We start from the raw sequence: 288358 nt of genomic DNA on the forward strand, positions 1-288358 counted from the left end.
ATAAAAGAGAGGCTCTAATCCTTTATGGAACTAGAAGATCTTAAAATATGAATGAAAAGGGAGTCAGCTCTAGGAGTCTGGATGGAACTGAAGAAAGAAGGAAGACAAATCAGCTCTTACTTTCAGTTCAGCTGTCTTGAGTATATCTTCACTGATCAGAATCAAACAGCCATATAGACTCCATCGTTTCAGTTAAGGTCTTCTTGAATTATCACAACGTGAGGGATGACCAAGAGGAGAATGTATTATGTATTGTTTCATGGCTAATAACAGGATTGAATCTAGTTATGACAGGCAGTATGAGATTCATCTAACCAATGTATACATCGTCATCTGAACTAGTCATACTAGTCACACTAGACTCCTCTTCATAGAGAGGATTTAGGCACTTTGAGGACATAATTCATCTCATCCTAAAGCACATGTCTAAATTAAATCAAAGACTTCACAGTGCAGTTTCAGGGTCATCCTGTGCATGGGCCAGGTTGGCAATACTTATGTACAAGTTAGGGTTCCCTTAGCGCTGAGACTGATGTGAACCTGGGAAGTCTGGAAGATCTTTATGCCCAGAAGAGCAACTATGAGAAGTGATCACTTTTAAGACATCACTTGCAGACATATCCAGCTTTAAAGAAATAATTTGGAGACTCTTCCTACCATCTACTACTGGTAACCCATCTTAGATGCATTTACATGGTAGCATTTTTTCAGTCGAAGAAACTTTTTTCTTTTTTTTCAAATTTAGGTTTCTTATCTTACTTTCCACTGTTGGTTTGTCCAGAAACTTCACCTTCCTGCTTAAGCATGTGTTCTTCAGAGGAATATAAATTTTATCTTGTGCCACCAGGGGACCTTGCAACCAAGAGTTTTATGATACATAAGAGGGCATAATAAAGTTTCTCATCTTTCAGTTCAGTAAAGCAAAGCACAGAGGAATCTTCCGAACAACTGAAGCACATCATTATTATTATTATTATCACTCGTAAAGAGCAGTCTTCATAACAAGTCAGTGATTTAAAGGTATTAGAAAGCAGCAACATAGTGGGGATCAAACTCGGCAAAACAGTATAATTAAAAAAAGAGTTTTTAAACATGACTTTAATTAAGATAGCCTGGATGTACTTGCAGAAGTCACACCGAAATGGAAGGTGAATACATTTGATTTTTTCTCTCAGAAAAGTAAAAAAAAAAAGAAATATTTGCATCACAAACTAAAGACAAGAGCAGAACAAACAGAAAAGAACTTCTTATCACAAGTTACTTTGTGAATATGCATATATACACACATTTATGTATTTATTATTAATATGTGTGTGTATAAAGACACATATATATACACACACACCTATGACCATTGCTCTAGCCACTAGAACTAAATCAATACTGAAAAATAAAACAGTGTCAGGGTGTGGGGACAGGAACTCAATCGTCTGTAGTGTTGAGTCATTAAACTAATCCATCAAATACTTTTGGCCTAAACCAGCTAGCACTCCCCAAATATTTATTGGAGAGAGTTTTAGAGGTGTCAGAAGTGAAGAACATTCTCAACAGGCAGCCTGGAATGTCTCTAAGAGAGTTTAGCAGCACAGATATGGCCAGAACCTTCCTGCCAATTTAATAGGCAGGTAGTAAGTGCAGACATAGTTTTATTTGTACGTGTGCAGCATGACAGGCTGGTTTCCAGTGTTAATATACATGTTTTCTTCTTTGAGCACTGAGAAAAAAAAGAGGGACTCTATGTGGACTTGACTGCACCCCAGGAGAAGCTTGATTTTTTGGTGTCCTACCATCTCGCATCACTTCTCTGCTCACAACACGTCTCCTGCTTCCACGACAATGTCCTCTGTGGTGGCCTTCGGAAATCTTGGCACCTTTTTGGCCTTTTCCCTTTTCCCGTTGTGATCAGCCGAAGACTGAGAAGCATCTTCCCAGCTGGAGAGTGGTGGGACAGCCGATTGCTGCAGCTCCAGAGAAGCACCAGGAGATGCTCCTCCACGTGGCTGTTGGTAACTGTCATTACACTGGACATTATTTGTCTTTCCAGCTGAGCTGGCGTCAAGGGACTGATGATTCAGCTCCTTTAATTGTCCTCTAGCATCTCCCACTGCTCCATTTTCTTCCATATCTGTAAAAGAAAAGCTTGTTCTGTGCTTTACAATAACTGTAAGACCCTGCCTTCATCCTTCCTTTCTCTGTTAGAAACTTAAAATGAAAAAGTAGTTGTTATTGGAAAAATGGTTGTTAGAAGGATCATTTTAACAGGCCCCCAATTTCAGTTTGGCAAAAATAAGTTGCTAAAACCCAATAACAATAAACTGCTTCCACAAATAAACACACAGCAAAAATCTGAAATGGAAACAGCTGTCTTTTTCATACTGATACAAAAATAGCTCCAAAGCATTATCCAATGGTTATCAAATGCTTCAATAAATTCTTAATAATAAAGCCTATAGAATACAGCTGTTTTATAAGCTGTTTATTGCTAGGGCTGATAATCATCTTTAATACTCACTACACATCTATAAATACATCAGCCCTCTACAAATCAAGCTCGAATATAATGCACAACTTCCCAATGTTTGAAACAGCAGAGGCTATAACCTGTAATGCTATTTATAAAATGATGCTGAAAATATGTGGAAAAAAATGAAATTGATCTTATACATTTTTCATGTGGAAATGCAAAATGTTTACATCATAGTAATCCAAAGGGTTATCAAGCACAGAGGCAGAATCACTTGTAGTGTTACAACAGATGGCTGTCGAGTTGACAGCGTGTGCTATCACTTCAGTGCAAGATTGGCAGTCTGCTTCATTTGGATGCTGAAAACATTTGTGAAATTCTTGCAGGCATCTCTTCCCTGCCAACCCCAGGAAGAAAAAAAAAAAAAGGAAATTATTAAATTATTCAAGAAACAGGCCTTGGATGCTTGCTCCAAATCCAGACTGAGTCCTGCACTACATACCACATCTGTTATTGGATGACACTGGTTTTGCAACCATTCATAAGAACATATTATTGGTCCTTTCCACAAGTGACTCACAGAAAATGTGTTGTTCCACTGCTTATTACTGAGCTTGGTCTTTCAAGATTAACCCTTAGTAGCCTGAGACTTTTTGCCCAATGGCAACGTCTGAGCAGACTTATCTGCTCAGTCTTTATAACAGGAACAGTAGCAGAGGCAGCAAAGGGGTCAGATGGTTTTGCAGATTCCTAGTGGGAAAGCACCATCCTACATCCATCTGCAGGCCTCTCCCTTGATGCCAGTGGTAACTTTGCTTAGCTGAGCCTGAGACCTGCAGGGAGACCTGCACCTGGAAGATTATTTTCACCATTATTTGACTAATGAATATACTATTAGCGTTACTTGAAGACAGAAAATGTGGCTCTGGTGAGGTAGAGCGAGTAGCTCTGCTTGCTATTTTTTTAAGTAAATTATGCCTCACATTCCTCCACAAAGGACGGACTAGGATCCATGCACTAGGATTGGCTCCTTCCTCTACATTATTTGGTGCGCTAGGTAAAAGACACTCACATAACATGCATTCATAATCAACATTAACCAGTGTTTTGTGTGACATTAACATCTCCCCTTCTGAAACTCATTCTATATAGAATATATTCAGGTATTTTATTCTCTCTTTTCTCTTTTTTTCATCCCTCTCCCTTTTCTATAATTCCCTGACTTTGAACTTTATTTGCAGGCATCATTTTCCCCTATCTTCATTTCCTTTCTACAATTTCCATATTTCTTTATGCTTGCGCTCACTTCTCCTGGTAAAGATGTTTTTTTCTGACTAGCATGCCTATAGCATCCAATTTCAGAATTGTGCCTTTTGGAAATTCACTGGAAAGTTCTCAGTAAATTTTCAGTAGTCACACATGATTATGTGCATAATAGTTTTCCTCCTCATGATTGTTTTAGCATTAGGTAACTGGCTTTTTTTTTCTTTTTTTTAGTACAAATTACATACATGACTGGCTTTGACTTTCTGCTTTTTACACATAAACAAAATTATCAGGTCTCAATCCCCTATAACGAAGTTTCTTTTTTGCAATGTAGTTAAGCCTTCCTCATCTTCAAAAGTGCCATTTTCTGTTTCAAAAAAAAAATAGGTCTTACCAGAAAAGTTTGTATTATTTTTGGAATAGGCTAAAAGTTTGGTTTTGCTGATGAGCAGTTTCAAGGAAGAAATACTGGCTCGACATTTGTAGGATGTAGTAGTCTACAGTAGTCCACATTTTTTATTATTATTTTTAAATAAATTGAATAAACAATGTTTTCTCAATAAAACCCATTAGCAGGATTAAAAATCATTTAACAGACAGTTCAGGTAGCAGTTATCAATGGGAAATACTTCTGTAAGGGTGGGACGATTTGCAGTACCAGACACAACCACTGAAATGGATACTATTCTGTGTTTTTATCAGTGATCTGGAATTAAACCAGAATTAAATGATTCTGATGTCAGGCAAAGTAATATCTTGATCCCTTCTCACTTGAGATGTTGGCTATCTATGCACATAGATTTCTTCATCTTCTCCATCCTCAGCTATTTATCCTGGGATAACCACTGAGGCTTCTAGCTCCATTGGACTATGCACTGTGTCAGTACATACCAAACAGAAAAGCTTTCCATTTTAAGACGAACTGTGATGATTAATAATAAAGACTCTGAACATTTAATTGTTTTAGAAAGGTGGAATTTCTTATGGGGAGAAAAACTACAAAGCAGAAACTAAACAAAAAGACTGTAGCTTTGATTGCCTCTCTGTCTCCAAAACCAACAGCACTTTAAATAGCGGGAAATCAAACATTAGACGTTTCCAAGTCATATGTATTAAATTCACTTAAGATATTGTTATCCTTGTTTAGATTTGAACATATTGGGGAATCTTTTTGTCTTGCAACTATTCCTAAAAGACTTTAAGTGGCTGGATTTCCTTCTTCTGACAAAAATCTTCCCATGAATTATTTACACGATGGCTCCAATCAACGCTATACCTGTCAGCCTCCCCAGCCAAAATGAAAGTTCACTATGTAAAGGTGCCAAGGGAGAATGGCAGTCTCCCACTGCGAGTTTATAGACAGAACTAAGTCAGCACGCATTATGTGTCAGAGCCAACATCAGACAGAATCACATCCTTTGATCTCAGACCTCCACAGGAAGCTTAGATCTCAGACAAATTAGATAAAAAATGAATTTATAGCAGATATGTATCCTAAGGCACACAGCTGAACACTGTATTTTGGAGAAGTACAGCACATATCAAAACACATAAACTGCAGAATTTCCTCTCCCCTTCTCTCTCTGCTTTTGTGATAGATGCTAATGAAAAGAAGATAAAGCTCCAACTAGCTTCTTCCTGCCTCTTATGTAATCCACATGCTTTGGGAAAGAGGAGGAAAAAGAAATTCCTGATACAGGGTAAATGGAGTGTTCAGCAGGGTTATCAGAATGCCCTTAGACATTATATGTGCACTGTTGGCTGGTAAGAGAAAAAAAAAAAAAAGGAAAAGAAAGAAAAAGAAACCATAGGAGCATTTCACACGTGCTTTGGCTTTGGGAAGCCAAAGCTTTATGCTGCCAGCTGCATGCCCCGGAGCCTGTCTGCTTTTCAATGACCTCAGAAGTCGTGTTTGATCAGAAGATGATGAAAAGCCAAGTCTCGAGGAGGTGCGCAGGAGAGGGTTGTTTGTGGAAGTGACAGTAAGCGGTGAGGGGGAACACAAAACAGGGGAGAACGGAGCCATTTTGGGGATCTGGCCCTGAATCACTGCACGGAAAGCAGGAAGGTCCTGTAGAAGATACTGAGAGAGGTAGAGGTAACAGGGAGACTGTGGAGATGATCCCTGAGTGTTTTTTCTTGCTCTTCCTACCTCTGCCCAGTAACTGACCTTGGTGTGTTAATCCACAGCCTGCAAGATCGTCTAGACCTTTGGGAGCATTGCACAGCAGCTATCTCTATGCTAATAACGTGTTGGCTCCTCTACTTCTGGTTAAAAGAGGTCCTGTTCTCAACATGTTGTGGACACAATGGGAATGTCAGTCCCTGTCCTGCTCCAAAACCACCAGAGGAAACCACAGACTCGGTGAACTCAAGGCTGGGGAGTTTTGCTGCCGCCTTCAGCCAAGCTAGGATTTCACATAATACGTCTCCAAGGAGAAAAAATACTAAGTAGACAAATATTCAGAAGGAGGTCATCTCATTTTGCAATCATAGAATCATAGAATGCTTAAGGTTGGAAGGGACCTCTAGAGATCATCTAGTCCAACCCCCCTGCACACACAGGGTCACCTAGAGCATGGGGCACAGGACTGCGTCCAATCTCACCTCCTGTTGCAGAAATGCCACTTTCCTTCTCTCCTAGATTGCAACAAGGCTGGAGGTGATGAGCTGAACGAGGCCGTGCCCGGGCCTGGGGTGCGTTGGTACCAGCTTCTGCCCACTGCCGTATCTCGGCGTGCTCAGCTCTTCTTTCTGAAATGAAGCAAACAGTTGCATCACTCTCAATGCACCCTTGGCACAGCATCACCTACTGCTCTAAGCAACAATAAATTGCTGGTGAATTACCAGATAATCTAACATGTGTTCTTCTTGCCCAAAAGGAGAGAGGCTTTTTTTTGTGATTATGTCATCTTGTGCTTTTCCACTAGGGATCCCACTTATTCCCTCCATTAAAATCTTTCCTTGTACTGTCGTCAAGTTCACTATTGAGATTGGGACCTCATTGCAGCTAGTGTTCATGGCGCAGTTTAGGAGAATGCTCTTTAGCTTGGATTTGCAAAGCAATTTGGAAGAACAAGTTTAGTGAAACTCATGAGAAGACAGACCTTGAAACTAGTAGGAGATTGATCTAAAATGTTTTATTACTGGGATGTGCAGTGGCTCTTTTCGTATGAGTTCGTATGAGTTTCGTATGAGTTACCTGCCCCAACTATATGGAAGGTCATGTTATCGGTAGTTTCCTTCATATCCAGAAGTTCAGTGTGGCAATTTGGGAATCACAGAATGCTTAAGGATGGAAGGGACCTCTAGAGGTCATCTAGTCCAACCACCCTGCACACGCAGGGTCACCTAGAGCACGTGGCACAGGACTGCATCCAAGCGGGTTTGGAAGATCTCCAGAGAAGGAGACTCCACAACCTCTCTGGGCAGCCTGTTCCAGGGCTCTGTCACCCTCACTGCTAAGAAATTTTTCCTTAAGTTCCTGTGGAACTTTTGGTGTTTCAGTTTGTGGCCATTACCTCTAGTTCTGTCGGTGGCCACCAGTGAAAAGAGGCCAGCCCCATCCTCCTCACTGCCTCCCGTGAGGTACTTATAGACACTGATCAGATCCCCTCTCAGTCTTCTCTTCTCTAGGCTGAACAGGCCCAAATTCTGCAGAGCTTTCTCTGAGTGCCATTATCTAACCAAACAATTTGCAGAAGACAAACTAAGATGCAAGAAAATGATGAGCCAACCAAGGGAAAGAAGTGAAAGAGTCATGAGAACAGCAGCATGGTGGATGTATGAGCTGACCAACTGATTATGAGTCTTCTTATTAACAGATATTAGGAAAAAAATCAGGCTATTTTGGGGTAAGGTGTATGAATGGCTTAAAAGCTCTGCTCAGCTTGCTTTGCCATTGTTATTAAATCCAGTTGTGGTCACTCTGGAGGTTAACTAAATGGAAGAGATTTATGCTCTGCAAGTATAAATTTTCATGGCCATTTCCAACTTACTCTTGCTTTTGTTTTTTCTGAGACAGCAGAATGCAAGAAGTCCAAGGATGAGTGCAGATGCTCCTGAAGTCAGTGTAATAAGGATCATGCTAGACTTCTCTTGCAGGAGGACAGGGAAGATGGTAAATGGCTGAGACAGCACAGTAAACTTAGCCCCTGCAATTTCAAAGCAGCAGAGTTTATTACAAAAGTGAGGATACTAACTTCATAGCGAAGTCAGCAGCTTGTAGCCTTTTAACAATGATATTGCTGTTAAAAGTGCATGCTGGAACATCCCAAAAGTCCATTTATCCCCATATCCAACACTAGCCAACACTATTTATTTAGAACACCGTAACAGAAAAAGGCAAAGGTGTAACCAATTTTCTCCAGTTTACGTTCCCAGCATTCAGAATTTCCTGAAGTAGAGACAGTCTCCTTGAATGTAATCATCCTTAACAAAATTCATTCCATGAATTTGTCCAACTGACTGTCAAACTCATAAAATACATTTGCAAATTATCTGTGGCTAAGGTCGACACTATCAGGCCCAGATCAAACATGTGCACATTTTGCATAACAAGACAGAGAAATTGACTGCGATGAGAACAGTGCTAAGTCATGCACTGTTGTTAAAGTCTGCACCTCGTCCATTTGAATATAGTGGGAATCTAGAAACATTCACCGTTAGGCTTAAGTCCAAGATATGGAAAGCTCTTAGGTCTGTAACTTGTTGATATTCTCCATTATGTTGATAGCAAGTATTATAAATAAACACTTTGAGTCACTGTTAGCATGGTCTTTTCCAGCACTTCAGATAGTCCTAGGGTGTAGACTCAGGCATTCGTAATTGATCTAAAAAAATGAACCGTGAAAAAGCACTTGGCACATATCAGTCTGGACCAACAAATGCTCTCTCAGGCTATGCTCACAAGCAGTTAGGTTTTAGCACAGGTCCTGGACCACTTCCAAAATATATTTTGAATGGAGATGTGTTCTAGTAGGAAAGGAATTTGATAAAACGAGCCATTGCACTGTCTATAGAATAGTTTGAAGGACATGGATGAGTGCATCAACATATTACCTATTCAGTCCTACATCCACAAACCTTATATTTTCAGTTGATGTTAACTTCTTTTATTTATTTGATTTACACTTAAAAAAAAAAGTTAAAAAGATTTTTTTTCACTGATCTCAAAAATCAGAAACACTGGATGAATGGATCAAGTCTGATGGGATTCCTGTCAATTAAATATTAATCTAGGATAAGGAGTGAGACCACACATTATTGCAATGAATAGTCTATTCTCTCCAGGAATTACCACTGAAGGACTTAGGATCACTGCATTCAACATCTGCTGCATCTTCTGAGCTCTCTCCAAATCACAAGAGGATTCGGAATTATGCCAAGGTACACACAGAAAGCTAATCACAAAAATGCATCCCAAAAACATATTATTTGATTGTTTAATTTTTGTTTATTTATCTTGAGTCATAAGCAAATACCTTCTAGAAGAGGCTGGCAGTATAAAAGCCTTTATACTGTCTCCAGCATGGCTCTCAATTAGAAACAAGCAATAGGGATTTCTTTTTTGGTGTGTATTTTTATGATGCTAAAAGCATTAATTTTCTGATTTACATAGACGGTGCCTACGCAGATGGATCAGCTGTCTGCATTGCTATCTGTAAACATCTCTTTGCAACACTTACTAGCTAAGGGTTTAATGAAAGGGATCTGTATTAGATCAGAGGAAAGGAGATATTTTGGCTCCCCTTAAATAAGTTTTGAAAAACATTTCATTATGCTGCACTTCCCACTGAAGAGTCTGATCCTGTGGGGTGCTAGTTTTACATCTGCTCTCACTGAAATATCATCAGTGTGGGTGTTCAGCTCAACATATACTCCTTTAAAGGCCCACCTCCAAGTATCCCCTGCACCACAATTGTCCCTTTGCAAAGCCACGGAAAACTGCATCAATCAGCAACTTTTGACCGGGAGGGAGAAAGGTTTCTCATTTAAATACATAAATAAACAAATAAAAACTGGGTCTTCATTTAACCTTGCATAAGGAAGGGATTTCTTGGGTCATAAATCCTACCCCATGCTATTGTATAGATCATTTCATACAATATCATCCACGGGCTTATCAAGTTGGATGAAAAAGTACCTTGATTATCTGCCTCCACTGTTCCAAAGTAGTAAGATAGGCTATTCAGAAGCATAAGACTCTAAATGCTAGTTGCCTTCTGTAATTTCTAGCCCCTCATAGCTAGGAAACACAGGAAGAAAGAGGCACCTTTCTCTGGCAGCTCTTCTCTTTCTGACCTCTCTTGTTTTTTAGGTTCCTGAATTACTGACATAAGAATCACCTTGTTTGCCTGGGTGATGACAGCTTGGACATGGAACAAAACTCAGGCTGTTTAGAGGTTTGGCATGCATCCACTCATTCAAGTAAGACTTAAAACTCCCTATATAAACCCTACCATATAAAATACAGAAAACACAGCCTACCGGGAGGTGATGTGACAGTGAATATGAGGATCCAGTTTGTGCCTGCGCTGGAGACAGCCAGATTGGTAAACCTTGCATATCCATTGATGACCTGTACTTCAGTGATCCCTACAAATTGAAAATAATAACAAAAAATTAACAGTTTCCAGTTAAGCATGACCCTAACCACACTCCTGAACCCATTACCGAAAATGAGCAAACCGAGAGAGATCCTGTAACTTCAATGGGACTTGGGAAGGTCTGAATCAGTGTCCTATCTAATTGCAAACTGTCTAATCCCAGAAATTTCACATGGGGCAAGGTCTTCAAAGGTACTCGGCCATCAAATTCTTGATGGAGCAGAGGATCTAACTTTCTGAACATTGGTTCCCCAATCTCTCTAGAAAATAAGGTTTATTGTATATATCCATATCACAGATGTGCAGCATGAATAAAGATGTTAGGGGGATCATGCAGAGGTAATGGGAGCTATACAGATGTTTTAGAAAATTCCCACTATTCGCTTTCCAATTTCACTCATGTCTTGTGTGACTAAGATTGTCACCAAGGAAACAAAAATAATGCTTAGGAACGTGTTAGATATCTATTTTATTTTTTAGTCTTTAAAAGCAAACTACAGCAGCTAAAGGAAAAATGACGACTGTTTTAACCTCTTTCTGCTTTGCAAGTCTTAGCAATATATAAGCTTATAACTTATAGCTCTCAGAAGCTATAAAAGGGATCTGGCTATGAAAAATGTCTGTGGTGACTACCCTGTGATCATACATGAGTGATTATATCTCAACTAGAAACATGACAGTGAAATTCCCATGGAGAGCACTAAAATGAAACCTGGGACACAGAGTCTCTGTCATTTTACCTGTTCTTCTGAGCTACTAGGGAAAGCATTTTACCCCAACATTTACCCTAATCATGTTTTTATTTATTTATTTATTTGAACAGATTTTTTTCTGAAATATTTAATTGATTTTGCAACTGGATCTCTGTTTTATTGGGTATATCTTTGGGCACCAGCCAAGTCTTGGTCTTTAAGTAATGCTGACCAGGTCTGTGATTCATTCAGGCTCTTGGAATGAAAGGGGAAAAATCCTAAAGACTGACAAACTTTCCAAGTGTTGGTTCAGGTGGGGGTAAGAATTCAGTACTTCCTAGGATGCTGGGTTCCATCCAGTGTTTATAAACACAGACACTCCTGCCTTCTCAAAGACAACATTTAATAATTATTTTCTTTAAGAAGCAGGTGTCTTGGCAGTTAAGCAGCACTGGTGAGGGTATATGAAGTTTGATGATGAGGGCCACATTGATGGCCTTCCATCTCCATACTCAGGATACTGAGCAAACTGGTGAAATAGCAAATGTCTCTGGAGACACCCTTAGCCAGTGTTTTTGCTACCACAAATGAATAGGTCTGTTCAAAAAGTGGAGACAGAGCTTTTGATTGTAGGCCAGATTGAAAGACCCTTTCCTACATCAATGTTTACCTTCTTACATCAATTTTCCTCTTCTCTATCCAGAAGTGTCTACAACACGCAACTCAGGATGAACTGGATTTTCCTTAGGGTGTGTCTAATTTGTGAAGTATCAAGGATATCAGATATGAAAATCTGGAAGCTTCCTTATCTGCTAGCTGCAGTGTAGAGACTTGTAAGGTAAAGCACAGCTTTCCCACACTGCCCTGGCCTCAGTGTCCCTTCTCCTATTCTCCTATTAGCCAAACACTTCAGCGATGCTCATTGAGCATTGCTGGGCTGATCCAAATTTTGTCCTAGAAGGGCAGGGGGACAGGGCCCTGACTGACCTGGGCCAGGAAACATAGGACAAATGCACGGCATTTGCTTCACCCCTGCCTGTAAGCTGGAGAGATGCCTTTAGAGGTAACCTGGAGTCCTTACTCTAGCACTATGCTCTCCCACCTTGATGTGTATCTTCATGAGGAAAGGAAGCAGAAAGCAGGATCTTCTGCTCTGTTTAGGCTTTTGGACATCTGAAGGATCATTCCTACCTACAGGGTTATTCAAGGCAAACAATTTCTGCCAGCTCTGACTCTGTTCCTCTCCCCTGACTCTGTTCCTCTTCCAGAGCTGGGCCTGTTCAGCCTGAAGAAGAGAAGGCTGAGAGGGGATCTAATCAGTGTATATAAACACCTCAAGAGAGGGAGTGAGGAGGATGGGGCTGGCTTCTTTTCACTGGTGGCCCCCAATAGAACCATAGGAAATGGCCACAAACTGAAGCACCAAAAGCTCCACAGGAACTTAAGGAAAAAATTATTGACAGTGAGGCTGACAGAGCCCTGGAACAGGCTGCCCAGAGAGGTTGTGGAGTCTCCTTCTCTGGAGATCTTCCAAACCCGCTTGGACGCAGTCCTGTGCCCCGTGCTCTAGGTGACCCTGCGTGTGCAGGGGGTTGGACTAGATGATCTCTAGAGGTCCCTTCCAACCTTAACCATTCTATGATTCTAGGTTGGCTGCCTAAACCTATAGGACAAGAACTAATCAGAGCTGGATCTCTTCTTTGGTGCTGAAGTGACTGGCATGCTCTAGCCTTGAGTTCTGCTCCTAAATGCTCACAGCCTCCCAGTGGCAGTGCTGCATACGGGCTGCCTACTGAAAGCTCTTCATTGATGTGTTGCCTTCAGATTTGTGCCCAGAAACGGCTGTCAAGAAGCTGTCCTGAGCCAAAAACACACTATATTTAAACAATTATTAACAGAGAAAAAAGTCACAGTTCCCCTGTCCATGACCTGATAATGATAAATTTACTAGTATTCTAGTTATTTTAACCCCTTTCTCTACATGCATGCAGCGTCTTGCACAACAAACCCCCAAGTTCATTGTGGGTCTCCAGATATGCATCATATCATAAGATATATAAATAGGCAGTAATTTATACTGTGAAAAGGCTTGCTGAAGACATGGGAAGCTCAGTTTCTCTAATTGCTCCATTCTGATCATCCATTTATCTCCTGAGCATATGACTCTCTTCACAACAGTATCTGCATTGACTACCAAGAGTTTTCTTGGCTCACATGCTTACTGTAACACCACTTTTATGGAGGATCTTGTCAGCTGCGTTCAAATATTTATAATTGTCATTTCTAGTCTATGATGAAGCCTGCAGTACTGTACTGTACTTCTCAACAGAGACTATCTCAGCTTTCGGGCACATATGCTTCAAATCTCGGAATATTACAGATATATATGGGAATCTTCACAAAGATATCTCAGGCAAGCTGGTATTTAACGCAGAAGCGAGCTAATTTGGAGCTAAACTACTTTCCAAGAGGCAGTTTGGCTGCTGTCAGATGAAGCAGCCTCACTATGCTAGACGGGACCCATTTCGATTAAATGCTGCTTTCATATGCTTCAAAAGACGAGTGCAATAAGGACGTTTGTCAAAGGAAAAACTGCAGCAAACTATTACACGCAGAACATCTGTACAATGTAGTTCATTCTTTGCTGGAGTTTATTGACTATTAATTTGATGCATGTATCTTTTAAAGAATGTGAAGTGCATTTCTCTTCTGTGACTTTTCTTTCTCTCTTTCTTTTTTCTTTTTTTCTCTCACAGTATCCTCCTTCCCTCTCCATTTCCCTTCCTCCCTCCCTCCCTCCCTCCCTCCCTCCCTCCCTCCCTCCCTCCCTCCCTCCCTCCCTCCCTCCCTCCCTCCCTCCTTCCTTCCTTCCTTCCTTCCTTCCTTCCTTCCTTCCTTCCTTCCTTCCTTCCTTCCTTCCTTCCTTCCTTCCTTCCTTCCTTCCTTCCTTCCTTCCTTCCTTCCTTCCTTCCTTCCTTCCTTCCTTCCTTCCCTCCCTAAAAACAATGAAAAATTAAAAAAATGACCTGAGTGATTTTCTAACCTGTAAACCTAGATCTACAGTGGGGCAGGAAGAATTTGTCATTAGTGGAAGAATAAGCTGAAAGAGTGAGAACTCCTAATTTAGAGCATAAGCACCACTTACCTTTCCCAAATGTTAACTTTTTAAGCCAAACTTAATAGACAAATAATCTTCCTGCAAGCAAAATACATTACCTATAACAGGAAACCTAGCTTTTCATTGTGTGCCCTGTTTACTGATGTTTAAAGATCAGAACAAGGGAAGCTGGGCTGTTTTGTTTATAATCAATTTCATTTCCACTTTCCAGTTTACAAGCATATGATCATCCTCAGGTTTTCAGTTCAGTGCTGTGCTTAAAAAACGATCTATATCTAAGCATGTGCATAGTCTCAATAACCTCAAGGGAAATACTCACATGCTTAGAGTTAATCATGAGTTCAGGTCTTTTGATAAATGAGGACCAGAAGGGAAGCATTTAAATCCCTCATGAAAAACATTTTCACATTGAAGAATGCTAATTAAAAACAATAGGCAGTTATTTCTGTTTCTACTTGGCCAGATCATTTGCTGGGACAAACAGATTGTCATTGACTCTGAGGAAATTACCCCAATCAACATGAGCTGAAAATCAGATATTAGGATTTCTAATCCTGCATTCTTTGGCTTTTTGATCTAAGATACACATTTTCAAGATGAACTACTGGATATAGTCCCTTTGTGGCGACAGAGCATGGAAACACCTTGTATAAACTCCTCTTTCTCTAGCATGTGACGAGGCAGTTCACCAAAATCCTTCTAATTCAACCTTCCTTTTTTTCCTTTCCCAGACCTTTCCCAGAACGATCTCTCAAATTTATCACCATAATTACCCATAGCTACTTTGCTATAGCCCTTGATGTAAGAAAACATGTCCAAACCTTTGAGCACAGCCTCCGAGGAGCCCTTGAGGTGAGCTGACACAACCCAGGGCTCTGAGGGCAGCCCCACTTTGTCAACTCTCTTACCCTGCGAAAAAGAACAAAAGAGACAAAGATCCTCACCAAAAGAAAAGAAAGTTTGGGTGATTTTAAACAATTATAATAATCTGTTAATGCATGGCATTGACATGTTACATGTTGCAAACAACAAAACTATCACTCTCTGAGATGAGCTTAACCTCAGAGGAATCAATTCTGGCAACTTCACTCTGTTTCAGCAAGGTTTGGCAAGTTTGGCTGCTTCACTTCAAATACCCGGTGTCCCATTCACATTGCTTATGAGAAACATTATGAGATAATTTTGACATCACAGCGTCAAAGTTCAAGGAAAGCGAGTGGATTTAGTCTATTTAGATAAGCTGCAGATTTAAGTTCTTCATACACTCATACACTCATTGAAAGTGTGAATTGTGATACCTAAATATCATAGTTATAATAGGCATACAGGATCTAGTCCATGTGTGCATGAAAAGCTCAGCTTTCAGTTCTTTATTTTTAAAGGTAGTTGTTAGCTCTCCTGTCAACCAAAAAAAAAAAAAAAAAAAAAAAGGAATGTGTGCCTGAAATGAGTGTGTAGTTCAACGGAGGATTCAGTTGCCTAAATGGAGGTTTTGTGAACCATTTCAGACACCACAATCCTCAGTGTTATCTAGTAAGTCTGAGGAGCAGAGATTGAATGTGATAGCTATCAAAGTATGGATTTAAGACTCACAATATACAAGAGAAAGCTCAAAAATGTGGACAGGGTCTTTCCTAGAAGATAAGGCATGTGCCAGTGCCACTGGCTACTTATTTATAGGGAAATCTTAGGCCTTTTCTAGGTCAGTCCTATGGTTTTTGCACTTCTTGGAGATGTCAAAAATGTGAAGCATTAATAAAAATGTCCATACACAGAGAGGCAAATCCTACCTTCCTATCCAGGAAAATGATCTGCGGCTGCACGGGAAGCTGTTTCTCCATTTCTCCATCTGAGGGCTGAACCCGAACAGAGATGTTATAGGGCCTCACATACAAGCAAGTTCCAGGGTTTTGTCTGCTTCCATTTCTTTCACTTGCAAAGGAAATTGAAAAAAACATATATATATATAAATACCCAGAAAATTAATGATATGAAAATACCTGATGTGAATTCCTGAGATAATTCACAGCTTGCCTATGTCTCATAACTACAGATTACTTTCTGTTCACAAGATTTTCTGCCTTTTTTTTAGTGCAGGTGGCAATACTCAAATGTTAGTTGTGAGCAGGAAGGATAAATTAGTAGGAACGACTACTAATTTATCTTATGATGATATTTTGATACATTGCATTAAATCAGTGTGTACAAAAATATGAAACAGGCATCACTCCAAGGAGAAAACAATGCTCAGGTAATAATAACAATAATAATAATAATAATAATAATAATAATAATAATAATAATAATAATAATAATAAATAAATCTTTGTTCCTAATCCCAGATGCAGATGGAAAACTGAGGAATTAATAAAATAAGTTATTTCCCCAGTATCACATAGGATGCATGTAGCACAGGCAGATTTGTCACGTTCAGAAACCCAGTGCCTTATCCCCAAAATCTTCATTCCAGTACACTGATAACTGAAGGCTGCAAATGCTTCCTGTCCAGCTAAAAGATTTCTAATGGGTATCTTTGAGCTCTTGTAAATAAAAAGTTTCACAAGGACAGGACTTTAAGCAAAAGGTTTTACTGCAGATCTCCATCCTGTCTTTCCTATGATACTGCACTTCATTATCAGGAAAGGCCACATACTATATTAAAGGACACTGTCTTTTCAAGACTAAAATTTAAATTCAAGAATGACAGGAGAGGGCTTCTGCATTTGAATAAATAATCAACACCTTATTCTGAACCTGTATCATTTCATTCCCTCTCCCAGTGTTTTCTGTCATTTAGCATCTCTTTTATACCAACATATACATCTAAGTTATGATTGCAGTGACACTGTTTGAGGTTTTTGATTTTGTCTTTAAATGAAAATAGGAAAGTTATTCATTCATCTCGCTGGTGTTTGCTTGAAGTTGTTTACAAACAAACAAAAAAAAAAGCACAAATTTCCTTTGGTTCGTTGCTGTGAATTTAAAAAATATACTGCCTCTCATGGAGCTGAAGTACTGAAATATTCTCCTGAAGATGGGAAATATTGGACTAGACCATAGAAAGAGGAAAGATAGGTTTTAAGGACACTCGTGGTTTAAGGAATTGGTACAACAATTTAAATAGAAAGTCTCAGGTCTTCTCTTGATTGTTTTTCTTCTAAGTTGCTAACTTTCAAAAGCAATGGTATATTAGAAATTCATGGCAAAGGCACCAACTTATTTTGTGGTGCTCTTTCCCACCTCCTTCCGTAACTGGACATCCAGTGCAGTGACTTAAATTCAATACAGAAGGACACCAAATCATTGTGTTTTTATGGCAGAATGTGCACTTTTGGTGAGCTCTCTCTATCCAACTGAGTTCAGAAAAGTTCAGGTGAATCTTGGCATAGTTTATGTATGCAGGCCAGAAAAAAAAACTTATCTCTTTCTCTATTTACCTTAAACTGTCAGCAAACAGGAAGAAAAAATGGTTGGAAATGCCAGACTTCACAACCCAGGCTCTACACAGTAAATAGTGCCCATCACTCACTTAAAGGAGGTAGGAGGTGACTATTCCCACTCCCTAAATCATGCAGTGAAGTAACAAAATGAAAAAAAAAAACCCACATGCATGTTTAAAAATGAATGTTTGTTTGCAGGTGATTTGAATGCAGTCAACATAGCACAGAACACACTGTTTATCATCCACATGGTCCAGCCTGCTCCTTGCTGTGAAGGAGCCCCTGCCTTAGACTTATGTCCCTGTATCAGTGTCAAGAGGGAGGAGAGAAGAGCAGCCTTCTGCTCCCCTGGTGATTTGTGCCATGCTGGGAAGGGTTTGCAATCCCCTGCTGACAGCACTCATTGCAGAGCAGCTCAGGAGCTCAGTGCCTTGCAGCACTTCTGTAGGTGGGCACAGTGGGCAAGCAAGTGGTATCACGGTGTCTTGGTCAGTAACGGGCCCAGAGGCACCAACACGGGTCTGCAGAACAAGCTAGGGCTCTGCAGGAGAGCAAACGCCTGTTCCTCAGCAGCAAGGAAGCTGTGGATCATAGGAAGAAACCAGAGGACCAACTGAGGGTATAAAAGCATGACTGAAAAAGAGATAAGCTGAAGATAAAAGGAAGCTAAAAGGAGATAAATATTTGAGGCAGAGAGAAGGAGGCATTGCTGCAATCAAGAATTGGTTGCCATTCTAATTTATATAATCTATAATTCATATAATAATAATAAATTATTATTATCCACTGGCTTCAAGGGGAAAGAGATCAGACCCAGGGCCTGTGTCAAGGTTCTATTAAAGTGAATGTATACATCAATATTAGAAAATGAAATAGTGCCAAAGAACAAGCCTTGGCAGTGAAGCTTGATCATCTCTACAGTCAACTTGCTACTCCTTGGCAAGCCTAGGTCCAGCCAAAATTACAAAGTCCAGGACAACACCCAAAGGGTATGGCAGCATTCAAAGTGGGGTTGCTGGTGAGAAGAAGACAGGCTGTGGGGAAGAAGGTGCCATAATGAAGATAGGACATAGGCAATCTGAGGACTTGCACAAGGCAAAGCAGGTGCAGATTCACCAAAAGGGTTGCAGATACGTCAGCACCCTTGGGTCAGAGGTGTTCCCACCATGTACACCTGCATGTTCCCACTACGTCTGGTGGGAATGAGGCCAGCCAAACACCAAGTACCTGTGCGCTCTTTCTTGCATTGTTCAAGGCTTTGTCTCCCTCTGCAGATCTTATCACTGAGCAGTACAGATAGCAAAAGAGGGACATGAGCATCCAGAGGGATGTGTTAGGAGTCCTGGTTCACTCCTAGTATATGCAGAACACAAGGATGACTCGTATTTCCATAGATGCCCAGATTTCCACATGTCATACAGAAAATCAAAGCTATAGGAAAGAAACTCCAGTGGAAAGCAAGTTTCAGTTTTCCTTCACAGCGACGAAACAATAAAAAAGTAATATCGATCATGTCCCTTTATGATGACCATGCTAATGGACTGAATGAGACACATGCTGACAGACATTAACGATGTATTCCATCTTTTGCCTAGGCTGAGCCAATAAGACCAAAATTCAGCACATTCCAACCATGCACATTGCTAACACTGGCAGGGAGCTTTGAACAAAGTCATGACCACTGTTAGGTCTTTGCCCTGGAATCTAGGTGCTGTGAGGGCAGCGAGTTGGTAGGAGTAGGTCTAATAGGGAAGACGAGTAACAAGGCAGCCAGGACTGACAGTGAACTGGGATAATAAACAAGTAACTGAATCACCTTGTGTTGGTCAGGTGGGGCAAGAGGAGTAAGCTTATTTATCTAACCATTTTGAGCATTTCCTTTCAGACTGCAAGGAAGTTCTGATTAGAATCTAGCTATCTTATGTCTGTTTAAAGCATCAGATAAGGTGATTAGACTCCAAAAGAACAGTTCTTTTTTTGGCATATGTTAATTAAAATCCAACCAACCTATCAAACAAAAAAGTCTTTCTGAATGATGAGTTCTGACTTTAACCTACTGGGGCCCTACCACCATCAGATCTCCATTTGCTAGATGTGGATCTACACCAGCAACTATCCAAGCCTTAGACACCCCCCAGTCTAGCTCAGGGTGAATGTTTTCCCCACTTTGCAAATAAGGAAAGAAAGCAACTCAGCATGAACACAGCTTTCTAGGAATACACAGACATGTCTCCTCCATAAAGCAAGTCTTCTCCCCTGCTCAGAGAGCTTTCATTTAGTATTTTATGATCCTCATGGTTATGATCCCCAAAACTGAAGGCAAGCAGCTGCCTGGTGGGTGCAGCTGGTAGTAACAGCCATAGTCCAGATTCTCCTAGTCTGGAAAAGGCAACTTAAAAAAATATCAGAGATTGGAGTGACCCAATGGGTACATCCAAGGGTGAACAGGCATAAAAAAGGGTGAACTGCAATCACCAGCTGCCTTCAGAACCAGTTCATCAGACAGGAGAGAAATGTCCTCCAGATTGACTTATACCAATTGTTGGAGACCAGTGGAAATGCCCATACTTACAATGCCGCCTGCTAGTGGTCACGGAATAAGCCAGACTAAGACCTCCTCTTTAACACACTACTGAAGTTTACTGTTGGAGGAACGTCTTTTATTAAATGCAAACAGCATCATGCCGGAGGTCAGAGCCTTGCTGCTGCTGCGTATCCCAAGGTAATACCACTTTAAGCTCCACATAAACTCTTAAACAGTTTCTATCCTAAAACCAGACCGTAGGTGGTACAGTTTTTTACGATATGTTATAATAGTGCAATAAATCTGTTAGCTTAAAATCGAATCTCCGTGGCCTTTTAGAGAAATCATCATTAAATGCAAGGCCCTGTTAATGATGCCATCCCAGTGAAATTGTTTAATCTGCTAGGGGGGTGAAAGGTCACCAAATGAATTTTTTATAATACATCAACTTGACACGCAATAGGGAAAACTGTAATAGATAAAAGCAAAGGAAAAGGGCACTGTCTTCTTCTGATAGGTCAATAGCAGCCAAGAGAGTCACTCATCCACTTTTCCTTCACTACTGTGCTCCTTTTCCATTTAATATGGACACCCAATTAATACCTCAGCACCATAGACAACCTCATTTTAGGTGAATTATAGCAATTTCTTCCCCCTTCTCCGAAATGAAAGTGATCACAATACATCATAGCATTGTGCGAATTAACGTTAATTGATTCGAGTTACCAAGCATTGATGGGCCACTTCTATAATCCGGCCCTTATTGGGAGCTGGAAGGGATGAAGGGAAGATTAGATTGCACCGTCCGTTGCTTTGACGACGGCGGTCACCTGACGGCTTGTTAGACAGTTGTACGGTTCTATTGCAGGCCCCAGTGGGGTCGTCAGTAAACTGGAGTGATGTCCAAACATCATTACACGCTGCTCCGATATTAAAGCAAAGGGATTAGCACCTTATTGCAAGCAACCTGGATTTGTCATTGTGCTGTCGTTATCCAATTTCCAGATGATAATGTGACTGTGGCCTGCGGGCGTTTGGTCCTACAGCCAAACTAAGGTGTATATATATATCTATATATATATATGTATTTATATATATGTACAAACACCCCCACAAAGACCCAACACCCAAAGCCATTTAACCCTTCAGTCACCAGACTGATTAAAAAAGCATGTGAAAGAATTTTTCTCTATTTTGTGTGTGTGTTAAGCGATGGTCAAGGCTATAACACGATGGCAAAACAGGCTGACTTCAGAGTCGAGACGCCTGTCATTCACTTTTAATTTTCCACCAGCTACACTCCATTAATAGAAGTGACAGTATTTTAAATAAGGGTGAGTGAGGAAAGGATCTGTCCCTCAGAGATCTGTCAGCTCCCCTCTGCTGTGTGCACCCACGCTATGTAAATCATCAACTGCACAGCTTTACTTATGTGGTTTTTAACAGAGACCCCATTAACTGGGATCCAATACACATGTGACATAAAGCCAGATCCATAAGCAACATAAAAAAAAAAAAAAAGTTCTTGTTTGACAATGCTAAGGTACCACCTCTGAGGCCGGATCTCTTTCCAATCCCCTAGAAAGCCTGTGGGGTTTCCTGGGATCTCCAGGCTCTGATATGTGCTCCCACGTGTGTCTGAACATCTGTCACATCTTGGAAACACAGGGGAATTGGGAAAGACCCTCCTTAAGCTGTTTCCTTCATTTTGAACTGCGATATAACACAAAACCCTTGCTTTCAATGAGGCACACATTGGTTGGGCTGACTCATAGCCCTTTAATGAAAATGTATCCCTTGTCCACTCCACATAGACCTGCAAAGTGCCCTGAGTATCCAAAGGGTCCAAAGTCTGTTTGTCCTCTCTTTACTCCTCTTTACTCTTCTCCTCTGCTCTCTCCTGCTGTCCTTTCTCTTTTCCTGATTCCTTACTCCCTTCCCTCCCTTCCTGCAGGGGAACCACCTAGTTATTGTAAGCCCACTGATGGAGCAGGCCGCAACTTCAGCCACAGTTACAGTGGAGGTGACATTTCAATTCTCATTGCCTGAATTTTGTAATTCATGGGTGTCGCTTTTGAGAGTGACTGGTGAGTTTTCATAGCTGTGAGGCACTAAGTGACACACCAGACTAACAAGGGCTTTTTAGATAGGTTTACTATGTATGGTACATATTAACCTAAAGAAACCTAAAGGTAGCTTAAAAGTAAGGCTCAGTTTAAGAAGCAGCAGCTCCATTTTAATTCAAGGGCAACTACTTTGGTACAGCCCACTGCTGTTTCAACTGATTTAGTCTTATTTTTCTTTTGTGATAAGACACTTCCCTCAGTAGGCAGGGAGAATGGAGATGTCAATTCAGTGCTTCATCATTTTCAGTGACTTCCACAGATCATTGTGCCTAATTTCCCCCCTTGCTCCCCTATACAAGGTAGTAACCTCCTACAAGGAGGCTATATAGAACCCTGGAAGTCTAGCTGTGGGAGTCCTCGTAAGAATATTTCCATACTGACGATAGGCAGGAGCATCAAACTACCTCCTAAACATCCCCAGTCTGATTTCAGTTTGAAGAAGTGTTAAAATAGCAGTCCTGGAATCTAACATCTGCACAGGCAAAGGCCTTGTGCAGTATCGACAACCCAACTACAATTGTTCCTTTCTGACTCCAGTAATGTGCTGATGGTTCAGTTTTGATACTCACTCAGTTCCTGATTTATTTTTTTTTTCTGCTAAAAATGTCATCAGGAGAGGCAGTTAACAAAATGGTTTGTGATAAGAAAACTTCTCCTCTAAGATTTGGAACAAATTCCCCGAAACATTTCCCACACAACCCACTGGTTACTACCTTCAGTCATCACAGAAAGATATCTCTGAACCTCTGAGTTCATGCTGAACACCTACCTCTCGTTGACAGATCCCTGGGCTACCCATTTCCCAAGTTTGAAAATAATTATGGATTGAGAACAAAAAAATGCATTTGTCTTGATTCCTAAGTGGAGTCCTATATGATGACCATGCAGTTTTTGTGGCATAACACTGAATATATATTTATTAGTCTCCATTTTAATCTCATTAAGTTCCTCATCCCATTGTTCTATGAACAGCCCATTAAAGAATCTCAATTCTCTGAATAGAAACCTCCTAAGTTTCACCGTAAATTTATTTATTAGTCCCAACTAATTAATCTTTTAACTAGTCCCAAGCTTAACAAAAAAAAGGGGTGTGGGGTGGGAAGGGAATCAGGAGGATATTATTATTTGGCTGAAGTGATCCTCTTCAAGGAATCTAGCCCTGTCAGAAGATTCTTCTCGTTTATTCAGTTTACTCTCTGAGGAGAAATTACAGAATCACAGACTGGTTGAGGTTGGAAGGGACCTCTAGAGATCACCTAGTCCAACCCCCCTGCTCCAGCAGGGACACCCAGAGCACGGGGCACAGGGTGGCATCTAGGCGGGTTTTGAAGATCTCCAAAGAAGGAGCCTCCACAACCTCTCTGGGCAGCCTGTTCCAGGGCTCTGTCACCCTCACAGGAAAGTTGTTCTTCCTCACATGGAGGTGGAACTTCCTGTGTTTCAATTTACACCCGTTACCCCTCGTCTTTTCACTGGCCACCACAGAGAAGAGCCTGGCCCCATCCTCCCTACAATCACTTCTCAAGTACTTGAACATGTTGATCAAATCTCCTCTCAGCTTTTCTTTCTCCAGGCTAAACAGGCCCAGCTCGCTTAGTCTTTCCTCATATGACAAATGCTCCAGTCCCTTAATCATCTTTGTTGCTCTGCGCTGGACCCTCTCTAGAAGCTCCGCATCCCTCTTGTACTGGGGAGCCCAGAACTGCACCCAATACTCCAGGTGCAGCCTCACCAGAGTTGAGTAGAGAGGGAGGATCACATCCTTCGATCTGTTGGCAACGCTCCTGCTGATGCAGGCAAGGATCCCATTGGCCTTCTTCTTGGTCATGAGGGCACATTGCTGACTCATAGTTAACTTGTTGTCAACCAGGACTCCACAATCCCTTTCCGTGGAGCTGCTTTCCAGCAGGTCAACCCCTAATCTGAACTGGGTTATTCCTCCCCAGGTTCAGGGCCCGGCACTTCTCCTTGCTGAACCTCACGAGGTTCCTTTCTGCCCAACTCTCCATCCTGTCTAGGTCCCTCTGAATGGCAGCGCAGCCCTCTGGAGTGTCAGCCACTCCTCCCAGTTTGGTGTCATCTGCAAACTTGTTGAGGGTGCACTCTGTGCCCTCGTCCAAGTCATTGATGAACAAGTTGAAGAGCACCGGGCCCAGTACTGACTCTTGTGGGCCACCACTGGCCACAGGTCTCCAACCAGACTTGGTCCCGTTTATCACCACCCTCTGGGCTCTGCCATCCAGCCAGTCCTCAACCCACCTCACTGTCCACTTGTCCAGTCCATACTTCCTGAGTTTCCCTATGAGGATGTTATGGGAGACTGTGTCAAAAGCCTTGCTGAAATCAAGGTAGGCAACATCCACAGCTCTCCCACCGTCCATCCAGCTGGTCACCTCATCGTAGAAGGCTATCAGGTTCATCAGACATGACTTTCCCTTGGTGAATCCATGCTGACTACTTCTGATCACCTTCTTTTCCTTGACATACCTAGAGATGGTCTCTAGGATGAACTGCTCCATCACCTTTCCAGGGATGGAGGTGAGGCTGTAGTTTCCTGGCTCCTCCCTCTTGCCTTTTTTGAAGCCTCGAGTGAGGTTGACTCTCTTCCAGTCCTCCGGTACCTCCCCCACTCTCCAAGACCTCTCAAAGATGATGGAGAGTGGCTGAGCAATAACCTCCACCAGTTCCCTCAGCACTCTTGGGTGTATCTCATCTGGGCCCATAGATTTATGGGTGTCCAGTTTGCCTAAATAGTCCCTAACCCAATCCTCCTCGACCAGCGGAAAGTCCTCCTCTCTCCTGGTTCTCTCTCTTGTCTCTGGGCTCTGTAGTTCATGGGGACCAGCCTTAGCAGTAAAGACAGAAGCAAAGAAGGCATTTAGTAACTCTGCCTTCTCTGCATCCTCTGCCACCAAGGCACCCTCCCCATTCAGCAGCTGACTAACATTTTCCCTGGCCTTCCTCTTGCTGCTCATGTATTTGCAGAAGCCCTTCCTGTTGCCCCTGACATCTCTTGCTAACTCTAATTCCCAATGGGCCTTGGCCTTCCTCGTTGCAACCTGCATTCTCCGACAATATTCCTATATCCTTCCCATGTGGCCTGGCCCTTCTTCTGCATTACATATATGCTCTTTTTCTCACTGAGTTTACTCAACAGCTCCTTGCCTACCCACGCAGGTCTTCTTTAAATTGCCTTTAATTTTAAATGCAAATTTCTCTCTTAATAATCTACTCCCATTTGTTCAAGTTCCATCATTTTTCAGTGTCTAGAGCTTTTCTTCCTCTCTGATATTTACTCTTCCAACATATTTTCACAGATAGGATTATATTCCCCCTCAGCCTTGCTTTGCCAAGCTAAACAAGCCAAGCTCTTTCATTCCTTATTTCTTAAAATAAACTCTATTATTTCTGTGATCATCTTGAAAGTCCTTCCCTGTAACTACTCCTAATTCAGTCTGTCTTTTTCACCCATGAAAAAATACTTTTCACTAGCTTCTACTGGCTAGTTCCAGACACCAGAACTGGAAATGTGAACAAGTGCTTCCTTCGCTCTCAGCTCATGAAAGTGGAAGACAAAGCAAAGCAAAAAAAAGAAAAAAAAAAAAAAAAGAGAGACTGTGGAAAGAATATGATCAAGAAGACTATGATGAAAGGAAGAAGAGTTGCATGAGGCCAAAATGCCCTTTGGTGTCCAGCTTCATCCTGAATAGCCATCTATAAATATTCTCTTCGGCTCTACCAAGACCCTAGTTCCCAGATCTGGGCAACAACAACTTTTCTCTGGAAAATATTCTGGGATTTCTCTCTGAGCCAAGGACCTGCTGGGTTTAACCCAGGAACCTTCTTGATACTGTGTCATGACGCAGCTGTGTAACATCCAGATGTAAGAAATCAGGTCTACCCGCTCAGATATAGCCTCAAGCCTACCCAAAAAACTGCATGAAGGTTATCAAACCCAAGCACTTCAAGGTTAGGAAGTGTCAGAATTAATCAAGTTTGGACCTTTAACTCTGCCTGCCTCTGTGTAAGGCTTGTGCCACAGTAAATGAGTACTAACTTCTCATTTAGTCCTTTGGATGGGTATTGCTCTCTGAAAGAGCACTTCTTTGGCAATTTGTTTCACTTTTATTGCTTGCTGTGAGTCTCAAACATCATTATTTCCTGCACACACACTGTTTTTCACATGTTACCCCAAACCTAATGTCTGCAAATTTCAGTTTGTAACAGGTTAAAGGTAAAGGTCTGTCAGGGATAAGCTAGGTACCTGCCTTAGAGTGGGGAGATGAACTAAATGGTTTCTAGACGACTGTCCAGCTTTATATTTCAGATTTTGTATAAAACGCCCACACAAATATACACCATGAATTTGCTGTTGTGTTTTCTTACTCTTTTGCATTATATTTGCACTAATATTTGGCAAACTTTTCAAAACAGATTATTATCTGTAAATGCATTGCAATATATGTTTATAAACACCCATTCCCAGAAAGATCATCTCTTTCTTTCATTGGCAAACCAATGAGCCGTGCCCTAATGACCCTAACCATGGAGATAAATTAAAATCATGTAAAAAACTCATTTTTTTTAATGGCATGGCAGTAGGATACACAGAATTATTGCCTTGCAGCCACAGAAGGTTTTCCAAGGCTACCTTCAGCCTTGCTGTCCTGGGACGGAAAGAACATCTAGTTTTTGCTTATCAAACATCTTTTCCTGTTGTCTTTAAGTAAGAAGAGCCATGAGTCTGAAACTGCAGGGTGTCTGGCCCTGCAGGAGTTCTGTTTCTGTAAATATCTGATAGCTTGATTGGATTTTGCATAACTCGAGGGTGAAAATATTTCTCTGTTCCTTCCAGAGAATAAATACATGGGGATACTTAGGCTGACTTGTAAACTCAAGCCCTGTACTAGCATGTAGTACCTAAAGAAAGACAGATAGACAGTGGGGATATTAGGTGTCCCAACAAGAGAACCCTGATTTCATTTCCCAAGTTATCTGTGGCCTTATTGTATCACAAATGTCAGTCATGAGTAATTCCAGAAAAGCTATGACTGATGGGGAGTAATAAATAACACTGTAGAGGAGCACAAGCAGCAAAGGTGGTTGGGCTGTGATGTGGTCACTGATTTGGCGATTTATTCTTCTGTTGAATGTTTGTCCCACATCTGCCCCTCTCTGGGCTGAGCTACTGAGATGATGAATCCCTGGTTTGAAGCTGGCACCATTCTTGCCCCTCCAATAAAGCAGCCTCCTTCCCAGAGGTTTGACCTGATCCTTGCTGCTTGGAGGAGGTCACAGCAAATCCACATCACCTTGTGCACCGCCAAGGTGCAATGAGGAGGGCTGGTGTCACAGAACCGCTAATTCCTGATGCCCAGAGAAGGCAGGAAAACTTCTCCATGTGCCACCCCAGAGAGCAGTGTGAGGTGCAGGGACAATATCAGTTGCATCTGACAAATTGTGCTCCTACCTGGCATGCCAAAGAGTTAGTGAGCCTTCCCTGTAGGTGATCCCTCTTTGCCCACTGTGACTTTTCATGGAGGTAGTGAGGAATCCACACACATTTAATAGGGTTGTGTCAGATCTCCTCTGAAAAATTATAGCTTCTACATTTCCCAGAGTGTAGCTATCATTGATCCTCTTGCACTGATCATCAGTAATCTACACAGGGAATGAGGGGTCATTTATCTGTCAAACTCTGCAAACTGCTGGGCATCTCAGAAGAGCATAGAGAAATGATAATATTTGGTATTACACGCTGCAATATTTCCTATAACTTTTTTTTTCTTAAAAACTGTCCCACTTGCATCAAAATAGAAGTACCCCCCACTAACTGATGTTAGTTACTCTGTGATGATGTTAGTTACTCTGTGATGATGATAGTGATGTTGTGCCTATAAACATTATTCTGTATGTTCAGGGTCTGGCCCTAACATAAGACCTGATCTTGCAAGCAACAATTTCTCACTGTACTTAATAAGAAACTACCTCCAAAAAAAAAACAAAAATAAATGAACAAATAAAATCTACAAAAAAAAAAAAAAGAACAAAGCAAATACTCCTGTGACAAAAGTTTAGCAACCCTTAATGTGGGGGCTTCACTGTCATAAGCCACTCTGCTTCCAGTAAAAATGTTAAGCATGCAAAAAGCAGCTTGTATCACTGGCAGCCAGCAGACATCAGGACAGTAGAGGGGTCAATGGTAGGAAGAGGATATGGTCTTAATTAGGAGAATAAGTCTTAGACAAATCCAATTTCTTTCTTTGATTAATAAATATAAGTGCATAGATGGAATAAGCTTATAGGTGGGTAAGGCTCAGTAGTGCACAACATCAAAAAACAACATTATGCAATATCAAGAGAGTACACAATAAGGTTGCCAGGCATTAAATCCCAGGTCCCCTATTAAAAACAGATGGAATATTACCTTTTTCATATTTTCCCATATGCTTTTAATATGAATCCAGGATCTGAGGTTGAAATATATTTATGTCTGCTGCCTCCTCAGCCCTGCTCCTCACAGCATTTTCAGCAGATAAGGTCTGCCATCTGGGCTGTACAAATAGTGGCTGCAAGAGCCTGAACAGAGCAAGATGGGGCCAGAGGAAGGAAGAAAAGTAAAGGGTTGTTTGCCACAGTGGAGGAAGGGAAACCTTTTTGGAGGCAGAAGGGAAAGACCTCTGAACGTTGAGCTCTCATTGGGCCTCAACAATAAAAACCAGCATCTACAAAGCTCATCAAGATCTAGTTGGCAGGCAGAGCTCGAAGTGTATCTTCCATGGGGAAATGATGAGCAGGCAACAGAGGGTCCCGTGGTGGCGTGTTACCAGCTGCAGGCATGATGCTGGGGGATATTTACCTCAACAAACAAACATAAAATCACTTCTGATGTAATCACAGAAGTTTTGGTGAGCTGGTAAGCTGTGCAGAGTTGAGAAGAGCCAAACAAGGGCACCTAGAGCATGTGGCGTGTTGAATCTGGGTAAAGAAATCGTATTCTTATACAGTCAAATGAACAAATATGCATGTAGTAAGATTTAAATTTTAAAACCTGGAAACCCACAATACAGAATGGAGGACTGGGTCCTGGAAAGCAGTAACTAAAAAGGGACTAAAAAATATAGTAAGAAAATGAATAATCAGGAACTCTCATATTTCTGTGGAAAAATGGGCTAATGGGATCATTGAATTCTGTGAGCAGAAAATGGGATATAGTATCACTTGTTTTTTTATATATATGGCACTGACATGAAGGAAAACTGCTAGCAATTCAAACATCCATACTTCAAAAAAAAGATTTAAAAAACAGAGAGGAAGAAGGAAAGGAACCAAAAAAAAAAAAAAAAAGGATTTAAATACTTTACACTGACCAGAGCTCAAACTAGAAGATTAAATGGTCCTTTCTGGCCTTGAATTCTGTCAGGTTTAGAATCAAGGTTTAGATCTGCAAGTAATTTAAGGCAACAACACATCTTTCACAGCACATCTCTGGCACTGCATCAATTTATAAACACTCATAGACTTAATTAACTGGTTAAAAGTAAAGAAAAAGATTCCATAGTTCGAACTCCTTTTTGGAAATATTGACCTTATCCAACAGCTTACAGTTTCAAGGCAGACTTCTGGAAACATTATTACTGGCTTAAGGTGTCACAGACAGCTCTGTAGTGCACATGGAGTATGCTGCAGAGATCCATGAGCACCAACACAACATCACAGATAGATAACATTCAGAATTCCTAAATTCTTGGATGTTGCTATGCCAAGGGATCTTTATAAGGCATTCTACTGTGGTTAGATATATTTCAGTCAATGGAGAAGTTATTCCCTATCCTAATAAGCAGATCAAAAGTTTAAAATTACTAACTTCACTTAAATCAGTGTCAACATCTTTAACGATACTTCAGCAAAATACTTGCCTGTTATTATCTCCTTCTGAAGACAAGAAGGAAGGTTGAGTCACCATTAAAGTATCAACTGGTAGGTCCAGCCCTCTCTGAAGATCTCCAGTTTGATGAGTGATAATAATAGTTCTGGCCCAACTTTTTAAGCTGTCAATTGTCGAGGAGCGATGAAATTCATTTCTTGCGTGGCCTGGTGGGTCACCGAGTTCAATGACCAGCACTTTTGATGGAACAGCTCTAGCAGATGACCGCAGGGTTCGGGATCTTACTGATCTTCTCCCCACTCCCTGTGAGCCAGGCCTGGTATAAGAGGCTGTACAAAATGCCATATTAGGGCAGTGATATCTCCTTTTGCTAGCATTGGATGAGATGACTTTTAACATGCTTTCACCTCCCAGCACACGATAGACTATTCTAATTTGGTCATGACGAACTTGCAAGAAATCAGCTAATCGACATATTATACTTGTCTCACCCTCTTCCCCAGTGGTCTCAGATACAGAAAAAGCAATGTGAAGGGAAAGACCAGTGACTATTTCTACAGGTTCCTCTTCATGAAGGAGAACATAGAGAAGGTTGTTCTCAAAGTCAAAGTAATTGGCTCCAAGCCCTTCATTCAGTGAGAAAGAAGACAGGGTTGGAGAGACATACTTCCCCTGAATGAAAACATGAAGGCTGAGGGGTTCATTGTAGAATATAGCAAGAGGCAACCTGGTTGAGTTTTGGCCACTGAGAAGGTAAAGTCTGAAAGTCAGAGGCGGTAGGTCAGGGAAGCAAACTGTAGTGAGTTTGTTGGATGGCAAGACAGCAGAGAAAGCAGGAAGATGCTCAGCCGGATAACATCCTGCATTTGAAGTCACATCACTGAAGGTATCCATAAAACTGTCAGTCATTGCTACCACCGGAGACAGTCTCTGGTTGACTCCCCTGGGGTCCAGGTTTTCAAGGATGACAAGTGCATGAGCTGCCTGCTTGCAGAAGTAGCCTTGTACTGAAGGGTTGAAGATACATTTGCTGTCTTCTCTGTAAATTCCTGGAAGAATAGAGAGAGTTGGGAAGAGAAAATAAACAAACAAACAAATAAATAAATAAAATAATTGTTTCAGGTACCATTCACAGTTTGTGCTATAGCTGTATATTTTTCCATCCAGTGCTAAAAGTTGTTTCTGTGGATTCTAAAGTTTTGTATAGTTTTAAGGGAAAACACTAAGGGATATGACATGAGTAGAAACCACATCTACCTCAAGAAGCCCTTGACCTGAAAATTGTTGAAGACTGGTAGAGCATGAGAGAGAACCATAATAAATTCACCCAGTTTTAGAGTTGTGTGAAAGCTCCAGATTGACACATACAATTACCATCTATAGCAGAGATCCTGCACTCCAACTGTCTAAGTTCCCATTACAGTCACTGGAGATCTTGAGTTTAAATATTTTGCCCGCAGACAGGTATCTAGTATGATGAGGGATGCCCTGAGCTATTTGAGATATCTGCACAGTGTGGCAGATGTGACTATCCCTTCTTGGGCAGCAACTAGAAGCCAGGTGGGACTACAGAACCTCAAATTACTCTAGATACCTGTTTTTGGCAACTGAAAACCCCCATTCCCAGCCATCAGTACAGTCATGGCAGTGTAGAAAGTAACAGTTACTCTTAAAATAGGTACCTGTATTTTTTAAGCTGATTTGCTCTCTAGACTCCCCTAACTGTTATGTCTAGAGTTAGGGTCCTGTCATGAAAACACAGATGAGTAGTGTTCCTTGAACTTCTTAGGATAGCTAGAGCATTAGTAGGTACTACACAGGACCTATGGGAGTGCATAAGACACTTCAGGTACCAGAATCGAACCCTTCTCTCATTTCAAAGAGCTAAGATTTCCATCTGTGTCTGACTGCATCAGAATCCCATCCTACATATCTACCATATAGCATCTGTATGGAAACTAATCAAGAGGAGCCTTTTACAGAAGGATCTATATAAAGGACATCTAATCCACACAGTCTTTGGAGTGAGGGCATGATCTTCCTGACCAAATATAGATCTCTACTTTAAGATGAGAGAAGTTGTGCCTCGGGCTGTAATGATGAGATCATCACTGATTATAAAGAAGAATAAAAGTAAATGTCTGCAAACAGGGGCACCAAAAATGTAAACATTTCTACCCAAAGCACCTCAGGGAAAGATGTGTGTTTCTGTTTTCCCTCCCTCCCTTCAAAATAAAATCAAAGAAGGAATTTACTACTGTAGCCAGCTGTAATCCTCCTTTCCTCCCCAAGCCTGCTCTTTTCCTGCTTAGTTGTGTGCATGAATCTCCTAGGTGACATCGCAACCAATCCTGCATTCCTCATTCGGCAGCTCTGGAGATGCAATGTGTAGCATTCAGGATAAAAAGGAAGATAACATACTTGAAGGTCCAAACTTTAGAATGTGTAAAAGGGCATTCACCTTAGTAAGCAAATGCTAGAGCTGTGAAACTTCCTGCTGGAAGGAAACCACAGGCTCCTGGAAAAGATATGAATTATGCATTGCCATAGAGGAATCAGCCTGAGTTCACTTTATAGTTACATCTTAATGCCTGAATCCTGTCGACACTTAGCTGTGATTTATTTTGAGGGGATTCCTCAAGTGCAAGAAGTCGCCCAGGTTGATGAGTGTTTCCCAGAACAAGCTCTCGCTGTGCACATCACGGAGGAGCACTATGAAACTACACAAACGTTGTGTTCTGTTCAGGAAGGTGGTCCAAGTGAGATAGGATCTCTGCAAAGGCATCTACTGTAGGCAGCAGCTTTCTATCTTCTCCCTTTTACATGCTTTCTTTTTATTTTTATTTTTTGCTTTTGCTTTGCCTTCCCCCTCCTTTTTTTTTTTTGCTTTATTATTTGTATTATTTATTTATTATTTACTTACTTTTATATTTAATTATTGTTGTTATTGCTTTATCATTTATCATTCTGCCCTTAGCACGTGGTCGGGGCAAGGAAGGAGGGAGCAGAGACCTCACGTGGAAGCAGCGGTGCAAACACAGCACTGGCAGAGGCTTGTGATGATCCTCAAACGATCTTGCTCCAGAAACACCCACATCATCTCCCATCCTTCCCTAGGGTCACATCACTCTTGCCTGTAAATGGGACTCACCTATATTTCACCATTCCCAGGGTTTTCCTTTTCCTCACCAAATAGTGGGCTCAGTGGGTGGTAACAGGCACGTGGCCGCCCTCGCTCGTCTCCTTCCAAATGGCCTTATCTGCCAGTCACAATTTCTACAGCCGGCAATTTCGATCACTTTTAAATGAAACCCATGCTGGCCTTAGTAATCATAATGTCATTTGCAATTTACCACAAAACACGTTTATCCAGTTAGTAGCACATTGGAGAAAGAGAACTCCATATGAACTCGCCGCTGAAGGCCTAATCTGATTATTTCCTCATGAAAATCCAAGCAGGGGTTGCTTGTAAGAGGGGCCTGAGAGAAGAAGCAGGGGGAAAAAAAGGAGAGAAGTGAGGCCTGGCCACAGCTGACTCTCATAATCGATGCGACGAGATAAGTGGCACGGCGTGTCAGGGCCAGCAGTAAATCTGCCCCCGGGCTCTGCTCTCCAAAAGGCCAGAGTGGACAGGACTTAATAAATCCAGAGTGACCACCGAATATTGCGCTGACACGTGCGATTGGCCTCGGCAGCGGACAACGGCGGTGATAAATTCCAGAAGCCCTCCTGCTAAGTGGGTGCAATTAGATTAAGCGGGGTATATTTGCCCCACGCATGTGTGCTAGAGAGGGAAAAAGTGGGGAAAAATTGGAAAAAGGAAGGTGTGGGCCAGCAAGAGCGTGGAAAGGCCCATTGGGGTCATAGATGGAGATGTCCATGTCTATGGAAGCACGTGCCATTGGGAGGAGAGGGAGAAGGGATGTGAGGACCGTGCACATGGGCTCGTGTCCACTCTTCCCAGCTATTTCCTTAGCCTCATTGTCACATCAGGTTCATCATTTAACTTTGTGTGTGTGTGTGTGTATATATATATATATATATGTATACATACACACACTAACAGACACTTTTGTATGTATATATACACACATACATGTACTTTCATATATATGCTTATATAAACATATCAAATATATATATGTACTTATTTATATATATAATATATAAAAAGATTTAAGAACTCAGGTTGCTTCTAGGGCTCCTGACAAATATTAACTTTGTGTCAATATTTGTCCTTCCTGTCGTGAAATGAGGATTTTCCACCTCATTTCACATTTGAAAAGAAAAATGCGCCGAGGGGGTCCTCTTTGCTTAGGAGAAAAAAAAAAAGAAAAACAGAAAAAGGGGAAAAAAACAACCCAACAACAGCAACTACAACAACATCTTATACCCTTTATTTAGAAAAATGGAACAGGAGGCAAGGAGGGAAGAATATTTTTAAAATAGATGTTTTGACTTAAAGGCACACAAAGTCCCTTGCAAGTATCCTGCTTTTTTTTTTTTTTTCTCTAGTTCCCCCATGCCAAATAAATAAAATAAAATAAATTCTACATTTAAAATTGAATGAAATACATCAACATTAATGATTTTCCCCTTCAGGTTAACACCACCATTTCCTTCAATAATTTTTACCCATTTCGTGATAGATTTCACAATTCATGGTAGGAGGAAAAGTATAGTCAGTTTTTGACAAAAACAAAAGGCAACATCAGTTTTTTATCAAAATAAAATAAATCTCCCACAATTTTCTTTCCATCTGACTGGATTTGCCCGTCAGTTATTTCTAATTTAACTACAATTGCAGTTACAAAAAATAGAGAAGCGAGGAGGGAAGGAAGGGGGAAGGGAGAGATAAATGGGACACTGTTTAGCAATTGTGATTCCTTGGCCCTGGGCTGGCCAGCACATATATTTGCTGAGGGGGAAATATTCATCAGAATTAACTGCTCCTTTTGACCTGCTGACATTCAAATGTGAAACACTAATAATAAATAAATAAATATAATAATAAATAAATAAATAAATGAATAAATGGCAACAGGACTTCAGAAATCAACTGTGCCATGAAGGTCAGTTATTCTGAGGTCACTCACTTTTGCTATGCACAAGGTTTTCTACGTTCCTGCAGCTTGGATGTTCACTGTAAATAACGCAGGCCCAATCCTTCCATCCCATCCCCATGCCTATACCCTCACCCTTTATAAATAAGTGATGGTGCTGATCGTGTAGAGCTTTATATAGGTCATTAAAACAGGCCTGTCAGCTTCATTACATACTGAGACAAGGATCCCAGGCCTATTTTAGAAATACCGCTGATTATAAGTACAAATTATTATGGAATCGGTATCACCAGTGAGATTTAGAAGGCTAAACATGAAAACCTGCAATGACAAGTAACTCAGGAATGCATGGAGGCATGTGTGTTTCTGTGTATATTTGTTCAAGTTTGTGTATGTGAGATACATACCCATACATATGTATACATGCCAGGGACCGTGTGAATAAAAACGGAGTGACTGCTTTAGGCTGCTAATTCTTTCTTCTAAAGAAAATGGTTTTCTAAGGAAATGAGTCTCATAAGATCACACTGTATGTGCTTTTATGCTCTCCTGTTTATCACTCCTCCATAAAAACCTTTGAACCCCCCTGGCCAATTCCGGTCACATTTGTGGACTCAAACATATTACGTTTTACAAGTTCTGTAGAAGTTGTTGCACAAGTAGAGCAAGGAGAGATATTAGCACTCACACTGCAGGAAAACCTGCAGCGTAAGCTCACCTGTTTTTAAACTTTGCTGCATCTATGCTGGCTCTTCCATTTTCTATACAAATCCATAGAAAACCAGATATCCTAAATGAAATAATTGTTCTTGTATTCACAGCTGGCATATATTGATCTGACCACACACTTTGCTAATATATTACCTGTGAAATCGAGTATTGTTTGCATCTTTAATATGCTTGTGTTCTTATTAAGCCAGCAGCAACCCTTCAGGATGTCAGCATGACAAAAAGGTAGATCATATACGTTACAGATAAGCAAATATCTCAATGTTATAAACAAAAACTTACTTTTTTTTCCATCTGCTGGAGGCTAGAGTAATAACTCATTTCTGACCTTAAAGCATTAGTGCACGAGTAAAGTTTTAACAGGCAAAATCAGAAGTCCATCTAGGCAAGGATGCCCTCTGACAGTGTCCAAAATAAGTGCCTAGAAAGAGTGTGGGTCGAGCAGCTTGATCAGCAGCTTATTAAACTCCAACAGAGGATGCTGTTTAAAAAAAAAAAAAAGAGGATTTTTTCCCCATTATTAATTATGGAATTTGCAGCAGTCATGCTGGCAAAGAGAAAGGACTAAACAGTGGAATTACCCCATGATTTTGTGTATTCCCAGAAAGCATAAATTAAGCCTCAAGATGTAACCCTGAACTAGGGATACAGAGATACTGCAGGAATCATTACTTCAAATCTGCTGCAATGCAGAACATGTGCATGGGATCAGAATGCAGGGGACAGAGCAGGGCACAGTATCTCTCAGAGGATCCCATAGAAGAGAGAAGTTTGGTCCCTACAACCTTCTTGATGGCCTGGAGCATCGGCCGGGACACAGCCCAGGGCTGGAGCACTCCTGCAAAGCCCCCAGTAAAACCAAACCCAGGCTCCAACTGGGGCTTTCAGATGCTCTCATGAAACAAAAAATAAAATACAAACTAATCCCACAACCCTCTTCGATTCTGTCCATCCAGAGAAGCTGACAGCTGGGGAAGGGGCAGGAGGCGCAATTCGGCTCCTAGTAAAGAAAGACAATTAAAAGAGAAAAAAAAAACACATCCAGAACCATCTTTCTGCCCCAATTATTTCAACTTTAAAAAACCATGCTATTCCGCAGGTAATAATTTGCTTCTCTTGTGCTTTACCATTACGCTTCTCCCTTCCAAGACATTCCTGGTTTCCTTTAGATACATTTAAAGCCCAGGAACCAGGAGGCATTTTCTCTCCTTCCGGCTCCATCCAAGGAAGCTTAGACAAACCAAAGCAGCAATTTTGCCAGGTTCTAGACCTAAAAACAGATAGAGTTTGTGCCACATGCAGTGTGGAGACGTGGCTATAACGAGTTTTGAATAGGAAGTCCCGGACCAAATAAATCCATGCCATATGTGACCAATTCCTGTGTCAGTTCCTTTCTCATAAGCAGTGGAGCCTTCCCCCCGCTCCTCCTCCTCCTCTCTTTCCCTTCCATGACCCCGCACCGGGGCTCTGAAATCTTCCAGGGCTGCCTACGGGCCCCGGTGGCTGCAAAAATAAATGATTTTGACAGCAAACATTGCAACGCTTCGCCGTAATGCGCGCTCTGCACAAGTGCCGGCACCGCTCGCTGGGAGACCGGGAGAGGAAGGAGCCTGTCCTCATTACTGCAAACAAAAGTATGTTCTCTGACAAGTGGTGAAAGAATTAGTCAAATAAACTGGAATTCTACTATTGCTGCCAGGTTTTGTTACGGGCTGGTGCTCGGCTTCTCTTCCCCTGCTTGGCTCGGCCGCTACTGCAAAGACAAATTGACATTTTCTTCTGCAAAAATAAATTTGGGGAATAAAGTGACTGCCTCAGAATAAAAATGGTGTGGAACTCTGCTTTGCTATTATTATTATTATCATTTCTTCCTAATGAGAGCAGTTCTTTTGGCCTGGGAAATGGCTCACAGAGAGATGGAATGATTTTCCATCAGAACTAGGCCAGAAGAAAAACATCAAATACCTGCAGACTTTGGAAATGCTCAGGTTAAAATTAAGCTTAAAAATAGCAATTATTTGTATAAGACTTAGGGAAAGCAGAGGACAGTACAGAGACCAGCATTTGTCCTTATTATTTGTTTCCCTCATGTTTTGTTTATTAGCAGATCAAGCTTAGATTTAGGTATCAAAATTCTACTAAATTTTCATCTTTATCTAATAAGTGATAACATTTCTGAACAGAGTATTTTTTTCTGTGAAACTATTTCATTGAAAGAAAAAGCTTTTTTCCACAGATACGCTTTTCAAACATAAATATTCCATATATCCCAAATTCAGTCCAGAACTACAATTTGCTCATGGATTCAAATTTGCTGACTTACTATTATCTTTAGGCACACTATTTTCAAAGGAGACTAGTAATTCTGAATGCTTTCAGCTTGGCACACCTGATTTCAGAGTTTTAGGAGAGACCTGTTTTCCAAGGGAATAAAGTACAAAATACCCGTGCATTAAAAACTCATCTTCCATGAAATATAAGAAATTAAGAAGAAAATTGAGAGATTTGAAATATCTAGGCATTCTTTAGGAATTAGGGGGATTTTCTTGTGACACTGTTTGGAGAACAAGCAGTAGCTGTGATGGACCCCAATTTGTACATTTAAAAGCTTTTCACTGGAAGGAAACCATCACTGTGGACTCCTTCACTATCAGACATTTTGGTGTGGGCTCAGTCCCACACTGACCCACAAGTCAACATGATGAAATAGCTAAAACTGGGTTGCTACTGTGGTGTGTTCAACCCTCCCTTTACCTTCTCTAGCTCACAGACCCAAGGGATTGCACAAAGTTGACTTTGTCTTCACTTTTGCCTATGTACTGCCTCAAATTCCATTTCCAACATTGTCAAGCTTGAACAACATAAGCAAACCTTATTTTTTCAGGCTCAATTCATCTCAGAAAAGTGTTGTATTGGCTTCTGGTGGCGATGCCACTGCAGACTCTTGCAGAGCTGCCCTGCAGTTTCATGTAGGTGCCTCTTCCTGCACCATAGTTAATGAGCAGGGCAATAAGACAAAAGTTATTTCCTCCTCCATCCATTCCTCATGGTTCCAAAGAGCTCCTTGTCAGAAAGGTGAAACAAGACCAAATTTGGCGACTGACCCTTAGGAGAACCTCATCACCACCAGCAGGTAGCAGCTGTGACCAACCAAAACATCTAAAATCCTCAGATAAGGACCAAGTTCATACCACCTAAATGAAAGAATTGAACTAATGTGCTTAATTTAGGAACCCAGTCATCCCAGGCCTCAAGGGGGCAATTCAGTCTGCCAGCATCTGAATGCCTGTCTTCTCTCATTGCATGACAAGGAACTTCAGGGCAATGCTAAGAAATTGAATATAGAGTCTCTAGGTCTTGGTCCCTGAAAATCACAAGACAGACTGAAGATCATTACAACATTAGATATTAAGTTCTATGATTTCATTGATTATTCCAGTTCCCAATTGTCTTTTTTCTTCTTTTCTTTTCTTTTCTTTTCTTTTCTTTTCTTTTCTTTTCTTTTCTTTTCTTTTCTTTTCTTTTCTTTTCTTTTCTTTTCTTTTCTTTTCTTTTCTTTTCTTTTCTTTTCTTTCATTTTCATTCCTGATGGGCTTTCAGGCAATTGTATGTAACTATAAAGACCCACTATACAGTGAGATTCTCTAGGGCTGTGCTTCCGTTTTCCAATACTTTATGAATCACACCACTCCTCTCTTGACCTATTTAGAAGTTCAGATACTTGTTAATAGACATCTTGGGGAGCCATGGGTGAGGCCCCAAAAAAAGAGGAAAATAGGGGGAAAAAAAAATCTGGAAGTTTAAATTCAGTTCCCTAAAAATACTGAAACTAATAACCTAATAAATTGGAAATATTCAGAGGACATCAAGGAGTGACAGACAGCATGGATACATGCAGAAGCAATTCATCTATCCAGCTTTACTGTAATATAACTTTCAACAACATCACACGTGATAGTTTTGTGAGCAGAGGTAGTCTAGATAAAATTAGTGCGAAGTATATGGAAAACTGATTGGAATATGATAGTTTCAGAGCAGTTGCTAAGAGTTGCTGGCAAAACAGAAGTCCACATAGAATGGACATCTGTCCTGGTTTAGGTGATGGTGCAAAGATCATGCTCATGCGATCTCTAGGGGACACTAAGCTGGGAGGTAGTTGATGAAGTTTTGGGGGACAAAATTTTTAATTCAAACTGGACTCAGTAGATTAGCTTGAAGCAAAGTAATAAAAAACTCAATAAGGCCAAAGAAAAAGTGTTGTACTTAACTAGAGAGAGTCAGATACAGAGAGACAAATGGTAGGCCAAGAGAAATTCTCCACAAAAATGATTGGTGATCAAGATAGATTACAAACTGAGCATAAGCCTATATTTTCATGATATTACCGGGGAATAAATAAAAATAAAAAAAGCTTATTCACCTTTACAAAGAGAAATACCACTAAAACTCCATTCTCCTCAGGACAGAAAAGGTTGCAGTCTAAATTTTTGCTCTTCAAGAATGAGAAGAAGCTTTCTCTCCCACCACACAAAATTATACAAAACACTGCAGTTTTATTTTTTCCTGCCTTGGTTGAAGGCCCAGTCCTGCAGCCTGTGCTCGTGACAGAAAGGTTCATAAGCACAAGAGTCTCAGTGACATTATTAGGATGATTTTCAGCAATATTAGTCCTGGATGTGCTACAGAGTTGAATCTTAAAGCAGAAGGATTTCATTACAGGTAGAGACAGCTATATTATACCATGACATATTTATGACAATGAACTGTAATGAGAGGCCTTAGAAATAGAAAAGAATCTGAAATTATAGTGCAGAATCCAAAGACGTATGAAAACATGGAGTTAAAAATTTGAGATACAAAGGCTAGAGTCATTATCAAAGAACAAAGAATGAGATTCATCACATTAATTTTAGCTGCCTAAATGTTAAGCATCTAGTCTAAGCTAATTGTCTGGTTTAAGATGCTCATCTAGACTATAATCATTAGAGAAGGAGTACAGAGGGAGACTTTTATAGGATTATTCATTCCCCTTTTCCCTTGGATAGATTGAATCACTTCTGGAGATACCTGTCTATACTAGCTAGATGGAAAAACTACAAAATACGATTGGACTGAAAGCCTGCATTTTGGTAAAGCTGATTAGCTAAAGTTAGCCGCCAACCTAATTGTCCAACTCCTAGTGAGGTAGCTACTACCTGTAGAACCAACTACTAACCTCTACAACCAACATAAGTGCCAAGTTGGAAGGTCGAATACCAGTTTCAAGAAAGTCAAATGAACCTGTAGGCACTATTCAAAAATGTAATGCCTACTTGCCTACTTAATTTTTGGGAAAAAAAAATAGGTCAGGAAAGATCTATGGAGGTCTTCTAGTTCCACCTCCTTCTCAAAGCATAGATTATCTGTAGCTGATGAGGTCTTTATCAAAAGTCATTTTATAACTACATTTAGGCCCTGACATGTCTACTAGAACATATAGTAGAATCAGAACTAGAACATGCAGGGAAACCACTAGGATTAAAGAAATGATTTAAACAAGGTATGTGATCCAAGTGCTATTTCCATACATGACTCTACACACGGGCAAATTAGTATGAAGTAGCTTTGAGGCTCAATTTTGCACCTGGGTACTTGGGTTTTAGGTAAACCAGAGCCTGTTAGTTGACTCGTCAAAGTCCTGTGCACATTTCCATGAGAAAACGAGAAGGTTCAAAGCTGGAACATCTCACGTACTTTACCATAACTAGAGTATCCATATAAAGATGGATAAACTCAGATGTCCATTGATCTTAGTTGTTTGGTGTGGTGCCAATTCGAAGAGAAAAAGAACAACTACCCTGGCAGGCCAGATCAAACAACCTGTGCAGCCCCAACTGTCCTGCTCTGGCTGGAGCTGTTTTATTCCAGACTTACCAGGAGCTGTTTGAAATTTCACACAGCTCTCAGAGTTATTTTGGCCAGGGAGTATATTTAAAACTCATTGTGCCTAATGTTGTCTTCCCACAATTGAGAAGTAATCAGGAAAGACATGAAAATAAATAGACAAGTGAGAGGTAAAATGAAATATGAAGTGGCTAGAAAGGAGTCTGTTCTCTGATGTATTTTTTCAGCTTATTATTGTAAAAGCCCAGAGCAAAAGAATAGCTTTGAAGAGTCTTTTGTTAATAGTGGCAAGGTTGTCTTTTTTTTTTTTTCCTTTCTCCTTAAGTTTTTATTTATTAACCATGCTGTGCAGGGTACTTCCATAAATGATGGCTGGGTTCAGGTTACGGGGACTTGTTTAGTCTGAAAACATCCCAGTCTGCAATGGGAAACAGAAAAGAGAAGTAACCCACTGTCCGGTGCTTGAAGGCCTGGAGACTAAAGCCCATTTTCCCTTGCTTTTCCCTAGGATTTCTCGTGGTGGAGCTTGCAAAAGTTTGAATGTCTCTGGATGGTTAAAATGCAATCCCAGCAGGCCAGTTCCTCAGGTGGTCTATTTGACGACAGCTTGATGCACAAGCCAGTATTAAACATCTGAGGCTTTGACCCTTTGTGGGAAAAAAATCAAAGCAGCTACATTCCTACATGGGGCAATGGATTCATCCTGCAAATCGCTGTAAAAATAACCATTGTGGAGGATGCTTAGTTTATACTTAAACCCTAAAACATGGCAGTTGTTAACATTTTTGAGACTTTTCCTGTTGATGGTACCACATACTCTTTTATCTTTGCCCTGACCATGTGGTTATATGCATGAATGCTGAACTGCAGCAAACTTGAATAAAAGCTGCTATGTGGGAATAACCTGCTTGTGCACAGCAAACCAGACAAGGGCACTAGGGTATCAGCACAGGTAAACAAAAGAGAACTGGAATATAGTTGTTTTAAGATAAGCAGAGCAATATAGGATCCCTAAGCCTGCTTTGCTCAGACATCCTGCCTGTATCAATGGGATGTTCTTCATGCATCCTTTGATAAAGAGAATAGCCAGGATGGTCAGTTTGGGGTTTAACTTCATGATATAACAGCAGGAAGGGAATGATTTTTACTTATTTCTTCCATTGAATCAACAATATCAGAAAGATCATGATTTTCTGAGCTTATCCGGCATGCTCTGAGCAGGAAGCCAGATAGGTTCTTCTGCTCGTTTGGGACATCAGAAAGCATCTCTGATCTGAGCTTATAGGGTACCATGTTGCAGACAAAACAGAAAAAAAAAATCCTACCAAAAAAAAAGTTGTTTGGCAAGGTTTGCTAAGTTTTGACAAATTCCAGCAGTGCATAAAGGCTCATTTCAGAGCCAGTGTACACTACTACTTAGACTAATCCAGTTAGGTAGCAGGAAATGATCTTGACCAACCCGTTTTCAGAATTGCACAGCCCAGCAAGACTGACATATTTGGACAGTAGCCTTTCTTCTCTCCATAAAAGCTACAGGAACTTCAATCATGTATAATTTACAAGAGCTTTCAGCAGAGATCCCACTTGCTGACCCAATCCTGCCCAGGAGGGTGGTACACTGCATTAAGAGGACATTGCCATATGCCAGCAATGAATTCATATTTTCTCATATACTTTGCTTCCCTGAGTTCCAAGAAGAGTTAATTCTGACAAAATTCTAACAACAGCCTATAAACTGAATAACCAGCCAGACAGATGAGCTATGGAAAGGATTTGGATGCTTCCATGGGACACTGAGAACAAGAACATGAGGGAATCTTGCCTTTTTTTTTTTTTTTTTTTTTTTGCTGCTCCCTGTGGCTCTCAGGGAACAAGTGCTCAGACACAGAGGCCTCAGAAATAGAAATCTGAATTTAATAAAGCTGTCTGGAGGGGGAGGGAGACATAGAAAACAGAAGATCATGGAGATAAGAGAGGAAGAGATAGGAAGAGAAAAAAAGAAAGAAAATTAGAGCTGATTGCTGCATCCTTCTAGACTGAAGTGGCCAGAAATGAAACATTTGTTTGAGAGGTGAGACACCAATTCCTTATGGAAAGAATAACAACAACAACAAAAAAAAAACTTTAGGAGATGCACTCTCCTGCAAAGCACGTATCACTGTAATGAGGTATGGCAAAAGGCAGAGAAAGGCAAGGATGAGAAAAGGCAACACAAGGCAAGACTTGCCTGCCTATTTTCATTGTAGCTTTTATGGATACTGGAGCAATATTTTAAATTCAGCACAGCTACACCTACACTCTGCAAGCAGAATTAGGCCCCCATTTATAAAAATTGAGTGAATGCACAGCAAGAAAACTCACATTCCTTTCCTCCCTTCCTTCCTTCTTTCTTTCCTTCCTTCCTTCTTTCTTGCCTTCCTTCCTTCCTTCCTCTCTCCCTCCCTTCCTCCCTCTCTTCCTCCCCTCCTTTCCTCTTCCATAAGATTCTGTTTGCTACAGAAGCCAAAAAGGCACCAGAGGGAAACTGCAAATACATTTTTAATGCATACATTTCATTTTCGGAGGGCACTTCAACGCCGGCTGCTAGAACTGCAAGGGGGAATTTATCTAATCAGTCCTCTGCGGCCCCGCTTCATTGACATAATGTGGTCCTGCCGATTAATGCGCTGGGATCGCAGCTCCGAATTTTTCTTCCATTTCATACCAAAATTATTGATGTGCTTTGTACAATGTGTAATTGCCATTATTGTATATGTGCCTAGAGCATGTGCAGAGCCGAAATTGAAATAAATAAGCAAACAAAAATGCGATAGGAAGTCTCTGATGATCTGGTGGGGGGGTGGTACCAGCATCACTAGCCTGAAATAGGATTTGATATCGCTGTGACTGAGTTTGATAGAGTGAGATTCGATAAGGCTGGAAGAAAGGCTGTTAGATCAGCCTAGCCTGACTCTCCCCACTATCTACAACAGGGACCCTCATCAAACACCCAGATATAAAGTAACCCCTTTTAGCATCCTAGGTCCAAGCCATCCATGGGCATCACTGTAGCAGTGCTACTGATTTACCCCACCTAAGGATCCTTCCCAGCAAAATACATTCTCGTTTTCTTCTCCCCCATCTCACACACACAGAGTAGATTTGTTCTTTACATTTAATTTATGCAAGTGAGGCCCAGAATACATTTCAGTAACGCCAATTAGATACGCACTAATTTCTTCTCTGTGAAATAGCAGTAAGTAATTAATCAGAATTTTGATCACAACTCAGTTGGCAATTCTAATTGCACTTGCCATTTCCACAGCAAATATGGAATCATTATCTTTCTTGCCTAGTCCTCTGTTCCTAATCACCCAGGGTGCTAGAAGCAAAACATTTCCAAGAACTCGATATTGTCTCTATCAACAAGCACCCATAATACCTCTGGACTGAGGGTTAGTGGGTTCAGTCCACAGCAGTGCTTTATTTCAAGCTTCATCATAATTTTAAAGGGAATAGCTGGTGGCAGGCTGGCTGTTTGCCTGGGGGAGGGGGAATTCTGCCTCATAAAATTATGAGAAAGGATGAAAGGTAGCAGCGCCTTCCATTAAAAACCTTATGGGAGAGCACTTGAGACACCCGACCTTTGCACAAGTGTCCTGCATGCACTGAAGGGGTGTACGGACACCGACCACATCTGTGTCATCAGAGCATCTCTGAGGTACCACAACCACCCATCAGCTCCAGGTGTTAGTGACCACCTCCACAGTGGTGAAGAGGGGGCACAGGGGGGACCAGGCTTAACTGCAACGCTGCTGACATGATCATTTAGTCATTATTTTGCCAGTCTGGGCAAATCTGCAGCAGGAATGGTAAGATTGATGAAAAGTGTTATGACCTGGGGGATCTGTGGAGAGAGGACTCCCTTTTGCTGCGCTCCGAAAAAAAAATTCCTCATTTCAAACAGCTGAACAGATGAAACAGCGCAAGAAATGAAAGTGAGTTTTACCATTTAGGAACTTACAGAGAAATGCGGGCATACCAGGCAACAGTTCAAGCGTGACCTCCAGGGCTGTGTCCACCTACCTATCCTAGGACCAGGAGGTGGTCCTAGGTAGCAACCTCAGAGAAGATGCTCTGAGCCCAAGCTACAGCAAGTGACTGGAGAAACTGTCAACAAGGTTCAGCCTGCTCAAAGCCTGTTGTTCAGCGAAACCTGGCCAGCAACTTAATGAAGATAATGATGGAAACATCAGGTGCAAGAGATCAGGGCCTCAAAACCAGCCTGGAGTTTTGCTTCTCTCACTGGAAAGAAGTGTTTCCTAGGACCCTCTAACCATAGTCTATCTTAATAATCAGCCCAGAGGCTAAATATTTTTCCCAGGTAATCCCAAACCATGCAGAGTAAATCTAGGGATTAGACACCAAAACGGAGATACCAATTCTATTCACTTAACAATGAAAGTGAGAAGAGCTTTATTTCTTTTGGGAGGGTCTCCCTGCTGAGAATACCCCTTGTGAACTGCAGCAGTGCAGTTTGTTCTGGTTCTGCCCTTACATAAAATTTGAAATGGGAGCAGTGACAGAAACGGTGATTTTGAAGACTCATCATCTCCTATGATCCCCCGTCTGTCTCTTGTCTGCACTGATCACCTGATGTTGCTGTAAGAATGAGAAAACAAGATTCAACTCTTTCCTTCGCTTCCTCTGATCTTTTTGCTAATACTCTTATTTTTATTCTGTAACAAAGAGATGAATGGAAAATATTTGAAGGAACTGTAGCCCCTTAGAGTCCTTTTCCTTGAAGACATCAAGTCTCTACAATGGGCAGGGGGCACCAGTCCCAGTCTTAGTGACATCAAAGGAAATTAAAAGGGGACAAACAATTGCAGAACTCAGTTATGAGCATTGCAGCTGGGTACAGCAGAAGTCAGACTTGGCCCAGTTGATCCTGCAGTGCACACAAAATCCTACTGTTTTTTCTTATTACAGAATGTCCTCGAGTGCCTGAATTTTTGGTGGGTTGGGTTTTCCTCCATCCACAGAAGACAGAGTAATACAAACAGAATAAATGTCCGAATTGCCATGGAGATATTTCTTCATCTGGGGTTGTGGGCAAGGATGGCATGTGAGACATGCCATCAGAGTTGAAAACACAGAAGCTGTGGGATTAACCACACATTTTCAGGCTCTGCCCTGCCTTCTGGGACACAGAAGTTTTCTATCAGCGAGTGAGTATTTGGAAAGAGATGCCCTGAGGCTATAGCTACACTTGTGAACTCAGCAGTGCGGTGCCTCAGGCCTTAGTGCTGGCATTCAGTCCCACACATATGACTCTGCTAGAAGAGCGTTTGGCACAGGTTTCCGTCTAGGTCAAGGAACTGACCCAAACTGTCTGAGTACCAGAGTGTTCAGCAGCCATTCCAGTTTGGATGTAGCCAAACCGTCCTGGAGGATAAGGGAAATTTAGTAATGATGGATGTGCCCAGACTGTGCGAGTTGGCTTTGGTACTCTGTAGTTTATTAGTGCTAAGGTAGCTGGAAGATACGTGATCTTTTTGGTGTAGCCACATTGTGCAGGGAAGAACCACTGTGCTCCCAGATATTCTTCGTGAGAAATATCCAAGAACTCCATTCCAAGCAATTTTGGGTAGAAAGGTAGAGACAAATAAAAGCCTGTTCAAAACACATGAACAAATAGTCTGCACCTGAAAACATACATTTCCATTGACCATAATCAGAGTTGTGTAACCACCTCAGAGCAAAGGAACGAGTTCTTGGAATCTGAGCATGTTCAAAGACTGTATAAACCCAAACAGCACAGATTGATGAAGACAGGAGATCACATCCCAGATCAGCTAGAGCAGCCAAAAGAAAAATAAGAGCTTTAAAACCAGAGGCAGTGGGATACAATCAGACTAGCACAAAAACAGTGACTTCAACACAGATATATAAGTAATGGATAGTTCTAAAGAGACATTCTGGCTACATCTTCACTAGTAAATTAAATGTGCCCAGGAGTATTCCCAGACACCAAGGCCACCTGACATGACCTGGCTGCGTTCATCTATTAACTCTCTCAGCTTTCCGTAGAGGATGGATTCATCCAAACAACCAACTGGGAATGATCCTTGGCATGTTTTAACCCCCAGACTAATGCCTAAGAATCGTTTGGGAGAGTATTAATTGGCCCCGGACAAAAGCGTGCCAGGGGCTGTTCTCACCGTTTCACAGTGCAGCTGGATGCAGGCCAGCCTGGCACCGTGTTGCTGATTTCTAGGACGGGTGTTAACTGCTGCCTCTGGAGACGGCTGCTCTCACCACAGATTTACCTGCAGAATTTAAGAGGGCACAGGCTACATCCATGAAAACGGTATCTCAAGCCTAAGGAAATGAACAGGGAAACCTGCAGACAGCATTAATTCCGAGTCCCCGCGAGACAGCACCCGCTGGCAAAAACCAAACTGACACCGTGTGAAATATCTGGCCTTCTGTAGGCACTGTTGAATCTTTTCCACACTTAGATTGTTTTAATTTGTTTTGTACTTACTGCAGACAGTTACTGTGCGCTCAGCAGATTACAAAGCTGGAGCTGATGTTTTCATGCATGATAACAAATATTTTAAGTGCAGAAAAACATAGTCTGAGGTCCCCATTAACAAAGTTGTTAATGGGGCAGGAAATACACAAAGTTGTTGTGTGTCACCTATTTGTCTCAATGGCACATTGAGTAAATAAATAAATAAATAAATAAATAAATAAATAAGGAAGGGTCAATCTAATCAGTTCCTATGCGTTATCTACCAGCTCGAAATGAGCAATAGATTAGTAGCAACTGAAGAGAGACACACTTACTCATGCATCTTAATTAATATGAAATCGAGTGGGTGGGATGGGTTTGGAGGATTGGACAAAAGCAAACTGAGAGATAAGTTTCTGTCTCTACATAGCTAGTGTCTCTTGGAATATTCAGCTGGACTCAACTCTAGTCTAAAAAAATCAGCTGATGTCTCTGCATGGAGTCCAGACAGGTTTGGACCTCTTGTAACTGTGGAAAATACATCTTTCTACATCATGCTGCTCAATAAGCCACTTCCTCAACACATAGTGCATGAACATCCCTCTAACCAAGATGTCCCTGAGCCATGGGAACACAGGAACATGGGTTGGGATGGGACAGGGAGCAGCTACACCAGCACCACTCTGCTGCCAGCAGGTTTTGTAGACAGTGGTCTTTTGTCTTGGCTGAAAAGCATGAACCACAGCAAAACGCAGAGCACTTACTAAGCCATCAAGACCACAAAGGGGTCAGGAAATCTGAGCTACTGGGGCTTCTCATGGGAACATGTCCATAAGAAGAAATGCACACAGAGATGTAGGAGTGAGGCGGGCTTCCTTTGTGTCTCCTGTGTGCTTTGCTCTGTGATGCTCATGATAACATTTGGGTTTTTAATGGAAAATATACTTGGCTCATCATTATCTTTTTCTGGGTGATATGGGAGCAAAATGGACACCTGCCAAGTGAGTGGTGGACTGAGCTGGTGTCTCCTCTGATAACGTGGGGACATGCAGGGGCACAGCCAGCGCCAGGCTGGGTGACTCCAGAATGCAGTGCCATTGCAAATAGCACTTTGCCTGGAGGCCCATCCAGATGAATTATGAAAAAAAAGAGCTATTAATTAACTTGACTTAAGCAAGGGCTGATGCAGGGCAATGTGACCTTTTCTCTATGTCACATGCCACACGGATTTCAGCCTTTCTCTGATCCTTTGTCACCACCAATCCTTGTTTTTTAGATCACTAGATTGCATGGGGGGTGATGGTGACCAAGGAACAGGGGCAGCAGGAGAAAAGAGAGAGGCTCTCACTCTTTCAGTAATGTGTATACCAAGGAGAACATAATCCTGCCATATATCTAGCATCTTTTACATTGCACAGTAAATATATATACATACATACCCTATTCCAAGTATACACATGACACATCATGGGTACATTCAGCCACTACACTCGCATCACTTTTAAGTTACAATAGTTTTGACAACACATTGCAGAAAAAACTGAGAATGGTATCAGTGGACAAAGTGGAGACTGGCATTGTTAATGCTTCTCACCTTTTATATAAACACAGTGATAAAGGAAGCAATTTCCTGCAGTTCCTGCCAGTCAACACAGAACATTGCTTCAACGCTGAAATGTTCTCAAATGTGTGATGCTGAACTTGCCTACCTCAGTGCTCGGTGGGAACACGCTGTAATTAGCAGCCTCACGGGAAACTGAGGAGAGCAAAGAGCCACTGGATGAATAAAATAGACTTTTAGCAAGGTTTCCTCACTCCTTCTGGCTGCCACACATACACACATGCTCCAAAAGCCACATTTTCTTCTTTGTACCTCAGCCCTTTGTAAGTTCTGAAGATCCAGGAGGACACAAGTGAAACTGTATGCTTCTAATTCACCATGAGCCTTCCCTCGGATATTCCTGAGGACAAGACTGACATATGACTAGATCTAATAGATGTGTATGGCTGAGAGCAAGTTGAAAACTAGATCTTCTGCAGCTTCTTAAGGTGTCATGTCATCTAATTTTAGGGTGCTGTCATACCTGAGTTCCAACATAACATTTAATTCCAGGCTTGTCAAAAAGAAGAAGGGAAATATTGTAGTCTAGGAATATAGATCTAGGAATATAAGGCTGGAGATAAGCTGGTAAGTCAGTCCTTCAAAAATGCAGATGCGTTTTTATTTTAGGGTATCATGATCTCTACTAATCTAAAATGGGTAACCTAGAGGTTTAGAGTCTTTTCATTTAAAATCTCTTTTTTTTTTTCTTTTTTTTTTCTTCCTTTAGTTGAAAATTCTCTTTTTGCTGGGCTTCTTGTGGCAAAAAAGTCACAGCATATATGTGTTCCCCTACTTGTGACCTCACATGTCCTAGAAATTTTTCACTTCATTGACCACTTTCATGCAAAGTAGATAGATAGGAGATACATTTTCAAAACTGCTTTATATAGGAAAACCATCTTCTTCCATAAATTCTTAAGCTGAATGAAAAGCTTCCTTTACAGCTTTCAATTTCTTCAACATCAGAGTCAATCAGTCATTAAAGACAAAGCCATAGGAAATGACATTTCCCCAGTGGTCATGCTGCGGGACCATCTCTTAGTTTTGAAAACAAAGAAATTTTATGTCAACATTCAATTCTCTTTATTTTATCACAATAATAAAAGTTTTTAAAATATAGTTGTATCTAATTTCAAATAATATTTGCAGGAGTATTACGTTTGTCCTTCTTTTACTGTTGCTTCCAGTGAAAAAAAATAACAACACAAATAGATTAAAAAGAATGATCAAAAATTCCTCAGCATAGAAAAAAACATAAAATATGTTTGAGTGTGAAAACAATATAGATGGATTTTTCCCTGTAAAACTGGAGAAATAAAAAGAATTTTTATCCCACAAGTTTGAAAAAGATGAAAAAGAAACAAAACTCTAAGCATTAGCAGTGCACACAAAACATAGATGCCACACAGTGATTCAAGTGAAGAATCAGAGACACTGCTATCTTGTCCATATATTTTGTTTTTCACGTCAGCCAATAATCGAAGATCCCTAATACAGTGAATCTGATGTCTATGAGAGTCATCAGGTCTCAATGAATGCCAGTCAGATAGGGACGAAGCTTTTTAACCTCAATGAAAACCTTTAACTTCATGCCTGGTGCAACGAGTTGCTTAGAAAACCGTGGTTTAGCATCACTCTACTTTTATGAATCAGGTTGTGATGGAGTCTCACAAAACCTGTCCAGAGAGCGTCTCCTTGGATCTCATGGGAAATAGCCACCTGTTATCTTCTTTCTGAAAATCCCCAAGGGCTTTCTCTTATTTAACTTTACATGGTTAGGTGTTAGCAGTCAGTCTAAGCTCAGCTCCTTCACCTAAGTCTAAACTTAGCTCCTTCAGCTGAGAGAAATCAGCACTTTCCAAGGGAAACGTATCCACTTCAGGCACCTCAGAGATCAGCTGGGAGAGATGAATCTTTCGAGTAGTATATGTATCTCCCTTTGAAAAAAAACCAAGCAAGTCTAATCCTAGGCATTCAGCCCCATCGGATACATCTAACCCTTCTCCTTACTGCACCACAAGGCCTCCCTTAAGACTTGACCCACATCCCACAGTGACAATAAACCTACAATTATAGGCCCCAGGCACTTTGGGAAACCAACTTTTAAAGGCCCACAAGACTCCTCAGTGTGAGAATGTGGAAGCAAACACGGTGTCAAACACACACAACTCGGTACACCTGGACCTGGTTCGTGGGGGTCTGCAGGTGCCTCTGCACTGCCCTTGGCTCCTTGTACTGTCTTTGTGGGGATAAAAGGTGACAGATTTGGGTGCTCAGCAAGCTCTAGGTTTCTACCCAGATGCCTCTTTAAGAGTGGTGTCAACACAGACATTGAGTTCAGAGGTGTAGGGTTTCACCCTCTGAATTATAGATATTCTCTTTTGCCCACGTTGTTGAAAAAGAAAACACAAAGGGAAACCACTTAAATTCCATTGGATAACATGGGCAAAAAAAGACATGTCGACATTCTACCCACATAAAGCTGGAGTGGAGCAAAAAAACTCAAAATATCTTAAAAAAATACTTGCCCCGGTCCCTTTAAATCAATGTGGCTTAAAGTATTGAAGACTGTTTTTGAAACTTCTCTCAATGAAGTCTATGCTTTTACCTCAGTGAAAACACTCCCTCCTAACTAAACAAACATGATGTGATCAGCAATGAACTTCAGAAAATCCTCTCACATCTCATTATCCCACAGTTTAGATTAGGGCTTTTATAGCTTGCCTTCATAATTCAACCACAGGATCAGCTCTGTTCCCCTCTGCAAGAGCCTTTGCAGCACTAATATATTATTTCTGTAACATGAAGAGGGGAAAAAAAAAGGAATATAACAGGAATATAACACATTCTTGCAGCAACAAGTTAATTTTGATTTAGCCTTCCAGTGCCTGAAGTTCTGGGTATTAACACTTAGAGTCTACACTTGGAAACACACAGAGAAACACCTGGCAAGCAAGTAGTAAACCCTTATTCAAAGAAGAGCCTTCTAAAGGTAATGGTTGCATCATTTCTTGCAGTTCAAAGTGTTTTCTAGTCAGTCCTCTTGGCAAGATAGGGTTATGCCCTTTCCAGGACAAGATACACCTGATTCATTCCGCTAACCAGGAAACAGATAAGCTGCCAAACAGGGTTTGAGGCTGAATTATGAGGCACTGGAGTCCTGTGTCCTCTCCAGGCCTCAACTTCTCCTCCAACTTTTATTTTGCACCATTTGGATCTATAAATTCCTTGCAGCAGGATAATCTCGTTCTGAACGATGGTGTCTTAGGGCAAAAAGTCTCTTCTCTCCTTTTCCAGAATATTATAGCTCTTAAGCAATGTCAAACACACAGATTGAGGCACAGCTGGGGAATGGGACAACAGAGTTGCATGCTGGACATTTGCTTTTGCAATTCAAACCATGATTGCTCAGCTGGCAGCACAATTCACTTCTCACTTCCAAACTACTTCTTCTCCTAAACCCTTCTCACACCTATGGTAATTTCAAACTCCTGGACACATACAAATGGTGGCAGGAGGTTACTTCACAAAAAAGTGCTCAAACAAAACCATGACCTCAAGGGAAAAAATAGATAAATTTATGTCCCTTGGAATTTAGGCCACATCTATTTCATTCACAGATCCTAGACACCTTCCTCACGTGCTCCAGATTTTCAGAATGGCAGAGGAATTAACCGCCTGGTGTCTAATCCCTAATGAAATTTTATAGGACTTGAACTGCTTCTCTAACAGAGAGCATTTATATAGTCTTATGCAAACACACTCAAGGTCTCCCCAACCCCATTTCTAGATGATCACAAATGAAACATCTGCAAATAGCCCAGCACCGAGTCCTAATGAATAAATGACACTGAGGCAAATGTGGTAGAGCTGATGAGATGTGGTCCCATCCTCACCACACACCAGGGCCACAGTCAATGCAGCACAGGCAGAGCTCCTTGTAAAGGGTCACATAGACAACTGCAAGGAAGGGACAGCTTTGGCTTTGGATTAGGGCTCTTGGGTTGCTGTGTTCTCTTTTGTGTGTGTGTGTGCTTTTTTATTTTTTTCCAACACCCTATCCTATGCTACTCAAAGAAAGACACATGAAAAAAAGAGAAGTTTCATTTTTGAAGACCTTCGGCACATCCGCCTCCCACTGAAACTAAGGGAAAGGAAATTTTATTTTCCTAAGCAGCCCCCAAACTGTGAAAAATAAAGCATACAAATTGAACACCCACAAAAATGAGGAATAAGATAATAACCTTAGACAATGAGAAAATTACACAAGTTCACTTTCCATGTCAGCATGCGTTTCCCTTTAAGAATTTCCATTTCCCTTTAAGCAATTCTATTATTCACACATAGCATTTCTAATCATTCTTTCAAGTGTTTCTATGTAACTTATCAGGGTTTAATGAATGCCAGAATAAGCACTAGAGGGAAAATCCACATAACTGGACAGTAACCCAAAGGTTTTAACAAGACCTCTACATTTTTCTTTTTTAATATAATCTTTATTCAAGCATTTTCTCCTTTGATCAGAAAGATGGCTTTTTTATTGTTATTATTATTGACTTTCTCCCACCCACCCTCTTCCATAATCCACCATCCTATAACTCCTGAACCCTCCAGGGTTGCAGTGAAGAGTTATTAGCTAAAAGGGCTTCTTTGGGAAACATAATCTACAAGTAAAATCGGTCAAAGTAAACATGCTGGCTTGTATGCTGCTTTCTACTGAATCAGGCCCCACACTCTATTCTCCTTGTAGAAAGAACAGAAAAAGCTACCAACCCTTCAATGTGATTTGTCAGTACGTTGGGGAACAAGAGTGACTTACTGAGTCTGCCATAATATGAGGGTGGTTGTTTGCTATTAATAATAGTTCTTAGTATCAACAGAGGCCCTGAAGTTGTCAGTCACACACACACACACACACACACACAGACTAGGATGTGTTGTCACAGGAGGTTAGAGAAACCAAAAGAGTAGATGAAAAAATACATCAACCTGGTTCTACTTTCAGGCCCAACTATCCTTGAATGGCTGATTAGGAGGGTATGTCTATGAGAAAGAATATTCATTCTATAAATGATGGGTTCTTAATAGTCTTCCTGAAGCGACCACTACATTGAAAAAGACACAAGAAACATGCTAAATCACAACTCTGATTTTTAAGCCAGTTTTGGAATTCTGTAGGATTTGGCTTTTTCAAAAAAAAAAAAAAAAAAAAAAAAAAACATGCTGTGGGCAGCAGTGCACTTGTACTGAGGGACAACCCACAAACCCCAGCCAAGTCTGGATGCTTTTCTTCTGAGTGCTATTAAGACATACAGAGTCAGCTATTTTCCCCAGAGAGCCTTGGTCTTTCCAAGAGTGAAGAAGGACGTGTTTTGCTGAGAGGGGTCCCACTGACTTTCATGTTCCAGATGCAAATTTAAGTGACTGAAGAAATTTATTGCCCTAAGGAGGCAATGGAGGAAGTAGGATTCACTCACTACCAAGGGGTCCACAGCAGCCCGCACAGGGAACTAGGGAAAATAGTCTCTCACCAATGAGAGCCAACTTAGATGTCTCACACTGGGGATGCAAGTAGTAAGGGAGACATCATATCATTTTCCTGCAATGAAAAAAAATATATTTCTGTCAGTTCTAGGTTTGGAAAGGTCTGGAAAAAGTCTTTCCAAAGGTTTGGAAAAGTCTTTAAGAAGTAACACAGCAAATTCCTTCACCCTAGAGCAAAATAGGGTCTACCTATTGTTATTGTTCCCAGATAATTTCCTGCTACTGAGATTAGTTTACATCTTAGTTCCCTCTCCAGCAATGGTAAGGATACAGCTGTGCCCATCTCCTAGTGGATAAAGACCAAAGCCAGTACAGCCCAGCCTTGCTCCATTTAAGGGATATTTTTATTACGGACACTCCTCAGAGCAGGAAGAAAGGAGAAAGTTTAAATAATTTGGCTCAATTTGCAGCAGATCAACAACAAAGATCCAGGAAGAACCAAGGACACTTCTTGGCTATTAGAAATCTTCTTTTTGATTAAATATTTATGCAGTGGATCTGTTTTGTCCATTTCTTTCTGGTTTATTTTTGGTGCATCCCTCAACCAGGCTGATGCCTCTCATCTGCTAATGCTACAATTTCCTTTTGACCCCATGGGGAGAAAAAAAACAGCGCACTTGCAATAAGGGTCTTAAAGGGATAAAAATTCTCTTTCAATACAGTAACTGTTTCATCCTAGTGAGCACAGGAAGAAAACAATGAGGCAGACTTGCTTTAATTTTGCAATGTGTTTGTTAATTTCAGAGAAACCACCGCAGGAACAAAGTTTATTAGCGAGTAGGAGGACATTTCAGGAACAGAGCTGGACTGAAAATAATCAGCTTCCTCTAATTAATTGCATATAGTTTTATTGCATAACCGATGGTTTTGAACCTTGGCCAATTAGCTTGTCAAACACCAAAGTTAAATCCTCTATTGGTCTCTCAAATAAGATCGATGCCAAAGTTTTAATTCAACTTGCCTTATCCAGGCAACCAGAAAATAAGGTTCTTGAAACTGAAATTAGTGGGCAGTTACCCAGAACTGTAAAAAAAAAAAAAAAAAGAACAGAAAAGACAAAGAAAGAAAACAAAGGCACAGAGAAATCACAGGTAGGAGCCAATATCAGGCTGAAGTGCACGATCTCCCATTCTGGGGTGCATTATGATTGCAGTTATCTTATCTTGATAGCTAGTTTTCTAAAACAGATTAAAGCATGGCTGCCAATCTAACACACGTTCACTACAGAAGAGGAGCCTCCTTGAAAAGAAAAACTACTTCCAGAACAGCATATGTGGTTTATGTTGCCAGCCTACTGCATATCGCTTTGCCATGCAACTAGGGAATGCAAGATGACTTTATATTCACATATATGTTTGTACACATGCATATAAATATGTGCAAAACTTCATAGAGTAAGTTAACAAATGCATTCCTACCATTATCCTAGACTCTATATTCAGTATTAATTACCCAAAGTGCAAATGTTTATATTTCAAAATGTCTTAAACACAAAGCCAGTGAATTGACTACTTTTCCAAAGGACTGCTCTGTGTCCCTAAAAATGTATTATTACATTTTGCACTTTTAAACTAATTCTTTCAATTAATTATTACATTAATATTCATACCACATATCCTGAACACCCTATGGTGCTCATTGTGTCAGTCCCATGTGCTTTGAATTAAGGATTTAGATTCGGCAGTGATGACACCGTTCATAGTATCAAATTATTGTTTCCCCAGTGTTTCATGGGGACCCAAAGCTATTTTGGAGTCCTGGCACACAAGTTGTTACAGAAAGACTTCTTTAGTCACACCACTGAAGAGTTAAGAGTATAAACGGGCATGACAAACCAGTGAGTGAAGAAAAAGAAGAAAAGAACCTGATTTCATAGGAAAATCAGAATCACAGGAGAAGGTTTAAGCAGAGTTTTCTGGAGGAACTCAGTCTATTTGAGTTCTTTTCCAGCATCAGACTGCTGTCCCTTCTCATTTCCACATACAATTTTTCATAAATCACCCTTCACATGCTGATGGATGAACCTCCTGGATACAGGCGTGCCAGCAGTGAAGCCTCTAGCATGACTTTTTGGATTCTTAGGAAGACAAACTTCTCATAGTTAGCTCATAGTTCAAGCTAGAAGGACAAGTGCTTATTTTGAAGTAGAAGCTGTTTAATTGCATCAGCTGTGTCCAAACTAGAAAGTCCTTCCCTTCTTTGATTTTGTGATATGGTTGATGGTTCAAAGCTAATTCATGTCCTACCAGTCTGAACCACAGAGAGACCAAGAGTGAGTTTGCTTAGAAGAGGTCATGTCAACATGACCAAGCTGAGATGTTTCCCAGAAGAAAATATCCTTCATTTTTGCATTCACATCATTGCCTTCCATGCACAGAATAGTACTGTCCATGTTTTTGTTGTGTTTCTTTTACAGCACTAAACCAATGTGGAAAAATTAAAGAGGATTTATCTGAAACATTCACGAAGGAAATCCTGTGTCTCTGATGAACCTGACTTCCTCAATTTCCTGTTTGCTGTACAGCTGTCTGCATTGGATGGGTCTTAGGGACATTTTTTTTTCTTTTGAAATATTTGTCTACCTCACTTGGAAGCCAGACTCGTTGACTAAGAAACATAAGGGTTTATAATCTTTAAAAAAAAAAAAATAAGTAAAAACAGAAAGAATGAAAAGAAAACAAACCAATAAAGAATCTATCCTGTCATAACATTTGAGATTCTGGTATTTGCTGGCCTTGGAGTAGGTTCAAAATAAATGAAGGAAATGTGTATTTCATTAAATGCTAATATTTGGAAGATAAGAGGGAAAAATGATGAAATACTTCCAAGCATGGTTGTGAGGGCAGTGTCTGTGTGTGTGCATAAACACACACACATACATTGATGCACCCACACAGCTGTGACTCTCCTTTTGCTCAGAAAACTGCTGCCTAGGAAGAAGTGCAGGGAAAGGCAACGATGGGAATTGCTTTTCCAGCCGATCGTTCTTCATGTGCAGGACAAGTGTCTTTATGCTTCACATTCCCCATTTCTTTTCAGAAGTGCAACTGAATCCTTTCATAAGGATCTATTCCTTGCAAACGAGATTTGGATTTATAGGCAAACAGTCAGTAAGATGTGCAGGCATTTTTAACAAAAACCTTGGCCAGGCACAGAGTAAACTGTGATAGATGCCTTAACTATAAGACTGGTTAATACAATCTAACTAAGTAGCGTGTTCCCAGTTGATGGTGTTCCTGGGGACTGAAATCTCTTTTCAACTCCACCACAGAGGACTTTCTGCAATGTCTTGGCTCCAAACTTGCCCAATCTGTGATGTTAGGACATAACGTGTGTCTCTCTCTTAGGGACACAGAGCCTCGTGCAGCAACAGGGGTCATGAAATGTACAGGATTCTTTCACTAACGGACAGATGCAATCCAAGGGAGCCAGAGCATGGATGTGATGATACAAATACTCAAATATTTGGAGAGGGCTGAAGCATCAAGAGCATTTGACATTTTGCAGGACTCATGGCTCAAAGAACGCAGCACAGCAGGAGCAGAAATTTTCACAAATGATAGTCAAGGCTTGGACCTTTCACAGCACATCAGGAGATAACGAATCTCTGCAGCGCATTTTCACACATAGCTCTAGATGGAGATTTTTACAAGGTGTGTGAAGAGAGAACTGACCTCAGAGCTGTCTTGCTGCTAAACTCAACCCGCAACACAAGTCCAAAGTTTCTAGAGTTTAGAAATTTGTTTTCTAGCATACAATGAAAAACAACAAAAAGAAAAGCTTCATTTTTTTTCTTTGCAGCTCAGCCATTTCTGATCCAACTCTCAGACAAATCTGACCCCGGGCATAATTCTGGCATGGGAAAAGGAAAGCATCAAATGTAGCAAATAGCATAAAAGGATACAGTATTAATCAAACAAAAATTAAAATGAAACATAAAATAGAATTATAGAATAGAATAATAGAATCATTAAGGTTGGAAGGGACCTCTAGAGATCATCTAGTCCAACCCCCCTGCATACGCAGGGTCACCTAGAGCACGTGGCACAGGACTGCATCCAAGCAGGTTTGAAGATCTCCAGAGAAGGAGACTCCACAACCTCTCTTGGCAGGAGAAACCTGTAACTGAAACTAGAAAACTGAAACTAGGAGTAACTGAAAAAAAAACAGGCATGATGATGGAATATGTTAGAATGCAGATTATCAAACTGTGGCTTGCAAGAAATTCAATGGTACCCTTGGGTAAAAGCTATGGATTCATTGATCCATGCTATTGATTCTCTCAGCACAAGAAAGATGTGGAACTTCTAGAGAGGGGACCATCGTAGAGCGACAAAGATGATTAAGGGACTTGAACATCTATTTTATGAGAAAAGGCTAAGCGAGCTGGGCCTGTTTAGTCTGGAGAAGAGAAGATTGAGAGAGGAATCTGATCAACATGTACAAATACCTGAGGGAAGAATGTAAAGAGGATGGGGCCAAACTATTCTCCATGATGGCCAGTGATAGGACAAAAGTTAATGGGTATAAATTAAAACCCAGGAAGTTCCATCTCCATATGAGGAAGAACTTCTTTCCTGTGAGGCTGACAGAGCCTTCGAAAAGGCTGCCCAGAGAGGTTGTGGAGGCTTCTTCTCTGGAGATCTTCAAAACCCACCTGGATGCCACCCTGTGCCACGTGCTCTGCGTGTCCCTGCTGGAGCAGGGCTTTGGACTAGATGATCTCTAGAGGTCCCTTCCAACCTCAACCATTCCATGATTCTGTGATTCTGTGTCCTTGTCTTAGGTGGGACTGCACCTGCCAAGGAACTCATTAAGTTTCAGGATCTAGGTTTCAGGTGAGGCAAGGAGACAGTTTGGTTGCTGTTTTGGAATTCTGTAGAGAAATTTGGATTAAAACTCTTGGTTTGCAGACGATGAGGTACATTGTAGAAAAAAGGAAGGAATTGACATAGAGTGTGAAATTTCGGTTTGGAGACAGGAAGAATTTGCAGGTTCTGTGATACAGAGGAGAACAGAGGTCCTGATCTGTGGAAGCAGAACTGCACCAGAGATCTTGGATGGGTTAGATGGGATGAACAACATGATGCATTCAGGTTGGGGTCCTGGTTTAGGATTCTCACCAATATGAATACATTAACCTAGGGTGAGGAGATTTTCTCGTGCTAGATTTCTTCAGAGATGTCCCTATCCCTTTGAAGATATCTCCTATGTTTGTACATCATGTCATACATCCCTCCACATGCAGATGCATTGGGATTAGGAGATTTTTATCAACATTTTGTGTGAAATAAACATTAGCAAGGTCCTTATGGCAACAGATATCCCCAATACAAGATCCCATCCAAGCCTGGTCAACAAGCTATACACCTCATCAGGTCTTTTTGGAGTACAAGGAACAGATTTATGGCATCCAGTTACTCAGTCCTACTCTGCTCAAATGAAATTCTCCACCGAGTTCAGTGGGAAAGAATAAGAAAGATCAAGTTTGTAACAAGACAGTCACACACAAAAGTACAGAAAATATCCAGTAACACTTTCTGGAAATATTTGGCCATTCTTCCTGCTAATTGATGAAAGATAGTAATGTTTTAAAGTGTCTCCTCACCCATTTTCATGAGGAAATATAAATCAGTCAGTCTCTCACACACAGAGATATTGTTTTTCCAGCAACATTTCATGCTCAAAAATGTTTTAATTACAGTTTTATAATTCTGGATAGATTGAGGCTCTATCAGATTTATGTCGTCATGAATGAGGGAGAATACGGCATGCAATATTTCTGAATTATACACAGTGATTACAGCTGGCTGAAAATATACAGTGGAAGTTGCATTTCTATGTTGTTATTGAAGGAAAACTGGGTTTTGACTAAATCCAGGTTTTCACAAACGCACACACACACATACACGCACAGAGATAGAAACAAAGAAAAACAATATTATTTTTGCTGAAACATTTTAAGTGTTTCAATGAAAAAAAACTCTATAAACTCTAGTAGGAATGCAGTTTATGCTTGTTTTCATTTATTAATGTATTCCAGAAGAAAATAAAAATTATATGTCATCGTCCACACAGCTCACTATTTTTCTCTTTATTTATAGCTTTGATTAGGAAGACAAGAAAATCTTGAGTTTTCTCAATTTGATTTTCAGATAGAATCTGAAAACCTCCACTGTTCAAGTTTTACATGGTCATATTTTTGCACTTACTCAACAATACGCTAGAGTAGAGGAGAATCCAGAGTTAAAGGGAAAAATGAGTTTCAGGAGTGGTGGAACCAGTGCTTTATGATGGCTTGGTGGTTACATTCCCTGTCTTCTACCAACGTGCAAGCTCCAGTCAAAGCTTTTCCTTTAGTTGGGACCCCAAAATAGAGTTTCTCTCCACAGCGCATTTCTTAGTGTTTAACAGGGAATCTGCTCACGGAACACTTTGGGGGAACCACTAGTAGAGTCTCCCTTCACTTCTCAGCCCCCATTTTTTACCCAGTAGGAATGCTTTATCCTTGAGAACTTCTCCCTCTACTACTTTGGAGTAAAAATGAAAATAAGTTAGAAATTAACAAGTGGAAAAAATTACTGTGTGGCATATGTACATACATAGTGATTGCATAAATCTCACACTTTAAGGAGACAGTCTTGAAGAAAAGGAAAGGAGCGTGCTTATTCACACCACAAAATTGGCCGGATTTGCTGTACTACAGATTTGCATGGTGATCTCCTCCAAAAATCTAGACCTTAATCCAGAGGCTATCAATTTCTTCCAAAGATCCTGCAGGTCTCCCTGGTGCTCCTTTAGAGATACGTCCCCTGCCACCTGCCGAATGCCTTCTAAAATTGGTAAGAAAGCTGTTTTGCTATCCATAGCATAACCATAGTTCAGATTAGACCCATAAAGAGAGAAAGAGAGGGAAAAAAGAGATATCCCTTGGTGTTTGTGCCTGCTTCTCTTTCATATGGAATTAATGGTGGTTTAATGGGGTATGAAAGGATGTTTTACTGGAAACAATGAGGAACAATTGTCTAGCTCACGTTTCATTTCACAGGTCATTATTGCATTAAGAAGTAAATCGACCAAGTCCGGTAAATAACAGTCTGTGTTTTGCCCAGAGCTTCAAACCAACAATCTTAGCAGTCACCAACTAATATCTTTGTCATTTTTAACCCTTGCAGGGATCTGCTGGGGGCTAAACAATTACAATCCTCACCCACCCCTGGCAGGTAAGCATTATTCATTTTATTTCTCATCCCTTCTTCCTGCAAACCCCAAGAGGCTGGGTTTTTGCATTGTTGTTTTGTTTATTAGCCAACCTAGCCAACTGTGTGTCTGGTGGCCTTGAAAAACAACACATATTTTAGTGACTGCTGCAGGCGTCTTTAAACAGGCTGCTTCCTCTGCAAAATTAATTGTTGCAAAATGCAGTGCTTCCCCTGTAAAGCTCTGCAAAGTAGCACTCAGCAGTTTGGCTGGGTTATAGATACGCTCCTAGGATCTAAGGAAAAGAACATAGTTATCCTTTCAGGATGCAAATCACATTTCTTTTTTAATTGCATGAACACAGGCAGCTACTCTGCTTCAAAGTAACTGCTGTTAAGCCTGAAGAGGCTGTATGATGTAGACTGATGTCTTAAACTCTGTCCCCAACTTACTTTGGGACAGTCCACTTCCCCTACACTTTCCTCTGTTTGTCCTGCAGCCATCTGGATTGACTATTAATGTTAGCAGCTTTATTTTTTTCCAAAAGGTGCCATTTTGTACAGTACCTACTAGTAATAAAGCCCAGCTACTGGCTCAGATCTGCAGGCACCTCTGACATAGAAATCAAAAAGGAGAAGGGAGAAGTGCCCCATGAGGAAAAGCATGATGTCTGAGCCACCAAGACCTAGGAAGAGATGTCTCCAGAGATCCTAAGCTGGGAATTTGCCTCATTTTTGACTCCTTGGTGCTCAAGCCAAGTGCATCATTTTCCATGGGACAAATCTCTACAATTAAATATATTTCACAGTCATTCCAGTGCATTAGGATTGCACAAGGAAAGCAAATTGGCTGAGAGGAACCAAGCACGTAGGTTGTGAAACTCTCTCTGCACTAATTACCTACCTATTAGTTTCTCTTTGTCTTCATCAGCAGTATTTAGAAAGTCCTAATTACCAGAACTTTCCATTACATCACTTTGGTTTTTTGGACCAATAAATCACTGTCAGATCTCAAAAGGTTCCTGCAGACCATTAAGCATCCTAACAAAATTTTGAAAATAGGTCCAGAAAGGGATATTCAAGGTTACTCCCCTGATCAAGACCTGTATCATCCGAAGGTTTATATGGCCTCTCCTGATATGGACTCTACAGCCCACTTTTAGACAATCTTTTCAGTGCTCCACTATCCTACTTACAACATTACCCTCCCCAACATCTAAAATTATCATTTCTAAAATTTCAGCCCTTTTTTTTTTTCTTCTTCTTACTGACATGCAAGAGTAGCCTCACCATTTTTATCCTTTGTCAAGGATAAAAAAGCTTATGGTCAGACTTAGGACAACACTTGTGACCAAGGGAGAAGACAGGTGGATATTAAATCTATAACTAGACCCCTAAATGGAGGTAAATTGGAGTTTAGGGTCACTGAGCTATTTGTTGGCTCACAGGGAAACAAATGGACTCTCCATAATTTCATATACTCTAAAAATGAAGACATTTTCCTAAATAGTTCCTTAAACATAGGAGTTTATTTTTGAAAATGACAAACCCAGTGTTTTGACTTCAGTGGTTCACACTAAAAGAAGGGGACAGGAATTTCTGATTGTAAGTGTAAACTCACACTATTAGCTGCCACCTTTCCCAAATGGACTGTCATCCAAAGGGACAATATTATTGTCATTTGTCCATTACTAGGGACCTGATCTTGCATTCATTTCTTCATAATTTAATTTTTTGTGATATATGTATATATATTTTATATTTTATGTAGCTGAGCATTGGTGTATATCTTTTGGAAAGTAACTGAAGACTTTCTAAAACAAGAAGTAGAAATGGTAATAGAAAATGGTAAATTTCATTTTCAGTAATAAACATGCAAGATGGATGAATTTGGACCAAGTTTTTTTTGGATTTACCATAAGAAAAGCATTTGAGTCTCTCCATGGGAACACAGAAGACAATTTTTGACCAGCTTATGCACTTGTGCAGCTGTAGGCAGAGACTAGAGACTCTAGCACAGAAATATGTAGTAATGGAAACAAGGCCACATCAAAGCAAGAATCCATCTTTTTCATGGGTTTATTACCCCAGTCAGCACATCTGAATTTCAGTATGAGCTTGTCCACAGTGAGCAGAGCTGATCCTCTAGCTCAGTAGATGCAGTTGTGTCATACCTGAGACTACTCATACCAAGTAGTTATGATATGTACAAGAGTGATTTATTTTGCCTCGGCTTACTTCAGCCAAACACAACCTTGTTCTCCCCAGAGGAGCAAATGCACCTCTCAACTATGTTCTCAGCTTCAGCTATGCCGAGATCTTCATTAGGGATGTCTTTTCACAAAAATTAAGTAAAAATCAAAAGCATTTTATGATTATGTTATATTAGTTTGTTTTTTTTTTATAAAACGATAACTTGGTAACAGCAGTTTTAATTGCCTCCACTGTCATTTTCAACCCATTTTGCATGGGCCATTTATCGTAGAAAAAGAAAATTTCTATCTGTGAACAACAACAAAAAGCTTCAGTGGAAAACAACACTCGTTTTAGGCAAATACTGCAGCCATTTCCCTCCTTGCCAATCAAGCAAACCTTCATTATCTTCTCAAACATGATTATGCATAGCAGGTATATTATAGAAGGTATAGCTAATCATGATCCCTGCAATATTAAAAATATATCTATACACACACATGCACACACATACATATATATTTCTATAAAATGGAAAATTTTCACACAGCTTCAGCCTCAAATTATATTGTCAGCCAGTGTGTCAAAATGGTATGCTGTCCCTACTACTATTTCAGAATTGCTTTCAATACTCAAAACTAACAGAAGAAAGAAGTTCTACCAAAGTCCTTGATCCACGTCCCGTATAATTCTAGCCTGTTTACATTTAATCTAAGATTTACGTTTTTATCTAATTTTTAATGAAACCTAGTAAACCTCTATGTATTCAGCCATTTAACCTTTGTCCTATGCAATCTCTTGGACAGCTTATGCTATATAAACAATAAACAGGACTGGGTGTTAGTCGGTACTAGTTAGTTTCAGATAAGCATTTAGATATGTAATTCCTACCTGATTTTGATCTAGAAAACATGCTTTTTTTAATTTCCTGGAAGCAAGGAAGACATTTGTAGGAATTTCACACTTTTAAATCTATCTGGATTGGAAGCACCACAGGAAAACATAGGTTTAGATACCTGTTATTCGGATTAAAAGATCAATCACCCACAAAGCCTTAATCCTCTCATCAATAGATTTCTACTAAAGTGGATTTTTTTCCCATAAAACAACTCTTCAGCTTTTTAAATAATGATAAATCCTTGGGATGTTTTTTTTGGTTTAAAATAGAAGTCAGTTTCACGTATTCAATAAAATCCTGAAATATGCTCCAGACATTTTTTTTTTTGAAGGGGTTTGGGAGGTACATGCCTTAATTCAGTAACCAACCTTGGACAAGTCACAAATTCTGTTCTTTGACTGGGAAACCGGCATCAAAATATACGTCCACCCCATGAGGATACTCCAAATCTAAACTTCATTGATGCTTCTACTGTATCTGGGGAATTTACAAGGTGATGACAGGTTTTACTAGTATAAGAAACACAATTATTCACAGGAAATAGGTGCAGTGCTTATTAATAACAAGAAGAAAAAGTTGCATAATGGCTAAACGCCATAGACCTGATAATCCTTCAATAAATCTGAGTTACTCTGATGAGTAAGAGTATGTAGAACAGAGGCTTAAACAGTTAAATTATTGTAAAATAGTATATGCAACCTTAAGGGTCTTTCTCCATCTCTATACAAACCCATCAGAAAGATATTTTGAGAGCTCTGAATTATAAATAAGAAATAATGATTTCCTTAGCCATTGGAAGATTATTCTTCTGGCTAAATTTGTGGACGTGCTAAAGAGAAAGAATAAGAACAGGAAGGACTGACTTTTGGATTGATATAAGATCACTCAGGGCTGGATCCCTCACTGGATGAATGCAGAGAGTCAAATGCACATATCCTGAAGAATGCAATATTTTCTGGGACACCAGCCTGCCTGCATGCTTTAATACCCTGGCACTTGGAATCCTCCAGGTCTAGTGTTTTACTATAAATATCTGCTGAGATTAAAGGTCCATGTAGCAAGCTGTAATTTTGGGGGCCAATAATTGCTTGGAAAGAGAGAATATTTTTCCCCTCTAGCTAGGAAGCCACTTGAGCAAATATATACTCGTTTTCTGTTTTCCTTAGCCACCTCATCACTAAATCAGGCCACCTACAGGGATAGCATCTTTATATTCAGATTAGCTTATTCAGCCTAAGCATGTCTAGAGTTTGTCTGCAGGGAGACAGGAAAATAGAGCTGTCCACAAGCAATGGCCTTAGACGAAGACAAAGACGAAGACTTACTCAGGACTCACAGGCAATGAGAGCACCGAGGCTGAAATGCCTCTGTGAATCCCTGGGGAAGGGTGTTTCTTTTCTTTCTCTGCCTTCCCTGGTTGCCCAGACATCCTGTTCCCCACTCATTTTGCAAAGACGCCTTGCAGAGGATGCTTCACTTCACCTAACAGGTCTCTGTTCACCAGGGAGGACACTGGAGGCAATGGAAGGGGTCTCAAATGAATCATAGAATCATAGAATGCTTAAGGTTGGAAGGGACCTCTAGAGATCATCTAGTCCAACCCCCCTGCACACGCAGGGTCACCTAGAGCACGTGGCACAGGACTGCGTCCAAGCGGGTTTGAAGATCTCCAGAGAAGGAGACTCCACAACCGCTCTGGGCAGCCTGTTCCAGTGCTCTGGCACCCTCACTGTTAAAAAAAAATTTCCTTAAGTTCATGTGGAACTTTTGGTGCTTCAGTTTGTGGCCATTACCTCTAGTTCTGTCGGTGGCCACCAGTGAAAAGAGGCCAGCACCATCCTCCTCACTGCCTCCCTTGAGGTACTGATCAGATCTTCCATCAGTCTCTGGTCCTCAGCCATATTTCCCCCATGGGAAGATGACAAAATTCAACATCTCTGGGAACTGTTGTTACCAGGCACTTGCACACTTTGATGATCACGTCCATATAAATTTTATAGATAGTCAGGAAATAGTTAGAAATTTAACTACAGAGCAATGGTTGAATATGCTTTCTGTGACATGGCAAGGGCTATAACCTAGACAGAGTAAACACCTGAAAACATAAACTTTATCCATAATTCTTCAACTAGACCCACTCATATTCACAGCTAATTCCTCTGTACAGCTTGTGATTGTATTTCTTGTATTATTGTACCATGTAGTGCTCAAGGCCTGGCTCCAAGCTCTTTTGTAAGAAGTTTGGTATAGAGATGAGCAAGAGGTTTGTGAGAAAAACACTTTCCCATCCAAAAATGGCAGCTCAGAGAGATTAAAATAATTGCAAATTTATGTCAAACTCATTAACTTGTTTTGGGTATTGCAAAAAATGATACTGTGAAAGTTCGTTATAAATGATTTAGGGGATTTTGTTGGAAAATATTTAATCCTAAACTTTTGCAGCATTATTTAAAAGAAAGGAGGATAAAAACAGCCAAAAGAACCCTTAGATAAAAAAAAAATGTTTTGTTTGACTCAAAACCATTTTTCTGTTGTTGTTCCTGATTACTTTAACATAAATAACTTTAATAAAAATCTTGGATCTCTTCCCTCCCTCTTTTTTTTTTTTTTTCCCTGAACTCTGTGCACAAATCAACTTCTACAGAAAGGCACAGTAAAAAGGTTCTGTCGATGACTCAAACAGCTAGTAGAGCAGGTAAAAGAGTAGACAAACAGGAAAATGAATGGATTTTTTAAAAAATGGTACATGATTAAATATATATAATATATATTATATAAAATATATAAATATATATATAAATATATATAATATATATAATATGGCTGTTTGCAACTGCAGGAAACCACGTGGTCCCACCTTGGTCTGTGCTACAGAGACACACACAGACCCATGCACACATGCACACACACACATGTATGTGTCTAATATGCATTCTATGCATTAATTGCATGTTGAATTAAAGGCATCATATGGATTCATGAACATTAATCTTGTGCGGGGTGACCCACTCTGCCCCAGTCATGGTGAGCTCAGCCCACATACCTAGAAAACCTACAGTTGAAGGATATGGAGTGTTTTCCCCTTAATTTGCCTTGTGGGAAGCAGATATCTAGCCAAGGGCCAACAATTACAAGGATGAGGAAAGGAAGAGTCACTGAGCTGGGGGAAGTACAAGTCCCTAAACTCTGAAAGTGGCAAGGATGTTGCATAATTACTTGAAAAATTATCTCCTCTTTGGGGCTTTATTAAAGGTAGCACAGCACTAGGCACGGTGTTGCAGTGCTCTTGTGAAGCATCCGTGAAGGAGACTGGACTCAGGTGCAACAAGGAACCAGCTAACTCTGCAGATGGGGGTTCAGAGAGAGCATGATGACCACCCCGATGATGTAAGTATCAACTTATCATCTGGTTTCAGGCAAGATAAATTTCTGAGGGCCAAATTCTATTCATTGGCATCACCTGGAAGTAATGCTACATCAAGGGAGAATTTGGCCCCACCGAAGTCCTGTGTGAACATGAAAGATCTTTTATTTATTTTTTTTCCCCTCATTCTGCAGTGCAGGCACCTGCATTTCACTGTGCAAAATATTCAGTGTTACAACTTTCAGGAGGGTGAAGGAGCAGGGGGAGAGAAGGGAAGGAGACAACCAGGAATTCCTGTTAGCATCAAGCTGTGCCTTTTCAAACACCCACCTTGAACTAAATGGAACAGCAGGTCAGGATGAGAAATATGTGGGAAATAAATGCAGAAATGGGAAGAGAGGGAGAAAAAAAATCCCCATTCATATTTGGGCAGTAAGAAGAAAACACTGCAATTTTGTTATAGCCTGGGAGGCAGGCAGCATTTACCATATGCTGTTGCCTCTATTACACAAGAAGATAAACCCTGTGGAGTGCAGGTTGTACTGTCAGTGCAGTTTAGATGGTGGGGATTCCTGGCATTCATTATGAGTAGGTGCCAGGGCATGCAAAAAAAAACCCCATATGAACCAAAATAAAGTCCAGATTCCTTGTGCACAAGTATGCATGCATTTATATGCAAGTGCTAAGTGGTAATACTACCAAGATATCAGTACTGATATGCAATTCACAACTAGGGTGAAAAAGGTAGAGTAAAAAGTAGTGTGTTTGTGCCTAGACAACATATTAATCAGCCCTCTAAGCAGCCAGTTAGAGAGGGATCCTTAGAGGAAAAGCTTTTCCTGGGTACACATTAGACATTTTGTTTAAAGATTAAAGTTCTTGCGTTTAATCAGTTTTAGAGCAGGATGGGAAGCGGGATTAATTACAGTCCCTTCCTTCAGTCTCCCATACTGCTGGAGTCACAAATGATGCTGCTGTTTGGAAAAGTGGCCTCCGTCAGCAGCAGGCTCAGGAAACGCTAATTGTAATTAAGGAGTTTATTTGGAATCACAGAGCAGCGTTGTAATCAGGAGGAGAACGGAGCCTTGCTGTGTGAACTTTCAGAAAGTGCTTACAGAGCCAAATGGGTCTTTTTAAACCAGAGAAGGCGTTCTTCAGGCTTCCAGAGTGGGGATTCAGCTTGATTATCTCCGCAGTGGGATACAAATAAAAATCTTTACCAGGCCAATGATTGTTATTATTTCACCCTTACCTAGCAGTTGGGTGACATGTCTTACCCTGGGCTCTCAGAGGACTTTGCAAAGGGCAGGTACATTCTGATCTGGTCTTAAAACAATAAATTAAACCATAAAAGGGATAAGGATGGCCAGATGATATGATTATGCAAAAAAAAAAAAAAAAAAAAAGGAAGAAAAAAAAAAGGAAACAAACTTCTGCAGTGCATCTCGCTAACTCCGCCCTGGAAAGGTCTCATACAAGCTAGGACTATGATCACCCCAAATTCCATCTTGGTCTCAGCCAAAGCCTGGGATTGCACCCAGGTCTTGTTGTTCAAGTGTATCACAAACAGCTTTGCAAGAACTCTAGACAGCACAGGAACTTACCAGCTTGCAGGTAGAACTGTGTCCATTCAGATTCTGTCTTGGGGAAAACGGAAGCAGGTGGTTCTAGGTCCAGGATACCTCCATCCAAATCCTTGAAAAGGGCCTTTCTGGAACTTTTGCATCTCTTCTCAGGGACTGAGATGTCCTCAGATGTACGTGCACTGGGAAGCGGGAGAGGTAATGTCATTTTGAGGAAGACAGCAAATGAAATCGTTGTGCTGTTGCTTGGAAGTTATGTACACTAGCAGCAAACGCTTTTACATATACAAGCAAGGTTTTGATATTTGTTAACATGGCCCTTACAGCCAACTGTACAGTTGCATTTTAAATATCTCTGGTTCACTTGTGGATTTCCTTATTCAAGGAATTTCGGTGAGGAAATCCTCAGTATTCACGTGCCATTAATTCTCGACCTGCAGTAAATCAAGCTATGTAGCTACTGGACAGAGCAGAAATGTGCAGCTGATTGCTACCATGCTATGTGTCCAGGAATGTCTCTGCTGCAGTAGCCAGTGCTAACAGGGGACTATGACTGCCCAGGTCATATCCTTTATCTTACCTTTATCTTAAAGGTAAGTGCAGATGTATCTTACCTGAAAGCTATGTTTGAGACAGGGTTTCATCACCAGGTCACAAAAATCTGATAATAAGTGATTAGTCCACCCACTATGGTTTCCCAACTAATGATTAGCTATTTTCTCTTTTTTTTTTCTAAGCAAGTTCAGCTTCTAAGAATAGAAATAAACCATACTTCAAAAATAAGAGTAACAAGTTAAAAAAATACTTTTAGTCCAAACAGAATGAAAAAAAAGTATTAATTGGTATTTCCATATTAAACTACAAGTCTGACCTACAATTACAAAATGTAATATAATAATTTGTATTCCAGCGCAGTCCTTGCAAACATATTTAAATTGCTGCAAGGATACTCTCTAAGTCTTGAAGGAAATTAGAATTCCTTGAACTCAAGTTGGAAAAAAAACTTAATTGATGTTTTCAGTGAGTTCAACTGATACAGGCAGAGATCTCTGCTAATATCAGAGAAGCAAGTGGGCAAATGCAGTCAGTACAGCTCAAAAGAGGTGGACAGTAAAGACAGTTCTTGTAAGTCTTTAAGAGTTAGTTCAGTTCCTGAGGATATCAAAAGATTCATCATTTCTGTTGGTTAGGTCCACCAGAGGGACAAGCAAAACACTTCAAGCTCCTGCCATATTCCCTGATGTTTCTCTTTTACCTCCTGCTTCAAAGAAATCCCCACCTTCTTCTTGACAGGAGATATCCATCAAGATATTCCTTCAGGATGCTGAAGCAGAGCAATGAGGCCACAGCATGGATCAACACAGCAGTTAAAAGGTGAGTTAAATAAATACATGCAGATAATGCATGAGAAGCATTAAAATGTCCCTCAGAGGTCTACCTGAGGTCTAGCACACTACTGAGAATGAATTCAGTAATCCACGTGCATTCATCGTGTCTGAAAATCACCAGCTCTTGCAGTGGACTATATATTCAGCAGCTCACTAATAGCATAATATCATGGGATGGATACAAGAGTGAAACATAATGGGAGCTGACAAGCTGGACAGGTCTCAGAAATCTACACGCAAACGAATGCCCAGAGCAAAAAAGCAAAAATACAGAATAAAATAAAAGTTCTGGCAGAAAGCTGGAGGGGCTTCAAACATAGCAGAGTGGGACACCTCCAATTATTTTTGACTGGCAAGTGGAGTCCATGCTAGATATTTTTGCTACTTCAAGGCTTTCGTGACATAGCTCCTATATTGTGTTCACCAGTTGTAATAAATAAATTGGCATGTGGTTTCCAGTGTCTGAACTGCTGCAACCAGCACTGAGTGAAGGTTGCAGATGAAGCTCCCTCCCTTCCTGCTCCACGTTCCTCCACACGCAGCCAATATTCTCCCTGGGCATGAGCAATCCTGGCACTCATTTGACATCTCACAGCCTGCCTGGTACTGATCAACATTCCTGATGTGATCTCACAAGCAAAAATCAAGCTCTGCTTCCCAGAGCAAGAGGACACTAACCCAGGGTTTTCTGCTGCAGATCCTGACACTTTTTTGAAGCCCGAGGCTGAGAAATCAGAGATGCTCAGGACAGAGCCTTAAGAAATAGGACATGTGAGTCTTATTTTGCTACACAAATGTTAATAAAAGGGTCGCTCCCAAGATGATTGGCATAGAGATACACCTTGACTAAATTATTTGAATATCAACTCTTTAAATATTGCCATAAACCAACAGAGGTTTGAGGTGTTGGGTTTTATTTATTTATTTTCCCTTGTATTCAGGCTTTTTTGCTTCTTTGCTTGATTGAGGTTTTGGTTTGTCCTTTTTTTTTTGCCAGACAGGAGCCGTACAAGAACAGAGACAGACAGAAAGATGAGACTGCTCTGTAGCTAGATATCCCCGCTAAATAATTGCTTATACTATCTGACAATAAAGAAAGAAACATGATTTAAACCAAAACATCTCACAAAACTGGAGCATTTATTTCTTAGCATAAATAATTGGAAAAAAAAAAAAAAAAAAACTAAAAAATGGACTATATTACCTTTCTGGTGGCTGATCAAAGTAGAACTTGTCCTTCTCATTGACTTGTAACATCCTTGATCTCTCTGCTGTGATAAGAGGCATGACGTCTACCTGGTCAGCGCTGGACATGATGCAGACATCTCTGTCTTCACTATAGCAGCTCTTTATAAAACCCGTAAAGGTGACTTCTGTCAAAGATTAAAGAATAACAAACAGGAAAGAATCAGAGTGAGAAAAGCTCTGTGCTATGTTAAATTGCCCTCATATATACATATAAATCATTTTTAAACAGACATTGCATTGGTCATAGACTTTCAGTTTTCTTTGGAATGCTTTATAGCAGAAGTTATATCTTAAGTTGGCATAAACCAAACCATGCCCATAGGAAATGCAATCAAAGGACATGTTAATCAGTGAGAAGGAAACACAAGCAAGAGGAACTAATGGATTTTCATTGGAATCAATTACCACCAGTTTAAAGACAAGCTGCCATTGATGGTATATCCACTTGCCATATGTTAATACAAAATGAGGTGTGTCTAGTGACACATACTTGGCTGTAAGCACTGCCTGCACAGTTCCAATATGTATATATATGTAACAAGGCTATTTTCTCCTTGGGACTTTGTCTCTGAAATTTAGGAAATGTTGTATCTAATAGACTGGCTATTATAACGGAATTGTCAGAATTTCAGACTAGGACTTTGTAAAAGATTTGATTTATTTCTGGGAGGTCTGTAAGGATTAAATTTACTACTTCTGTATTTCATGTATATATATTGCCTTATGCATCATCTGTGTTGACTTGTCAGTGGTCTTTTACTGTGTTATGTTTTGGGTTGTCATCACGATTCAATCCATTCCAGAAACTGGTTTCTCCGACAGTCCCTCTGAATTCTCTTCATTCCTAGATTATCTTGAAGATCTGCAGAGTTATTAATGTCTGTGAGGAACCACACTTCAAAATTTAGATTTGTTTAGAGGAATTGGTATGTATGAAAAGTATTTCCTGGTGCTCTGGCTGGATTTGAGTGGATACAGAGATTTTAAAACATTGCTCAGCATGTTGAATAATCACAATACCTCTCATATTGCAACAGAGTGATCGTCTCACAAGGGTACATTAACTAACAAATTATATAAATGAAGGACCTATTTATACATTGACACTTAGAGCAGGAACAGAGTGAATTACTGTTTTTAAATAAACTATTCTAGAATATCTTTGGCAGGGAGTCAGATCTGGGGGATGTGCAAACTATGGCAAATAGTCCCTGTTTAGAGCCCTGTGTTAGTCCTTTGTGGTGCATGGCATGGAGAGGGATTGGAATAACTCCTCATAATATGAATCCTGAGAATACAGGGTGCGCTCTCCAAGAAATTCCAAACTCTTTCAGATCAAGGAATTAAAGCTACCAACCCCAAGGGATTTTGTACAGATTTATTGTTTACAGGCTTCAGTGCTTTGATAACAAAGCTAAAATATAAAGTTCATGCATTACAATATTGCTAAAGAGAAATACCAGCACTTGGAAGGGAAGGATACTGATTTAAATATGAATGTACGAATGACTGAACAAATGGAGGCACTGAACAAATTCAGACCTTAAAGCACAGCCTGAGAGGAGATGAGGCTGACAGGTGCCAAGTTCTGCAGACAGAAGTGCACATCATGTTAAACAAAAAAGAAGTTTTCTTTGGAACGGTGTGAACCACTGAAGTCATTTCAGCTCTAAACCTCAGTATTTCAGGATACAGCTTGGATTCTTTGGTAGGCTGGAGCAGAGGAGGCCAATCCTCCTCCCCTAGCTTCTCGTTATACCCTCTACAACTAGAGATGTTCGTCAATTCAGTGAAGATGCCATACTTGATTATCTGAACATTACTCTTTCTCAGCATTACACAGGTACATTATTATTATTATTTATTTGTTTGTTTATTTAAATGAGCCTGCTGTCTTCATTGGAACAAGCTGTGATCCAACAGTCAGACAGTAGCAAGCAGCTTCTTACTTTCCCCATCACACCTACAGGTTCCCAATTCCAGCTCAGATACCATCCTGTACCATGCTACCTTCCAAGTGTACTATAATTATGTATTTTGCTCTTCTTTTCAAAGGAATTTTAAAGGATGTGCAAAGCTACACTGAGCAAACGTCAATCCTGACCTGAAAGTAAACAGAATAAGGGGAAAAGGCTTTTTTTTCAGAGTGAGTTGAGAGGTCTAAATTCAAATCCATACTTTGCACAAGTTTTCCATCCTGCCCTGAACTAGTCCATTTGTCTTCTCTGCCTCCTTTATTCTTCAGAAGAAAAGAGATAATGCAGTTTCTCACAACAGCGAGCCACAGTGAGTTATAAAGACATGAAAACTATGAGGCATTTAGATCCTACCATGAGAACCATCTATATAGGTCTAGTATCATTCAAATATTATTCTGGGAACTGTAAATTGAACTGAAATCAAAGACTCAGGATACAAAACTTACTTATGCCCCTCCTTTACCACCTTAAACTTACCACCTTTTTAATTTTTACAATAAAAACCATGACTATCTATTTCTATGCAGCTATAGGCATTATTCCCTGAACAAATTCTATACAAAGAGTGTATTCCCTCCCTAAACTTGGTACATTTATTTAGCTAGAGAGAGAAGTACCTGAGATAAATTAATGAAATGAGAAAAAAATAATCGTACAGAAAACAAGAGGTGTTTGAGGGAAAAGGTACAAGAGAGCATGTGACAATTACATTGGAGTCAGACCAGGAAGGAAAAAAAATACTAAGTTTTTAAACAAATTAAACTGAAGAAGAATTCTGTTTTTGATTTCGTTGGTTCTGGGATCTCCCCACCACATCCATTGTGGAAGCTAAAAGCTTCAGGTTTATTGGAAAACTGTTATTATTCAAGGTACAACCTGCTGGGAATGAAAGACCAACCTTTTAACTTCATGAGTCCCAATACGTTCCGACAATGCCCAGTTTTGTGCCACGGGTCATCTGGTCTTTGACTGAACGTAGTGGTAAATGTAGGCCACAGGATCCCAACACGGCCCCTGCGGGGATAGGATGGTGGTCGGTCCCCAGAAGTCAGGTCAGCAGAGAGAGGTTTGATCCTGTCCTTGATGCAGTCAAAAGTTGAGCTTGTTGCAACAATGACAGAGTTCCTAAGTTCTATGTATCTTCTCCCTGTGTGGCACTGCTCAGCATATAGACAGTACACTGCTGGTAGGAGACCAACCTTGTTGTCCACCAGCACCACATTGTCCACAATGACACTGCTTCCAAGGTGCAACATGATGCCATAGTCATAATTCTTGTAGGATAGAAATCCTGTGATTTTAGTGCAGGTCTGAAATCCATCTCCTCTGTATAGATGAACGCCATGGAGACTTGAATGGGCCACATTTTCACTGCAATAATCTCCATCAAGCAAGCACTCTTGCCCCCTGATATGAAAGGCAATGCGTTCAGATCCTGCCACAACATTGCCATGAAGGGAGACACCAATGACAAGGTTGACCTTAATGCCAGCAACCCAGTTTAATAACCCTTCTGGCTGCCTGCTCAGAATGACAAGGTTTCTGATGAGAGAATGATTTTGCCCTTCCAGATCGATGCCAGGTCCAAATGTGTTGAACACCATGTTCTCATGCAACAAGATCCCATTGCTCATGACTGCTTTAATGCCACCCCCACAGCTACCATGAATGCTTGATGAGACCATCAGTGATCCTTGGGTTACATTCCTGAATTCGACAGCAGATAGCTGTGGAGGCCCAAAGTTCAAAAATTCAGTATTTAAGAGTTGGAGGACACCTGCAAAGAGATACTTTGAATGAGATGGAAGCTCGCAATATTACCTGAGAGCTGATCAAGTGACACTTACTTAGATACAACACAAACACATAACAGCAGAAAGTCTTTGTGAATGCTTTGCCATTAATGGCCATTTATTTTCATAAATGAATCTAAAGTTATGGTAAAAAGAAAAAAAGATAACAATTCTTGAATGTTCCAATGAGCATTCCTGAATTCCTGAATTCCAATGTTATTTTTGTAACATTGTGAGTATTTCATACGTGCTGCACAGTTGTAGCTTGTTGAGAATCGTATAAGACATACAGATGGATACATCTGCTGTTGGTAGAGTCCTGTTCTAGACAGAAGTGGACTGGCCCTACCAGGATAGGTAAGTCTCAAGTACCTTCAAACTCTGTTCCGCTGGAATCTCTAAAACGTCCCACCAGCATCCTCCCAGCACAAGCCATATCAGACTTGATCTGCACGTTGCGTGTTAGGAGGCCAACCTCTGCAGCCAAAGGGATTTTTCTACCATCTTCTGTGTCATGGGAACACCCTGGGGAGTTTCAAGAGAGAAAAGGTGATAAACGTCTATCATATCTATAAACCAGTGCTTCTGGGGACATTGACTTGACAGCTGGTGCATAACGTCTCTGCAGAATCCGCACTGACATTCAGGTATGTTTTTCCTCCAGCATAGTCTACATGCATCAACACAAAAATATAAAGGCCACCTGTCCATCAAATATTCACCAGGAGCTTAGATTTTACCAATATATTTTGTTCTTCACAAAATAAAAGGTGCTAAATCTATCCCCTACAGTGTGCAGATGCCAAACCAATGAATAGATTCACATTTCATTTTCATAAGCTATATGTGCAAGCTTTGGTACATACTACAGAGTTGATCTCCATGAGTTTTTTGTTACAACCAATTTAATTGCTGAAAAAAAAATTTCTATAGAGATTCAATTTCAGGTATTTTTTAAAACAAAATCTTTGTAAATGGAACTTTTGCAAGGATCAGGGCAGCATCTGTGCAGCTTAGAATTTATCTCTGATAACTTTCGACATGTACAGATCTGATCTAGTTATTCAAACTGTTTTTGATGTATAACGGAGAGCAATAAGCAATTCTCAAGTGCACTTCATCATCTATTTTGAACATCTACTTTAGGATGAGATGAAATACAAGTGAGCAATATGTATTATTCTGAATCCAAATATTTAGGCAGTTCTTATTTCCTCCATCAGTCAGTCATCTTTTCTTCTCAGCTATGCCTTACAACTGCTGTATGTATGTATGTAAGCAGTTAATCTCAGGGTACACTGACTACATCTATATTGGCTACCAGAAGAGAGGTAGAAGTGTTCTGGGTTCAAGGTTAATTGGCAGATCTCTTCAATCCCTTTCCCTTCCTCAAAAAAAAAAAAAAAAAAAGGAAAGAAAAAAAAAAGAAAATAAAAGAAAAAGAAAAGAGAGAAGGATCTGCCCTAACCACTGGAAATGAAACCTAGCTTATGGTATCCCTTGAGCTACATTATTTGGAAAAAGTGGAAACTGTCATACCAAAAGGAGGATACATGCCAGGAGGGCTGCCGCCAATTTGACACTATGAATGACTGCAGAGCAGGACTCAGTTCCAAGAGATGTTTAGTTTAGTAGCATAGATAAACATGGAAAACACTCATATCTCATATTCACTTGCCACACTAACTTTTGTGGCTAGCAGTTTGAATAAAAGCTGAGGGAAAAAAGATGATCACTCATAAGAAAAATCCTTTAGAGACTTGGAATTTGAATCACTGATAATTTTTTTTTTCTTGATACAGAAATGGAGATAGATTTCTCTTATTTATAATAATAAAATTAAATAAAATATCAATAGTGCATCTCTTCTTACACTTAAATACAGATCTCATGTAACCTGTATAGGAAATAAAGCTTAGCAGATTAAGAGATAGAGGTGCCTCTCTGTGTACATTATATACATATTCTATTTTCAGGTATGCATTATATTACAAATACACCAGTTTCATACTACAGAGTTGGTCACAATTTTTCCTTTGAAATTTCATGAAAGTTTCCTTTTCTGAAATTCAAAAAAAGTTTTGTAAAATTTTCATCCCTTTTGGCACACTACAGAAATTGACCTAAAGTCTGCATTTAGAAACTATGTTAAAATTTCAATTGTTTTCTATGTTACCCAGTTGTAATCATACATATGAAAAGACAGAAAATTATTTTTTTCCTAGAATTTAGTGTTAAAATCACCTATTTGTGAAATTTCAAACAACGCAAAACAAGAAAAAACTTACAGAGAAAGAAATAAAGTTGGGGAGATACCCCAAGATTAGTCAATGCAAAGCAACCAAATGGAAGGTCAATACAAAAAAACAAAGAATAAAGAATTCAGAAGAAAATGTTCTCAGATGGCAAGACATTTCTTACCAATATGCCTGTGGAGAAGGCGTTCATGAATCCTAATGCTATGGCCATTTACTTCTTTAAGTGTAACTACTTCAGCTTGATGGGCTTCATAAGAGGAAGAGCTGATCACAATATGCCCACCATAATTCCAGTCCACTTCATCCTGCAGCAAAATCCTGCAAAGACCAGATATTAAATTTGATGCCATTACATTATGAGAGAATTATGCTCACAGGTTTCCTCAAAAGAAAATTATAATCTTGCCAAGGCAGATCTAAAAAGAAGCTGCAGGGTATCCTCTAGGAAAAATCCCTTAGGGTTTACTGCAATCAAAAACAGATGTCTAGAATAGACAGGATGAAATTCATTGTGAATCAAGCGATTTCTCCAACAAGGGCATATCATGCCATTTTAGATGCTGGGAACATCCTATTCGGTTCCAACTACTGCTCTAAAAGGTCCACATTTTTGTAGATATTATATCATATTTGCCAGTGTGTGATGAATGCCTCAGATGCTCCAATTCACCCAACATTAGACACCTATATCTATAAAACTAAATCAATACCCTTCCTTTAGACAATTGATTTATTTTCTGGAAAGTGAAAGCCAACTCTGGACTTCTCAGCAAATGTAGGTGTCCATGTGCACGTGTGCACTTCACATCTAAGCTTCTGCTATAGCTCATGATACTGTCAGTAGAGGGTAGATCATTGAACAAATTCAGAGAATGAGTCAGCTTGTGGCATATGTTTGGGACTTTGACACGTCACATGCAGCCACATTAGGAGCTAAACCTTAAGTGTAGGCCCAGTTATACAATCCTATAATAATTCATCTTTTGCAAAAGCATCAAACTTGCTTCCCATGGCTCTTGAAATTCAAAATCTTGTAAGAGGGAACTGTAGGTTCACACAAATTGTATGAGACACCATCTGAGTCGATGACCTGATCTGCTGAAATACTAATACTAATTTAGATGCTCACAGTCTGTTCCCTTACGTAAATAAGCAATTCTAAAGCACCAGTCCTTCTCTGACTCATTTGCTGATTCATGTTGTAAAATTGAAACACAACTCAGGACACTTAGAAAGATACAACAGCTTCTCTCAATCAATAATAATAATAAAAAAGACATTTCCTTTAGCTTTCATATTCTAGTGCTTATTTGCCTAATTCGTGTGTCTAGCCACATTAACTCTCATCTGGTTATTTGTACATCTAGAAAGAAATCTTTAAATATTTTTTTTCTTTCTCTTTTTTTTATTAACAACGGAAACCATTGTTGTTTCACTATTTAATGTGGATGAATGCACTCCAAATACTTGTATCTTAACACCTTGTGATATTTCATATAAAACATTTGGGCAGCAGGCCAGTAGTAGCCTGGATACATTTCATCCAAGCATTTAGCTGGCATGCTTCAGTCAACAACCTACTTACCCTAGACTCCCATCCTAATCAAGCGAAATAGAAGAACTTTCAGGGGGTCATTCTGATGTTGCATCAATTGAATCATCATCTGAAATTATGTGTCTCTCCAGGAACTACACAGCAATCCTAAACCACTTATTTACACTGGAAACTCAGCTCTGTAAGAGCTACCGACAAATGAATCCTACCTGTGAGGTCTTTGTGCCTCCATTCCCCATCTCTCCAACAGGTTTACTTCTCACCTAAACCCTGACATTTCACCTATGCCTGCAAGGGAACTCTTCTGATGGGTTTTGGTTAGGTATGTCTGGATGACATTTTTTTCTTTGAACACATGTCTTTTTACTAAAAATGAAGTATTTGGCAGAATTTCAGCAAATCCCAATGAAAATTTCATCTAAGACAGAATAAAGAATGAGAGGTCCAGAAATACAGGTATCAAAACCTGCTAATGGTGGCCAGGGCACTTTCAGGAGACACCTGCATGAAAACATCTCCAATTCGAATCAACAGCTTGAACATCGATTCATAGAAAGACACTTATTTAACAAGCAGCTGTGGCAACTCCACTTAACCAGCCTTAAGAAGCTCTTTAGGCCGAGCCTAGATTGAGGTTGTTGATTTGCGTTCCTGTCATGGTGTCACTGCAGGGGCTGCAGCAGCTTACACAGGGGCAACAACAGGAAAGGGGAAGGTAATGTTTTAAGCTTAAAAATTGGTAATTTTTTATTTGTCACTTAATAAATGAAAATGTGTGTTTAACTTGACATCATCATATCCCAGACAAATATCTTATCCTTCAGGTTATACAGACAGCCTTACTTTCTTTGAACAAACTGCTATTTAATTAATACTTTTATATACATAAAAGTATATATAAGCTTTTATTTATAAGCATTATATATAAGCATTAATATAATTGCTAATTTCTAAAAATTAATTTACATATAAGCATTATATATAAATAAGAAGAAGACTTTTAAAGAAGAGATTATGTCCACTGCAGAGGCCACTTCTTAAAAGTGTTGTTCGTCTCAATTCTGCTTAGTTCAGAGATGACATTTGAACAGGGGTCTCAAACCAAAATGAATATCCTAACCAGCAAAATACCAGCCATACTGGAAGGCATCTTTTCATTTAAAAGTGAAAAGGAGGGGGAGAGAGGGAGAGAAGGGGAAGGAAGGACAGAATGCCAGAAAGAAGAAAGGAGGGAAGAATAGGATGAAGGTAAAAAATCTTAATTTCATTATCTTTAGAAATAAAATGGATAATTTTCTTGCAAGATATAACATGGTATTTTTTTTTCTGCCTAGCCATAGTTTAAAAAATGCCCATCACAAAGGAAAATGGCAATATGAGTATCAGTTATAAGCACAGGATCCCAAATTTGGTGTCTGGAGACATATTTTGGGCAAAATACCACCTTTCATTGCCAGGTGCAATGTTAGTTCCCAGATGTGTCCAAGACCTCTCAGGATAAGCACTATGAATTTGCAGCTTTCCATACACAGCTGGAAAAAAAAAATAAAAGGTTAGGAATGAGAAAGATTTTAACTGAAATGAACTAATAACTAAATGTAACAAAAACTTTATGTATTTTAAACCGTGTCTCTATATACAATATATAAGAATGCCACATAGCTTCCATTTGAAATAGAAAGTGAATCCAAAAAAAGGTCACTAATAAAGTATAAAGACCATCATCTATAAAGTCAAGGAAGAGCACTGAGTCTCACAAATCTGGGAGTTTCAAGCAAAGGTACCTAACTTCGAAAAATTTCTACCTAAGTCAACCGAACAAAATTTATTTAATATTTGTACTTCTGGTGTGTGAAAAATGCCAGTAGTTCAATATTTATAATATTTTCTTGATAAAAACTACATAAAAAGTGGATTCAAATGGACATTTCTAATGAGAGTATTTATTTTGATAGTAGCTGCCTTTTGGTTGTTAAAAATTTTCAACTTGTTCTCACAACACTTCTATGAAATGCTGCATTCAAAATAGACTAGAACCCTAGTTCTGATGCAGCCATTCAGCATGGTATCTGTCAATGGTATCCTTGTATTCTGTGGCAAATGTGGGCAAGCTGAGTTAGATTATCCCACAACGAAAGAGGTTTAAAATAAGTTGAATGATCTTGCATTTGTGGTTGTTTAAGAAGAGACTGTGGAGAGTTGAAAAGTCTCATTTCACTTATGATATGCTAAAATGCAGCAACTCATCTATCTGCTTTTCTAGCCTCTGAAATCATAAGAAACTAAATTGCTAGTTATAGTTATACTTTATAGTTATACTATCCTGTATAGTTAGTCTATACAGTAATATTAAATTAAAATTTATAAACAAAACAGAATCTATTTCCTTTCTTAGTTAGCTTTTTGCCTCGTCTTCCCAAGCATCCCATTTAGCTATTTGCTAGAATTTCTCGATCAGCATGTGCAAGAATTTCTCAATGTCACTATCAGAAGCAGACTGGTAATTTCAGTCTCCTGCTCTGAATTGTTCCAACATATTACAAGTCTGGATTCTGGCAATGTCTCGATAACCCTTTGAATTTCTACAGTGCCTTCATAAAAGTCCACCAAAGAAGTCTTGTAATAAAACAGGTTGCTTACTTGCTTAAAACATTTTTTAAACCACGAAAAATAATTTTTGTGTGATTTAACTTAGCCTTTTGATCATGATCTGTAAGGAGATGTAACAGTTCTGCTGCTAATCAATATAGGTTGAAAAGTTTGGGAGTATTTAACCTTGGGGATTCAGATCCAGTCACTTTTGGATATAAGTTGTCTAACTTAAATCAGGCAACTAAAATTAGAGTCATTTAAATTTAAGCTCATTGTTTTAGGCTGGAAACTCTGAGGGAAATTTCTCTCATCCTGAGATACGGATCAAAATAAGTGAGATGAAACACCCTCTGGATGTGTGTATTTCTCTCTACTTGACAAAATTATTTTAGGTTGAATACCTTTGCTATGACAACTACTTTTTATAAATCTAAAAGCTAGAACCTAACCATGGACAGTTCAAGATCAAACTCATGTACATAGATTTGAGTTATTTCAAGTCTTCTCTTCAAGCCTCAGGATTTGACATCTAGTTGTTAACTCAGAAGAACTCTTATTCACTTCTGTCAACTTCTTCCTGAAATATCTTCACAAAATCTCAAGGATTTGACCTGGTAAAACTGAGATAGTAAAAGTACTTGACTGCTTCATCCCCAAAATTATGTGCATCTTTGTTAGATGCTTTCCTCATGACACAGTAACCAGCTCAACAGCAGTTGATGTGGCATAAGATTGCCCTCCTGTAAAAAGGGGAATTCTTGTTTCATATACCAATACTTCCTGAGTGGATATTTATTCCCTCCAGACGATCACAGTAAATTCTGTCAGATGCTCGAAGAAGGATCAGTAGCTTTAAACTTCTTTCTAGAGGATGCTGAAAAGAACCTGCCATAAGGGGAAAAAAACAAACAAACAAAAATGAAAAATTAAAAAAAAACCCAGCAACAACTCTCCAGAGATGTTAATGCAAATATTTCATCAAGCGTAGAAATTAAGAGGGTGTGAAACCAAATTGAGACCCCCACAAAAAGGGGAGTCTAAAGGAGTTTGACCAAGGTCACACAAGGAATCTGTGGAAAAACAGATGGTTTGTTTTCACCTCCCCAATCTCTGAACTACTGTTTCTCTCCACAGCCCAAACTTCAGAAAGTTTTGGTGTGTGCAATCTTGTTCTTATCTTGTGGTGATAAGTCGGTACAGTAAACTGTATTCCAACTGTGACTTCATTTATTTCTCCAAGGGTAGTTTACAGTTTCAGCAGAAAATGGCCCAGCACTAAACAGATACTAGGGAGGAAAAAGTAGGACAGTTTTTGCCCTGGAGAAATGTATGCGGAGTCCAGTAAAAGAGTTCAGCGTTGCTTTAAAATTAGAGATTAAATCAATTATGCAACAGAAAACTGCAGCAGATGTAGAACTAAAAAATATATACATATCTGTACAAAATTAGCTGGCCTGTCATGATCTTTTAATATTGAAAAATTACTAGTTTGGAAAAGAGAGATGATTTTATATCCTAAAGAAATAGGATTTGCTTTAAGAGCACTTCCAAATGAGGTGCAATCAATAATAAATGTATTGCTCCTCACCAGTGTCTGACAGTTATCAGTGGATATTTAAATTATCTGTAAAGCTTTTAAATGGGAATAAGGCAAACACTGCAAGACTTGTGGCTTCCCATATATCTCTATATCTCAATCAGTGAGCTGGTATCTTCTCTAGGGACATGGAGGGTATTCGACCTTTCATCGACTCTTTTCCACCCAATGCATCTTTAATCTTGTTTAAACTCCCATAACTGTGGTTTGCACCGAGGATCATCAGGAAACAGGCCATAACCAAACATTCATTTCAGATGAGAAAAATAGTGGTAAGCACCTTCACCACCAGTGAAAAAAGCTTAATAAGTGTCCAGAGAGAGCTGCAGAAGACCTGTGTAAAAAGACATATTTAGCTTTGTATAGAGTGTTTTTTCCCCCATTTCATCCTCACAACAATCTGTGTTTAAATACTTAGCCTAAACATAGCTGATACTTCATCTGTGATGAAAATATCAGCTACCCTGAAGACTAAAGAAAGACTCAGCAAAATGTTTTGGATAATTTTATACCGATTATTACAGTTATTGATATTACATTATATTTATAAATATCTTTTTCTTAATCCTAATGATAACCTTTTAAGGTGGGGAATTAATTAATTATCATTAAAAATATTATTTGTATTACTATTTTATTGGTAGCTATAAGTCAGTAAAAAATAGCCAGATGATAATATCCAACTCCAAGCTTTCACTTAAAGACAATTTTTAAAGTAGATTTCTAGGCTTACCACTCAGGTAAATGCTTGGAAATTTTAATTTTAAAAGCTTGAATTAGAAGTTATCGCTTCTTAAAAAGAAACTACCTTCTACCTTAGATAAAATCTGTGATTTTTAAGCCCTAAAAAGCACGAGAATAGGTTAGGGAACCTTACTCTTGTTAAAAACAAAACAAAACCAAATTATACACACACACAAACTCAAAATATGAATGGAATGAGAAAGAAGATAGCTATAATAAAACTACTCATGATAGCTCATAGCCAGATTAAATCTATAGGAATATCTAAAAGGAGGAAGATAATGGTCACAGAAATGCTTCAGTGGCTGCACACCGACTAGACTAGAAAAAAAAAAACATTCTTTATGCATATTTAGAACAAAAATAATCCTAATAAGCTCTTGCTTATGACAATAGTACAGTAGTTTTATATCAATATACTTAAATAACTTGAATGCAAATGCTACAGAAAAGTTGACCCAGCAACTCACTGAACTATTAAGGTGGACTTTTCAGTAAGTTCTGAATCACTGACAGCGTGTCTTAACACCGGAAGAAAGCTAATATTGTGCCAATATTTCAAACAAACATAAAAGTAAGAGCCCCAGCTAATTACAGGCCTGTCAGCTTGACATTGATTGCGAGGAAAAAATAAATAAAAATGGAAAGTCCAACCTGAAACACAATTAATAAATCATTAAAAGTAGATGATATAATTAATGCCAATCAACATGGCTTTATAGAAAATAGGTCCTGTGAAATTTCCTTGTTATCATCTTTTGATGAGATTACAAGTTTAGTTGATAAAGATTATAGCTTTGATATAATGGGCTTCTCCAAGGTATTTGACTTAGTAGCAGAAAACTTTCTGATTAACAAACTGTACTGGTACAACATGAATACGGCACAATTAAATTACAGGAGGCTCAAGTGAAATGGAGCTTTTACTCAAGTCCAAAAAGATAGGTCTTGCATAAGAAACACAATCTGGATGAATAAATGGAGAATAAATTAAGAAAGAAATATATGAAAGCAACAATCTAGGTAAGGTCTGAGACATGTATTTTGGCTTAGTGAAAATACAGTCCCACATGAGAGCTCATGAAAATGAAGATATGGAAACGGAAGCTACCTCACCTTCCTCAATGCAAAATCCAAAGTAGCTACCCAAACTATCCACCGAGGCTGGGAAACTTTCATCACTATATGAAATAACTGGCATATGAAATCACAGCTCCTTTAATCAGTTGTTTAAATAAAATTACCAAGTTGCCCTAACGCAGCAAATAAAATGTCTGCAGCACATACCTGAAGTATCTGGGCTTTAAATGCCTATCTCTGGATATGAAAACTTTAGGTGACTTGTTCCACTTTCATGTAGTGAACTACTCTTAGAGGTAAATCAACCGGTCAAATCAGCTGTCCTGTGTGTGAGAGGCACAGAAACAGTCCCCACTTTGTATAACTACTACTAGTTAAAGACTCATCAGTTTGACCTGGTGGCCTGATGGATCACACATCATCACTGGCAGAGAACTAAGAAAGAAAGAAAGTAGGGCCAGAAGTTGCCAGAAGTATCTGGTGAGATGTGCAACAGCTGTTATAGATAAGAGCAAGGAAATAGCTGAGATAAGATCCCTGCCTTACACTGGCAAGTAGGCTTTGCTAAGTAAGTTGCAGAGACCACATCTAATATCAGTTTTGTGCTTCTTTAATCCAAAACATACTAGGTAAATGTGACCAGAAGTCACCAAAAGTATCTGGTGAGATGTGCAGGAAAATTCAATGCCAGTGTGCACAGAAAGAGAATGGAGCTTTCTCAAACACATCCTCTTTTACACCTAGATATGTTAGATTTTAAAGGGTTTGCTCATCTCATCTGTCCCAATTTGCCACTTATCTGCAAGCCTAGGCACAGCTTCTGAGCAGAAGTCTGACTGCTCTGTAAATTTCAGGCATATCTTAAGCACAGGGACAGTTTGATTCATAGGCACATGGGTAGGAAGCATGCAACTTTCTAGAAGACTGATTTGCAGCACAGACACTTCTCAGTCATTTAGTGCCTTCAATATCTGTTTGACGTCACTTAACTAATGGCCTAACTGTAGGTGTGAACTTTAATAAAAAGAGCTTAAGCTGATGTTCTTCCAAGGAGTGCTGGTACCATAATGTATGCCCTGTGCAGTGTGGGAGACAGAAGAATATGTTATTCCTATGGATAATAAACACCTTGCACTGCTGATCAAGTCACCATTGACTGCAAGCTTTCCTGTAGAAATGTGAGGCCCAACTACCTTGATGCAGTTCTGTTAATGCAGTGGTTTAAGCTGATTCATAATCCTTCATCAGGCCAAGCGACTAGAGAGGATAAAACTCCATCATCTTAATAAAACATCTTCATAAAACAAAACAAAAAAAATCAGAGAAAGAGGTGTATTTTTTTTCTATATGGATTTCCCCTTATTCTAGACTGCAACCTGGATGTAGTTTGCTTTTGGATTTCAAAAGCATTTTCCATTGTTTTCACATTTCACTTTGCTTCCAGATGTTCTTCCCGATAGCTTTGGTTGTGTTTTTTCTTCTTTTTCCATATCAAATCTCATTCCATTCTTTCCTAGAATAGTGGGCGCTTCCTCCCTTTTAGCCTTTCCTTTCTTCACAACAAAATATGGTGCAACAGCTGTTGTATATAACAGCAAGGAAATCGCTGAGATAAAAGATCCCCACTTTCCACTGGCAAGTGGACTTTGCTAAGTATGTTGCAGCGACCATGTCTAATAACAACTTCGTGTTTCCTTAATCCAGCCCTTCTTGGGTTCTTCCTGCCCACCTATTTTCAAAACTGTACTGCATTGTTACCACAAAGCCTGAAGAATTTTTCACCATGGTCAGTACATAGCTGGATGGTCACTGAGCACTGGTTTCTCCTTTCCCAGTTGTTCCATCAAGTGAATGAAATGAATGTCCATGGAATAAGAAGCGAGATGTGGGATAGGATTAATCTGTCTAACTATGCATGCCTAGTGCCATTCGAGTGCCCTGGCACATGCAGATCCATGATGTGGGTTGGCAGATACAAGATGGGGATCAGCGGGACAGCAGTGCCTTTTTAAGGAGAATCTATAGACCAAGGAGGACACTTGAGTGTGCTCAAAATAATACAAGTGCCCTGTGTTTAGGCAACTGAAGCCTGTGCCCAAGAAGAGTCACATACCTACATACAAGTTCTTTCATGCAAGTTCTGTGGGTGTCCAAGCTAATAAACAGCAGTCAGAGGAGCGTAGGAAGCAATTGGCTCTAAAGTAGGTGTCAACATTAGCCACTAACTGTACTGACCTCACTGACTGTATTGACATGCTGAGGACTGAAACACCCATCTCACACATTGATCTCTATGTGGAACACCTAATTTGCATATGTTAAACATGTGAGATAAAGCCATTCGCTAGATTATATGATCAATTAGAAGATCGTGGGTCCGCTGGAGGACGGGATGGGCACCTTGGTTACAAATAACACAGAAAAAGCAGAGTTGCTCAATGCCTTCTTTGCTTCGGTGTTTACCAAGGGCAGCCCTTTAGAGCCCCAGGCCCTAGAGGCAAGAGAAGAAGCTGGTGGAGAGGAAGACTTGCCCTGGGTAGAGGAAGATTGGGTCAGAGAGCACCTAAGGAACCTCGATACCCACAAATCCATGGGCCCTGATGGGATGCACCCCAGAGTGCTGCGGGAGCTGGCAGATGCCATAGCTAAGCCGCTCTCCATCATCTTTGAAAGATCCTGGAGAACGGGGGAGGTGCCGGAAGACTGGAAGAAGGCCAATGTCACGCCAGTCTTCAAAAAAGGCAAGAAGGAGGACCCAGGCAACTACAGGCCAGTCAGCCTCACCTCCGTCCCCGGAAAAGTGATGGAACGGCTCATACTGGCTGTTGTCTCCAGGCACATGGAGGACAAGAAGGTGCTCAAGAGTAGTCAGCATGGATTCACCAAGGGAAAATCTTGCCTGACTAACCTGATAGCCTTCTATGATGAAATGACCGGCTGGATAGACGAGGGGAGAGCGGTGGATGTCGTCTATCTCGACTTCACCAAGGCTTTTGACACCGTCCCTCACAACATCCTCCTGGGCAAGCTCCGGAAGTGTGGGATAGATGAGTGGACAGTGAGATGGATTAGGAACTGGCTGGATGGCAGGGCCCAGAGAGTGGTGATCAGCGGTGCAGAGTCTAGTTGGAGGCCTGTGGCTAGTGGGGTCCCCCAGGGGTCAGTCCTTGGTCCAGTCCTGTTCAATTTATTCATCAATGACCTGGATGAAGGCACAGAGTGCTCCCTCAGCAAGTTTGCTGATGATACCAAACTGAGAGGAGTAGCCGATACCCCAGAGGGCTGTGCCGCCATCCAGAGGGACCTGGACAGGCTGGACAACTGGGCGGTGAAAAACCTCATGCAATTCAACAAGGCCAAGTGCAAGGTCCTGCACCTGGGGAGGAATAACCCCAGACACCAGTACAGGCTGGGGACCGAGCTTGCGGAGAGCAGCTCTGCGGAGAAAGACCTGGGTGTCATGGTGGATGATAAGTTGACCATGAGGCAGCAGTGTGCCCTCGTGGCCAAGAAGGCCAATGGGATCCTGGGCTGCATTAAGAAGAGCATCTCTAGCAGGTCGAGGGAGGTGATCCTGCCCCTCTACTCAGCCCTGGTGAGGCCGCATCTGGAGTACTGCGTCCAGTTCTGGGCTCCACAGTACAAGAGGGATGTGGAGCTGCTGGAAAGAGTCCAGCGCAGGGCTACAAGGATGATCAGGGGCCTGGAACATCTGCCCTACGAGGAGAGGCTGAGGGAGCTGGGCCTGTTCAGCCTGGAGAAGAGAAGGCTGAGAGGGGATCTGATCAGTGTATATAAATACCTCAAGGGAGGGAGTGCAGAGGATGGGGATGGTCTCTTTTCAGTGGTGGCCACTGATAGGACTAGAGGAAATGGCCGGAAACTGAAACATCAAAAATTCCATAGGAACTTAAGGAAAAATTTCTTAACAGTGAGGGTGACAGAGCACTGGAACAGGCTGCCCAGAGAGGTTGTGGAGTCTCCTTCTCTGGAGATCTTCAAAACCCGCTTGGATGCAGTCCTGTGCCACGTGCTTTAGGTGTCCCTGCGTATGCAGGGGGGTTGGACTAGATGATCTCTAGAGGTCCCTTCCAACCCTAAGCATTCTATGATTCTATGATTCTATTCTATGATTCTATGAAATCAAGTGGCTGGGAAAGTGCAAAGACTAAACAGATGGAAGCCAAGAGATTAATTGAAGGGGATGCAGATGGTACAATAAACTTTTCAAACCCACTTATTCTATTACAAGGGATGAAGAATACTTAGTATATCCATTTTCATATGCAGAAGTTGTGTAGTTGAGCAGGAATGTTATGTGACTGCAAATAAGACGGGACTTTAAGTCCACTGAGATAGACGGGACTATCACCATAGTGGTACTGGAGACACTGGGCAGTGTTGTCCAGTGGTAAAATTCATGTGTGCACTATCTGTGGTTATGAGGCTAAGCAGTAACCATCATTAATACATGGCCGTCTCACGAACCACAGCGATCTATCCTTTGGGAAATCAATATAGGGATTCTTACTAGTTCTGAAAAGAAAGGAAAATAATATATTGGACTGTAGACCATCCAGAATCACACGTATCCCATGAATTCTAGTTTCTCAGCTTTCACTGCATTTCTGAAAATCCTGAAGCTTTCCAAAATGGCAATTCAGCTTAGTTTTTGTGCCCTTATCATTTTAACAAAAAATAATCAGGATCCAGCTGATGTTTCATAAGCTCCACCTTTGCAGTGATTTTTTTTTCCTTTATCCTTATCTATTTCTCATCACACTGGAGTCCTATGTGTTTATGGTTATGTTTTAACCATCTGGCTTTTTTTCTTTTTCTTCTCTTGGCAAAAAAGGCTCTTATAGGCAATAAATTCCCTACAAGGTTTGTTTCCAGATATAACCATGGCAATCTAGTAGTTTGTTAAGCAAAACAGCAAGCAAAAGCTCTGGGCTCTCCCAGAGAGCCTCTGCTTGGCCCAGGCCACTCAATTAAAGGCAATGATGTGCGGCCAAGGATTGCTACACTGAAAATGTCCCAAAGAAGTTACACAACAGGCAGGATCTGGGGATTTGGATCACATGATCTCAACCTCAGATCCTGCTCAGGCAATGCTGAGTCCTGATGTCCACATCTATTAAATTTGTTTACTAAACTGTCTCATTATCTATTTTGTGTCAGGATTTCTTTGGGGTGTGGTAAAATTGGACAGATGGGCTTCAAAACCTTCCTTCAGGCATGGAACAGTCAGGATTGGACAGATGGGCTTCAAGAAGTTACCTTGAGGCCTCAAACACATGGGAAAAGAAAGAGGAAGGGAAAGAAATGTTCACTCCTGGTTTTACAAATAAGCACAGAAGCCAGGATAAGACGTGGGAAACTTGGAGACTTTCTACCTACCCACTATCTTCACATCTGATGCTAAAGCAAGAATATTTCTCCAGAAGAAGCTGCACTAAAATTCAACAGCTGCAAATACCTGCTTGGCTTTTAATATCATTACTACTCACCGATATGCTGGAGGGGAGTTCATGCAGCAAACAAGTGCCTCAATGTTTCTTAAGTGTTTTAGCAATGAAAACATGCTTTTTCATAAAACCAATAAGAAACCACATTTAAACTACAGAAGACTGTAAGTAAGAAATGACTGAGATTCTTTTAAGCATATATATATTGACCTGCCAGATTAGGCTTTCAAACCTTTTCTTTTCTCCACAGAGAGCAGTGAAATAACTCTTTTTGCTAGTACTGTATTAACTAAAGAGTCCCTTGAGATTAACGACAAGCAAATATTGGAGCAGGCTTCCTCAGGAGGTGATTACACAAACAAATTCTCGTTTTAAAGTTCATAAAACCAATTTTGAGAAAGGTCAGGCAGTGATCAACAGTGTGATCCCAGCATCCTAAGGATTCCTGTAGGTAAATGCAATGCCCAGCTTTAGGAGCCTTGATATTTAAAGGGAAATATGCAAGTAATTACTTTTGGAGGGGGTTAGGAAAGATCCTGTTTTTGCAAATAATGTGAAATGGCCCCAGTGACATTGGAGAGCCCTAAAGGTAGGACCATTGCAAGGTAGCACCTCTGTGAAGTCCTGGTACTCATCTGTGCAGAGGGATGAGAACAAACACTGTGAATCCACCAGTGCCAGCTTTATGCCATAGGAGGATTTCCAGGCACTCTGGGGATTCCTGGTCATTTTATCTATGTTGGTTTTAAATACCTCTATGATGCTTAGCAGGTGCCTCACTAATGCTCACAGATACCAGGCACTGCCTGAGAACAGAGTAAGGGAGAGCCTGCCCTGGGGAGTTGCAGCCTCATAAAGCAGCCCCACGTGAAGCAGAGAGGGCTTTTATAAGCCCAATAAAATCCGATCCACAGTGAAATCAAGAGTTTTGCCACTGACTTCAGTGAGGTGAGGATTGCACTGTAACGTGTTTCTATTAAATAAACTGGTAATTAGCCCCAATGGATAATCACTGTGCTTAATACGGACATTTTCAGTGTCCACTCTGTAGACGGTCATAGAGCTTTGGAGTATTAGGATGGTCAACATGTTTGTGCTAACAAAACACAGTCGTTCTTCACGCTTTTTCGTGTTTATCCAGAGCAGAAACCAGCCCCAGGTACCCAGGAGAGGAGCTGCTCACTCACCCACTTTCAGTGTGCCCCCCATCACCACGATGCAGGTGGCGCTCAGGACATTGCTGGAGTTGCTGGGGAACTCCAGGGTCCCCAGGATGTAGAGACCCCTCAGAGGGGGAAGCGCCGTGTCCACCAGGATGGTTCGGTCTGAGGAACAAAACAGAGGGTTATTCACAACCTGTCAAAAGTGGCACAGAGGTGGAAAAGGGCAGAATATTGGCACTGCCTGAGTTTAGCTTTACTTCAATCTTTTTTTTTTATTATTTTTGCCTAAAAAGAAGACAGCTAGGGATCGTGTGCTTGCACAGCATCCACAAGAGCTTCATCTGCTGCTGAGGCTCCATGGTGTGACTGCAATCTGATAATAAATAGTAACATAATATTTATAATGATATTGTTGTGTGATTAAGTTTCACCAAATGCTACTTGAAGCTGTAAGAATGCCTGTGAAGTGTAGGAAGCTGGAGACATGCTGGCCTCTCTGGATGAATCTGGCTCTGCTTTGGAAAGTAAATCTTGATCATCCAATGCAATGAAGAAAGAATAAATTTATCCATGTCCAGAGAGCTTTTTTCCTCATGGCATGGAAGAGAACAAGAGTGAATGAAAAAAAATACAACTGTGTCAAATAGTCATAGTGACACTGGTGACAAGGTGAAGGTGCATATCACAACCCACCTCCAACAACTCCCTGTCACTGCTCTTCTCTCTCTGCAGTTTGGCTTTGTTCTTGGGTTTGCAAGAGAAAAGTTTTGCTGAAGTCAACACAATCTGCAGGAGGCTGAATTTCCCTTATTCTTTATTCACAGTCCTACTCATTCCTTATCAATAACTTAGTTAACAGCAGCCAGGGGAGGCATCATTCCCTCAGATTCATAAGGATAAAGTACGGAGCATAAGTCACTTCTGACCCCATTTTCAGGCATTTTGATCCCTGCTTTGACCAGATGATGCTACAACTATGTTGCAGCACTGGATGCCACCAGAAATCAATTTGTGACCTCCTATACTGGTTCCACTTTAAAATATAATTAAAGCAACATTAGGGAACCTGTCTGGTTGAGAACACAGGCCTTAGATACAAGGGCTTAAATTTTACTGCAGGTCACACACCAACCTCTGTTGCCATATTCCTCCACATCCCTCCTTTCCGTCAAGCATCATGTCAGGCTGGAACTGCCTTTTAATGTATATTTTTATGTTGCAGAGCAGAGCTGATGATGACTGGGCACAACAGCAATGCCACTGGTGCCTCCTCAAGATGCCAGCTCGTGGCCTGTGAACCATTTAAGTGTCACTTTTGCTTTCAAAACAGAACATGAGTAATGACTGAAGTGGTGCATCATTTAGGGTAGCCCACAGAAGTCAATTGCATCTTCAAGGCCTATCTAATGCTTTTTAAAATTATTGGGAGCAATTCAGTTTGCAGGGGAGACCAGCTCAGGCCCTTTAATTGTGGTTTCCAGCTCATTTCATTATTCAGAGGAGTAACAGCTTCCCGGTACAGCAGCTCTCTGAGTCACTGCGTGGCCCTGGAAGAATAAGAAGCAAAAACTCCTAGCAGAGAGTTCAACAAGATGCTGCTATCCAGGGCTTTTCTGTGATGCAGAAGCTGTGCTTAGGATCTCATTGTGACTTCCATAGAAATAGTTTGCAGAAAATGAGATTCTTCAACATAATGACAGCTGTCAACTCCTACCCAGAGATTTGCTGTGGATTCCCTTGATCTCATATTCTTTACTGCAAGGCGAAGATTCACAAAACAGGACAGATTAAGGAACAAGCAGATTTTACAATGGATTTTGTCAAAGCAGTGAGAATGGGGTACTTGAAACAGTTTTGGTCTGGAACACGGGAAAAGACATGCAATATCTTAAATAAATTGGCAAACGAACAGTTTTGCTTCTCCCTATAGCCATAAGAAGCTGCTTTGGAGGAGGAGAAAAATAACCATGCAATAGGTAGTGCAAGAAAAGTCTTTCCCCCAAAACAAATAATTGGAACTCGACTCAAACCATGCAGCATAAAGGCTTATCAACTCTTCCAACCCCTGCTTGTAGAAAGATTTAGGTTTTTTTACCATTTAGGGTTTACTGAGCCCTGTGAACCCTGCAGCAGTGCATTTATCAACCTATCTGAGTCATGTGAAAGCAGGGCTGGAAGTTAGAATGTTTTTCCCTGATCAGTCTGATGTCCACAGTAGGAGACAAAATGTTCTGTATCATTTGAAGGCAGAGGTACAAGGCTTTTCATTACATCTGAAGAACATCCAGAAATTCTGCCTTATTAAGGACAAACTCACACTCTGTCCTTGTATAAGCAAAACTCCTGCTGACTGCAAAGACAAATTAGCTTTGGAGGTCTGATGTTGTCCCCATCAGGTGAGATAACTGCAGCTGTCAAACAACAGCCGTAATCCAGCCAAGAAATGAAGGAATCTTTATTTATTTAACTAAATCTAAAGATAACAAATGCAATCATCCAGGCTGATGTACCAAGGGACCACGATCCCTGGGCAACATGATTCCTGGGATGAGCACATGCAATCAGGGCCTACTTTTTGCACTTCTCTCTGCATGGCAGACATAAGGTTTAAGATAAAACCTGAGGTCTTCAGAGATCTTTTCTTTTTTTGTCTACACACTGTCCTATGTCCCTGAGAGTCCTCAGGGAATCACCCTGAAAAGCACCATGATGGTCCTTGCTGGTCCTGTTGTGATATGCCATAATGTAATAAAGACAGCACAAAGTCCACTCAGGAATGGACTGAATAGAAGGTGAGCAGATATTGGCATTTACTAGCTTCTGATTTTTTGGTTTTGAAGCCTTAAAATTTCACAAGTGTTTGGGGAGAGCAAAGCACTGGATGCTCAGGGGTGCCAGGTCTGCTTACTGGTTTGTTTCTTCTGCACACATGGTCCTAGTCTGACCTCCTTTTCCTGTATTCTCCCACATCTTGCCTTCCCCATTTTTGTTTTCTTCCTGCTCTCTGGATATCAGCAAAGGACACACTGAGAGCCTCTGTTCTCAAGGACTATACCAAGCATCACCAGAACCCATGGCTTTCAGAAAGCCCTGGTTGAAAAGAAACTCCTTGAATCTTTTGGGCTGAAGCATCCTTCAGGCATCGAAGTTTTTCACAGCTTTCAGATATAATAAGTCTCTACAGAGCATATGCAATCTGCATTTTTTCCCTAAATCTCATAATATGAGAACATTTTCACAGGCATGAAGAAACTCCTGTGTATAATCTCTTTACAGGACAGGCATAGTCCTATGCCCTGCAGAACTGAGAAGGAAAAGCACAGTATGTGAGGATGGGAAACAGAGAGAAGAGAATAAGGGGGAAGACGTTGTTGAAATGATATCTCTCAGGCAGAAGGGGAATCTAGTTTGTGAAATCACAGCTCAAGAATGTGGCAAAAAGCTGCAGTTGACAAAGGCCATAAGTATATTCATCAAACACAGACTGAAACATTTTTACAAGGAAAAAAAAGAAAGAAAGAAGTGCTCCTAGGCATACCATTTATATGTCAAGTTTCAGTCTAGAACAGATATTTTTGCTGAGTTGCACATCTTTCTAAAAAAGACTTTAAAAAGGAAATGCTGACTGCTTTGTAGCTGTAGCATCATGGGTGTGAGCCGTGAAACAACAACAGGAGAGAGAAATTCTCCCATGCAGAGATATTTGTGCAAACCTGGGATTTCATCAGTGTAAACAAACAGCACTTTGGTGTGTGATGCTTTGGTGTGTGAAATCCTAGCAAAGTGCAATATTGCTCTGCATAAATAACAGAAGGCTCATTGGCAGTCAAAAAAAAAAAAAAGGAGAACAAAGGTCCTTCCATACTTGAGAAGAAAAACAAATGGAGTCAAAGGAGGATTAATAGGATTAATAAGGTCCTTACAGAATACTTCCAGTTACGTAATAGAGGGAGGTGGCTACTAAGGGGTTAGAATGATAAGCTTTAGGTCACAAGGTTTAAGTGATTCACCTTCAGAGAGAAACAAAACTGACTTTTTTTCTCCCATAAATACACTCACATAATAATAAGCAAGGTTTTCAGAAAGGAATAATTCAAGCCTGAAAACAGGGCTATGTTTCATTATATATATACTTTCTCCAGACAAAACCTCACAGGTATGCCACAGTCTTAATGTTCAGATGTACAACACTGAAAACTCACTAATGACTCCAGCAATGACACAAAATGCCTTTGATCAACCACATTGCTGTATAAAACGCTATAGCATGCCATTGAATGGAAATCAGGCACAACAGAAGAGCTATTATATGAGATACAGTACTCCAGCATTCATCTCTTCAAACAGAAAAAGTTCAAAGAAAATCAAAATCAGAAAATGAATAACAGAGTGAATTCCACCACTAAGAAAAAAAAAAAAAAAAAGAGAGAGAGAGAAAGAAGAGAAGAGAAAAGAAATTGCCAGGGGCTACGTGATATCATACCAATACCCTTCAAAACAACATTCCAGCGCCTGGAATCGTAACACGTTCTCCTTCCACACAGAGCGTGCTGTGTCAGGATGTGTCATACTGAAAACCATAAACCGAAGCCCTGAAAATCCAAGGGGCTTGAGGAGCTAATGCCACTGCTGGCTGCCAGAGTGGCATGACTAAACTCATCCAGCTTGTTTTTCGAGGTGGTGCAACTGCTGAGAACTCGTGCAGACGAGAGGGTCTTGTGTGATGACTGCAGTTCTGATGATGAACCTCCAGAGGGAAAAGCACAAGTTCTTCCAGCTTGAGCTAAAGCTTTCCAGCTAGGACAGAGGGATATCCAATAGGGAATCAGATGCTGAGGGGACTTGTACCACACAAACCTTAAAAGTTACCTTAATATGATAGACCAACTTCTATTGCATACACACTCTAGTGAAGGGGTTAAGAGATAGTTATGGATGATACCAAAAAGAGAGTCAATGAGTATGGCTAAAGGATGCACATGCTCCACTGAAACTAGCAGAAGATGCCACTTGCCTTTTTCTTCTTAACTGTTAAATGTTTTGCTGTGGTTTAACCATTCAATAAGGCTATTCTCTAGAGCAGAGGCAATTTTATTCCAAACTTTGGAGTATCCTACACAAAGTAGCTGATCACTAGGATTCAGGACCAGGAAACTGAAGTATCTCAGACGGCTCAGGCATTGACTTGTATTCTGGTATTGAGTAACATTTATTATCGACTCCTTACAAGCACAAAACATTCCCATCCAGGGAACAACACAGATCATGTCAAATTGTTCCACTCCTACCCTGTTGCCTCCCAACCAGTAGGCACCATTATGCCAAATACACTGTCCCATACACTGCAAAGACTCCTCAGTTCATCTGACCGAACCAGAACTGCTCCAAATTCTGGTGATGTTTGTTGTGACCCAAAGGCTGTATGGCCATGCTAGCACAGTGCACGGTCTGAGCTAATGAGCCCTCCATCTCAGGAGGGCTAATTAGTGTATCAGCACACTGATGCAGCTGTGCTGTTTGCAATTCTAGAACGAGATTGGCTGGGCTGGGCTGTAGACATCTCTCAGCAGCGCTTTGGACACGACTGATGTGTGACGGGCCTTGCCTCATCTGACAAGAGCCAAGGTCAACGTCTTGCATGGCGGCTAAAATGAGATGGTCTGCCAGGAGGATAACACCCAGCTCTGCAAGAAACACCATGGAGTTGGATTCACAGGTGAGTCAGCAATGCAGTAAAGGACTAACAGAACCTTAATATTCTGTTTCCATTTTCTAATCTAAATAATATTTTTTTTCTTTTATTTTATACTTCATTGTAGGTTGTGCTTTACCTCCTATGATTGCCTGAGCATATCCTGTGTAATCAATCTGAGGTAAGTACAGAGGTCTAAGCTACCAATGGCAGCGCTGTGCTTCTTCATTTCTGCCTTTGACTCTTACAGCTTTGGAAAACTGAAATTCTTTGGTCTTTTAAGACTCATTTGCTATAAATCGGGGCAACTGGTAAACTGGGTATAATGTGATGCACAACGAATTATCGGGCACGGCCTTATGGCCATATTCTCTAGGATGCATGAAGAATGAAGTACACATAACCCAACCAGGAGGATCAGACAGAAAGCAAATCCCATGGGAAATGGCTCATTACAGGAGCCACTAGCAGAGATATGGACCTTTGCAGCGTGATTTAGAGGATCCCAAGTTAGGCTGTTGTCTCAGGTGCTCCTGAGCATGGTCCACCGCAATGAGATTCAGATCTCACCTGAAATGATCTGCCTATGAGAACTAGTTGTTTAAGCTTCAAACATAGCTGACTCATTTAGGCATTTAATGTTATCTGAAATACATCTGGCTATTTGAGACCTCTGAACAGCACAGGCAAATGTGGCATAGGAGAGACCTGTGCCAATTTGGGTGACCCCTGGATGACAGGCAAGATGGTCCTAGGGTGTCTCAAAGGACAACAGATACCTTCATATTAAAAACTGACTTGACCTCTGGAGCTCTATTTAATACTATCAATAAATCCTAAAAAGCAATCCAATTCACACTAAAGTAGATGATAGCCACATTTTATCACCTCAGTAACTCTTCAGGCTTCACTAACTGTGTTGACTAGTAACAGTTTCAGACACCTAAACATAGACTGATACTGTCATTTTGGATGGGCAATCACTTGGAGCTGGCAAATAGAATATAGGGTCTACACGAGAGCAGCAAAGCTCTCGAAGGATCTCTCTGGCTCTTCTGGGCTCTGACTGTACAAATATTTAATGAAATGTATTCATTAGTGGTAGTCAGATAATGGAATTAATACAAATAGATTGTGCTTGTTTGACAGGAAATAGGAAACTAATAAGAATAGTGTAAATTATCTATTTCCTAATTCACTGTAAATTCTCCTCAAAAACAAATACAAGCATTACCCTAGGATGATACAGGATCAACCCCTTTGTCAGAAGACTGAAGATTTCTTTATTTCACCTGAAATTACATACTAGATTCTAATAACTTACTGTCTGAACAAATGAGGAGAGAAATCTGAGACTGAGTCCACTTCACTTAGTCTTTCCTCCTTGTTCTTGTCATTCTCATGGGCTTTACTATATAGATGACATTATTTTTGATAACACAGAGGAGCATAGAGGAGTCCTAACTATGGGCTCAACTCCCAAATGCCAGTACATACCAATGGAAATTTCCTTCTACATAAAGACTTCATAAGCCAAAAATAGGTGTGAGAGGCATGAAGCATTCCCTATTTCCAGAAGTGTAATTGAGGCAGATAGATGGATTTACATGGTTTCTCACAGAAGTTTTGAGCATGAGCCAACAAAAGGTACTGAGCACGTACACAGCATTCACAGGGTTATTGCATAATTCAGGTTGGAAGGGACTTCAGGACTTCACATCATGTAGTCCAACACTAGGGCTCATCTAGTCCAAAGTCCTGTTCAGAGTAGGATCAGCTATGAGGTGCCATAGTTATCACAAATTTTATCCTCCAGATTTTACTGTAGATTATCTAATAATCAAAGTGCTTTCATGCAATAAGGTTGTAAACTAAGCATGATTTAAATGTATCTCAGGTCTGAGGTTGAAATACCAACACAGGCTAAAACATCTAGGAGGCATCCACTGTACATGGTTTGAAAGACAATCATTGACAATCGAGGATATGGAACAGAAAAATAAAATGGAAATTGGTACAATTGTGGAAATATGACGTATGCACAAAAACTCAGAGAGGTCAGTCAAGAAATGATCTCTGTGTGAGCTCTGATTCTGAGTCTAGTAGATTCTGTGCTCTGGAAAGAAAACCCTTGCTCAAAATCAAGCTGGAATATCGGTGTGGGTAAGCAAGTTTGTGTGTGTGTGTTTTTGTGTATGTGTAAATGGAAAAGAGTGAGTATTCTTTTCCAAAAAACACTTCTGTGCTATAGCTTAGAGCAAACATGACTAGGAACAAATGTGCTGGCCTGCATGTACCAGAATGGACACCAATGCCAATGAGCATGTTGCAACACAACGATCTATCCTAAAGCAGACAGGTCCCACCATCCATCACTAGAGAAATTGAAGACTATTCCTTCCCTACTTACTAGGTAAGATGATGACATCTTCCCCCGCGCCAGGGATGCTGCTGTTGGATCCACCCCAGCCTTTTCCCACGTCATTCCACGTCTCCGGATGTGACCATTTCAGGACAGCATCAGAAGGAACTACAAAACAGTATATACAAAGAGAGAATTACCATTTTTGCTAGCTGAAAGAATTATCTTTGATAACCAGGCATCTGTGGCATTAACATCCTGATGCATGATGAAGCAACACTAACTGCATTTTGGAATATCGCACACTTTAAGAAAGCTGCCCTACTGAAAAACAGTTGGCTTTCCCAGGATCATCTTTGCAGAAATAAAGAACAGTGAGATAACTTGGAAAAAAAAACAAAACAGTAACAAGCTCAGTGGGACTTACCAAAAGCAAAGAAAAATTCAAGGTATGTCATCGCACTTACCCTATGTTCTACTTTGTGAATATGCTTGACAATCATCTGCTTCATTTATTTTTATTTATGCCAGCCAAAACTCTGAGCACTTTGAGCATAAAGTCAAAATGCACAAATGAAAATGAAATTTAGTCATCCACGCTTCCTGGCAAAACTAGGCAATTACAATAACAAATAACCCCACCAAAAAAAAAAAAAGAAAAAAAAAAGAAAAAGAAAAAAAGAAAGTGCCAGCTCTTCTCACATGCTTTTTCTCCTCCAGTGCTCTAAGAAAAAGATTAAACTCTTAGGGCGAGATAAAATATGCAAGATTTTCAAAATGGAGTAATTGGCTCTTACAAGGTTGAGAGCCCATAAGAAAGCAGAAGTCTTCCCATTTCACGAGGTAATGAAGACCTGACTTGGGACACATGGCAACTCTTGCTGATTCCACAAAGATTTATTTTTCAGCTGAATCTAAAATGAAACTTATCATCCTAAAATACCGGGAGAAATCAAGTTCACAAAATTTAGGTCCTTAACTTGCACTTCAATTTCAGACAGCTAATGAGCCAGTCTTCATAAATTAATTGCCTAAATTGGCTTAGCCTGAAGCCTGTACATGAAGTTTAGTAATGCCTAAATCAACGCAGTCAGGGCCTCCCTCTGGAGGCCTCGGCAAGCACCTACCTCTATCCTATAAAAGACTATAGGGGAAAACCTGGTATTTTTACTTGAGGAGGGCTTCATTTTATGTTTAAAACACAGGGAAAAGCTTATATATAACTAAGATGGACTAGAACTCACTATCACACTGCGCAGCAGAAAAACCTTGCAAGCTTTCTGCTACCAATTTAGGGAAGCACAGAGAAATTAAAGGCAGGCAGAGCTCTTCAAGGCAAGGTCTGCCTTTCCATTACTTGTCTATTTGAGAAGAAATACTCTGTAAAAGGATCTCTAAGGTCTGCCAGGTCAATGATTCCTGTTGTTAATATGCAGCAAGGCAGTTATGCACCTGAAACCAAATTTTGGACATCTCCCCTCTCTGGTCTATTATGCTGACTCAATGTATAACGGGGCAATAACGTCAGACTATTACACTAAGATCATTCTGAAGCACTGAAATACATTGTAGTCTTATATTCCTCATGACCTTTCTGATCTGCTATGGTATTTCTTAACAAAAGTTTATAGTCTTTTATAATGTGGATTCACACATTTGTCATGAGCAATGGTAGATAGGGCTCAATGAAATGCTTAAATGAATGCCAAGAAGCCCTGTTGGCTTGATAGATGTGCAAAATATTGAAGTGAAATATAACAACATATATATTCTGGAAAATAGTAGTAAAAGGGAAGTAGTGTGATACTCAGAACAAACCTTTCAGCCAGAGACTGTCACGTACCTGATGTAGGTAACGGCATTCTCTCTTTCAGTGTGACCTGAATTAAGTCAGCTCCTGTGACTGAACACAGAATTGCAGGAAGTTACAAAAATTGATAGTAAATCAATTACTACATGTAATTTTCTGACATAATACATTACTATTTGTTGTTGTTGTTAAGAACTACATACATTTTCTAAGCATTTTTTTAATTTTTGTATTTTGATAAAGGATTAAACAAATACATTTTAATTTGCAGATACTGGGGCATCTCTTAACTAGTTAGAAAAAGCTAAAAGAATATATTCAACAATCAGAAATTCTAGGTTGGAACATGCATCTCATTTATCTCACTAAAAATCCACAGCAGCTTCACTAGCACAAGTGTTGTCACACACGTAAATGCATAATGTATTAACTGGCTCAAATAATAAATTACAGCTTTTTTTTTTTGCAGTTCGGTTTTGAGGGTTTTTTTTTTTCAAAACTAGTATCTAAAAGAGATGCTTTAATTAGCCAGACTTAGACAGAAGACAGAGACCCTGTGTTCTCTACTGTGAAAGGAGGTCAGAAGCAATTATCACAGCTGTAACCTTTCCACCAATATATTGTCAGCAGGAGAAGGGCTGGAATAATGCAAATCAAGCCAAGAGCAGTGGCAGAAAACTCTGCATCAGACCCAGCTAAAAGGCTACCTTTTCTTCATCTCCAGCAGCATATAAAGGCAATTCAGCCACAGACTGGAACAATCAGGGGTTAAAATAGAAACACTTTGACAAACAAATAAATCTCCTGTGCACTGCCCAACCCATTAGGGTGCCTCGAAAATGTCACTGGAAGATTTTGGGGGTTGAAGACTTGTATAAATGAAGCTATTGTCAGAACTTCCCTCAATTCCAGAACACACCAGGAACTTTCCTTCACATATATCAATGCACCAATGGGATTTCATGCCATATTGTAATTTACTTATTTTATCTTTAAACAAGTCTCTGTACTTTTAAATTGTGAGAATCCTCCTTCCCCACCTCCCTCCTTTTCTCCCAGTGCAACTGAGCAAATTTAAAATAACGGAGGCTCATTAATTTTAAGTGTTCAATAAATTAGTATGAATAATCAAAAAACTTGATTCTTTCTGATAATTACTATTTGATGTCAGTTGAAAGCACTCGATTGAGTTAGCAGCATATGCTCCTATGCCAAATGAGGCTTCCATAATTAAATAGAAACTGATTCCATGAGGTTTTTCTCGTGTCTGATTAATTAGTAATCAGGTGCCTCAGCCGTGTTCTTCAGCGACACCTTCTCTCCCAGTGGTAGCTATGTTCTGATCCGTATTCACTGAAGCCAGTCTGCTCCAAAAATTCATAGAGAACTGGAACTGAATCACATAATATTGCTGGATGGCCACAATACAAACCTTTCAGGAAAAAAAAAGTGACGAGGCAGCTAATTTAAAGATTTTGGCACAGAGTTTATGTGCCGTTAACACGATACTCTTACATGGGTGCTTCTCTCCCCTAACACTGACCCTTGCAGACAGCATTAGCCTCACCTAACACAAAATGGTTGCAAACTGGTCAGCCTGGACTCCAGGATTGTTACTGGAGGCATCTCAAGAGAACTGTTCGTCTTTCTTGTAACAACGAGGAAGAGATGTGTTATCAGTGAGGTTCCTCCCTCTCTCCCTTGACTATAAATGTGAGCCAGGGTAGGCATAAATAACTAAGTTTTAGATGCCTGCATCAGGTGAAGTTAATCACCCTAGCAAAGCTACTCCTCTAGGCTACCTTGGCAATCAAGAGCAAGAAACTGGCACCTTCAGAGCTGCGTTCTCTGATCCTAAGAAACAACAACCGACTGCCTTGAAGGGCTAGTTTTGATCTTCTTTTCTATTTATGGTGGCCTTCCTTCTCTTCTTACTCATAACAAGGCAAATCAGGAGTCAAAGGTGTTCAGGGAAAGGAGAAAACCAAGCTCTGACACTATATAAATATGTATATAGGTAATAACTTTTTCTTTTTTTCCTGATTTTGCAGGAACTGCAGTGTAATTCTCTAATTAAGAATGTTTGTTTTGCTCAAGGAAAAGCTCTCTTCCTTTCTGACATAAACTTTTACTGATATACTACGTAGACCTCATAAAGTGGTTCAATCTACACAGTAAAGAAAGGAACGTTGTCACTCAGTACAGCCATGTTCTGAGTCAACGCAAGGACAAAAGTTTCTCATATTTTAAATGTCATACAACCACACAGGATGACAATTCAAACCATTAAAAGCCAGCTATGCGCTCTGCATGAGTAAAAGAAGTGGGGCTGAATCCCCCACAACCCACAACTTGCGCAATTATTTATGTCAATTGTACGCAAACTGCAATGGCTTTGAAGCAACAGTATTTTATCATCCACTATGTTATTTTCCACTCCTAATGCATGATCAAAGCAGGAGAGACACAAGACTTGAAAATAATCAAGACAACAGCAACATGTTTCTCTTGGTTGTTTTGTTTAGCTATTGAGCACATTATCATTGTTTTTGTACAAGACAGGAAAAGATACAGGCAATACAGATGAAGGACATCATTAGTAAACATTGAATTAAGGTGACTCTTTACAAAATGTAGTTATAAGGCTCCAGGGTTTAGCTGTATAAAACCTTTATAAGGTTCATCAATTTTATGTCTTACTACAGCTCCTCCTGGATGCTTGGGCTGTGAATCATAAATATAGGCCTGCTTGACTATATTCCTGGTAACTTTCTTCTGGTTTAAGCCTCCTTAAGTGAACATGAAGGAGGAGCAACCCAGTCTTCCATCAGCTTTGCAGTGACAGGGAATTTTGCCTCTGGATATTAGGAAAGGTTGAAACTAGGATAAATGGATCCAATAGCCCGACTTACAAATAACAAACAACCCTGTGCTATTTAACATCAATTGGGCTAACATATATCACAAAGAAATCAAAACTTTTAGACACACAATAAACAACACAGCAAGATACATTACTGGAAACGGGAATACCTGGACTAGGATATTTGGCCATCCTCTGCCAAGGACTTTTACAGAATGTACGCAGGTATATAAACTGTGGGAATGTTGCAGTGAGGAGTAGAGATGGAGACTGGTTCTTGCTTACAGTATATTAACATTGGGAATGACAGAGGTGAAGACATGAAATTCCTCCTGCAGACATCACATAGAGCAAAGATCATCTCTGAAAGGATTACTGAGGTATTTCATTATCTTATTTCTATAATTTCCTCATTCTCTGGCCTCTCTGCTGACATGCCAGCAGGACAGCTGCTCATCTTCCAGGGGAAAATTGGTTTTTCTCTTTGTGTCAGTTACTGAGGACATTTATTTCCTAAGAACCAAGGTGAACATATGCATCTCATCACACAGAAATGGTTGTGCAACCCACATCTGGTCCAAGGACCTCCTGAAACAATTGGCATAGTGTGAATTTTAACTAAGTGGAAGAAAAGATTCATGCCTGTAGAATCAGTCCCCTCACAGAGATTAGCTCTATTTTCATGTCTTTCACCTAGGATTCCCCTTTATCCCTGATCAATAAAGATGAGGAAAAATATTCTGTTTCTTTATTTTCTATATTTCAATATTAGAAACAAATGTTCTTAAGGGCTTGCTTTTCTTCTGTACAAAGCAAATACAGAACCACCAAGTAGGTGGGATGTAGAAATGGAAGTGAGATCATTCATTTGGAATTTATAAAGACAATAAGTGTAATCAAATTATTTTTTCTGAAGAACTATGGAAACTGCAGACCAGCTTCTGACACAGCAGCAATTCAAGGTTAGGCCCCAGGCCTTCCTAACAACTCACACATGAGTAGCCTGAGCAAAGTCTGCAAGATGACTCGTCTCCTTAAAAGTTATATCTACTGAAAAATGCATTTGGGGTAAATGAAAATTTTGATAATGCTTTCAGCAATGTTTTCAATAATGTTGTGATGTGCACTTCAACTTTACAAAAAGGTGGGAGGAGACCGCAGTGGGTCAAAAGATCTTACTGTAAAAAGAAGGCAAAAAGAAATATCACACTGGGACAATGGAGACATTTTTAGGAGAAGTATCTTGTGTGAATCACAATAATCACATTCCGAGCTTTTTAAGTCTGTTACAAATATGAGCATATGGTACCACAGCATGGTACTGCTCCCTGGTTAAGGTCTCTGGGCAATACTGGAACTGGATAAAAAGCAGAGAAATTCTGTTTCTTTTCCATTAACTTTTGAAATCTTTAAACCATTTCCTTTTGGAATGAAACAGAGTGTTGGCTTGCTCTAAGATCTTTTGACTCACTGCGGTCATGTCTCATGAAGACCACTCTCTTGATAGATGGTTGAGCCATAACAAAGAGGTACATGCACTTCAGGGCCCATCAAAGACCTTTGTGGAACACTTCCCTTAGGACATGGGGTTGCCCCCAGATAAAATCAGGATGGTGCTTCTAAGACTTAATGTACAGGAAAGGTCACAGACATGGAAATTAGTTGAGTCTGCAGGTTCCCTCAGCACAGGATGCTCCAAGTCTCTTCATCTCTCTTTCACATAGCATCTACAGCAAAGGGATGCTATCTCTTCTTGATACCAATTTTTCTGCATGGCCTAAAAATGCTGTTTTCAAAGGGATCCAGTTAACAGGATTGGTCTGAGTAGGCAGCAGCAAGCACCTTGGTTAACAGGATCATCGCAAAACACTTGATCCCAGGTTCCCTGTCCATTACAGTCTATTACAATTATTGCTCCACATCCAGAGCCCTTTACATTGCCCCATGCAAGGTGTGGCTTACAGAAGCACAGGCCCACAAAGGATCGGGGCAACGTAATTCCTTCACTCCCCTCCTACAGTTTGTTTTCTTGCCTTTTGCATCATGCATGCGTTTCTTCTCTCCCAAGAGAGAACACATGTGCGGCACATGTGCGCGATGCTGGGCCATTTCCCCACCTGACCTGACGGGGGGCACACACCAAACACTCATGACGGACCCAAATCACGGTCCAAGGAGGTTCTGTTCAGCTGCCTGCTTCATTTCAATAACAATAACCTTCCCAGCAGCGTCCCTGCCTTCTCCCCCATGTGGTCCCAAGCAAAAGCCTGTGTGAATTGAGGAGCCTGCTCCTAAATGGGCCAGCATCTGATAACGCATTTACCGGTGTTAATTTTGCATTTAACGCACCCCTGCCACTTCCCAGCAGTGTGCGTCCCACGGCCTCCCCTGGCGCCACACAAAGGCAGCGGGTCAGAAGTAAGTTGACCTGGGGCAGAACGTGCGATTATGGCAAGCGACGGCGCGCGGGCAGCTGCGGAAACCCCGCTGGCAGCGGCGAGGCACTGCCCAGAAGTCAGGGCAATACGGACAATACGCCCGGCGCGCTCCCCTCGGCGCCACCACGTTTTCCTCGTGGCAAGAGCGATGGCCTCGCGGCGGCAGCTGCAGCCACCGCGTCCTTTGCCGGCCGCCCCCTACAAGCAGCCATTGTACGCCCGCGGATGGGGGATTACGTGCCCCAGCCCGGCGCCGTGTGGGCCCAGCTGCCCAAGCGCTGAGACACGAGCGAGCGCCGGGACGCGCGTCTGCGAGGCGGGACCCCGGCATGCCAGACCCTTTACATAAGTCAACCGGGAACAAATGCCGCTTTATCAGCTCCACAACCCCCCCGCGCCATCTCCCTTTGAAGTGGCGGCTGCTCGTGGGCCCTCGCAGCTTTTCCTCCTCAGCCCAAGCAAACATCCTCCTTTTGATATGCTACATGCTCATTATCTCTGCCCCATTTAATGATTTTTGATTGAAGGGTGGCGGGCGCAGTTGCCGAGAGGGTAGTTGAAGCGGCTCCGCGCGAGCAGGCCTACAAGAAAGGCTTTCCTTGTGCCGCAGCCTAAATTTGGAATTTCTTAACAGTGTGTTCTTGTTCTTCACAGCAGATAAGGGGCTGAGCGTGAAATTCTTAATTAAGCAGTAAATAGAGAGTGGGGTGTCAGCAGATGCAGCCTGTAGCCATGGAGACCGAGTCACATGAACGGGAGAGCGGGGACGAAGCGCCAAGCCCGGGGCTCGGCCATGACTGACAGCTGAAGAATCCGACAAAGCTTGTAAACGGGATTAATTAGTTGACTAATTATTTCATAGAGTTAAATGTAACTAAAAAATAAAAACAGCTTGTGGAGTCGGGCTGCCAAGCGCTCCGAAGGCGAAGCCCTCAAAGCGACGTCCTCTCCGCGTGGCTTGCGTGGCCTCTTGGTTTTGGGGGCCAGAAGGGACCATGATGACAGCTTTTGCTGGCCTCCTGTAGAGCGTGAACCTCACTCTGTAATTTCCCTAACAGAACTAAGTCATATTTCTCTAAAAGAGGCCCTCAGCCTTCACCTAGGGACCCTGAGTGATGGAAAGTCCACCACATGCCATGACACTTCGCCTTGATGGCTAATTATCCTCATCCCAGCATAGCAGATTGGGGTAGAGATAAAATCATGTATCACGGCCAGGAAGCCCTTCATGTTATTTTGGACTTCTGCCCTCCCAACAGTAGGCAGTGATATTAACCGTAAGTCATAGATACTAGGTACCCAACGCAGACTTATTGATCGTGCTGCTATAAAAGTCCTTGCTGAAAATGTTCTGTGTGAACTATACATGTGAGATGCTTTCATAAATTTCCGCTCATGTACTCTTTGTGATTGTTTCTCTCTGTATTAACATGAGAAACAACAACCAGCTCTTCATGTAATAAAACCAAAAGGAAAAGAAGGCAAAAGAAGGGCAAGAAGTCATAAAATTTCTGCAAAAGCAATACATGCTGATATCTCTTTGATCCAATCTTCCCAAGACCATCTCCACTTTTTTTAAACAGTAGCAACAAGTCAAGAAATGGGGTCATTTTCCAAGCTTCCCCATGCTTCCTTAGGTATGAAAATGCAATTCAGTAAATTCTAACTGAATAACAATAACAATTCAGTTATATAACTGAAATAACACATATATTTTATTTTTCAGTAGACACCAACATGATCTTGGTCCAGGCTTAGACTCAGCGGCTATGTCTGTTTGTGGACTAAACAGGGCCAGGATATGGGTCTCAGTACTGGCTTCCAACCATCTGTGTGGTTACATTATTTGTCTGGTTCCTGGCATTTCTTTGGCCTGGACCAATTCACCCAGATGATGATTCTTACAGATTAGGAGTTCTCACAGGAGAGGAATCATTCCTAATAAGAAATTGGGTTAAATCCAGCCCATTTTGAGAGGTTTAAGCATAGACAGTGCAAAAAATAGTTGGTCCTGAGACCAAATGTGGATGTAGTCAGTGTGTGTAGCCAGGGTTAAGGAATGATGCTCCCTATCTCTCCTCACAGGTGCACTGAATAATTTTCATTGCTGTAAACCTTAGTTTCATGAGTTGCTTGTGTTCACACCAGCCTCCCCACTAGCCTGCTCTTGTTCCAGTTGCTCATCCCTAAACAGATCCTACACAACAGCACTGTGCTCCATACCATAGTCCAGAAAGCCAGCACGCTCAAAGACCTATGAAACCCTTGGAAGTTTATAATCACAGGATGAATCCTTGTCAAATAATCCTATAGATTCAGCCTATATATGGTTTCACATGGTTTACTGATCATGCATGTGATGGGGGACTGGCTGACACAGGAGATTATTAATGGATTTTAATGTATTTCCCTCTCCAAGACACCAATTCAAATTCAGCTGATGCCACATCACCCACTATGTATGATACATTGCTTGTGTTGATAGATGAGGCATCAGATAGATCAGTTAGAGGTGGACCTGGTGGACATTTACCGATTTGAGTGGCTTTACCAAAAGACCACACACTTACTTAAACACCTTTGAAAGATGGTCTTGTGTTAAAGGCTTTATAAAGTTTGAGGGCTTTGGTTAAAAAGGCATCAGCTCTGTCATGGTTCTTGAAAAAAAAAAAAAAAAAAAAAAAAAAACATAAATTGCATCCCTTGTATTGCACTTACCCAAATAGGTTAACTTCCTCAATCTGGTATTGAGATACCAGTCACAACTCTGATGATGACCATAGGAAGGGAGCGATTGGAGAGGTCGTCCAGTCCTTATTCCACAGGATACCATGACCTCAGTATAGGTAGAAAGATTCTTGTGTTCCACCAGAAGGTAGTTCCCCGTCACGAAGTTGCTAAATGTCGCTGAATACTGTAGCAGAGGGAAGCAAAATAAACATACACGTGTCTGTGACTAGAGCTCCACTCTGCAGTGGAGTGCAGTATAACAGAAGGGATGAGGACAGTGATGCTCCTCACTTTTAATGTATTCTTCTATAAAATGGTTATTGGAAACAGGAAAGAGAATACAGGAAATTAAGCAGGAGATGATGGTAAATCCAGACAAAGTGATCTCTTCTAGCTACCTTAAACTGCTCAGAGGAATACTGTCCTCTGAAAACTATGTTTCAGTATGTCCTAAGATAGCATAAATTTGGTTCTGATCACTAAGCACCAAAGTGAATTTTCATTTGCAATGAGCAAAGTTGTCTTCCCATTTCAAGTTACTTCTGAGAGCCTCAGGTACTGGGTTGTCATATCTGGACCCTGCCTATAAATGTGGAGCAATTTTCTGAGTGCATTTAGCACTTTATTTTTTTCCTTTGCTGCCCACCCATAAAGATGAAAGCATCTCTCTCAAGTACAATTTACAAATTAAAAAAATACATGTGTTACCTGAAGCTGTTTGCTGACCAAAGGATTGTCAAATGTCAGAGCATAAGTCTCTTTATCCAAGAGAAGAACCACCCAGCCATACAGATTTGATAAAGTATCAGGGACGTAATTGACTGTGGTTGTCTTATTCCTACTGTCAGCCACTGTTAAATTATAAGGCGTGTCTGGAGCCTCTTTTCTGGAGAAAAAAAAATATATAATCACATTATTTTTCAATCAAACCCATCATTTTTTAACCTTTGCATTTCTATTTTTATTTGAATTACAGCAGTATACGCAGGCTCTGTCTCAGAATGTCACTTCATTTGTGTAGTTCTTTAAAAATACAGTCAGAAACAATCTCTGCTTAAAAAGACAAAAAAAAGAGAGAGAGACAGAGGCAAAAGGTGGAGAAGTAAAGGCACAGAGGAGTGAGGTTGTGCTTGGCTGGAAGAGGCAAACTACATGGAGAAAAGCATAAAGCTCAAATGTAGTTCAAATGTACCTTTCTGATGTTCAGATTTTAAACATTCATTATCTCTTCAGTGTCTGAGTGATCATAGCCACCTTACTTGATTTTTCTTTCATAACCTGCTTCTTCAAAACAAATGTCAAGAAATGTCAAGAGAGAATTACCATTTAGCATCCTCAAGGCTGAAAGTGCTAAAATATTATTTCATTAAAATTTCTATTTTGCACCAAGACATGGGTGGTATTGGAAAGATGTAGGAAGAGAAACATCACAGAAGCTCCCTCCATCTCTCTTAATTCTAAGCACTGAACTAAGGTTATACTCTTTCCGTTTAGAGCCAACAAGGGACATCAGGCTCCTCCAGAGGATGGATCAGGTGTTAGGTGGTCTGAGATATCCTCTGGAGCTGCTGTTTTTCCATGATCCAAATTAATTTGGATTTTAAGACTTCCCTATTAGGAATCTCACTTCAGTACCAAAAATAAGGAAGAATAAATCCTGTCCTAGGAACAACTTCCATGCTCCTTTATCACACACATGCATGGACTGCCTACATTTGTCTGATAATTTGGGACATCTTTTTTATGTCGCTCTTCTCTGTAGCACCATAAGAGATTATTCCTCACTTGCAAAAGGTGATTGACACCACCAAAGATGCAGAGAGAGCTCTGATAGAAGCATCCACATTTCCCCATCCCACAAAAGCTCCCACTGCACATTCCCAGTCCTTGTCAGCAGTAGCTACGCTTGTTAAAAAACTGGGATGGCAGCTGCATAAATACAGTCTTCACATCTTCTACAGGGAAGAGCTAGGGATATATATCCCAGGAATGCAAGTCTCATTCTCAGACAAGGAAAAACCTTGCTAGCTGGCCTAGGTACCCTAGCACCACAATTCTGCGTTAAAAATGAATGCAGCAGATTTATACATGAAAAAAGTACTGCTGCAGGTTGAAGGCAAGTTGGCAATTTCACCTTTAGTCCACTTAGTCACTTTTGGCATTTGAGTTGACACTGAGCTTAAAAAAAAAAATCTCTCTTTTTAACATATCTGAAATATATTTCTAAATACCAGAATATTATCCCCCAGGTAGACATCTCAGCATGTTAGCCAGTGCTCCAGCATGGATATGGTCCAGGTACTCAAGAGAGACAACCCTGAAACTCATTGCATCTAGAAAATTTTCTTTTTGTGTCTGCAATTTTTGGCTCTTTTTCCTCTTACTGCTTCGGAGAGGATATAAAATAGTAGTCGTCCTAGGGGAGGATTGCTTGTACATTTTTATTTCCCTTTTTTAAGTCAGTTCCTTTTTTTTCTTGCTATACTGGTGTCTGTCACTTCAGCAGAGGATGCTCAGGTTACCCAGAAACGTTCAGCAGAAAAACAGCACTGGGAAACAGGGAAAGGGTGAATCAGCAAAGAATCACTCAACCAGAGGATATTGGCAGACCAATGAAACTGATTGGAAGGAGTTTATAAGGCTTAAACTGCTTTCGTACTACTAATAAACCTCCTCTTACAGGCATTAGCTGGACCAGGGTATTAGGCTGCTAATTAAGCAAGTAAATGACAACAAACAGATTATTGTCACAGTTATTGGCATCTGCACAGGTATTCAAGAAAACATTTCTAGCAATAGTAGCACATCTCATATGATGCTTCTATATATCAGAAATATTTTTTTGAGTTGCAAAGGTATACAATGCCATAACAAGGGACAGAGACTCATGCCCAGCCTCTGTGCAGTATGAATTCTTACATTTTTACTGCACTCTTCATGCCTGGAAAACCCTGGTGAGATTGTTTGGACCACTTTTCCCAGGGGCTTCCCACAGTACCCCTGAGAAATTATAAAGCTAGAGAAGAAAACCAACAATCTCAGGGTCCTGGGCAACATGCTCTAGGTGACCTTGCTTATGCAGGAGGTCGGACTAGGTGATCTCTAGAGGTTCCTTCCAACCTCAGCCATTCTGTGATTCTGTGAATCCTGCTTGGATTCAAGGAGGACAAATCACCTGATTCATCTGCCAGGAAGGTAGGTGGCAATTCCACACTATCCATGTTGACCTCCGTGGCAGCAAATGAGATGATCAACTGACTGGTGGATATCAATTTTAATGTGGGATTATAAAGTGACCTCAAATAACTATCTTAAACTGGACCACTAACTTCTAGATGGCTAAAGCTAAGTGAAATACATCTTTGCAATATGCCCACCTGTTACAGGTAAGTTCTCTCTCTAAAGAGATGGAAGTTAGGCTTGGGTTTTGGTTAACTCAGACACTACCAACTTTGTTTTTTGTTTTTGGAGGAAGGCTTTGCATAGTTTCTTAGTAAGATACTCTGGCTTCCCTGACCTACATTGGGAAGTCAGTTCATGACCCAGGAAGGAAAGGGTGTAGGAGAGAAAGTTTTCCTGACCTTTTATGGCCTTAAATCTCATGATGCTGGGGTTTCCTCAGCCTGGAATAGCGTGTCCCTGACTTTCACATACCTTGCTACCCACAAACACACCCCCTGCTCCTCATATAGTGCCAGCACACAGAAACAAGTATTTTAGAAACCTAAAAAACTTTGTAGCTCTGTGCAAAAGTTAATTTTTGCAAGATAACAATGAGCCTCAAATTACATTCCCCTTGAAAGGATGTCAGCACGTTTAATTTTTTTTCACCTAAATGCCAAAAAACACCAAAATGGAAGTACTCTGCTAATGGAATTACCAGCCACAATTAGCACCATTTCCATTTGCCCTAAATAGCCAGCGATTTCACTGTGCCCTAAATAGCCACCAATCTACCTCTCTTTAATGTTAATGAAGCAGAGTAGCGCTCACACATACCAGTATTTCTAATTCAGAGGATCCAAGGGAGCCTGCACGCATCATTAGTGTGGAGAGCTTCATTATCAAAGGAAAGAGCCTTCCCCTGAACTTCCCCTGGCTTTATTTGAAAGAAACTAGGAGGCAATGGTCTTAATGCAAAATTAACCCTCGCTTTAAACTGCTGGAAGCCCTTACAAACTGTAAGGAAAAAAAAAAATGGATGACACATTGAAAAGGCAGTATTTTTATATTGAAGCAGGTTTCAATTAAGGAGCAATTTGCTTTAGAAATATGGCAGGATTACTAGATAGGACTTTACAGTCTGAGTAACAATTTACCAATTGTGATCGCATAAACTGTTATGTAATTTAGCTCAAGTGCATCGTGCAGAACTGCTCAACAGAGATGGCCCACAGAGGATTTGTTAAACCAATCAACAACATCAAGTAGAACAAATATTAACTCTCCTGTTTATGTTTACCGTTAACTTACTTATCCTAGGGGATATATCTCTGGGTCCATATCTCTGTGTATGAAGACAGACATTGTGTTTGACTCTAAATGCTTTCTGTTTGATACTTTTGTGTAATAATCCATTATGATTATCCCTCTCCTAAAACAGGAAACGATATAGCATCTAACTTCAAATGGGACAGCAAGTGTTTATATCAACAGTCCAATTTATTGTTGGACAAATGGAGGCTAATTCCAAGTTATGACCATAACAAACACTTTACAGGTTTGATGCTAGGCCCAAGAACAGTTCATTTTATTTTAATTGCCAAGAATCAGAATTTTCAGCTGTTTTCAGTAAATGTGTGTGTGTGTGTTGAGAAATGAAGGACAGGATTCATAACTGCCTTGTTTCATGAACATTAACCATTAGTGAATTTTTGCAGGGGTTCTTTTTGAAAATAACTAGATCTTTATCCCTGGGACCTTACTGTGAGGGTGGCAGAGCACTGGAACAGGCTGCCCAGAGAGGTTGTGGAGTCTCCTTCTCTGGAGATCTTCTAAACCCACCTGGATGCCACCCTGTGCCACGTGCTCTAGGTGTCCCTGCTGGAGCAGGGGGTTGGACTAGATGATCTCTAGAGGTCCCTTCCAACCTTAAGCACTCTGTGATTCTGTGGGTGCTGGATAGACATGATGGAATTGGCCTTCCAAATGTGAAGTAAAAGAAGAATTGAGATGATCTCCTCAAAGCAGAGATGATTGTGACTGACAAGCCAAGACGACTTCATTTAAGTAAATCTTTGAGTTTCCAATAGCTGCCTGCCTCATCCCTCTTTCTCAATCACTTCCCCAGCTCCTGTGGTTTACAGGCTGGTATTCTAAGGGAAATGAAAATCAGATACAAATTTTAAGCTGGAAACTGCTCAAAGTGGCTAGTAAGCAACCGGGGCAGACATCTCTGAAGCGTGAGCATAGCAAAGACCTGCAGTTGACAGCTTCTCATCCTACCTACCCTGCGGGATTTAGCATGGATTTGAACATTTTAATACGGACCTCTAAAAATTGACAAGCTAGGGCTTATAAGTTACGACAATGTGCCCCAAGTGACAGACCCGTCTCAGACCTATCTATCCCATAACAAACATCCAACAGTCTTGTCAGCCTTTTCCTTGCAAGCAAGGAAAGTGTTGAGTTCCTTAATGCTAAATATGCCTCCCTGCACCCAAGCACATCCAATGGTCCGTCTGAGAGGCAGCCTTGAGGGCACATCTCATCCTGCATATTCATAACCCTGAATATCATAATGCAAGACCTGCATCTGCTGCCAGTGCTGCAGGCTGCAGGAATAAAGGTCCTGCATTGAGAACCAACCTTCTCTTGGCTGCTTTAGCTGGGTGAGCCAGATGTTAGAAACACAACACGCTGCAAGACCTGAAGTTTATCTATCTGCTGTGTTGCTTAACTAACACCCAAATGTCAACGATTAAATATTTGCCTCTCCTGTCACATCACAGGCTGTCTTGTGAGACCCGTGCATGAACACAGTCCTGTATGCAGGACCAGATTGCTGAGTGACAAAGTGTGTTTGTGAGGGTGTTTCACAGCGGGTGGGTGTTCATCTGAAGGCACCACAGTAAGCAAATATCAAAGGAAAAGCAGAACTAGAGTAACCACTTGAACTCTCTTCCAGACTCAAAGACACAGAGGCAGGGGGTATGCTATTCTTTTCACACTAACCCATCAAGGGCGGCTGGGTTTGTAGCAACTGAATGCATGCACTACAGGAGAGGATATTAGACCAGATTTAAGAATTAAGGCTATAAAGAAGAAAGTTAATCTTTTCCTCTGCAGCAAGCTAGGAAGAGAGAAGCAATAAAAGGCTTGAACTACAAGACTGGTGCTGAGCAAGAAGTCCCATGTTTCCCCAGTGAGAAGGGGGAAGAGAGGGAAAGGGAACAAGAGGCCACATTCCTCCTGGTGCCGTGGTCTCCGCGTGTTTGGAACTGCCTTCGCAGCAAGGTGCTGCCTGTCCAACGATTATTCTAACGCTTTCTTCTTGTAAAAATTATGCATAATGTGAGGAAACTTTTAAAGTCACTTAATCATGTTATGACAATTTTTTTAATGAAAATTTGTTTTAATATTAATAGAGACTCATATTTTCATGATAATATGGGTAGCGGTGGCATTTGGAACAGCAGTATCTAGCCTGCAGCCACACTGCTCTGTGCCATGGCATAAGCTGTTCTTCACAGTACTCAATAACTTTCCCACATATAAATTTATAAAGACTTTTATAAGCTTCAATTACATTTTTAAAAGACATAAAAACCCTCTTCAAAGCGTGCTTAAGTGACACATTAGTTTAACTTTCAACTGGACTTGATGAGGAAGGATTTTGCTATAGCAATGCAAGCTTAGAAATGGATCCCCATTGCTCTGGAAGTTGTTCAGTAAAACTCTTCAGGGAAGCAAGTCAAGACATACATATACTTAGTGTTTTTCACTAACAGAGAAACAACTCCAAAAAGCAAATATACTTTTTTTGGAAAAAAGAAAAAAAAAAACACCAATAGACTACATCTACACTGGTAAATGAAACAGAATCAAGATAAAGACTTAGACATTATACTGTAATTATTAAATAATTATTAATATACTGTAATTGTTAGAATTTAATGTTTTTGGTCCTAGACATACTTTTGGCTAGTGCCACTCAGCCCTTTCCCAGACAATTACAATGTGGGGAAACACTCCCAAAGATGGGGTGGGTGAAATTTCCTTCTTATTTTTGAGCTTAGAATATTAATACTATGGTCATGCCAAACCTTGCCGGTTGCCCTCATGGCTAGAGAATCACCTTGAGATTGCTGTGATATAGTTAGCCACAGAGTAACAAGACTTTTTCCTCATGTATATGCAATGCAAATACTGTTTGCGTGGGTGTTTGTCTACCCTCCTTTCAAAACCCATTATGTACCTCTGCCTTTAAGATTTTTGGAACTGGAGTTAAGCTCTAAAACTCAAGCTCTGAAATATCATGGAAACATAGAAACACCATCTCAAGCTCCTCACTATTTCACTTAGGAGCACAGAAGATGTGCTACTACAGACCAAAAGATAGATACAGAGCATGGGAAATGATGCTGGCTCATTGCTATTGCCTGGAATTTCCTCTATGCACAGTGTGACCTCCTGCCAGGGTGAGGATGCTCTTGTAAGGATCATCAGTCTGAGGATCAGCAAGTGTGGGAGCAGTGTCTATAGCTTGGGGGCTGTTTGCTCGTGATTTTAACAACATCCCTGCTTTCCAGATTACAGGGATGAACCCGCAGTCCTGCTGGAAAGTAGAATTAGGAACAAGCAAGTTGCAGATAGGACAAGTCACCTACTTCAGGGTATGGTAGTGCAGCTCAGAATGCTTTCTTCCAGATCCATTCTTAAATCTGTACCCTTGACAGTCTGAATAGATCCAAGCACACTACTTTCTGTTGAGATTAGAGGAGTGCAAGAAACTGCACTGTTAGGAAATTCTTCCTGTCACGCAGAATAACTTTCTTTTTCTCTCTGCTCAATTTCTGACAATTTTTCCTAACCTTTTTTTTTTTATTTTTTGTATTAATCCTAAACTATTCCCCTTCTATTGTGAACACTCTTCAAATATATCTAGACAACATATCTAGACAAAATTCACCCATTTGTCCTCCTCCTTCACTCCCCATGCTCTGGTCCTACTGCGGGTATTGTATTATGGACTTGCATCCTTCATTCCTTCGGGCTCCTTCCATTCCCTTCCCTGTTCCAGCTGCATCTAAAAGAGTTGTCCCTGTGACCAAAGTCTCCCTGACCCACCGTGTCGCCTGCTCTGATGCCTACTGATAGTCTTCCAGCTTAAAAATCTAGCATATTCAATTTTGTCTTCTATCCAGCACTCTTTCCACTAAGTAAGAATGCTTCCTTAATTCTTAATCTATTGCAGACTTCCACTTTAGTTAGGAGAACCAATAATCACATGCGAAGCCTGCAGGTAACTGATAGTTTTACATTTTTCCCCTGTTTAATGGAGATGTGATTTTTTTTTTCTCCTCTCCGTTTGGGAGGAAACTTCTCCTCCTTTCTCTAAAACATGAATTATAAGAAAGCCATGAATTATTCACAGCTATCTGACAGAGCACTTGAGCATTGCTGCCTATGTACCACTAACCTGAAACAGCAGAAATGGTTCAGATCTGTACTTTAAAAAGAAAGTGAAATGTTGAGCAGGGCATTGGGAAGAGAAGCGTGGGAAGAAAAGAAAAGAAGGAATGATGTTTTGATCATTTTTTTCCCCACCCTTTACTTTTAGGGACAGAAATTCACAAGTGTCTTCCTCGTGTAACAGGAATGGTGGTAGTAGTGGGCTGAGCAGCATTTCTCCACTGAATCCTTTTAGCTGCTCAGAATCAGCAAGTTGAACAAATCCAACTCTCGGAAGCAAGTGTGGAAACAGAAGTGAGCTGGGATGGCAATCAGAAGGTGTACAACTGTCAAAGCTGATGGGAAAGACCTGGATGTATCCCAGGATACTATTTTATATGCATTTTTATCTTATTTTTTATGTCTAGCTGAAGAATTTTGGTGATTTTTTTTTCTTGAAATATATATATGTGTATTGTCAAAGTTTACATTAACTTGGAAATATTGTAGTGGACTTTCAAAAATTTTAGTCTGAAGGGAAAGCAATTACCTAGTATTGAAGAAAGCTCTGCCTTTCTTAATAACAAAAGCTCACTCCCAAGACTGATATATACCTTGTATTTGCCTGATTCCATAATGATGATGGAATATAATCTGTATAGACTGGAATATAGTCTACATAGACTGAAACAGATTGCTTAGGCAAATAGGACTGAGTCAGTCTCAGCAGAGTCCGAAGGCCTGAACTGAGCAAATTCACCTCACAGCAAGTAAAGGACAAGATGAAAGACTAGGAAGTTCTGATGATGTAGGCAAAAACACATGACTTCAACAGACGTGAAGAAACCTACCTAATGAAAAAGTTTTAATTCACTACATCATGAATTTACTCCATCTTTTAGATGTTATGACTGCTCATTATATGAGTACTGCGCCCATAGAATCATGAAATACCAAATCCAGTATCAGTAAGAAAGTAATACTGATGATATCTAAATTTGTACATAAAATAAGGCAGAGATTCACATGAAGGACAACTGGCATATGTAATTCTTACGACTTTCCATACAGTTAGGTTCTCCTCTCTAAAAATGCAATGACTACATCCAAATTTCTGGTTGGGAATGGTCTATGGGCTGTCTCTCATATCATGAGAGGCAATTTCAGAGAACTCTTGGGACTGTGCTCAGACCAGAGTTTTTCTAAATATAAAGCATGGAAAGAGGCAATCATATCAATTTTTCAGAAATGGAATGGTTACTTACAAATATATAGACATACGGTGAATGACAAGGTCCCTCTTACATACACTGCCCCTGGAAGCTTGACTGAGGTTGGCACTGGCTGGACAAGACGTCTCAATGATGGCCGTGGAAGGGAGGAGACAACTTCCTTCGTGCCCTGTCACAGAGCCATCAAGATCCTCAAGGACAGCGGCGTGCGGAAAGGGGAAGGACACTTGGTAAGGCGCGTTGGTGAAAGTCAACCGTTCGGTGCTTACTGTGAACCCACCTGGAGAACAAGCAGCAATGAAAAACAGGGACTGACCTCTTCAAGTAACAGTCCCAAGGACTTGGGAAAGCAAGGTGTTGGCTTCCCTTCATCTTTCCTTTGGAGAAATGACTGCTGAGTCAGAAAGGAGGAGCTTCAAGTTTCAAAAAAAATAGAAAAAAAAATGGAGAAATAGCTGGTTATAGGAACTGTGATGTTCTGGACAAATCCAGGTCCCACTTGTCCAGCACCCTGTTGTGACAAAGACTCATGGTTGCAGCTTCCTCTGATCCAGCTGCTGTTCTTGGCTCTAACTTGAACTCTTGAGCGACTGCAAATACTTCTTTGCAGACCCCTTTGCCAAAATTCCCAAAACACTGATCCTTGCAGCTCCTTTATTACTTTGCTTATAAAATAAATTCTTTGGAGGGTGAGGTGGTCTATCTATGTGTTAATTATCTAACTGTGCATATGCCTGGCACAGTACCTGGCACAATAACGTCTTGGCTGAAAAGTTTGACTGGAGGATCTCTTCACAACTGCAACATGGACAGTGACAAAAAGGAGAAATGCTCATCAGGACTAAAGCTCAGAAAGTTTTCAAACATGTTATTATTTCCAGAAATGTCAGGAAATCACTGCCCTACAAATGATAACAAGTTGACTTTGGCAAGAGCATTCATGAGCTACATTTGATTAGTATTTGACCATCATATTGCCAGTTGTAGCCTCTCTGAGTCAGATTTTACTATTCCTGCTGTCCTTTGATCTCACCTCCTGGAGTCTTTTTCTCTGTTATGTTATTGTAGGACAGTATACATTTATATATAAATATATTTAACAAGTAATTGCAGTTGGAACACTCTTCAAAGAGCCTTTGGGCACCTCATCAAAGCTCAAAAGGATCCTTAGTTTACATATGTTATCTTAGGCAAATTTACCTAGGATTTAGGCTGGCCTGAGGTAGGAGCTTGGTGGAATTCTGTGAGGATGTGTCATAGCTATTAAAGAAATCATCTCTCTTGAAATGTTACCTCCCAAAATGAAGAAGCAATAACAATTCACTGTGTTAAAGCCCATTCCTAAATCTCACTAAGGCTTTTGAAGCACTCTCCCAACCTCAGAGAACAGAGAAAATGAAATCAGTGCAGCCTCAAAATGAGTGATATGTGACTTCAGCTACATAATGAAGCTATTTCAGATGGAGGTTGTCTGGAGACAACTTGCAACCATGCAGAGCACAGCAGCTAAAGGACCTGGTTCAGCCCACCAGCAGTATCAGCAAAACAGATATACAGAAGAGAGTGATTATGGTAAAGGACTAGTTATTGCATATATTACTATTATTCCAGCTCAGAGATTTTCTCAGTTCATCTGAGCTGCACAATTATCATGTTGTGTATCTTGAGTATACATATCATCATCTTAGCTTTCTCCTCCTTGGAAATGGGGTATACAAGGCAGCTGCACACCTTGTATACCTGGGAAATGGGGTAAGTGAAACAGAGAGAGTGGCACTGTTTTAAAAGTTAGTGCACCAAAACCTATGGGAAGCAGGTATATAACTATCTCAGAACCTAGATCTTGATAACTCACCCATAGCAAACATAGTGATGAGAATACAGAAGCAAAACTGAGGTGAGTACCCATCATTGCAGAAGGCTTTCTCGAGGATTCAGCTGAAATATCTGTCAGCCAATCTCTGTGAAACCATAAACCTTTTACATGTGACTGCGAAGCGGGTGAATGCCAGGAATTTTGCAAACCCTGCTAAATTGGTATAATCCAACTTACCCTGCCCTTGGTAACAGCCAGAACAGGTCCTGATTGCTGCACAAGTGCTTACATCAAAGTTTCCAAAAGTTGTGTTGGAGATGAACAGCTGGTATCTTTTGGGAGTTTTTAGTCCTGCTGACATACAGGTCCTGTCCTGCAATCAAGAAATGAAGAATGGTGTGAAATGTATTAATGTTTGAGACACCAAGTATCATCAAGGAGGACAAGATCCATCAGCTGGGACACAAGAATGTAAGATTTAAAACCATGGTTCTCAGTCAATTTACACTATTTGAAAGAATAACAAAAAAAAATAAGGAATCATTTGGAGACAGGAGAAAAGATAACATGATAAAAACAAGAGCAGAACAGGCCATGACACAGGGGTTTTATATCCCCTTGTCTGACTCTGCAAACTTACAGACAGGATGGGAGGAAGGATGAGCTAGTGGGTAATCTGGAGGAGAAAGAACTGGCAGGAATGCATCTCATGAGGCTGTTGCTGAGGCTTGTAGACACTTTTGCAGGACAACTCTCTAAGTCCATACAAGAAAACCAAGAAATGCAACCCCTGTTAAGGCACTAAAATGTAGACTGAAAATTTGGCACTTTAAAGTGACATCCTTAATCTTGTTAAGAGTCAGCAGCTCCACTGTGACCTCCGTTATCCTCAGGCCAAGGCACTTGAGGTTACAATCCTTGGGTTATCTTCTTCCAAGTGACTGCTGAGCTGACATCCCAGCCTCCAAATCACTCCTCAGGACATTGCTCTTTTTTTTTTTTTTTCTTTCTTTTATCCATCTCCATTTCTATCAGTCTTTCCTTTGGCTTCTATGGCCACTGGAGATAGCCATGACACTGATGTGTTAATTGTTCAAGGTCCATTTTTCCAATGCCCCGATATTTGTAGATAACAATCATGTTTTAAAACACCTCTTTCAGGAACTGGAAGGGCTAGCAGAGTGGAATATCCAGAGTTCCTGCTTAAATTAATGTCATAAAGTTTTAATTGATATTAAAGAGGCATCATTATTAAAGGCAGAATTACATAAATTAAGATGTAAATTATGACAAGGAGGCTCTTATCATGAGATAATCAAAGATAATCACCCCCCTGGGGTGCTGCAAGAAACAAGGCACAGCTGAGCGCCTCTAAATCTCTTAACAAGTACAACAGCAGAGTTCTATGGCTCAAAAGCAAAAACAAAGATATCCACCCTTTCCTGTCTGTGGGAAATTTGTGGTGTTTTTGAGCCACTGTAAGACTGTCGAGAGCTGGATTTTGTCTGAGCTAAGTATTTTAGGTAGTTCAACCTGCTACAAAGATTTCTTTCTGAAAGCTTCTAAAGGAAACTCATCTAAACCTCTTCCTCAGCCAGTCATAGGGGAAATGAATTTCATAAACAGCAAGAGAAACTAGAGCAGGACCAAAAAAAAAAAAAACCTCAAGCCCATGAATAAGCAGCTGTGGCCATCTGTTACTAAAATCCTGTTGTTATCAGTTATTAATCTGTTAACAACATGGTAGCACCCAGAGGATGTTATCCAGCCACGTAAAGAAATAGTGAAAGAAGATCAGGTTTATTGCATTAATAAAAAGATTGAAGTTAGGTGGCATTTTTATTCTAAAGCAGATATATAGTACTCTGTGTTCTGTGTGGACCAGTGTGTGTAGGAGAGATGAGAGGAAACCAAAATGTGGACTAAAACCTTTGTTTCCCCTCATTATTCTCAGCTCACTAAACTAAAGATCTCAGTTGCATTTGGTTAAAAGATGTTGGGATGTTGCTGTAAAAGATTTATAGGAATGGCTGTTAGAAGAGGTTGGTCTCCCGCAAGTCATGATTTTTCTTAAAATTCGATTTCTGTGAAATTCTGTTGTTTTTCTGAGACAATGACAATCTTGGAAAAAACACAGCTAAGGAAATAAATTAACCCTTTTCTTGATAAAATCCTCCAGATCAGGAAGCTGTTTCATTTTATTTTGACTCTTCAGTGTTACATTTTAAATATATATATAATATATATGTATATATATGTGATATATACATTGCAGTATGTATTGTTCCAATAATTTCAAATTATAATGGAAAAGTCAGAATCTTCTTTTTCAAAGTTATTTAAAAATTCTTCAAAACATATTAAAAAGCGTTTTGCTAAAAATGCTGAATTTTCCTGCAGAACACAACCTCGGAGCAGCTGATGCATGTCAACTGGTATGAATGATGTGCCTGAAAAATGATGCAAGGTCCAGCTAATCAAATGTCATTTCTCTCCTACTAACAGCAGAATTTCTGATTCTAACAGTCTAGGAGAGCAGCACTGATGCTTCACATCCCTCAGCTTTATCATCAAGTCCATGTCCACCCCATGCAGGGGCTGCTTGTTTCTTCCTAAACCTGGAAGATGCTGTGAGGACTAAGCAACCACATCAAAACCTCATCATTTTTCCAGCTGTATTTCCAGCTTATATAGCATCTGCTTAAAGACCAAGTTTCACTGAAGCTGTCACAGAGCAAGAGCTTTCCCTGAAGTTTCCTTCTTCTTTTCCAAAATTGCTGTTTGAAGAGCTGTGATGCTATACAAGAGACCCTAAAATGATTCCCAGAGTGCTTACCTTTTGCCCAAAGTGTCCAATTAAAAAGCTGTTAGCTACAGAAGTGTTTCCCAGGCTTTCTATTATGTCAATGCCGAAGTCTTTGCAAGCAAAAATCTGGAAACTCTGGAGTTCAAGGTTGCTGCTGCTAAAAATCTATTTAAAAGCATAATAAAGGAAGGAAAATAAAAGACTCTTAGTTATGTCTGTTCTTTCCTCAGTGTACAATAAAAAGATGAGTGTAAAAACACATAAAGATGTTGAACGTGTATTTATTATTTGAAAATCTCCCCCTAACGCCTTATTTCTGCTTTCGATTAATCAAATATATTCTGAAAACTTATTTTCACATGGAAAGGAATAAGGTATGAAAAAAAAAAAGGATCTGATGATTGGTAACAAGTAGGGTCAAAAATGGTTTAAATATTGAGGTTTTCATTATTGGAAACAATAGTAAGGTAAAAGGAATTAAGGTTTATAGCACAAAGATGCTTTGACTATATTCAGAAATATTATTTAAGTCACCCAACTGCAAGAATACTCTTCCTAGAGGTAGTCAATTGAGCAAAAACAACATGAACTTGATGATTGTTAATGTATGTTGGCCTAGTAACATATAATAAAATTACAATTTAGGTAAAGTCAACAAAAGTACAAAATGTCTTTTTTTTCATCCAAATAAGTTTTTCCAGACAGAGAACATGCCATCTAACCCTCTAAAATATTGGACACCTTCAAAGAAAGGGCCATCAGAAGAATTAGAGGCTAGAAAACATGATTTACAGAGAAGCACAAAAATTTTTTTAGCTCATCAAACAGAAGATTAAGAGGAGACTTGATTTCATCCTGTAAGTAACCTATACTGGAAAAAAGTTTCGGATAATATAGGGGGTTTTAGCAGTTAGGGGAATAGTGAGCTGTAATAGCTGGAAAGTGAAGCTCACCAAATTCAAATTAAAAAATGGCACATTTTCAACAAGGGGAAAAAATCCCATGGAAACTGTTAACCCAGCGAAGATAAGTTCTCCACCAGCTGGAACCTACAAGTAGCTCAGATCCACTGGGAGGACTTCTGGCTGCGTTATTCCAGTAAACGATTACACTAGAACATTATGGAGGTTATTCCAGGTGTTTTTGAAAGTAAGGCTGATTCTGCACTGAAGCATTAAGGAGAGCTTGCATGAACAAACACTCTTCTGCCTTTATCATTAAAACAGAAATCTGCAGCTGAGAGGCATGGACAAACCGCTACAGTTTTTATCATAACTGTGGCCTCTCCATGCCTATAAGATGAAGATAGATGGGACACAGGCTCAAAGATCAAATGGTATTTCCTGAGCTCCATAAAAAACAGTGGGAATGAACATACCTGGGCTCCACCTTGATTGCTCCAAGCCGTGAAGCCGTGCATCCGCACAGGGCTGCCCAGGCTTGCTGGCAAATATTCTGGATATACCAGTAAACCACTCCTATATAGCAGAGAAATCAAAGGAGAATGTTTCTTTACAGTACACCTATTTATGGCCAAATTTTCCTCTTCATCCTCCCAATATTTAAAACCTTAAATGTGCAACAGTTCCCGTTGCAAGACATTACTATTGACTCAAAACCAAAAGACTTGGGGATACAAGTATTCATTGTAGGCATCTAATAATACCTGCAATACTGGACCCGCTGACTTTTAACATGATGTCATTTCTTTCTCTGATTCTATTTTAGAGAAGCTAAAGGGCTCGGGTAAATAGCTACTTTTGGATACTACAAGAAGAAACAGATATATATAATATCTGATATGCATATAGTGCCCCTTATCCTGGTTGACATAAAAATGCTTAGACTCCATTTCAATCAGGTTAATCAGCTGAACTCTACAGTTTGAGTAGTTGTGCTGCTATTATAGAAAGCATCCAAAGACAGGAAATGCCATTTCAGGTCCTGTAACCCTGCATCATGTTTCTAACGGCAGCCTGTAACAGATGCTAACGGAGAAGCCTAAGAAAAAAAATTGTGTTATCTGTTCTCTTGCATCCTATCCTCGTCTGCTCAAAACTCCTGCAATACCCAAAAATGAGCTTTAAATTCAACACAAGAGCACATGCCTAAGTAAGTGCTTTGCTGTTAAATAGTTGACTAAAATAATGCTAATGTTGCACCTTAACCTACTTCAGGATCATTTTACCCTCTATTTAAATAAGGGGCTAAAGTGGAACTGCTGATACCAGCACAAGGGAATGATGCAAGCTAAAGAACTGGGCTTGTGAATGAAACAAACAAACAAAAAAAAAGGTTGAACTGAAACAAAAAATTAAACAATTTGAAACAATTGACAAGCAAGCCGTGGAACATAGTTGTGACCACAGCACTGTCAAACACCCATTCTGTTTGCTGGGGAGAATTCTGCTTTACAAGGAGGACAATCCTCAGGAGAAAACAAAATTTGGGGAAAACAAAGGAAAAAAGAGGAAAAAAAAAAAAAGGAGAGAGATTGGAGAGGGTGTTCCTATACGTAGAAGCACCATGAAATCTCTTAAAGCAAAGATATCCGAGTACCTTGTGCAGGAATGGGCTACGTTCTCACTAAAGGAGAGCAGAGGTATCCTGGATGATCCCTCAGGGTCAAGATGAAACAGATACCCATACCCAGCAGCACACACCATGTTCCCCTGCAGAGAAGCATATGCAACTGTTAGAAAAATATACCCCGGGTTTCTGGAAATTAAAGCCTGTGTGGCTGGCAGCAGCTGGTAACTTTTTTCTGTGTCCAAAATCCCTCACTGTTTACCCCTTGTCCTTAAGTCACTCTCCCAAAATCCCACTCTCAATAGAGGTTGATCAAATAATAACAACATGTCACAGCAAAAAAAGGGTTTCCACAAGAAGGTAAGGAAAAAAAAAAAAAAAAGGGAGGGAATGTGGAAAATTTCTTGCCTGGTATAAAATCCTTTCTAACTAGAAAGGTAATGCCATGAATGAGAGGTTAATCATAAACATTCAGTTTACTAATCTATTTTTCAGTGTGAAATTTCAACTTGAATTTCAATCTGAAATTTCAATGTTTCCCCTTGTCTCCAAAAATAAGTAAGTACAGCAAATTGGAAAAAACATTGGTGATAAAAAACAAGACTCTTAAAAGTCAAGACAAAGCAGAGAGCTACATCTTCAGGATATATCAATAGCTGGAAGTGCAAATAAAATTAATCTGCAATAAATTTAAGGTTTTGTCTTCTTTTTAGCAGGACAACTGTGGGAAGATGTGCTTTAGGTTACTATCATTCAATATCTTTGATGTAGAAATTCCTGAGTTGCACTTTTTTGCATGCTTTGTATTTGTGTGCAGTTGTAAGAGGTGAAACAGAAGTGATCACAAAGGCTGCCTTGCCTTGAAATGAGCAGGTTAATGCTTATAGAGTCAAAAGGAAGGGGATTATGCAGGGGGGGTGAATGGTGGTAAAGGAGCTTTTCTGCTCTAGGGCAAAAAACTGCTCTTGCCCCCATTTGGACTGAAGCCAGAAGTAGTTCTTTTTGGATGGCGTCTATCATATGGATGATCCCCCTTTACTATCTTAGGTGTCTACAGATTTGATGCTGAAGTCCAGGCTGGTAAATCTGGGCTTACTGTGTATGGCATAGGCATATCCAGAGGGCAGTTCATCCCATCTACCCATGGATAAGATGGATTGCTCTCTGGAGACACCCAGCTCTCTAAGGAGAGCTTGTTCAGTGAGATCAGGACTGGCACCCACCAACCACCATCTCACAGGTCACCGGACAGTGGTAAAACAGTAATGGCTTTTTGGTCCCTGATGACCAAAATCAAAGTGAAACTTTGTGACCTGGAGGTGAAAGCCTCCATATTCCAATTACTTTCTTGTGACCCATCCGAGTGAGTTCCCTGCAGTCCTGATCTCTGACATCCGTCAAGCAACAAAGAGATATCAATAACCAAAGCACAGCTCTCCATCCCCTGGCAAAGCTGCTGCTTAAAAAAAAAAGAAAAAAAATGCCCAGCCACAGAGCATTTTCCTTTAACAGAATACTCTGCAGTCCAGTCACATTATTTCCAGGATCTTTTTACTTGTGACTCCAATCGTGCATTCTACAGATGATTCATAAGGAAAAACTGCATATTTATTCAGCCAGATAGTGGCTGGAGGGCAGGGGTTTTAGGCAAGCAGGGAATTTTGCGTGGAAATCAATTCTTTGTGGAAGTCAGTATATTACGAATGTCCATGCAACCAAAATTCCAGAGAGAAATTACCTCCCCAAGCATGCCAGATACCTGGAGGTATGCACTGCGAGTCAATATAATAAAGTGGCTAACGTTTTAAGTGTCTCTCAACTGTACAACAAGGCTAACGTGAGTATTTCATGGATTTCTTTAGACGCCAGGATTCACAGTGCTGACCTTTAAGGTGACATTAAAGCTCCCTGTCTCCCCGCTGAGGACAGCAGGCCCCAATTTCAGAACCTGCCAGGATAGGGGGAGTTTTCCTAACGGGCCAAATTTAGCATGCACTCACTTTGCAGAAGATTTTAGAAAAGATCATGTGGGGAATTAAATGATGAGGAAAAAATGGATATTAAACAGATCTTCTCCTCTTTAGTGTTATGGAGAAATTGTCTTATGACACTATAGAGTGACAATCACAGCTTTCGTGCTTAATCAAAAAAATATTACCCTTGTCAGAATCATTTACCACTTATATTTTATTACTATAAAATTTCATTTTATAATATAATATATATATATATATATAATAAAATTTCATTTTATAATAATAAATTTAAGTAAGAACCAGTAGGAAACAGGTCCCTGAATGTCTCTTCAGGCTTAGGTTTGAGTGAATGCTATGTCCCAACATTCTCGCACTTTAGGAAATCCTTGGTTTTCAAGGAAAGTTTCAAGAATAGTCACCAATGCAAATTTAGGCTCTGAAGTAATTGGAGCAGTTGTGTAAATGTTATATTGTTATTATTTATTAATGACAAGCTTAACCCATTGAGAACAGATGATGTAACATAATCTGATCACAGGTCTCAGTCAATTTTAGCTGTCATCTTTGTCTTAAAAATTCTTAGAAACCAGGAAAACGGGCAATGGCAATATGAGTCTTTCACTTTATGTTCTTTCAAAGTCCCCATTCAGTTTTAGTTTTTACCAAACCAAACTACAGCTTTTAAAACATTTTGATTAGAATAAAAAGGTGCCTAAACTGTAGAACTTCATGGTGCTGGCACTGGACCAGCATTACTTTCATTTACTGAGTTATTATCATGCTAAAGAAGAGTGCAGACAACAAAAATAAGAACAAATCCAGCACTTTGCCTTAGAAATGGTATGGGTCTATCTTCTAATACTCATGTCCTACCATGTCTTCTGCTAAACACCACTTGGTATTGTAGGACAGCACAGTTAATAACAATAATATTAAGTTATACAGATAATAATATTAAGTTGGCCAATTTTTTATTTGTTTCTGTTAGAGCCAAATCTGCTGCTGCTGCAACACCTCGAGTGGCCTCCTGCAAGAGGCTGATGACAACGAGGTCCATCTTCAACCCTTCGAGGGCCATGTGCTGCTCTGGCTGGAGTGATACATCTTCGGAAAACCGACCATCGTCACTTCACCCGTACCAATAATTGCAACAACCTCTTTGAAAAGCGGAGCCACGGGCGATTTAGCAGACAGCTCCAGGGTAAGTCAGGACATGATACAACAAAACTCTGTGTTTAGTGGAGCTGAAACTCATGCGATTCCGCCTAGTTGTTGCATTTTTAAACCATATTTGGTGGTCTTAAAAATGATAAATATGCCCTCTGGGGAATTACAGAAAAGTCATCTCCTTCTTCCTAAGCGCTGCTGTCTTCAGAGCAACATGGGAAATGTGTAGGACTCTTTTTTAACCTTCAGATTTAGCTGCAATTTTTTCCTCCTGGAATAGAAGCCCAGGGGGCAACTAGGTCTTTACATACACTTAGTAATTGCTTTGGTTTCTGTGGGGTAGCAATAGAGCGGTTAGATTTTTTTTTTTTTTTTGATGGAAATGTGCATTTGTCACATCTGAAAGTATGGTAAGAAAGGTCAGTTTCAATGAATTTCCAGACTTGAAATAGTTGGAGAGGAAAAAATAGTTTGAAATCACTGAAAATTATACATTTTTTTTTCTCGGAAACATTTTTAAATGACTCTCTGTTCTGAAATGTCAGTGACTTGAATAAAAGAAGAGGAAAAATATGTGAACTTCAAGAAAACATCATAGAATTAGTGAATGAAATGACTTTTACCAGGTTTAACTTTTTTGTGGGAGGGTTATTATTTTGCAAGCTTTTAATGATTACAATGTTTTAGCATTATTTAGACTAAATAAGTTGCTTGCTTTGAAAGTCAAAGTCATTTTCACAGGAAAAGGAAAGAATTATTCTTTTTCTGACCTGGAATGCAAATCTTGGACTGTGTATACATTGTCACTTCGAATTGAGGCAGAAGTACATTTGATATTGCTGAATCTTCCTGTGTTAATCATCAGACTCTTAGAACTGTGATTTTTTGTATTATAATGATAGAAGAAGAAAATAATCTAGCCATTAGCTGAGCCTAAACTTTTTTAAAAAAAAAAAATGAGTCCACGATTATTAAAAAATAAAGCAACTTTAAAAATTGTCCCATGACAAAGGATCACACATCAAATGTTTCACACCACTTCAGTAAAGTACAATTTCTAGTAACGATAAATTTCCCTATAAATATTATTTTTTTTGTAATGTGTATTTCTTTTAATCGAAAACAGTTTTTGACAGCATAGCCAAGAAGCAAACATGCATATAAGCTCTGAGAGAAATGAAGGTCCTTATCTTTCTGATGTCTCTCATTAGAAAGGGTATCTTCTGTTTTATACCTGAATTTCTCACCTCTATGTGGTTGGCAGGAGCCCTGATGTATATCCCTGCTGGTGACAGTGTTTCAACGCTGGATAAACCGTCTGTTCCAGAAAGGCCAATCACTAAATTGTTACTAACTCTGTTCCCCTTTTCCGGTCCCTCTCCTAAAAAGAAAATAAAAGAATAAATACATACATATATATACATATAGTTGAAAAACCCTTATTGTGCAAATTATTGCACAACTTTCCAGGTTTTACCCTGCTCACTGTGCTGGCTTGCTCCATCTGAGAAGCTGTTTTGTTTCACTGTCCCTGTATATGTCAGTATTTGAAATGGACTCAGGAAGCTGTTTAACACAGTTAGTTTAACAGTCAGAGTAAATTAATACTATATATTGCATAGAGGGGCAATACAAACCATGATTGTGTAATTCAATATGCACAATATCAGGTCTTATATATAAAGCATATAGCAGACACACTCTACACCAGGTTTATAGAGAAAATGAATAAAGAAGTTATTAGAAAACACATTTTTCCAGATGGCAAAAAAAGAGACTGAGTGTGAGGAAGCGACTTACCTGTGGACATTTTGGCAATGCTATAATTCAAACATCTTATCCCCTGTGTATCTACTGCCCCACTTATATGTAAAAAGAATCTCAAACAGCCTTTAAAACACCCAGTGCAGCTCTGCACCAAGGTGTTTCCCCATACAAACCTAAGCAGTGAGGCACAAGAAGAAAAAGGAAACATCAACTGACCAAGAGATCACAATTCAGTCGTGGGGTCCCACAGATCTAGTTACAGCACAGAATAGTAAAAAATTGTTTGGTTTAATCACCACCCTAAAGAAATGGGTGACAGTGACCCTAACGAAATGAGTGACAAGAACTGGCAAGCCCTTGACAGAAGAGAAGTCTGGACAAGGGACAGGCTCCAGCCAGCATCATGTACATCCCCACTCCAGCACACAAAACAGACCATCTCCTTTTGGCCACCACCTGTTACAAATAAAATCTATTTAACTACTATTGAACACAAATGATTACCTTCCGCTATAAAAGCCCCAGTTCTATCCCATGCACAGATCCCATTACCAGTCCCATTACTTTGGGTTTGTGGAGTAATTGCTTCTAGGCTTCTCCTCAATCTTTTCAGACTTTCTCCATTTTTGGAACAAAATCCATTTAGGAAATATTTCCTTTCTAGACTGTATTTACTACAAACAATGCAACTATCAGAGCATAACCAGAGTCCTAAAGCAGTCTTTTCTACAGTCATATAGGTTTGAGAGGAGGCACAAAACGTCTTGGCTTCCAAGATGAGATGTTGTATGTGAATTAATTTCAAGCCCAGAGCAACTTTTTATGACTGTCTTGCAAAACCCTTGAAAATGAGGGTTTTAGATGAAATCACTGAGGGAGTCTAACTCTGGAGACACAAACAGCCAGCTATAATACATAGGCCTTCACAGGTAACAAAATGATATATAAATTCATCCATCAGAACCTCCGGAGCTGCTAACAGTGAAGCCATTAAAGACTTCTTGGCGATAAGGTGTATTCAGGCTGAAACCTCCGAGGAAACATCCAGCTCAGCTCAGAGTCCTTTAAGTCAGACACATGTACTAGCACGATCGAGCAAAGGCGTCCTGAGGATGGAGATCATGTTCTGCTCCCTCAATGCCACGAGGGCCCCATGTGTCACCTTGGGCAAGACGTTGCACCTCTCTGGGCCACTTCTCTTTGTCTGCAAGACGTGTACAGTCACTCTCCTTTTAGAGGTCCCTCCTCTGTTTAAATTGCAATCTATCACATCTCATTATGTTTCTATCTAGCACAGGGCCTCTCTGTGCGAGCTGAACTGCAGGATCAGGACTGAAGGGCTTATTTTTTTTTTTAATTTTAAAATTGGTCATTTTCATTCCATCTTTGATGGAAAACAAAAATCAAGCAATATCTTTAAGTATTCAGGCGATGCAAGATCCCAGCAAGTCAGTCTCCTGATGGTTAGTTAGAAGAAATATTTGTTGTTTAGCATTTTTGTTGCTCCAAGCTCCAATTTATTTAAGCGCTAAATCCTCTGCTTAACTTTTAACATATGCTTTCACTCCATTATCGGCAATGCCAAATGACTAAAGTTAAAGGTAAGTATGTTCTTAAATGCCTCACTGAACTGGAGTCTTAAACATTACTTAATGGTGCTCTTCTAAAGACAGATAAATCAATTCCCTAAAAATAAAAGGGGAACTAAATCAAGTGAAGGCTGACCAGAAGGAATAAGCAGAGTAACAAATGGAGATAAATCCTAAGCGTTGCATGAGGAAGCCTGGGAGCTTTAATCCAGATTCACTAATTCTAGAAAATGTGGAATGATGGATTTAATCCATCCATACTATTTTTTCCTCCAGAGAGACATCTTCACACAAACAGCAATCAGAATATTTGGCTGGACATGGTGGACAGATATATTCCTGCTTCACTTACCCAGAAGAATCCCATGGCCTGAAATGTTACAGAAAATATTACTGTCCACTGTAAGGTTCGAGATCCCAGTCAGATGGAGTCCTTGGCCAAAGGAGTCCAAAATGCAGGAGCCACGTATGTAGGAGTCTGGAAAGAAAAGAATAGTGTCAGGAAAAAAAAAAAAAGTGATTTTGAAATTTAGGACAATTTCACACTGCACTCCCTGATGCTGTGCAATTAATCTATTCTGTTTCCATGAGATTGCTTGGTTCCAGTTGCCGATTCTTACCCAATTTTGCGGATCTTTGCCCACGGTTGGGCATTGGCAAAGGGGAAGGTATAGGTGTAGGTTAGTTAGAGGAAAAAAAAAATCTAGTGTCCTTAAAACACTACTGTAGCCTACCTAAGTTCCCCAATTAGCACCACCCCTTAGAGTCCTCCCTGCCACTTCCACTGAGGTGAGTTTTGCATTTACTAATGACAAACTCAGAACAAGTCAATGAGTTCTTCAACTTTCAGGTGACAGGATTAATTTTGGCATACGTCGCCCAATAGCCCTAAGCCACCTCTGAGCTCTGCCACAGTATTTTAGTACTTCATTTCCAGACCTTGAAGTTACAGACTAACTCAAGAAGTGTGGCATAAAAATGAAATATTACGTTAGGAAGAAGCCAGACAGAGATATAAAGGAGGGTTAAAGCAATTCTTCAAGTTTCACTTGATTTAGACTCCAGTGAAGATTTCTCATATTTACCCAGCCAATTTTTCAATGGTGCCCTGAACCATAAGCTGAGCAGGCTGTCAAGAAGGTCTGCACCAACTCTGGTCAGGAGAAGGTGGACATGAGGGATCATTTGGCCCCATCTCCAGCACTGTCTCACCTGCCATCTGTGTGTTGCCAGTGATGGTCAGGGCGCTGTGGTGCTGCTGAAACGCCTGGCCCATGTGCCGAAATTGGACCCCTTCCACCCAGAGGTGGTTGTCCTCTCCCTGGAAGGCCTCCACAACCACCATGGCTCCCAGGTCCCGAGATCCCAGCTTCCTCTCACTCCTCTGGTACAGACACCTGGAGCCGTCTGCAAAACAACCCACAGAGAGCCACGAGTGTCACTTTTCCCTAAAAAACGTGGTATGTGCAAAGGTCCCCAAACCATGTCACAAGAGCCACCACACTGAGCTGGCTCCTTTCATCTAATATCGCTGTTTCCAGCAGCAATCATGCCTAAAGACACATAGCCACAGGCAAGCGTATTTGATACTCCCTCTAAGTACCCTCACAGTTTCTTCCCTAAAAGTCAGCTGGACTTTTTTAGAGCAACATATATTAAAATCAGCAGGAAGCCATGGTAGTTTCATGCTTTGGGAAGTTGCTTGTGTTCAATTTTAAATAGACCAATGCATGGGTAAGATGGATTTGACATTGATTTACCTTGGGTGAGGTTCCTGAAAAGGTGATTGGGCATGGATTTACTGAACTAAGCTGAAATGAGAACATTTGGAAAATACCCTACAAATTCTAGCTTTTCCTACTGCCACTGTAGATGGGTAAGAAACCATCACTACTCACAATTTGAAGACAGAAAGGGTAAGTCATGGGGCTGTGGAAGGAGCTGACACTCCAGAAAAGTGCCCTCCCATGGGTCTGTGCTGGTGATATTTCAGCACAGGGAGATTCAGACTACCAAAGTCTAGCTTTGGCCTCTTCTTTGGATATACTGGGAGAAACTTAACTTCTAGCGTTGGTTGTTAGTCTTAATAACACTATTTTATTCTTTTAAAGAAAGTAAATTAACAACAAAAATACTGCTCACTCATAATTTGATACTGCTCACTCATAATTTGCTGACTTCTCTGTGAAATCCTCTTATACTTTAATGCAAATAAAAACCTCAGTTCTTTCAATGACTATATTTATGAGTTCCACATAGAATGGGCTATAAATTCACAGGTAATATAAGCATCTGGCTGCTAGATATTGAATGAAGTCTTGTGTCACAGCCTTAAAGCCCAAGGCATTTCATTTTAAAGGCAACCATAATACCTGGGTAGCCAAAAAGCCTAACTCTCCTCCAACTATAATCACTGCATCTGACTCCACTTCCTTGTCAGCTGGTGTAAATCAGGAATCCCTCTGCCAAACTTCATGGTCGAAGGTTAAAAGTAAAATGAAAGAAGAACTAAGAAGTCTTTTATTTTTTCACCAGTATTACTGAATATTACAAGAAGCCATCACCAGGTTTTGTTTGTAGGGATCCCTAAACACTAAACAACATCTCAATATTTTACACTCAAGAGTACAAAAAACATCAGGCTGTTTTGTTTTCCTTTCTTCTTAAAGTGACTAGATAGTAAACACAATTAAAAATTTAATATAATATGTACACTGAAACATATTTTCAGAAGATACTTTCTTTTCTACACCCTTAGGCTCATGCAAAACTAAAGGGTCTGTCCCAAGATGGCTTGAAACAACAATGTGAAAATAATACAACTGAGATATTACAAGGAAATTCAGTTCAGCTCCTGAGACTTCATACTTCAATGTCAAACAATGTCTGGAAAGATAAATTTGCTTTCCTGGTTCTGTTACGTTTCAATGTTATCATATTAAGAAATATTTCTAACACACTATAGTGTGATAGAAATAAGTGATAGTATAGACTTAGAGATAGTGATATTAAAATGCGATTTTAATAAAGCAATAATGTCATTATTCATTTCCTTCTCAGTACATTTCTGTCAGAAAAGACCTCCTCACCTCCTGAAACACCTGCTTGTGCACACTGTCTGAGGTGGGACATCCTCTCCTTCGTGATGTTTCCTTGAACCACAACCCTTCTGCTAATCAGTGCCACGACAGCTCTCAAAGGCGCGATTTGTCCATCCACCCATTCCTCTCCAACACTGTGAAAATATCTAGGAAAGAACACAACAACAAATAAATTTTAAATTTATTAAATTTAAATTTATTTAAATTTAAAGGGGCAAAAAAGCATCTGCACCTGACAGAGGACAGGAACTCTCAGCTATGACCTCAACCACCTGAATTCAGAGCTGCTTCCCAAATGATCCATGATATTTTGGGTAAGTGGCAGGGGGTCTGAGCATCTCGGTTAGCTTTGAGCTCCCAAGCTGTCTGGGAATGGGAAGGGACCGGCTGAGAAGTTTTCCAATTAGTTCAGCACGAGCAGTTCCAGCACAAAGCTTGAATTTATCTGTTTTCCCAGGGAGACTCAAACTCACATCTGGTTCTCAGAATGCCCTGGCAGGTTACACAGATCCTCTGACAAACACGGGCAAGTTCTGAGGGAACGTAGGGCACTATGAGTGCTTTCCGTCTTTGAGTTTTAGACAGCTGTATCCTGGAGCCAGGCCTCTTCTTACCTTCTACACTGGCATATCCAGTATGTCTGTGTTTATGAGCTGGATATATTTATCCCTGGCTGCAATTTGTTTTCATTTTTTTGCCTCACCAGTTCACAAAACCTCCTCACGTTATGTATGTTTTCACCATAATATTTCAATATTTGAATTTCCTTCATCTTCCCACAACATATCAGTTTTTATGTCAGTGAAAAAAATGTTGGTATTTTCTTCCTCAAGCAAAAAAAGTATATATTTCTATCTAAAAATGATAGTAGTGTTCTTCATCAACATTGCAGTTAGGCCTCCTTCTCTCCAGATTTTCCAAATATTGCAATACTGGGACTCCTGATTATGGTAATAAGAAGCATAGTTTGACCAAGATCTTAATGTACAGGAGATAATGAGAACATAAGACAGTCAAATTACTGCTCACTGGAAGCAGGGAATCAATTTTTGCAAGTTGCAGTAATTGTTTTGTTAATCAATCTCCCAAAACTAAATCAAGAATGGAAGGGTTTTTTTACAGAATTAGATACTTTTTGTGAAGAAGGAAAAAAAAAAAGTGATTAGACAAGAAAGTAGACCTGCAGTAAAATTGTTAGTCAATGCTATGCTAAAGCCACCAGACTGGACATTGCTGTTTTCTGCCTGAAAGGATTCCGAGTCCATGGTGGGTATGGGATTTCAGCATAGCGAGAGGCATTCAGGACTGAATATCCACTGGTTGTAGGGGAAGAAAGGAAACTAAATATCTGTGAGCACCTTTGTTAAAGGAATTAATCTATCATTTTTTCCCACAGGGAACTGCAAATCCCAATCTTCGCCCAAAGGTCCGGCCAGTTTACCCATCGTGCAGAAATCCCTTGGGCCATGGAAGGGTACCTGAGCGGTGACGTGAGGTAGAGCTCAGTGTCATTCACAGACTCAATCACAGCCCTTTCCTCTTGCTGCGGCCCATTTCCAAGGCCCGTCCCCACAACAACGATTTCATCGCCAGGTTGCCAGTCAACAGGTTCCTGTAGCACTAATTGAGTGTCATTAACATGAGCTGATGATTTCAAATGCGTGAAAGCTACTTTTGGCATCCAGCCTAAAAAAAAAAATAGTTGTTTTTTTAAAATCTTGGCTTAAGTAGCCTACCTGTTCATGCAACACAGCCGATGCGCTGCAAAGTCAAATACAAGACTAAAATGGTTAATGTGAGACCTGCTTTCAAAGAACTGTTCAGAATAGATAAATAAATAAACAATATACAGATGTATTTATATGTGTGTGCATCTATATATAAACCTTGAAAGAAATATAGAGATAATTCAGGACAAAAATGAGAATGGAAATAGCATTCTACAGATGCTTGGAAAGCTCTCTCAACTTGTTTCCAGAGCTGGGTATACAGAGACCTGGGTGGAAAAAGCCCCTTGAATGGGTGATATTTCTCAAGGAATCTCCTCTGGGTGCAGTGAGTAAATCTGGAAGTCCTAAGAAAGTGTGTGATAATAATACCTAACAACAAGTAGTTGGATTGCTTTTCAAATAAAAGGTTCTTTACTTGTTGAAAAGTGATTACGCAGCTTTGAAGAGTATTTTGTGACTATTATAAAGTCTTTTAAATTGTTCAGTATATTATTTTTAAAAATCAGTTATGAGGGATTTTAAAAAATCATGCAATTTTTTCATTTTTTTCTCATCAGTGTTCCTTTTAAAATTAATGCAAGGAGAAATGCTAAAAATCAAGTACCTTTTTTTTCCTTTTTTTTTTTAAAAAAATAAAGTGAGTGTTTCATCTGAAAAGAATTAAGTTCACAGTTTTTCTTCCAAAAGCTGAAATAACATTAGTTTCAAGTTTTGTAAGTTTGGAGATTTTTTCCAGAAAAAAAGAAATGAATCTCAGAAGCCACTGCTGAAAAAATATTCTTAAGGAGGACTTATTGTGGCTATCTCAAATAGATCTGAATATACATTTTCACCTGTTAGATTCAACTGTGAAGCCACTGGAAGTGCAATATAGAGGCCACAGTCCCAAATCCTCTTCAGGGTACAGACCACCAAATCCGCATGCACTCAGTCCCAGCAACAAAGCATCTTTCTATTTCCCCCTCTCTTCTTTGCATAATGAAGTTTGTTTTAACTCCTTACATTTCCTTTTCCCTAGCAGGTTTTGGAACCAATTGGTCAACAGAAATTCAACCCACTGAGCCCCATCAAGGGAGAGCAGATGCCTTATACACCCTCCTTCAGAATATTTTTTTCTTTCACTCCTTTGCAATAGATCATAATTTACCTTTAGCCCACAGCAAGTTACTGTCCTCCCTGGCTGTACTATAGAAAAGTAATAATACCAGAAATCACTAAAGGTAGAGGTTGTATCCAATAAATCATTTTCAAATTATTTTAAGCAAGCTTCTCTCCTCATCTTCTGTTTTGTTTTCTGAGTGCTTACAGCCCAGTGTCTCACTTCTTCCCTCCATAACCCAGGAATAAAAGAGGAGTAGCATCTATCAGTCAATGAATTTCCACAAGAATGAAAAAAAAAGAAAAAAAAAGAAAGAGTCTAGTCTTAGTACCTTATCATCTATAAGCTTTTTTTTTTTTTTTTTTCTGGAATAATCCTTTATACTAATGTACCAAGAACGTGGAAAGAATGGATTCTTAGGACCTTGGCTAACTCTTTTTTTGTCAGCCCCCAATAACTTCAGTGGCACAAAGGCAATGCAAGCTTCCAAAAACCGGAGTAGGACATTTCATCCTCTCTGTACAAAGGGGAGGCTCTTCTGAATCTCCCCCTTCAATGACCTCAGCCACCTCAAAAAATTCTTGCGATATCTGCCTATGCATATTCTACTAGCAGAGTGATCTCCTTGTTATTATTCATTCATTGACTTTTATTGCATGAACCTTTAATTTTTAGTTCTCACATAAAAGCAAACAGAAAGCAAACAAAAGCAAACAAAAGCAAACATATGTTTTTTTTCCAGTACTAGCCTTTAGCTAGTAGCAATTCCTGTGTGTGTGTGCACACTCATGTACAGACACACAACTGCCTCCCATTACGTACGCCTCCCATGCACATACATGCAATATAATGTATATATACTCTTTCTATAAGAGGTATAAGTCAAAGTTCTGCATTACAAACATGCTCAGTTTGAAATAGCTTGGGATTTCTTTTTCCACATTCAGGCTCAGAAATAAACTTTTTTATGGAAAACTTTCCCATTTTTTTTTATTCTAAAGGAAGTACATTCGAAGTACCCAAACTTTTTCTAGTGATTTTGCCCTCTCTGTTCTCTGTCTCCCATTCTCCCTCTCTTTTTTTTTCCCTTACATCTTTTCATTTTTTTCTTGGTGATTGATTTGAATTAGAGTACTTCTTTGTATGTGCCAGATCTGCTTCCAAATTCCGGGACTTTAAAGCATATTTTTATTGGAACAACAAAACAAACAAAAGACCTAGCAGGCTCCTCTTTCCTTGATTCCTTTTTATGTTCCAAAACATAACCAAGCCTGCAGTTGAGATTCTCCTCTATTATAAATAACAAGGTGCCCTGAGTGATGCATGGGGTTTGGTCAGCATACCCTTTTGGCCTAGGAAGCTGCCAGGGATCTCCAGAGAGAAAAGCAAGAAGGACCCCAACTTGGACTGAAGAACCAAGTCTTTCTTGCTATAGCATATTGCTAGCCAATGTACTGCTGCTAACTCAAAAAAGTGTTTTTTTTTCCTTTTTTTAATAAAAACAAATATATCCTTGCTATCTATTTCCCACCTGAGTCCCTTCATATGAAAACAGACAGTCACCATGTCTTCCAACTTCTGCATCCAACAAGTTTAAGCAGAGACAGCTTGGAAAAGAGTGAAATACCCACTAAGCACCCTAGTCACTGCCACCACTGATGTCTATAGTTCACTTGACTTACTTTGGACACTGTGGGTGGCTTTCAGGTGCCTAAACACCCCATTTTTAGATGTTAGTTTGACTTCTAGCTGTCCTTCCAAAAAGATGTCTGACACGTCCCACGCCTTAATTGCCAAACCTATATAGATACCATGGACACCCTAGGGTGTCTGCAATCACTCTTTATAGTAACACTTAGGTAAATAAATCAGATCCTGATCGTGTTTGGTGCATGCAGATTTTTGCACTCCTTAGACAAAAGAAAGGCAAAAGGTGTCATCTTTCTTAAGGGGTCTTGAGCAAGTCAAGGAATTTAGTAATCATCTGCTTGATTCCAAATGATAACTGTGGATCTCCTTCAATCAAGACATCTAACTCAACCCTGGTGGGAGGAGGATTGTCCCCATAAGCACATATACACATAGATATTTATATATTTATAGATAAAAGTATATATTTTTATATTTTATAACCTATATTTATAATAAAGCACTTTTAAATGTGAAGATGAAATATACTCATGAAAATCACAGGAAAGAATAGTCTCGAGCAGAAAGACACCACTTTCTTCTCAAATGTGGGTAAAGGGGGTTCCCTAGAGATCATGGGCACCCTTGACTCTGCACTCAGTCTGCAGGGCCACCCTGTAGGACCTAGGAGGCCGGAGCCTCATGTTTCCCATTGAAAATAAACCCTACGTCAGATAAAACCTACAGGGTTCAGAAAATAACCTTCAGTGATGAGAGCTGCGCTGTGCAACAGGTAAATAAATGACTTGTTTGAGAGTAGAAGGTTTAAAAGACCAACAGCTGCAGTATATTTAAATTATTTCTTCCCTCGAAAAGTACTGCAAGCAGAAACACTCAAAAGTGCTGAAAAATAGATGAATCTGTATAACTCCTTAATTATTGAATTCATTTTTAATAATTAACTGAGCTCAGATTGGAAAAACACATCCTGAGATCTAAAGCAGAAATGCCTTCATGTTAAAAGGACAGGACAGACCCTTCAGATTCAAAATGCAATTGCAAGCAAAGCAGGAGTGGAACATTTTACTAAGCGCCTTGATAGAAAACACTTATGTACAGAACAGAGCAGAACTGATTTATTAAATGGCAACCCAGAAATGTGTGACTTGAAAACAGATTCCAAAGTGAATTAATCAAAGCAGACTACAGCATAAGGACACAGGTTGGCCCCAGGACTGGCTCAGCCCCAATATTTCTGCATCAAAACTTCTTCACTGTATCACTGTATCAACTTCACTTCTATCACTGTATCAAAACTTCTTTATCTACATAGAGGGAATAAATCCATTTTACTGCCCTGCTGCTTTAGGAAGGGCTAGATCCTGTGAATGTCAGTGACACTCAGCTCAGCAAATACGGTAATTCTGATGTGTACAAAGTAATTCTCTTTTCCTGTGTCAACTACAGAAGAAGAAAAAAAGTATTAACGGATAGTTTTATAGCTCCCAACTACAAATATTTTATAAATCCACTCAGGACTCCACATGACATCATCAGCTGACTTCAACTCATCCTAAATGGCTAACCCAGATAGGAGGAATTGTGAATTGTCCTTTTACAGAAATTCTCAAATGTGCATCCAAACTCAACAAACTCAGGACATACTTGTTTTTAGGCTTTCAAGCAAATCTCTAGGTAGGCAAAGTGCTTAAGCGCTCACTTAATGTTTGAATGGTCCACATGAGTGAGGTATATGTTTAACTAGCTTGCTGAATTTGGAACACTAAATCACTAAGATTAATGGAACACTAAATCACTAAATTAATCATGTTTGACACTAAAATTTCAAAGCACTCTGATAAAACTCATGCTCTAATTCAAGCAAAGGGATTGGACCCAAATTGGCTCAGAAGCACTTCAGTTGGCCAGAGAGCTCTTCATACCCAGATTACCAGCCATCTAGTTTGTAACTGTGAGCATAAACCCAGTCTTTCTACCAGTCCCTCTGCATGTCAGGTGGAAAGGAGGAGAGAGAGGAAAAAAAAGCAAATGGTATTGATCTCAGCTGAGAAAGGCCATTCCAGATCACACTTCTCCTCCCAGCAGGAAATATTGCTTTGAATAAAACAATTTCTTCAACATCTCTGTCTGTCAGGTTGGGGGAATATCTAGAATATCTACACAGGTACCCGGGCTAAAGCTGAAAAGTGACTTTCCTCTAGCTAATGCATTTTCATAAGCACGAAATCTCCCATTCAAGTCAGAAATAACCAAAGACATTTATAAATTGACAATTATTTGACTCTTGTTAGCATTTTTCACTTCCTGTTCACTGTTCAGATGGGATCTCCAGAGGCAGGTGACTAAATTGCCTCTATAGGAATGCCTTGCATCATTGTACAAAAAGAGTAAATTGAGTCACTTCAAAGAGAGAAACAGCAAAAAGTTATCTTGCTAAAATCTAAGCAGCATATCAAGAACAGAGGAGATCAGAATGCCCTGAGATGCTCCCAGCTCTCTATCACCAAACCATGAGATATAGTCTTTTTACCTTCTCATACTCAACTCAGCTTCTTAGAGTTACTAGCCTTAATCTTTCAACTTTTTTTTCATTCTTATTGGAACATGCTGCTTCAAGATACTTCTGTCCTCTGGTGTATATTCAACATAGGCCCTCTTCTATTTCTGATTTGTCCTTTTTTTGGTCTCCATCCACAGACAACTTCATGTTCTCACTCCAGTGGTATCCTGAAGGAGAACCTCCAAAAATCACTTCTGAATAACTTCCCTAATTACCTGTTAATTACTGAAGGAACTCCTGCCTTTCACATGCTTGCCCTCACTTAGATAAATCCCACCTTAAATTTCTGTCATGCTGCAGAAATCTAAGGAGAATTTAGGTGACAAGATCATAAGCAGCTTAAATGGAGAGTTGATTCTTTCGACCTGAAAAGAAGGCTCTTTTGGAGCCTTCAAACCAATTTTGACTGCAACCACCGTTAGGCACATCCAGAGTTAGGCAGATGTGGAGAGTCTGGATTATGTGCTAGAGTGTTGGTAGAAACTAGACTCTAGTCCTGCATGAAATAGGTTTTAGAAAGGCTAGTTCTGGCCCTAAGTCTTCCATGGGACTGTTGGCCTTTCTCACAAAAGGTGTTTAGCTATTTCAAACAATCTTCCTCTCATGGACATAAGGAACAGGATAGAAAGCTTTGAATCCTTCTCCTTCAACACCACAGGGACAGTCTCTTATTGCATTTTGACTTCACTCCTATTTACCACAAATCAATTCAACTGAGCTAAGAACATGCAGTTTGTTTGTAGTGTTGACAAGCTATAAGACTCTTGCTCCTTTTAATAGTTTACCGAGGCTTTAAAGTTGAGGTAATGAGATCCCTTTATACCACAGAAAGAATTTACAAGAACTGCAGGGCTGAAACACATGATCTGCTTCCTGTGGCAATACAACGTATAGAGCTGACAGCCTGTCAGTCTGTTGTAGCTACAGTTTAAATCTTTAAATTAAAATAAGGTCTTTCAATTCATGTAAACAAAGAGAAAAGAAAAAAAAACTGTTTATATTACCCAAATAAACAAAAAAATGTTGCCAAAGACAGTTCAAAAAAGAACTCAATGGATTATTAGCAATGATTAAAAAGAAAAGAAAAAAAAAAGAAAACACAGAACAATCTTCTTTTATAAAAGGCAACAAAATTTACTGCAGTATTTCTGTTCTCAGACTGCCTAAGGAATCGAACTTACTTCTCACTGTCATAATCCTTTATTACTCACTTTTCCCCATCCAAATAGCACTGCCCAGTCAAGCTAAGCTTCATCTTTCCTAAAATTTCCAAATGTCAAAATAACAAATGTCAATAGAACCATCAGCAGTGGGTGCCTGAGAAACGAGGCAGGTTTTCAGCTTTTTAGGTCCATGATGCAGACTTGTTGGTGCTGTTGCTGTTTCAGAGGTTAATAAAACCAATCATAAAAATAAAAAATCCTTAAGTTAAAAGGAAAGGAAGGTGTCTAAAAATCTTCTCCAGAAGGCCTCCGGGATCAGGATAGTGCTCAGATGTGCTGTTATATCCCTCTAGGGTCATATGGATCTTAAATTCACAGATCCTTAAGTTTAAGACCTGGAGAAATTGTCATCTCTATCTGAGGAAGACATTTGCTCTTAAATGTTCTTGTGGCCTCATCTCTAAAGTCCTAAAGTCTATAAAATCTCTATAAGTCCATTTTCATCTATATTTAAAAAAGTCACCTGACCAGCCAGCCCCCTCAGCCATGTTCACTAAAACGGGATGCACAGGGATGTTTCCAGCTCACTTTTGCTCCCTGTTTACTCCAGTCCCAAGGCATTGGCACAAAGTTTCTAGCTTGTTTTGCGATGAGAGAAGTCTTTTTTTTCTTTTCCCCTGCTACACAGCTCCTAAAGTCAGGGATCGTCTCGGCTCAGAAAGTGGGAGAGATCCTTCCACCCCCATACAGTCCTCAGGCCAAATTGCTGTGTGTGGGCAGCTCCTGGGGAAATGCAGACAGCTTTCCTGCTACTTCCCTGCCTCCACCAGTGCAGAAAGCTTCTTGTTCATGTCCTGAGGTCTTTTCTTGATTATAACTGCTCGTTAACCCTTAGGAGTCTTGGGAGCTTAGATTTGTGACTGCTACACAAGCCTGCTGCAGCCTCAGTGCTACACACGCAGAATCTGCTGGGTACTGGATTCTGGCACAAATATTTGGTTCAAACTATAGGTCCTCACACGTCCCGAGCACATAGGTACAAACTTGGCGCCAAGCACAAGCTTTACACAAGCAATGGTGCAGATTGGGTGAGGAAGCTGAGGCCTACACTGGCCTTCAATGAACCTGAGTAGGTTCCTCTGCCCCAGACCATCACATATCATCATCCTCATGGACTATCATGTGCCTGACTCTGGAGAAAGGAACATAGGTCCTGCAGGAGAAGCTCCAAGGTGACATACCACAAGGGCAGGGGTTTTGGGGCACAGATTAGACATCATGAGAACACACCACCTTACCCAACAGGTACTGCTACCCGAGCGACATGAGTGTGCAGAACTGGGTCAGGGCTCAGCATTTAATATCAACTTTTAACATGCTCTGATGCCCATCCATCAACGGCCCAATACAGATGATACAACTTTAGCATCCTCTTCCGTAAAATAGGAATAATGCTTCCCCTGATATAAGTGGTTTCTGGAGGATGAACTCCAAGTCCACAAATAGCCAGAATTTATCTCCAAATTTATACGACAGCCAGGTCTTTCCACAAAACAAAAAGGATTCCTCAAAATCCTTCAATTCAATTCATTTTTTGAACCATTAAAAATTTTTGCCTTCATAATGTGTAATGTGATTTTTTTTCCCTTTACCCTAATTTTGATTTTCCTCCTATAAAAACATTGCATTTCACTAATGTCGATATGAAACAGACAGAACAATAAAAAGAATACTGTGAAAGCTCAAACCAAAGCAATACAACAGAATTAAACACCTTTGCCTTCTCCCAGTGGGGGGAGAAAAAAAAAGAAAGAAAAAACACAGATATTATCAAAATGAGCAGACAAAGTGAATCATTTGGATTTTCTCCAGTAGGAAATATCCTTGAAAATGAGCTAGTCTTGCTTAATGTTTTCACTTTAGTGAAACTACAGCTCTCTGTTTAAAGATGTTCTACCTAAATATTTTTGAACAGCACCCTCAGGTAAGTAAGAAGCATCTTACTGTCTTCCTCAGGATAGGAAGGGCTAGATGATTAAGCAGGTCTATAAAAACTCTTGCTGCTCCTCTTTCTGACTGTAAATTACCATTAAAAATTATACCTTTACTATGTGCTATCCCATAGATTCAAGCATTTCCAAACAGTTCCTTTAATCTGAATTTAAACTGCTATTTTATTAACTGAAATTGCTTCAGCAAGGACAAGGAAAGATTTCTCAGCTCTTTGCATAAAAGAATAAGCCAGCAAGCCACACACACGGAAAAAAAAATATAAGCTACGTGCTTAAAAACAGCTCACACCTAAAGGTGCCAAGGAGGAAAAACCTCTTTAAGGTGACGCCGGGAAGAAAAGGCTTTGAGCAGAGCAGCTGAGTAAGTGCACAGCTGTGAACATCTTGTGTTACTGCCCATTAATCTGAACGAGACAGGGAACGTCCCCCGCAGGGACGGGGACGAGGGGCCATGAGCTCGTCTGGATGCTAAAGACGGGCTCAACGCATCCTCCATCCGCTATGGAAGGGAAGGAGCCACGTGGAGTCCAACGGGGAAAAGGGAGATGAAGGAAATGTTTTTGGGGAGGAGGAGAAGCAAAGGTGAGCACAGACGCAGGTCCCTGCCCAGCTCGGAGCCCGGCCCCAGCTTCCTCTCTTTGCAGGCTTTTGCAAACTTGCCCCCTTCCTCCCTCTGGCAGAGAAATTCATGCTGAGATATTTGTTACTCAGTTCTTTTGTTCCACCCATTTTCCATTTCAGCCAGAATGGGAAAGTATATTGCAATGGTATATTCAAAGGCTTAAGGGAGGCAGCTATTCCACTACCTGGAAAGCCATCACACTTGTGGTCATCCATGGACTCATCACCTGCCCTTTCTCAGTGCACCTCTCAGTCCTCTTCACATCATATACAAATCATGTTGCTTTCCCCTTTTTCTCATTAAGATAAGCACCAAAACGGGGAACAACTGATTTAAGCTTAAACTAAACACAACAGAATTAAACACTTTTGCCTTTTCCCAGTGGAGGTGGAAAGAAAGAAGTATCATCAGAACAATCATTTGGATTTCCTAGGATAGGAAATATCCTTGATATTGAGCTGTTTCGGGAGAAGTTTTTCACTTCTGTGAAACTAAATTTTTCAGCTTCAAGCTGTTCCACCTAAATACTTTTGAATAACGCCCTCAAGCAAGTGAGGACTATCTCACTGAGGATGGGAAGGGCTATGTGATTGAACAGGGCTATAGAAATTCCTGCCATTGCTCTTTCCCACGTCAAAGTACCATGGAAAAATGTATGTACTGTTCTGCAGTACTTTTTGTTAGAAAGAAAGAAAAACTATAAAAGACTTGGCAGTGTCCCCTCAATACAGCTTTACATTTTTCATTATTTTTTCTCCATCTTCTAAGGCTTTAAAATCTAATTGTCATCTTATACTTGTGAATAAGAAACATACAGTGAAGGAACAAGTAATTTTAATGTTAGTTGCTCTATGGGAAATGCTGAAGTGGAGTTTCTGAGGAAGGCAAGGGGGCTCAAGGCTGCTCAGTTGCCTCTTCAAGAGCCATCTGTCTTCCTGTGGCTTGCATCAAATGCAAGATTTTGAAAGAAATAAATGTTACCACAGAAGGCAAAAAGCCTCCTGCGATCACCACACAAAATAACCACATGATGGAAGTATCCCCAGAAAGTGAAACTCAACGTGTTACAGGGGTGAGCAAATCAGTGATTTCAGTTAGTGGGTAATAATATTTGTATTGGATATACGAACATTTTGGTAAGGTAATGGAGCACATCTTATCTGTAGCAGATCTCTGCACCCTATCTAGAAACCTTCTGCTATAGATTTTCTTTTCCCCGGGAAGTTTTTCTCTTTTAAATGTGAGTAAAGCAGAACAAATTCTCTCATGTTGTCTGTGATCTCAATCTCCAACTCAGCACAGATACATAACACTGCCTAATGAAGGAAAAACAAGGAGCATTTGATTAAATGTTTGATCTCTGGAGGAATGTTCAGGCTCTGTGGGGTACTGTGCACCGCTCACAAGCGTTTTGTGTTTCATTATTGATTAAAAGTGATTAAAATGAATAATTGGTTCAATTGATTAAAAATATTTTCCTCTGAGTCAACCCTGAAAGTGTATTAGATTGCTCTATTTTCAGGGAAGCTTGGGATTTACTAGGTGCAGAATTGCCTGTGTAATGTCACCTTCCTGGGCAGGATCTGCTCACAATAATTGCCATTGCAGGGGCAGAAAGCACTTTGCAGCAGAGCTACCCCTGACTTCAAGGTGGGTAGCAATCCCACCCTCTGTTTTAATTATACTGGTTAGAAATAGGCATGGAGTTAAACAGAACATTGTGTTTCTTTACCTCACAGCATCCAGAGCCAGGACAAAGTTAGCATAATGTGTTTCTAAATGTGAAGTGCAACATCTTCTGCTCGTATGTTATTAGTCAAAATGAAGAGAATGGATTCATATGCTCATGCCATGGCATCATCAGATGTTGGTAATGACAAGGTTTCAACTAAAGGTGTAACAAAAGTGCCCATCTTAGGGATGGGCCTAGGGACAAGCTCCTTCAGCGAAACCAAGTAGAATAATGGCTGCATGGCTGCATAAAAAAAATGGAACAGAACGGAAAAAGGCTTGAATATTTTTCCTTCTGCATTAACTGGGTTGATGCAATCCCGCTGTGGTCTCCAGCACCCACCCCTTCTCCAGCCACGGTGAAAGCAAAACACGGAGCCTTCACTCCACATCCACAGGGCGCCCGTGATGCCGTATCCCCAGAAAGGACAAAGGCATGAGAACGGCCAAGGCCACCACGCTAAACTTCTCTCCAGCAACTTGTCATGAGAGTTTCTCGGGGAATAAAGTGCGAACGGAGCTGGAGACAGTGATAAATTTCCCTTCTGCGCAATCAATAAAATTCTCTCAGTCCTGCTCAGGCCTCTACCATGGACGCAAGGGCCATAATTACATTGTCAAAAATTCGAGTTGCCCCGGTTGACTGAAACCCCCGTTAAAAGTGACGGGTGATTGACGGGCAGTTTATGGGTGGCACGCACTGACTGGCAAGGGAGTTGGCTAAAGCCAAAGGCAACAGCGAAATTTCCCAGCCGGCTACAACCGCGGGAGCAAAGGACTGTGGCTCATGAGGGGATTGTGGGAAACCCTTAGTCATATTAACATATCAAAGCGAGGAGCTGACAGCGCTCGCTAAACAATCGGAACTCAACCGTAGCTGCAGAACGTTCCCCAAACTTCCCCGTCTCAAAGAGAAAAGCAATTGAAATGCACTCGATCCTGTCTTCACCGAGACAGCTAAGAATTTGAAAGCATGCTTGTTTAATGATTTTGAGCTGTGATAACGTGTGTGTCTATGTATACGTATATTATATATAAATATATATGAAAGGGGCTGACGTGCTCAACAATTTGTTCTATACCACAGACCAGACTGGCACTAAATTGGAACCAGAGTAACATATTTCTGTTTGATGAGAGCAATATGAATGCAGCGAAAGTGCATGCTCCTTCTGGTCTTATTTTCTACAGGGTTTGTACTTCTTCAGTGCTGAATTTGGGTTTACATGGTTTGAATAAAATCTTAATCGCAGCCATGCACTGCATGTGTATGTTGGCTGCACTTAAGAGCGACTTCACAACAAGTCTGGATTTCTTGCATGGGTGATAAGAAATTGAAGCCAAGAGATATCTTCATTAATGCACCAACCTACCTGTGGCTTCATATTCTGCCGTTTAGTTAATGCCTTAAAGCCTTTGAACTCCTTGATTCTGGATACACCAGAACTAGGGTGAGTTTGGAAAGGGGTTTGGAAATGGTAAGTCCCAACCCTTAACACTGTTCTCAGAGGTTTCTGCCAAATCCTTTCTGACTTTACACAGGGGGTACTTGCTTCAAACTAGCTGGGTTTGCAGCAGAGTCAGTATCGATGAAAGCTTGAGTTTAAGTTTGGCCACTGGATATCAAACCTTGTCACTTCCTCCAGGAAAGAGATATCACTCGATATTATGGTCCTGAATAAAAAGTAAGGAATATCCTCAAGAAATCTCTTGAAGGTACTAACATGGACACCCAGGTTTACTTCCCTCTACCACGTTTCCAGGGTAACCCCATGAGAGTTACTTATGCTCTGTTTTCGTGTAATTTCAGGGGTTGTCTGCAAGCCATGAGGCAGCAAGTCCAGCACTAATGATATAGGTTCAGAAATGAAATGAGAAGCACCACAGTACACCTGGAAACAAGGAGATGTTATTGAATTTTCCCACACAGCTTAAAAAAAAAAAAAAAAGAAAAAGAAAAAGGAGAAAAAAAAAGGACTAACTCAAGGCTTTTGTTATGCTCTAAAGTGCTGACAGTTTAAGTAAATTTATACTAACTTCTTTACGGCAGTGAAATGGGAAATGGAAGATACAGAAAGAAAAACAGTGAAAGCTGACATCAGACAAATTCAAATCATATATACTTTTTTAACGAAGAGGACCTTCCCCATCCTCCACTGACCTCCCTCCTGCTTCAGCAGAGCATCTGTTCATGGACTCCCCTCCAACCACTGGCCTCGCCTGACCTTGCTGCGCATGTGTGAGTGGACAGGATTATCATGCAGCACTGCAGCTTGCTCCCTCTGTACACTCCAATTGGACCCCTCCGTGTCTTACATGTGTTTTCACCCACAGCCATACGTGTCAGTAATGCTCAGATAGCAACATTGCTGCCTCCAGGCCAGGAGGCTGGAAGTTCAAGCCCTGCTGGAGGGTACAAAGTGCCTACCAGTATGAAGGTTGACGCGCAAGAACGCAGAGGAGGGAAATGAGTTCAGATATGTGCTGGCTTTTTTCCGCCTCCTTCTAAGACATATATTGCATTTAGAAAAAGCACATTAATAACATCTTGACATGAGTGCTTTTTTACTCATATTCTGATTCATGTTGAGCTTGGACTTGAATTCCACATCCAGTCTTCTACAGCCATTTTATACCTCCCTCACAGCCATCCAAAAAGCTCCATATACGAGGTCCTCTGCTCCATAAAATAGGGCAAAACTTGTGCAAACCCACAGCCAGTTTCTCTCTTTTTTTTCCCTTGTCACTTCTACACTCTAGGATCATACAACTCTAGTGCTGCAGGACTTCCTTTGAGATAAAAGCCTCATGGCAACAGCAGAGAACTGGGCATCTTGGATGGAAATTTTTGGCACTGCCACAAACTTTCTGCATAGCCCTGGGCTTGTCACTTATGGCAAGGATGTGTTCTGAGCAGGTGTGTCTGTGTAGCCCTCCAGGGCATCAGAGGTGCCAGCTGTGCTGCTAATGCTAGAAAGGGACCACTGGCACAGGGGAGGCCAGCTCAGCATGGGGAGATGCAGGAGAAAGGGAGAACACGCTGCCAGGAGCACTTTGCTGCTCCTTTGAAGTAGCATCCACACCCCAGCTGCACAAGCTGCCGACCGCAGCACGGGCCTGGCCACAGGACCTGTGTGACCAGCCAAAAACCTCTCTTAGGAATACGAGGACCTCTCCAAACAATTTAGCTGTCTGAGGAGTGAACTTGCCAATTGTTACATGGAGAAACAAGGGCAAAAGGACTCCTCATTTCAGTAGAAGAGCAAACCCACCTTGCACACAACATAGATCTAAAGATTACCTTAACGATGAAGACCTTAATTTGTGGCATGAACAAACCCAGCGTCCTCTAGGTAATTAAATGAATGCCAGAGTTTCATAGCTACTGGATACCATCCAGCTGCTTCTTAGAGATCAGCTTTTCAAAATGACTCAGTTCCCAGTATAGGAGCTCTTATAGGAGCACAGCATTGAGATTTGGTGCTTGAGATATTATGACAATAGGAGGCTGACTCAAAACATAAAAACACAAAAATTCTAGACCAAAGACTAACGTCAACATGCAGTTAACTGTTTTTAGAAAAGAAAATTAACGGGAATTTTTTTTTTTTTTCTCAGAACAGTTCTGTAGGTTTTTATTTGTTTATTTTACATTTTTTTAAGTTGTGCTTTGCTTTGCTTTTAAAGAAAAGAAAAAAAGGTACTCACCATGCATGGAAAGAGTTCCATTCCTCACTGCCAGGAACTTGATCCCATATGGAATTATTGGTGAAGAATGGAGGCTTCCGTACAGATAGATGTGAGCTTTGTGATGGAAAGGGAGCTTAGAAGATCCCACATGGAGTTCTCCTCCATCAGATATTAGGATGTAATGAGCATGTAGTTCTACTGGGCCTGGACCAATAAATACAAGTTTACCACCTAAAGACAACAGAAAAACAAAACGAAATTGTTTGGTCTCATGGCTAGTCATCGCATGGTCAAAGGAGCTTAAGAGTTAGGTGAAAAACAAAAGGGTCTTGAAAAGAAGTTATCTGATTATGGGTAAAGTCATATTGTTTCCTGCAGGAATCCAAGCTTGCCTGTAGACTTAGTTTTCAATGGCATGCACATTTTTCACAGCAAAGACCTTATTAATTCAGCTCATTTTTTCAGCTCTACCACAGTCAGACAGCTTCTTCTAGACTTGAACAAGACCATTCAGCCTGGGCAGACATCTGATTTTCTCTAATTCTAGTGCATGTGAGCTGTGTTTGGAAAATCCCAGTCTTAATCTATTCGCACTCTAACTGTTAAGAAGGCATAATAGTACTACTTCCTTCGCATGCATAAATTTTTGGATTACAAACCATTTGTGACATGAAGAAGGGAAAGAAGAAGAGCTTTGGAACATAGGAACTGGCAACTTGTTTAGATCAGTGGTTGATTTAATCCTGCATGCTTCTTCCAACTGCTGTTCAAAACCAGATGCTTAAAAATAAAATACAATAAAATTTTCCTTGGTAGCTGCATGTGAGATGATCTTCCCATCCCATGAAAGCCCCTCGTTTTAAACCTCAATTAGAGGTTAGCTTTGCCCTGAAGCTCAAGGTTTCATCTCCCTGCCAACATTTTCCTTCTACCATCTATTAGTGCATAACCCAATAGGCTTTGCTAATAACACCGATCTGATCCTTGCCCAAATCTTTCTAATACTTGGTCTCGATGACTTCTTGAAGCAATGAATTCTGTGGTCTGACTACACAGTGTATAAAAAAAAAGGGATTTCCATCCCTTGGTTTTGACTCATTCTCTGTCAAATGCCTCCTTTGCTCTTGCCTGGTGTAAGCAGCAATCCCATTCTGTTATCTCAGAATGGTTAACGCCTTTATCTCCTTATATATTTTCCCTTTTCTCTCCTATGAAAGAAACAGTTTTTATAGTGTATTTTCACAGAGTGGATTGTCAGACAGTCATTCTGCATTTGGGATATGTCTTCTTAGGTCAAGCAACATTTCTCTGGAGCTAATCAGGAAACGCAGGTAACCAGAAAATCTTACAAAGGGATAGTCACCCTCACAGCATTTCTCTTTATCAGAAGTGGCTAAGTGAAACTTTTCATACCATGATCAGACTCTTTCTGGCATAAGTAGTAGTAGAATTGTGACCTTCATAGCTACTGACCAGCTGGCCTTCCTCCCCCACAAGGTACTATCAAACAAGGTAGGCTTGTTTGATAGGCTTGTTTGAAGGGCTTAAGAGGATTAGACCTCTACTTTAATTTCAATATTGAGACAAAAACTGAAGGCAGATGTTTTAGAATACAAGTCAGATAGATAAAAATAGTTCTTTATCATTGCCCTCTTCATGAAGACTCATAACAATATGGGAACTACATAGCACTTGTATGCCTTTCCCACCTAGTCACATGCTGTCCTACTGAACACATTTTGCCTTGCCAGATCTCCTTATTTAATCTTGCACTTGGTTTATTTTTATTATTTACAAGACATATTCCCCATAAAACATCTTGCCTATCAGTCACGTATACCTGTATGACTTAGTCATTTATGAATTCAACCAGCTATAACATTTAACTTCATCCAGTTTTCCACTTCAATCTGTGGTTGATATCAGACTAGTCAGCCTTTACCTGTCTGGATATTGGCACAAAGTGTCCTGCTGTCTGTAATTTTCCATGTAGTCCAAAATGCACAGAAAATTAATATTTATAGAAAACTGAACTCATCTATCAACAGGTTTAAGGCTTTTAGATGACACTTGACCTGTTGATCTAAGAATATGTATTTCTGAAAGATATTATTTAACATCATCTTCCATAATAAATAGGCTGCTGGTCCATCTTCCTCTTGTGATATAATTTACCATCCTGCATCTTCCCTCACTGAGAAGAGAAATATTTATTAAGTACATTTGCCTTATAGCAGCAGTGTTAATTTTATCATTGCAATCTAGAAATGAAACTATAAATCATTGAGATTTATTTTTCTCTTAATATTACAAAAAGCAATCTTCCCCACGGTCTTATTGACTTTCTATGCTTTATTCCCACTGATATACAGTCATTGCTGTTTCCACTTCTCCTCATATGATTTTTAATGAATATTCTAATTGCTGTCATGCTGAACCAGTGAACCAGGAGGGCTAGGAGCAAAAGTTTTGCTGTGTTTTGACTCAAAACTCATAAATCTTGTTTGCCTCCAATACACTCCCCAGAAGATTTTCCAAGTTTCAGTCACATTTTGACCATCCAAAATATTCAATTTGTCTCCAAGTTAGGTCATAAATGTTAAACTCCTCCCACAAACTCTTGTATTCCCTCCCCATGGGTTGACAGGGATGAGGGCACCTCTCACATAAGACTTTCTGGAGTCTTTTCCTGTTTGCAGCCTTCCCATGCATCTCAAGGTAGCCATGGGAAGATCCACCATGAACAGTGCTGAGGGATACAGTGCAGCCCACATCAGAGTCAGGCTTTGCTGCAAGTGCTACAATAATTTCACTCTTCTGCAAAACTATCAGGAAGTGAGCGGAAGCCGCTCATATATTCCCTGCAAAAAGCATACACATCTTGCCAAACAAAAGTTAATTCTTTTGTTATGGGCATTAGCATCTTCACTGACCCTTGTGCACTTTTCTGTGCAAGGCAGTTTTGTCATATCAAGAATAACCCATTTTCATATATCTCCTAAAAAAACATTATGCTGCCATTCAGAGAGACCTAGACAGGATGGGAGAGTTGGGCAGAGAGGAATCTCATGAGGTTCAACAAGGACAAGTGCAGGATCCTGCACCAGCAGAGGAATAACCCCAGGCACCAGGACAGGTTAGGGGTTGACCTGCTGGAAAGCAGCTCCATGGAGAGGGATTTGGGAGTCCTGGTTGACAAGTTAACCATGAGTCAGCAATGCACCATGGTGGCCAAGAAGGCCAATGGGATCCTGGCCTGCATCAGGAGGAGCGTTGCCAACAGGTCGAGGAAGATGATCCTCCCTCTCTACTCAGCTCTGGTGAGGCTGCACCTGGAGTACTGGGTGCAGTTCTGGGCTCCCCAGTACAAAAAGAACATTGAGCTTCTGGAGGATCACAGAATCGTTAAGGTTGGAAGGGAAGATCCAGCATAGAGCGACAAAGATGCTTAAAGAACTGGAGCATCTATCATATGAGGAAAGACTAAGTGAGCTGGGCCTGTTTAGTCTGGAGAAAAGACTGAGAGGAGATTTACTCAACATGTTCAAGTATGTGAGGGGTGACTGTAGGGAGGATGGGACCAGGCTCTTTTCCATGGTGGCCAGTGACAGGAGAAGGGGTAATGGTGCAAGTTGAAACATAGGAAGTTTAATCTCCATATGAGGAAGAATTTCTATGCTGTGAGGGTGACAGAGCCCTGGAACAGGCTGCCCAGAGAGGTTGTGGGGTCTCCTTCTCTGGAGATCTTCCAAACCTGCCTACATGCCACCTTGTGCCACATGCTCTAGGTGTCCCTAATGGAGCAGGGGGAGTCGGACTAGATGATCTCTAGAGGTCTCTTCCAAACTTAACCATTCTGTGATTCTGTGATTATGCCCAGTCCTCCAGAGCATTTTTTGCTATATTGATTCAAAGATTTCCAACATCATCTGTGGTTTACTGCACTGACTGTGTCTATTCTGAACTGGTGGTGAATACGTCACAGTCCCAACGTGTTCCAACTACATCAGAGTTGCAGGCAATAACCCTGCCACGCTTTGGGTGAATGTTTGACCTTTTCTAAAGAACATCCTACACAAAACCAGGGAGAATGAGAAATGGACTTCCAGGTGGGCATTGTTGCCTAATTCTCAGGTTTCTCTGACCCTAAGTACACTGACAACCCCAAGCACACTCCGAAGTGACACAAAAACTTGCAAATCTTCCACCTCAAGGAATTTGCTATGTATGATGCTTTGACTTTCCATTACAAGCAGCAGCCAAAGCTAGCATGGAAGCACAGGAAATATACCCTGCATAGGAACCAGATATATCTGTTATATACATGGTGGCATCGTAATGTCATTGCACACTGGCTCTTTGGAAAGTTTCTGGATTTTTCCAGAGCAAAGTCAAAAGAAATTTGGTCTTCAGAAACAAAGTATAACAGTAAAATCCAACTGAAAGCTAAAAATCAGTATCACAGAAAGGTAAGCATTAGCTGGTAGTCTCTTAGTCATTTGAAAATCCAAGGATTAAAAAAAAAAAAAAAAAAAAAAAGAAGTCTTCTAGTCAAACTTACAAATACTTACACCCAAAATTTATATAGGGTCCCTTAAAACATAAGCTCTTTTTATTTCTGTTGTTTTCATTGGATCAGAATAAATATACAGCTACTGCTCTACAAGACTATCTTCCTTTTCCTTAAAAAGAAAATAAAAGTTTTGCTTCCCTTTTTTATTGCACTTGACCCCTTTCACTGAAGGCAGAAAGCAAGAATATTGCTCAGCTGAGCCTTCGGCCGTGACCCTCAAATTGTTTGTTATGGCTACACAGGAAAGCAAAGTCCTACATATGACCTTGGGGGTGATTTTATAAAAATCAATCAACCGCTGTTATGATGGCCTCCCCACCAACCAAAATAAATACAATTACACCCATAATCACTTCTGTACAATAATGTGCTAATTCAATGAGCCTCTTTAGGTGGAGTGAGGGGGAGGAAGGAGAAGAAAAATGTTGAGGCTATTTGATACTTTGTGAGAACATCAGAAGCACCATTCTTCTCAATTAACCCAGCAATTAGCCTCCACCTCTCTGCCAGGAAAAGAAATCTTTCTTTATCTGTCATTATTAAAAAAAAAAGAGAGAGAATGAGAGAGAGGAAAACTAAACTGTGGTCAACTCCGTTAGTCCCAAAGGAGTGGATAAATACACAGATTGAAAAAAAAATACAGAATATTGGAGAAAACAAACTTGATAATAAAATGTGTGAATAACTAGTGCACCAGAATGCCCGTGGTAGAACTGGTTTTGTGAAGAGACTTTTTCCCTCCTTGATCATTGGGAAATGATAGTGAACACATTCAATAGGAAAAGAAGTGGGAAGACAACAGTTCACCACTTCGTTCCATCAGGAACCCTTGACTGGCTCTTAGGCAGTGCCAAACTGGATTAGACACACAGCCTTCATGCCCAGAGCCATTATGGTGCAAAAAGGCTGCATCATGCACTTCCAGGAATGAATAAATAGATACATAAATAAATAACAAGTATTCATGGAGTTAGGGTTTGTAGGATTATGATGAAAAGTTTCTCCTTGCCACTGTGATACCGAGACTGATTCACACTTTCACACATAGGGACATCCTTTCTCAAAACTTCTTTTTTTTTAAATGTTTCTAATATAGACATTTTTGGAATGCATAAAATTGATGCTGATTTTCTTCTTATTATATTGATTGTGATTTAGAACATTTTGGGGATTTCCTGAACTTGGAGGGAAGCAAAATCCCATATCCAAAAAGCACCTTTTACTTTGAGTTTTTTTTTTTATTATCATCTTTTGAGGCAACACTTTAGCATTCACCATCGATTTAAGTCTGTTCTGAGGAATAGTCTAATTTTCCTAAGGAACAGCTCACTGGAGAGATAGGATAAAAGTGTCCCTCACCAGATTTAATTCCACTCTTTCATTCAAACTTCAGGCAAGGTTCTGGGTAGTCTTGGGAGATCCTCTTTTTAATCAATAATAGGAGTTGTAGGAGATTCCTTACTGGAAGAATATCCTTGTGTCACACCGCTTTAACTAACAGAAAAAACTCCTGGCTGTGGGAAGGGATTTGCTGATGGGAAGATCATCTCTTCAACAGGCCTGGTCTCAGCCATCACTGCCTGCACAAGGAAGATCTGCAGCAGTGGTGGGTCTCCTATGGCCACATATAACTAATATTCCAACAGCCTTCAGCTTCCTCTTCCCAATTTCTCTCGCTTGGTGTTTCACATGATGAACCCACAGAATCCCCCATGAGTCAGGCTTGGTCTTGCAAGTTATATTGCTGGCAAGTATCCCAGAGTGGCAAAGAGCAGGAGGCAACTGCTGGAGCTGGAACGTCTTTATGAAACAGCTGATCCTGCATAAGGCTGCAATGTGCCCTATTATCGCTTGCGCCCTGGGTACCAGGTGAGCCCCGTGGGGTCTCCCAGAGGAAAAGTAAAGCAAAAATCCTCCTGTGCGCATAAAGAAGAAGGAAGAGTTCGTGTATCTTAAATCCTCCTGTGCACATAAAGAAGAAGGAAGAGTTCATGCATCTTAAATAGGAACAATTGCTTATTTTATGGCCGTGTGCCTGTTGACAAGCTCGCATGATGTTTGGATGAGCCATAAAAGCTCATAGCAGACTGGACTACTGCTGAGAGAGATAGAAAGGGGAAGAAAAAATGTTATATTGGGTCTATCCCAAAGGTTTCACAAATCAAGAGACTCCAAAACTCTGTCCCCCTGTATACGTTCCTCCACCCTTCTTGTACTATACAGGTGCAGACCCAAACTATCCAGGTAGTTCACTACCTCAGTATTTCCACCAACACATTAAAAAGGGAAGCTTGTATTGCAGCACTCTGTTGGACTGAGGTTTTAAGCTAGGCAGCTGCTTGAGACTCTCAGTCTCCCAGGCCTGGCAAGGATGTGTTTTCTGGCTCTCTCTGCTCACAACCATCTGCTCACATGGCACGTGCACCCGTGTGGGCTGGCTGGACTCTTCCCTTGCAGCAAAGCAAAGGCAGGTAAGAACAGCAGACAAGAAGATATTGCAGCAGGCATCTCTTCCAAAGAAGACCTTCTACTCCTTCTTTGCTGATGAGAGACACTTAGCAACAATTTTGATGCTTTTACAAGAGTTGTGGACACGTTTTGATGCAATTTGACAGCATGTATCAGAGCCAGTCATCTGGGATCTGCTGAATATCATCTAGATGCAAATGTCTAAATATGTCCTTCACAACGTTACAGTTTGGCAATGTGAGGTGAATGCCTTGGATGAAGCAGGTGAAAGCAGATGCTCTTAATTAGCGCCAGCAAATCCCAAGATATGAATTCCAGCGGCAGGAGAAATTTTGTTCCAGATTTGAGGAGATGCTTGCAAATGCATTAGGGTAAAAATCATGCAAATTAATCTGATGAAAAAAAATAGGTCCTTGAGCTATTTAAAGTCTGGAGAGGAAGGATACCTGTTAACTGCTTCACATTCATTAAAGAAGGAGGACATGGGGGGAGATGAAGGAGCTTGGCATGTCAAGGCATGTTGTGCTCACCTAAGCTTGCCTGGGTGATCATTAGACCAGTGCATCTGCATTTGCCTTGCTTCTGTATTCATTCTCCTGTGACTCTTGGTATTTAGATTTAAAAGTGATATTTTGTTACAAATAGGGTTTGTCTCTCTGGATCTAGCACAGTGGGTTGGACTTTGGTCCTCATGAAAGCCTATTCTACAAGACTGCAACATAATGCATGCTCTTTCAAAGCATCAGAGGAAGAGGGTTCAATGCAATACTTCAAACCTTAAGAAGATCATATGCAGCCCCTTGTTATAAAATATGCTCCCTCTGTGCCTCCGGGATTATAATTTAGATTTATGCCTTTGAAGGTATGTGCAGTTAAAAACTTCTTTAAGACGTGGACCACAGCTTCTAGCCTGGACAGGCAGCAACAGCAATATTCCTGTAGCACAAAAAGATGTGTGAGGTGCTAACATGAAGCAGGGTCTGATAGTATCTCAGACAGATATAGACAGACTCGGACGATCTCTCTATCACACCAAGCAGCATCTGCTTCCCAGAGACAGGCCTGTTCCCTTGCTCCATGCCAGTGTGCGGAGCAGGAGGCTGCAATGCCTTGGATTTCAGGCTGGGCTCTGCAGGAGCTGTGTGTGGTTCCCGTTGTTAGCACAGCCCAGATTCATTTCCACTGATCTGCTCATCCTGGGAAGCCTCAGAGGAGCCCCCAGAGCTGCGGAAGATGCGGAAAATCAATTTCATTGGCAAGCAAGAGCCCTAGGAATCTAATGTACTCGCTGTAATCCCGTCCTGCATGGAGCTGCAAAGAGATACCTGTGTGTCATGCCCAAACATAAACTGGGATTTATAGCTGATTTATAACTAGGAGAAAAATGGGGAAAAAAAACCAAAATCTAAAAATAATAGCTATAGATTTGGGACCTTAAAATGCTACCTTTGGGAATGCCCTGCCCTGAGAGCTGAAACCTACTGAAAAGTATTGAGTTCATGTTAAAAAAAAAAAAAGAGAAATATTTTAAAAGAGATTCCTTTCATTTTCCATCAGAACAGCTGGGACTTTAAGGCTCTGTGGCCATAATTATTGCAGACTTGATACACCTCATTGTAGCAATGTAGGAAAATATCACACAGTGGCAGAGAAAAATAGGGCTGACTTTTCTTCCTTTTAAATCTCAATTAAAAAATACATTGGATGAAATTTCCCATTAGCTGGTACTATTTGTACATCCCATGTTCTTTCTTTAATTAAAAAACATGCTTATTGCAATACTGCCAGAATCACTTTTACGGTATTTTAATTGTAATGTCTCTGCCTGATTAAAAAAAGAAAATATGAACTAGAAACTGCCTGAAAAAAAGTATCACAATGCACATCCCAAATGGATTAAGCAAAATGGCACAGAAAGCACCGCAATATAGTTCTTAACTGTGGTTACTGACAAGGTTTTCTAAAACAGGTTGGAAGACTAGCTGACACTAGAGATAAGAAAATAAAGGAAAAAAAGCTTGTTCCTTCTTTAAGCCAATTAATTCCCAGTTGTTATCAGCAGTGAATGAAGCACTAATTATTTGACAAGGGCTTATGCAGGTGTATCAGCTACTGCTCAATGCTTTTTGCTAATAGCAACAAAGTCAAAGAAGAGTCAAAGAGAGCAAAACCCATATACAAGTTTATCTCCTCCTCAGTCTACCTATAGGACCCATTCTAGTATTATACTGACTTGATTGTGGATTCTGAGGGATCCAAAATATTGATGGATAAGCCTCACTCTTGGGACTAGGTGTTTAAGATCTGACACTGTCTTTGCGACCTGCTAGGTGTCTAATCTTGCTAGAGATCTGGTAGTTTGAAAAAAGCCTCGATTACCTCTGGTACTGTCCAGACTGGGTGACTTTAAGTACCCACTATCAGTTTTTACAGGCCGAAACCAGGGATGATGAGGGTCAGATATCTGTCAAAGCCTCAGCATGAAGTCTGACCATGGAACTGGCTTTGCTGGTTTCAACAGCAAATTGATAAGATGCATCGAAGTGGCAAATCATGCAGGACAAATAGAGATGTGACAGGGGATATCATGGCTTTTCCAGAGAAGGGCCTAAGCAATCTTCTCCTTTATGCCTGCAAGGACAGTCCCCTCAAGAGTGCCACTGCAAAGGCAATTGGATGGTTACAGACCTTCAACTCCAGCAGTGTCACCCCAAGAGGGAGCCCCGAGGCATTCCTGCAAGTACCTTTCTCAGGCTGTGGAAAGCAAATTTTTGTCTGCCCTGGGTTATCATAAATATTTCTGAACTCATGGTGCTAGGATCATGCAAATAAGTTGCAATCACCTGCTGAAGTTATAGGGATATCTGCAACCAATCTGTCTTGTTTGTCATCCCCCATCTCTACCTTCTGAGCAGTTCCACAATCTGATCATTAAATTTTCCACTGTTGATAGTGTTCACCTTCCATTCACCAAGGAAGAAAATGATAAGCCTTCATTATAGTGCTCAGAGGTAGCCTGTAGGACCCAGATACCTAATCTTATTTCACTCTTGATTTGGATTCCTAATCTTCTGTCCAGACAGTCTGGTCACTACCAGAGTTTGCATTTTCCCAATTGACACACAGCCTGAGCAGGGCCATCTTAATGCTGCAGCTGTAGGTGACATCCATCCTTGTTATAATAACCTTAAAATAATTTCTACAGTGTTGAAGTCATCAAGGGGACCAGAGAATCCCTGATAGCTGCTATTCAGTATCCCCATGGTGTCTTAAGAACAGAAAATTTTGACAAATGAGCCCATGTAAGTGTGCTGGTTTTGCTGGATACAGCTCCAGGAAAAGGCCAATAGGGTACAACAGAGGAGCAGATTCAGTCACCTCACATTTTCTTTTTTCCTTCTGTAAAGTTTGTTATATCTTCAGCTTGTGCCTGCATTGACAGATCCTGAACCAGTAAAACCAAAGAGAGCAGAACTATAGTTTAATCCCATTCTCTGGCCCCGACCAAGAAAAAAACACTTCATCTTATTCTTCAGTCGAAGCACGTAGCTACACCCGCCTGCAGGTTAGGGTTTATCGTCATGCCCATCTTGCACCTGGGGAAACCTGGCAATTACTTGATACGTTCACAGACTCAGTAGTTGCTATTCTAAAGGGATCACCTAACTGTGATTCATCTTAAGATTGGTATCTATAATACTTCAGATGAACAGGTCCTTTGGTGGTGTGTGTTTCTTTCTATCAATACAGAAGGCTAAACAACTCCCCTGGGCTAGATAACTTAGAAAAAAAGATAAGTTTAGGGAAGATGAATCCCACCCACTCTTAAAACAGGGTAGACCTCCATATGTCTTGACTCCAAACCCTGCCAAGGCAAACAGCTAGCAGCACTCACGTTAGAGGGGGTGATGCAACAAGAAAACTCCAGGAAAGAGTCAATTCATAAATAAATACCCTGTAGGCTTCTACTTTTAAAATGGAACTGCCTATTATTTGTTATGTAGCTATGCTGAAATTAATAGTATGTAGAATATTGCAATGCTGCTTTAATAACTGAATCTATACCATAAAACAAGCTTCTTGGAAAAACTAACAAAGAGGATAAATTATCTGAATGTCAGATGAGCTAAAGTCATAAAGGTACTGCTCCAGACTTCATTAAATTCACCAAGACTTCCCTTTCTGAGTTGTTGCTCATAGATTGTATGTGTTTTTGTGTTGGCCCAGGGAGCTTTTGCTATAACTGTGCACCCTACTTCTTTGCAAAGACAGAGTCTAAAAATCCCCATCCAAATCAGCAGCCAGAAGTCTCCGAAGTCCGAAGCTCTGACCTATCTTATTCGCTACATGCAATAACCACAATGAGGCTTGAAACAATCTTACATCCCATAGATCTAGGATTTATAGCTGTGGGAAGGAAGAAAATCAGACTAATATTTTTCTTTTTTCTTTTTTTTCTCTTAACTTGACCTTTTTTAAAAATCTTATTTGATTTTTCCAGTTAAAAATGTTGCCCACTGTAGCAGTTTTGAAGCTCTGAATCTTGACGGACCAAATTCAAAGTTTGGTAGAAATATTTGAACAATATGGATACACTTTCAAATTTTTATCTTTACTAATCATTCATAGCAATATTAAAATATAACCACTGAATGGATGTTTTTCCTCATTGTCTCTTTCCATGAAAACCTGTTATGTTTCACGACATTTTAATATAACATTACTTTTGTCAGTAAGGAAGGTGTAAGTCCTTAAATGCATAGAAAATTATCTTTTAACACTTTTAAACTCCAATCCAACCCAAACTTAAGTGAGAGGTTTAAGTTTAAGCAGGTAAATTCAGCAGAGCAATTCACATGCTTAATTGGGAGCAAGGGCACACAAGTTGGCACAATCAGGGACCTAATTTCCAAGGAAAAAACTACTTCTGGTACTAGCAAATTATTCCAATTCTTACTCTGACACCAACAGGGCTGCACTTTCTGACTCCGATGCTGCGCCTAACCTCAGGCGAGCGAACCCTACAAACCCGTGTCCCTCCCCATAGCTGCTGTGAGTTATTTACTCCCCAGCAGCCCTGCTCTAGGATCTTGGATTATTTATGACATTCTGTAGCTGTTGTGGCCTGTAATTCCGTAGCATCATTAATTTCGCAACGGCTTTTTGCAATGCGCTTTCCTCAGAGATGCCAAAGAAAACAGCGTTGATTATTGTTACCGGCACTGCCGTTATAGCTGAGCACCACTTAGGACAGCAGCAAATAAATACATAAATGGAAGCTTTCCCGCTCATATTGTCATTATGCCTCAAACCGCATAAACGATGCCTTTCGCATCCATGTGAATTAAATGTTACCCTAGCTCCAGCGTGACATACGATGCCCATCATGACATCTCTGGTGCAGGGGCTGGGGAAAGGGGACACCATGGCAATGACAAACTCCAGGCCTGGGATGAAGAAGAGCCCCAGACCCCCCTTTCCTCCAGACCTTTGAGATGCAGCAGGTTGAGGTTGCTGGTGGTGGTGCCCAGCAGCAGGGTCCGGCCTCCTTCTATCGTGACGCTGTCGCCATCTCGCGGTTGGTGGCCAGCAGGCCAGCTGCGGTCCTCGGCCCAGCGGCCACAAAACTGGAGGGGGAGCTGGAAAAGAAGAGTTGGAGAGCTGCAAAATTTACCCTTTCTCACCTTGCGGGGAGTGAGATTGCAGAAGATGCCGCGTTGGAGGAGACCCCGCGACACGGGCTGCTTTTCCTGCAAGACACTGTTGCAAGACGAAGAGTTGGAGGATGTTTGGTGTTGAGACACCCGGTCCTCAGAAACGCCTCTCACGATTTGGGGATGCACCTTGTGGTGTACCCCTTGTCCCAGGGTAATGAGGGACTTGCTCCTGGTCTCGCTCTGTCCCCTGGACTGCACATTAAGTCTTGGTAAAGTCATAAAAAAGGCAGCCCAAATAGTTTTGAATTAAAATATCCTGCTTGCATGGTCAATATTTTGTTTTACAGACTATTTGAAAGGGTTTTCTCCTGTCATTCATTCCCATTTATAGACATTCTTCCTTTCAAATGCTTAAATACTTTTTTTTTTTAAACTTTTCAGTATATGCAGAATTCTGAGCACTCCTTCTTTGATGACTGACACGTCAGTTCCAGAGGAAACACAGGCCTTATTAACTTCCAAACAGAAAGCAAATAGCCTCGGTCTTCATGAGCAATGACAAAATGATACTTTCCTGTCACCAGTCCTGGTTCCTCCTCACCTCTGAATGTTAAGGGTCCACTTTGCAGTGAAGCTTTCACTGGTTTCCTGAGGAACACGCATTTATTTGTTGGTGAAGATGCATGCCCCAGTGTGGACTTAGGCATTCATAAAATATTATTGTGGAATTGCAATTGTGGAATTACATTTCAACTAGCTAGAACAGTCCCAGCTGATCTGGGAGGAAAACTAGACATGGAAAATTTTGCTGTCCTCACTGGATTTGCTAATCCAAAACAGCAGTGGAATTGAATAACCTCCATACAAAAGAAAAAATATAGTTCATTTTCAATCAGGACACATCATGTTCATTAAAGCTTTTACTTGAGAGCTGCAGTTAAGGCAAAGCAACATTGGCAGCATTGCAATAGTTACTTTTTTTCAACTGTTGTATTGTCAGTGTTAGCTTTATGTGCCTGATGTTTTATACAGCACTTGTCACAGCACCTAGAGCCTTGAAGAGCTGCAATTTGAAAAAGCGAGAGCTCTGATAAATATTATGTGGTGGCTTCTCTCCTAATTATTTGCACCAAGAAACGAATGATAGTCCCCAGGCTAAAAGATACAACTGGCTTATGTCCATCCTGTCTGCAAGGATCAGGTACATATAGATCCTGGTGTTTTCTCTCCTCTGTTCAGTGCCTTCATTGCAAAGGGAATTATTTGGTTCAATATAGAACCAGGGAGTGAATTAACATGCATGCAGTGAGAACATCTGGGGAGCTAAGCCCCTGACGTCAGAGGGAGTCAGATAAGCCCTCACATCTGTACACAACTGTTACAGAGAGGGTCGTAAACAGCTTTTTTCTCTTTTTTCTTTTTCTCCATTTTTAAAAAAGGCCATTTAGGACAAACTTACTAGCTAAAAGAATAGATATCTCAAAACAGAATCTTTATAGAGAAGCTGTGGATTACCCTTCATTGATAATACTTCAAACCAGCTTACATACAAGATACACAGGCTGTATGCAATAGATCCACTGAAAAAGATCTACTCTCAGAGCAGGGGAAAGAAGAGAGCACTGTTCCTGCCAAAACACACATTTCCCCAATACACTGCTTAGCAAGCCAACCATAGCACAATATTGCAAATGCCCAAAGCTCCTGGCACAGCCTTAGTGGGTCTCTGTAATGCTGCTAGGACAACACTGGATGATGCCGTTGTTGCAAAATGGTCAGGTTCACAATAACATTTCTTTAAGAAGGTTTATTTTAACTGGATTCTTCTAAGGCAGCCCCCAATTAACTCCAATGGGAAAATAAGGATAAAGAATATTCTACATTGTTGTTCTTGTTAACACCAAAAAAGAAAAAAGAAAAGAAAAAAAGGCTTACAAAAATCTTACAAAATTGTACAAAATTGAGTCTTAAAAAAATGAAGAAAAATAAAATTCTCTTCTGAATTTGAATTTTATTAAGACAACTTCCTGTTCTAACTAGAAAATGCCCAAGCTATTCGCTTAGGGTTCTCTCTATAGAATATCAAAATTTATTTTTACACATAACTCTAGAAAACCCAGCTCTCCTCTGGCCCTGCAAGTCTCCTGCCATTTGATATTGGAGAACTTCATCGGTTATCATGTCCCAGCTTCTCTAGCTGCTCAGAAGTCAAAATGGGACAGATCTGATTCCATCCACATTGCTTGATCCTCCTAGACTCCAGCTGTACCTGCATCCTAAGGGTGGCATGGGCACTTCCCGAGGACACTCTCCTGCTCCTGGGACAGACAGACTCACTTGGGACCCCTCCAAAAAAACAGCTACCTCAAAGGGTTGCATGGACATATTGCAAACACCTCCATCGCGCAGAGACTCCAGACCCCTTCCTTCTGCCCACAGCCGACTAAAAAAGAATATTCCCCTCCCCATAGGATTATCCTAGAAGCAAGTCTCTTTTTTTTTTTCCTCCTGCTTGGCACCCAGCATTTGCCTTTGCATTTGATGTTATTTAAGCAGTTCTTAGCAACGCGGAGGAGCAGCAACAGCTGCAAGCAGCAGGGTCAGAGCTGAGTGCCCTCCCCGTGCGTGCTTGTCGAATGAACCGCGTGGATGGAGGTTGGAGTGCTGACAAATATACACTCCAAGCCGCCTCTGAGCCCTCTTTTGCACACAGAGTAGTGGTCGAGGCAAATCCTAACCTGAAAACAACCAGGTCTCCATTCTGGTCTCCATGGCCCTCTGCCAAACGTGGAGAAAGTGGAAGAGATGGAGGTGTGTGCTGAGGATCAGGCACTTAAAATTTCTACTCAAGATATTCAACTATAAGAGATTCTGGAAAAAGCAGCTGAGAAGCACTGTCACACCCAAGTTAAGCGTGAGGGCGAATACTCTACTAGGTAGCTAGAAAGGTGATTTGGGGGAAATGGGGCTAATAAGACCGTAATATTTCACAGCCACCTGTGTCTCTGCCAGTGTTCTGAACCTGGCCAGCTTCAATTCGATCTGACAGGGGGACTGAAACCTCAAAGATGAAGGGTTATTTTAAGATTCATTAAAAGATTCATTAAAATTAGCAACTTAGAAGCAAGATATGCATCTGGTGCTTTTCCAAAGACATATGTTTGCATATATATAATCAGCTCCCCACCTGAGCTCCAAAGACATGGACAAAATGTATAAAATGATATCTTAATGGCATACAATAAAAGATGCACAAGGCCCTTGCAAAGCAGTAGATTATCTCCTGCATCCTGCCTACACCCTCTTTTTCAATTTCCGGGCAGATTTCTTTCCAATTTATGCTTTTAGCTGCTGCCATGGTGGCCTCTGTGTCACTGTTAGGGAAATGGCTTGTGTCTGCAACAATCAGGGCCCAGATACAGCAACTGCAAAGATTGAATAATAACACACTTGCATGCCAATACAGGCTGGCAAACAAGGCAAAAAGGGATGGAATTATAAAACTTCTTTGACCAGCCATTCCATTTCTGAGCGTTGCTGCTCACCGTCACCATGGAGGGACAAGGATAACATTTCCAGTGATGGAGCGCGGCGCGTGGCTCCCCATGCCGCAAACACGGGACACCACGTTCCAAAACACTTTAATTCCAGTGATGGATAAGCAGAGCTTGCTTTCCAGGGGGTGCGCTCGTGACAGCTCCTCACTTTAATACATCAGGAAAAGATTTACACCCCCCCACACCCAACACCCTTCCACCTGAAGCAATGAAAAATATATATTTGGAGAAGACGAAGGAGGAGGATAGGTATTTTATTATCCTGGGTAGCTTTTACAAGGGAAGTATTTTTAGCCATCTGCTCTAATTATTCCTCCTGTATTGGCCACCATCTTCATGTAACAATAGAAATAATTACCTTCTCAAGCACAAAATATATATATATTTAGAGGAACAAACAAAAGTTGATTATTTTTACCTCCCAGGAAAATAAAAAGAAACAACAAGCTACTTCCTAATGAAGGAGTAATTAGGAAGGTGGGTAAAGCATCTATAATTAGAAAAGACAAATTGGTGAAGGCTCCTCCCTTTTCCTCCCTTGAAAAAGACACAAAACGTTATTTGCAACAGTTAGTGGGGTTAGTATATAATATGATATCCAGTGCCCAAGTGAGCTGGATCTGTCTCTTGGCACCATCACCTGCCACTCTTCATTTTAGCACCTGTAACCCAAGATGCACCTGTGCCAAAATAATGGAGAAACCCTCATTCCAATGATAATATCACCAAGTTTCAAGTATCATGTATAGGTCTGCACAGCCTGTGTTCTTGACACAAGTGTTCACAGGACGGTCTTTCACCCTGCTTTTATAAGAGCAGACTCTCGTGTGCAGTATAGCACACAGAGAACACAGGAAGTTTGTTTTTTGGATAAAAGTCAAAAGAAAAAAAAGGCTAACAAACAAACAAAAACAACAACAACAAAGGAATTTTCCATTCTTGGAAACATTCAAGAACTTTTTTCAAAAAAAAAAGAAAAAAAAAGAATTTTACTGACAAATCGGAGGCATGAACAGAGGTTCAGCCTCCAACACACGCCATGGCAGAAACCACCATATGAGCGAGAGGACCCTGGAAACCAAACTAGACAGCAAAGATGGAAAATAAGACCACTTTCTTCTGATTACTTGAGAAGAAAATGATACATGAGATGGTGAGAATGACTGCAGTCAATTCACTAGTGATTGTGCATGCTAAGAAAGTAGCTATACATGAATTAAAGGAAAGATGTCCACAGAACTGTACAATGTGCAAAAAAATGAATCATTTATATGAAAAGACAACATTATTCTCAAGCAGAATGGAAACAGTACAGTAGCTATTAATCAGTGGAGGCTGGAAATTATCAGAATACTTCTGACTATCCGGGTAGTGAGAAACTATGGGAATTTTCCAGATGCAGCAGGGAACCAAACATTCCTTTATGAATTGGTACAGGTGGCATAACTGCCTATGATAGAACAAGACTGGACCATGATACGACAACCTTTTTTCCAGGCTATGACATGATAATTTAACAATTATCTGTTGCTACCTAACTTCTCTTTACCTTGGATCTCCAACTCTAAACTGTGTTAGATCCTACCTCAGAGACCCACATAACAGCTCCTTCGTTAATGACTCCCAGAAGTGTTGGCACAACATGGATCAGCTTCAGGCAGCTAGCTGTACAGGAGGTCCCATTATAGGTATTCTCCAATATCTTCATTTCTAGCTGAGACTGCCTATCTCACTGCTTGAACTCTGAATTAAAAATAAAGAATTCTTTTTTTCTTCTTCTTCTTTAATTTTTGTCATCCTGCAGGATTCTTTCAGGCTTCTGCTGAGTTGCACAAGCACAAGAAAGGAAGAATCTGGCTGGGCATGTTCTCTATGGGACTGATGAATGACCCTAGTCTCTCTCCAACTATTACAGGATAAATCTGTTTACACACAAAAAATTGACCTGGGCCAGTGAGGTGGGACTAGAGCCAGGAAACTGGCACGTCCCAAAGGTAAAAATACATTTACAGCCAACAGCATTAGTAACTCAAGACCATAAACAAGCCATGCTGTCATTAATTACTCAGACAGGGGCAGCCGCAAAAGCAGTAAGAAGACCCAAAAGCCAACTGTAAATAGTTCGACTAGCTGATTAGTTTAGGAAAAAAATGAGTGGGCAGTTTCGGAGGTCAGAGCCCATGGCACGAGTCAGTCACAGGCCAATTTGCAACTGGACAACGGCATGAGAAAGAACTTAATTCCTGCTTAAAATAACCCCAGCCAAATCACTCAAAAAACAACCACCAAGAAAAGGCTTTTCCAGCAGGGGAGTAATCACTGCAATTTCCAAGCACAGAAGGTAAGGCTCTTTGCACCAGAGGTATTTAATTAAGGACACGGAATATTAGTTTGATCTAATGGTGCTTTCACAGGGAGGGCACTGAAAAGACATCGTTGTTGAGCAGCATGTATGTCCCAGATATAGCATGAGTCAACTTTCTATATGGCCATGCAGGCAGCAAAGCTCACCTGAATACAGGCAGGTTAGCAAGTGATGGCAGGATATTAGCAGGACTAGGACTGATGAAACAAACCACGAGAGCCAGAGGAAGGTCCAAGTTTGTTTTCCGTACTCCTGTGATTCCCAAAGTATCATCCTCAGGTCTCTTAGTGTCTTTTGAGAGTTACGGTGGGAGATTGATCTTAGAACAAGAAACCTTAATTTCAGATAAGAAATGAAGAAATTCCTGAAATAGGAAATTTCATAAGGAAATGACACCGGAACCAGAAGAAACATCTTGCAGCTGAGGAGAGTTTTCCTATAGCTAAAATTTCCCCATGGTGTCTGGGGTACTCTGAAAGGGAAGGGGACCAAAAGGCCGACACACAAGAGATCTTTGGTGCCCATACATCTCAACCAGTTCCTGGAGATAAACACTGAGACTTGTGTGAAGAGCTGGGGAGAGATTAAGTCTGTGTGGGAATGTCAGGGCCAGACAGGTGCATTTGGGAAATGTTTTGGAAGTCATTGAATATATTGTTTGGTGCCTTAGTTCAGAATCTTACAGAAAGTGATAGAGGAACTCCATTTCACAGAAGACAGTTTACCCTTAAGTGATTGCTAATTCACAAGAATCTTCCCAAAGTTCATTTATGGCCTGATATTCAGAGACAAATGAGAACTTCCTCAGTGCATTGCTTTAATCACAGACCTCACTTCACAAAAGCACTGTGCATATAGAACATATCAAGCAATTCAGTGTGGTCTCCCAGTTTAGATATAACTTTTTTTTCCCCTTTTCAGAGTGCAGTTAAAGGACGCATGGAGTTTACATTTTGATTTAAATTGGTGATTTCTCAAAGGATGAAGGCCTCCGAGACAAACTAAGAGCAGCAATTTAATGGTTATGAGCAAATTGCAGGATCAGATTGTTTACAAAAGTGGAATAACCCAAAGCTGGTGGATATGCTGGACTTTGCAGTATGTCCTTTCTGAACATTGTCACACAACTGAACAAGCCTAAGAGTGAATACTGCAAATACAAATATAACTTTAAGTACTTCTTAACCACCTGTAAGAAAATAAAATTCTGTGTCTATCGCAAGGAAGATTTCTGAATGAAGTCTACACTAAACAGGTGGGCCATGAGTTTAATCCACAGCAACAACATCGGTGGAGACCTGCTCATGACAGGGCTTTTCTGAATCATACAGATGCAAAACAGCTGCAAGGAAAATAGCTGTTGAGTGGGAAGCTGGGGCTCGTGTAGATCCAGGACCTTGACTTTCATACAACCCAGGGACTAAAATCCAGTACTGTCACATGCACATCCCTGTCCCTCCAGCCAGAGCAGCGGGGCCATATAAGTGACTAAGTTAACATCATCCTCCTGTTCTTCTACAATTTTTTTTTTTTTTTTTTTTTTTTTTTTTTTTTTTTACTATTGCATTAGGGGGTTCGGGCACCCCTCTGACTTCATTACGATCACAGTATTGCTCCACTGAAGCATCTATTGCCATTGGGAACATTTTATGCAGCACCTAACTGAAAGGTATTAGGATTTATAGGTGCGACTATGGTCCTGTCACCTGTATATCCTCTTTTTCTCAAAGAAATAGGATGGTATTTTGGCCAGCCATAGCATCTTCCATCTAAATTCCCAAAACCTGATGGAAAGAGAAACCTCCTAGGAGAATGATTGCCACCCTGTTTAACCCCTGATTAGCAGGAGAACATTGCTTTACTAACAATCTTGCAAGGAAAATGCATGGCTGACTGCACCATGTTTGTTTCCTGCTGAATCACTACAACAACTTCATCAAAACATTTTGCCTGTTCATTTCCACTTGTTTAAAATATATTTTTAAAACAGATTCCAGGTCCAAGCAGGACCTAATGTTACTATTTATCCCATGCCAGGGTCTAATGAAGATCAACAGCACTAAGTTATTAGTCTCTGAAATCTGCACCCTTGCTCCAGTGCAGTGTCCTGTGTAGGGGCAGGGAAGTTACTAAAATCTTCTTTTTACTTTTCCTAAAAGAGGTTAGAGATCTAACTGTCCTGACATGCTTTAATAAGAAGAATTCCCTTCAGCAAGTAGAGCCAGGTTTTACCATGCAGCTACTGAGCCTCCACAGAAGCACCCATATTAAATTCATCAAAACAATATTGTAGTGTTTGCTCAGTTAATGTAAACCTGCACATCAGAATCCATCCCTTAAAGACGTCTCTGCATTGCAGGGATAAGAGTAAGTGCAAACAGGACAGGCCTTGGGATGCCTCTGGCAGTGAAACTGGCTGAGATTTAGTTCAGAGCATCTACTATGCTCCTCAGACAGATAGGACACTTACAACAACTGCACTTGGCCAGGCAGATCCCAATCCTCTTAGTGCTCAGACTGGGTCAGCCTTGAAGGTTTGCAAGGAGAGAGAAGAGCACAGGCAACAGGACGGTGCAGACACGAGAAGTGACCTGCACAACTCCTTGGCACTGGCCATTTTCTAAAATTGCATCCTCACTCCTCTCTTACGCTGTGCTATAGGGGTGCAGGACTCAGCATTTCCCAGCATCAGTGAGATATTTCTGCTACAGCAGCCCTGCTGTTGAACATCTGAGACCAAGGCTGAAGGGGGAGTATTGGGGAAACCCTTTCCATCCTGCACCTGCCCAGCAGGGAGAGGCTTTTGTTCTGCAAGGCTGTTATTTCACTAATGCAAGGTTTTTAAAAGCAACTTGGCCTAATCTGCGAGCTTTCAGAGTCCGCTTTCAAATGCAAGGTCCTGTTTAGCTTTAGCACATCAACAGCATGCTTTCTTAGCCTATCTGTATGCATTATCTACTGCTGTAATGTATCATGTACTGAACTACAGTATCATTACAGGTAAGTGCTCAGGTTTAAATGCAAACATAATTGCATAATGTGGTACAGCCAGGAAGAATAATGCAGGAAATAGAGCCAGCTCCATCTGATAGTGCAATCTGACTGGAACGCTGACCATTCGGATCAAACACGCAGCCCAGATGGGGCAACCAAGAATAAAAGGGCTTTGTGGTATCTTTATTGTCATCATCAAAAACACTTATCTGCCAGAAAGGTAAAAAGGTGAAGATGGGACTCCTACAGAAAGGTCACATAAGCCATAGGATAGTGTGGGGTTACAATAGGTGGGAAGATGTTACGCCTCAGCAAAAGCTACAACAATACTTTAACTTCAAGCTGAATTTTCCAAGCTCTAGTGGGAACTTGAGCATCAAATGGCCTTTAGAAGGATGGGGACATGCACAGCATTTCCTGGCAGCTAAGGATATCTATTTAATTGTAATATGTTCAGCTACAGCCCTACCATGGAAGTAGCTGTACAAATAAAAGAGTAGACAACTCCTGACTCAAAAGACCAAACAGCAGCACATCCGCTGCAAAAATATGTACTAGTTGAACAAACTGATTTTATGTAGACTAATTAAAATTAGAATCGATTCCTAATGCACTTCTCTCTCTTAAATTCTTTTTTTGCCTTTCTTTTTTTTTTTTTTTTCAATTGATTGAGTTCAGAGTGCCACAAGATCAGCAATTCCAACAGGGACACAGGCCGCACCACGGCGCAAACCTGGATGGAGCTGAAATTAATTTGCTGCCCTGTGTGTTGATCTGCTACGCTATGAATGACTGTGCTTCAGCCCAGGAGCAGTATCACGCAGCTACAGGACAGTAACCTCTTAGACTGTTCCTGCCCTTTCCAAGAGATTTTAGACCAAATTAATTTGAACAAGGCAGCACGACAAAGAGTAGCGTGAGACGGAGCCTTGAGAACAGCAGGCTGAACTGAGAGGCCTTTGAGGAGAATGAGCACAAACTGCTGCTGTTTGGGCTCTAAAGATGCCCCTCTGCCATTTGGGGCTGTGACAGCTCGTCTTTGTTGGGAACGCATATTCCTTGGAATAACTTGTGTCCCGTGGCTTTTGCTGTCTGCCTTCCCACGCACACATCCGTCTACCAGGACATGAAACCCGGGCTCCCCTTCCCAAGGACACAGTGTCACCCGAGTGTCTGGAGGCTTTCAAGTGCTTAGGGATGTGATGTGAGCTGCATGTCCTCTGGGAGAGTCCAGCATCTTCCTAGGGCAAACATCCCCACGAGGCCACAGAGGGGTGCAAGATAACAAGAAGAAACATCCAGAATCTTGGGGAGAGGAAAACCAGGGAAAGACAGACCTCTGGGAGCATCATTTTTATGACTAACATTTCTATGACTAACTGCTCCTTCCCTGCTGTTTCATGTCTCTTTACCCCGCTCTTCATGGGTCACTCTGAACATCTGAATTGCCCTGCAGACCCAGTGAGGGCTAATGAAGAGGAGTCCTTGACACGGAAAGCAAAAGCCATGTCTCCCAATTGCAAAACACAGGTGAAAGCAGGAAGAAAAAGGCAAATGGGTGAAAATGAGCAGGAAGAAAAAGGTAAATAGGTGAAAATGAGCAAGTGAGCTAGGAAGAGAAAGAGTGAGAGGGAGCAAAAGAGCAAGAAAAAGTGTGTAAAAGAGAGAGAACTGGGATATCTACATGGGTAAAACTGAGCCTGAACCTTGACCAGAGTCACAGACCCAAGGAAGAAGTGTGAAAGCAGGGAAATAAATCAATAAGCAAAACGGCAATCTCTTTCCTTAATTTTATATGAGGAAGTCAAATTTACTGAGCTCCTCTCAAGCTGTCTTTGGCTAAAATCACCGCTAATGAGCTCTGACATCTGAAATTTAACTGGACATGAGCTAACAGCTCCCAGCCCTGCGCCACCCATGAAGTTCACGGGGAATATTTTGTTAAAGCCACAGACGGGAAAGACGGAGGGTTTGGAGGAAAGTGTTTATAGCGCCCGCTTCACCTGCTGCTCCCTGGCCCAGGGGCATCTGCTTTCCTTCACGGGACTCCATCCCCTCTGCTCCTGCAATCGCTGCCTCCTTTTTACAAGGTGGCCCTTACGAGCCCTTAATGAAGCACTTTGCTCCACGGCTATTTACGAGGACACTTTGGGAACGAGGGACTTCCCCATGCAGGGCTGCTGCATAGGGAAATGCACCGAGCGTTCAGCAAGCAGCGTGTTAAATCAGTCTATCACCGGGTTATTAAGGAGTTGTCATGAAAACAGGCTGATTTTTACTGGAAATCACATAAAATTAACCCTTTTGTTAAAGAGAGAATGAAAGTTCTAGCGGTTTATTTTCAGCAAGACTGTTTAACTGTTTGATTGCAGCCTGGTGGAAAACATTGTAGATACAGAAGGAGAGCCTGGTGCTCTACAACCCATGGCTGATGCTAACCAGGCCACTTGCATTAGCAGCACTAATCCTACCAGCATGGACCCATGTGAATAAAAGTCCTACAGAACTCAGTGCACTTATAGATTCGCCTGTGTTTATCTCACAGTATCTGTGAATAAACCATCCATGAGCAGCAGCAACTCACAGGGCTGTGGAGCTGCTACACCACCCAACACATCCCAGTGTAGGCTCAGCATTTGGCAAGGATAAAGATTATCAGTTTTAATGTAGATTATTGTTTTAATGTAGATAAGGGAGCAAGAACATTTAGAGGTTCTGAATGTGCCCAGTCATAGATCTTAAGGTGTTAGTCTGGGCCTTACAGTGAATTTAGTGAAAATGAAGCTTCAAGAAAAAAAAAAAGTGATAATAACGATATTTAAGCTCTGATTATTGCTTGAGCTTAGAGACATGCTTATCTCAGAGCCAGAATGGCATAAAGATATATGTCCATCCAGGATCCAGTCACTGTGAGGGCTCTTCCAACTAACCCAATCTGGCCACGTCCATGCTTACAAGCTCTCCCACCCAAACAGGGTGATCACAGTCAGCCCTTCCTACCTCTTGAAACAGGCCCCAGAAACATTTGAGAGAGGTTTCAAGGTAGCCGAGTGCTTCTAGGTTAGCCAAACCATCACCCTGCAGAAAATTCCTCTCTGCACCATCAGGTCCACGGTATTGCTTACTTATGGATTAGGGAGAGGACACGAAGACAGTTGCTGATGCAGAGTGCTGTGTTAGAGAGGCAAAAGCTCTTTAATCCAAATCACCCCTCAGGGTGGCAAAGACTCTTTTTCTTGTGCTTTTTGACCAAAAAAAAAAAAAAAAAAAGCTCCAGCACAAGTCCTGGCTATGCCTCTCTCCAAGAAGTGCCGGCCTTTTCCCAATGAACTTCAGATGGGGAGATGGAGAACGCTCCCCTCTACTTCACAGGGAGCCCGGGGCTGTGCATCCCAGCACCTTCCCCCAGAATGAGTAATCCAAGACCAAGTCTTGGAGTGAGGATCAGAGCTGTGCTTCCCAATGCCAGCCATCCTTCCCTCTAAAATTGCCCACACACTGAAGGAGTCAATTAGAGCCTCTGTCATAATTAAACAAGGAAGTGGCAGCAAGACTCTGTGCAAGAGCCTGGGAGCAAACAGCAAGAAAAAATTGACCACAGTCCCCCAGGAAGGCTCCCCAACACGCTCCTGACCTTAATTCAAGCCTTGGCTTTCTGACAGTAAGGGAAAAGCTTTGCTTTCTGTTCCCTGGAGGAATTCCCTGGACTTTTCAGTCTGAAGCCACATTTCTTTAAAGGGTGGGGAGCTGGAACACATGGAAGGGTGACAAAGGAAACCTGTTCCCTCACTAAATAGAATCAAGTTAAACTTCACTTTTGCATCAGTCTGCTTAAATTCAAGTGCAAAAGCTTTGGCTTTGTTGTGCTTCAGATTATGGAAGATGGGAATCCCGTCCTGGAGACGGCATCTGGCATGAGCAATAGGGGAGAGGAGGACACCCCAAATGGGCACCTGCAATTTAGGGACCAGAGTTTCAGAGACTATCAGAAAATGCTAAGATGACAAAATAATAACAAAAATAAATAAATGGGGGTATTCAAAATGGAAAGAAAGAGCATGTTATAGTTCAGCCTTTGATGTTCCTTCTCACAAGTGGGAGAAGAAATAGTTAAACCTTAAATCAGGAGGCAAAAAGTTACAGCAAAAAAAAATGAATAAAACAAAAACAGAAACAAAAAAGAATCAAAAACCCATACCACCAGCACATCTCCTAAATTTCCCATTGCAGCCCAAGGCCCATCCCATTAGAAAAAAATAAAAAATAGAAAAAAAAAGTGGAAGAAAGGGAAGCAATTTTGCTTATCCTTTCTCTACACACCTAGCAGCCACTTTTTTTATTATTTATTTATTTACCTCCCTGTTTCGGTGCAAGGTCCTTATTTTCTCATTTAGTCCAACAGAGATTGTCCTCCTGGAATGACCTTTTTTTTTTTTTTTTTTTTTTTCCCCCTCTTTTTCTCTCTCCTTCCCTCCCTTTTCCCCCGCTCCCCCTCACTGCCTGCAGGCCATTGCCCTCGTGCCAGTAACTAGATAACACACTCTATCAGAGATTTTTTAAAAAATCATTGCAAAGGCACTAGGGCTGATAGTGGCATCAATCCTGGCCTGACACGGGCTCGGGTCAACCATTTATCTCTTCACATTGCCTGTGGTTACTGTGGAGGCCATCTTGGTCCTCTCCATCTTAACAGGCTTGCAGATGGTACCTCTGCCTGCCCTGATAGCATCTGCACCCCACGACTGCCTTTTGCTTTAAATTTTATTAATTCGTTAGGGACCTCTCCCCTTCCTTGCTGTGAGGCTTACAAATCTGGGTTGGTTTCGCAGCATTCCCCTCGCCCACCCCAAAACAGCAATACCAAGTTTTGTTGGCCGAGTAGGTTAAGAAATAAAGAATATAAAGTGGCAAAGGTGGTTGCATGGTTAAAAATAACATATGAAATACACAGCACTTTAGTCAATGAGGATTTTCATCAAGCCCTGTTGTGTGGCATTGTCATTTGGGGCTATTTACATTCCAAAAGCACTCAAGAGCCATAACCAAAGCCCAACACACTGTAATGGCAGATACTGTCAGAGGAGGATCCCCCTGAAAGACTGCAAAGAAAAACCCTTCCCTCAGTCCCAGCTAGATGTGATTACTATGGCCAAATGAAATGATATGAGGTGCCCTCTGTATCTAGAGGAGAAAAGTCTGGGAAAAGGAGAGTAGATGGAGTAGGATGGTCAGAAGGGAAACAAAGGGACAGAGTATAAGTATGAGAGGATGTTTAGGACTGTACCAAACTCTGAAGGCAAGGAGAGAAGCTTGAAAAATGATACCAAACAAAAACAAAACAAAACCAAAATTTTTAAGCCTAAAATAACTATAAACATATATGACCATAAGCTGGGAAGCCTGCACATCTTTAGTAGCAGGGGCATCTGAGCTTAAGGCTCTCCCCCTCAAAATACAACCATTAGAAACCACATAACCTGAGGATGGCACAAAAAGAAGACTGGAAGAACAGCAAGCATCTACCATGGGGAGCACAGAGAGCCTACTGGACCTGAAGGAGAGAGTCACCTCCGGGCACTCGTCACCCTCACAGGCATCTTCACATGGTCAGGAGCAGAAAACAAAGCAGCAGCCTTTCGTATGCAGCGCTCTGTTAAAGTCCCAAATATCTCCAATAGCTAAAAGTATTCCTTCTCCTCCTTCAGCCTCCAAATTTTGCTGTATCCAGAGAAACGGCAAGTGAGGAAAATGGAAGCAAAGAGGAAGGAAAGGAGCAGTTCTGGGGATCTACAGGTGCTGGGGATCTACGGAGGAGTCGAAAGATTTTGGACATCTTGTCTTGATCACATTCAGCAGAAGCTGAGTGGCCAGCTCTCTAAAGTGACCAAACACATCTCAGCCTTTACTTTTTCTTTCTTTTTTCTTTTTTCTTTCTTTTTTTTTTTTTGGCTTAGAAGGAAAAAAAAAAGCAGTTATCCCAGTATCAATCACTGAGCTAAAAACTCACAGATTCTCAATACTATAAGCTACTTACTAAATCTCCATACCTTCGCTTAATGCTCTGATTAAAAAGAAACTCAAAGCAGAGCAGCATACCCAGGCAGAGCCATAATCCGGGATGGCGTTTTTATCTAGCAAGTTAGTTTTTATTAGCCTTCCATTTCTTAATGGGGACCCCTCGAGGGTTGGGTTGCAGAGGACTCACTAGTATACCAGTTCAGCTTCCCTTCGACTGACTTAATATACGTGGCATCTGCCCTCCGACAAACATTATATTACCCATCTGGGCCAGAGGAGTGCTAGTCCGTGCAGGGAAACATTGCTCAAGCAGCATGCTTGCATGATGATTAGGTTTGGTCCAGTGATCTGGAATAATAATCTGAAGGCTCACTAAGCATAATAGGTTCAGAAACATCCCAGCCTGGTCAGACCTTCCCATGAGCATCCTTTACACGCGTTATCGGTGCGTTTTGCATGTCTCATCAGTGTCACAGCAGCTGACATCTCATTATGCACCCAAAGTGGAAGTGGACAGGTAGTGACTGAGCATTAGAACTTTTCTTTTCCCCTTTATTATTTAATTCATATCTTTCCATTATCCAATGTATCATGAAACTGTGAACTAATTAAGTCCTATGGGATATATACAATCATTGCCAGATTTTTTTTCTCCTCCTTTCTCCTCTCAGTATGCTAAATTGCATTATACAGTGATATAAAAATAATTCTGCAGTTCTTCCTGAGCTAATAATGGAGCAAGTGACAAACACTAATGATGCAAAATTGAACTGTGGGGCAGAGGCCCGCTGCTTACTTCGTGTGACCTGATTAAGCCACGGTGTGGCAAGTACTCCAAGCACAAAGGCAAGCAAGTTTCAGTTTTCAAAGCATTTGGCAGGGGGAGAATATTCAAGTACATTCCTGATCCTGGGAAAAGGCTGAGTCAATAAAGCAAGGAATAAAACTTGAGGTGATGGCTATGACCTCACCTTAAATGGAAATACAGCTATTTTCCTCCGCTGAGGGTCATGGCTAAGAGTTTTTAAAGGAGTTCACCTGAATAGTAAATTCAGGTAATTGGCCTATGAGAAAGCTTCTGCATACCACATGCAATATGAAAAGGACAGCCAGCATTTTTCACAAATACCATCTAATTTTGGGTGACAGCTGCAGCCCAAGTTTCAAGCAAAGGCAGGTGGAAATAAGAGGTGGAAGAACTTTCTTTCATGCAAAATTAAACAGAAAGATCATCCAAAAAATTAAAGCATCTAGAGTTAAGCTCTTGATTTTCATTAAAATTGATCTGCATATACATTTATGAGGAAAGAAAATATGAGTCAAGACATTTTAGAAGAAAATCAGAGTTTGTATTGGGGTAGAGTAAATCTCTGTTATCTGAGGTTACCACATATGCCAGACAATCACAACCAGTTCAGAGAACATCTCATTAATTCATGTAGAAAGAATGCATACAGTGTTTGCTAATCTCTGCAGATATTTTTGGTGTCCCTGGCTTTTGCATGCATGTGCAATTTACACAGCCAGTGAGGGAATGCCACGGGAATGCACATAATATATTTGGGATCTGACCTGAAAAATGGAAGAACGTGCCGGTCTGGCAACAGTTTGATACTCACAACCAAGCTGAGCCTGATTCCTGGATTAAACATTACCTGTTTAATGCAATTTTCAGCAAGGCTGATTCACAGATCAAGATTGAATTTATAAAACACCTAATCAAGTGCTAATCAAGTCACTATCAGGATATGGTCCTGCAGATTTGGTCAAGATAAAAACAGGTTATTTCCAGTCCCAAGATCCTGCTAGTCAAGGAAAGCTGATCCACCTGGCAGATGCATCTGCAACTTGCAAGGCTAGGACCCTTGCGCATGGATTTGTCTTCAATGTCCCTAGGCTTTCTGTGACAAAGGATAACGAGGCTGCTGAAGTCATCATAGAAACATAGACCTGGAAGAGATCACCATGTCACCAGTGCTCAATGCCCTAGTGCTGCAGTGTCACCCAGGTCCTCTCATACTCTTACTGTGCTCCCTCCCTAAGCTCTCTGAAACTTCCCAGTGTTCTCCCACCGGAGGCTTGCTGCAAAACCTGGTCATACTTCCATTCTGCACTTCTCATTTCCACCCCACATCTCAGCATGGTCCCTCCTGGGACCCAAATCCCAGATGACTGTGGCATTCTCTTTTCTATTAAGAACTAGCCTCATTAGGTGTTTTATAAAGACAGAAGAAAACATGCCCTCACTCTAAAGCTTGCAGCCCTTAGATTCAATTTCCAAGAACCAAACTTTAGAGGGTTTTTTTTTGTATGTTTCTGCTCTGAACCAAAGTTTTTTTCTTCTCTTCCCTCCATGCTCCTGGTAGCAAAGTCTCATTTATACTTTTACCAGACATTCTGTGATGCTTCTTTTTAATCCAATACTGCCCTGGCTCTAATCCGGGGAGGCTTCCTCATCCCTGCCCAAAGCCTCCCACAAAGCCAAGCCTTGCTAAGATGCTGCTGACTTGCCAGCCTGCAGGAGCATCATTCAGAAAAGCGTGCAGGAAACCAAACAACTGATTGCTGTAGCTACGTATGCTGACAGCAGCTAAGGATTAGGCCCAGTCGTTACAAACTGCTTTGAGATGCTTATGTGAGAGTGGAACAGAAGTGCCGGGTGTTATTATAAAAAGATGCAGTCCCATTACTTGTACGCCAAGTTGTGTTGCCTGTTAATAACACCATTATCCTAAGGCACGTGGTGCTATTAATGCATTTCACTGCTTGGTGCTGAACCTGGGGACCATTATTTCCACTGGAAAGGTAAGGCCAGTTCACATGACATGATTTAAACCTCCACAGTGAAGCATGCCTATGCTGCACCAAGTCGTAAATCTTCACAAGATGCTGTCAGCTAGAAAGGGACCCAAATTGAAACCATTTATCTGAACTCCCCACCCACCCACCTCTATTCACCCAGGTCAGGTTTGGGAAGAGGGATAAAATGATTCCAAATACCCTCTGGATTCATTAAGTAGAAGTCAGTGCTGAATCTGAAAGCACTGCTGGTTTTGCCCCGCTTCCCCTACATTCATTCTTTTAAGACACCTAAGACTTTGTGGATTTTCCCCACGTTGTACTGAGCAACCAGGGATAAATCCCACAGTGTCTTCCTATCCTTGCTCCTGCCTGAACCAGGAAAAAATATAGACAGATCTTCACCTCCTTACTGAGACTATGGACCCAAGATACACACGAGCAGATCAGCCTGGAGCCGACAGGAGATGATGGGTCCTTGGGCTCAGTGGACCCGGGTGTCCTTAGCATATTTACAAATGAAAATTTAAAGGAAAGGAGAAGTTACCATTTGATTTGGTGCTGGCCTAAGCACTTCACTTCACTGTCCTCCTAAAGTGGTTAAGTAATAATTTGGGGGGATGTTTTTCCCCTCTAGCAATGCTTGTTTCTGGAAGCATAACTAGCAATGCTGATGAGGGAATAAGCCATGGAGAAGGAGCCAGCTCACATTTTTCGGAGCACAAAAAAGATGGGAAATCATGAAGGTTGGCAGCAAAAATAGGGATAAGGTTGTATGTGATATTCCTTTACAGGCCAAAGACAGACTTAATTTTTGATATGCTGTTTTTCTTTAAACGGAATAGAGGAAAGTAGATGTATTTTAGGAGATTAGATTGCAATGGTAACCGGCGTCTGAAATATGTATACAGCACAAATTCAGACTCCTGCCTGAGTAAAAACTTCAGAATTTGGTATTAGAAACAAAAGTATTTTGCCAGGACATTGTAGCTATTTCCGGGTTGGGAAGCAGGTAAAGAAATTAATTGCAGATATCAGAGTTAAAAACTACCATGGCATCTTTGACATCCATTCTGAGAAAAAAAAAAAAAAAAAAAAAGACTTCAGTTTCTTAGGTCTCATCTATACTAAGATGACTTTATAATAATTTGACTTATTAGGTAAAGGACAACATTTGTTCTGACAAGTCAGGTGTCCAGCTCATCTCATTGATGGAGTCATTTCAGGAGCTGCTCATTTAGGGCAGCTAAAGGGGATATTTGACTTTCCTCCAAAATCTTCCTCTTCTCCCCAAATTCCGTGGCACAACCCAGTACCTCAGCTCAACACCCCAGAAAATCTGAAAGCCTATTTTAAGTTGGCAATTAAAGTTTGTAGATATTATGATTTTAGTTAAGAGTTATCAGAGCCGTAGTTTTTCTTTTGTTCTACAAAAAGAACTTTGCTAATGTCTTTTTCTTTGTTATACCCACACATAGCCCAGGAGAGACTGTCTCATTTTATTTCAGATGCTGAAGAGGAGCAAAAAATCCCCCGAATATAACCATAGCTGAACCAATGCTGAATGCTCCATTTCTGCAGAAGAGCTCAAACTCCGTGTCTCACACCTAAGATATGTTATCAAGTGACAATGATAACAGAAAAAAGCACCTTTTAAACAGAATTTGCATTTATATAAAAAGCAGATTGTTAAAAAAGACATATGCTGTCCAGAAAATAAGGTAAAGCTCATTTATGTCTCATAAAATACATGATTAACTAGTTAACCATTAATACAGCTGCACTGCATTAGAATTGCTATTCAAAGTTGGAAAGCATTTAATATTATATATTGCTGCTGTTCAGCCTAAATTGTTTTTTTTGCCCCCTTTAAATGTACACAATATTACAAATTTAATTTTAAGCTGTTTGAATCAGTCTGTAAAAAAGATTTGATTATACCTGAGTGTTCTGGCCCCAGTTTTTCCATATCTCAGTAATCTTGGCGGTAATTGGCTGATTAGCTCCCTCACACTCCATCTCTGCCTCAGTTTCCATGGTAATGTTACAGGAGCTATTATAGATGAGAACTTCATCTCTTTCCACTTTAGGGCTGAAACGAGAAGGGAGGTTAAATGGGGTGTCATCAATCTTAATGAAATGCAATTATTTTTACTCTTATTAATCATTGCAAGCCATTAGCTTGTGGCAACTCCTGGCCACCATTTGTCAAACTTTGCAAATTTCTGTAATTTTGTTTCCATTCTTTTATTGTTTATTTGTTTTTTCCCCCCTTTATCTGCACACACTCCTGATGAAAACACATGTAGTAAATATCTCTTAGTGATGCCTTTCTGCTTCCCCAAACTATTACAAATAGCAGCAAACGCCGTTCTAGGACCAAGCTGGGAAGATAAGTGCAGACAACAGCAAGGGAATCAGCAGTGTTAGGATCAAAGATGGACTCTTATGTGGAGTAGGTTTTGCTCGTGTTTCCCCCCTCCCCATCTTACTCACACTTAGCAATGGGGAATGAATAACTTGCAACTCCCTTAGGGCAAGTGGAGAAATTGGAAAAACCACACAACTGGCTAACTGGTCCCTAATTCCAACTGTGAAAAAATGAGCTCATTTAGGGGTTCCAATTCCTGCTACCCAGCTGATTGCAATGATGCTTTGTTGCTGGCGTTGGAACATTAACTTAGTAAATTAATTAAACTTACTTAACAGCCCAGACTAAGCAGATTCGATATATGTGCCAGTTATACTAACAAATGTTTGCTCTCAAGTCTCCCTTTTTCATAGGAGGAAGAAGTAATGACAAGGTGGTGGGGAAAAGATATTTTTACATGGTCTTGCTGATGACAGCTGCTGACCCAACTGTAGAACCCAAATTCCCTCAAAATGAATGGAAAACTATATACTCCAACTGGCTTTGGATAAGGCCAGGATAATCCAGAATCACTTCTCTTTTATTCCCTCCCCTCCCTTCTTCCTCTCCCCTCATTCATACCTTATAGGAAAGAGAGCAAAGAGGAAGTAAATTGCAGCAACACAGACACATCCAGATTTTATTCCACTGTTCTGCCTTCCTAAGGGGATTTGCTAAGCAAGGCAGAACAGATAGTTAGGAGCAAGATTTTCAAAGGTTTTGAGATGCCTGAAAATCCCATCTAAAGGGTTTTTTTGGAAGTGCTTAAATAAATTAGGTGCCTAAATTCTACCAAGATCAACCCAATCAGAAACTCTACCATAAAAGCTCCATGATCGGGGAGACTGGATAAACCTGGAGTTTTCAAACAGTGTTGGATGTGATAGCTCGCTGTGTAAATAAAGAGCTGCTCTGAGAAAGCATTTAGGGGGTATTTGTTTTGCTGCCCTTTTCCAGGGCAATGGAGGTTAACATGCTAAAGGAAGCAGCCACAGTAGTGACAACAGCAAAAAAAAAACCCTGCAAGTCGCTGAACCTTTTTAACAGTGCGTTTTATTTATATATTTAAATGAACATTTCCCTCTACTGTATCAATAATCAAAAGCCAGCCGTAGGGAAGTAAATTCGCTTTTGATTGCAACACTTTGAGAACCGCTCGTCCTGTACAATAATTCAACAGACTGAGCTATCTTTCAAGACTACGTATTACTTTTTTTTTTTTTTTTTAATATTACAAGAAAATGCCGCATCCTTTAAATAGCCGACTGTTTTAAAGAGAGATAATGTTTGTCATCAGCAAGATACAGAGCAAGGGCCCTATTTGCCAGGCCTTGAAGGCAATGGGGGGATCTCCCTTGGTCATGCAGGTCCTTTACAAAAAAATAAAAGGCCTTAATCTCTTTTGCTTGAGGCCAAAGGGCCAACTCTTCCTTCTAATAACTGCATCTGAAACCTGCTGCTGGAGAACTGTTAATCGTAGTGTTTAAGGAAATGCAGCAAGGGCTGACTTGCAAAATGGATTCGGGGATATATCCTGGTCTTAGTGTTGTTAATGGCAAAACCTGCATCTCTTCTAAGGAATATGCATTTGACACTAAGTATTCATAAGGCATAGGCTATAGTAAACCAATATAAAATTCATAAGAAAGAACAGGAAAGATTTAACGTGCAGTCAAGCAAGAGAGGATGTTTAGATTTTAGCATCTTGGAACAACGAGCTCAAATCTTTTGGTATATTATTATTAAGCACAATCAGTGTGCATTACTTCAGGAATTCCCAAAAGAGTTTACTTCTTGTTTGATCTTTCCAATTTTCTAAAAATTTGATACAAATTCTATTGGTATTTTGAAACAATTTTTTTTTCTAAACTGAAATTTGAAAAAACACTTTGGATAGTTCTGAAATGAATCTTTTTGATGATTCTGAACTCGCTCTTCCTCCTCTTTCCCTTGAACTTTTCAAATCAGGAGATTCACCTGAGATCTACCCACCCCTTTTTCTTCCTTTCAGGGGGGCTCAATTTAGAAACAGATTCACCAGAAAAAAAAATATATCATTCCACTGGAAAATTCCTTAACAGACCATGAACACATCAGGGAAAAAGCTAGTGACAGTAACAAGAAGGTGAAGCAGTTGACAGAACAGGGTGGGAAGAGCAACTAAGAAAAAGTTTCCAAAAGGTGAAATGCGCTTGATTTAGAAATATCACCCTGCCACTGAAGGAATGGTAAGTGCTGTCTCTGGGGGCATTTACAATTAAATTGAACAAAAACCACAATGAAGAGCAATAAGGCAGCGGACAGCAAACGGACTGCGTGACTTGATCTTTTTAGTTTTTTCTTTCCTTCTCTTTCCTCTGCATGTTCCAAGCAAAGTGCCCATACACGGGTGCCCCTTCCTACTTACCCAGCCCACAGTAGGCTGGAGCAGCCACAGTGGCAACACAAAGGAGAAAACAGAAATACTGAGATCAGTTAATTTCAGGATTTTTTTTTCTCCTCTGAGTCTCTCCATTATTGTCTCCCCAATAAATCCATCCTCCCTAACTTCTAGGATGCACCTCCTTTGCAGCTATGAACTACCTGCACTGTACCAATATGCACTAGTCAAGAATGTGTTCACCCTCTCGTTGGGGTAATATCCCAATTTTCTAAGGGTCTTCCAGAAGACCTTCTCATCTGGTTATTCTTTCATTCAAACCTCCTTTTTTCTCCCTCTAAGCAAATGCTCTGCAGATATAAAACCCCACCGCTCCATCAAAGGCAATGGCACCCATGTGTGCTCTCAGGCAACTTGGTCTTGGCTTTGCAAAGCCTGTGCCTTGAGGAACTGCCTGTGCACCCTTGCTGAGTAAATATTGCACAGCTTGCTGAATTTTCTCTGCGACTTTCTACTGGAGAAGCTGCTTGGAGAGAGGAAGCAAGAGAGAGAAAGAGAGAGAAGAAAAAAACACTTCTGCTTTTCATAATGCCTAATCTTTTTCCCCATTGGCATCCACCAGATGTTGCTTTGGATCAGGAGATAAATATTAAAACCTAAGAAGGAACAAAGCAGGCTGTTTACGAGATGGATTTTCTGATGTCTCTCGAACACTTTAAAAAGATGGGAGGAAGGGAAGGGGGGGACACTAGAGATGGTTTGATAGACACCAGGAACGAATTTCACAACCCAGTGGAGCTCTCTAGTGGTCTCAAGGCCAAATTGCTCCACTGGCATCAACTTAAGAATTCAAAATTTGCTCTGTTGTCAATCAATCATTGGGTAGGGGCCATTCCTGCAAAAAACTGAAATACCCTCTGGAGGGTATTGCAGCTGCGGGGGAGAACAGCACTAACCTGACAAAGAGTCCAGCAAATTGCCACCGGGACACATTGACATTCCCTCGATGCCCCTGAGCTCCGTGGTGGTCACACATGTACAAGTAAAACGTGGACTGCTTCTGGTGATAGGAAGCCACTGTGACCTGGACATCGCATTTGATGAAGGTGGCCCCAGCTTCTTGGCAGTCGACTGCAGAGTGCTTCAGACCACAAAGGATGGCCAAAGATGCTGCAGAAACAAGAGGGGAGAAATAATCCAGAGAAGCCTGCAACACAGTTGAAGTTAATGAGATTTTGGATACTGGCAGTTTTCACTGCGGAATCCTAATCTGCGTGTCCTATCCTCTCCTTCAGTACATCCTTCCTGAGAATGAGTAGGTCTCCATCCAAATTCTTCAGCCTCTTTTGCTCTTTGTGCAAGCTTATGACTTCCCTTATATGATGAGCATCCAGGTGGCCTTTGGAATCAAGTAATCTGTTGTGGGGAGAGGTAACAGGCTCCAGGCCTTTAGAAAAAGAGCCCTTACTACTCCTAATATCTAGCAGAGCTTTTGAAATCCATAAACAGCTTTATTGAGAGCTTTGCCATGCTTGGAGGGCTTCTTCTAGGGAACCTTAGTTATCTGGGAGATGTGACTTTGTTCATGAGTGTGACTAGAGACTCAGTCCAAGTCCAACCCATAGATGTGGTAAGGGGTTTGAAGAGAGCAGATGCTTTTCTTTAAGGGGTACTTAAGGGACAAGATTTGTGAACAAATGGGATTTTCTTACTCTAAATCCAGACAAAAAAAATTAAACATTAAACCATGCCAGAGATCAAGATTACTTCAATAAAAATTCCTGGGCATATAAATACTTGTGGAGAACATTCATTAATGCTGGACTAATTAAACACTTGTAATGAACTGTTGAAAGGGTTTGTGGACAGTAGTGCAGTCTGCACTGTAGTACCTAAGAGCATTCATCAGCCATCAGAAAAGCAATTGATGAGAATTTTTTAAGAAAGGATTTGCTTCTTTGTTTGTTTTGAAACTCCAAAGGTTTCCTGTTTGCTGGGAAACTGTCATTATCAATGAATATCTTACCACCTAAGCATTTGTGAAAAAGCATTTTGAAGTGGTAAGAACATGAATTTTCTATGTTACATATGTTAAAATATTTACAGTTTATGGCTAAAAATGTGGGGTTTTTCTAGTTTTAGATATTTACAGAATGTTTTTGAAATGTTTATATCCCTTTAATGCTTAGTTTTTACTATTAGAAAAATACTGCAGTATTTCATCTACTCTAAACTGCAGAGTGAAAGGTCACTAGTTTTCCGTAATGCTTTTGTCTGGAATTAGAATGAGAAAAAATAAAAATAAAAAAAACACTCACATCTTCACACTTTTTGTGATAAGTTAAATCTCTTCCCAAATCCAGTCATGATTGGTTTCTTCAGCATCTCTTCAAACATAGCAGAACATAATCCCTGCCTTAAAAATCTCAGTCTACATGAGAGATATAGAAAGGAGAGACAGAAAAGCCTGTAAGATCATGCCTGTATTTTGTTTTTATTTTCTAGAAATGGTGTCTAGAGCAACCAGAGATGTTCCATACTTAAGTCTTGCGTTTTCCTGCAGGCCGGGCTTCCATTCCCTATGACATTTCAATGTTTAGGCAAATGAATATCAACCAAAATACTACTAAGGATTTGTCTTTGCAGCATTTTTACCTGTACCAGAAATAATTAGGATTTTATCCAAATGAAATGGTATTTCTGTTTTTCTTTCTTTAGCCATAGCACTGAGAACTTGTCAAAACTAACAAAGATGGCAAAAACATCTAGGTTACCAGCCTTTCCTCCCTCTGCAAGTCCACAAAGTTAGTATGGGCCAAAGAGAATTTCGTTCTCCTTCTGTAAAAGAGTGTAATAACTCGTGTTTTAGCAGTGACATGAAAGGCTTTAATATGCTCAGATGTAATAATGAAGACCCTACAACTGCTTTTGATGAATAAACAACTAGCGTAATATTAAAAAAAAAAGATTATATTCACATTCCACAGTTTAAGAAAAACAACACGTAGGTGAACTAATCAAAAGAGGCGTTGGATATTTCTTTTGCGGTCTTGAATACAACCTGACAGAGTGTTCCTGGGTGCCTAAAAGAGCAACTGAACCCAATTCTGGGATGAATGATCCACAGAATCCACCCAAATATTGTCCATACTACCTGAATGCTGTCAAAGGACTTCCCTAGTTAATGTAGGTCACCAGAAGATATTTCCTGTACAGCCCTCAGAGCTCAGCAGAAGAACAGCCTGTTACCTTTGGAATATCCTGAAACATTGTTTGGAAAGGAGGCATCTTTGAAGCACGCCAGTGCCCTCGTCTTGGCACTGCTTTGCCTGCAGAATTACAAGGCCTTCTATATTGCTAAATGTTGAAATATTTTTAACTGAAGACAGGCAAATGAAAGGATTTCATTTAAAAAAATGAAGTAAAGGGCATGGTTGCAAAGGGTCATGAAGAAATCGGGCCAAAGTGCAAGAAACTCCAGAATCAAACCTAAAACCACTTTCTCATTTCCACACTCTACAGTAACAGTCCTTCTGATGGAGACATCACCCCTTGTGGAGTCTCCATATCTCATCCTGTCCTTCTGAATCTATGGGATTTTACTCTTGCCTTGTTTCCAAAGGACTTCTTAACCCTTTGCTCAGTTAAATGCTGACTTTTCATCTCTCTGTGACCATTAAATGCTAATATCCCTGGAGTATGCTAAGGCGCCACAATTGTGAAAAATATCAGACAAAATAATAATAATTTAAAAAATTCTGCATTACGTACTTTATATTCCTCATAATCATAGAAATTGCTAATCATGCCTGAAATAATCCCACCAGTAATATTGGTGTATTCAGCCCGCTATGGCTTCACTTTTAAGATCACACACATCATCAGCCAAAACTCTGTATATGGGTAATAGGCTAGAGATTATTTTTGAGGGATATATTTTTTGAGGATACTACAGTTTAAGTGGGGATCCTGGGATGTGCAGCACAAAAGCTTTGTTCCAGGTCACTGTTTAATAACAACGATTGGATGTGTGATGAGACTAAAACCTACCGAAGCTGCAAGCGCAGCTGCTGACTTATGGAGCAACTGCCCCAAGTGCAAAGCTGAGTTTTATCAGTTACCCCCATTCTTGAGCCACTGCAAAACACCGCATTAACATGTGCTTAGCAGAGGCACAAAGGTTGGGAGAAAGGAGAGGGAGAGAAGAAAAAATAAGAGACTTGTTAAGGTCATTGCGTCCCACCTCTGCCTATGAAGAATTGCTCCCTACGAGACATTCATTTTGCACAGCTGAGTTTTAAAAGTCCCAAGAGGCGACTTTGCAAGCATCTATTCCACTGCCTGATAGATCTCACTGTCAGAATGCTCCTGCTTTGTAATCAATATGTTTCTTTTTTTGTTTCTTTTTTTTCCCCCCTCTATTTCAATTCTGGATTTGAAGGACAGAAGAGACCGTATGGATCTTTAGATTGGGGCTCCACAAAAAACCTCAGAGGACCTAGTTGCTATTCAGATCACAACAGGCACAGCACATCCTCTTCAGGTCTTCTCCACTCATAAACCTCCCTATTTCCCTGCATATAAACTCCCTTGGTTCTAATTCACTGCATCTCCTTGGTATACTTCTGCTTCCATATCCAAAACACATTCCTCCCTTTCCTGCTACCTGATATAATGTGCTCTGCCAAATTTCCTTTTAAACCAGCCTCATTTCATTTTTATCTCCTAGTTTAAATCCTTTTCCCTAAGCATCCACTTTCCCTACACATCCAAAATAATCTGGATAACGGCAGGTACAAAATTTGCTGTAACTCCAAAGTCCTAAAACCAGGACTGATGAAGGTAGCAAAATCATACCGAGCTTTGGTCTTGATGGATCTTGCCATAGTTTGCCTCCTTTTAAAGGCATCTTCCTTGTCCTGCTCCCAAAGTCAGACATATAATCTTAGGTACTGGTTTACTGCAGATCATACACACAGTACCTACCCTAATACTGCCAATAGGAATTTTCAGGTATTTTCTCAGTAGCATTAACCTCCTGCCAGTCTTTCCATCTTTCGTAGAAGAACAATTTAATCCCACAGATATTAATTGCACGTTCTTTAAATTTAACCCAAGCTGAACAGAATCCACTGCTGCATTTGCACTATTCAACCACACTGCAACAGGAGTAACAAAGAGAGAACAAGAAAGGTGTAGAGTTCTCAGGATCAAGACAGTCATTTCTGTACCACAGCTTTTAAGTCTTGCTGATTTTTTTTTGTCTTTTTTTGTTTTTTTTTCCCCTTTAAGAGAGTTTGGTTTTGTTATTTTTAATATATTCTTTTTTAACTTTAAGCATGAAACTCAAGGTAAAACTCTGCTTTGATTTAATTTTTCTGCAGGTGGGAAAAAACTTTTTTTTTTTAAAGAAGCATCTGGGTTTGTGCTCCTTTTTCTAGTGCTCTAGGTTGATCCCAGTTCAGTATTTAGTGTATCCACGTCTTTTCGGTCAATGATAAAACCCAAACCTTTCTTGTTCCACACAATATCCTATATTCCTAAATATTCCTAAAGACAACACCATGAGATAGACTTGTTGCTGAATCTCTCCTAGGATCCCCCAAGCCACCTAAGGAGCAATTCCAAATGAACGTGTTGGCAAAAGAAAGGTTTGAGTGCAAGTCATACGAGCCAGAGGTGGCAATCAGCAACACATAAGCTGTAAGGTGAGACCAGACTATCTGCATTTCAGAAGCCCACCCATCTCCCAGATATCTGGGATGTGTAATTCCTTAAATATTTATGGCATGGAAATACCCACACAGGCTGGATAGCAGGCGGTTCTTTACCTAAATCCACAACACAACTTATATAGATGTGCGTCACGTATACAAATATACACTTACTTCAGGAGTATAAATAGCATGGCAAAGGCTTTTTTAAAAAAAATCCCCACGTACTTAAACATAAATGCATCATTGACTGACAAAGGGAAACACTTGTCTAACTCAAGTGGTGAGTTTTGCAAATGCAAATTTGCACTCTCTGATGTCCATGGTTGGAGGGAGAGAGGTTTCACTCTGTGTCCTGGACCTGCAGTACTCAAACCAATAGAGTGTGTCCAAACCAATAGAGTTTGCAAGGTAGCACATACCCAGCAAAGATGTCACCAGGAGCCATCAGCATTCGCCTGCTGACATCTAGTGTCAGTAACAGGCATTGGGGCCTTAACTGCAAAACGTTTTTCCCCAGACTCCCCCTGGCCGCCTGCTTCTCAGTGAATTTTTAACACAGTTATTAATGTTTTCACAGTTTGGATCAATTTGATTATATTTTATCCCATTCTTCTTCTTGCAACAACCAGCCCGCTCTTTCTTTTTTAGTAGGACTATGTTTTTTTTTCTTTAATAATAATAATAATAAGAAATCAGTTATCCGGACTATGTCCAGATTAAAAAAAATATATCAGTCCTTTCAGCCTCTCAGGTTTTCCTTTCTGAGCACTTGATTTTCCTCTCTTACTCCCCAGTTTTTCTTTATATTCCTCATGGATGAGGCAGAAATTGTTCAAAATGACAAAAACAAATGCAGGTCTGCAGTCCAAACCCTTGCTTAAAGCAATGCTGAATATAATGCTGGATTGGTTTCTCAACAACTTATCTAGTTACCTTTGGAATATTTCCAAGGATGGAGATCCCACACTTCCTTGGGCAAAATCCTGGCCTTTTTCCATGCCAGGCACTCTCACATCCTCATCCTTCCAAGCTCATGAAGGAGAGGCCATAGATCTTTGGGCACCTGGACGTCTACAGAATTGTAAGGATTTTGTCAGTTCTCAGGATGCTTCCTACGCTTCAGAACTAAGCAGGGACTAAAGCATTCCCTACCAAATGTTGCCATGCCACAGCAGGCCCCAAGGCTCCGAAAACAGCATTTGGGGAAAGGCATATTTCTCTGGGTGAGATTTAAGATTAAATCCTGCCTTTTGCAGATTTGAGGAGTCTAATGGTATGTTGACAGTATGGGAAGGACAAAATATATCTGTGCTACGTATCCGTGCTACACAATTCACAGTAAATTCCTTCTTCCAACATCAGAGCAGGGTTATATCTCTTTCTCAGGTTGCTGGAGAGCATGACAGTGCTCTCTGCCATTCTGGCTGTCACCCATTGAAGATGATGCTCTGGCTGTGGAATGTTCCCATATTCTCTAGGGAATCCAGATCCATATTTCCACCTTCCCAATGGTATGAACTGGTCACACTAAATCATTCATTCACCTTCCCCTCCAAACCCCCTTTGCCAAAGAAGCATCTCATCTCACAGCCCAACACAAAATGCATGGGGCCACAGAATAAGGACATTTAAGAGTGCTTAACACTCTAGACCGGCAACAATGACAGAGGAACCTGGTTTCCCAACTTCAGTCTTACAACCTTGAAGAACAAAACATGGATACATATGAGATTAAAAGCTCCAGACACAGGCACACCGTAGAGCTAGCCCAAAACTCATGGATGCAGTTGCAAAAATTTCCCATAATGATAACGGAATTTGGGGTGAGCTCAAGAACCCTGGGTCAATGCTAAACTGCCCACTCTCCCTACCGCAGTGAATTTTAGGACAACTAGTGATGCTTTTCCTCTGTTTCCCTAGAATGGGATACAACAGAGCCCCTCATATTTGGTTTATGACAGGTTTTTAGGGTGCCTTTTTTTCTTTTTTTTATACAAAACCAGGTTTTGTGTCTTAACCAACCGTTCAAGCGTGGGGCGAGGCAGCTCAAGGCAGTTGTCGTCATGTTGCCCAGAATTTCACAAGGGGTGCCACAGATGGTGACCAAAGTGCGTCCCGGGGAAAACCCCATTCCACGCAGGTAAACTGGTTCTCCATTCAAGCCACCTTGGAAAAAGGTACAGAAAAGGGGATTAAAGACACAGCCCAGTGGCTAGCTACCAACAGGAACATGCCTGTTAGAGCTGAGGAGGATATTAATTTGGATATTACAGGTGGGTCTGAGTACACTCATCATATATTCAGCATCTGTATGAATTCCAGTTCTGATTTTGCTAATTTATGCAGTACAAATATATCACAGCCTTTGTTTTTCTGTATTCAGCCAGCTTTAATAAGTGACCACCCAAAAAACTAAACCCACTGCATAGTCATTATCTACATTTCAACTAAAGGACCTCCTCCATGAGGAGGAAGGAATTCAAGTGATCAATGGTCTGCATATTTAAAAAAATGATCAGGGATGGTGGATAAGCAGCTCACAGACCACTAGCTACAAAACACAGCAAAGATTTCCTCACGTAAAAGACCTACCTCAATATCTCTAACAACATGAGGGATTCTTAACACAATTTTCTTTCCACATGAGCTACTCACAGTTGCAGCAGTCCACCACATTGCAGAGCACTGTGGAGGAGCTGCAGCAGCCCGTCGTGACTTACCCCAGTTGTGATGCACAGATGTCACCGACAGCTGAGAGGTGAATGTCAAGTTAGAGGAAGCCCATCCCCTGAGGACATCGAGGCCCAGCACGTGGTACTTGCCAGCAGGTAGAGGAGGAGCTGAGCACTGCAACGTAGATTGAGTTATGGAGACACCACTACAAGCAAAGCCCCCAACAAATACGTGGATGTCGTCCGTTCCTATGACTCGTGATACGGTCATCATTAAAAGTAGGCCAACAGGCATGAGGGAAAGGAAAGCTGGGGTGAACTCCTCACTATAAGTTATTCTTCCAAGATAAGTGTTAATGTCATTTACTTTTAGCCTCAAAGCACTAGTCCCATTGCCAGGAGGCACTATGCACTGTATAGCTGTGCAGTTGACACTGAGAATGAGACAAGGATGATGATCAACAAGAACAGAAGTCCTACTCCTGCCTTTCATTGCTGAGCCTGCTAAGGTGAGCAGGCCTCCACCATTGGTACTGAAGTTTTGGGGGTAAAACTGGTGCACTTGAGGCATGACAGTGAAATCCTCAGTTGCTCTTCTGAAGCATGCTTGTCCACTTCTCCCATTGGATACGGAAATGTTGTACTTTGCAGGGGCAATGCAGTCCATCTGGCACTTGATGTTGGTCTCGTTCCAGAAAGTTACCTTGCAGACAGCTTGGTTGTTCACGTGTACCACCGGGCTGTCACTTGGCCATGCCAGTTGCTGTCCTTTGATCATCAGGTAGGTGAATGCCCCACTATTTTCCCAGGTCACCAAATCTATAAGGGGGGTCCACTGCTCATGTAGGTGAAGTGTACAGTCACCAAGGCAGACACTGCCAATGCCATTTACAGTCACTGTGACATTAAGAGCCTGGGATGCCTCAGTCAACCTCTCATAAGGTAAAGGATGGGCTCCTGGGAGAAGAAAACATCTAATGACATTATCACCAGAGTTCTGGATCTCACAGGAATAGTTACCTCCCAGGCTCACCTGTACCAAATTCCTCCTGGATTTTAAGGCAGTTCCAGATATAACCAATACCATCCCACCACAAATTGAACCTTGCTTTGGGAAGATGGAGGTTATCTGTGGAGTTATTGTAACAGACTGTAGCCTTCCTGCCACATGAGCATATCCCAACTGCCTCTGGATAACCCTGATGGGGTAAGTCCCAGGTTCCAGGTTGGTCAGCGGTAAGGAGCACTGGGAAAGCATTGCAGAATTGTTGCCATGTTGAGACTCAAGCGCACATTCACTGTCCCCAAGTTTAGCCACAGATTCAGTGATGTTTATACCCTGAATGCTCAAGAATAGGCTGCTGCCTGTGACCTCCATTCCAAAAGTAGTGATCAGAGGAGTCGAAATCCTTTGATAATTAAAGACAGTGGTGTTCTTTTCAAAAGAAGTGTGTAGAAGTAACCTACTTCTGAGGAGCACATTTACACTAGCAGATATGTCTTGTGAATCATCATTAGACAAATTAGCAGCTGGTGGAGTCAGGCACCAAATGGTCTCTTCTGACAGGTGGGTAATCCTACAGGTTTGCTCATTCAAAGAAACAGAAACCAGGGCAGGGTTTTGGCTAAAACCCACCCCAGAGATTGTCAGCAGTGTTCCACCTAGGAGTAAAACAAACAAAAATGTCTGTGAGAAATCACAAACTGCCATAAATTGGCTAAACATGGCAGACACCCTCATTCCATCTAAACAAGAGAAATTCAGTCTGCTCTTTTCTTTTTTTTCTTTTTTAACAAAATGGCTGGGGACATGGTAATGGAGATATCTGGAGAGATGGTAGAAAAAGCCATTTTCTAGTGTTCGTTCCTGCTGCATACAGCAAAGCCGCATCAGTGTTGTTATTTTCAAATTAAAAAGCCAGTGTCATAGACCTTTTTTCAATCTTGAATTCTACCTGGACACTCACACTGAAATACTTGTGAAGCAACCAGCTCACCTTTATCTCCAGCACAGTGAGTCATTCTGAGGTTACCAGCACCAACTTCAGATTTTCCACCTGTCCATGTTGATTCATCCATGAGAGGGAGTTCCCTGACTGGAGAAACCCTAGTGTTGCTGAATGATCCCGGCTTTAAGCCCTCTCCTACCTACAGGCTCAGCGGGTATCTCACAAGAAATGGGAAGAGAACAGCAGGTTCCTTACCACTGTCAAAGGCAATTCTCACCATGGCTTCCCATGCAAGGGCTGGAAGGCAGCAGGCTATCTGCTTTCCCCTAAGGTAGCCTGAGTTTTTTCCTTCCATGTGCACTTATGACCATGGCAGAAGACAGCAAATGGGTAAACAGAACATTGAAGTACAGATCTAAACAGATCTTGAAGCAGGATCATTCATAGGAAACCGAAGAGAGGGACACAAAGTTGTGACCTCTGCCTGGCACTGTCCTTATGTCTAATATTCAAAGTTGTAGAGATGAATGATCATACACTGCTCCACTCATATAATCTCCCCAATGCATCCTGTATTTGGGACACTTCAGGAGACAGGTTACCTTTGGTCTGATCATGAGCAATTGATATAGGATATGCTCTGGAGGGATTCATCTCTCCACTTTCACAGCAGAAGAAGGCTTCAGACACTCTGCTGCCAATCTGGGCACTATAAGTAGATACTAGTTAGCTGGGATAAGCATGAATCCTGAACTCTGGTTTTACCTGACTCAAGGCAACAGCATCCATTCCACCTATGCTATTGAGCACTATCATTGAAGGGAGAGTTCCAGGTTTTTGGGAGTATTAATGATAAAGATAAAAATCTTTTAACATTCTCAACTTAATTGCAAATGTCCAAGCACAATCTGCCTCAGCTGCCTCACTTAAAACCACCTAAAGCATCTCTACATCTTCTTCAGTTTGAACACAGACTCTGTATCCACTAAGCTAACAAATGCTAGAAAGGTTTTGTCAATATTACATCTGCTGGAAGATCCAACTTTCTTTTTCCTATGATCTGGATGGCAATTGTTTTATAGACAGGTTCATTTTCAGTGAGCTCAAGTCCCTAATCCATGTGGCCATGCAAGTGTTAGAGACAACAAAAGATGAGGGATAAGGGATGGGAGAACGACTACTGCCTTTTGTAGCCATGAGAACCTAAATCAGCTTAAGCCATTCATAAAACTACAGTCAATGAGTTAATCAGTTGTTATTTAACCTTCAATTGACCCCTAAAGATAAAAGAACCATGTAGCATTTTTCTTTATATAGCTTAATCTTCAAACCTGATAGCCTTTGCTCTTTAAGCTCCATGTTCTCATCTTTCAAGGCTTGGGCACTTTACAAACTACGGAACTAATCATGTACCATAAAGCCTCGGAATTTTTGCGTCTTTAAAAGTGTCATGAGCCTGGGAGAGGAATCCCAGGCAAGACCTGAGATTACATCACAAGAATTTCTCTCCCCTATATGTAAACTTTTCAAAGGATTCATATAAAATTCACTAAATGAATTCAGCTCTTCTCCATTCCCAGCCAAATGTTATGCTGCAAAAAGACAAAATAAAAGAACCCCCATCTGTATTTTGTCTTTTGAAATGAACAAGCTTTTGTTTTTAATTCAGTGATGTTTTGCTAGAGCACAATTGAATGGTTTCAAATGCTTAAAAAAAAACTTGCAAAAAGGATTAGTAAATATTTTAATTTGGATTCAAGTTGACACCAAGAAAGATTTTTGTCTTTTCATGTCAATAAATGCTCCCCATGGGATTACCTGGAATGAGTGTTTACTTCAAATTATGTCCATACCTCTCTACTCTCCTGGCTTTGATACAAAAAGCTTTTAAAAATGGAGGCATAATGATAGATACTGCACAGATGAGTCAGGTGTGGGTGTGTGTTGTTTCTCCAGTGGGAACATGCAAGGATAGAGGAGAAAGCATTTGGAGAAATCACATGGAAAGCATAGGGGCCCCCAAGACAGACCAGATTGAGGGATGCTCACTGCAATCCCACATTTCCAGGCTGCGGCTGCCTGCCAGTGGGAGCCTGCCCAGTAAAAGGTCATGGATTTTTTTTTTAAACACATCCCTGTTGTTGTTAAAACAATATGAAACAGGATGCTCCCTCCAGTCCTGCAGGGAAGTCATATCCTTGATCCCTTTAACCTCCTTAAGTGGCTGCAGATGTAATGGTGTTATTTACCCAGTAAAGAGCCACAGCATGGCTCAATGCTGAAGATCTCTGAGGCATACTGGATCAATGGCTCAGTCCTACAAAACACAAGCAAAATAAGAAGTTTGTTTTTTACTCACTTTATTTTGTTTTACCCCCCATAATACTACAATGACATGACTTCATGCCTTAAACTCCTTCCATGTGATTAAAGCCATAACTTTTAGGACCACCATTGACCCACCGAGTGGCAGTCTGTGGACCCAATCCAGTCCATCAGGCACAATGGAAAAGCCAATCGAAGAGGCCAAAATTAGGGGGCTTCCCCAAAACAGACACTGCAGCAGTGTGCATATACAGAAGATAAGAGCTATCCTTTCCCTCTTTTTCCTCTAATGGAAATATGTAGACAGCAGGCATAGATGCACCCACATAATGCAAGAGGAATCTGAGGCATGACCTCTGAAGGCCACTCGGTCAGAGACGTGGCTCTGCTTCTATCTCACCTACATCCACATTCCTTCCTCATCAGCCTCTTCTCAAAAAAACAACAGTAAAATAAAAAAAACTTCACAAAAATAAAGAACAAAACCAAACAAGCAGACATAATAGAGAAACAGAATTCCCTGATTATACAATTCAGTTCACAGAGGAGTTGTCTTCAGGCCTGATCCACCAGCTCATCTCCTCACTCACTACAAAGGAGACAAAGTGCAGTGATGCTAACAGACTGCACAACTCAGAAGGGATGAATCCATGTGCATCGTCTCACTGACCATAGGCTTTTTCCTCGTGACATTCATTAATGCAACAAGCTGTTTAGGGCTGTTTGTGGGCAACACAAGCAGTTCCCTTCTCTGCGTGGTTGAGGAGTAAAATTATGTTGCTTGGGAATGAACTATTGTGTCCCACTTTCAGATGGGTTTCTCCTGCCTATTAGTTCATTTGTATTACATTTGTCTCGACATGAAATGTCATGTGAAAAAGATGGAAATAGCACCATTCAAAAATTCTCAAAACAGTTTTTTTTTCAAACTATCCTTTTTTTTTTCCCTCATTAAAAGTGTTTCTTCTTTTGTTTTCCTATGGCAGGATTTATCTGTATTTGACCTGAATTTGTGAATAGCTTTGATTGCCTGAATATGCATTTTTTCATCAAATCAACTATTTTTTTTAATGTTCCTCTCCTGCCCCCTCCTGATCCAAGAGGAGTTAATTGACTAGCAGTAGCAGTTTGCTGACTTAGGCTTCACAGATCAATAAATGCTTTAATAATTATTCATAATTTCATACCATTCTGCAGATTTCACCATTAGGTACAGCACTTTTCAAAACTTTACCTTTCTTTTCAGATTAACCCTAAAATAGCAAATAGGACTGAGAATGAAATTTGTATATTAAGGAAAATACATTCACATACCGATTTGAAGTAGCAACAACAACACTGTTGATGATGACAGAAATGTTGTACCATCCTGGAGCCAAGGCTGGAAGTGTCACATTAACACCACGGTCTGTCTGTGCCTGAATCTGTCCCCACAAATGCCCCACTTGGACCTTGATGTCCAACCCTTGGTAGAGAGCAAATGAGGATATTCCAATCTGGAGTTCTTGACCCCCTGCAGAGAGAAGAATGGATACAGCAATTTCAATGTTTCCATCAAGAGTTAATATAGTGCATGTGAATATTTCCCAAGAAAGACCATGGAGTCCCAGAACTAATCCAGTCCAGAGAAAAATAATAAAAAATAAATAATAATAATAAAAAAAGGAGAACACCACAATGGTTCTGTACTCTTCTTGCCCTTTGGCTTCACCAACAAGGTGGAAAAACACCTTTTTAAAATGTATTTTTATAGATGTTAGCCCTGGGAACTTGACAATAACCCTATAAAGTTGCTCACAGCCTACCGATGGATGCTCAGGACTGAATCAACATCCCCTGAATGCAGATGTCTAGCCTGTACATATCTACAGCTGATTAAAGCTGAATCCAGTCTTTCTAAAGCTAAAGAGACATTCTGGAATTCTTGTTAAATCCCTAGCAATGATGCAGACATTCCTGCACAGCCTCACCACACAGGCATCTAAACTTAACAGGAACCTCCATGGCTGGTATGAATGTTTCCTGGGGTACCTACGGTCAGATGGCTATATACACTTCAAAACACCTTTTTGTCCTGAAAGCACATTGTCTCTTATGTCTATCTCTTATTTAAGCTCTGTAATGAATGATACTCAGATAAATACTATTTTCTCCTATTTGTGCATCCTGGAGTAATAGGAAAAGGATAAGGGCAACAGGGAATGGAATCCCATAACCTAAATTCCTCCTGAAATAGCTTTAAAAATTAGCGTGTTATGCATCAGCCCAAACGCAGGCATTTGCAGTGAGGTGGCTATTGAGAAAGAAGAGAATAAAGAATTCAGTGAACAGAAACTGGGCTTCTGTGGCATGATTTATCTTACCGTAAAGGCAGCATTCAAAAGTGCTCATATTAATCTGACTGCAGAACTGCCAATTACCCTTCACAGACTACACATCTAAGCTACTTGCACAGCTAGAGGTGTGCTTAACACATTCAAGTTTTCTTAATCAAAGTGAGCTTTTATGAGTTAAGTGGTCCTTCCTGGAGGTTCAGATGTGACTAGCAGTTTTTCCCATCCTGGCTTTAACTCAGCCTGTGTAGCAGGTTTAACACGAGTTAACATTCAGCACTGCAGCTTCACCTTCAAGGGAAGGCTCTCCCTCACCAGAAGCAGGAGAGGCCGTGCAAGGATCCTCTCATCTACCAGCTCCTCTAAGCAGATCTGGAAGCCAGTGCTTTCCAATCCTGCATGCACAAGGAGTCAATGTTTGAAAGTTTGAAAGCCTAGGAAGTTGAATATATTAATAGTGTGAACTCTTTGGACTCTTGGTCAATTGTCAGCTTAAGCCTAGATGCCTGGGAGGCATTGGGGTAATTTATTTATTCTTTTTATTATATAGGAGGAAAATTATATTAAAAGCCAAAGCCACGGAGGTTCTGAATAGAAGATTGAACTCAGTTCTGCACCACCATTCACAAGACACTATATAACATTAGGGAATTCCATGCATCTGGGCTGCCCGCGGCTAGAAAAACCTCCCCTTGGTGCTATCGTATCTGAATAATATTCAGATGATAAAGGACGTTTTCTCTTATTTATGCATTCTGGAGAAATAGAAAACGACAAGGGCATCGGGGAACAGAATAGAAACATGGAGTGTGCAACAAGGAGCATGTCTCGTCACAGACACTGTCACCTCACCACTGTCATTGCCACTAAATTTGGCCAGGTTGCTGAGCTGGAAAAAGCTTTATTAAGGTGTGCACTGGAGAGGCTGGAAGAAAAGAAGGGAAAAAAATACTCTTTCCTTAGAGGAATGTGAGGCAGGATGCAGGGGAGAGAAGGAATATTCCTGTCTCCTTCCCAGTTTATGCCTCTATTTGTCTTTCCAAAACATTGTCCCTGGAGTGCCAAGAGGAGACCAAAATAAGCTAAAGAGTCTGGGTTGCTCAGCCTCAGAGAGGCTGAGAGTATCACAGTCAAATCTCCTTAAAGCAGAGTCAAGCTCACCTCAGCCAGGCTGAAGGAGAACTACACCCAAACTGTAACCCATTCGCCCTAGAGTATTGAGAATCACCTTGTGTAGCAAACATGCAGAAAAGATGGCAATTTATGTCATAGGATTCCACATACCCAGACCCACTTTGGGCTAAGAAATGTAAGATATGAAATATATTGTCCCAACTCTGAGGTGTGATTGGGATGCTGCCACCAGACCACAAAGTCTGTGCTCATATTCTAAAGTTATGGATCACAAGGTCAAATCAATAGAAACAGTTTTGCTTGGAAACGGAAACTAGAAAGACAAGTGTTCCCGGTTTTCTGCTCTCAGCTGCCCAAAATGCACTTAAGGCACTCTTGCTTTGGCCCACCTTTTAGGATCCTAGGGAATTACACTCTCAAAAGTTAATTTCTCTTTTCACTGATGAAAATGCCAACTAAAATGGGTGTGATAGAGGAATCTCAGAGCAGAGCTAGAGAAACAGGAGACAGAGGAGCAGCATCCTAACTTCGGATATCTATCCACACAGGAATGGGGTCAGCACCTCATCATCTCATGTTAGGTAGGGAAAATTAAAATTAAAATAAAGCAAACTGGGCTGAAAAGAACCAAAAAGGAGGCTATAGCTTAAAAAAAAATCTGTAATGCACTAGCAGATCCCGTAGACTCAAGTCTTTCTGCCCCATCATTCTCAGCAGTCACAAGAGCTTTTGTACAGATGATGTCCAGTCACATCCATTTGCTTTTAAGGAGCCTTCCATCTCTTCACCTGTTATGCCACTTCTGTTTCTGCTCAGTGATACAACCACAGGATTTAAGGAAGGATCATACTGGAATAAATTGGTGAATGTTGTTGACAAGTGCCCAGAAATCAGTGTCACAGGGACAACGGCATCCTCTATCCCCTGGAAACAAAAAACGAAGAAAATGTCAGGGATAAGAGTGCAGCAATAAAAAATATTTCTTTCCCTGTATGCGTATGCATGCATACCTAATATGTTAGGCAATTAAAATCCCTAATTTCCTACCTAGAGGAGTTTTTGTTGGTTTCATCACAGAAAAAGGACGGGTATTACATGGCACTGATCAATTTGTGCATACAAATACTGGACTCAAATCACTATAGACATTCTGTACTTTAAGGAACATCTGTGAAGAGTTATAAACTTTAAAACAATCTCAGACTATGTAGATTCTCCTTTGGCATTTTCCTATAAATAAATTAAACAGTAGCAGGAAACAGGCATAAACAGTTGTTTCTGATCTTAAATTACACATGACCCTGAGTATAATTTTGATCTGTGTCAATTAACACCGCTAGCAATTCCTAGGCATGCTTCAAGAGTTTGCTTGAGACACAGATAATTCCCAGTAGAAAGACTGGGTGTAAACAGGAAGATTTGAAGATGAAGAGCTTTCCATAATACAAATAAGAGCAATTTGATGAGGAATGTACTGGCAAACATTGAGCCAAAAGTGCAACTTTTCCTGAAGTTAAAGGCCCAGGTTTGGTTTGTTAGAGGCTCACCTCATCAGCATATTAATTTTTATTCTTGCAGTTACACTAGGTTTCATAAATCAACTCATCACTAATTAACTGGTCTAAGTTGTAGGTGGGGCCCAAATAAAACCAGACAACCAAGATTTAACTGATGGACAATCATTTTTCTTTTCCCTCAGCATAGCTCAGGATAGCACAATATAAAGGTCTGTAGGCTCTCGTCATAGAGCTGATTGTACCCAAAAATATGTGGTTTCTTACCCGAGAAGGAACCTGACATTCAATTCTTGTTGCATTTCTGGCATTTGCAGAAATTGGGCAAGGCTGAGATCCAAACAGCACCAGGTTTACTCCTTCCAGACCAGTCCCTCTGAGAGCCACTCTCAGTCCTCCTACAAAACCAGTTATGCATTTACACTCAAGATATGGAAAGATATTTTAATACACAAACCATCCTTTATGCTTTTTAAGTGGGTGATTGCAAAAAGGCATACTATCTACTGGTTAAAACACAGGCATACTAAGATTATATTAGTTCATAAACATCAATAATGATCTGCTTCCATTTCACTGTACTCCAGATTACTCTGTTTTGCTAGGGGTATTTTTCGTTACTTGAATTCTTGTCCATCACACAACTCTAGTGTTTGGTTTTGAGTTTATTTTTTAATGACATACATATTTAAGATTGCAAGGTCTGGTCTGTGATCTCACCCTTCGAAAGATCTCCAACCTGTGAATAAAATAAGGAAAGAAGAAGCAGCGCCAAGAATGGAAAATGAGCTTAACACAGCAGGTGCTTTCACAGTTCAAATAGCTGCCATGCACCCTGCTGTCAAAAAACCCTGTAGCATGTGTCCAGGAAGCTTAGGTTAGAAAGGGGACTTGGCAGGGCTGGAGAATTTGCAGACTTGTGAGGAAGAAAGTCACAGAGGGCTGGACTCTGAAGCTTTGAGCAACCCCAGCTCTTATTTGTGCCAGCCAGAGCTGAGTGTCTGTGATCACGTTCAGGATCACGCTCAGCTAAGTCATTCCACCACGTGTTTGGACTTTCTGCAGCACACAATTCCTGTCTGAATAGCCCAGATGACCTCTCTGCTTTTTGCAAATGACCAAAGGATTCAGTGGCATGTCAAAGAGAAACACAAGAGAGAAAAGAAAGGAGCATTTGCAGAAATTCTAGGATTTGCTCTTTGACATGGCTCAGAGACAAAATTGATAAACATCAAAACAAACAAATAAAACCCACTCCCTTAAAGCCTGCATCTCTGCTGTAGCTGGGAGGCCAAGGCTTCAGCAGCACAGCCCTGCAAGGCCTTAGAACTGTTGTTGGACAAACAGGCTGCTCAAGAGGGATTTTATTACATGAGTGTGCGTGTGCTATCACGGTTGCATTACAGTACATCTGAGTTTTTTCATGCTTTGCACATGTAGAATTTAAATCCCTTTAAAAGAAGAGGTGCTGCTCTTGGGGTAAAATGTTCAAGAATAGAATTCAGGAAGATGGGACTCAGTTTCACATTCCCAGGGGAGCATTCAGAGTTGGGTTTAAACCCAGTCGTTAGACCTGAATATATTAGAACATGCATTTACTGCCTTCTTGGCCACTAGTGGCCAAGAAGACCGATCGCATTGTGGGGTGCGTTAAGAGCAGCATCTCCAGCAGGTCGAGGGAGGTGATCCTGCCCCTCTACTCAGCCCTGGTGAGGCCACATCTGGAGTATTGTGTCCAGTTCTGGGCTCCACAGGACAAGAGGGATGTGGAGCTGCTGGAGAGAGTCCAGCGCAGGGCCACAAGGATGATCAGGGGCCTGGAACATCTGCCCTATGAGGAGAGGCTGAGGGAGATGGGCCTGTTCAGCCTGGAGAAGAGAAGGCTGAGAGGGGACCTGAGCAGTGTCTAGAAGTACCTCAAGGGAGGCAGTGAGGAGGATGGTGCTGGCCTCTTTTCAGTGGTGGCCACTGATAGAACTAGAGGAAATGGCCACAAACTGAAGCACCAAAAGCTTTACAGGAACTTAAGGAAAAAATTTTTTACAGTGATGGTGCCAGAGCCTGGAACAGGCTGCCCAGAGAGGTTGTGGAGTCTCCTTCTCTGGAGATCTTCCAAACCCGCTTGGACGCAGTCCTGTGCCACGTGCTCTAGGTGACCCTGCGTGTGCAGGGGTTGGACTAGATGATCTCTAGAGGTCACTGCCAACCTTAAGCATTCTGTGATTCTATGATATGCCTGGGTTTAAGAACAACCTGCTTGGCCCTGTCATCTCTGTGTGTCCCCAGTGCACTTATGGCAATAGTACACCACTAAGCCCAGATATTAAAGCACCCAGATCAGGAAGAATGAGATATCAAAGATGGGATTTGCAGCATCCAGAATTCCAGTGGCAGATTCAGAAATAGGGCCGAGGTCAATCAATGAAATCAGTTGCAATGCAAAATAATCTTAATCCCTCTGGGTGTAAAACACTCACCTGTAAAACACTGACTCTTTCAATCACTTGTCTAATTTCTAGAGACGTCTGTATTGCACTCCGCACAAAGGACAATGCATGATCTTTAGGTATTTCCATGAATAACAAAATAATAATAATAATAATAACAACAAGCAGGGTAGAAAATAATCAAGCAACAGTCAAGCAGTAGCAACAGTCAAGCAATAGTCAAGCAACAAGCAACAATAGTCAAGCAACAGTCAAGCAACAGTCAAGCAATAGTCAAGCAACAATGTGAGGAAGAAAACAGGATAATCCAATTGCTCACTGTCCCAGCACCTAGGCCATCATTTTATTAGTCAAAATAAAAACTCATAAAGGCCTTAGCATGTGGTAAGAATTCTATGCTGGCAAAGCAAGTGCTATTCTTCCCTTCTACAAACTTACCACCAAGTTTTCTCCTAAGGTACTTTTCAGTGTAACACAAAGCTTTTCAAATATACACCTCCAGCAAATAGAAGCAAGGCAAAAACACAACACAACTCAAATAAATGCTTAGACTTGTCTGTATAGCACCAACATCCTTAATTTCATGAAATATAAATGAAAGTCTAGAATTTATATAAATTTTATGCAGTATAGTGCAAATAAGAAAAAAATTTCTTCCATGGGAAACTCATTATACGCTGATGGTAGAGTTCCTTGTACCTTTTCTTAAAACATCTTTGGCCACTCATTCTCAAAATCAGAGAAATCATGTCTCAAAGCCAAATATGTTCACAGAAAGCTCCTTCCTTCCATCTGCTGGAGCAGGAGGCACCTTTACAAAGAACTTCAGTGCTTGTAAGAAGCTACGTCATGAGAACTCCTGCTATACACCACCAAAACCAGAGATATTTTGACCAGAAAGACCTGATGCTATGAAGTGCAAGATGCTCCTTACCCTTTAAGGAGTTTTCAGAGCCAGAAACAACATAAATTTAAAACTAAAGCTGCTTCTGTGGTGGTAGTTTGATAAGTCTCAGATTTAGAGTATGAAATCTGTGTGTGTTGTGTAAAGACTAAAGATCTTAAAGTTTTGATATCTACACTTATATCCATATGTGATAAAATACTGCATATGCACACTTTACGATAAGATTGAAGAGAGGTATTTTAAATGGAAGAAATTAAAAACACAGATGGAAGCTGTAATTCTTTCCAATTATAATTGTTCAAGGCATATGTAATGTAAGATAGCATTATACTTTCTTTCTCTTTAATGAGTGACAGATCACTGTAATTGGTGTAAGGGCTGTATTGTCAAGGAAGGAAATGAGAAGCAAAACCCAAACACTAAAATTGGTCTTTTCTTTTAGGATTTTTTTTTAAATTAGAGCAGTGGATCTCAACCTCATTTACCTTTGTTTTTTCTCCCTTTAGAAAAACAAAAAGAAGAGAGTCCTACTATAAACCTCCACAACTTGTAAAGAAAAGGAGTGACTAACTTCTTGTTTCAGCTTAATTCTTCCAAGAACATCCCAGGACTCAACTATCACAGACCGTTTTCTTTCTTTTCACTCCAAGCTGACCAAATATGAACCAGTTCATAGAAGCCTGCGCCAAGGCAAAAACTCCTGCTCTCATAAATGCTTGTTAACATGGACTCAGAGCACCTTACTATTAAAATCAGGAGGTTTCCAGTCAAAAACTGGATAATCTTCTTCAGTGAACTGGGAAAACTCTCATCATGTCACCCAGTTAGAAGCTTGACTCAGTACCTTTGGGATACAAAGTGCCAAGACACCTTTTCTCAGATGGAGACTTAATAGTGAAAAGACAGAAGAACTGAACCATGCTATGAAAACCAAGACAAAAAAAGACACCCACTTAAGAGTCAGCCTGACATTCAGACCTACCGATTTCTGAAGCTGTAGGAGGTTCAATAGCCACCAGCTTGGGCTCAACTCTTAAAAAGATGCCTTCTCCTGTGCTGGTGTTAAGTGCAAAGCCATAAGGTCTCACCAGTAACGTCACCTGGTAGACTCCAACTGGCAGCCTCTCCATTTGGCAAACTAGTTTGGTTTCATTCAAAGTTATGACGTGGCATGTTGAGCTGTTCACCTCTACCTGGAGTGCTGGCTTCTCCCCAGTGAAGCCAGTTCCTCTGATAACTATTGTAGCCTGGGATCCATCATCTGAAAGAAGAGAAACAGCAAGATGACTAACGAATTTTGGAATAACATCACCGAGATTTCCTTTTAACCAATTGCTAAAGTTATTATCATCCTTAGCGGGAGACTATGGAAACCACAACACTGAACTGCTCACTATCCCGCATGTTCCTGGATCTGTCCAGCTATTATTTTCTTATTTTTTAAATAAAAACTACCTGAAACCAAGAGCCACCTTGTTCTGTACAACAGAACATTTCTCTCTCCTTTATGACTGTCTTCTTTCCTCCATAATACCAGTTTGCATTGCACAGTTTAAGACCTAAGCTAAACAGAAGGGGTCCATTAGAAAATGCAGTCTCCATAAAAACCAAAAACTTCCTAAAGAATATACATGCACCTATATATAAGGTCATCATCATCAAACCATTTTCTAGTGTGTTTTGCATTTTAATCACCTACGAAGCCCATTACCTGACAAGTACTCCACTTCACTGACTAAGGGTGTCATTTCCTGGCTGAACTGGAAAGAGCACGAACCAGAGCAATTTGCGAGGACATCATTCACCACCACCACCACCTGGAGATAGAGAAGGTTACCTCAGAGCAGAGATGGGAACTAAGGTGATCTCTAGGACTTATGATACATGGCAGATTGCAGTGTTGCAGGTAGCTACACTGCTTCAGCACAGACAGCAGTTTATCCTGCTTTAGTTTCATTACAAATTTCCTCCTTGACTTGGGAACAACTTCATCATGCTTTAAAACACCCTGTAAGACTCTAGCCAGAATGAATCCTAGATTGTATCTCTTCAAGATTTATTTTTTCATCATTTCCTCACAAACTGGGCTGTGACCTTGAGGCCTAACATCAACTCCCCTGTCAGAAAAGTCAACTGGCAATGCAGAAGACCCTCCTCTTCCCCAGGTGTGAAGGAAGGGTGTGCTGAGAGACTGCACCAGAGCTTCAAATAAAACAGATTGTCCCTGGGAAGCCCAAGGGGCCCTCAGAGTTTCACAGTGCTCTGCTAAATAGAGACACAATGGTTAGAGGGACAATTTTATATTTGCTGCTTGCAGTAAGCCAGAACATAGCTTCAAAAAATGAAATTTGATTTCAGCTGCTGTCCTTATTTTCTCCAATCTGAGGTCATGTCTGTACTACTGGCTGCATAGGTACCACAGGTGACTTGGGCACTAGGAGCAGGGCAGGACCAACATGTAGGGAACAGATCCATCCAAAAAGCAGGGTGAAATAGCCCCCATTGCTGCACAGATAGGCTTCTAGCACATCCTGCATTGCACATTATTGCTGCAGTGCCCTGTGGTACACACTAGAGACAAAGCCCAGCAATGCACAGCACTCCTGCAACCTCCAGGAGTGGAGTTTGCAATGCATTTTTCTTCCCAGTAGTCATTCAGCTGGGAAACCCTTCTTGGATCCCTTTTTGCAAGTGAAGGATTAGGTAAATGGATGGTCAGCAGCTTTTCCAAACTAGCACGATAGCTACAAGCTTATTTATTTTGTCAGAAGCATAACAGCTGGAATTTGCAGATGGGCAGAGGGTCATTCTCACATTTAGGACCCAGTAAGAGTGAGAGTCCAGAGACCAATGTTAACTCTTAGCCACAGCCTCAAAAGGAATAAGTCATTTTCCTTCACCCAAAATGACCGTTCTCCACCCTTGGAACAGCTCTCGTAGAAAAGCTCTGCTCCACAAATCAGGGAGAAAAATCTGACCAGTTAATGGTAAAGCACAGAAGATTTTTACAAAGGATTTAGAATAGCAGCAGAACAAGATTCCTCCACACATCAGCTGCTGGATCTATGGACCTAGGTGAACCAACCAGAGATGTGTCAGCGCATTAGCTCACCTGTGTGTTGTTATTGAAGGTAGCAAGCATATCTCCAAATATTGGCCCAATAAACACACCCCCATCATAAATCACACGACTAGTAACAGTTGGGTTCAGACCTGTGAGGTTTTCACCAGAAACCTGGAGGGCAGAAAGAAAGAATAAAGAGAGAGAGAGAGAGAGAGAGAGAAGAAAAAAAAAAAGTGTTTCTTACCTTTGTCTGCACTGTAAGTGTAAATTAAGCTGTGCCCCCATGGACCATACAGCACTATTCTAAGAACTACAAAAAAAGTGCAGAAATTACATCCTTGCCTCCTTATTTTGAGGCACAAGTTAGATCCAATTTACTGTTCTGTAGCTCAGATTTGTTTTTTTAATCAAATGGTCTGGAACCTAAGTTGCTGACACACTAATAGGCCGAACACTTTGATTGAGGTCTCACCATTGACTGTGTGAAAACAAACAGTGGCAAAATCACTGACACTGAAAGGGATTCAGAATGACTTTGTAAAAGAATTACCGTACATTAATAACATTGGGTAAGTCCCCTGTTTTTGTTTTCCAAGTCAGGGTCCAGATATTCTCATAACAAGACTTTGAGTCCTTCATCACTGTAAAGTCACTGATGTTGAAGTATGGGGCTGTAGAGTTATCCGTGTTGTCTTGCAAAAGCCTGTGGAGATGATTGGAGGAAATATGCACTGGGATATCTGAAAAAGACATTAGAAAGTAAAATTAGAAAGCAGCACACCCTATGAGAGCACATCTGCCTCTCCTAGAAAAGAAAGATGTTTCATCAGCTGGCCCTGTTCAGCCTGAAGAGGAGGCTGAGAGGGGATCTGAGCAGTGTCTATAAATATGTCAAGAGAGGGAGTGAGGAGGATGGGGCCAGCCTCTCTTCAGCGGTGGCCAGCGATAGGACAAGAGGAAACAGCCACAAACTGAAGCACCAAAAGTTCCACAGGAACTTAAGGAAAAAATTCTTAACAGTGAGGGTGCCAGAGCACTGGAATAGGTTGCCAAGAGAGGTTGTGGAGTCTCCTTCTCTGGAGATCTTCAGAATCCACTTGGACACAATCCTATGTAACACGCTCTAGGTGACCCTGCATGTGCAGAGGGCGTTGGACTAGATGGTCTCTGGAGGTCCCTTCTAAACTTAACAATTCAATAATTCTATGATTCATTATTAGTAGTAGGCTGCAATGGTTTAGACCTCTAACTGCAAAAAAAAGTAGCAGGGGAAATCCTAAATGTCAAAATACCTTCTGCACTTTCTACTAGTGAAGAAAACACAGAATTATGTCTCTAGATGGAACCATCAGAGTTGTTGTCCAAGTAATACTTCTTGTAACATCCAATCTATATCTTTGGAAGGCATGAAATTTCACTATGCAATCATGCTGTTTTAAAAGAGAAAAGACAGAAATTTCCTACACAAGTGAAGTATATGTGTTGGGAGGGAATCAGTCTGTCAAGAAGACTTCGTAAAGTCCAGTCCTAAATATATGCAAATAGTATCTTATTTCTTTTGACAAAAAAGGCCCATAGCCCATAGCAGCTCAAAGCTGCAAATACAATATATCTCCCTAAACTTATGAATAAGAAAGAAGGGCCTGGGAACAGAGCAAGAGGAATGGAGACCACTTTAAAAAAGAGTATCTTAAAGGCAGGGAACTGTTGAGTTCACCTTTGTCCGTAATGTGATGCTTCAGAAAAGTCTTAAATGACTCTCCGTCTTGTCTTTCATGAATATTCTAAATTTGCTTGCTATTTTGTGACTTTGCTTTCTAACTACAAGGCACTAGTTCCACAGTAAAGAATCAAATCAAGTCAACTCTATGCACGAAAGGTTTTGTGGTCTCTGCAATCGCCTCAAATGCCCAAAATTCCAATAATACTGGGAGTAAAATAATTCTCTGGTAAATTCCATGAGTCTTACTTGTAGGCTGGTGTTATGAAATACAGAGGCAAACCTAAGAGGAGTGATAATAATTGCAGTTTTGGAAAAGGTTCTGATAAGGGAAAAGCTGTTCATAGCTTAGAACACCATCAGTACTGTCGTATACGAGGGCGAGAAGTGCACGTTCTAGAGGAACCTCAATGTAATGAAACCTTAGATTGCAAAATCCCAGCTCAGACTCTGATCCCAAATCCTTTAATATTAACACAAGTATTTCAGAGAGGTTGAATGTATTTTGTAGCAAACCCTTAATTAAATAGAAATACTGCCTTCCTTATAATCCTTAACTCCTATTTAAAGACAGCACATGCAAAACTCTAGCAGATATCTGAATGGGCGGGATCTGCCAACCTGTTTCTTGGGCATTTTAAAGGATCATTCTTCTCTCTTCTTCACTTGGTTTCCTGCAAATGGAATCCTGGACCCCTGCTCACCTTGTCTCTTACCTGATATCACTGTATTGGCCAGGTAGATACGGAAGGTCCCTCCAATAGGTGGAGATGACTTCTGCAGTCTCCGAACAGTGAGGTTGATTCTTGCATCCTCCGTGGAGACAGAGAGGTGTCCATCTTCCTCAGAGCCATCCAGAAGCAAAGCACCTCTGCATGACAGAGCGCTCACATGAAGGCTTTAGCAGACAGAAACTCCACTGGTGACACCCTTGTGTGACCAGCAGCAGAAAACCAAAATTTATCTGGTCTTGGAATCTTGAACTCACAGGTTCTGCAGGGATCTATTGTTCACCAGACCCTTGCTGCTCCCTAAATATCATTTTCCAAGTTAAATCAAGTTGTTGCAAGAACATCGCATTGTTCTAAAGGTCCTTGAAAAGCAGCAGAGTTTCTTACCTCCAGAGACATGATTCTTCAAGGCATCTGCCATATGAACCTTTGCTCTTACCCTCACAGGAACACGAGGGGGCAAGAGTCTTGAAGGACCTAACAAGAATATATTTGCAGCCCTGACAGACTTCGTTACTCAGCATATGCTTTCCTGCTATGCCAACATTGTACACAACAGGAAATGATGGAAAAACCCTATTTAAATGGAGGAAATAGTTCATACAACAGCAAGCTCAAGTGAGTACTACTCCAAGACACTTCATTCTATAGTCTCAGGTTTATCAAAACATCAGCACTGCTGAATTACAGCAAGAAATGGAGACCTGGTTCTCAAACCTAAAAAGCCTCTCTGTGATACAATAATGCCACCATGTGGTTATGTATCTACATAACAGCTAAAGTCTCCAATTAGTCCCATTTCTGTCCGGACTTCTGCTGATGAAATTTAGACAGTAAGAAACCCAAAGGACCACTGGATTTTCTAGTCTGACATACAGTTGATTTTATCCAGTAACCCTGATTCTGATCCCAACAAGTTATATTAGACTAAAGTATAGCATGAGCTTGCTTAAGAGAAAAATATATATATATATATATATATATATTGAAAATATCCAAAGACAGCAAGCAGCCTGCTCAAGCAGCAAGCATGCACTGATTTCTCATTTCTGTCTGACTGCAACATCCTACATGGATTTTGTTCATCTCTCTCCAAGAAACATAAAAGCCCTCAAATGCCAACCATGTGTTTTTCTTGGTGAGAGGTACTATTATTACTAATCCACCCATAAATCCTCTTTTTGATAAACTAAACATATTGAGCTTCTTAAATCTTTCTCTCCAAGGCATTTTCTTTCACTCCATAATTAATTTTCTTTCACTCCATAATTATTCTTATAGCTGTTTTTCTTCAAGTTTTCTGAAACCTCTTTAGACATGTGCTCAACGCAGTAACACAGCCTTCCAGTGACAGTCTTAATACTAAAATCAAGAAATCTATTTTCCACTGATTATATCAATGTTTACCCAAACCTTACACTCCCTCATCTTCTCATCCTTACCTTTGCCATTGGTAACTTGTGCTGAAATACTAAGTTTAACACAGGCAATGAAGTGTATTCATACAGGAGAGACCTTTACCAACCATATCCTTCCATGCTGTGCTAACCCTATAAATTGTCTTCTGTAGAACAGCTAGGTCTGAACAGTGGCTTAACTGTTTTACCAAATGACTGCTCAGACTTGGGCTCTGCACGACCAGGACCATGATCTGCTGCTGAATGGTCACCATGGTGGGAATACCAGTGTATAAAACAGGCTATGTAAGTCTTGTTGGGCTGACTCGGGCTGTGTTTCTCTGATCTTCAGTGGGTTATCATCAAATTCACTCAGCTCACTGGCAGGTGCAAATGCTTTGTTGCTCTGAATTTTCTTCAAATCTTAACAACTTCTGAAAGTAAAAAAATTTGTCTTGAGAGCCCTTTTGTCAAGCAGTGTGTTCTGATGTGTCACAGTGAACCCCAAAAGTATAAATTCTCTTTCTTTCTTTTAGCTTCAAAAGGAAGAGATCAGAAAGTGAGAAACCAACTTAATTCACAGCAGAGCTGAGATTCAAGATCTTCTCCTGGATGAGAGCCATTGAGCCAAACCAAGGGCCAGCCCCTGCCGAGGAACAGAATCTGCGTCATTCCACCCTCTGCCTTGCATTGGCTCTGGCCCCATCAGGTCCTTGATGACTCATCTAAATATAACATAATTTTTATAGTTCTCTTCTCTGTCAATTTAGTCCTTCAATAGTGTTCTCTCTGGTTTCATTGAGCTGTGGGCCTCAACTTTTAAGTTCATTACTGGGACTTCAGAGCAGAAACCCTCTCTCAAAACAAGGACAAATAAAGTGGGCTTCTATTTTCTAGCATAGCAACTCCTGTCATTAGAGGTGTTTAGGGTACCTCTCCAGATCTCCAACAACTGTTCAAGAAAGACTCAGATATTCTAGATCTAAGTCATATCTTGATGGCCCATGCAGAAGTCTTGCATACTCCAAGGTATCTTAAAGGCATTAGGGACCTATATCCCACTCATACAGTGCATTTTCAATACCAAAATCAGATATTTTTATTAAGATGTCTAAATGTATATTCAAATTCCTGTGTGGTCAACAAACCCTCGAACACCCGCATGCTAAAACTGAAATTAGGTAGTGTAATTTTGAGCTGAATACCACGTACTGAATACAGACATCCATGCAGGATTTAGTAGTGTAAACTTAGCTTGGACATGACCATTTGAAATAACCAAGGAGAAGACTCCAAGGCAATTCCTATCCTGACTAGACTTATGCTCCACTGCCTCTTGCGTTCCATCTTAGAAGACAGCGAGATCCACACATGTCAGAGGGAACCACAAGAGGTACTGCAGGATGTGAGATAACCTACTTATTGTCCCTACCTTAGTGAGAGAAGGGGCAGATTTGCACCACAACCAGCCACCAGCAGGGACACATTGTAAGTGGGAGATGATCCCACCACCGTTACTGCTTCAATTATCCTCCCATCTGGCCAAGGTGGTTTGGGACTCCTCTGAGAAACTGAAAGGAAAAGATGATGATCATTCATTACAGGTAGGAGAATAGATGTCACTAAAACTAGGTTATTTTCTCTTCGCATGCTACAAACATAACCATTTTGGATTTCTTTTTGGACAAGACCTTTATTACATAGTTTTATTTATTGACGCACACTTTCAAACAGGCCAAGAATGTTCATATTTGATAATAACTTCCTGGTTGTTTTCACAAAAAAAAAAAGCTCCAGAAAAAAAAAAAAAAAAAAAAAGCTTTAGTGTCTGTTGTGAAAAGCCGTTCCCCTCTGAAAAAAAAAATATATATATATATACATATATATAACCAGTCAAACATTTTAGTTTTTCATGGAGGGTCCTGGAGAGAGAAAAACATCAAGAAAAAAAGAATCCTTTACCAGTCACATTGCTGTCTGTGATGATGAGTTCATCAAGATAAAATGACTCAGAGGTCTCCTTTTGCATCTCAGGGATCGGCAAATCAATCTGATGCACATACACAGGGGAATTGGCAGTGAGGTCCTGGAGGAGCATGGAACGGTTCACACATCCCTTCCAGAGGTTGGTGCAGGTAAACGTCCAGCTGAAAGGTACCACCAAGGGTTATGGCCTCTCTCCCCTACTATGAGGCAGTTGAAACAACTGACGAAGGAGGTACTCTGTTAAACCTTCAGATAACCTCATGTACTACTACTGCTATGTTCATTCATAGCACATTGACTCCCTGGCTCATGCTCACCCTCTACAAACCTCTGTTAGGTGGTTCACAAAGAGAACAAAGTCTTCATATCTGTTTAGATATCCTCCGCTCCATCAAGAAATTCAGTATGTGACAATGCCTACCACTACTCTCTTTTTGGCAAAAACACTTCCATAACATCAGTGACCTTGACAGAACATCAGCTACCTACACACAGCAGCTTATCCAAATCCTGAACCCCTAAGGGTGCTTTAAACTACGCATGTCCACATATTAAATGGTCTAACTCACTAAAATTCAATCCAGAGTTCAAGTCTCTTGGGGATACCAGACACAGCTCAAGTCCCCAGTTCTCCATCATGTAAGGGAAGTGAATAGTAATCTGGATAAAAAACTTGAGCAGGCAAGTCTCTTAATCATGCCGTGTTTGGCCATCAACTTCAAACCTAGCAGTCAAACTCTTATGAAGATGTGATTTCAGTAATCTACCCATCCACACACTCACACAGACCCCTTGCCCAGCGTTACAAAAAAAAAAAAAAAAATCCTCCCAACTTCCAGAATTTCTTCAGAGACTGTTGATTCTTTTAGTTTGCCTTCCCCTAACTTCCCTCATCAGAAAAGGTCTCTCACCTATTGATTTTAAATGAAATAAAGACTATATCAAATTCCAAAAACATTATTTACCTATGGTCCCATAAGATTCCTGACAGAAAGCTGCAATACACCTTTCTGTCTCACTGCAAAAATTCACCAAGTATTGCCAAAGAAACCAGGAAATTAGTGCCTTAAACTGTTCAGATGAGAACTTGCTATGCTCACTTCTCCTAACATGCTGTCTTATTATGGAAAATGTCATTACTAAACTACCTTCCTAGGTTACTGTCGTTAAAATCCCATTGGCAGGTGAGGTTCCTCTTCACTGAATGGAGAGTGGCATTAGTGTAGGATACTGAGATATGAAGGACTTTGCTCATATATCCTTTATGTGCAAAACATACCTGCAAACAAAGTAGGAAAAAAAAGTACTTTCAAAAGTCAAAATAGAGATAATATATGTATGTCTACAGAAGACATTACATGGTGATTCAATCCTGCATTATTTGTAGAGATAAATCTTGTTTAAGGTCAGCATCACATCTAAGCGCATCCCCAGCGGAGAGGGAGCTCTGGCACTCGGATGATTGAATATCCATTTCTCTGGAGTCCCAAACACTCTACCCAACCATGCACACCTTTGCAGTGAAACACACTGTGCTTTGGCAACGACCAGCAACTGTAGCCCTGAAACACAACTCTGAATTAGAGGGAAGGTTAAACAGACTGGATAATTTTATGCAGCAATTTTGGCTATAAGCATCCATTCCAGACACAACACGCTCAACAAGAACAGCCACTTACGTGTGTGTATTCAGTGAGATCATAGCTCTGTAAAGATGAAGGTGAAGTTTTCACCAGCTGTTCTGGTCTGTGAACACTGAACCTCCCACAGAAGGGCTCCGTCCCACTGACAGTGCGCCCCGTGGTGACAGAGTCCTTTGTACCTAGCAGAGATTTGATAAATAAATAAATGAAAATACAGGAAACGGGCATCCAAATAATAATAATAATAATGGTTCTATTCTTACAGATTCTCTTGCCCAGATAAACTTTGAACTGTCATATGACAGGTGACAATTATCTAAGTAAATCTCCTAGGTAAAGGATGCTGAAAGGCAAGAGCTAGATCCATGTTCTGACCATATAAGTTTATGCCAAATACCACCTAGAGCCAAATAGAATGTTTGACTAAATATACCCTTTCCCTTACAGAAAATACACAAGCAAAGAAGCAAAACTGTATATCAAGCAACAGAGAATCCATCTTCCCCTCTGGGATCTTATTGTGCAGGATTATCAACCACACTGACAAAAATTACTTGTATTTCTTTTGCTCCTAGTACATAAGTAAGAGGCTTTCTTGCATCAATAGATACTAACCATTCACCTTTTCCTCAAATAAAAGAAATAGATATCTATCTGTTACTATCCATCTGGTATATAAGATGGAAGCTCCTGTTACATTCATAATATCTTTCAGGCAAGAATTTAATATGTTTATTTCAGGAGAGACTATGGAAGTACTTGGAAGGCAGCACCACTGAGAGTTATTAAATTAACAAAATATATCAGGCTCAAGAAATAAATTGGGATTAAAAAAAATGGGATTTGGAGAGAACCAAGACAGACATTCACTTAGTTTTTATTCTTTCCTAGGCATCTCTTTTGGTTTCTGCTGGAAACAGCATATTATGTTTGATGGATCCTAGGTCTGAACATGTGTGGCTGTTTCTGTTGCCCTTGAGTCTATTCAAAACATTTTTTTCTTGCTATGCTACTTTAAAATATTTTTTTATATTTTAGAAGGATTTTTTTAAAAAAAATAATCAAGTCCTTCCCTTTATTCTACTTCTTACATATCATTTTTTTATTCCCACCTTACTGCTGAAGTATTACCAGTCTTCAGCTAAAGTTATATTCTTTTTTGTTGGCAGAATTGTAGTTTTATGACAACTACAATTCACATAACTACACTAATAATGTCCACTTTCTTTCTTCGTTTTTATGCTTAAGATTTCCATGCCTCTCAATTAACTCATTGCTTTCCTCCACACAATAGAAAGTTGTCTATGATTTTTACAAAAGCTAATATTTTATACTTTGCCTGACCAGTATTCACCAGATATTTGCACTAATGAACACAGCAGTCATCGAGGAAGGCTGAAAGCAAAGATCCCTAGAGTTGGAACAACTTGAGCTGTAGCTATGGGCTTTATCAGATTTACTTCACCAGTAGATATATTGAAACATGAATAATTTCACATGCCCCAGAACTTGCATTCTTTGTATCTATCTGTAACGTTCCTAATCACCAAAATATATCATGTGCTCTGATAAGTGTGCTATAATACATGACTGAGTTGTGTACTGTATTACAGGAAGAGCTTTGTGAAGATATTAATCATATTTTTAATATTAGTACCATAAGGTCCTTCATTAGAATACAAATAATGAACACCTGAGGAAAAGTGTGTGCATATAAAGTCTTTAAAATTGTACATCTTCTGTTATTAAAAATACATTTATACCATAAAAAGAATCAAAGATCACACCAAATACTGCTTATTTGTCAAAGGAAATCATTACCTTTCTCGAAGCCATTCCGGAAAAGAATTTTAGCAGAAGTTGGCTCAGTTTCACACTGTACTGAAAGAAGCCCCTCTATTGCTATCTGTACCTTAAAAGAAAGTGAAATGAAGTCATGATACAACAGCATTTGGCACATTTCAGTAGAAAGCTCCAACACATTAAGTCATTGCTGCATTTTTCATCAAATAGAGATGATGGCAAGGCAGCTCTGACCAAGCAGTCGGAAAGATGGTAAAAATCATCTCTAAACAGAGTCTGAGCTTCTAGTTGAGCATGGCATAGGCCTCCAACAGCTTCATCAGAAGGGTGCAGATTTATAGCAAGAACTATACCATTCCTGCCAACAGCTTGAGGTATCCCAGGTGGCAACAGACACCTCAGTGCAGGCAACCGAACAGAGAGCTTAGCCAATGCATCTTGTGGCATTAGAATGTTTTAGTTCATCCTCATTGACATTTAGCCCAATACCTACCATCATCCTAGATACCATGAGGATGAGGCCAAGGTATTGGGACAAATTTCCATGCAACTCTGCCAATCTGATTTGCCCCATGGAACCCAGGCATCTGAATGCCCCTCCAAGCACCATCAGCTGCACTGCTTTGGTGTCTAATGACTATCACAAAGGAGACATGCAGAGTGGTTTTGACAGTGGCCAAGTCCGATTGCAGTTGCTGTAACAAGAACATTTGTTCAAGGTATCAGTGTTTCCAAAGAAACCGGTCTGGAGCTCCTGTCTGAAGTCAGGAGCCACAAGCTACCTGTCCAAGATGTCACACATACAACTGCTTACTAACAGTCACCACACATGGGCTTTGCTGTGGACAGCAGAGGCCAAGATCAGATGCTATGGTGCATAGTAGAATCCCTGGGCCATTCAACTCAAAAAAAACAAACATTCCCAATACCAAATATCATCACTGACCATATAAAATTTAGCTAAGTCTCTAGGCCCTGACTGCTATTAAGTGCCATAGCCCCATCAGTTATACCCCAGCACAGACAGGGTTTTCAGTGTTCAGAGACACCTACCTGTTCAGCAGTAGCATTTGTGGGAATCATATTGCTGAATATGTTGTTCCAGGAGATACTGAACCACCCTGCACCTGACACAGTCAACATCTGACAGGCAAAGAAGCAGATAAACAAATTTAAAAAGATAGGAACTGCATAAAATATACAGAATTCAAACCTGACCTATGAATCTTTAACCAAGGAGCCTTTTATACCCAGTATATTAAGCTTCTGTAAAGAGAGAGTCCCTTCAGCTCTTCAGCAAGTCATTAATTAGTAAGGTAAAAGCTGAGGGAAGTCAGCATTGCATTCAGCTCAACACATTAGCAGATTATAATGCAAACATAAGGGTTAGGTCAGCCTGCTGATATGTATTGAAAGCCATGTGCAGCTTCAGCTCATATGACACTATTAACTCAGCAGGTTAAATGAAGTTGGGAACACACACGTCTCGCAAGGTCAAGGTCTTTATCGTTAGGATTTGCTACACTCTGCATAGTCAAGGTCAATCTATCTCCCAGGGCCAAGCACACAGCACTGACCTGCACTTCGGGAAGCTGCAAAGCACGAGCCCGAATTTCATGTCTTTCCCGGTAGTAGGTGTTCACCACATGGGGATTCAGCCATGTGTTGTGTATTTGGACACCAACTCTCATCCCACTGCTGGGTGCCTTGCCATGATGCCAAGCTTCCAGGTAGTACCTTGAGCCAGCAGTTAGCTCAAATTTGGGGGATTTTGGCTGCCAACTTTCATTCCAGCTCTTCTCCCAGTGCTCCAGCCACTCAGAATTGCCCGCAGGGAGAGAAGCTATTTTCGCCTATGTACAAGCCAACAAAATCATTCAATTAGAGCTGTTTCTCCATCTGCCAAAGTCACCACGTCCAGCACCACAACTGCAGTGATACAGAGAAGAGGCTTGTGCTCATAACTAGACGGTGGAATTTTTGTAGGCAAAAAAAAAGTCATAAAAGAAAGAAGTAGGGCAGAAAGCCTCCTGGTCCCCTTACACAGACAGATGTGTTGAAATACTAAAAAAAAGTCTCCCAGAAAAGACATTCAAAGACTCTGAATGCAGTGAGTCCTTCATAACTCATGAAAGCTGAGTTCCTGATAAGGGCCAGTGTAAAACCAAATATAATCATGCATACTTAAGTCTACCAGAGCTGCAAAGTAAGGTACAATAAGCCAATTCATACTGGAAGAACTCTCATCTTAAATAAAACTCTTCCCCATCCTAAACCTTTTATTTTTATGGTGCCAGCAGTAATACCTTACGTTCTGGATCTTGAGACAAACTCAAGTACAGAGATGCCTGACCATCTGCTTGAATCCAGAAGGTATAATTGTTGGTCTCAGGAGCCACAAAAAATCCACGAAGTCTGGAGCTAAACAAAAGCAAAACATTGGTAATACACAAAAATGAGTGCACACCCACAAACCTCATCTTCACACATACACAAGGAAGCACATGGAAATTATATTCAAGAAAAACCCATAAACGTATTCAGAGATTAAAACTGCTGAAAATACACAAAAAAGACCCATTTTCAGATTAAACAGTGGTTTGGGATAAATTTTCAAGGTGAAAAAGAAACATCCCTCCAAGAAAATAGGCACGATGTGCTGATGGCCATGTTTCTCTGTACATTTTTTCTTAAGCAAAGTCTTATCCCCAACTAGACAAGAAAAAGCCCCAAATCACACAAAAGAGCAACTGAGAAATACACAGAAATGTTAAAAAATTGAAGCTATCCACAGTGCACAGTTCTCCATATCTGTCTCCAAGGAGGCATGGGTAATGTTCACCAGCACTGTTCACAGACAGATTTGCAGCTTGGAGCAAATCAGTTTACTTCTATCAGCATCAGCTGAGCTGCTGCTGCCAAAGTTAACTAAGGATCTGACCCTCCACACCTGGCCAGAGCTCTAACCCAAGGCAGGCTCTACTAGAGCTGTCTTTGCCTCTGAAGCTCTTTCTTTTGTGGTGTTTCAGCACATCCAGACCAGGCAGAGCAAAAATACTGAGCAGAAGTGAGAAGAGGAAAAAAAAATGTATAAAAAAAAAATCACTGAATATTTTGAGCTTCAAAGGGCCACTGGAGTAGAGGGCTTGCTTTGATTCACATGAGCTTTGCAGGCAGGCTTTGCTATAAAGAACTGTCAGGTGTTACTGCTGTGCCTTACACTGCTGAAGGTGATTGCCATGGCTTCGTCTCTTTTTAAGAGCATTAAGTACCTGAATGACTGCTTTGCCCCAGACAGAAATCTTACTGGGGAACTGGCATTAGGTACAAACTGCCATCTATATCCACGGCCTGCTTCTGTCAGATCAGAGGCGTCATCCCAGACTTCAAAGAGAAGCCCTCTGTTTCCTAGAAAGTTAAAATAAAAATGTTCTCAGTATCAGCCAACCAAAATCCCAGAGCACATGCTAGAATCAGCGGTGCAAGAAGGCAGGCCAGAACAGAAGATTTTAATAATAGATTCACTCCGTTTGGGTGTCTATTTGCACTCAAAGTTAAAACACAGTTCTTGCTTTTAGGAATTTTCTCCACCTTGACACCCTTCACCAGAAAGGGTGTTTTTTAGTTATATGAATCCTGTACCTGGCTGGGGGGCAGCAAGTCTCCTGCCCTTGCTGACAGGCTCAGTGGTGCAGCTGATCTTCTGGGGAGAGAGGTGCTGGACTTTACAGCGGACACCTGGCAGCCAGAAAAGGAGTCAAAATGGCACATGAGATTTAGAAAAACATCTGGTCCCTGAAATAAACCCAGTTTCTTTCCAAAAATGCTAAAAAAGACCAGAAGTCTGCACTTAAACCATCAACAAGTAAAGTGATTCATTCTCACAGTCAAATTGACTATGTGTTCCTAGGCAAGAAGTTCAGCTCCCTCACTTACTGCCCATTAGTACTGGTTGGGTTGCTGTGGCCAATGCCAATACCATCATACTGTGGAAAAAAGAAAGAAAGAAAAAAAAACATTCAACACATCTTCCCTTACCTGCAACTGTGACCTGCACTGGCTCCTCAAAGAAATCCCCTATGATAGTGAGCTCAGTGCCTCCTCCAAGACTTCCACTAGCTGGAAAGACAGAGGCTACTTCTACAAAGAAAAGCAAAGCAAAGTCTGAAAATGACCATGGAAAGATTGATCCCATTCCTATTTCTGTTAAAGCAATGCATTTTGCACTATTTCCAACAGAAACAGGCTCCTGTGATTGAAATAGGGCTCTAATGCTTCATTCAGCTCCTGGCAGCCATGTGGGTTGCAGAGAGCTTGGCCACGTAGCAGGAGAAAAACTGCCTTACATCTATCATGTTCAGACTGCAATTGAGGAACTCTGAAAAAATGGAAGTTTTTTAATCATTTTGACTTTGTCTGATTGATTTCTGAATTTAACCTACAAATACTGCTGAGCTTTCCAATAGTCCCTGCATGACACATTCGAGAAGCTGAATATCTCACCATGAACATCCATGTTGTGACCACTCAAATCTTTCAATATTTGCTCTTTATTAATGGCATCTCCTACCACCCTGTAAATTTACTTTTCTCTTTGATGAAAAGTTATTTGCTTTGCACTCAAATGCCCTGTCTCAGCACCCAATTGCATTTGTATAGTGTTGAAAAAAAGTCTAATGAAAAAGCTTGCGAACTTTTCCAGATCTACATGTTTTCCAGATCTGTCCACCACAGAGTACAAAGACATCCCTGAGAGATGAAAAAATAACACACAGAGGATTTAGGATATAACCCAAGGCAGCACAGCCAGCCTTAGCATGTGCATTTGGTCTTCATGAAATTTTCTGTCTGCAGCTTTCTATGTAATCAGCCCACAATAGAGCACAACATAGTAGGGGAGCTGCATACCTAAAACAAGAATACATTACCATGTCCTTGGGAAGAACAGCAGGAAAAGTTGGATTTTTTTTTTCCTAGACTACTCTGGAATTTCCATGGGACTGTGCAACGAGTGAGAGGAATCAGTGCAATACCTGAATGTGTCTGGTACAAGAAAAGGTCCTGTTTAGCACTGATGAGCCAAGCATCTTTGTGTACTGCTGATCTGCAAGAGAAAGAAAATGCCCAAGACATCCATGGCAATTTAAGCTGGGATTAGACCTTCTTTGGAGAGAACTGGACACCTTCTCTCCAGAAGAACAGTGTTAACAACTTTATGGGGACCAACAACAACTTTCACCCACACATTGTGCACGGACTCAAGACACATGGTTTTTTCATAGCTGAAATGCTTTTATTAGAAGTACTTTCCCATTACAAAATATGGCTTTGACATTTTCAAAACTTATCCTCACCTTTTCTTTTTATAGCTTAATTCTTGGCTATTTGGATAACAGAATAAAAGTGAGGTAGAAGGATTTTATTCAGCTACACTTAAGAGATGACTTCTGCTTCGGGTTGCTGAACCTAAAGTATTAAGCCTCTAAAATGGAAGTTTTGAAGGAGGAAGATCCTCCCTTTTCCATCCCTAATACGATGATAATCTTCTCAAGTTTAGTAAAATCTCTTTTCTAAGAAGCAAAACAATTTTCAGGAAAATTTCCTGCACTTATCGCAGGCTCAAAAAATGCAGCTGTGTTCTGCCATGAAAATATAGGGAACTAGAGCAGAGGTTCACTTACCTTCCTTTGTTAAACACTGAGAAGCTGACGTTGTGGGACCCTGGAGGAGAGAACACATGTACACATGTACATTACAGAGGGAATATGAAGGGCTCCATGAAGAGTGTATTCGACCAAATCTTATCCATGTGTCCTAGGTCTGATTTTTCTCTTCTTTCAGTATAATTATGCTGTTTTCAGAAATATTCTTGATTTATAGGAGGAGAAAGAAGTATGTTAACATGCACTATAAGCAACAGACCAGAAGTAACAAAAACAGACAAACAAAAACCCAATAACCCTATTACGAACTTTGCAAGTCTCCAGCTGATACAGGGCCATGACTATACAGAGAGGTCTCTATGTGAACTCCTGGCACAGTCAGTGAAAATTCAGAGTTCGACTGCTTTGCTCATGCCCAGGTTTCAGGTGTCATTTGAGATGCTGTAGAACAGTGTAGACCATTGACAGATGTGACAGAGGACCTACAGGAGACCATGCCATTCTGATGGTACCAAAAGGCCAGATGGGACATTGTAAAGCATCTCAGACTCCTGTGCCTGCAGGAACTGAACTGCATAACAAGATAAGGAGCTGAGAGCCCTAGATAGACTCTGAATTGTGAACACCTAAAATAACATATGTTGATTCTGATTTTCAGAGTAGGATTTGTTTGCATAAGTGCTTTGCTTTATCTTGAGCCCACGGGATATATGTTTTGTTGGGATAGGACCTTATGTGTCCTATCTGACCTCACTTGCCATGCCCAAGTCACATGTTCCAAGCAGGAAGAGAAAAAACAAACAGAAGCTTCGTCAGAGTGGTGAGAAATGAGGAAAATGAAGTAGCTACAAAGAAAACTATTCAAACTGCTACCAGAAGGGCCATGAAGGTGGCATACAATCTATTTGTGTTAAAGCCAGAGGAAGGGGAGGTCCATCACATACAAGAAAAACAAAGGAAAAAAAAAGTGAACTGAGAAAGTGAGCAAAGACATAAAAGAAGCCAAATGACTTCATTGGTGTTGGTCATATCCAAACATTTCTGTAACTGTTTCACTTGGGTACTGCACTTTTTTTTTCTCCCAAAGGTTGTATGGATGGAGAGGGGATGCAAATGACTTACTGTGGTCTTGAGCTTAACCATTGCAGGAAATCAGCCACCTGAAGCAGTTTTTTATGGACTCAGCCCTGAGTAACATTCCTAACTCAGAAAGAAGGAGTAACTTATGGCAGCCTCCCTATGTCTGCAGCAGAGAGTTGCAAAATCTACAGAAACTGGAGTTTTTCGTCCCTGTTCACTGACCTATGTGGCTGCCTTCCACCCGGCACTGCAGGGTCCCAAGTCCATCCTCCACCTGAATAGGATATCTGCAGAGAGATAAAGAACATCATTCTTTTCCCTCACAAAGTGTCAGAAAAACACAGGGAGAATCATCAGACCAAGCAGCGATGCTGACTTTTGCATCCGGGTGAGTCACCCTTGGCTTCCCTTAGAAGAATGGGTGAGAAAAGGTTGTTTCACTCTCGTTGCATGATCATGGACAGATCACACATAAAACTTCATCACGTTTACATAAAGTTTGCTCCCTTTCTGCCTGCTGCAAAATTTGAGAAAGGCATTTCAGACCTTCAGTGCCTCTGGGAAGAAAGGAGCCACAGGATGGAGAGATTTGATCTCTCAGCAGGGGGTGAATGTTGGCTCACAAGCTGAAAAAGAGCTAAGCATGAGGAAACTGCTCTGCTTGGGGGAGGGGAAGTAGAAAAAAAAAAACATCAATGATGACATAGATAGATCTGTAAGACTTTAAATTATTTACAAAGAATGGCCATGCTTTTCTTTTCTGCAATACATGCAGTTCCAGAGCCCAATAGAGATCTGTAACGAATTCCTGCTTTCCACAGATAAGGACTTAGCTTCAAATTGTGGCCTGGATTCAAGGAGTTAAGAGCAGACGTGCTGCTTCAGCAAAAACACATCTCACACACAGGGCTTCTGCCATTTTGCCCCATGAAGGGCGCAGCATGTAGCTCAAGAAGCACCAGTGCTCTGATGGCAAAGTGGGGACAGGAAAGCAAAGTGACTACAGGGGAAGGGAGATGTGGGCATAGCAGTACTTGGCATTTCTGCACCTACTTTCCAGTGCTTCCCTCCACTTGCTTGTCTGCATGGCCCTAAATCTGTAAGTAGGAGCAAGCAGCAATTAAGCAAGATAAGCTAGCTTTACATCAACTCCTCCTGGAGCCATGGAAGAACACAAGCCCCATCTCCGACTCACATTTGCATTTAAGTTCCCCTTCTGGGATGCAGAGGGGATTTTACAGTGAAGTAAGTGTGCCCACTGAGGACCATAGGAGCCTTAGAACCAATTTCTGTGCAATCAGGATTTTCCCCTGGCGCTCTGCAACGCAAGCCTCTCTCTTTTGAAGACATAGTAATTGCAAGAAGTGCACTGCACACAGCCTGGAGAACCCAGAGACAGCATGGCTGAGTTGCATGGGCTGTTGTCATGTTGCTACCACAGCAGCATGGACTGAGACACACAAGCAGCAAAATGCTGCCTGGTGACCAAGATCCTTGCATTCACTAAAACAGTGTCCCAGTTCATTATTTGCTCCCATTTTGCAGACCACACTGAGGGTTACTACAGTGTCCAGAGCCATATCTCACATTTTCTCTGCTCTTTTTCCAGGAGTCAACCTTCTGCAACATCTCAAAGTATAAGAGAAATTGTACTGGGCAATAAAGGGGATGTTACTGCACAGCCCATGGCAGGTGCAGCAGTCCAGAAGCATCTCCTGCTGCTTCCAGGACATAGGGATACATTCATTCCAAGAAATGTGCAGTGCCAGGAATTGGTCATTGGACCCTGTCCACCTATATTGTTAAATTGTTAACGCTCTCCTGGCACACATTTGGCCAAGTTCAACTAACCTACCTTCAAAATACAATCATATGTGATTCTTTGCAAGAGATGGCATTGACCCAAGTCTACATCCAGTAGGCAGCTTGGACTTGGACATTGCTACCCTCTTTGGAAGTCTAAGAGAGCCGAACAGAAACCTGGATACATCTAGGCCACAGTACATGACTTCTGGCCCAGAAAGCAGCCCCTGGTCCTGACTCATTACAGCTAGACCCACAGAGCCTCTCTGTGACCATGAAGAGACAGCAGCCCTTATCCATCCCAGCCATAAAACTTGCAGACAATTCCTTATCATTCTTCATATTAAGAAAAAGCAAAAAAAAAAATTGCCAATAGTCAAGAATTTGTTTTTTTTGTGCACAATCTGTGCTGAGTCTTTGCACAAATACAAACCAAATGTCGTTCAAAACTAACATGTGTCCTGCTTGTTTGTCAGCAAAAGAGCAGAGACTGGTCCATCCATCTCCTTCTGCCACGAGGAGAGCTGGTCTAGGCAGAAAGAAAACAGGAAAGACGTGACCTTAAGACAAGACACAGAACTTCCCAGGTGAAATTATCATCTTTCATTGAACTGGGACACCCCAGAAAATAAATTCTGCTAGAGATCAAACTCCTAAGAGCAAACTGGAGTATTATCACCTTGAAGAACCATTAGGGAAAGAGAGACAGATTCCACTGACAAAGAGGATCAGGTGGGAGCAATAAATTCACAGTAATTAGCATAAGCATCAAAGAACAGTAGTGATTCTTTGAGAATTAACAGGTAACTAAGGAAAATATGTAATTAAAAACCTACTATGATGCAAATACTTTGCTATGACCTGGGCTTCAGAGTGCAGTTGTAGAGGGTTTTTTTTTAGTAGAGTTTGCTATTATTCATATAGCTTTATTTTTATTTTAAGGAAAATGTAAAAAGTGTAGTGTTGTGAAAAAATTGACTTAGCATCACTGGACCATTATACCCCATACAAAGCCTGAAAAGAGAGTGTAGAATGACTTCATAATTATAGAAATCATTCCCTCTTTTACCTTGAATCTTACTGAGCATGAACTGAGTGACACATGGCTTTGGTGAAGTCACAGAATGGTTGAGGTTGGAGGGGACTTATAGCAATGGAGTCCAACCCCTCTGCTCAAGCAGGGGCACCTAGAGTACATTGCACAGGGACTACAAGATCCTCCTAGTACTTCCTAGTATCTATTTACCAGCACACAAACAATTCTGGGGCAAGCATTCCTGTCAAGCCATGATATGGACTTGTCTGGTATGCTACCATTTGAAGCCCATTTCCTCTTTGGTTACGAGTGAGGTTATGCTGTAAATGAGTAATATGGCAATGAAGCATACACTCACATCCAATCTGAAGTCAGATAACCCAGTTTTTCTTTCGACTGATCAAAGATCGCACAGTTCCACCAAAGGCTAATTAATATTGAACAAAGGACACATTCATGGGTTTGCAGGGGGCAAAAAATGTAGGGCTGATAGTGGGTGCAATTAGCATGCCAGGAATTTGCAACAGACATATTTTCACTAGCAGAGAATTTAGTCACTTAGCAGGAAAATTTTCCACCCAATCTGAGAAACAATTAGGAAACATGCAGCGGCCAAACATCTGCATGTGTGCAGATCGGAATTAGGATTTCTAGGTAACTAGTGGGGATATACACCTTCCACGGGTCCTGAACTGGTCCTTAAAATGCTAGAGCAACTATAGATTAATAGTTTCTTTAAAGTACCAACCTGGACTTAGTGATCCACTGCCATGGTCATGAAAGCATGGAAAACAGAACCCAGAGAGCATATAGAAATATATGTATGGAATAGGGAATATATATGGAAATATATAGGTTGGACCTGAGGTCAACATTCACACTTATTTTGGACTCACTGTGCTTAAAGTCCTGTTATCTTGGTATCACATAAAATTTGGAAATTTACCTGTTTTCTGTGTTGTGCATAAACATAAAAGCAGCAGAAAATAAAAATGAAACCTTTCTTGAAAGGGGGAAAATGACCAGAGAAGGTTTAAAGCAATGGAGAATTAAGTTTCTTGTCTCAAAATACTTATGCTTTGCCTTTTGACTCACAATGGGAGTGCTTGTTTCAAACTAAAGTATTTCTAAAAATGCAAATGGAAGGGAAAATTTATTTAACTTTTAGATTCTGACATTATTTTAATTAGTTAAATTTTAATTTGCTAGCCAAAATAAAATCTACAACCACGAGATGCAATTACAGTACAATTCACACTGAGCTGTGATTGACTGTGCTGCCAGTAAACAAACCAACTAGCTTAATGGACCAGTTGCAATTAGATTAACAAAGTTTGCTGGAGCCCAACTCATGAGCTGCAATAAACCACAAAAAAGGAAATGGCAATTCTGGGCCAACTGGTTGCAATTTATTGCTGTCAATGAGGCTGATGGAAGAAATGCCAATTTACAGAGACTGGGTCAGGTAGCTGCTTATATATAATTACCCATCAATATAATCAACATTGAAGTCCAGGGTTTCATATCTTCCAGTAATTGTCTTCCCATAGAGCTCTATTAAATTTCCTGTTTGAAAGGGAATGGAAATTAAAGAGAGTCTTTTAAAAGCAGAATGTTTTTATTTGCAAATTTTGTGAACTGAAGAGGAGAAATTCTCGGTCCCTGCAATTTGCAGAGTGGCCCTGATTGCTGCACTGGTGTCTGTTCTCTCTATCAAACTTCAAGGTGACTTTGCACTTAAGTTTCCTTGTCCAAAAAGGACCCTGCTTTTCTTCACACACACACAATAATATCTATTCTTGATTTTTCCAAGATACCTCTAGTACTGGTACTGAGAAGATATTTCCCTTAACCTATTTTGTTAATTAAAAAAACATCTAACTGAACTCAATTGCAGAACATCATTGCTCAGACGGCATCACCCACACGCACTAAATATGTTTGTGCTGCTTTTGTGAAATAAACGGGGTCTGGGCCCAAAGAAGGGCGAGACATGTGACTCTGGAGCTGAAATCCACTCCTATTTTCTAATTATTTTTGGGTGACCTGGGGCGATTACATCTCTTAGGTGCTTCTAAATCTCAGAAAGCACCTCTCTGCACTCCTAGGGGACCAAGATATTTTGTTTGAACATGATCTTGGAAATAAACTTTTCAAGTAAGACTTCCTAAGAAAGCCTGGAAATACCAACAGAATAGCCATAGGGAGGAAAAAAAAAAAGAAAAAGAAACATGTTTTTTAACAGTAGTTAACTGTTCATACCAGTATCAGTGATTGTCTTTTCAGGTAACTTTGAAGTCTGATCTAAAAACCTCATTAAGCACAAGTGTGTTTAACATCATAATATTGGCACCAAATAGCATTTGTTAAAAATACTATGCAAGAAATAGGACAAATGATCTAAGAACCGAGATTGATTAAACTTATCCCCATACTGAACAACATCTCTCTGCTGGGGCAGAGTTTGTCCATGGAGAGCAAGTGCCAGAAGCCCCATTGGTCATTACACATTACCTGTTTTGCTTGCACCCAATACAGAAAACTTTTCCCCTGTGAGAACCTATTTTCCCGTTCAGCGTGAGCTTGGACATTAAATTCTGGAGATGCCCATTTTAATCCCCAGCAAGACAGCCCCCTCATAAGGAGAAAGACTCTATGGAACATCAAATAATAATTAAAGTGGGCTCCATCTTAAAGAAAGATGTCATACCTGGGACACCAGATGGTGGACTAATTTGGTAAACCACAGGTGTCTGCACAGCAGAGAACTGCAAGGAGAAATTTGTAGTTAAATGGCAGTCGTTTTCACAGCAGCCTGACAAGATCTGATTACACGTTGCTGGCAACACAGTTGGTGACCCATTTCAGAGACTACACACTTTAGAATTTGCTCTTTGAAGTGGAGCCCTGCTCTGAAAAGGGAGCAAGTCCAGACATACCCTTCTCATCCAGGAGATTTGTACCTCCTCTGCATTCAGATCTGACCTGCTGCTGTTTTTGCATTCTCTTTGTACGCAAGTTGTTCACCCCAGCTTGAGACATTTATTATTCATAAAAGATGGTTTTATAAAAAATCCAAACTATTCTTTGTTTAAAGTAAAGGCTCCATTTTGCCTGGCATGGTGGCCTCAGTCCCTTTCCCTCTTGCCCAGATAAAATGTTCTTAAAAACTATTTCTGCATCACAAAAGAGAGCCAAGCTTGCCTTCGACAAGCTTGTTGGGTAGCTCCCAAAGGATCTTTGCCTAGAAAATGCTTACATGGCCCCAATTTGAGCTCCAACTAAATGCAATATTACACATCAGAAGCGTCTTCAGGAATGTACTACCTTTCCCTCTTCACCCCCTCTATACTTCATGTTTTCTTGGATGCCATTCCCTTTCAGAGCCCAGTCTTCTTTCCTGATAGTGGTTATGTGAAAAAAAAAAATGACTGAATAACCATACACTGATTCCAGTGCTGGTCACCTCAGAGAAGCAAAGGCAGCATCCAACCCTGAACAGGACCAGATTCAGAAAAAGTAGTCAAAAATAGCATGAGAATCCAGGACCACTCGCTAACACTGAAGTCTGAGCTGTTGCGACTTGCTGCTGCCTGCAGCAGGCTTTTTCAATCTACTGCAGAGGGGAAAATTAATTTTTAATATGCATAGCTCCCAGGTCCCAGTCCCAAAACAGAGACACACATTGTGTTTTATTTAGCTTGGAATGCTTCTCATTAACAACATCCCCTGGTGATTTTTCATCAGCACTCTAAGCTAGCTGAACCACCCAATGACTCGTCAGTTTTAATGTGCCATTTACTGAAACACTGGGCTTTCTTGCTCAATGCTCAAAGTTATCGCAGAGGTGGGATGTGACTCCCAAACACACCAGGCCTCATTCTCAAGCAAATATCCAAGGGTAAGCATTCCACTCTGGAAGAGTCCCTGGGATCATCATCATTAACTGCTTTGACACCACCATACCCCATGACCTCCAAAGACAATGTATTTTGACTTTTGGTTTGCTGGTGAAATGTTTTAATAGGCCTGAAGAGATGCACTTTTCTGAAAAGAAAGGTATTCCTGCCCTTTGCTACCTGACAGTGCTGACACCCTACAACTTGGAGTGTAACCCCATGAGAAGCAATCATGTAAGCCCCTCCATTCTAAGCTAAAATTGTCTGGGTTAGGTTAAAATTGTGTCTGTCCATTGCTTGCACTTGCATAGCTGCTTTTATGTAAAAATGACTGGGACTATTCACAATAACTGTGACAGTCAGGTATTGAACAGGGGCCCTAGGAGGCTGCAAAAACTTCATTCATGGAAATTTTCAAGACTCAGATAAATAAATCCTTGAGCAATCTGGTCTGATCTCATAGCTGACACTGCTTTCAGCAAAAAGGGGCCTCCTAAGGTCTGTCCAACCTAACTGAGTCTGTGATTCTGAGATTGTATGAACTGCTCTGCAGTACTGTGAGCACAGTTAGAAAAGTGGCAGGTAAAGAGCCCTATAGGCAAATTGAGGTAGTATCTCTGGCCAGTAAGACTGTGCACAACATGTACCTCTCCATGGTCCTTATCCATAGAAAAATGATATTATACACTGCTTCTGACTTCATCTGCAGGTGGAAACATAGTAGAAGGAACTAACTAATATTTTCAGCAGGAACAAAGTCAAAGGATCTTGGGCCAAGAACAAGAACAACTAAGGTTTGCCACAACACTTCAGACTGACGAGATTTTTAGTTGCTTTCGATCTTGATGCTTGATGAGCATATTGATCTCTGTATAAATCGTAACATGATCATGTATATCTTTCTAAAGGCATTCCCTTGAAAGTTGAATGTGCTGGCAAATAAGACCATGGGTTCACGAATGGCTGGTTGCTTAGAAAACTCTCCTGGCCAGTGCTATAACTTTCACAGGAAGGTCTTCCTAAACCATGGCTTAAGTGCAAAAACAGGTTAACAGACACAATTTTGCTTCAGAAAGGCATCCTAGATTGCTTAGTCTATCCAGTGCCAGACTAAACATCGAGTGTTTACATGCATTTCATTTTCAAAGATATAAATTGCACCTTAACTTCTTGTCCTGATGTGCAATCTGGCATGCAGTGTGAAAGATGCTCACAGGATGTCTCCTGTGATCGATATCAAGCCTAAAGGTTGGCTACCTTCAATACCTTGAGCTCTTTATCAACACTTCCATTCTTGCTTGATTGTACCTTGAAAGTGTAGCTGTCTTTTTCCACCCCAGTCAGATTGTTAATCACCCGTCCTTCTGAGAGCAGCTCCACATAGTACAAACCTTCCCAAGGTGAAGACCTGGAAGGGAATATATATATATATATATATATATATATATATATGTGTGTGTATGTATGTATACACACACAGAATGGTGTTTATTATTAAGCAAATGACAGATGCTTCTTGGGGTCTACATGCTTGCAAGTCCACTGAGGTTTTGATAGAGTAAAGAAAATTTAGGTCCAAACAGTCTACTAAAAAGATAGATTTAAAGAGAAATATGGACTCAGACCAAGAATTTCAGGGAAGTACATAAGATTGCAGGGCTATATCAGAACTCTAACTATCCAAATTGTATGTAAATGCAAAACGCATGCATGCTCATTAGTGTTCATTAATACTAATAACTAATTGTTATTCATTAGAATTAAAATAACCCAAGGCTGCCTAGATTTACAGGGCAGCTTGATCCTGGTTTGTAAATTAATGATGCATCCTTAATGCATATAGTTTCTCATCATAACATTCACCAGAAGAAATAACTCCCAGCTAAATCATAGGAGCAAGAGATGGAAGAGCTCCATTAGGGTCCCTCTTATAGCTTCTTGAGAGGCACTTAATCTTCTAGTTGAAAGAAAAAGATCTTTGAAATTATGGCAGACTGGAAAAAGAGCTTGGATTGCTTAGCCCATACTCAGAAGCACATTTGTTTCCGGTTACAGAATTACAGAATGGTTTAGGTTGGAAGGGACTTCTAGGGATCATCTAGTCCAATCCCCTGTTCCAGCAGGGACACCTAGAGTACAGGGCACAATTCTACCATTCTACCACTGCCTTTTTTTTTTTTTTTTTTAATGATCATGGACAGGCAAAGGATACCTAAAAGTGGTGAAATCCCTAGATTTCCTTGGGAATTATGCATCTAAATAAGTAGATGTTTACAAGCCTTTGAGTATTTGAGTCTTAGTTTATCCAAACCTCAGTTTGAGAGACCCACATGCTAGTGATCCTAGTGCTTCCTTAAGCTGAAGCAAGCATAAATGCAGCACAGTTTAGGAGGTGCTCAGATACAGTGAGAGCAGCAGCCATACACTCCCAAACTGCCTATTTGGGTACAAAGAAACTGAGGATCCTTCTAAGTAAATAGAATACAGCTATCCACACAAAGATCATACCTTGTTCTGCATCTTATGGTGGATAAGTTAAAATATACAGGAGAAACATCACAGGGTAACCTGGGTAGGCCTGGATTCACTAGGAACACCTCCAGATGAGATCCACTGGCCAAGAAACGCTCTAGTTGGTGAGATGTTGAACCTAATTAGTCAAAAATGAATCAGAAGAGCTTAGTAAGGACATAACTCACTTTCAGCCACACATGACATAAAATTGGACTGTGAAATTCACTGTCTCTTTAGCAGCAGTGCTTAGCACTCCTAATCAGGGGTGTTTTTTAATCTTGTCTCACCAGTTTAGCTCCCAATCCATCTGCCTCTGCAACTGCCAGGCTTTTCTGACTCCAATGCAATCGCTGGTCTCTCCACAGCTTCTACTGCAGAGATTTCTGGTTATTGGGAGTTGGGATCTACTCAGGCATCTAGACTGGATTAATAACCAACATGCCTATATATACATATATGTGTGTAGATATATATATGTGTGTATACACACACATATATGAAGGGACTTGCAAAAGCAGTTGTTTCACATATCCTTTCATAATTACACTGACAGGACTTCAGCTTTGCCTGGTCTGCAAGGTGGGTCTATTTAGCAAATTTCTTTAGAGCAAACTGCCCAGAAGATCAAAGCTTATCAACTTCAGAAAGCTAAATTTTAGCTGAACAAACTAGCACAATTACATTTTGTAACTTAGTCATACGATTTTGAAATAAGGGCTCTAAGTAAGTCTCCATTTGTACACTCTACAGATGGCCCCTGTTTACTAATCTGTTTTAAAAATGCAAGTGGTTTCTTGATTTGCAATCGACTACACAGTTCCTCCTGCTCCTAGGAAGGTGCTTTCCCTTCTCCTCCTACCTGTCTGTCTGAGCTCCCAGAATATCTCAAAACAGGTTTAAGTGTGAGCTCCCAGGTGGGATTCCCTGTGCTGGGCACATGTCTCCCTGAAGATACAAGTTCTCCCTCCTTCCCACCCGTCCTTTCTATAGGGACATAACATGCAATTCAGACAAGCAAGACACATCGCATTCGTCACAGGTATAAAGGAGTCAAACAGAACTTGAACATCTTAAATGAAGAACGAAGAGAACATAAAATTGACTCAGAAAAATGAACCTTTCTCAAGAAGTCAATATTCAGCACTCCTGGAAGAAGGAAAACAGAGATCTTAATTTTGAGCAGTTGGGTTTAACGGTTCTGGCATAGATCAGCAAGGCCTATCAGTTTGGCTTTTGCTCATATCTCACAATTATCACTAGTGTTTTTAAGGTCCTTCTTCAGATGATTTATGAATGGAAGAGATTTGGGGGTTTCTTTTTTAAAAAAGGAAGAGGAAGAAGAGATTTTCTATTCCTGGGGCTACAAAAAAACAAGGCACGAATCAAACTTTTATCACGAAAAAAGAGATTTAGCTAATTGTCAACAATGGTTTATGAAGTAATAATTTCAAGACAATTTTGGGCTGCCCAAGTAACTGTGCATCTGTTACTTGGAATTTGTCACCTTACCTCCAACACTCGAAACACAACTGATTCTATGATTACTTTGACACTTGATTTGAGTTAAATACTCACCAGGCAGGGTAATAGTAATCCATGTTCCTCCAGCAACACTGCCCTCCCGCGGCTTAATATGCAGTCCTGTAGCTGTCACTGCAAAAATAACCCAGCCATGTCAAGCTGAAGTGTAACACAAGCATCAAAAACATCTCATTCAGGAGAAAGCATCTTTTAACTGGCCCAACAGCAGCTCTTCTGCAATCCGTGTCTCCTCTTAATTTCTCCTTCAGAAGCATACAAATTTGTCATATTACTTGCCCCTTTTTACACCCAACTTTCCACCCTATGTAAGAATCCTGCTTCTCAGGGAGTTTTTATTTAAAGCCTTTCCAGGTTTGGTGGATTGAACCACAGTCCAAGTGTTACGTCCTCCCCAGAAATCAAAATGAACATGATAAAACTCATGCTTGTTGCTCCATCTCTTAAGGAAATCTGCCTGCTTACTTCTGCACATTATCCCCTAAAGTAGGACAGTCAACATAGCAAATCTATTTCTGTCTCTGAGACAACTTATCCAGCTCTCTCTTGAAGAATTTCTTAGGAAAGAGAAACACTAGACTGGAAATGAACTCTTGTTTTATGTAATTAAGTCACCTGCAACTTGTTAAATAGTCTTTTTCATAAATGCATCAAATTCTTCAGGTGATTTAGGCTTTGTTTGAGGGACCCTCATCTTGTGATTAGGATAGAGATCAGTGGGTGTCTATGAAAGAAATTGCCAGACAGTGTCCAGATTTTTTTCAGAAGCCCTTATTTACAGCAATACCCAATTTGTCTAGCATTTCAGCTGATTGCCAGCTTCTTGGCCATATGTTAGCCTCACAATCTTATTCACCAACCTAAACCCAAATATTGTGCATGCAGCATAAACACATAAAGAACCATGAAAACATTGAGCAAATGAGCAAATGGAAACCAACAAATACAAGAGGAAACCAAGTAGAACAGAGGAAATAACTACAAATCCAGACACCCACCCTCAAATGCCTGCTAACTTTGGAAACAAAGACAACCAAAAGTCACTGACACAGGCTGCAAAACTCCAATATAGTGCAGTCAGTATCCCATAGCATCCAGCTCTCTTAGACACCTTACATACCTTGCACTTTACCTAACCCAAAAGCACTACATTTTGCAGTTGTTGCATTATCAGCATGGTTGTGTTCAATACTTCTGCAACACCCACCTGCAAACAGGATCAGCTCAGCACTCAGAAAAGATCTCAAGAGGTTCATCTCAGACTTTGGAATGGGATTTCAGAAGATCTCTGCTCAAACCCTTGACTTTAATACCTTAGCACCTTCCCTGTAACATGAAAAACAAGTCCTGACTGTATTCTTTCTTTATATTCTAAGCCTGTGGGAAGAGCAGTGAGCTGTTAGATCAGACAAAGAAATGGAGAGGACAAACAATTGCTCAGGATAAGCTACTTGGGCAGCAAAACATTTAATGATAATTGCAGCAAAAAACAAAAGCCAGATCAAAACCATATCTACATTTGTCGCAGAAGCACATACAAGAAGATATGTAGCACAAAACACCTTTTCCTCTCAAAGCAGCTTTTTTGAGATATCAAAGTGAAACATAAGGCACCCATAGTGTGCTATAACAGAGGCAGGTTAACACCCCAGGAAAAGCACAACGGGAGTGGGATGCTCTGAGAGGTGAGGCATTACCTTATCCATGAAGAAGCTGCAGGTGAATAGAAGCAATTGATGTCTCATTACAGAGTCTATAGCAAAGCACCAAGTGAGGAGCACAGTTTTTATAGTCACGCCTGGCAAACACACGTGGCCTGCAGAAATGATTCATGTATACAATAACAGGTACTCTCTGCCCTTTCTCTCTGCTTTTTCTGGCAAATCCAAACATATGAATACTTAGACCAGAACATAAAGTAATGTAAAACACTAGAATAGCTGCGTTGCTTTTGCCATTATATTGCAAGTGCTGCTTTAACTATTCGGTCAGTATTCCTTGCAGGCTTTAAAACTGAATTTGTAGGGAGTCAGAGTCCATAGCTTAGATGCATTTAGACCTTGCATTTTAAAGTAGGCCTATAAAATATCGTTTGACTTTATTGCTATTATTCTTCTTCAGATTTTTTTATTGTTATTATTTAGCATTACTTACCTTATTCTATTTGCTCTTCTTCCCTTCCTCACAGGAGCAAAGTGTGGAAGTGCAAATGCCAGAATAGCTGTTGAATCTCTTTGACACCTGCTCTGCTACCTGCAATTTCAGGTCCACAGCTGTGCGTGGCATTCAGTTCAGTCCCCACATGGGTCACAGGCTGCACTGCACTGAAAACCACCAGACTAGTTCTTAGCAGACTTGATGCCCACCACAGACAGAGCTCAGACCTGTTCATCAGGTGAGATTAATTATTAACATAAGCTACTTGCTACTGTTAACTATTTTGTTCCAAGGGAGTGACCTGGCATCTTTCTCTACTTGATATATAACTAGATCCGCTAACAAGACAATTAGTTCCTTTTATCCTTCCATAGGATTGCTGGGAGCCTCCAAGCTTGGCATATACAGGGTACCCAAGCAATACACCCTGGGTTCTGACAGAGTCAGCGGCAAGACCATGAACAGTGACCATGCATATGGGTGTAGTATGAATGTCTTCATGAAAGCTTCCATTGACAAAGCTTCCAAAGCTTCCACAAGAAGCTCTGCAACACGACACTACAGTTTAATGAGTTACCACTCATCGGTCGGTCATCATCACTACCATGCATGACCTTCCCTCATCTCCAGCAGGAGACAAAACAGGCTTGCTTGTTCTTCCCTGGCTTCAGCTCAAAGTCACAGGGGCAGGAAGCCACGGGTGATCAGCTTTCAGGTGAGTTTTGGAGATGTGCCCAACAAAGGAACCTGCTGGGTTTGGTTTATTCTTGCACCAAGCTCCCATGTCTCAACAGCAAGTGGCCAATGATTACAGGAATCCGGTGAAGTTTAACACGGTTCTGCTCAAAAGTCTGCACTCCCTTTACTTATTAGCCAGATTTTCACTGCAAGCATGGTTGGAACAAGAAGCAATCTTGAGGAAATACTCCAAATATATACTCATAAATGTATACATATAAATATATATGCTTATATAGTCAGATAAAAGTCATTCTTCAAAGACATTGACAATTTGCATCAGAGTCTTCCTTTATCCCTTTTCTTCCATATATGCTTACTCACCACGAGTAGCAACTTTGCCAGCAGAGGTGACAAAACCCAGGGTTTTGCCTCTGAAATAGAAGCCTGTTTCCATGATAAGGAAAAGGGCCAACCATTCCATGAGGAAGGGGTGAGGCAGGAGCCAAGGGTGGCTCTGGTGCAGGCAGTGCCCACACAAACAGGGCACAACCTTGATGGGTCGGAACAGTGTTGGGTAGAGCTGGGTTCTGGTTATTTAAAAAAAAAAAAAAAAAAAAAAAAAAAGGTCCTTAAGCTCCTTAGATCTCAAGAGTGAAGGAAAACAAAAATGTTGCTGCCTTTGCTGTTCTCTACAGCATTTCATGGTGCAATCTTGAGGAAACGTTTTACGTAGAAGACACTAAAAAAGTCTCAGACTTGCAGGTCCAGTGGGTATATTTGACTGAGAGGAGAAGAGGAAATTGTTGCATTCTCAAAAGCCACGGATTAGGTGAGGAGTGGACTTCAGGAATTGTCTTCCTGAATAGGTTGGAGTATGGAAAGTAAGAGGAAAGATGGTGGGTAGCACTGTCCTTAGTGACCACACAGGTTCCTCACCCACACCTCTGTTAGGGCAAGAAAGGGGGATTCGCACAAGGGTCTCATTATATGAAATGTAAAGCCTCTCTCACTATATATGTTGATGACCATATTTAGGTATAACTGCCCAGCAAAGAGAAGAGCAGAACAATTTGATAAATGAATGTACATATTTTACGAATGTGTATCTGCACATTTGTAAGCATGTAAATACACTTATGTGCATGTGCATCAATGCATGCATTTTTCTTCTTACTGAAGAAAAGTTCTACTTAAAAATATCCCCACAGGCCATCTATTTTTGTTCATGTGTAGCCATTCACTTGGAGATTGCAGATTTTATAAGCACCAGTGGAAATAAGCCCCAACAGGGGTGAACAGAGTCCGAATTGGGTACCTGAGGAACATTTCTATAACGTAAAAGAAAGGAAACGATGAAAAGCGGGAGATGTGAGGATAGCTCTTGGTCACTAGGTGGAACTATGGAGCCACCGAACACCTGAACTTGAACCACGGCTTTTGGCCAAGCAAGCCATTGCTGCTCTGCAGGATGGTTCTGCTGAACACAGGTCCAGGAATTAACTGCTGTTATCTCTCTGAATGGAAATACCATGACCAAGTAATTAGATCGCAGGAAGAGGAGAAACTGGACCTATTCCCCAACTCTTCCGCTCACTCATGCATGGTTTGGGCTAACTTGCTCCCTTGTGTAAAATAAGGGGAACTGTGTGCTCCCTGTGAGGTCTTTGCAGGGCAGGTGCTGTTCAGCTGCAATGACACACTCTGGAAATGCTATTTCCCAAAGACCTGCAGCACTTGTGGGAGAGAAAAGCTCTGCATCAGGCACAGGAAGGTTCTCTGCTGCTCCCCAGCCTCTGCAGCGCAGGCACCTCATGTGTGGAATGTGGCAGTTGTTGGACAGCACATGGCATCGCCCAGGAGAACAGCTGAGGGAGGATCATGTGGGATAAGGCAAGGTTTAACGACTTTGTCTACAACCATTTGGGAGCTCCCCTCCTCCCTCCAAGCTCTCCTTGTGCATGCACAGCCCCATACCGAGGGCACCGGCGTTTCCAGCCTCTTCCCAGCGTCCGCACCTGTAAATAGAGCATTAAACACCCTGAAGGAAAACGGGCCTAATGGGGCTTGTGCTTGAACCGCATCACATTTCTCTAGGACATGACCACGGAAAAGTAGCCCCCTCCGATGCAAGCTGTGCCACATTGGGCATGAAACTGCTTGAACTCAAGGAAGCGGGTCCAGATGTGGGTCTTGAAGAAAGGCCACATATCTCCTTTCAAGCTTGGTTTTGTCTGTACTTAGTGTTGTCTTCCACATCTTGCCTGGTTTTTCAACTCCTGAGCAATTTACAAACATGGGAAGGTAGCTATCATATCACCAAACTGCTGCAGAAAACAGACCAGGACTGCCCCAAGTACTGAGTGTTTGGAGCAAAGCTTTAAGGCTTGGGAAGTCTCTAAAGAAGATCCCAGCACCTCCCACTGGCCATCCTGCAGCTCAGAACTTGTGGCTACATCTGAGAGCAAAATAAAACCATTGGGGCTAGGGCACTGTATCTCCACAGATCAGAAGTTGCAAACATGGTGCCCGGGATGATTTTGACCCAGACCAGCTTGCACTCGTGCAAACAATTTGTGGGGACCACCACAGGACCAGAGAATGACCTCTGCAGCATTGACTTGCTAGCAGAGATGTATCCTGGAAGGCTTTACAGGCTGGTGTGTCCTGCAAGGACATCCCCTGCACTGGCCACGCTGCTGTGCAGAGGTCCCATCAGCTGCTATTTCTTTCTATTAATACTTCACTTCTTTGTGTATTGACACACACTTCCTAGCAACCAAAGCTACAAGAGAAGGTGCTAAGAAGCTGGACTGATTATTTATAAATCCTAGTGTTTGCTGTCTTTTTTTCTTGAGAGGCTTGTTAGGCACTGGCATGCAGGGTGTTGAGCCAAGATTTCCAAAGGAACCTAAGGGATTTGAATGTCCTGCTTTGAATTTCCCGATCTGCATCCCAGCCCTCCTCCTTTTGGCCTGCAGTGTCCAGCTGGGCAAAACAATGTTAGTCAGCGATCCTGCAACCTACCACCATGCTGAGCATTGCCCCTGTGGTCCATAGGGTTTCTTTATTTATAGTCAGGATATAGTTGTTTGCGCAGAGCAGAGAAACACCTCTTATTGCTATTAAATCCCACCATGTAGGGCCAGATGCCCTAGTGCCTCCCCAGTTTAGACAGTCCTAAGCTTGCTTTAGATGGGAACATCATCCTGGATTTAAATCTCTATCCCTGACACATGGGCAGAGAAAAGTTGGCATGAGATTTTGAGTCTCCTTTTATAGTGAAGTGAATAAAACACAGGAATGTCCCCTTTTCTCCTAAGGTTCAGTGGGCTGAACCATTAATCTGTTATGTCTGGATGTTCACAGGTAGAGTGAGAACCCAGGGGTTAATAGAGAGTCTTGAAAAGCAGTGTCTGTTTTTGCTGATTTTAGCTCAAAACTTACCACTTAGCATGGAAATCTGAGCATGAGAAAGTAATACAACTAGTTTATGAGCATTTCTCAAATAATGGGAAGAAATTACATAAGGTATACTTGGATCTCTTCTTCTTTATTCCTTCGTTTTAGGCTCTAGGACGTAATCTTCTCCAGCCAACCAGCTCTCTTGCTTGTCATGACATACACATGGTGGATGGTAAAGACAGAAGTTATTAATGCAAACACTGTGAACAGACCTAGAGAAGATAACAAGAACATTATAAAAAGGGACTAAGGGCAAACTAAGAAAAACAGCCTCAAAGTATTCTATTAAATACTGTAGACAGAACCCAGTTCTTTCAGTTTTCACTTAATTTCTGCTCTTTACATCACAGACTGAGCAGCACAAAAGTACTCCAAGTATATCAATATTTTCTGAAAACGTTTACATTTCCCATAAAATCTCACTTAACATTTTTTCACAAAGAAAAAAAAGTATTTTTGCTTTCTTGAAAATCTTAAATATCTTTTTTTAAAACTTTTTCAGATTTTAAAGCATTTTATTACCACCTCTTCATTTTACTAAAAGTTCATCTTGTTAAGCAAACAAGATGTCTTTCCCAAATATTTCAAACAAAAACCATGATCCACTCTGCATTTGTTTCAGATCTAAACTTATAGTCTGTTTTCCTCTTGGTGCAATCTGAAAGCCAAAGTATTTGCCACCCCTAACTGAGCTGCCTGAATGCCTCCAGTTGATTTTTCTAGCTGATTTGAAATGGGCTTAACTCTTTCCTTTGAGAGGAAAAATGTTGGTGACTCTAGGAGCACTTCTGCATGTCTCTGCAGTGTCACTTTTCAGGCTGGTAAAACTCTATTGAGATTGTTCCCATGGCTACTCTTGCTGCATTTTAAACAGTCAATGGACTTCTTTAGATACTAAATTTATTGCCAATGCAGCTGCTTTACTGACAAGTTTGGAGCGTCTTTGGTTTCAAGGTTTGGTATCCCCTGCACTCGTGTTGGTCACAGCAGGGGTGCAAGTCACCCGCTCCATGGCAGATGCCAGACCGTGTGGCTACCAAAGGCAACAGGGCAAGAAGAAACCAGAACTTGCAGAGGTTTTGCCATGGTTTGGGGCATCCCTCTGGCATGACAAGGAGTTCCCTGCTCCGGCACATCCCTGGCACTCCTGATGAGAAATGAAAGGTCCAGGCCAGCTCTGGCTTCACAGCTGAGAAATTTGCCTAAATGCAAAACTCGCTTGGTTGGGAGAAATCTTCCAGGGGAGTCTGCTGCTGTTGCAGGCTGACACTGCGGCATTTGTCTAAATAAACAGCTGGCAGCAGATCAGGTTTCCGAAGCAAGCCGCCCTTCTGCACCTACTCAGTTTCATCCATCATTAGTCTTTCATTAGGAAGCTTGTTCTTGGCCTGGTCCCCATTCCCAGAGGAGTGATTCAGCCGAATACCAGCGCTGTTGCTGTGTCCTGTATGCCTCTGCTAGCTGCTTCTGTTGTGGCCGTGTCCATTTGCTTCTCGTTTTAATATGAAATTCCTTCTGTTCGATGTGTTTTTCTTCTGGATGTTGTCAGCACCCCATCCCCTCCGTCCCTGCTACCCAAGTCTGAGCAGGGGAACAGGTGGGACAGCTGACCCTCGTGAATGAAAAGAGAGCACAGTCTGTCCCCCTTTGCCTCTTTTCCACGGGCGGACACTGCTGCCAATGATCCCCCAGCCCCTGGGGACGATGGATTTGTGTGTATTAGTCACATGAAAGGGAAGAGCCTGCAGCAGGCTGCTCCCGGGCTTTGCTTCCCCTCGAGACAGGGAATAGCCTGCCACTGTATTCCTCAGGGCTGGAAACAAGTGACACCTTTTTTTTTTTTGGCTGGTTTGACTGGCACAGATTGGTTTCTATGTAAAATGGAGAGAGGAGAGGAGAGGAGAGGAGAGGAGAGGAGAGGAGAGGAGAGGAGAGGAGAGGAGAGGAGAGGAGAGGAGAGGAGAGGAGAGGAGAGGAGAGGAGAGGAGAGGAGAGGAGAGGAGAGGAGAGGAGAGGAGAGGAGAGGAAACACTTCTAGTCATTCAAGGAAATGTTTAAAGCTGCCCACTTACAAGAAACTGAGGGTTTTTTTCTGGATTTTTTTTCTTTGAACGAGAACTGGACTCTACCTTGTGTGAAGCTGTATGGCCTATAAATATACAGCAGATCTGAGTAGACACGCTGGTCAGTAAGACACATCTTGGGGATATAGTAATCCTCTCTGGAATAAACACTCATAAAAACCCACCAACCTGTCACACCCCAATAAAGAAATGGAAGTTCCTAAATAACCTTAACCTTTTCTGCTCTATTTTGCTAATGTCTATGAAAAGATTTCACTCTTAGCTCGATTAACACTGTTTTTTTTTTTTTAAAAAAAAAATGAAAACACTTGTGTCCTAGTAGCATCGGGGAGAAACTCTGTTCCCAGAGGTCTGATCTATCTCAGACTGCTGAAAGCCATGGAGCCCCAACATTAGCCTAATGACAGCAGTTACGCTGCAAGCAAACACTTTTACACTTCATCCAGGAAAAGCAAAGCCTCTTTTTCCACGTATTTCAGGCATGTGAAAGCATGAGGAGTTCTGCTTATATGATCAGGATCATCCTGGCCAAATGCCGTTGGGAAAACCTAAACCATCTTCATCCAAACGGCCTCTGCATGCAGAAGGAAACACTGAGTCCTATCGGTCTGGGAGAGCAGCATGTCCATGAGGATGAGACACTACAGAAAAAAATATTTTGAGTTTTGGCACAAATACCTCGACCACTGACACAACCAGAGGGGCAGGCTGGTAATTGCATATTGTTTTCTTGTGTATGAAAGTTTCAGTGATGAGGTTCAGTTATGACCCTTTTGATAGGTTTGTGATTGCCAAATGCACTACTATTAGTGCTAGGATCAGCCTTCATCAAGATGAGAACTCAAGGCAGATAAAATATTTCAGCTGGAACTTCTTTCTACCCCCAGACAAGAATGCAGCAAAGTATTTCTCCGCTTGGTTCTGTGGAGTTGGTTACAATCAAAGAAAGAAAGTAGACAAATACAGACATTTCATTTCTTTTTCCTTTCTTTCCATTTTCAAATGAAAATTCTCAACATGTCTTTCCAATCAAAACAACTTCTTTTAGATTTCCTGCCATACGAGCACATCCTCATGGCAAGGAGGCAAGAATGAGAGACCGCAATGCAAACCGGTGGGATGAGGAGCCAAGCCAAGCACACTTGGCTTGAGCCATACCCTGGCTTAGTGCTTTAGCACAGGAGCTTTGCATGGGCTAAAAGGTGTCACTTCCTTCCCTGAGGGCTCACCCTCCAAAAACACCGCTGCGATGCTCTCCGTTTTGGGGAAGGGGCTCGTCCTGGGCAACCCGATGCTTTCCAGGCAGTTGTGCCCTGCACTTTCCAGCACCGTATGTGTTCGTACAGCGGGGGTGAGCATTAAAAATAAAAGTGCCACTGTTTCCAGCGCCGGCCCCTACCCACCTGTTCCTCTTCCCGTCCCAACGTGGCCACCCCTGACCCTGCCTCTGTGGGGCCGTGGTGCTTACATGGCTGCATCCCCCTCCCCAGCTCCTTCTGCCCCCAAGGCAGCTGTAAAAACCTCCTAGGCAGCAGCTGGGGGCCACAGAGAGCCACAGTGAAGGCTCCAAGTCACTGGCTTGCCATGGGTTACTATTTATTTAACTCGCTCAAAGTCTGGGGAGCTCCAATGCCTTTAAAGCCCTGGTCCATAAATGCAGCTTGAGCAGCTCTCCAGGCATGTTCTCAGTGTGGAGTGCTAATAAATTGGCATTTCCCCGCCCATAGGGATTCTGACCCAAATTGTCTCGGTTGTGATTTTAGTTTTGGGATCTCCCCAACCCTCACAGACCACAAAGTGAACCTGACTGCTTGTTTCCTGACACCTTGTAGAGGGGACGGGGAGAAAAGGATGAGATAAAGCATCCTCTTGAGTGTTAGAAAAAGCCCTGAAATAAGCCAGTAACTTGCTGGAAGGATTTTTTTTCCACCCTCCAGAAGCCAGGAGCAGTGAATATCATACCCTGCCTTCCAAAGAACTGGGAGGCACAGACCACTGCAGTTGAGAAGATGTGCCTGTCCACAGGCTATTTTCCAAAAACCTGACACAGCATTTTGGCCTTGACAAGACCCTCCTTAATCAGATTAATTGTAAAAACACCAATGGGATGAGATCAGAATATTACCCCAAAGCATCGTTTTTCTTATACTGCCTAAAGATTTAACGATATTCAACAACACTCCAACAAGATCTTTTCTCCTACGTTAAGAGCAGGCAGAGATGTCTTGCATACAAAGAACCCCTGTACAACAGAGAAGGAAGAAATAATCCACAGTTTCTATCTTAATGCCAATAAATGACAGTAGGTACAAGGTGTTTGAGGTAGCAGAGTCCTACAGGCCAACAGGACATTGACTTTTTCACTTTGGCAATGTCTAAAAGGGAATAATCCTGCCTCTACCGTGTCAGACTTTGGCCATGCAGCAGTGCAATCAACCAGGGCTCCCGGCCTTCTTCAGGTGAGAGGAGGCCAGCAATGCAGACTGTTTAATTCCCAGCACTGTAATACGATCCACCTTGGCTATTGGGTGGCCTCAGAAATCTCATTTCTCTCTTCCCTTCCAAAGATGTCTGGAGACCTGAAGTGAGAAGTCTACTGATTGATATTGCATGTCCTGAAAGGTGGGATCCACCTGGAGCCCAGGTTCACTCTCCAGCACCATTCCAGGCATACAAGGGACCCCAGACAATTCACTTAACCCTTCCAGGTTTCAGCTATCTATTAAGGCAGCAGCAGGAGCAACGCAGGAGCAACAACGTCTTTGAAAGCAGAGGTAGCATTTGCCACAGGGGCAGAAATCTCCGACTCAATCAGCTGTCGCAGGCCCCGCATTCCTGCAGGACTCCCAGAATTTGCAGCTCTGGACATCTGCTCTTTTCCACCCCCACAAATATGCAAGCAGGTGTGAGGCACCACAACTTTTCTTGTTCCTAGCTGCTTTTACCCCAGCAGTGTGGATGAACGGTAAGCGGATACCAGCTCCACTTCATCCACTTCACACCCTACAAACGTGAACGGGCAAAAATGAATCTTTCCATCACCACCAAAGTAAACCCAAAAAGGATGAATCTTATATGGCAGAATATAATTTCTTCTCTATTGTATCAGTGGCCTTACCCCAATGATGCAAATGAGAAAAATTCGCCATTCTCACTGCATTGCAGCACAAAGTTACTGAGATATCTGTAGCATATGCTACTTAGGTCAGTAAAGCTTCATGATACTGTGTAAAATAAGTGGCATCTAGATGAACATCCCTGTGAAGGAACTCTGAATGATAGCAATTGCTTCCCTATCTAATGAAAACCAAGGTGGAGAAAAAACAAATATTTCACTGCTCAAGGTGATGTCTTCCAACCAGGCGGGCTATGAAGTGTTAGTAGGTGCTTGCAGGGTTGCAATGGAAAAGAAGATAAGGCATCTTAACGCATTCATTGTACGAAACAGCCTTTCTATAAGCCCTTTCTACACTTTTCTTATTCCATCGAAGGCCTGTCATCTTACATGGAAGTGAATCTCTCTCTTCTTGGTACATACTGCAGCTGTTCAGGAGATATAAGAGGAACATTTACCTGGTAGGTTTATAACTATCTATCGAATCATTTATTTCGTAAATGGCAATCAACATGGAACACAGCAGAGTGCTTGTTTCATCCAGACCCCAAGGAATTTTTGGGTGCTGAGAACAGATAACTCTGAAGTAAATTTAGTTTTGGCCGTACATGTTTTGCTGCTTATTATTGAGGACTATGAGAAAGAAAAGGCTATTTATCCTAATCAACCTTTTTTTTAAAAAAAAAAAAAAAGTGATTTTAGAAAAAAAAATCTTTTTCCCCAAGAAAAATTTGCACTGAAAATTTTAACTGGCAAATGTGTGCAATGTAGCAAAATGATATATAGAAAACCACCTCTCAATAAGGGAATGAGCTGACGCCTTATAGGCATCATCCTTATTATTAACCAGGCCAGCCAGGGTTAGTCTAATGTGAGGACAGGACCTTGGGGTGTCCCTAAACTGACTAATGCTCATGATACACAAAATATATCAGTAACACTAAAAAATCCCACTTTTTACAACTTTCAGATGGCTGCAGAACTTGTATATCCTGCTTTGTGCTTTCTCAGGAACACCTGCTGCTGGTGTCACATCCTCTGGGAATCCGGTACTGTCCCTGGGCCCTGGCATGCTCCAGGGATGCCAACCTCCCTTGTCCATCTTAGTTCATCACTCTCTTGGAAAGGAGACTGTCTGCATCCTAAACCTGCCTGGGATCTGCCAGGATCTATAGGAGAGTCAACATCTAGGCCACCCGAGCATCATCTTCTCTATTAGCACCAGGCTAGAACATGATGAACCTGTAACTGTTCCTGCAGGGCTGGTCCTGCATCTCTGCATGGCTCACCAAGGTCCTTCATAGGCACGAGTGTGTCCTCTCCCTGCTATGTCCTCAAGCTGAGTCTGAATCACCAGATATTGCTGATAAATAACCCCAGGAACACACTGCACTGAAGGCAGAGGCTTTTTGTTACATTATTTGTTCCTCCTCCTTAGGGAAAAAATATCTACTCCTTCCCTATCAATTCTTTTTCACAGAGCTGGTCAAATAAACATTTTTCTTCACTATTACCCCAAGTATTATGAGCACTGGAAACATGTTTAAAGACAAAGTTTTTGTTTCAAGTTGCATAATTTTGGGTGTTATGATCTTTTTTCCATTGAATTCATTGGAAAAAAAATCAATGTCCAGCTTTTTTTTTTCCTTTTTTTTTTGTATTTATTTTTATTTGTTTACCATGGAGCAAGGGATACTTTAGATGTCACCTAAAGGGTGTGAGTTTTAAGCACTTAGTATATGCTCTGCCACAGAGTAACTACTAGCGTTGCCCATTTTGGGCAAAGTGGGCAAATTAAATTGTCAAACTGACCAATTGGGCAATTTGCCCTGTGCCCCAGTTTCCCATCAATAAATCTAGATTAACAGCGTCTCCCCTTCCCAGGGTGGGCTAGGATATAGGAAAGACTCTGCATCACTCTGATACCCATTGATGTATCAATCAGAAACAAGATTGGTAAAATCTCTCTACAAAAATGCACTTACACAAATGGGTGAATGTCCAGCTTCCTAGGGATGATATTTTTAGCAGCATTCACAGGAAAGAAAAGAGAAGGCAACTATAATTATTACTTATTACAAATTAGGATGTGCAATATTTATAAGGAAGTGTAATATTTATAAGGAAGAGTAATTATTAGCTCTAAAGAGCCTACTTTGTGCTGGTGTGAACTGTGATGCTGGTGGGGCTCCTTACAATGCGTTGGTGAGACTCCACCTCTTCCTTCACTTCTGCTCATCCAAGAGCCTCACCAGGACTGCAGACCTGTCTGTATCCAGCTTCCTTCCTATCCTCCTGCTGCGTTCCTTCTGGAACAAGTGGAATGAGTTTCACATGTACAAAACTGGACCTTTAACTGGACCTTTAACAAGCCATGACCAAATCCCCCTGAATACATGCAAAGGGTGATCAACTCTCCTCACAGCCTTGCAAAACCCTAGACCTTCTCATCACAAAATGCTCCGAGATTCCTCATTGGGAAGAATCTCAGTGTTTTGCCTTTTCTCACTTCTAAATGTATCTTAGCAGCCACAGCTCTCCAGCTGCAAAGATATTAAACTGATGCACTTGTAATAAAACCCCTCTTGCCCTCAGATATTTCCCTTTGACTGAACGATATGTTGCGAGGTGGGAGTGTCCCATTGGAAAAGGGCATAAAACGGAGCGGTTTTGTCCCGGCGCGGGACAGCTGAGGCGGCGTCACTCCGCATGCCGCTGTCAGCAGCGTGATTGAGGTGGACAGGAGGGGTGGGAAGGGCTCTAAAGGACACGGGCAGGTGGGGGGGACAGTGGCCACGCGGTGGGCTGGCCCCATAGGGCAGGCTGTACAAAAGGGAGTATCCCTGCGGATGCAGGCATGGAGCGGGGATGGAGGGGAGGAAAGAGCAGCAGGACGCGTGCATGGAGCAAGAAGGGACAACTCGGCCAGGGCCCGTGGCAGAAGGCAGCACTCCAGCTTGGGAAGCCCTTGGCGGCAGACTGGACATAGGAGCTAGAAATCAGCTGGAGGAAGGTGAGGGAAGCGGGTCCGGATGGTGGAAAACTGAGCAAGGGGAGCAAATTTTAATGGCACTAAGGAGATGGAAAATCTGGAGGCAGCAGTATAGAGGGGGAAGCTCTCACCGCCCATACATGCTTGCACACATGCAGAGGAGTCATTAATATAGGCTGCCCCAAACACTTTTTTAGCTTCAGCTTTTGCCAGGAGACTCTTGAACGCCCTCTGAGTTACTGGACAACACTGAGCATGACAGCTTCTGCTCCCTTGGGGACACCTGGAGAAGGAAAATGTCCCACGCTGAGAACGCTTGCCCAGAGCAAACTGCCACTGCTGTGCAAGAACCCAGGGACAGGATGGAGAGACCAGCTGCTTCTTTATCGAAGGTAATATCTGAGGATTTTCTCAATGCAATATCCCCTATGTCATGAAATTTTGTGGTGTTCATGGTCAACCTTAGAGAGCATGGGGCACGCTGCAGGTGTCATGCCCTCAGGGCTGTGTAAGGCGTCCTGAGGGACCATAAGTGCACCAAAACAGCAAATGTGCCCCTCAGTGTAATGGGGGTGAAAAGCCCCTGAATCAGTGCAAATAATTTAATTGTGGTGATACTTGAATGGGTAGGTTTTTTTCCTACAAATCCCTACCCAGACAAGATGATCATGGCTACTTAGGCAATGCAGGGGCCTGTCACGCAAAGAAACACCCCTTCGAGGGACACTTTTCAGGCTCACAAGTGAAGATAGACATAATGAAAAGATGTGTCTAATTTCCAAAAACACCTTCAAAGGGAGCTGGGTTTGCAAGGATGGAAGAGTTGGTATGTGGTGCCACGCTGGTCAGAGCCGTTTGCTTGCAAGGCAAACCTGTAGTCGCTCTGGGGACACAGCGGTGGCTGAGATGGGTCTGTAGGATCTCAGGGGGTCAGTGCAGGCTGAAGGGATCTTGGCGTCTCCTGGGAAGCTCTATTCAGGTGAGACCTGCTCTGTAAAAGGACCACCTTCGCTCTGTACCCTATGTGACTTCGCACAGGGCTGTGAAACAACACCCCTGAGGGAAAACTCCTTCAGGAAACCTCTTTTAATCCAAGACAGGGATCCATGGCCAGTAAACCCATCTGGGAGCAGAGTGTCTGTGTTGGTACTCAGCTCAGCTAAGACCAGCATCTCTGATTGCTCCAGAGATGCCCCTTCCACTACAACAGGTGCCTTCAAGGCCTGACTAACCCATTCCAGGGGAATTTGCCCATCTGATAATCAGTCTCACTTTTAAAGAAATGATATCCAGCAAGTTTCTGCTGTCTGCCAGGTAAGTCAGCTCCACATAGCTTTTGATGTATTTATCAACCTGTTAGACTCCTTACTTCAGGGTTTATATATAAGTGGGAGAAATTTTGACCTCTGTGTGTCTGTACTGTTGCTTTTCATCTGTGAAATGGGGAAAGCACTTTGCTCTCTAAGAGAAGAGCAAAGTCAAGCCCAGCTGCTCTGCAGTCCCCCTTGGCACACTCCTGGACCCTCTCCATGGGTCCCTGACCAACGTGGGTGGCTGTCCCCCATGTTTCTCTAGGAGGTGTTGCTGGCTGTTAGCAGTGTCCTTTATTTTAATTAGGAATGCATACATGAAGCTGACAAGAAGCCAGTATGGGTTTGTCCTCCTGCTGTCCCAGTGCAGCCCCCAACTTCTTGCTCTTGGACCATAGCAGGAGGAACCAGCCAGGAAGGAAATCAGAGAAGGGCACTGGCAGATCCCCAAAGCAAGGAGGTTGTGCCCTGGGCACCAGTTCTCAGAGCTTTCCTGGCTCTCCTGGTTTTCTGGGAGAAAACTCTGATCTGGGGAAAGATTCAGGACACAAAGCTGCCAGAAAATCCCCAGCCGAGCAAGTTTTTCCATGCAGAAAGAAGGCGAGATCCCCACCTTTTTAAACCAGTAACAAAAAGCCTTTCAGCTTCCAGATGGGCAGTTACTTCACCCTAAATTGAACTATTTTTGCACTTCTCAAGTGTTCAAGATATAGGAAAGGGAAATCTAAGGGGAAAGAGAGAATATGCGAAGGCTGCCTGACTATCTCTACAGGTTCTCCAAGTCTCTCTGCCAAACCATTTCAGAATTGTGCCTCAGTTTCCCCAGTTGCCAATGAGAATAACGGTGAGCAGCATTTGTTCAAGAGTCAGTCTGGCTAGAATCTGATAGGACTAAACTGTAGCTGACATATCAATTAAGAAACAGTGTTTATTAACTCAGATAAAACAGAAAATATGATTTAAAAGGAACATAGTTTCAGTACATTTTATACTGAGCCATTTACATTTTATGAAATGGCCAAAGCTCAACCATGCAGGCTGGTACGATGAGCAGTCAGGTTGCCAGGATCACTGGTAATGCTAACATAACGTTTCCAAGAAACCTTAGGCAATTCGCATTATTTTTTTATAGCTATGTGCTCTGTTTGGTGTCTCACTTTTTTAAGACATTAAATATGGGGACATCAGACCTAGATGTTTCAGTGATGCTGTCTGAGACCTGTTTTCCACTGGCTTCGGGCAGCAAGCTCACTCCTTTTAAAAAACAGAGGCTCTGTGAGGCCAAAACCTAAAAATCCAAACACCCTGGAAGGAGCTGAGCCATTGGCAAATATGGGCTCTGTGTCTTCTTGTCACCTGGAAAAGTAGACATGAGATGGTAACATTATTTAGCAAGTAGAAATTACCGTTCCGTTTGGATCTGTCCTGTAAAAGGGAACTAAAAGGGTCAAAGCTCAGCTCATACCCAAAAGACCTGAAAGTCAAACAGATTGAGCCTAGGACTTCCCTTAAAAAAGTAAAAGAAAAGCATAGGCTGTTGAGTGAACTGGAGAACTTCTGAGACTCTCATGAAACCCCAGCAGAGACCAAAAGAGCCAGACATGCTCAACACCTCCGAAACCCCAGGAGCCTAAATATAGTCTTTGGCTAGATCTGGGCATTATTTTGCAGACAGATGCAAACCTGTTTTGCTAAGTTTCAAGCTTCCTGAAAGCTGTGGTTAGGACAGTGAAACTAATTAGCCTTGCTGCACAAATACACCCAAAGGCACCTAATTTGGCTCCCAAGCCCAAAGTAGTAACCTAACTGGTTTGCCCATGGTCATGTAGAAAATCTGCAAGAGAGGCAAGAAAAGGCTCTAAATCAAGCTTTTGTCTCATGTTAGATGCCTTTTGATACATCTGGAAGATAATTAGAGTAGAAAATTTCAATTATGCAAAGTATTGGGTATGAACTCTTCTTGAGTAAAAGGGCGGAATATTTGGCAGGAATAGGGCAAGATCCCAACACCTTTTAGGCCTTATTTTGGTCTTTTTTTCTCTCCTTTTCAAGTCAATGTCATCTAAGACGACTCTTATTTCCCCTCTCGCTGCTTTGCACTGCTCTCTCAATGCCAACACACCTCACCGTGTGTAGAGCAGCCTCTACCCTTCCAATAACAACTACTGCTGGGAAAGCACCCATCCCTCAGTCCTGGGTGGAAAAAGAAGCTTGGCAAAGAGCCCAGACAAGTGAGTGCCCAAATGCCAGGCACATTAGAGAGCCTCTTTCTATCGTATCACCTACTGGCTCATCCTTACTGGCAAACGGCGCCGATTTCAGCGACCCTCGGAGGACAGCTGCCCCATTATTTCCTTCTTCTCTTCCCCATGCCAGGCAGGGACAGATGTGGCTCTGGGTATGCCTCACATGATTGAGTTACTCTCAGTAGCTCAAAAAGGCATGAGCTGTTGGCTCTTAATTTGCACATCTGCTGGTCATGATGAGTGCCATTCCCTTGGGCTTAAAAAAAAAAAAATTTAAAAAGATATTGGCTCTAAGTGGACACATTTTATACCCTAAAAGTTTCCTTACTCTGCAGCATTTTATTGTCATTTTTTGTGATTCTTTTAAATTCATGCATGTGTCTTAATCAGCTTCTTAACTTCTAGTGTTCCAGTTATAATTTCTAAGCCCATGTTTCTTCACACTGCCTGATTCCTTTAAATCTTGTAGCAGCATGGTTCTTGCAAGTCAACCCAATGACCCCATGCTGCAGCAATTAGAGTTCATTAGATGGCAGGTAATACTATTTTTGGTCAAATAAGGTTTTAGCATCATTAATAAATTCCCAGGTTTAAAACCTTGGGCAGCAAACTGCACCAGAATAATGTACATAAATAAAGGAATGTCTGCCTGCCTACATTTTTACAAAATTATGTTTTTGAATAGCTAGGTCTGTTTCATCTCTAATAATTCTGATCCCACTATCTCATCCTAGGATTTGAATGACTATTTGATACAGACTTGTGTGGAATTTAAGGACATGCTGCCAGTCAGCAGCTGTAAAAATCCTATGCAGTTTGTTGAAGGACAAAGTATTTTCCATACAAACTAAATGAGCTTATTAAATGTATCTATGTAAGACATCTTTCCTACAGGATTCTTCAACTCAGTTCAGAAAAAAAAAATCTTCAAAAACTAATTATCTTGGGTAAGAGCTGCTAGTCCTTCCTATATGACACAGAAATTAAGTCAACTTTGCAAAAGTTACGAATGAAAACGAAAAGTTTGATAATAAGGCTGGTTGTGCCTGAATGAGAATGTTCTTCCCTTTTCTTTTTTTACGTTCATTGTTCTTCTATAGCTGCTTTAGCCAGTTTTTTTGAATAAATCTGTGAATTCTGCTAGCAAATTTCAGTTTTCCCCTTGCAGTCGCCAGAAATGGGTTGTCACCTCCTCTAAGTTAATTCTAGGTTAAGCATCTGGCTTCCCACAGATAGTGACCTATGTGTCACCAGTGATGCCAGCAATAACCCAGACCCTAATGAGACTGGGCATTCACCTTCCCTGCACTAACACTGCAGGGGATGAATTCCTTCTCCTTGGGCTCTGGGATGATGCTTAACAACCCTGTGTGTGAAGGCACAGTAGCCCAGTCCATAGGAAACAGGATGGGAATTCTGGAAACTTGTTCCTTGTCCCATGTGTCTTGCCTGGTGAAAGGTATCTGTTTGTAGTGCCTCAGGTTCCCTTCAGCAAAATGGAGAGATATTTGGTTAAGTGTCTGGAGATCTGCTGATGAAAAGCTCTGCATACAACAAGGTAGTTACGAGTTCATCGCTTTCCTTTTTATGCAACAAACTTTTTCTCGCTTTCTTCCTAATTTTTTTCACCCCACTTCATTTTTTAATACTGATTTTCGGGGGGATCCAATTCTTTTTCTCCTTTTGCATTAGCAAAAATCACATAATAAGGACCCGGTTTTCACTCTGGATTCCTACAGGGAGAGGTTTTCAATCAAAAGCCTTTTTGTAACTGTAACAAGAAGCATGAAATGTGGGGTCAAAGTCCATGCAAGTCACTTTGCAACCCTAAACCAAATTTAATCAGTAAAAGTACCATTTTTCCTTAATGGAGGATGTCTCTTACAGTATCCAGCTGCTGCAGTAGCCCCTTTTCCAATCTTGTTCATGGCTACTAATGTAGCACAGCAGTGAAACTGGGGTTTGTCCTGTCTACTCAGTAAGTGCTTTCAACCATGTGTCATAGAAATTATGCAGAGGTTGGAAGACAAAGCTTATATTATGAGCTAAATATCATTCATTTTGATGGATAACTCAGTTGAAGAGATTTCCGCACCCAAAAAAGTGGGAACTCACAAACTGTGTCATGACTCCACTGGGCATTCACAAATCTTTGGGAGTTTTACACTGATGTCAGCAAAGTCCAGTTTCCTTGACTCTTATGAGCCAAAAGTTTTTATGCTTTCTTCTGGAAAGTAAAAGTTACACTGAGTTTTTGTCTTTATTTAAAATATAATAAATGCTCCTATAATCATAGAATCATAGAATCCCAGAATGCTTAGGGTTAGAAGGGACCTCTAGAGATCATCTAGTCCAACCCCCCTGCACACACAGGGTCACCTAGAGCACGTGGCACAGGACTGCGTCCAAGCGGGTTTGGAAGATCTCCAGAGAAGGAGACTCCACAACCTCTCTGGGCAGCCTGTTCCAGTGCTCTGGCACCCTCACTGTTAAAAAAAATTTCCTTAAGTTCCTGTGGAACTTTTGGTGCCTCAGTTTGTGGCCATTACCTCTAGTTCTGTTGGTGGCCACCAGTGAAAAGAGGCCAGCACCATCCTCCTCACTGCCTCCCTTGAGGTACTTATAGACACTGATCAGATCCCCTCTCAGGCTTCTCTTCTCCAGGCTGAACAGGCCCAGCTCCCTCAGCCTCTCCTCACAGGGCAGATATTCTAGGCCCCTGATCATCCTTGTGGCCCTGCGCTGGACTCTCTCCAGCAGCTCCACATCCCTCTTGTCCTGTGGAGCCCAGAACTGGACACAATACTCCAGATGCGGCCTCACCAGGGCTGAGTAGAGGGGCAGGATCCCCTCCCTCGACCTGCTGGAGACGCTCTTCTTAATGCAGCCCAGGATCCCATTGGCCTTCTTGGCCACGAGGGCAACTGCTGCCTCATGGTCGACTTGTCGTCCACCATCTTTCTAGGCAGAGCTGCTCTCCAGAAGGTCATCCCTCAGCCTGTACTGGTGTCTGGGGTTATTCCTCCCCAGGTGCAGGACCTTGCACTTGGCCTTGTTGAATTGCATGAGGTTTTTCACCGCCCAGTTGTCCAGTCTGTCTAGGTCCCTCTGGATGGCAGCGCAGCCCTCTGGGGTATCGGCTACTCCTCCCAGTTTCGTGTCATCAGCAAACTTGCTGAGGGAGCACTCTGTGCCTTCATCCAGGTCATTGATGAATACATTGAACAGGACTGGACCAAGGACTGACCCCTGGGGGACCCCGCTAGCTACAGGCCTCCAACTAGACTCTGCACCGCTGATCACCACCCTCTGAGCTCTGCCATCCAGCCAGTTCCTAATCCATCTCACTGTCCACTCATCTATCCCACACTTCTGGAGCTTGCCCAGGAGGATGTTGTGAGGGACGGTGTCAAAAGCCTTGGTGAAGTCGAGATAGACGACATCCACTGCTCTCCCCTCGTCTATCCAGCCGGTCATTTCATCATAGAAGGATGGTCTGTCATATATTGAAAAAAAAAAAGAGAGAGAGAAGAAAGAGCAGGCATCATTTGTTGCAAAACTTTTAAAAGTCTGTTTTGTGTTTGGTTGAAAGATCTCTTTTTAATACAAATTCAAGCTCCACTCTTGATCTTGCAGACTCCTATCTAATACTGTTTGCGTGACTCATCACTCTAAAACACGCATTCATTTTTTCATCATTTAGTGGATTGATTGCAGTAATGACTACGTGAAATTCGTTACCATGATTTATTCCAGAAATCCCACAGGAATGCCTTTATCTTGTTTTTTGTTTTTTAAAAAGACATAGAACCCCACCCATCCGCCATCGAAGGCAATAGGTCTTTTTATATGATTAAAATTACTTATGGAATTGTTTATGGTAGCGGGATCATAAAGTTTTTAATTGAAAATAAAATTGATCTGTTCCTTTACTCAACAACCTCTAAATCTATGCAAAAGAGTAGCTATTAATACTGTGTGAATTATGAGTTTATGTCTGTGAATACAAGTTTTCTTCCAATTCTGCTTGCAGAAATCTGCTAGGTTGCTACTAAAGGGATGCATCTATTACTTGTCCCAGGATGTGGTCTGTCAAATGTAATGATGACCAGGGCTTGAAATACTGCCTGAGCAAAGTGCAAGTGAAATTGCTTCTATTTCAAGCATCTACAACTACCCTGATTCATTCTCTACCATGGACAGACGCAGAATCAGGTCCAAGTCAAGGCTTGAAAGAGGTGTATGATTCTTTCTGATACAAAAATCCCCTGCATCATGGGTCAGCACCCGCTTGCCACTGACACACGTGGCACACAAATCCCTTCTGTGCCTCATTGCAGTCAAAAACCAATTAGCCCTACAAGTCTGTCTGCACATAAAAATGTAGGTTTTTACCTGTTTTACCTGTTCGGCCCCTGCAGAGCATTAGGATGAGCACTGCCCTGGGATGGACCTCCATCCTAAACCCATTTGCAGACATAAATCATGCAATGGCATAGACTTAGTGATTAGCTGAAAAAGATAAAAAAGAGGTGTAGTGAAAATAAAAGGGGGGTTCTTGAATGTGAGAAATTAAAAATCAAGAATGTCAGATGTCAGAGGATGTTGCAGTAGCATCACATGAAGGGAATGCCTCTACCTGTGTCCATAGGAAGGACACAGAGAGCAACCCTGACCCAGCTCCTGAAATTCCCAGAATGTGTGGAATAAATAAAATGTCTGGAAAGTGATAGCAAAGCTGGAGAGGGGTCCAGGGAGGTCTGCAGCCTCCGAGGAGTGTGGCTTGGCTGTCTGGACCCTGTGTGTGATTCTTTCGCTAGGATTTCCCCCTATCAAACTTTTATGTCTCCTTTAAGGCCTGGGATAAATCCTGTCTGGATTTCAGTGCTTTTCAACATCTGAGATCATTCCTTAGGCTTTTGACTAATTTGGAAAAGGGAAATATGGCAAAATGCTATACTCCTGTGTGGACTAGTCACATGTTATTTCCCTTGCCTTTCCTATCCTCACAAACACAGTCAGAGGACATTACCTTTGTGAATCGGGTACATCAGGTACAACCAACTGTTCCCTAAACATGGACATGTAGTTCCCCTTGAGCATGTCCAACACCCCTGACCATGCCTGCTCCCCTGGGAATGAGAGCATATTAAAGAGGGGTGAGGGAGCACTTTAGTCTCAAAGGGATGAGTGGAAAACAAGGACAAGATCTGGACAAGCGGTGCGAGACTACAGAGAGAACCAGGGCTGACAGTACCGATCACCAGATTCCCAGGCCCCAGCCTCCTCCAAACCCTGATTCAGGACACCAGGGAACCCTACTTTTTGCTTTTGGTGGTCATTTCTCTCACCGTCTGTGTGTTCTGACATCTGCATCATGACAGACTCCTCTCAAAGGTGCACCGTGATAGGACATTACTCGTATCACAAGAAATTCCAAGTAGATATTAAAAATATTTATTTTTCACTATGAGAGTGATCAAACTTTGGGACAGAGACCCAGACAGGATGTAGGATCTCCATCTCTGAGGAGATTGACAGGCGGTGGATAAGGTCCGGAGCAATCTGTGCTAGGACAGCCCTGCCTTAAGCTTGGCTCTGGTCTCTTTGGACCAGAAACTTCCAGAGGTCCCTTCCAACATAAATTACCATGTAGCTCTACGAATTGAAAGGTTCTTTCTGAACAGCAGGTCAGGCTTCAGTGGGCTCCTGTCAAGCTTTCATCATGCAGCTCTCCAGAGCAGGGACTTCACTGTGTGTGAGCTTCTTGTCAGGTCCTCAAGGCACTGCCTGGACACCCACGATAATAATAACACAAAAGGCAAGGAGGATATCTCACTTCTCACTTACGTGATTTACTTTTTACAGAAAACTTTAACTTTTCAGAATTGCAGGGGTATCAGCACAGCTACAAGATATATCCAGTGTGCATATCCATGCAAATACATGGGATCCCAGCCTTCAGCACTGTGCAATAGCACACACAGGAGTGCTTGCAAATGACAGGCACTCGAAAAAAATGAAAATATTCCTCCAAACATCTAAAACTGACCAACATGACCAGTGGAATTACACGTCTTTTTGCTCCCGCTGCTTTTCTGGAGAAGAAGCAGTCTGTCCTGCTCAGAAACACACACGAGGAACAACCTATTTAAAAGTGGAGGATGGACAGCTGTTCTGCTGCCCAGAGGCCATGATCCAGACTTCTCTTTTGAGATGACATGCTTCTTTATATCCCCATATGGATTAGGCTGCTATGGAATGTAAGGAAGTGTGTGGTTTCAGGGAGATTCACCGGTGTCCTCTGCTACCAGATACTGCAAGGAGTCAAATACTTCCATGTAACTATGCTTTTAGTTGAATTTTACTTTGTTCACAAAACTGCCTATAGTCAGGCCTCTTAGATTTACCCTACTGGGCCCCAATGCCAGTGGAAAGGGATCTCAAAATTTGAAAAGGTTGCAAACTCAAATTGCAAAATCAATGCAAATTGAAAACCGAAGATGTATTCTACACATCTCCAGAAAATCACTTATCTGAATACAGGCGCCTCCTAAGCAAAATGATATTAACTCAGCCCTGAAAGAAATTTCGGAGAGGATTTTGAAAACCGCAACATCCTAGATGAGATTACCTCAATAGCTCTTGTCCATTCTCAATTAGTAAAAAGTGCTTCAGGTTTAGTGTCATCAAGAAAAATTACAGAGTCCTGGAGAAGGATTTCTTACCAAGAGTGAGAATGAAAACACTTGGCTCATACAGAGCTCACATCAGAAGCAAATTTCTCCTCTCTACTTTCAGTAATTTACAACATGGTCTTCATTAACTCTATTAAAATGAATGCTGCAGATACAGGAACTGCCGTACTAGATTGGCTGCACAGAATTCAGTATCTTGCCCCTGGAAGCATGTAGCTTCACAGCATCATAGTAAGAAGTCAGAGAGCAAACCACAGTATGGAGAAAGTTGCCTCCAATGTTATCCTAGTTATACTATGAAGAAAACTAGGCATATGGCCTTCTCAAAAATAGTGGTTTTTTTTTTTTTTTTTTTTTGTCTTAAATCTTTATTACTATAGCTCAGGATATTCTTGTCGTGAACACAAAATCCTTTCATCTTAAAGCTCTGTTTAGTTCTTTGCTCTAATAATGATGCATAGCAGCAAATTCATCACATTCTTTGCAAACTTTAAGAAAGTTGGCCAGCAGCCTTTAACCCAGGACAGCCTGGAGTTATTCTGAATATCTCTAGTACATAGCAGATATCCTGGTCCTTGAAGCTCAAAGCATTTCTCAGACATTACATTTGTGGATTATAGGACAAATACTCAAAACTTGGAATGGTTTTCAGTCCATCTTAGGTTATTTTAAGAAAATCTCTAGGAATTATTTTGAAGATCAGCAGCAATGGAGACTGACCTGGTGCTTATTCCCATGAGAAATAGCAGGAATTCAGTATCAAAATACCCTTAACAAACTTGACCTACTTAGAAACTTGACATGTCTATGCTGCAGTGATTACACAGGCTGGAAATGCTTGCAACCTAATTCTCAACTGTCTATCATGGGTATAGCTAGCTAGTGGATACAGTAATTTAGCAAAATCATACCTCTATACTTGTCCATCTTTGGGGAAAATTGTGTAGTTCATGATGGACATGTTCTGATGTAGGCAATATGAGCTGGCTTTAATCACTGCAGTTAATATTCCCTGGTTTTAAATTCCAAAGAGGTCTTGGCATTCAGAGTCCAAGCCACACTATCCACATCATTATTAGTACACAAAATAGTGTCAGGCCTGCTTTCTGTCCCTGAAGTCAATGGGAAAGAAACAAGGATTCAGGTATCTTACCTCCTTAGACAGGATGGCCAACTCCAAACTCCTTATTGAGAATGGTCCCTGTTCTGCCCTGATTCCCAAACTCAGCTTGGAAATTGTTAGTTAGTACTAGTTGACACAGGCCACAACTGTGCTAGGGACTTTGCTAACACAGCAAAAAAACACTGAGTTCCTGTGCTTGAACCTCAGCACTATTTAATATACCAATATAGAGCTTGAAACCCATGACATTTAGGTTTCTCACCAAGATACTTTTCAAAATTTCAGTCTGAATCAAAACACAGGCTTCTGTATTTGACCCAAGCCCTGTGGTCTCCCTGAAATAGTTCAAGAAGTTTTTTGTCAAATGCTATCTCATGATGTGCTTTTTCTACAGATTTGACTCTGAAGTTTGTGAAAAAGTGCCTCAGAATAAAAATATAGGTAGAGGAAAATGCTCTATTCTTAATTAATGGTAAAAGGAGATCCTACAGGAAGAGCATGCTTGTCCACCCATTGCCCGTGTCTGAAAACACAGCATTTCCCTTCTGTACCTGGTAACCTTCTCATCTCTAAAATGTGGAAGATTTAAGTCTTTTGTAGTAATGAGAGCAATAGCACACAAGAGCAATCAAGAACTACCATGTCCTATCAGGGACACTTTCAGTACCTCTCCTTACTTGTTTCTTCCCTCTTGCCCAAGATGTCAGAAGAGGTGATCAGCAAAGCCAAGAGCTCTGTTCTTACCGTAAAATAACATTGTTTCAGTTACTCAGCAACATTAAGTAGTAAATTCATATAAAACAGGTTTTTAGAGCATTTAATGGTTCTCCTGGCTACCTTGAGTTAGAGAAAGCAGTGAAAAACAAAGCAAAACTTCCTTATAATCTTGAGTAGATCATGTCTAGCTTGTGCTATTAAAAGCCCATGCTCTTAAATGAGGATGACTGCATGCACACAGTCTTCACAGTCTATGGAGATGTGGGCTTTTTTTACTACCATGAAAGAAGTACATAATAATTTTGAAGATGCTGTGAGAATATCCCACTGGCTTCTAGATGTTTTTATAGATCTCAGGGGTGTCCTGAGCCATACCAGCTGCATATAGGTGTTAGCGACATCCTAGGGTTCTTTAGGTGGTGCCTGATGCTTATTTATGTGTTACCAAATGAATCCATCTCTAGTCTTGACTAATTATGTTGACATTATCTCCAACCACTGGAATGGACACACAGGCAACCAGCACACAGCGAAACAGAGTGAATAGGCGCATAGATTTGGGTATTTAAATCTGGAGTTGAATCCCATCCCTCATTTACTTTCTGCAGCTGTCTCCTGTTCAGCTTACGCCTGTTCTACCAAATCCTGCAAAGATCATTAACTCCTGGTACACACAGCATGGGCTGGGATTAAGTTACGGGTACACACTTGCAGCAACACATGAGAAGGAACAAAGCAGGCCAGTCATGCAGGCAAAAAGCTAACGTTCAGGAAAGCCTCTAGCTTGGCTGGGAGTCAAGGCTACTGTTTTAGCTCTCTGCCTTCCTCTACCTATTGCTGGTTGAAGGCAAAAATGTGAATTGGCTTCAGGATGGGCATAACTCTTCCTCTCTTGCACTAATTTTTTAGTAGGTTGTAGGGTGCAATTGTTTAATGCTGATGGGAGAGTACGTGAAGTGAATTTGGCAGCCGAATGCTTTTCTGAGCTGTTCTGCTGGCAGCAAAGCGGATGTCTCCATACACAGTATAGAATTTATGCTGCTGGGGTTTTCTCTGCTAAAAAAAAACAGCTCTGATGAAGCAAAGAGAAAACTTTGATCAAGTCCGGAGGCTACTTGGGTTAACATTCCTCCCAGTATTGAACACTGAAAAGGGAAAAGGAGGGAGAAAAAAAATTAAAAAAGAGAAAAAAAACCCTCTTCTAATTAAAATGTTTTTCAGATAAAATATTGTCAGGTCACTGACAAACCACTTGCACATGGAGAGGGGCCAAGGCGCAGGGCTGAAAAATGCTGCTTTTGTCCTGTTTGGAAGCTGCCACGTGCCCCCCTGGCAGCTGTCTCCTCTCAGAGACCTCCAGGTACAGCTGGAGGGCTCGTGGTGGCTCCCTGGAAAGTGATGCCTGACTGACAACCAGCAGGTGACTTCCCTTCAATTGACAAAGGAAGTATCTTTCCTCCTCTCCTCCCTCCAATTTTTCATTTTTTAGTATTAAATATATATATATAAGGCAGGGAGAGAGAGGTGGGGAGGGAGGGAGGAAGGAAAAACAGGGGGAGAGCAAACAGAGGACAGAAAACAGTTGTATGAAGAGAAAACTTTTAATATATTGCTGTGCCTTAAGATGGGCAAATACCAAGTCCCCAAGCTCTGGGGGGCTTTTCACGTTACCCATGTCCAGTCTCATGTTCTGGATTCAGAATGGACCAAAAATGTGTGCTCAGAGCAACCCCAGTCTCCATGAAAGATCTAAATAGGGATGTAGAAGCCAGCTCTTGTGACTTAGACCTGTCTTTAAATAATGTTGGCTTGCTTCTCTTCTAGTGAGACATCCACCTTAGGCCAGGCAACCACTTCAGGCCAGGAGCACCATGTGGACCCCATTCAAGTGCCTGTTCTCAGACGAAACTGGATATAAAAGAAGCCACCTGAGGTGGAAAGTGGAATGACGCAGAGGTCTCCTAGGCTGCTCTTTTGTCTGCTCTGACATCCTTCTCTCCTGCTAAGCAGCTGTTGGTACCAGCGCTCTTGTCTAATCCATCTAATTCGCATTGCAGGGAAGGCGGAGGGAAGGCATCGCGCTGCATGGTCAGGAGCTATGCTCTGCTCTGGCTGGTCAAACGGAACCAAGCCCATCTTCCTCGGAGGTTTGGTCCCCTTCAACCAGCTATAGCAGTGCTGAAAACATCCAGCTGGGAAGATGTGCTTCCCTCCACCTCCGCTCGGACCACCAACCTTCCCTTCTGAACGGATCTGCCATCCCTCTGAACAGCTCCAGAGATGCACCTGGGAGAAGGAAGGAGCCTCCCAGGAAGGTTTGGGAAAGGTTTTGGGTTCGCAAGGGTACAGGCTCCAAATATTTGCTTCTTTCCAGGGTCAGGAGAGAAAACCATCAAATCCGAGCAGCCTCTACTCCACTCTGGCTTGTGCCAGCTTGGAATATGCTGCACCTGCCGTGTCCCTGCCATCTCTGGCACTGCCACAGTCCCAAAATATCAGCTATAGGGCTTGTCAGCTGCACAAAATTCAGCAGCTTTCTAGACAGTGGGAATCCTCAGTTTCCTGATATCCAACCTTCTTTTTTCCCTTCCCTGGCAAAAACATATCCGCATATATCCCTCTGCTGAGCACTTATAGTCCAATAAATTAAGTTAAAAATAAATAAATTTCAGAAAGAACAAGAATATTGTATGTTTAAAAGTGCACTGTGTCCGTATGTCTTTTCTTATTTATTTAATGCAAAAAGGATCTATCTTCTTTTCTAAAAGAAACTGCCATATCAACCTTACCACTGGAAGCAGTATGTCACTTATCCCATAGCCACTTAGCCCACAGAGCACATATCACTTCACACATCCTCATGCAAAGTATCTTCCCATTTACAGCACACTGCAGAAAATAAACAGCCAAATAGCTTTAAAACCTCTTTCCTTGTGGTGCATGACCAGGAATATGTGCTTTCTGATCCAGGAAAAAGAACTGAGATGACTAATTACAGAGTTAATTCAGCTCTGTAAGTCCCTCTCCTCCCTACTCCAACCGCATAAGTGTCATTATATAAATGAAAAAATGCATATAAATATCATCTCATTAGAAGTGAAAAGAGAACCATGAGCTCTATCATTTGCCAAACTGTGCATGCAGTTCCTTTCACGCTCAGTACTGAAGATGGCAAGCTTGTATGTTTGCAGAATAGTACAGTATTTGCTTGGAAACCAATCCAATACAACCCAAATAGATATTCATAGTCACAATATGTAGCCTGGGGGGTTTTACCAAGGAAGCCTTTCTTTAGGAATAATGTAAAAACTCATTTCCTCAAAAAAAATTGCTGGTATTCTTTATATATAAATCCCAGGACACTTTACAACACTTTACAGAGATCAAACATTATTCTTATATACAAATGATAGAGTGGGGAAAAATATTCCTTTCAGACACCAACAGATGTTAGCATTTTAAGTGCTCTGACACATAGCTGGCATTCCCCTTCCTCTACCCCATCCTTCATTCCCCTTAATACAGCAACTGCAGCATTGCTGAGGTCTGGGCACATACAAACCACATCCAGCATCATCATTCTGCAAATCAGCACCTCACTTGTCAAACATTAGGGAATTCACAGGTCCTGTAAGAGCATTGATGCTGAGTGGAAAACAGGTTCATCGGCTTCCGATGGGTGTAGGAGAAAGGGAGACTGCGACACCATATGGTCATCGACAAGACTCGTTTATTGAACATTCAGTGTGCACTCTTATACACAACTTAATTAGGTTCATGCATATTGCAAAGCTTGAGCTCAGGATAGGTTAGTTCTTATTTGCGTCAACGAAATTCTATGCAAGATTTCCCCGTACACGCGAGCGCTTCTTTACAATGATTGGTCAAGACCCTGCGTCCATGCGTCTAACTATACAGTGTGATAGGCTAACTAACAGAGGCTAACTAACAGTGCCCACGTGTCCTCACATTTAACGACCGTCCCCCTCTACTTGTTTGTCTCAACTCTTTGCCTCCTTATCTGACTCTCCGCAAGATCTCCTTATCTCTTAGTCAGCAGTCCTTCCACCCTTTCAGCTAGGCCTGGCGCCCTTCTGCCCTTTCATCTAGGTCTGGCGCCCTTCTGCCCTTATCCGGCTTGCTCACAGCATGACCACTGGCCTTCAGGAATCCCACAGATGGGTCTTCTGGGGGAGTGAGGAGAATGGTATAAATGGTACAACTTATGCGTTGTCCTCCTAGGTTTGGTACTGTTGTTGATAGCTTCTCTGCTGCTCTTAGATGAGTGGGGAGAAGGAAGCACTGATGTAATCTGTACAGACATGTCCAAGTAGATAGTGCCTACAGTGTCTTTTTCTAATGATGCCCATGAAGGGCTCCATGTTCCCAGTCTGTGCATCTCCCCCATAGGGATGTACTGAAGCACAGTTTGGTTTCTACCAGCTCTGCACAGCCGACGTCCATTGGAAGATGTGGACACCCTGGAGGATAGCGTGCGGCTCAGTCCATCAAGTAATCTGACTAGGATACCTTGGACATGACAAAGAGGCTAAATAACCAATTATGAAGTCCCCATCACACCTCCCATGTTCTCTCATTAGCAACTGTGAGATAGATTTTAGGTGTAACTGTAGGAGGTGACAGAGATCATGACTTTTGCCTCTATCTTGCTTCATTTTTGTGACTCTTTAGGCAAAATATTCTTAGTCTTAGGCGTAAATGTCCTTTTGCTTCCTCCTCTGGGCCGTCCTTTATTTTCTTGCATTAGATATGCACAGATGCGCCATAACTAACGTATGATGCTCTGTCTAAAAAGGTACTATCAGCTATAATCCCTTCACCTGTCATTTCTCTGTGATTTAACACTTGCCTTTCCATTCGTACTTCACTCACACTTGCTGTTTTTATTATAAATCTCTGCATCTTCATGTCTTGCTGTGCACTGAATGCTCCCATGCTTAAAGATCACAGGTTACTCTCGTACAAGTGCATGCACATCTGTGCATCCTTGGACATTTGAAGATGATGTTTCCACACATAAATGCCTTTATGCAGAGAAGGAAGGAGTATGTGCGTTATATGTGTTTGCTGAAGCTACAGAATTACAAAGTCTGTTAAATTCAGGTCAAAAGACAAACTGTTCCAAGGCACCTGGCTCTCCCTGTCATGCAGAATATGCATTTCATCATGACCAAGGACTGTGTCATCAATAACAGCTCACAGATCTCAACTCCCACACAGTCACAGATGCCATATTTCTCAGTCCTAAACCTCTAAAGTTTTTCTGTCACTTCATAAAACCTGCTCCCAGTTTGAAACTGTCCCTGAAGATGAGTCAAAAGGGGATTTTTAGTTCTAATCCACCACGGCTCTTCTGAGGGATTAAATCCACATGCCCTACTTTCAGCTAACTGCCAGTCCAGATACCTGCCTAAGTAGGGGATAACCAGAAAACACGCTTCTGTCCCCAAGACACTTGCCAGGAGGACAGCAACGTCTACCACTCTGGTGTGGGGTTGCCTGGACCAGCTGTGAATCAGATGTCAAAAGGGATGAGAAAGAAAGCAAGATATAGCATTTGCAGTGTGGTCCACAAATGCTCTGTCTTTGCTACTGATCTAACTAGTGCCAAACGTGCAACAGCACCATTGCATTCAAGCTATTTCCCAGGATATAGGGCCCCTAGGTGGGACCCTTGTCCTTGTCCTTTCCCTGACATCTTTTCTGAGGTCCAGGCTCCATCTCTTCCCCAAGCAATGGAGCCATCAGTACCTTTACCCAGGGCATTCTCCTTACACGCATCTTTGTAACACCGGTTTAGGTAACCAAGTAATTGAGACAGTAGATGTTCTCCTCATGGAAGAACTTTTAGCTTCTGGATGTGATGCTCACTCTTCCTGCTCCCTTATTTCATAGAGTAACTTATCATTTCACAGAATAACTTGTCAAGGGAAATCCTTCCCATATTTATGTTATTCCTTCTTTTCAGCAGTTAATATACCCAGAGTTTCAACCAAGAGATTTCTTACTACTTCTGCAAAACAAAGCTAATAAAAAATAAAAGTATATAAAAAAGGATGAATCTTTTTTGAATATTCAAAGCTCAGAAATTTATTTCATGGAGATCTTAAACAAAAAGATAGCTAGCTTCAGAGCTAAAGGTCAAAAATACAGTTTTACTCCCTTTTATATTATTTTATGCAAAGAAAGAAAAGCTTTTTTTTGTTTGTTTGTTTTTTCTTTTTTTTTTAATAAGGGATGCTTTTTCTTGCCTTTAAGTCAATTTGAAGTTAAACAAAATCAACACACTTTAAAAAAAAAAATCATCCCCTATGTTTCCACCTGTCTCCCCTATTAATCAAATTCATGGTGTTTTTTGTGAGTAGTTTTCTCTCCCTAAAACAGAAAGCAAGAAATAATATTGAACCAAATCTAGTTCAGCTATTTCTACCACAAAGCTAATACGGCAGGACAATAACTCACTCCTGTCCCCGTTGAGCTGTGAAAGTCAAGATCATATTTAGTTTTGGCATAGCAGGATTAGAGAGAACTACAGAAACATAAGGCTCACATATATGTCATATGCGTGATGTGACTGTCACCAGTACCAATCTTGCTTCATCCCTGTTAATGTGATTTTTTTTTTCCACTGACTTAAGTGAAAAGTCATACTCTGCCATTACATTATATTAGACAACGATTGTGAAATAACTAAGAGGAATGATGAGTAAACTCAGGGAAAATAAATCTTAGAAATTTCCAGAGTTGTTTTGCTTTCAGAAAGAACAAAACTGACCCATTTTTATTTACTGCAGATATTTTAAATTCCATTTTAGAAAGAACTTTCACCCATTATGAATTAAGCAAGCTCCCTGTTGAAAATAAATGAAAGCATGGTAAAAATCTATCTTAATAAAAAATCTGTTGGATGCTTATGGATGAAAAATAAATTACAATTTCAATAGGCACTAATGATCAAAACTGTCAGTTTTGAGGATGTGTTACATTCAACCCAGGAAGCTGTTTTTCAAAAGGAAATATAAAAGCATATATATTCACATTAAAAAATTAGATGATTTTTCAGAACTTGGGTTTATCCACATCATCCTGTCAGTCTTTCAAAGATAGGCTCTTGCCACACAAATGCTTTGCAGTCAAGGTATCCACATGAGCTGGTACATGACAAGTACTCTCCTTCCAAAGGGAAGACCACCTCATGAGTGCCTTTGTCTTCATGATAATGAAGATGATTCCCATTTCCAGATGCACCCCTTCAGCACCACCATCCCTCGAGCAAACTTGGTTCTCATGGGGTTTTTCATCAAGTCCTGCTCATGATTTTCTCTGTTTCCTCTCTGAAAGGGGACCCATCATTTTAGTCCTGAAGTTTTCCAGTGCTCAGCATGAGTTACTCATACAGGACACATCAAGCTCCTACTCAGGGGTGAAGAGCCTGTTACTTGCTCTGCAGCAGGAGTTTTGGTACACAGACACCATCCCATGGATCATCAGTATCTCCTCCATGTGGGGGTCCGAGCTACTTAACATCCAGATTGTCCCACCCTTGACTTCACAACTCACCCAAGCACCACAGTAAGGCCCATGACAGCCTGGACTCGTCCCACAGTGGTGGCTCTCTCTCCCCATTGACCACCAAGGGGCAAGAACCAGTGATGGCAAAGAGGGCACAGAGACTGAGAAAGGAGCCCCAAAAAAGAGTTAAGGAAGGGGAGCTATCACCAAAAACATGGTGACTTTCCCTCATCCACCTGCCTGTGCATGAGACCATCACTTTTTCTGGGATCTAGCACATTTCCTCCTAACCCAGTTTGAAACCCACTTTTTTTCTCCCCTGAGGGAACGATAAAAAAACCTCTGTCAATCACTCTTTATCAAAAAAAGGAAATAAAATTTAAAAAAAAAAAATCAGAAAGGAAAAACAAGTAGTCACTCTAATATCTGATAAACATTCTGCTTTGCTTGATGCAACTTTATATGGTAAAGCCTTGCTTGAATCCTTTTTTCACACAAACTTTGCATTGGGATGATGAGACATTTGAGTACTTTGCCTACTAGTCTCCTTCCGTTTCTCTAGCACAGGGCTCTTATCAGTCATCAGCTTCTGTGCACCACATATGCCCTGTGATATCTGGCATCTTCATGCTGCTGATCTCAGAACTAAAGACCATCCCCTGAGCCAGCCCAGAGCAGCCCTTGAGGCACCAGGGAGCAGAGGCAAAGCCATAGGGATGTGTCCCTGCAGGGATGTGACAAGATACTTATTTTTATTCCAGGTTTTCTAGGCTTCAATTAAATGTTTCATGTTTACAGCTTATTTAATTAAAATAATAAGAAAAAAAAATGAAATCTGAGGGTAAATATAGCTACTATCTTGGAAGAGCTTTTGGCAACTCCTTAACTGACTGTTTCCAGAAAACTGGACTTTTCTTACTGTCATGTATGCAACTACTGGATATTTATAAAACATTCTTACTGCTCAGCACATTATGGGTTATACAGAGGAGGAACAATTAGAAAATCCACCTTTAAGCACTCATAACCTTCTATTTCTCTCTTCCAAGAGGTCGCTGTTTCCACCCTACTTGTCTTGTTCTAATCAATGACTATTCTGGAGAGCATTTCAAGATTTGGAGTATCTAAAGAGACTTAATTTCAACTACCGTCACTTTCAGAAGGGTACAGATCTTCTAATATGAAGGTTGGATACAAGATTAATAGTTTCTGAATTTTTATCACAACTAAAGATGTAGTTTCTAATTATGTAAAAAAATTCTTTAGTCCACACAGGTCCATTTTTTTTACTACATATAGTAATGTGTTTTTTCACTACCTATAGTAACAGATGGATAAAACCGATATTTTAATTCTGTGTCATGGCACTGTGGCCAAGTCAATGCACAACCAACCCTGTTATAATCATTTTCAAATGACAAATAACAATAACATACAGACTCAGCTGCTGATGTTTATGAAACTGAAACTAAAAAGTACGTTCAGGATCCTAGTTTGGTCTTAGTCATTCATAATGCTTTATATTTCTTATTTAATTCAATTTGCGGTCCTTATTACTTTGTTTCTGTTCATAGTTTAAATCCAAAATTCTCACTCCGTTAATTGCAAAAATATTTCATAAAATCAAAACTCCAAAAATGTGGGTATACCATGCCCCATCCCCATACTGCATCCTGACCATAACATTTTCACCATTGCCTACAATCTGTCATTACTTCCAAGGCTTCCATGGCAAAGAAAACAGAAGATTCTTCCTCCCCAGAAGAGCAATAGGAAAGCAAAAACCATCCTATGATCCTCATAATCCCTACTTGGTCCATCTAAGACCTCTGTGTCTGTTCTGCCTCACAATGTATTCTATAAAATTAGTCACAATCCTCTGCAATGGAGAGTGCTCATAAAAATAACATTCTTGACATAACATTGCAATCATCAAAAATGGAGACTTTCATGTGATGTGTATTACTGTTGTTACAGGAACCTGGGAAACATTCACGTCATGCCGTGGGTGGAAGCACAAAGCACAGTTGCTCAGTGGATTTGGGGCTGTTTGTGCAAAAAGAAAACTCTCAGGTATGGTTGCCTTCAAGGGGCTAGACTCTGCAGACATCACACCTATTCCCTTTGCCATCATCTTAGGATGATGCCCAGATAGGACCGTGTAATGCTAAGGAGTATCATTTGTGTTAAAACAGAATGTTGGGTGCCTGTTGCCTGACACGCAGTTGCTGTTCCCCACTCTGCTGCTGTGAATCTTTGTGTCTTTGAGGAAGGAATCTTTACCAGAGGTTATTCTCCGAAATTTCTGCCTGGGATAGTTCTGTCAGCCATATCGTGCTGCGGTCAGAAATTGCACATTTTGAAAAATGATGAATTTCATTTTCTTATGGAAAAGAAGAAAAAAAAAAGAGTAAAGCTAAATATTGATTAAGTGAAAGGAACAGAACAACAAGAGCCCCAGTGAGTATTTTAACCTGCCTCAAAACCACTCTGAGTCACTTCTCTAGTACTTTTGCATTATGACACTTTCTTCCACAAAATGTCATGGGCAGAAGTCATTTCTCTGAAGGAAGAAAAAAAGAAAGAAGGAAAGAAAGAAAAATAAAAAAATGGAACTTGAGTTCTAAAAATATGAGATGATGAATGAGCAAGTTTTTTAGCTTTTATCCAGGTGTAGGCAAGTGGCTACTGCACAAGAAACATTATGACTACAGCTTACGTTATCAAACCTACCTGGTAGGCCAAAGAAGTGGGGCTATGAGCGCAGTGAGCATCCTGGTGATAAAAATAATTCTGTGAAAAGACCGAGTTTGGTGTAAAGCAGTGGGTGGTGGAACACAAGGTTGTGGCCAAGCAGCTGCCATGCAAGAGCGGATATTTTAGCACGTAAAGTTGACATCCGAGTGAGCAGCGTGATTCCCTTTGCTAGAACACGGCACGTGTGCCACAACCCAGAGATGAAAGACTCTGCTGACATCATGAAAATGCTCTTATTTAGCCTTATCTTATGTCCACTTCAGCCCACCCACATAAATCTGGGATGATCTCTGGTCTGAGATTTCAGTGTCAGGTGCTCGTTTATAGAGCCTTCCCTATACACCTCTGCCCTCCTAAAAAATAAGCCTTATTATACCTAGGACCAAACTTTTCATTATTTGTGGTAGAGCGCTCCAGTCTTGCCTCAGCACAGGACTACATTTCAGCCTTGTGAAGGGTCTGAGAACATGAAGTGAGAAGTTGAAGCATCCAATAATCTAGTATTGGTCCTTTCTTGTGTCAGCCAGAAGAATATGCTCAACTACATAGACAATTCTATTCACTGTTACATTCCTCATTTTGTTTCTTTTATTCCTCATTTTTGTTTTGAATCAGGGCTGGAACATCCACTTAAAACCACAAATATATGCCCATGTGTGAGAAACCTCTAGTTGCAAATTTTAACATAAATTTTAATAGATAAAACTGATAAAATTATACAAACATGAACACTGGTTTTACTGTTCAAGACATGGTCCCATTATATTTTTTCTGCCAACAACTCAGATCCATTCCACACTTTTTAGATTTTTGGTCCACCTCCTTGATGCTTTCCACTGCAAAGCCCTTAACTCTTTAGGAGACCTGCCCATAAATGCTCTCAAATGCATCCTTTTACACCCTCCTTCAGACCTGTCCCCCACACTCTCCTGTTCAGTTTATTTTGCCTTGCAGCACATTCCCCAATGTTTCTACTTTTTCAATTGCAGCCTAGGTAAAGAATCCTAGGTGAAGAATCATAATTTTTCTTCCTCTCTTAAATGTAACCTGAGAGCGTCTATGATGGAAGATGCAATTTCATGTTAAAGCTACAGTGAGCTAAAATTAACAAAAAAAAAAAAAAGAAAAAAGAAAAAAGGCCCTACCTCTGCCTGGACTCTGGTGCTTCTTTCAGTCACATCTTGGTATTCTTTGCAAAGAGCTGAGTCAGTCTTCATCCCACACAGAGCTAGGGCTATTGGAAAAATAAATAAAGAAATAAGCAAGCATGCAAATCATATTTTGCTAGTGTTGCTCACTGAACTACTCACATGGAAGGCTAGAGCATCAGACAGGAGATATTGTCCCTTCCACTAGCCATTAGGCACTAGCTTGGCTCAGCTTTACAGTGAAACTTATGTACAGCAATAACATAAATATAGGGAGCAGAAACACTAGCATCGGGTATCTGCAGGGAGGAGAGACTGGAAAGAAGGATGTGGCTGTGATTATTCCTACCTCGTTCCCCTCCATGGAAAGGAGAAAGAAAGGAACCAGGTTCTCCAAATCACAGGTGAGGTCCTACTCTCCCTCATCCCGATGGAGATAAATGTTCCACTCCAAGTAAAGAGGGAGAAAATGGGGAACCAAGGATCCCAGTCAATGGATAATCAATGATCCCAGTCACAAGGGATCGCAGCCCAAAGTCCCCTCTTGCTCACCTGAAGTATTACAATTAATTTTTAAACCTCTATTAATTATACTGGAGTCAGCTTAAAATCTTACAGTTCATTAAACCCAACTCTTATCTGGAAGATCTATCTTTCCCTTGTCTTTCTATACAGCAATCGGTTAAAAAAATAAAAATAAAATTAAAAAGTGAGAGGTCTATTTCCTTTATGTTAACTCCCTAAATATCTAATACTTATTAGATATTAGTCATGCAACATCTGTGTCAACCACTGACAGTGACCACAGCTGATGCATGGTTACAATATCAATTTATCTGCGTTTGAAAAATTCAGGTATGTGGCAGGAGATGATGATTTCTGCTGTGATTTGTGGGGAGGTAGGGAATAGCGGTTAGATAAAAGAAAAAAAAATATTTTATCTTTTATTGCTTGTCTCATACACAAAGATCAAGGAGATTGGTGCAGTAATTCAACCAATGTAGACTGGAGGGGATCTCTGGATGTCTCTGATCCCACCATCCATGAAGAGCAGGGCAAGCTTCAAGGTCGCATCAAGGCACCCAGCCATGTGCTAAATATCTTGATATCCAGATTCTCCCAGAAATTACATCCATGGCTTTCAGTGAGCCACACAAGGGTTATGTGCAAGAGGATGAGCATTGCATTACCTTATAGGTGTTCGTAAGAATATGCACTCAAGAGAAAGAAAATGCGGTACTTTCCAGGAAGAACTAAGAAAATATCTTTCAATGTGAAATAGAAAAATGCTTCTAAATCATTTGTGCTTCTATAGTTTATGCTTCTATAGCATAAATGCTATTTATGCTTTTTCATAATATATATAATAAAAAATAAAATTAATTATTTTATATTTGCTATTTATGCTTCATAAATACTATTTATGCTTCTAAAGAGGCTTTCTAAAGAAACATAAATAACTTCACAGAATCGCAGAATGGTTGAGATGGGAAGGGACCTCTAGAGATCGTCTAGTCCAGCCCCCTGCTCAAGAGGGGACACCTAGAGCACGGGGCACAGGGTCACATTCAGGTGGATTTTGAAGATCTCCAGAGAGGAGACTCCACAACCTCTCTGGGCAGCCTGTTCCAGGGCTCTGTCTCCATCATGGTCAAGAAGTTCTTCCTCATATGGAGATGAAACTTCCTGTGTTTCAATTTGTACTCATGAACTTACTTGATAGTGATTGAAATAAAGCTCAAAGTATTACGAAATTGCCATTTCTCTTTTAATTTGCACCAAGGTGAGCTCAGACACTGGTCTCTGCTCTTTCACTGACTCACACGGTGACTTTGAGAAAGTGTCACAAAGGCCATATATCCAGGCTTGAGCACCTAAAGGATCTCAGCTGAGTACTTAATAACAACTTAATCTCAAAAAAAAATTACAGAGCCAAGAGAAAGATTACCTCTGTCTTCAGCAGATTAATAATTTTTCATTTCAAGTTCAAAGATTTCAATAATTTTGTTTGTTTGGTTTTTTCGGTAACCTTTTGTTAACATCCTAGTTTTCAGATCCCCAAATAACTGCAATTTCTGTTGATTGTGGCACTAGCTGTTTTCGTGCTGGATGTTGATTCTAATGGGAGGTCAAAGAATATAGAGCTGTGCACTCACAGTGTTTTTTATGTCATCTACCTACAATGTCATATACTTAAATAATAAAAACAGTTATTTTTTATCTCCTCACAAATGAAAAAGAAAAAGGAGAAGACATAGCCCTTTTGCATAAAGAAATGAAATTGCTAGTTAAGAGAGGTGTTGGGATAAAAGAAATCCCAACTCCAAACTCATTAAAAAAAGTTTAATTTTTCTTTCATTCCAAACCAAAAAGAATTGGAAATAGAATGCTTGTAACAAAGGAAAATCCTGGAATCAGAAATGTGAGACGTTCATTTGTATAATTCGAACGCTCTAGAAGCATTTCAAGAGGTTCATTTTCTCCTGAGCTGTCTCATCTTTCCTCTGAGAATCGTGGACAAATGCGTTCATGGTTCAAAATAAACCATGGAAAGAGTTGCGTTTTTTTCCTTCGCCATTTCAGTGTTATATTACGTTAGTCAAGCTCTTATGCTTAACTGTTCACCTTTCAAACACAGAGGTAACCCAAACCACTGACACACTTAGAGCAGATGAGCAGGGATTTAGGGTCAGGCTGGTTGAACCTGACCTTCCGCTGCCTCATGGGCTTTCAACACCTTTCTTCTTTTAAAATTTGAAATTTAACTGACCCACTTTGAATGGATATTTCAGTAAGTGGCTTTAGAGAAAACCCCTTCTGAGGGAACCATTTCCGTAAACCTGTGTGCCTCTTACTCTGAGAGGGAAACTGAATTATACATTTAGCTTTTGAAACATCAGCATCTTTTAAAACAAGCTCATATAGGTCACAGCAATCCCAGAAGCTGCAAACTGAGTTCTACCCTCATTTACCTTCCTCTTTGGATGGTATAGGGTGAGGAATTTAATCTCTGAAGCTGGAACCAAAGCACCAGGATTTCCCCTGCTAACCTCCCCAGAGACCATAAGTCAAAAGAAGGGACAGCCTTGAAGCAGCTCAGCTTCTCTGGGGTGCAGCCTTCTTCATCTCAGTGAAAAATTAAGAAATCACAACAACCTGAATGGGAGAAGGAGACCCTGTGGGTTATCATGCCATGTGTAGTTCCTCCACCTGAACATGCATATTGAAATAGTATATGTTTAAATAATAAGGTGGCAAAAGTTATTTTGCATCCTAAATTCTTCACATTTGTCTAGAATCCCTCTTATTTTGCATCCTACATTCTTCACAACATTTGTCTAGAATCCCTCTTCACTTAGGAATCCCTCTCAAATTACGAATTTGGGGATCAACTACACCTGTCACAGACTTCTTTTACTAGGATCTTAGGCCTGTGTCACAGCACAAGAACATACAGTGAACCCAGTATGGTGCCAAACTCAAAAAGAATTGAAATAAATTTAAGGAGGGTTGTTTTTTTGTGTGTTTTATTTCTTCTCTCCCTGATGGAGAATGACTGAAACTGAGAACTCACTATGACGATGCATTTAGTTCAAAACTTACATATCACAGCTGAGATATCCAGGCTAAGAAATCTGAGAGAAGTTTGGGCACGTATCCAGATGCTCAGACATGAAGTCAAGTGACCACGTTTGCTAAGCATGGAGAGTTATCGCACCAGGGTCAGATGTCCAGCATCTGCCCAATTCAGGATGAGAAGACATCAGAGTGACTGAGAAGCAAACTGACTTAATCTGGCAGTGACAGTGACATTAGTGTTTTTGATAGCTACATCATCTCAAGGAGTCCATGAAGTGCATCGACTCAAAAGCTCACTACTTTGCTCACTAATTTTGCTGCTAGCTTTGCTCACTGACCTTGCTGCAGTGCACGTACCAATTTTTCAGTGGTCCTCTAACAATAATGTTGATTTTTTTTTGCTGCTGTTTAGTGACATAGGTAATGTAATGACAGATCTAAGAAAGGATGAGCCCGTATCTTGTGTCCTATCTGCGTTATGGAATATATATGCATAGACCTTTACATTCATGTTATGGTCAAAAACCACAGTTGGAAAAAAACACCTACTCCACATTAACTAGGACAGCACAGGAACCCCTATAAAAAGTCCATCAGCAAATGTGCCTAGACACCTTCAGTCAACAGAGCCCAGCACAAGTATCAGCTGCAGCAAGAGAGAGAAGTAGGATGTCTCTGACCGTCTCTGCACCTCTGGTAAGAACTGGCTTTGTTTATTTTTTCCAATTTGATAGACACATTTAAATTAGAATGGATGACTGGGAGGAATGGGGATCTACATCCACCTTTAAAATATTTATTCAATCTACTAATACAAAATAAGAACTAAAACATAAGACTGCTGAATGGCATCATCTTGGGGCAGTGCTGAGATTATATGGATATATTAGTGAACTGAGGCACTGCAATATGTTCTGAAAACAAGTTAAAAAATCTGACTTGGAGTTGATTTTTGTTACCATAACCTCTGTACTGTCTTATATCTTTTATTATTTATATAATATAAATTATATAATAATTTATAATTATACAAATTATATCTACATAATATAAATATTATAATTTATATTTATATACTATATATAGCATTTATATAATATGAATAATATATATAGTATATAATTTATATAGTATACTTATATTTCTTACCACCACATTTCAAATGAGTATATAGCATACAGAATCATAGAATCATAATGTTTAGGAAAGACCTTTGAGATCAAGTCCAACTGCAAGCTCCTCAACACTATCCCTGTTAAACCATGGCCCTAAGCACCTCATCTACATGTTTCTTGAACACTGCCAGGGATGGTGACTCCACCACTTCCCTGGGCAGCCTATTCCAATGCTTGGCTAATCTTTGCATGTAGAAATTTTTCCTAGTATCTAACCTGAAATATGTGTGTCAGGACAGTGAGAATTAGTTAATACAAAGCAAGCATAGATATGATATACATTATTCCATGATTGTTCCAATGTACAGTGTATGCCCTTAACTACCAGCCAGTCAAGGCATGATGCATTATAGCACCCACATTTTGTCCTAACTGGGCCTATTTTCTTCAGCTCAGGTCACTGCTCCTCATGGTGCTGGTCCTGCTCTCAGCCAGTTCTGCCTATGGGAAGGCAGTACGGCCTGGGTCCAGGCCAGAGAGCCTCTTCAAGCAAGCAGACACTCGTTGCCCATCCACAAAAGATTCTCAATTCCCTCAAGCCGTGAAAGTCAACATAAGCATCAACAGTGTAAACCAGAACACCAAAATGAGTGCTGATGTTAGCAACCGGTCACTGGCTCCATGGGATTACAGGTATGATCTCTTTTTCTGTTATCTAATCGATCATCAAAAAAGCCTCAGAGGGTCAACACTGAACCAGTTAAATCAATGGCGCTTTAATAACATCAGAATTGGGACTTAAGAGCATCCCATGTTTTGACGGGGAGATGAAGGGCTTGGGAACATTTAATCATCTGACAGGTTGTAGAGCTCAAGCTGTTTGTAATCAGTCTTTAAAAGACAGTGGCCATTTGAAGCAGGCTCTTTGCAAAGACTGCTGAATAGTCCTGGCATGCTTGCCCAAGATAAAATCTGCAGTAGCAGAGGGTCTACTGCATCTTCTTGGGCAATCTGTTCCAGGACATACAGGTCCACATGCTAAGAGCCCATACCAATCCAGACCATCACACCTCCTGACATGTAGCAGCACTTCCATTTCACATACTTCTCTATCCTTCCACTTCAACTTACAGAATCAACAAGGACCCCAACCGCTTCCCCCAGGTGATTGCTGACGCCGAGTGCCGCCACACCAGCTGTGTGGACATGGCCGGGCAGCTTGACTACAGCGGCAGCTCCGTCCCCATCCATCAGGAGATCCTCGTTCTCCGTCGGGAACAGAGGGGCTGCCACCACTCATACCGGCTAGAGAAGATGATGATCACTGTGGGCTGCACGTGTGTCCACCCCATCATCCAACACCAAGCATGAAAAGAGTTGATTGATAGATAAGAGATGGGAGCTGCAGAATTTCCTACTCTAATAGTCAGAATGGGCCTTTGGTAAAAAAAAAAAAAAAAATAGCCTGATTCAGTTTTTGCAAAACAGTAGAAATAAATCAGATTAGCTAGTTTCTGCAGAGGAAACCAAAAAAGAAGAAAACCGTTAGATAAAAAACAAATCTTTTTCTTCACAAAATCGGTTCCAAACACCTTAATGTGCCTGTCTGAAAAAAGTAATGAAAACTCTTTGAATGTCTTTAGTTAATACTTTGACAGATCTATTTATATAATTCTATTTATACTGGTTAGCAATATGTAGCAATGTGCAACCATATTTAGCAATAAGTTAGCAATATGTATGTCTATTTATCTTCACGCAATTAAAAATCTAGCAAAACAAATCTATGGTATTTTCCTTTCTAATGAAACCTTTTCTGCAAGGAGAGAAATCACTCAATGCAATCATCACCATATGAGATTTTGCATGATGAATTAAAGAATTTAAATTCTCCTGATAATACCTGCCTCTGTTGAGATAGAGATCAACAGGGCAAGTTATGGTAAGTATAACTAAAATGATTTTACAGATAGAGATATTAAGATACCAGGAGCTATATCATTTATTGAAACACAACAGATTCACAGCAAAACCAGACTAGCAAAAAAAGCAGTCGGTAATTACCCAATTATCCACATAATTAACCATTTTAAATGAAACTTATAATAAATAAATAAAAAGTTCAACACAATGCTTTGAATCCTGAAGTGGAAAAGAAACCTTTTTTTCCCTTCCTTGTCATGCTAATCTGTCATTAAAGGAGACAGTAAAACAACCCAGAGGCGCAAAAACCTATGGGCTTTATTTAGTTGATTTTATTCACCAGCACAAGATCTTTGCAATAACAACATCCACCATTACCTCGTGCAATTGTTATAGGAATCGGCTGATCAGTTAGTAAACAGGAATTAACAATTAGCACAACTAAATGAAGTACACTGCTTGTCCCAGAAAAAAAAAAAGAAATAAAGACAAAATAAAAAGCTAGAATATAATGAAATAATATGTTAAAAGTTGTTATAACATTACTTCATCCTTGAGTGTACAGGGAACTCTCAACCTTGTAAGGAGTGAAAAATATACGTCAGCGTTTCTACACCCTGAAAATATAGGGGGGACACAACCTCAGAGGGAGTCACCTTAGCCCAGCGTCCCAGGTTAAGGAGAGTGAAGGGATACTCATGTCATGGTCTAGGCAGAGGAGTTGTTCAGTTGTCATTCTTGATCCCTGCTCAACTCATCAATGCTAGATTCAGTCTTTCATACCCTTAGGGAAGGAGTACATGACTGTCCTATGGTCATTCTTTCAAAACATCTTTTCAAAAATCTTCAGATGAGACTGATAAAAGCATCTGCTTTTTTTTTTACGTGGTCATCATAATGAGTCTTGGTCCCTTTTCAATGTTAGCAAATTGCCCACTTTGGTATTGTTGCAGTTTTCAGCAAGGAAAGACCATCCTGCCTCCCCAGGGTTTCTCACTTCCCCATCTTCCTGCTGGGGACAGTACTGAGCGTTTCCTTCATCAGGTATTTGCCACATCATCAGAGTGCAATTCAGCAGTGTCATCATTAACTCTTTACTTGTCCATCATTCCCCTTCAAAACGCAGAATGTATTTACAGTATTATAGCTTAAATTTGGTTTGACATTGTCTCTAAATTTCAGTAAAACCCCATTCAACACATTTGCTGTGGTACAGGCTCATTACCTGAGTACAAGGCGAAGAGTGTCCAAGTGAATCAGATGGATAATTAAAGCAATTAACTGCTGGTCAGAGAAAATGCACTTGTATTTTTCTCCATACTCATATCCTTCACACTTGCTGCCACAAGTTAATGCTTCAGGGACCTTTCAAATGCAGAGCAAAGTGATGCAACATTTCTACTGTGATTGTAATGGGACTAGTGTAGTGGGAAAACTAATTCTACATGTGCCTTTATTTAAGGCACAGTTAGATTAAAAGTGCTTGCATGAAAATGTTCCATGTTTCAAATGACTGTCTAGTGTGTGAAGACACGGATGTTTTGTTTGCTGCTGTTCCGGGGACGTGTGTCCCCCTTAGTCATCCGTGAAATGTCACTGGCAAATGCAATACTGTGGAATACTGTGGAAATACTGAATTTCCACACAGATCTCAAGGATGCCAAGTCCAGCTGAGAATCAAGATCTCAGTGAAAGCATCTCCTCTAGATCTACCTGTGCTATCTGAAGACAATTTCACTTCAATTTCTACTGCTGGGGCTTACTGTCCACAGATGTGCCAAGGAGACTGAGCCTTCTCTGATCCATTCCTGGCAAAATCAAGAGGGTCAGATAATATGACTGAAGCTCATGGCACAGTCAGAGTTTTCATATTATCCCTTCACCCCTCAGTGGGTCAAAGTAATTTTAACCAGATATATTTGGCAATATCTGCAGTAAATGCAACCTTAACAGGGAGCTCCACAGCTGTACTTACCTCCTAACAAGAGCAGATATAACTTTGACAACATGTAGGTAGCTAGTAATATAGAAGATCTGAACTTAGCTTATGTCCTACCTTGTCTTCAGCTATTCCTCCCTAAGGTCTCCTATAGGTCCTGAACTTCAGCTCAGCTGACAGTCCAAAATGTACTTATGCATGGGAACAGTCTACCAAAAAAACCACCAAGAAACATTTTCTGCTGGCAGGCTTCAAAGATACTCCAACACCTTCCAGAGGTATCAGTCTCCCTTGGATCATTTACCAACCCAATGAAGTCTGTGCCTGAGGTCACAACGTTTTCATTTACTTGGCCTTGCGCCAGCTTCAGGCCAACCGCTGAAAGCTCCTTGGTTCTTCCTTGCACTTCTACATCCAAGTGATGCACAGAATAAATATAAATCAATGCATCTTGCCATGAGGTGACCTAATCAGTGCCTGTTTCTCTGAGCAAACACTCATGATTACAGTGATACCAGTCACAACAGGAGATGGAGGATAGGAGGATCCCTCTTGACTTTTACACAGCTCCAGAATGGTTTAACGTTCAACACTTAACATTTTTTTGTCTATCTTGTCTGGGGACACTTCAGTGCACCTTCCTCCTGATATGATGTCCTGCAATGAAACCGGTGGTCTGGAGTAAGCGCAAAACATTTTCATCAGGAAGGCATTTCCAGTCCTAATCAGCTCCTGGTCTCAGTTTCGTTTCAGTTTGAAAAATCTCAGCAGCAGTAGCTGCACATTCACGGAGTGCCAAATCAGTAAAAACAAGCAGAAAGGGAAGTTTGAGTTTGGGTTTGTGTGGCACAAGATCAGATAAATGTTCTCATCAGTGCCACTTATCAGAGCAAAAAATGCAGATGCCAGCTGTTTGTAAAAGATTGAGAGATTGAACTATTTTGCAAACCCTGCTGCCTGAAGAGGAACAGAATACATGAATTCAGTTGAGATTTCAGAAGGCTGAAAGAAAAGCAAAGCCCCAAAATTACATGGGCAATTTGATAAGAGGACAGACCATCTTTAATCATTTACTGGAAGAGGGAACCTTGATCATGATACAAACAAATTGTGCTTGTCAAGAATGTAGATAAACCAGAAATATTATGCTTTACGCTGGTTTAGAAAACCACCAGAACTCACCAATTCACTCACAGCAAGTTTTTTCTAGAAAACAGTATTTTAAGTACAGCTTGACCCTCAGAGAATACCAAACATATTTTTTATTCTCTTTTTGAAGTTACTGAATAAAAGATGAAAAAAAAAAATGAACTAGCTTTTGTGAAAGCAAAGCAAAACCTTCTCAGCACATGGTCCCAGAAAGACCAACCAGCAAATCAGCCAT

At 41.0% G+C, this 288358-nt stretch overlaps 2 protein-coding genes and 1 pseudogene across 2 annotated transcripts; 1 reads left to right on the plus strand and 2 right to left on the minus strand.

The window, feature by feature from the left end:
• Window positions 1–1808: 1808 nt before the first annotated feature.
• Window positions 1809–241651, minus strand: PKHD1 (PKHD1 ciliary IPT domain containing fibrocystin/polyductin). Its single transcript, XM_088540100.1, is given in 65 exon segments — window positions 1809–2125; window positions 6338–6484; window positions 7729–7884; window positions 10220–10327; window positions 14970–15057; window positions 15939–16065; window positions 30158–31175; window positions 70706–70866; window positions 73277–73445; window positions 76198–77076; window positions 77465–77617; window positions 79514–79668; window positions 82350–82437; window positions 84269–84382; window positions 93574–93711; window positions 101652–101771; window positions 103447–103506; window positions 111433–111628; window positions 112153–112330; window positions 121323–121569; window positions 123343–123478; window positions 125942–126076; window positions 127290–127389; window positions 128471–128583; window positions 132831–132964; window positions 135292–135419; window positions 136031–136346; window positions 138029–138186; window positions 139519–139726; window positions 154316–154528; window positions 166828–166978; window positions 186671–186821; window positions 190476–190689; window positions 197259–197402; window positions 197957–199570; window positions 202107–202174; window positions 203497–203695; window positions 206438–206573; window positions 207431–207561; window positions 211500–211778; window positions 212229–212334; window positions 213630–213752; window positions 214137–214321; window positions 216018–216172; window positions 218862–219000; window positions 219392–219576; window positions 220564–220694; window positions 221095–221237; window positions 222880–222970; window positions 223915–224004; window positions 224439–224714; window positions 225168–225282; window positions 226134–226269; window positions 226504–226599; window positions 226900–227001; window positions 227895–227965; window positions 228543–228582; window positions 229827–229891; window positions 231862–231936; window positions 233931–234009; window positions 235154–235211; window positions 237651–237750; window positions 238851–238992; window positions 240432–240509; window positions 241603–241651. Coding segments are annotated over 65 exon segments (12177 nt in total).
• Window positions 20904–24522, minus strand: LOC148595846 (uncharacterized; annotated as a pseudogene).
• A 41914-nt stretch (window positions 241652–283565) lies between the features above and the next one.
• IL17A (interleukin 17A) lies at window positions 283566–284543 on the plus strand. The gene is made up of 2 exons (XM_010223456.2): window positions 283566–283805; window positions 284246–284543. The coding sequence occupies exons 1-2, from the start codon at window positions 283582–283584 to the stop codon at window positions 284481–284483; spliced, it is 462 nt and encodes a 153-aa protein (XP_010221758.2). The 5' UTR covers window positions 283566–283581; the 3' UTR covers window positions 284484–284543.
• Window positions 284544–288358: the final 3815 nt, after the last annotated feature.

The sequence above is a fragment of the Tinamus guttatus genome, unplaced genomic scaffold, assembly GCF_059628265.1.
Source record: "Tinamus guttatus ecotype Peru unplaced genomic scaffold, ASM5962826v1 Tinamus_guttatus_pri_ptg000055l, whole genome shotgun sequence".
In the NCBI taxonomy this organism is placed as follows: Eukaryota; Metazoa; Chordata; class Aves; order Tinamiformes; family Tinamidae; genus Tinamus; species Tinamus guttatus.

What these genes read in the sequence shown, in the direction of transcription:
- IL17A (XM_010223456.2), top strand. Translation starts at nt 283,582, where the DNA reads ATGGTGCTGGTCCTGCTCTCAGCCAGTTCTGCCTATGGGAAGGCAGTA. An exon ending in CTGGCTCCATGGGATTACAG is followed by an intron (nt 283,806 to 284,245) that starts GTATGATCTCTT and finishes TTCAACTTACAG; the next exon opens with AATCAACAAGGACCCCAACC.